Here is a 211,122-nt window from a genome sequence, read left to right on the forward strand (position 1 = left end):
TCAGATTGGTCAGAGATCAGTCATCTCATCTCACTCTTACACAACACACATTCTAAATCGTCGTTATTGTTTCGTAATTTAAACCATTAAAGAAACGAGATATTTGATTCATGACAAGATAAGGTTTCAAAGGTTGTTTTGGCATTTAATCTCTCTCTACACGATCATACCCGGATTGTCGGTATCACGACTGTAAGTAGGAAAGATTCAATCTCGTGTGTTCTCCGAAATCAGTTAGCTTTGCGACGATGTTAAATGCTACGGTTATAAGGGCATGGTTTAAATCTGCGCTGAAATATAAATGGTTTACAGACACTGTATATCCCTACGTTCAATTGTCTCGTTTTTATCTGGTAAATTTCGTCGAGCCCGTCGTTTATCACCTGGCTTTTATTTTCAACATTTTCACGATAATCGTTTTACTAAAATGTCGAAGAAAACAGTCCGTACGCTGTACTTTCAGTTATCTTTTCACGTTGGCCATTTGCGACTTTATCTACGTCTGTACCCGACTGAAGAAGATGCCACTTCTCATCATCAGCGCGCTTTCATTCATCTTCAAAAGATCACATATCTCCGATTGTAAAGTGTTGGATATCACGTTGTCCGATTTAAATCACGACTTCGATATTAGGTATCATCTGCCTGATTATCCAAATTGCCCAAAAAGTGCACAGTATTACTTCAAATTATATTTCTTCATTGAGGCAAAGTACCCGCTATGCGTAGTTTATCAATGGCTAAGGCCGTTAACCCCGGTTACTAACTGGATTATTGTTCTCATCGCCGGTGAGAGATTTCTGTCGATTAAAGCACCTTTTACCCATAGAAATATTTTCACCGTTCGTAACGTCAGTCGCACGACCCTCAGCTGCGCGTTAGTAACGTTTTGCTACGCACAAAGCGCTTTCGAACTATTCATACGTAATTACCCGCGCAAAGGAAAAACAACGGTCTGGTTTAACGGAAAAAATCGAACTTTAATCAACGAAAACGTCGTTTTCTGGGTATGCACGACGGTTCCAGGGGTCAGTCTCACCAGAAATCAAAGTCGTCTGCTATATGCGATTAATTACATCATCGGCGAATTTGTTCCGTCGCTTCTCATCATGATCATAACGCCATTGACCGCTCTATCGTGGTCGAAAAAATCGGACATATCCTCGACACGCGCTCGAACGAACAGACACGCTAACAAAACGTTACTTTACGTAACGTTTGAATTCTTGATTCTCGTGGCCCCGTATTCAGTTTGTATATCACTAAACTCAATCGGCTCGTACTTAATACCGAAAAGACCGCTCGTGTACCTGCTTCCGCCGGAAGTACCTTTCTACTTGTCAAACCTATCGACTATCGTCGGTAGGGCGTTCGAATTTTTCCGAAGAATGATTTATTGCATTAATTTTTTCATCTATCTTCACACGATGCCGGTATTCAGAAAAACATTTATAGAGCTCTTCGTTTTCAAGCGTCGACGAATTTGTAAATAGTGTTTATATGCTGTTGTTGTTTGCTATGTGAATTTTGATAGCGTCTGACGATTAAAATGGAATCGAGCAGTTATGAATTTACACGATACAAAAAATGGACGAATTTTAATTTGATCAACAAAACCTTTTCCTATTTCCGTGTGCGGCGTACCATTTCATTCATTTCATTTTTATTGTTCCACAAAAACATGTTTTACACAGAACATTCATACATTTAATTTCAACAGTAGATGGCATTGTACCTGAACTAGATAGAAATAACGTAGAAACAAGCGGCAATCTACAAAGTGTTTTCAATCAATCCAGATTCGTCAAATCCGGATTAGAATGAATTTGTGTCGACACTAGATGATACAACTACTAACTAGAATAGCATATACGAACTCATGTAGGGTGGGGTTTGGTCGGTCAAGGTTGGTTACCCTTCCTCTTATTGTCATTTTCTAGCATCGCTATTTACGGTTCATTCATTCCCTATACCCTGGCTTGAACCTGGGCCTGGTTCTAAAGCCTTTACGAAGATGACTTCGAAATGAATTCGAAGATATGAAATAAACGAAGAAATTAACCGCAGAATTCATGCTTATCGGGGCACCAGAAATCCAGTATAACATTCCATCGGGCGCGATCCTTCTAATGTACTCAAAATCCGTTTGATTTACTATCAGAAATATAATTCTAGGGATCATAAGGAGAAGCATCAACGCCGATATTATAATAGTTATTCGGGTCAGTGAATTTTCCGCTGCAGTCTTTACATTCGCGGATGATGTCATCGTTTCGCGTTGTTTGGAAGTTTTACCCAGGCCATGAATGATGGCTGTATTTGCTACGATGATTAAGGTTATTGGTAACATGAATTCAATAATCAATTGTGAAGTAGCAATGTAAACATTGATTCTTCGGCCGTTTATCGATGTCAACGTGCAATCTAAACGTCCGTCCACACGTTTGACAAACATGACCATTGCGAAACATCGAATGAACTGTAAAGAGCCGACCAATGAGGATACAAGAAATGCTTTTCTCGGGTTACACAGTTGTGCTGCTTTCAAAGGGAATTGAATGACCAACGCTCGGTCGATGCTTAACAAGGACAGCACGATATTCGAAGAGGATGAACCAAGATACAACGAAAACATAAAGAACTTGCAGAAAACATCGCTTATCACGTGTTCAGGCAGAACGACACGAACGAATAATACCGGCAAGTAAACTGAAACGACGAATAGGTCCATCAGCTCCAATACAATCATATATACACCGGTAGAAGTGCGTCTGAAATCCCGGTGCGCCGCCAAAACCCACAGCGCCAGTAAGTTACCGATAGTACCGACCAATGACGTGCACGGAATCATCACATAGATAACGACAAATTGTATCACTGCTACCCATCCAATTGGACCCATCCTCGCTTCAAGCGTCGTATTCATTGTTTGAAAGGATTTCTTTGTGTTTTGTACATAATAGATCTTATTTCGGAGCTTTATATGACTTGATTAAATCTGTTTTCTATTTGCTCACGTATATGATTCGATATTTGAAAAACCATCCCCATTGTTAGATATGAGCCATTTTCACGTAATCATTTTCGTAAATTCATTTTATAAACATCAATATTTAAATAAATTTGCGCAAATCCGTGTATTCAAATCGTTACCTAAATCATCCGTATACATGTATATAGCTAAGCATGGATTTTCTTGCGCTGGTTTTTTATTTTCATTGAATGCCACATCATTTCTTCGTTATAATCGAGTTCGTTGTTCCCCACCGAACTCATCCCACGTACTGATTTCCCGTCCCTGTTCTGAGAATGGCTGCTTCTGCATCTATGAATTATACTACCTTGCCGACCGAAAATCGTTGATAAGTTCGAAGGTCTAGTCCATCCATGGACTCTAAAACGAGTCCACGGTCCAACCCAGACGACAGTTCCGATTTGTGTGCGTTTCCTTTGGAAAAACAAGCGTTATAACAAACTATGACATGAAGCAGAATTGCAACAACTAAACAATAGATCGGACCTTTCTCCGACCTCCTCAACTCCATATTCAACTTGGGGTGTGATTAAGTTTTCGTTAAAAAAAGCAGATTGATTAACCTCTTCTAATTTTATGATAAGCATCGGAATGAGATGAAAACAACGATCGTGTGAGATATTTCTGAACATATACTTGAATCTTTTATTTTATTTATCGGTCAGATCATAACTCCACGAAACAATGTATGATCTTCGGGTTAAAATACCGTCATTACCCAAACCCAAGAACGACTGCAAAGCCGGAGTGAGTTGATAGCGACAATTTATATGTGCGACAGAGATAATGATACCGTATAATATATCGTTATATGTTTCTCAACTTTTGATAGTGGCCATTGAAAATGTTCAGTGCGTAATCGATAGAGTATAACATCTCTATTTCGTCAGATTGGTCAGAAGATATTGCATCATCGCGCTCTTACGCAATACACTTTCAAAATCATTATTGTTTCATGAAACATAAGAAACGAGATATTTAATTCATGACAAGATAAGGTTTCAAAGATTTTTTGGCATTTAATCTCTCTCACACGATCTATACCCGGATTGTCGGTACCACGAAGAGGAACGATTCATATCTCGTGTGTTCTCCGAAATCAGTTAGCTTTGCGACGATGTTAAATGCTACGGTCTTAAGCGCATGGTTTAAATCTGCGCTGAAATATAAACGGTTAACAGATAGCGTTTATCCGTACGTTCGACTGGCTCGTTTTTATCTAGTATATTTCGTCGAGCCCGTCGTTTATCACCTGGCTTTTATTTTCAACATTTTCACGATAATCGTTTTGCTAAAATGTCGAAGAAAACAGTCCGTACGCTGTACTTTCAGTTATCTTTTCACGTTGGCCATTTGCGACTTTATCTACGTCTGTACCCGACTGAAGAAGATGCCACTTATCATCAGCGCGCTTTCATTCATCTTCAAAAAATCATATTTCTCCGAATGTAGAGTATTGGGAATAAGGTTGTCTGATGAAAATCGTGACTTTGACGTTGGGCATTACCTGCCTGATTATCCGAGTTGCCCAAAAAGTGCACAGTATTACTTCAAATTATATTTCTTCATTGAGGCAAAGTACCCGCTATGCGTAGTTTATCAATGGCTAAGGCCGTTAACCCCGGTTACTAACTGGATTATTGTTCTCATCGCCGGTGAGAGATTTCTGTCGATTAAAGCACCTTTTACCCATAGAAATATTTTCATCGTTCGTAACGTCAGTCGCACGGCCCTCAGCTGCGCGTTAGTAACGTTTTGCTACGCACAAAGCGCCTTCGATCTGTTCATTCGTACTTATCCGCGAAAAGGAAAAACAACGGCCTGGTTTTACGGAAAGAATCGAACTTTGACCAACGAAAACGTCGTTTTTTGGGTATGCACGACGGTACCAGGGGTCAGTCTCACTAGAAATCAAAGTCGTCTGCTATATGCGATTAATTACATCATCGGCGAATTTGTTCCGTCGCTTCTAATCATGATCATAACGCCATTGACCGCTCTATTGTGGTCGAAAAAATCCGACATATCCTCGACACGCGCTCGAACGAACAGACACGCTAACAAAACGTTACTTTACGTAACGTTCGAATTCTTGATTCTCGTGGCCCCGTATTCAGTTTGTATATCACTAAACTCAATCGGCTCGTACTTAAAATCGAAAGGACTGCTCCTTTACCTACTTCCGCCGGAAGTACCTTTCTACTTGTTAAACCTATCGTCTATCGTCGGTAGGGCGTTCGAATTTTTCCGAAGAATGATTTATTGCATTAATTTTTTCATCTATCTTCACACGATGCCGGTATTCAGAAAAACATTTATAGAGCTCTTCGTTTTCAAGCGTCGACGAATTTGTAAATAGTGTTTATATGCCGTTGTTGTTTGCTATGTGAATTTTGATAGCGTCTGACGACTAAAATGGAATCGAGCAGTTATGAATTTACACGATGCAAAAAATGGACGAATTTTAATTTGAGCAACAAAATATTTTCCTATATTTCCGTGTGTCAATCATGAAAAACCATCCCCGCATGTTGGATAAAAGCCAATACTCTCTTAATGATTTTCGTCAATTCTTTATATAAACATAATATGCATATTTGAATAAATTTGTGCAAATCCGTGTATTCAAATCGTTATCTAAATCATCCGTATACATGTATATAGCTATAGCATGGATTTTCGTGTGTTGGTTTTTTATTCTCATTGTATGCCACATCATTTCTTCGTTATAATCGAGTTCGTTGTTCACCGCCGAACTCAGACATTCCAACACGTACTGATTTCCCGTCCCTGTTCTGAGAACGGTGGCTTCTGCATCTATGAATTATACACTCTAGTAAGAGCGCCACTAAAGCGAGAATCACTCCGCAGCCCAGCACGCTGATTGCCCCGAGTGCGTGTTCCAAACTGACACTCACCGCTCGAGTTTTATGTTTCAAACGTTCTTTATCGCACATCACCGCTCGCGGTGTCCATTTCGTTCTCCAGTTTTTCAAAAGACCCGATTCGCGCATTTTTTCAATCCTTCAAAAAATCAGAACAAAAATCACAGTTTGAAATAGAATAGTATTTTCACGCTAAAAATGAATTACCATCAAACAGTGTTGACGCTAATGTTCACAAACTAGTCGCCATATCACAAGTAAAATACGGGGTATTTGAGGTGCAGTGACCTGTACAGCCTCTAATAGGCTCTCACTTTTTCCTTCATTTAACTTTACTTTAATTTTTCTTTGCGATCAAACATTGTAAATGTAAGTTAAATGAAAAATGAATTATTATCATTATTGTTATCATAAGAAGTTCGAAAGCAAATTACCTCGCCGAAAATCGTCGTAACAGATTCGAACCTTTCGGAAATGCAAGGGCGTAATGGGTGTGGAAATAATGGTCACCTAGTATGATTAAACTGCAGTCGTTTGTGGATACTTCGTCGTACCAGGATTCCTCAGTAAGGAAGGCGTATTTTTCTGTAAATATCGCATGAAATTTTAAACAGCAATGGGAAAATGGTTACTCCCTGCACGGTAATACTGTGAACGTCGACTGTCAACTTTATTTCAAATATATAATTTATTCATCATCGGTATATTGCGTGAGACTTTATCTAAGATGGACTTGAGACACCTTTATCGAGCCAATTAATTGTTTGTCTCAAGAAAACTAACGGTAAAAAAGTATTTTGAAACAGTCGACCCCCGATATACCGCCCTCCCATACCGCCTATCGCCAGGTTTTCTCAACGCACATCTCAATACAAATAGATAAAACGCCCCCGATATACCGGCATACTCTCTATAAAGCCAAAATCGTTCTGCGCCAATCGTTCTACATTATATCGGGGGTTGACTGTAGTTATACGGACTTATATCTCCTAATGAATAACAGCAAGAACAGAGTAATTTTGGTAACTTTATATCCATAGTTCATTTACCGTGTTTGATTTTGTGTAAAGCTTCAGAATAAGATGAGAACGACGATTGCGGATTGCGTTCGAGTCCTAGCCAGACTTTTCTGAACACTCCGTATTTAGAATTCTGCAGAGGAAAATCTACGATTGTGAATCAGCATAAAACAACCCGTAGAAGTACGTATTGTTTGCATATATTTGTGAGTTTATATCCGATGCAATAAAAAAAAAACAATCTACATGTTATGGAATCGATCGCGTAAAACAACTTTACCTCGAATAATGTTTCTAAAGCCGTATCGGAAATGACGCCCCATAAATTGTTGCTGTCCTCGACCATCTCCGACATAGTTTCAAATTTTAGATGCACCGTGGACACGGCCAGGTATGAGATCAGGTGAGCATTGTACGTGGATATCAATATCAAACAGAACATATACCAGAAACTCAAGAATGCCCGGCCCGACGGCGCTAAAGGTGCGTAAAATGCACCTGCCAAAGGAAGATACGATGAAATTACTTGCACGCCGAAAAAGATGTTTCTTACTTTTCGATTCATATAGATATGGTGGCTGATTCGGGCGTATAAAAGAATCGCGAACGTTGCAAATTTATTTTACAGACGCCTAAAAGTCATTTTTAAAAGTCATTTTAAAACGAAAATATCCCGTTTTATCGCGGTAATTTCTCGTTTCATAAAATGACTTTTATGCGTCTGTAAATAAAAAATTGCAACGTTTGTTATCTTTTTTTACATGACCCGAATCAGCCACCATATATAGAGGATCATACCTTGATTGAGATAAATTCCGAAACTTTGGACGAAACTGTTCCCGAAATTGTCAAGGGCGACATTCGTTTCATGACGATCGTCGCGAAATCGGGCGTAAAACGGCGAAATCTTCACTAAACCCCACTGAATGAGAGCCGCCATCAACACAGCTACTAGAATACATAACCAAACACTTGATTGGAACGGATCTATGAAATACAGCGATTCTTTGTAATTATTATCCCTCGGACTTGACAGAACGATCACTGATTTCTCTTCGTAATAATCGCCGGCAAAATCTACGACTCGACTCCGTTCGGCTGTCACTGACAGGCTACACGCCGACAGATCAACTTCCTGTTATCAGAAAAAAAAAGAAATACTGAATAGGATTTTATCTAGTACGAAGTGTGGTGATTTAGAAAGAAATTGGTTAAATCTAGGATATAGTGAACCCGTACATTCTGCGCCACCATACCCACTAAACCTGACCAGTTTCCGTCCGAGTTCGGTGCACCAAATTTCTTATCACGTGGTTCTACAACTTCGTAGCTACAACAAACGAATATCAAATGTAATTTTGTTCAGATTGTTAACAAATTCGAACATTACAAAATGGCTTGACTATCAGCATACGTAAAGTTCAATAGTCTCGCGAGCTCGTTGATGATTTCAAAAGTTAGTCCATCCCAAACGACAGTTCCGTTTTGTATGCGTTTCCTTTGGAAAAACGAGTACTAAAAACAAATTTCGACAAAAATTGTAGAAGAATTCAAGGCAATCGCTATAAAACTGCTCAACGTCTTGGATTCTAAATGACTTTCTGACCTCTAAAGATCCGATACGGAATTTCTTGCCGTGAAACCCGTTGTCGATGTTTGGATATGTGTCTTGGAAAAACGTCAGTGAACGATCGCGCGTCCAGTTGGCCACGCTGCTCCATTGGTTTTCGTGACCACTGTAACTAATGACTGTATACTGAGTTTCATTTCCCCAGACATCGATAGGTTTAATGATTTTCTGAAAACAACATTCGAACGGCACGGTTATCTTGTGAAGTTGTGTGGGCGAATGGTTAAAGCAAAGATCGCGGGTCCGATCTCTAAACATCACAGCTTTTCTTTTCTCATTCGGATGTTATATTTTACTCGTGAAGGAGATTAAAAAATATCATACATTGGAGCTATAAGAATATACATACCGTACATGATCATCCTCGATACTACTAAAAAAAACATGATTTCTTACTTGGAGCATATCCTTGAAATCCATGCGAGATTTCGCAGTGATCGGGGAGTTACACAATTTCACGTTAGCATCTGACGTTCCATTTTCGAATTTAACGAGGTAATACGCAAAAAGCAACGAGTTGACTACTGCCTGGAAAAGTCGTGATATTTCATCGAATATAGAAAACGATTTTCATTATGGATATTCGATTATAGAATTAATCTGACCTGTATTTGATCACCGTTGTTTACGAGATTACGTCTTTTTAGTATGGTTATCACATTGTCAGTAGGCGTCAAAACTTTAGAAAGAGCAGTGACGTCTAAACGTTCGTTGTATACAAGCCATATCAGGTCGCTGAAACCATCCGAGACCGAAGACTGAGGATACAGAAATCGATTCATGTAAGGACTTTGCTCTGAAAAACTGGTACTCCCGTAGTCGAAGAAGTCGCACAATTCGAATTTTATATGATATCATTTATGAAATTCGAATTGTGGGACTTCTTCGATTATCTACAGTGTACACGGATTAGAGTGTTTTATTTGACTACTAATAAAATTATCGTGCGTTTGCTACCGCTTTTCAATCTTAATATATATAATTCAAATGGTCATAAAACAAAATAGACTTCGATACCTGTAGTTTGAATAACTTGATAATATTCGGTGTGTCACCGAGGACGAGGAATGGTATTTCAACTCGACTAAAGCGCCGTTTCGTAGATATTTTCTTCAACTGATACACGATCTCGGGCTCATTTCCTAGCTGAATGATCGACAGTTTTATCTCCAAGCGTCTCAAAGACATAATCGTTTCGGCATAGACTTCTAGAAATACCTCGAAATATGTCATATACTTTCATAAAGCTGTTCGTTGTTTATGTTTTGCATTTCTCATACTGTACCTGATACGCCGTCGTGAAATACAATTAGGGCTTTCCATTTTTGGCTTTTAATGAAATCCATCAACACGACTTGGGCGTGAACGATTGGGTTATGTATCTGGATAGCGTCCTCTAGTGGTGGGTGTCGGCGGATACACGGCTCTGAAAGCACGGATACGTGAAGAAGCGGGAGCCCGTGGGTGACGGGCAGTACTCGTCGCAATTCCGAGCAGCCGACGTGTGATATGAGGACAAAAACTCCATTTCGCGTCAAACTGCAAACTAAAATGGTAGAATATTCTTTTTCAGAAATAAAATTTTTTTTTTCTATATTAGAAAAATAGAAATTGAGTTGACTTATTGGAATCTCAAGAATTTAGCGGGCTTACGATTGTGAAAGAGGGCTAAACTGCCATTATCGAGAGTGACTTCTTCCAGGTGTAGCTTAATATCAATCGTCGAAATAGATCTGATGAAAGCCTGCTGAATACTCTGAGGCGGAATTCGTATACATTCGAGGAATTTGTCCGACGAATTTGTATCAATATTTCGACCCATCTCTAAAAGATTCGTAATAAACTACACGTACTTCCACTGAACATGAAAGCGGTTCTGAATTGACTGAAAATTGATAGTGATTTCGATTGATAGTGATTACCAAAACTTACCCAATGTCGCCAGTTTCAGACGCAGTTGCTTCAATGGGGGTAACGTTTCTTCTTCTGCTACAATTAACCCAGAAAATATAACCAGAGAACAGAAAATGATACCCGATCGCATTGTCTTTCTACTGGAAAATTCACTCATTTCGGTAATAATCCATAATTTACCACGGTGCGGGTATAATGTATGTAAACCATACAAGTCTATCCGTCCAGATGGGTGTCTGAAGCTCTGAATGATTAACTGTGTTACTGTCAGGTGTAATTATTAATTGACGTGGTTGACCACCTCGTGTTCAAAAACCAATAAATTACCCGCTGATTTTGCGATGAAATAAAACACTATCATCGATGAAGCCCAGGTCGCGGTGGCTGAACACATCTATAGTTCACCTATTCAGCCGCGCGCTTAAATGCCAGCATGTATCATCAGAAATTGCAGCACCTGGCTCCAGGTCGAAGTCATGTCAGATCAAAATGGATATCAGAACGATTTCGATTCGTTAGATAAGTTTTATCACCAAAATGAAAGTTGAGTCGTCTGGCATCATCTTTCGACGGGCGCAATATGTTTCGTCGGGATGTACGAGCAGTCCACCTGGTGACAGTTCACAATGAGCGCCCAGTATGGCATTAATACCTTTCGACAGGTGCCCTTGATTTTTTCAGGATTTACAATTTTCACGTTGAAGATTACTGGGGTTTTTAAATGAGCATTAAATATTTCAATATTTGAAGGCAAAATGATCATCAGCTGTAATCCTACAGACATCATCTGCCGCCCAACAAAATCCTACAGGGGCGGATCTAGCTTTTTCGTATAAGGGGGTGCGCACTACTTATTTGGGTCACTACTTACATATGTACATATGCTGGGCAGGGTCTGGGTATACTCCCTCAGAAAATCATGAAAAATTAGATGCATTCTAATTCTGTGCGATTTCCTGGTTGAAATTAGTAATGAAATATGTTCACAATTTCACCATTTTCTAAACAAAAAGTCTTGGGTATAACATTCCAAGGTCACTCTGCCCCTGGATCCGCCCGCCACTGTCCTCGCGGTACGTCAGCAGCTCCTCTGCGGAAGAATCGGTCTCTATCGAACGGAGAAAAGCACCGTTGCAAATAATCAATCAAAACAGAAGACGTTCTTGTTTGCTTGCATGAAAAAATTGCCGAAGCTTTATACAGCAACTAAATTCTACATACCAGAGATTTGCACGAATAACGTGGCAAACATTTATACATTATTTACAATATTTATTTGATGTTGTTGCGTGATCAATGCTGTTACCGAAAAACGAGTCGAGATATTTGAGTTTCTTTTTTCTATGGAGGCATCTTGAAATATAAATATTCAATAAATACTATAAGCAACTTTACATCAAATATCTATAGACAACCGATAAGAATATATCCGTTTGAATTTGACACAGCGTTAAATAATTGAACAATTAAATCGACGAAAAATATATAAGTTCTCATCTATACCCCACAGAGGTGTTTAAATCTATGGAAAAACGTCGGATAAAGCACGCGTCAGTCACCATTTACACTTGAGACAAAATAGGCACATGGCAAGGTAATATTTCCCCGTGAAAAACGTTTTCGATGTGTTTTGTCACGCCGTGCGTGTTGGAGGCAAAGCACAAAACACGGAACAGAAACACGTTTTTCACGAAACAAGCACCTGCTCGATTTGCGAAAAATGTTTTGTAACGTCGAAAACGTTTTTCGTCCCGTGTGCAGTGGATGTTTTGTGGTGTTTTGCAAAACATCCACGTCCGAAGTGTTGCATACTCTGTTTTTTATCAATTTAGGCCAGATTCAAACCAATTCTGTTCGAAAATCGAACAGCTGAATTTTGAGAATCGAGAACATTGAAAAAGATCCTCAAAAAAACGTTAAAATCAGGCCTAACGCGACAACACATCAATGTGGGCTATACATCAATATTTTTTCGAAAATTTGAAGAAATTGTTCTTTCTTCGCTTGTAAAGTACATAAGAATACCAAATATTACAAATATTACGAATTTCATAACGAAACCTGGAAGACAAAATATTACGTAATCATTTCATTCTCGATGGCTGGTTTATTTTCTTTACCAGCAGCACACAGGGAGAAAAAAAAACAACGCAGTCCGAAAGATCAACAGAACTCAACAAGACTTAACAATAATTGTAATGATCTGGATAAAAATTCTACGGCGTGTTCGTTCAAACACCCGAGCGGTATACTTAAAATATTCCTTCCGTAAAACTGTGTTGAGATTTGCTTGCTTTAGTGCTGGGACGGTCTCACAAAAAGGTTTGACGCATTATGGTCATCTAAATTTAGTCGCTATAATGTAACCTAACTGACGCTAATTTCCTTTCAGTGGAACTCCTCTACCCTAAGCATAAATCTTACGTCCTAAGCTGTTTCTGTACATGAAATTTGGATTTGCATCCACTTTCTTCTCACAACCGGAGCTAGTTGCTCATAAGTTCGTTAAAGATAACCAATGGATAGATATCGAAGTGGCGATGATCAAATTTTAAATCAAATGTCACCATCGTATCTATCCAGTGGTCAACTTCAACTAACTTTTGAGTACATGTAATTGATGCCAGGATTGTGGTAGACAGCAGTTTAATTGATAACAACTACACTTCGAGTACAAATGGCTTGTTAAATTGAGGCCATCCTGCCGGTATTTCTGCCCTAACTAATTAATGGCCACTCCGTCTGCGACCACTCTAGTCAATTAGGCTCCTCTTCCAGTCGGTCAGCTGCCTGCGGCCAGCTGCTCAATAATGGTTATAGATAACTGGCAGGGGTTGGCGCAGGATAACAATGTAAGCCTAACTGTAGTTAGTGGCTAATCCGTGGTTAAGCTGACAAAATCGTGGTTACCTAACAGCGTTTTCCAACGCCCACCCCTGATAAATATGATAGAAAAGATGAACTTTTAAATTTTGTCTAACCAACTGCCCACTGATTTTTAGAGAAGGCCTCGCATAAATGGACGATGCAACGAATCAAATGACATATGTATGTAAAAATAGCTCTTAACGCTTTTAACTCTTTGACTCGTTACAAAAGACTACGTTCAAATCGCTACAAATATTCACTGGTACCCATCGAGACCTGGAACCAATCTAACTAAATTCCTGTTTTCTAACACCAGACGGCCTTACCTATCTACCTAACCTACGCACGCACATGAAATACAGAACCGAATATGGTTTTCATAATCACCGTCACAAAAATAGAATTGTAAAATATTTTCAACAACGAATTTTGCACGTAGCCTAACAAAAACCAAGCAGCCTATTCTCCCGCTAAAAATATCAACATCTTTTCAGATGATTGTCTTTACTTGCCGCGTATATGTGACTAGTTTTCTGAGCATTCAGTTTCTATCAATTCCGACCAAAAATTTAACGAATCAAAAAATCTGACCCACTTTCTCATCGGCAGACTATCAATTTCGAGGTAAAAATTTAGCATTCGAATTCGCAAGTTTAGTTTCAAATTTCATTCGAGAATTAATTGACTCATATCATCAGGTTTCAGGCATTTCGCGAATGAATAATTTATTCACGTCGAAATAGATAATGAAACGTCTGCCGTTTTGTCACGGGTTCATCGAGAACTCTCGAAATTTCACCAGTCGAAACAAATATTTCGCAATGATACAATTTGTTAACATCCGATTACAATAAATAAGGCTAAAATTTGCATAAAACGCTCGGGCGAACTCGAAGCGAGCAGATATTAAATAACAATTCATAAAACACATCAATCACTTCTAATTAACACAATAGTGTTTTTTTTTCTATTTATTCCCTGTACAATTCTGATTCATGTTTATTCGTTTTTCTTTTTTTACAATAAGACCTGGTCTCGTTACCATCCTATAATAACTGTACACATAAAATATACAATCATTACAATTCGTAAAACAATATCGCCGCAAAGTTAGTAAGCCATTTCCGATTACTTATCATATACCGATCACAAATGTTACGCAGTTTCATGAGTAGAATTCTTGCCGATCTTTGATAAAGAATTTGAAGAAATCCTGAATACGAAACTAATGCTTAACATTCGAATCCTTAACTAGTTCGAAACTAACGCTTAACATAGGTAAAGCAATCGTTGGATATGTCCTTTTCTCACACGCGTTTAAAATCCGTTCCCAGAACGAAGTTATAGATAAATTGCCATGACGACAACTTATATAGTTTTCACGGTGCGTCTGCTGTACTGTACGTAAAACTGATGATACATTATTAAGTCATTATTGCACAGATAGATCGAGTTCATTTACTTTAAACAAACAACCAAAATTACTGACAAACACAATTCGAGAGTTTTTTTACATAATCCGTAGTTGTCCACGTTCAAATTATGCTTTCATCAAAATTGTCATGGTCGCGCAATTCAACAAACGGCTCCTATACGATACGCTTTTCAAATGATTTTAGAGACGAGCTTCATAAAACCGCATCATTTTCATATCCTCGTCGATTTCGAGCACTTTCATGAATTCGTTACGTTTCCACACGCCAGTCGACACGCGTTCCGAATATTAAAACGTTTAAATGTAGCTCCGAAAACCGCTGCGGATACTAACCGGCATACGAACATCGAATAAAAGTTACATAGAGATCGTGTTCACGGCCATCTAAAGCGCCTAAATCAAGAAATGTTCGAAATAGCCGAATTCCGAAAAGTCGAAAGCACAAAAATTCCACACGAGCTGTATAGTTATTCAATCGAGTTAAGATCAGGAATTGTTTTCAGGCGAAATAGATGTCTGTGGATGTGCGCTCAAAGCTGATAAAATTATGCGGCGCAGATGGATTTTATAAAAAAAACAACGGCGAATCCGTTCTCGCTCTCTAGCAGTCGTCGATTAGGAGTCCAGAAGCCAGAAGTTGAAAGACTATAATATTGCACATGTGCGCCGTTCAATCAAAAGACATCAAGTTCATCGGAACCTGCAAATATAAATTACAAGAATTTTACGACAGTTACAAAACCCGACTGTAGAATAGCACCAGGGGCCGGTTGCATAGTCATGGCTGTAGTGGCCTTAAATCTTAATACTGGTCTTAAGTTTTTAGATTGGCTACAGGACTATGTTGGTCTTAAACTGGTTTTAAGTCTAAGCCATGACTAGTGCAAACGGCCCCAGGCGCCAGTTGCACAGACGTTGTTTAAGTCCAAAAATGGTCTTAAACCTTTAAACTGGTCTTAAGTTGTTAGAGCGGCTATAGAACTAAGTTGGTCTTTGACTGGTCTTAAGTCAAAGCCATGACTTTGCAACTTGGTCATGGCTTAGAGTTAGACCAGACTAAAACCATCTCAGTTCTATAGCAAATCTAACAACTTAAGACCAGTCTTAGGATTTAAGACCATTTGTGGGACTTAAGTCTCGACTATAGAACTGGTCCCAGGTTATGTAAGTCTCCGATGCGCTTACCGATTTCAAATGTATACGAGTTGCTTCGTTTAGATGTCGACACCATTCTAAAGCTTTAGCTTGCGTTCCAGCACGAAACTTGTACACATTGCCTTAAAACATACAATACAACGTACAGTACATATTATTAGATACTCTATACATATTTTACAAACAGGAAAGAAATGAATTTGAGGAGATTCAGAGAGGAGCCGGGTGTAGAATGAATAACGAGACGAGTAGTACTATATCGGTTAACTAGTTTATTTGACGCATGAGCTTTCGCTACTAAAGTATAGTAGCTTCATCAGGTGAATGAAGCCCGACTATACATTGGTAGCGAAACCTCATGCGTCAAATAAAATAGTTAACCTACAAAGTACTACTCGTCTCCTTATTTCTTCTTTTTTTGGCAATTTTGATTATTCGTATGGATGACAAAGACTTGGTATGAATTCAAATTGCTAAGTCATAGAAGACTACTGATGAGGATTAAGATCTCAGATGTAAACAATTAGTGGATGAGTGATGTGAAGCCATTTAATCGACGTGCATTTGAGAGATATTCAGCTCCCATACCTAAACCCCTCCGTGGTATCAATTGACTCTCCTAGCTTATAAGTGATTGCTCAAGACATTTATTTCTGTTTGAGTCATCACCTGTTTCTGGATAGCGCCTCTGATAATATTTCTATTATTCATAAGGCGCTATATAATAACGAATTCATAATCCTATGCTATCCTAGATGTTAGCTTACCCTTGACAGGATCTGTTAGTTGAAAGGTATCAGGCTGAGCAGGTGTATCCATCATGACTACCATCCAACCACTTATAGAGTGCATTTTACTGGGATTGACTTTAAACTGAAAATATTAAAAACATAAAAGCCATAGATGTAAAACATCAGCACAATATCCTAGGGACCATCCATTTAGTACGTACGCATGATAGGGGGTCTGTGAAAATGCATACAAATATGTACAGGGGAAGGATGGGGTACATGGCTATGCTTACGGTATGCACCTAATAATCGTTTTTTCACTCTATTGACCATTCATTCTGCATTCAAATTAAAATGAAGTGAGATTTAAGGATTTTATGATATCTATCGGCTGCTATATTCTCTATTGAATTGATTGCGACATCGATGATGATTTTATTTGCACTAGAATTAATACCGGTGCCATAGACGCCACCTATTTGCTGAAAATAACACTAAAGACATCTAACATATCGTTCTTCCATACGAACTGGGGGGGGCTTGGTAGGGGGGTTGTGAAGTGAAATGTACAGCCGTGTACAAGGGGAGAGGAGGTCAAAAGGATTTCTGTGTAAGTACAAAATGAATGATCCCCTACAATATTAATCATATATACTTAGACAGGGAAACAATACATTTACAAATGTTAGTATGATGCCATAGATATAATTGTTAGGCAGATTATTTGAGAGAGGCTGAAGCAGCATTTCAAGTCTTAGAATCTTTAAAACGTTAAGACCGATTCTAATTTCACCCTGAAAAACCTCCGGTAGACGAATGATGCGTAGAGAATTTCGGTTAGAATATTAAAGATTCGCGGCTCGGGGTCAATTAATGATCTTAACATCGATTTCATATCGGGAAAGCGAATCAACCGCAATCACTGAACACTGATAGACAGAACCTCTACAGCCCCAGCTACGAACACTAACTGTAACGGGACAACACCGGGTCCCGCGGAGAGTAACCGTGATTGATTATTGGGATTAAAAGGATCATGCACATATAGGACATGACGCAGCCTATGGTATATGAATTCTCACATGGGACTTTTTTTCAATTACTTCGAGTACGGATCCACCTCCACACCAAACCAATTTTTTTGTGTTTCATCCGTCGAAACTTCCGATGTAATTATTTGCAAAAAGTTAGTTTGCTTCATTTCTCCCGTCATTTGATTCGATCACAATTTTCACGTCTTATAAAAAAATATTTCTGCAAAATCATTTTCTGCAAATTTTCTGAATCTTCTGAGACTCTACGTCGAAAAAATACTCAAATGATAGAAACGATTTCGTTTTTCAAATTTTTTCCCCGGTTCCCTTTTGTTATTTTCTAGGAAAATCCGTACTCCGAGTAACTCGTAAAAAAAGGCCTCGCAGAGATTCAAACCTGAGTCGGGATCAGGACCGCCGCGGGAACGGTTCAGGAGGTGTCATTCAACGGCTGGTTCAAACGATACAGGTTTGAATCTCTACTAAGAAAGATGCTATACGTATAGTGCGATGATATTTCGGCCGACATGCCCGTATAATAATGATCGTTCAAATAGTTTTCAAAAGAGATAAGACAAAGAGATAGGAGAGACATATTGTGTGGATCTGGTCTAACAAAAACGTGTATCTGCTATGAAATCATTCTGTGAAACGGAAAGTGAACTTTACAGTCATCATTCGCGCGGACACAACCTTGCAATGATGATGATGATTATGACGATGATGACGATGAATGTCGCCTCAATCTTTCAAGCCGCGGTAAATCATTTTCCGCGAAAGAGATTTTTAGCCAGGATGGACAGATGCTAGTCGATACATCGACAATATAGTAGGTATCATGATATCATATTACGACGATGCGATCATATCATATCTAATTTTGACGTAGTGATTTTTTCGTTATTAGAGTTGACAGAGACGGTGTACTTACACGTGGGCTATACTCCAATAGAGAATCATCCTATTCCAATAACAACAAGAAATGAGTTTATGAGAAAAACTGCCTCTAAATTCAAAGTCTCGAAACCAAATTTTCATTAATCTAGATCGTACTGCTGTTAGTGAAACTGACTTCAAATGGGACAGGAATATACGATATGCAGACTTCGTTTACGTAGCCCGGAGAAGCAGCCCGTGACCAGAGTTTCATGACCAGAGTTCATAGTCGTCAGGCTGAAGTCAAGACTTATCAGTACCTTAAATGGGCAGTTCAAATTAATACTTTTTCCTATTTGAGCGAGCGGTGTAGACGGGTGGTTAGATCGTTTGGCTCTGGGAAGCCAGGTCGTGGGTTCGAACCCCGTATATTACCGTAGTGTCCTCGGGCAAGACACTTATCCTCATTGCCTCTCTCCACCCAGGAGTAAATGGGTACCTGGCCTGATAGATGACTCCCGAGCGCCTAGCAGCTGTTGGATGTTACTCCTCCACAAGGGAGATGACTGATACATGGAATAGAGTTATGAGGCTGGGGTAATAACACAAATTTGGAGCGCATTTGAACTAGACTCCGTTTAGGATACCTGCGCTATCCATTATTATCATCATTATCAAATGCGCAAGTAAACAACAACTCTGACGATATGGAGGACTCGCTATGAACCCCGACCATTGCACAACTGGGTCAAGACTCCGTCGTACCATTTCACATCTACTTACGTCCGATCGCTCGATGCCGCGAAAACTCTTCGCCGGGTAATAAAGCAACGACGCGCCCCACAGCGCCATCCAGTAGCGGGTCCACGAACACACCGTCGGCTTCTTGCCTTCTTTCAGCAGGCTTTTGCGTTTCAAACAGCCCTGACACGTAAACGACGCCGAGTAGAATTCGCGTTGTATCGAATCATTCGGCATGTACTCGAAACTGAAAATCAAAAATGAAAGTTGTTTTTTATTTAGATTAATACGTTCGTTTAGAGAAGCACGGATCAAAGTGGATCAATTGAATTAGGTGCGAATAAGTGAAAATACAGTAGACTCGGTTTGCATTCGGATTTCGCGGGAACCGTGAATTCTCTCAGACCCGCTGCCTCAGATGAAGCAACACGAATGACTTCTTTCTGACATACCGAAATTCCGGTGCAGACGGATCCAGGATTAGCCGATAACGCAATGAATTGGAGTTAGAAAATTTATAACATTTTTCCCGGGGACAATCACCTCCGTGGTAAACAGAGTCTACTCAAGTTAAGGGTGTCATCCCAGTTCAAAATATTTTTCTGATCGTTCTAAATTTTGAATCCGTCGTATCAATAGACAGTTATACTAAATCTACGATGGGCTTATGGAATGACTCGCACGGCCACAAAAAACGTGAAAGACTATGTACAACTGAAATTGATCGCAAAGTTTACGGTGTATAAATGAAAAAAATACATATACACTGTTGCTGACATAATCAAACTGACAATTTATCTATTCTATTCTATACATGTATAGAACGTTGAAAAATTCAGCAAGAATAAAGTTCTATTTCATCGTTTTATCTCCCGCTAGAATCTACAGAAAGTTTGAAAATATTAAGGGAAATAACAAAATGAGTTTCATAAACGAATAAACGTCTCATCTTTGTTCGAAATTTAAAGAATGAATTAAAATTTTCATCTGAAACTGCGACCACCATCCACGAAGCATGCGTTAAATAAATCGGAAAAAAAATGAAGAATCATAATATTGCGGGATTTAGCAACAAGATAGCGCAGCTTACACGCACACCAGGGCGGGCACCTACGCTAGGAACGCTTAATATCGAAACCAAAAGGCTTAGGCGCGACAACTATCTGCGCGAAACTGCTCGATCTGATACGAATGACTTTGGATACAACAGTAAAGGTTACGCAATAACATCGTATTCGGTAATGGCGGGAAGAACGAAGAACTTTCGAATAATCATTAGTGATTTCAATAAATTGTGTTTCGATTTTCATCATCAAAGTTAACGATTAGAGATTTGTGCAGCCATAGAATACAAGACGGCTTCATTTAGAAATGGATAGAATTTGCAAGAAAACAAAAACAGTAAAATCGCAGTGTGTGTCTACAATTTTCAGTTAATAAAAACCGGTGACTGAGATTACGTAGAGTGTCCACACACAAAATTGGGTGTTTTTTTCCATATTACAGAAAATTTAAAAAAGTTGAAAGCAGTTAAAAAATTGCCAAAATCTTTCCTCGTTATTCGTGAAGTCTAAGTATCGATAACAAATAATTTACTAAATCGTAGATTTGTGACGATTCATTTCATTATTTGTTATCCGTGTGTATGAAAACTGTTCACTCCCGAGAACACTCCGAATAAACCACTTTCTTCGATAAGCGCGAAAAAGAAATCACTCTTAAAAGTAAAATCTCTTGATTTTCTTGCGAAGAACGTTATTACGTTTCGTTATTCGAATTTCTTTTAAACGTAAGCGACGTTCGAATTTCGTGGAAGATGAAAATGAAACCCTTAGTCATCAGGAAATCATAGTCGTAGCTACTGCGCGACTATTCTAGAACGAACAACTATTGAATTCGTTTTCGAAAGAATTCTAAGCGAAAAATTTAAAGAATAAAATCTAAGGCACTACTGCAGCGAGACAAGTTTTTCGCAGGCCTCGAAATGAATAATCTGATAAAATGAAGACATTGATTACAAAATTTGAACCGGGAACCAAACGCAAAATATATATAAACGTCAACATAATAAAGACTTTCACTAGATCCTACAGACTAAGGGCGCGTTAAGAAAGTGATATTATCGTTATGTTGAAATCATGCATTAGTATTTTGTACCTATAGCTATAGCGTCTGACAGCACGTTGCGGATATCTGTAATTTGAGAAACCACGAAGCAATTTAAAAACCGTTTTGTAGTTTTAAGGTGAAACCCGTGTACCGATCAGTTCAACTCATTATCCAAAAAAAAACAACAAAACAAACACAATCGAAGAAACCCTTTTCAGCATTGTGTGAATACAGCAGCAAACCTTGCGTAAGAGACACAACCTCTGTCAATCTTCATTCATTACTGAAGTTAGCAACGTTATCTTAACTTCAATTTCTATCAGATTTTCGTCATTTTAGGCATGGTTTATGCTGTAGTCAAAAGCGGCATCGATAAAAAGTGTACACAGAAAAATAAAAACCCATCTTTTAGTTCGTATTTAAACGTTAGGAATTTCGAAACCCAAACAATGCATTCATGGATATTTGTAAGTCGATGAATAAAAAGTTTCTTTCATAACTCACCTATCTCTTGGCAGCCAAGTTCCGGCCTCCTGGTCATCACTGGCTTCTGATGAACCTCCTTCTTTGCCTGAATGAAATGAAATCATCGAAATGGTAAAATCCAACTGGTACGCTATAAAAAACACAAAGAATGTCGGTCTAACAAAATTTGATTGCACAGTTGGATTGGAGGTACAGTTTTGTAAAAGAGGTTAAGTTTTAGGCTTATTTCTTGGACCTCAATACATACCAGGTACATGTAAGATTGAAGTCATGAAAATGGGCCCTTACAGTCATTCAATTCAAATGAGCACTTTGTGCCTAACAGAAAACTGACCTGATGTTCCGGACATGGAGCCGTCACTGGACGCCGGCGTGGACTCCTCTAACACGCTATCGTCCAGTAGATGGCGTGTTCCCTGAAGGTATGGTAGTGTGACTTTACTCGGTAGACTACTCGCCCGATCATTGATTACACCCGTGTGACTTAGAAAACTGTGAAAAAGAAACAAATTAAAACGAATAGAGTAATATCGAAGTAATTCATTAGTGAGACCTGTTTCGTCAACTTAAACCAGCGGTCAGTTGCTCAAAAGTTGGTTAAAGATAACCAATGAATAAATACCATAGTAACAATGAACTTATAATTGTTACTTTGTCGACTATCCACTGGTTAACTCTAAACAACTTTTGAGCAACTGATCCCTGGGTCTGGTTTCATAGACTGGTATTAACTTTAACCCAGAGTCTAAGACAATTCATTTTTTAATTGAGTTTACCCCTGGGTCAAGTTAATACCAGTCAATAAACTGGGCCCTGGAGGTTATCAACTCAAATATTAGTCGATTGTGTTAAACAATGGATTTGAAGTTAATATTGGTTTATAAAACGAGGCCCAGTCCCATGAAAAAATTGAAATAAATAAGAAACTGTGTTAGAAGCAATGTTTTCTTTGGACAAGTTTTAACATAGGTACCGGGGTACATGAAAAACACTGAGCAATAATGAAATAGATTCTGGACCAATTATCATAGGTATCAATATAATGGATAATATCAATATAATGGAGAAAAACTTTTTTCCACCTACGAATGAGTACTGATGACACCAAGATGGCCGCCAATTGCTAATAATTGTCCGATCTGCCTCAAAATATCTGCCTCAGGTATTAATGTCAGGTAGGCCTAAGGCGCATTTGTTTGAAATCGGTTTGTACAAAAATCATCGATGACTTACTTAGCACCAAGACTTCTGCATTTACGATGTCCCGGTATGAACGCGGTTCCGCCGGGGGTTTGTAGAAATTGCGTATGGGCAGGCGGAGGAGCCGTATCGCTGCTCGTCCTGCCTAGACTAGAACAATCTTCACGACTTGCCGACAATGCGGTCGTCTGCGACGTCGTTACGTTTAAACTCGGAGGTTCGATCTTCAGAGATAATCTGTACACAGAAAAGTACGAAAAACGCGAAATGAGGATTTCGAAAGCTTAAAATTGAAATTCGAGGTTTCGTTTCATCTCCGTATTTTTTTGACTTACTTGTAGTTGTCATCTTCAACAAATTTCTGAAGCTCTTCGATATAACGAACTGATTTTAGGAAGTTTTGTACATGTTCTAATACTGGTAAATGATCTACAATTGTAAAGATAAGGCAATCTATACTATATACAGTGCAATTTCAAACCAAGAACGCATTCAAACTATTTTGCAGTTTTAATGAGCAAAACCCACAGATGATGATTTAACGATGACAGCTTCGAAGTTTTGACTAAACTTCATCATCAGGATCCAGTTCCGCAGTTCTGAGTTAAATTTAACTCTATATAGAGTTAACTCATTGAAAATGAATTGATTTTAACTTTGAGTTAACTCTAATTCACAATTGTGGAACAGGGCCCAGAGAATCAGGACCCAGTTCCACAGTTGCGAGTTAGAGTTAACTCTGAGTTAAAGTTAGTTAATTTTCGATGAGTTAACTCGTGAGTTAAATCTTAACTCGGAACTGTGGAACTGGACCCTGAGAAACAAACATGAAGTTTAGCCAAAACATCAGCACTGCTAGAATAAATTGTTAAATCATCATCAGTGGGTTTCTTTAATTTACTCTGATATACTGAGATTAATATCAGTCGACACGTACCGTACGTGGATTGCTGGAAGTCGGCAATAACTCTGAGAATATTATTCATCTGAATTCGACGCGGTTGACTTTCTAAACCACCGTGATGAGGATGAGCGACGTCGATATAGATTAAATCAGTCAAATATAAACCTACAAATCGATAAGATACGCACGGCGTTAACAAGGGTTCTAGGAATACGACGGCGACAACAGGTGACCACTTCTGAATTCACCGTGCTACTTTCCCCGTTATCTGATGAACATCAGTAGGAAATACCCAGAGAGTTGTTACCCTAACAGACCCAAGTAGTAAGCTAGACCGGTATTTCCATAAGAATTTCTCAACTTACCATATGAAACGAAGATTTCAAAGTTTTAAAGTTCTGGACCCAGTTCCACAGTTGTGAGTTAGAGTTGAAATTAGCTCATTTTCAATTAGTTAACTCTGAGTTAAATCTTAACTCAGAACTGTGGAACTGGCTCCTTGGATCAGTTGCTCAAAAGTTGTTTTAGAGTTGACCAGTGGATAGTTGGCATAGTAATAAATAAAAGTTCATTGTTACTATGGTATTTATCCATTGGTTATCTTTAACCAACTTTTGAGCAACTGACCCGTGATGAGAAGCATGCAGAATACAATACATAATGCAACATTAACACAATTTCTCTGCGTTTTCATGAACTTTATCAAGTTTAGTCAAATTCCATGTTTTCCCCCCGGAAAAAAGATTATTTCCCTGTGATTTCCCCGTTTTCCAGAATCATAGTCACCCCTAGTGGACATCACTGACGTCGACATACCTAGATATGGTATACACGGTAGTTTGATATTATCCATATAATCTCGTAGTTTTTGTCGATTGCTATTCTCCGAGAAGAGATCGGCGATTTTCTCGTACGACGATTTGTCTTTTTTCGATAATATCTGCGGTAGAGATAAAGAAGTAGGAATCAGAGATATTTTTACGCTCGACGCGGCAGTTTCATTTTTTGCGAATAAATAACGCGTCGATTCCACGAGAAACGCGAAACTCCCGAAGCAAAACAACGATGCACGAAACGAATCGGCGAACAACTTGATTAGATAATGAAAATCAATAACCGCCGCCGCCGTCGTCGTCTGTACTTACCGCCCATGTTTTAGACAAACGGAATATAGGTGCGCTCTGCAGCGCAGATATCACGGCCATCACGGCGTGCAGGTTATTCAGATCGAGTAAACGTTTGCCGAGTTTGATGAAATTCGCGAGGATTTCGGCGCGGTTCTTCAACGCCGTCGCGCTTAGAATCTCCTTTTGAACCCAAAAATTCACCTAGCAAAAAAAAAACCAAAATTTCGATTAGATTAAACATTTCTAAGTACTGAATATATTTTTATGTAAAATATAGACTTAACTCCACCAAATAGAAATTACGAAGAAAATCTATTTATCAAGAATGGGTTACCCGCATTGCTACTAATGCAATCGAGGATCCAGCAGGTTAGCTAGTAAATAGTTGGTCGTCCATATTTGATTTCTTCTTCTACATTTCAATTAAATCTAAATGAACTTTTCTCTTCAATGAGTCAATTATTCGTAGAAGAGTGAAAGTATTGTAGGCCTATATCTGGTGGGTGCTGTGATGCTATATAAGTTTGGGAGTCGAAAAATTCAGTTCGAAGTTCATCGAAAATTAACTAATTTTGACAAAAGACGACCTACTGCTTGTCACACCATCTAGTGGGATAGCTAGATATGCGGGTTCCCCATTCAAATCAAAAACGAAAGAACATGACATTTCAGACTCTCTCTAAACACCTGACAATGGTTTCTAGAGAGTCTGAACTGTTACGTGCCTTTTCATTTTCAATTCTTGATATAGGTTTCATTTGTGTTTTGAATTCTTTGTTCGTTTTTTATTCGTACGCATTGGGTTCATACATAATGTTGTACGTACATGATTAAATCTCCTCGTGAACGCGACTACGTTCGGAGCTTTCGTTAATTTCTCCTTCGTCGTCCAAGCACAACTCGTTAATTCCTAAACGACATACAAGCATACTTCATACGATCGTGACAACAGCGCCGAATCATTTTAGAAAAAAATTCAAGTCTACTGCTCATTGGACATACATAGACAAACAGGTTAAATACTGTACTGCATACAGTAGGGGAGCGTTCACAAATTACGTACCTCAAAATCTCCCGTTTTTCTGACCCCCCTCCCCCTTTGTACCACCTTTGTACCAAATTCCCTGACCCCCCTCTTAGGTACGTACCATCGCACCCATGACCCCCCCCCCAATTATATTGATGCAAAGAACACAAATCAAAAAATATATAAATACCTGATTTCATTTAAAGTATTGTTGCTTATTGATTTTATATACCCGGTACTAAAAGCCGATAAAACACCAACGGCTATTTTCATTTGAGTTTGGTACATTAAGTACATACCAAGATTGATTAATACCCCCCTCCCTCAAAGTACGTACCTTTTTTGCTGACCCCCCTCCCCCCATGTACCACTTTATACCAAAATTCAGTAACCCCCCTCTCCCCCAATGGAGGTACGTAATTTATGAACGCTCCCAAGAACCTTGTTACAACCAACATCAGGGGACCAGAAAATATACATTTGTTATATCCAGTGCGACATTATTAGATTTTGCCTACTCGGAACGAAAAACAGGGTCCCGACGGATCGGTCATTCCCGGATATAAGGAGTTTTTATGGAGGAAATTTCAACTATGGAGGAAGCGTCTGCATCACTTTCATATCCCGATCACTGAAGCAACGTTCTAAATAGGTGCTGTTTATCTCGGTAAACCGTTAGTTTGGTTGTTTGGTAAGCGAATTTGCATCCCTCACACGACTGAGGTCCGATCTGAATTCGACAACTGCCTAATTGGGTAGAGAAAAAATCCTGGTCCCAACTGTACCAATTTAGGCATAGTTTACTGAACAGCTACAGACATTTCCAATTGCCTATTTTCTCAAAATTGAAGGAGTTTTAAAGGATTTTCAGGTATTTTGCTTAAATCAGAGGAGTTTCAAGCACATTTAAAAGCAATGCCTGTTTAGAAGGAATCAAGAAGTCGTAGGGACCATGTATTAACCGAAAAATTACTATATGCGATGACATTTAAAAAGAGATATACCCCCATAGGCCTATATACGTATATAGCTTTTGAAATACGAAAATACAATACCCTATTATAGGACAACCCAACAAGTAAAAGTACAATTCAATCGAGCGTAACGCCACAATTTGACGGTCGAATAAATACATTGACCATTCGCAATCAAATCAGTCTATATGGTGAAATCAATAAATAATACATTGACAAGTTCTAACATGACCGCCTGGTATTGATTTGAAAGGCTGCGTAACATCTGCCCCCATTGCATAAGTATCAATATAAGAGTCGAAATCTCATGACATGTACTACTGATACAGCATCTATATAAGGGTCGATATGAATTTCACCGGCGACCTTTGAAATGAGAGGCCCCACAAATCACTTACCTCAGGCTCGATTGACTTGAAAACCGGTAAATCCAGAAGAGTAATTTGACTCTGAAAAACAAAGGAGAATTTTGTTCTTTCAACTAGGTATTCAATTATGCGACAATACCATTTCCAAGAAACATGTTAATCAGCCATAGACTCTGTTCAAGTAAGGGCCTACAGTTTCTTGAAACTGCTTTCTGTGAACAATTCAATATTGAAATGAGTTCATTGTCTAACTGAAATAACGAACCCAGGGTGAACTGTTCGAGACTTCAGCCGATACGGTTAGAGTAATTTGTTAGATTCCAGACGAAAGGACATCAATAGTTATCTTTGATTACACACAGGTATCATCGACCTGAAGCCCTGAACCATGGACAGTCCATCCCTGAACCATGAACATCTAAAGTCCATGCCTGGACCAACCTGGTCCAGACATTCATAATTTATTCAGGACTATAAACTTTGACCGTCTAAAATCGACAGTTTCTAGCCCATTATCGATCTAAAATTCTCAGGCGAGGTCCAAGAAACACACGACACATCAAAAATTGGGAAGAAAGGCAGTAATGAGTTTGAGAGAGATCCGAACAGCAGGTCACAGTCGCACGAAAGTTGGTTATTCATTATATAAATATCAATACACTACCACATTTAGAATGTTCTGAATTCAGCCCAAGCGTTCTCACTAGCAAAAAGTCTGTTCTAAATTGGTACCTTCCATTCTAGAACGGACCAATTTAGATGGACCAAAAAGACGGATCAATGTCCGTTCGTAAATTTTAGAACAGACATCTGTCACGTCTGGATAGAAACTTTGCCTTAATTGACTGTCAATCACGGTTGTGTCTAGCTGGACCAGTGATAACAGCAGATTTAAAACACAGGCCAAATATGGCATGGGCCTATAATCTCATGCGATCGCGGCTATTGATTTGGTCCATTTCAAATTGGTCCGTTCCAGGTACTTACCAAATTAGAATTTGGACAAATAGCAAGGAAATTAACAAAGCTTTAGTAACATAACAGTTTCAATTATCAGTGATCCAGGCACATTTCAGCAACTGATCTCAAATTTGGTAACTACGAAATGAACACCCAAAACTTACCGCGAAATCTTCTGGCGAGACGCGCAAAACGTCGAACACGACCGCGTCGTAACTCTTCATCCTCGGCAACGTTCCACGTCCTCCGCCGGTTCCACTCGTGAGACCGTCCAGCGATTCGTGGCTACCTCCATACTGTTGATATACAGAACAATATTTCATTGTTAACAAAATCACTGTTAAAAAGCTCCTCGAAGCTGCCTTCACTTTAAAATCAACAAACGCATAATGAATCGTTCATTAAAGGAGTTCACCGAAAAAAACTTCACCCGGTAGACGCGACGTAATCGCGGCGTCAGTCGAGCTTCGGCGGAACGAATACCGCGTTATCGAACGTCACGCGAAAACTATTTACGACGGCTAAATCGAAATCGATACTTTTGACATTTATTGGCAACTGTAACGACGAGTTTTTTAATTTCGAATATTATTATTGTGTGACAATCTGTTACGTGACAGATATTCGATATTGCGCTGCGTCCACTTCATGTTTCTAACATCACATACATATAGGCCCTATACATATACATATATATACCGCCTATTTCTTTTTTTCTTTGTGATTAATAAAATTACTAATAATCTATCGAACTATGGACTTTCCTCGATCTATAATGACTAATTCTTTGACTTTTGTTTCCGGGTTAGATTCGAACGAACAATGTTACTATAGTGACTCAAATGATAAGTGATGAGTAAAAGCCCTCGACCGAAACGGATCGTTACAAATAGAGATATGGGGAATTTATTGTAATTTTCTAACTGGACGAAATTCCTGGATTGTCGAGGAAAATGATTGAAACTTGACTATTAATGATAAGTAAAAAAAACCCGTGAATTCGATATTCATGACGAAAATAGGAAATTCCCTGAAAATTTGTTGCGACATTTTAATACGTAAACTTCGACCAACGTTATATAAGATATCAGGTCTCGCGAATAATAGACAGGTCTATAAATATCCTCGATATCAGGTATTATCGACTAGACAAATGGGGGCGAAGAACTTTTTGATAAAGAGTAATTTATGAACGAATAAATTCCATCGATTCAACGGCGACCCAGATTTTCCTTTTCGATTCGTCAACATTTTCAAACTCTCAAAAACTGAATCCGGAAGCACACTAGATTCTTAAGTGTCGATAGTTTTTCGTTTTTCCGATATATTTCAATTTCATCACTTTTAAAGGAACTAATGAGTGATACGCTTAAGTGCAGTAATGAGTTGGATTGGACTCGAGGGACGTACAGTAATTAGAATTGTCAATCAATTAATTCTGTAGTCACATTATACTCACAACTGTTGAAGCGGTCTCAGATAATATATATGAGCCCGAAAGAGCTTTTATTTCCAGAACACTTTAGATTTTTTGGTGGCCCTGCACAATTCGCAAAAATGGAACCAACTCTCTGAAGTTCATTATCAAACTTTCTTAAAGCCATTATACTAAAGCCGCGATCTTGCAGAGACAACATGGCCGGGGTCAAACTTAAGCCCGGACCAGACCTGCATCAAATTTGACCTGTACCTAAATGAAAGCGCGTTCATACGCAAATCACCCATTTTGCACCAGTACAAACAGTTGGCCCGGGTGAAATTTGGGCCACGTCAAAAACGTGCGCGCGATCTGGGCATTAGTGACAGCCTGTATAAGCATTGTTACATTATAGAACGTGCAACTAATTACGAACACGAAGCAAATCTCACTGTAAACGCCCAGTATTGTGATAAAACCTACCCAAATCGTGTGCGGCATACCGCTTTATATTCGAGTTTATCTAAATCCTTTCAATATCTTAAAACGTCGTCCCTCGTTCGTGGTAGTCATGAAATAAATCCCGCAGACGCCACGGCGCAATTCTTATCATCGCTACTACGAACGAGCCATTAGTTTAATATACACGACGACGCAGTCGCCTACTGATCCGAGCAGACGCCTCGATCGAAACACCGACGCAGTTCGGCAAGAACAGGAGCCGTCGCCGTCGCTGAAATCAATTCTACAGTGAGTTTTACGCAGTGGTCGCCGTCCTGAACATATTCCCACAGCCAGCGTCAGCTCCGTTGTATATACACAGCCGCGTCGTCGTCGGTGAAAACTAGTGAATAAAATATTATCGACAGGACGTTTAACGAGAAAATTTCATAAGCGCCGTCGCAGTGCATTACCTACTGACAACAACCACCGCCCAGAGTCAATAACGATATACACGCTTTTTTATGTTTCTAATTTGAATCAGCGGTAACGTTGCTGCGTTCAATTCATATCAGGTTTGCCGTGCGCGTCGAGTTCTGTTTTTTTTCTTTTCTTCGAACGCCGTATTGTCTATTACAACCAGTAACGTTTCGCGAATACCGCCGATAAAAGAGCGTCCCGTCGAGTGGTTTATCGTTAATGCGGAATCTTAAGCGCATTCTCTTTCTCGCTTTCAATTCCCCACCGGAACCCCGTTCGGTCGGGCCTCTTTTCTTAAAGAGGTAAATCGAGACGACCGACAAAGAGAAAGTTCGAACGTAAACGCATCACGGGCGTGCTCAAGAGGGGGTCTGACGGGGCATGAATGACCCGCTTTTTCAGTTGAGGAAAGATATTTCGATTACTTCATAGATTATGCAGTTTTTCCATGGTGACTGCCACATGGAAAAATTGCATAATTCTAAATTGATGTCACTGACAACAATTTAGAATTGGAATAGTTATATTTCCGAGCGGGTTTAATGTCTATAAAACATTTTAATGTTCATATCATAGGGTCTAAATCGTCTAGGTCGTTTGAATTATGAAATTTGAAATCTAGTCCATTTCGCCGAGAAATTTGACCCCCTTAAAAATCCAAATACTCATGAACAGCTATTCCCCCCTACTGGCCGATTTTCCTCAGAAGTGAACTGAGAGACCTGAGCCAAAAAGAAAGTTCTTAAAATCAAACACCCCCAACAGCGAGCTCGCCTCAATCAGTCAATGAATACATAGGCTATGTATAGTGTAAATATGACCTTCCATAAATCAGTGTCGATTAAAATATGATATTCTCGGTGACCTTGTCCTGTTTTCTGGAAAACTACTCGGGACAAGTGCAGCATTGTAGTAGTAGCAAGTGCCAAGCCAAACATACATCATCAATAAACAGAACCATAAAATTCCGGGCTAACGTGTCAAGGTTTATTGCGATTAATCTGTCGGTAATAAAGAGTCGATGGATATTTGAATAGCGGCGATAACTTCATCGATCTCCGTCGAAAAAAAAAAAGAAAAGCTGCCGAATAGAAAAAAAAGCTATCAAAGAAATTATGACAGCTTCGTTGATTCGCCATAGTTTAATCATGGACGCACAGCCCATGGAGTAATCAATAATACAGTCTCCGCTCGCTACCGGGCAGGGCGAGGTGCTCGAGGAGTTCGACGCATGAATGACAAATAAACCAATCTCCGTTACAACACGATATATATATATATATATATATATATATATATATATAAATAAATATAATCTAAATATCTATATATAATCTAAATATATCTTGCCGTATTAAATAGTCTAAATATATCTTGCCGTATTTTTTGGATCGAAGGACTTCCTTGTACCGTGTAAAGGAAGTTTACGCTGTGGTTGCGCGAAGGAGAGTTTGAATAAAGACAGTAATTACCATTATGATTATTAAACAAAGCGACTCCCATAGTTCCGTGGAATCCGCGAGAACCCGTAACGACCAAACGACATCGAAGTTAATCGAATAATCCGACTTTTACGCGATCTTGATTAACATCACCGACATACGACGGAATTCGATGTATTTTTTAATCCCGGTCTAGAACTCTCGCAAACGAGTCGACTGAATGCATGCAAGCCTAAGGACTGAACGATAGCTTGACGTGTCATCTATATCTACGCATGCTCGTCATATGGGGGCCCCACTGTAGTTTTGATTTATAAATACTTAATTGCCACAATTATCCGATGCTCCCATAACACAAATATGTAATTCCCGGGTAATCGTTAATTTATGCGCTAACACCTAAAATAATGGCGACAATTGGTTATGCACAGGGTGCAGTGAAAGCAATCACAGCTGTCTATGATTAAAGGGAACCCAGTGGTTAATTCCTACCCCCTATAATCAGTTGAAAAAAGAAATTATTATCATACGCTGAACAAGCAATCGGAGCTAAATTCTCTCGTCGTTAGTAAGGTGTAGGTACAGCTGAAATCACTGGATTGCTTAAGATGTTGAATTTCTTGTTTATTCTATACAATAGAATCTAATGTTTCCGTAACTTCTTAATAAAAGATATCAACACCAATAAGCTTAAGCCTTTATGAAATTGAATGGTTGGAAAGTATGCCTGGACAAATGAACAACACTTGCGCCTAACAGAATCAAGAATCAAAATGTCTGAAATCAACCCTCCACAATTCATTCCTTTTCAGGGTGGCCACTTTTATTCGATTTCACTAAACCCCCCCCCCCCCGACTAGATCAGCCAAGAATCCAATAAATTAACCCTTTCAGTACTGACTAATCAATACCCTATAGTGCTGGAGATAATTAGAAAATTTTGAAAAATTCCACCCTAGTTTGTTGAATAAAGGGAATACTAATGATTTATAATGCGGCTACACCGCGGTGCAGTGTATCCTTAGTTACATACATTTCACTATGTTTGACAGGTGCTACCATCTTTCAATAGAGATAAAAACTAATTACATCAATACTTCGCACTGCGGTGTAGATGCACTGATAGGGTTAATACAGTCAAATAGGCTTACATTAGACATAGACGGAAACTGTTTGATTTTATGCGCAATCAAGCAAACTCTTCACAAATTTCCCCTGATGATTTTAAAATCTTTATCACAAAATTTTCCGTTTATTCCTGAATTTTGTGAAGAAAAGAGAAGTCGTTGACTTTCTTCGAGTTCCAGGCAAGTGACCACCTTGTTTTTGTGCATTCGAAATTTGTGTTATTCGTGTATCCGATCAAATTAGTCTAAAACGCGACGTTTACCTTTAAATCTCCGAGGCCCGAGTGCAGCGATGATTTCGGTGTGGCATTGATATCTTGATCGGAGCTGGCCAGCGCTCTGTTGTCTTCTCCGTTCGACGAGTCATCCGGCGTGAGGATACGATGAGGTACGCTCATACTCTTCCTCCCAAAATCGAACTGTCAATACAAAACGAACGATACATCTTAAAGTTACCTTTCATTACAGATCGTAGGTCCTCACAGCGGAATAAAATCGCAATGGAATCGTACTATATCAAATCTAACAATTTGGAAATTGTTAGATCAATCGAAAGTGAAATTCAGTCAAACACGATTGATTTGGATCATTAGGGACAAATGAAATTATTCCAGTCTATGAGCAGTATATAGGCACAGGGTCCGATCTAAGGAATTAAGGCTACTAGCCCGGGGGCAAGCATATCTGAAATTTTGCTTGCCCCCTCAAGAATCTACTTTCCCTACACAGACAGTCCGATTGGTGGCACTATCATCCGTTGTATCGAGTGGGAAAAAAGCTTTGTGACATCAAATTGCACTAGCCCGGGGGGGGGGGGGGGACAAGTGATAAATGATAACCTACTTGCCCTCATGGGAATATACTTGTCCTGGGTGATCGGAAAAGTGCTTAAATCAGACCCTGCAGGCAGGGTTCGATCTAAGGAAAGAAAACCATTTGCCCGTGGGGCGAGCATATATCTGAAATTTCGCCCGCCCCTTCGAAAATCAACGCGGCGAAATCATCCATTGTATCGAGTGGGAAAAAAGCTTTGAGACATTAAATTACACTAGCCCGATGGAAAATTGATTATTCAATTCAAATTCAATTTAATCTTTATTGCACCGTAATATATTGGAGTGAAGTCAATCTTAAGAATCAGCAGAACATGGCGTCACAAGCCCCGGGGCTTGTCATGCCATATCTGACATGGCGTCACAAGCCCCGAGTAAAATGCAGACTATATATAATTCACGCGGAACGAAGATATATGTTCGCGTCGAACGGACCACGTTTTTAAGGGCCGATACGACGTGTAAAACCTGAATGAGATAATTTCAAGTACCGGTATCAATGTGTAATAAATTTCTATTTTTTCTTAACTTATTGTCTAAATATATACTTACTAAATATTGTCTAAATATATTATGTACTTATACGTTATTTTGAAGTATTCCGTTCAGTGCAACCACTTTGAAAGAAAATTATATCCCGTTTTTACTCCATAACTATATTCAGATGCATATATATCGAAAGATTTTTATGTAAAATTCTTCGAATATGTTTTTCACAGGTTTCCGTTATGGTGCGAGACGATCAGGAGATCATCAGCTACATTTACATAAGCGATTTTTGTATATTTTTACATAGGAACAAAATAGAAACAACGATTTATAAACCTATTTCTAAGACTTAATGATTATTGTACTAATTTAAGATAATCAGTCACAATTATTCATTTATTTCTACGGAAAACTGATCGGGTCCTCTCACGCCATGTAAATTGAAGCTATATTCTGTAGACCGTTTGGGGCCTGACACGCCATATAGAAGGCAAATCGCGATTTTTCTAGCAGTATTTGTTTTTTTTCTTAGACTTTATGATTATGAACAATGTATAACTAATTGAAACTAAAGATATGATTAGTGACAATTAATTGCTTCCATAGAAAACTGATCGCGTACTCTCACGCCATATGGCGGCAGAACACTTTGGGGCCTGACACGCCATGTAGACGACAGCGTGGTTTTAGGAGCTTTTTGTAACAGTATTTGCTTTTTTTTTCTAAGACTAAATAATTGACAAATCATATAGAAGGATTAATCTTTGAACATTTAAGACAATTAGTGACAATTATTCATTTGTTTGTACGGAAAATCGTTCGGGTCTTCTCACGCCATGTCTCAATTGAAGCTATTCTGCAGACCGTTTGGGGCCTGACACGCCATATTGGCTGCAGAACATTTGGGGCCTGACACGCCATGTAGAAGACAGCGTGATTCGAGGAGCTTTTTGAAACAATATTTGCCTTTTTTCTAAGTCTAAATGATTGACGAACTGATAAATCTTTGAATATTTATGATAATTAGTGACAATTATTCATTGGTTTGTAGGAAAACTGATCGGGTCCTCTCACGCCATGTCTCAATTGAAGTTATTCTGCAGACCGTTTGGGGCCTGACACGCCATATTGACTGCAGACTGTTTGGGGCTTGACACGCCATGTAGAAGACAGCGTGATTTTAAGAGCTTTTTGAAACAATATTTGCCTTTTTTCTAAGTCTAAACGATTAACAAACCATGTAGAATGATAAATCTTTGAATATTTATGATAATTAGTGACAATTATTCATTTGTTTGTACGGAAAATCGATCGGGTCCTCTCACGCCATGTCTCAATTGAAGTTATTCTGCAGACCGTTTGGGGCTTGACACACCATGTAGAAGACAGCGTGATTTTAGGAGCTGTTTGAAACAATATTTGCCTTTTTTCTAAGTCTAAATGATTGACAAACCATGTAGAATGATAAATCTTTGAATATTTATGATAATTAGTGACAATTATTCATTTATTTGTAGGAAAACTGATCGGGTCCTCTCACGCCATGTTTCAATTGAAGCTATTCTGCAGACCATTTGGGGCCTGACACGCCATATTGGCTGCAGAATTCGGGGCTTGACACGCCATGTAGAAGGCTTAGCGATTTTAGGAGGCTTAGCGATTTTAGGAGCCATATGACTGCAGATCACACTAGATTTGAGCCTGGCTCACCATACATGTTTTTCTAACATTATCCATGTTCTTCTAAGACTAATTGATCAACAAATCATGTGAAATAGATGAATGATTCATTGAAATGTAAGATAGTTAATTAAAATCTTTATTCTGTAAAACTCATTCAGTAGATATATATGTAATGTTTTTGTATTTTTCATATGCTGGCGAAATATATGATTGTTTAAATTGTGTTTCAAAATGTGTGTACACTGCATTAGATTAACAAACAACGATCAATTTCTATTCTGTAAAACTCATTTTAGTGTAAATGCGATCTAATATGTAGTTCTTATTATGTATATATAATACGTTGTAAATCATCTAAGACAAATTAATATCCAACCGAATATTTCAACTTCGGAAGAAAAACCCGCGAGACGTAGTCGACGTTTCATCTACTGCATAGGATTTGATTTTCATTTTACGTTCACCACATGGCGTGTCAGGCCCCAATATGGCGTGACAAGCCTCGGGGCTTGTGACGCCATATGCAGCAGGTCTTAAGATTGCCCTAGATGATATATTGATAACATTGTTTTTTTTTTCACAATAAAGAGGGGAACAAAAATCAAGTATCAAAAAGAATTTAGAAGAATTCTTCAAAATATATAAGAACACGGAAGAGGTCCAGATAAAATTTGAAAATGTACTTGTCCCGGGCAATCGGACAAGTGCTTAGATCGGACCCCGGTATATTCAGAATCTAAAAGATAACAATATTTCGGTCTCTCACTTGAGACTGGAATATCTTCGAATTCCATACATTTTCTCTTTAACTTTTTAAACAGTGGATTTTTATATATAGGGCAGATCATAGTCGAAAGTAGAATGGAGAAAATTTGAGTGGGGAATTCCAACGGAGGTTATCAGCTGTTCGAAAGGCCGCCAGATACGCTATTTTCTACATATGAGAGTTCGACTGCTCTACGCGCATCTAATTATCCATACTGAGCGAGTTTTCAACGAAATACGAACCAAAAATATTATCTCAAGCATTCCTGCCCCCCGCGAAGAATTACATATGCATAATTATCTTTTTCCCGGTGGCGATTCTAGGAACAAACCGAAACGCTCTCGGGGTAAAAAATTCATATAATCCGTTCCCTCGATGCAAAAGCGGTGGTATATAGTGCACCGATTAACTCAGGGATGATAAAAACTATACGCACGGTCGGTCGGCCTCGCATTTATTCAAATATACTGATGAAATATGGCGGCATAAAAATGATCTGAAAAGCAGTCGTACTGGAATATTTGAATTGCGACACTTATTCTTACTGTTATGGTCTTATTTCAACGTACTGCTAATCCAATGAATTTTCACGAGAACAATATGATATTAGGTCATCGAAATTCACTTGAAAAGCAAAAGCAAATAATGAAATATTTTATCGTACTACTGAAAATAAAATAATAATAATAATAGGCAATTTATAGACCGCGCTACATAACTCAGTGCGGTTTAAAATAAGATTTAGCTATAAAACACATTTAAACTTCTAGTGAAAAAACTAGTAAAATTTGGCCCAACTCGGCGACGCAATATTGAACCAAGTTGAAGAATCCGTCATTTTAGCCGAAAGTCGCACGCGAAAAATACTAAATACGTTTTCAGCAAATTAACATCCAGGGTTGTTAATTTTTCCGAAACGTTTTAGACAGCGCAATGAAATAAACTGTATTGCACTGTATTCTATTCTATTTATAGAACAGGGCGGCTATCAAAATATTGCGACAGAGAGAAATTCTACAAAAACAGCTGTCACTAGTGAGTGGAATGTGAATTATCAAAACATCGACAGACAGAGATCGCGCGAGAGATGATGCTCTATGTATGAATGTATGTGCGTGTGCATCATGGACCTATAAACATGTTTGTAGGCTAAATCATCAGTAACTAAGTAATCGGTAGATTCCTACCGATTCCCTAGATTCGATAAAGCGTACACAGTTCACCCCCAGTCAGCGATATAATAAAACGATTTCGTTGCGATGAATTTAAACCGATACGCTAGATTTTATAAACAATAGAATGTTTCGCTTCGAGTGACGTGAAGAACGTATAGGCCCTATAGCGATTGCGGTAAATAATACGCCGTTTGCGGCGTCGGAAATTCTGTAACAACAATAAACGTATTTGCAGTTTAATACAAATTCCCCCCATCCTAAAAAAATCAGCCTATTCGTATCTATTCAGATATTTCAAATATCAAGACGAGCTTGTATTGTGTGTCGGGCAGTATTAAATACTCGGTTTGGTTCGATTATCCAGGGTTAACACCGACAGACGCACATATCACGTAACCAGCTGGCAATTTCGATTGATTTTTGCAATACTTCACCTATTGACAGTCAAGTAGGGCCCAGTAAGTACACGCTGAGAATTCCAGACTAGTATCTGAAGAATAAATCGGTGTTGTGTATAGAAGTACAGGGAGAAGAGCTTCAGCACAGTTTGCCTTCTGTTCGCTTTTCCAACTCAGAAAATACCCTTTCTCGTTATCAAAATATGTTAAGAAACTCAATTCTAGCACACTAACAAATGAACAACATATTTACTGGTAATTCATTCATTCTAAAGGTTTTGTTCACATATTCTTGTGGGTTAGGTGAAAACAATACGTAGGAAACCAGTTATTCACACAATAGCCTTATCTCATTCACACTAGGCTACAAAATCATTAATGAATTAAACCATGATGAACCCTACGTCCATGGATGATTAAAAAAGGTTCTGAAAGATCGGGGAATCCAAAATTTGGGGAAATATTCACGGAAATATCAGGGAATCCGAAATTCCCCGACCTTTGACCGAAGATTCCCTCATTAAATTTTAAGATATCGTCATTCACGGCTCATTCTTGTTTAAAGAGGTCATCATAGGCAAGTACAATACACCAGAAATTCCCTGATTTTTACTAATTTGCAAGAGAAGAGTGAGGATTCTCAAATTCTCCATGCAGGGAAAAATATGAATTTTAAGGAATTGCCCCAATTTCACCGATCAATAAGAACCTTTATGAACCATTTTCAATATCAATTCACCCATCGATGATTAGTTTCGATTAAACGTTTTTTTTTCAAATATCGTTGAAACCGCACACGATTTTACGCAAAAAGAACGAACCTCCGACCAGGAATGCGCGCGTCGAATACGAGCCTCGTATTGAAGACGACTAATCGGCAGATTGCGTCGACTTCGATTTTCAGCGAGAACCATCTTCTGATCCATGATTACGTTTATCGATGTTCACAAAATCGCCTATACATCCATCGAGTAGTATCACCAATTCAGCAACAAGTGGCCGAAGCCGATCCCGTAGTTGCGTTAACTTCCTCGTAATTATCGAATTGAATTTATTCTGTTAAAAGTGTGAACGAAATACAAACACAACTGTTCTCGTATGGTTCGCTATAGCGAATACATTTCGATCGACCTTGCAAACAGGAAACAGTAGCCTACAATGAAACCTTATCTCCCATGATATAGCGTCGAGAGAGGTCTGATAATTATAAATGTCACCGGTGTCTTGTAATATTCAGCTCTTCGTTAATTAATCAATGATCTTTGAACTACATTAGTACAACTGATAAAACGGCGAACCGGCAGTATCTGACACAATTATCGCAGTACGCAAGCGAGCAAATATCAGACGATTATCAGAGATTGCAAAAAGATGACACAATATATATTGGAATTGGACACAACATAAAAATGAAAGTGCATACCTTCAAATCTAAAATTACACAGAGCAAAATTTGGCCTAAGTTTAACGAGTGCCGTTACCTAAAAAATGATTTCAATGATGATGATCGAATAGACTAAATCTAGCAAAAACGATACGGTGGTAGAGATTGATTGATTGATTAGGACCGACAGGGTAGGTCTGAAAAAATTGAAGAATAAAGCAACAACGAATTCCAGTTTAATTTGAGTTCATATCACACTATCAAAAACATCTAAACCGTTACCTTAAAGTCTAATGCACCAGTTATGTCATTATAGATGCGTATGCTTATCCTTGGTGCTGTCACAGGCGCATTTTAACCCGAAAATTGCTAAAAATCCGTGAAATTCATCATAATACAGCCAGTGGGTAATACGTCATTGATTCGTGCGTGTCTGCACTATTCTCGCCTCCACTTCGGAAGACACTGGACGCTAGATGGCGCTGAGTTTGTTTTCTCGCCTTCGTTTGTGAAGAAACCACGCATTTTGTAGATGGCGCTGAAATCAAAGTACGCACCCGGTTGTTAAACCGACCCGAAAAATGGCAAGATTCCTATCAAAATGCTGCTACAGAAGTCTGTCATCGAAAGTTGGACCCGGATTAACGAAATTACCCGTTCCCGGAGATTATCGCAATCCTTTGAAAATATTGAAAGGGGATATTTTAGGTCAGAACTCAATCAGAATCGTGCAAAAGCAATATCTTCGAGACAAATTCAAATCGAAATTTATTCACTACATTATGATAATGAAAAAATTTCACGGTCTTAATCTGTTTGATAGTGGTCGTGTTGGTGTACGTAACTTTTTCCCCTGAAACTTAAACGTTAAATATTGAAGAAAATTTCTGATTATCTCTGATTTGTAGGCAGGGAATCGAAGGTGATTGTGCCGCGAGAGTCGGATGTGATAATCATCGGCGGTGGACTCATCGGTTCTTCAGTGGCGTACTGGTTAAAACAGCGAAACCCTAAAGGTTTTAGCTGTACTGTTATCGAAAAGGACTTGAGCGTAAGACGTTTTATTTTTCAACAAGAATTCCTTTTACGCAAATACGCACATGAATAGCTTATAGCGGTAATTTTCTTGCTCTTCAATTTCAAGTATTCAAAAGCTGCGTCTGTACAATCAATGGGTTATTTGAGTACTCACTTCATGCATCCGCAATACATGCGTCTAGCCATGTACTGCCGAGAATTCCTGGAAGATATTAACGACAAGCTATCCGTGTTAGGTACACGTTGAAATTAATCGATCAGTCACTCAATTGTTTTGACTCAAATCCTGAAATGATTCTTTTCTGTGTTGCAGATGAGAAGCCTCCTGATATAGAATTTACCCCGATGAGCCATTTGACATTGGCCACATCTAGTGGGCTTGAGCTACTAACTGACATGTACGCCGTTCAGAAGTATGTATCTTTGCTGGCTTTTTCTTGATAAGCGACTCTGCAAAAACCTGCGAGTTATTCGAAATAGTGGAGACTATTTCCCGTCTTAATGAATATCGTTGAGAGAAACTCACCAATACCAATTTAAACAACTGTTGTTGTTTTTTTTTTCTTACGTTTCATCTTCAGAGTTAATTTGAAAATGATCACGATTGATAGAACACTATATTCGTGTTGATGCGATGTAGAGAGAATCCCACAATTATAACGAAAAATTCCGAAAATGTAACTTCGAGATAGAAGTTTATTTCAACGTTTCGACTATATCCTAATAGTCATCTTCAGGAATAATGAAATTTGAAAATATTTGAAAATGAAATTGATATTGTGGGTTTTTATTGAGTAATCTTTGTAAAATTTCCTGAAAACTACTTGTTTGTTCCTGAAAAGAACTGAAGCTAAAAGTTGCTTACAGAAACATTTCAAAATCATGAAAAACGCCATGCACATAGCTCGCAGAGAAAATATTACACATGATATATTGTCTATCGCTAATGGTGAGGGCTCTGCTGTGCAAAAACAGAAGATTACTAGCAGTGCCTTGTGCAATTTTGAAAAGTCGGTTTTGTTGTTTAAGTTCTGTGATAATTAATTAATATGGATGGAAATGTTTCAATTTGATAGAGAAGCAGGAGTTGATGTAAACTTGTTGTCATCGGAACAGATCAAATCTCAGTTCCCTTGGATGAATACGGATGATTTAGAATGCGGATTACTCGGTAAAAGAATACTTGATCGCTATTCGTATTCGAATCTTTAACTTTCGATTTCAAAAACTGAGTTAATATCGATTTGATAGGTCTACGCAACGAAGGATTGTTCAATCCCGTTGCATTACTGGCGGCGTTACGAAATAAAGCCATTTCGTTGGGCGTGAAATACGTCGAAGGAGAAGTTATCGGTATGGAGTTAGAAAATAAAGCGACGGCATACGCGACTGAAGGGGTAATTGAAGAGCCATTCATTCAGTATATAAATGTAAGTTTTTACTGGAAATGTTTGAACCGAAACTTCTCTCTGCTATTCGGTAATCTAAATGTATTGAATGTTTTCCCTATCGACAGGTTTTGAAGGATAAATTCATTCACCCGATCAGAACGTTGTTTTTAGTGAATGCCGCTGGAGCTAATGCGGCGCGAGTTGCAGAATACGCGAAAATCGGAGTGAAATCCGGAACCCGCGCTGATCTTCGAATACCTCTTCCTATATCGGAGAGGTAGCTTTAATTTATTGGAATGAATTTGATTATCTTAGATTATCATCTGAACTACAGTTGTTTGTAAATAACCTTGTAAATTTTGTTACGCAGCAGTGTTTCACAAATACATACTGTATGCAAAATGTATAACAAATTAAGATGGTCCTAGCTTGTGTACCACATAATTTTCGATCATTTTGCGTTCGTTAATATTTCAGGAAACTGAGTTTGTTCCTTATACACTGTCCCAATGGTCCAACATTGGACTTGCCGATAATATCAGATCCTGTATCTGGAATACACATCAGTAGACGAGGATTAGGAGGAGACTATATCTGTCACAGTCATATTTTAGAAGCGGTAAGTTCTGGAGCCGGTTCCTCAAGTCGAGAAGAAAATTCTGTTTTCTCGAAATCCATTTCATGCGTCATTTGTTACCAAATATCCCATGGCTATTTTGTTTGATTATATCTCTTATTACAATTTAAAGGAAGAAGTAAATGCCAATACAACAGATGAAATAAATGAATCTTTTTATCACGAGAAGTTATTACCGGCATTGATTCATCGTATTCCTGCATTCAAAGAGTCGGAGGTTTGTACAAATTTTCAGTTTGTTAAAAGCATTACAACAAATTGCTTGCCGAGAGCTTTAAAGAATTTATGGAATTCTCAAATTTTCAGTTGAAAGGCGGATGGTGCTCTCGGTATGATTACAATTACGAGGATGAACATTTGATTATCGGAAATCATCACCACCATAAAAATATGTTGTTCGCCTCCGGATCTGGTATTCACGCGCCTCTGTTCGCACCTGGTATCGGTCGTGCTATCATGGAAAATGTAATCGACGAAGGTTACCGGAGCGTGCAGTTGGACGAGTTTTCATTTACTCGATTTCTTATTGATAGAAATATTCCGTATCTTCGAGTTTCGTGATTTTTATGAATAAATGTTTTTTTTTTTAATGTTGCGCAATTTTCGTTATCGTTGATTGTTTTTTGAGGAGAGGACTTAAATATGAATTTATTTGACTGTCTGTTGGACTGTTGAAAAGTTAGCTGGATGATCATCAACCAATGGTCTAACATCGCAATTAATGATTCCTGAACATAGTCATTACTGGGTAATTGTAATTCATTGGGAATGAAGTAAAAAAAGCTTATGATTTGTTAAATCATCGAAAATTTGATCTCGGCGGCAAAATATCACTTCAATAAAAAAACAAATATTTTTGGATTCGAACCACTATGGAATACCTCAAGGGCCATACGAGTTACGTTTTACGAGATACGATTTACGTTTTACGAGTTACTTATACATTTCCTTGAATATTCGTTACGACTTCCGATGAGTTACGAATTACAACTTAAATACGTTTAACGAATTACGAGTTAAGTGTTGGAGTTTCGGTTCGCAAGAGTTCAAGGACAGTGGCCACGTGGTAGGCATTTCACTGTGTGGGTGTAATTATTAGACGAATAACTGTAACGATGATGGATGGCTGTATGCGGCCCAGTGTTTTCAAAAAATAAATACATTTTTTCTATATTGATTAATCTTGTTCTAATTATTAAAATCATTTCCAGCTAAGATCTGCATATTGAAATATCGTCTATTAAAATCATCGTGCACGTAACGGGACAGTCATCAGTCAGTGTGAAATGTATTGTCAGCATTTAATAGATTTTGTTGAGAAGGTTCGCACAGCAGATGGCCAACGCGCAGATTTTCTGCCCTGTAATAGCCCACTGCAGTCGAGATTGATTCACTATGTACAATAAATTACTCTTATTATGCTGTTTGAAATGACAATTCGACTTCATTTTGAAACCCGTTCTTTGAATTTAGCGCGCTTCGGATCCGAAGCCAATTAGTGAAAAACGTGTAATTCGTAAAACGTAAGTCGTAAAACGTAAGTCGTAACGTATTGTAGGAAATGTAGTAGTAACTCGTAAAACGTAAGTCGTAAAACGTAACTCGTAAGTCGTATGGCCCTTGAGGTATTCCATATTAACCACGAATGTGCTCGGAGAACGCCCAAAACCGCGGTGATGAAGTGTCATAGTTTGACAATTCGGTCAAGGTCGTTGATACAGAAAAAGGGCACAGGGCTGACGGGCGCCTATAAAACTATACTACATCACTGGAGTGCGTCACTGTGATTTACGAGCATTAGGCTAATAGGAAATAATGCAGGAGAAAGTTTATTTATAGTTGTTGATATCACCCTTTTTACTGTTCTAGATAGGACGACTATGTGGTAGGCCCTAGTCCTAACAGTTTCATCCTGTTGGTTTAATTATTAAATGTAAGTTATTTTATTGGAAATCTACTACAATTATGTCTCTCATTCTCTCAATACTTTACTTTCAATTACTTGCTCTTCTATGGTGATCCGTCAAATCAAATTAATTTCGTGGTAGTCTATATGGCCTCCCTCCCTTATCAAATGATTTTCCTATGACAACTAATTATTGTTGTGTACAATAAGTTCACTACAGTACTACTGATCTACGTCAACGAGGTAAATTAACTCAATTTCGGAAAAAGGTCTCTGTTTGTTTAGATCGCAAGAAGAATTAACAAGTTTAATGTTCGTAAATCGTTCTACTTATTGAATTACCCGTTACAATGTCATCTTATATCAAACCTTTCAATTTCAGAATAACATGTCGCACGACTCATTACCTTCCACTTTAACAGGGCAGATATCCCTGGGTAGTGGTTACTTATGGCGACAAACTTCGATTATGAAAATATGGGAACGAATTTTACTTCATCTGACGGTGAGAGGTGCGACTGGTGAAACATACTGTCTCTCTGATAAAGATGACAATTTCAAAGTTGAGGTAGATATCAGGAAATCAAATATCAGAGTATCACATAAGAATTTTGATACAAATTACCTATGTATGTATCTGGGTCCCTAAGACTCCTCGATTCCATAAAAACTCCTTTCAAATGGAAAACAAGACTTTACAGGTATATACTTGAAACTTCTTCGATTTCAGCAAAATACTAGCCTTTAAAACTTGTAACATATCCATGAAAGTTATATATTGGCACACTCCCATCAGTAACCTATATCTACTAGGTCATATTATGTAGTACAGCTTCTTTTTTACTTTCTCTTATGCTGCAACCGCCATTTTAATGACATGTAGACACAAATATATCAGTTAATATCAAGACAGTGTTTTCTTGTGTATATCATAGTCTAGAGGAAACTATTAGTTTGTACTTGTACGGTAAACTATCCCTAAATCGTTACAGTTGGGACCAGGATTTGTTTTTACCCAATTAGGCGGTTACTGATTAAGAAACCGAGATTGGTTAGTGTGTTAGATAACAAATTTGCTTACTAAACCTCTGAATTAACGGTTTACTGAGATAAACAATGCCGATTTAGGAGAAGTCTACAGCAAATGGGATATGAAAGTGATGCAAACCCTTCCTTGAAATTTTCTCATTTAAAACTATTTGAAAACTCCTTATCTCCAGGAATGACCGATCAGTAGGGACCCTGTGTATGTATGTATGTATGTATGTATGTATGTATGGGTATTGGTTTGCCTGCTCAGTCATTGATAGCGGATCCATTATCATTTTCAAATGCCATAAAAACAGTGTAAACTTATCAGCTAGTTTGATACAGTAGACATTATAACCGCGCTATCTTTCTTTTATTGCTTTTTACTGGTAGATTTCCGAAAATTAATATTGTCAAATTTTGATTGTTTTTCTCCTTCAAGTTTTATCGCGCCGAAGTGTTTGTGGTGATGTCGAAGAAAAAGGCCAAAGACAATCTGACGTTTCTCGTGAAATTCGAACGCCGCCAGAAAAAATCCATGGAATGGAAATTCAGAGCCGCTAACATCCAAGAGTTAAGAGAGTGGCTAATAAGATTTGGCGTCAGGGAACGTGGACTGTACTCGAACGGAGATCCGACTGTAGCTGTTAGTATAACATCCACCTGCTTTTCTTAACGGGTACCAGCAAAGCTACTGCGGCAAGTGAAATTCCACCCGAATCCACCAGGTTTCAGTCAAGACGTCAATCCTGTATTAGTTTTACTTTGTAATTGAGTACGACAGCCACAAACCAAGCTGTATTTGTTCTTCAACTGAATCAAAATCTAGCAATGATTTCTCAAATGATATGGATGATGTACGAAAAATGTGCTATTTAATGCACTCTTATTATGAGTAATCTGAATATTATATAGATGCTTGATTTTCCTAATTTTTGGATCGGGATCAATTGGGGAAAACTTGAGATCAAAGTTGATGATAATGAACAAATTTTGATCGAGTATATCTCTTCTGATAGTTAAGTGGCGCGATCTGTGGGAGTAGCTGGGTTCGCTGGTACTGCCGGAGTAGCTGAGTATACTGGTACTCCTTTCCTTTAATCACTAAATGTATGTGTGTTATTTTTCATATTTGGTAATCAGCCTGTCGAGAGCTGGATCGGCAAATGGGACGTCATCCATCCAGACATGATCACCTCACAGTTACAGAATGCTGAAACGGAAGCTATTATCAGTAGACATACGCAAAGACAAGAACTGCCACCTAGTGATGAATTACCGACGTATGAACAAGCTATCGGATGGATGCCGTGGGTTGTGGAAGCGACTACGGTATGTCTGTTGATGGATGGAGTATTTATGATTCGATGAAGGAATGAACTGCCCGGGGCCCTTCACTCTTTAATGCATTCCTAAAGAAATGGAGAAAAAGTATCCACTTCACTGGGGTAGAAAACATTACCGCATATAATCTAGGCCCTTTTTTCGTTTGTCGAAAAGAATTGTATCATCAAAAGCATTGTCATGAAAAGCGCGGTCTGCAAATTTTTTGGATCTGGGAAGAGGATGTCCTGTTATCTTACTTAAGAAGAAGTGAAGGCCCCGGGAAAAATTGCTTTCTTCTTTCACCACGTTGATAACAATACTGAATGTAGTACGATGAATTCTTATGCGTATTTATTTAGCAAAGACCTGAAACTGGGCTGTCATTGAGACCATTACCGGAATTCGTTCAAGTAAGACGACAGTTCGACGATAGTTTTCTACCTCCGATGGCAGCTGCCGTTAAGTGGCCAGTCAGCATCGGTATCGGCGAAGAAATCGGTCTTCCGACGGATGTGCAACAAATCTGGTGTTCGGATACTAATCGGTACATGTACATGAATCACAGTAGTAGAGAAGTATTCTGGGAGGACCCGCGCCCTCCGAAGTCTCCGGTTCCGGTCGTCAGTTTGAAAGTGAGTTTTTCGAGCTAGTTGTAAGATAAAAACCGACTACATACGAATAAAGATTTGAAATTAAAATTATGGTCGAGAGTAGAATTTTAAAAATGACGCATAATGTTTTGGACTCTCTAAAGACCACTGCCAAGTAGTCTCTACAGAGAGTTCGAAACATTGTGTCCATAAATTTTCTATTTTGATTCTTAAGATTAAAAGAAATGATTTTGCAAATTGTTCTAAATAGAGGGTTTTAATCTTATTATTGATTCTCCATATCTGATTGCGGCTATTCTACCTTTAATTGAGTGAATTCCATCTAATTTGAGTGTTATTTTTCAGCTTTCTTTCACATACGTTATTTTAATTAAGATTTTCGATGATTATGATCACTATTTACTTTAAGCAAATACATGTTGGTGACAACCGGAAACTGCGCATTAAAGTATCACCTTTTGCCACTACTACCCTGGTTGATCTACAGAATATTGTCATAGAAGGAAAAATCAAGGTATCTAACAGGGGCGTACAGCAAGGGGGTTTATTCAAACCACCCAAATCCGAAGAAGGTTTTGAGGGTTTGACGATGTAGATCGGGGACACCCCTGTCTAGGCCTACTGTGCGTTACTTAACAAACACTTCATTACACACAGTACACAAGGCATTAACGTGCTGTTTATGTTTTTGAAAAGCCTCACGGAGTTGAGATTAAGGCAGATGGTATAACTGGTGCCCACGGTAGAGAAGGTCAACGTGGGATTTGCGGTTATCGTGGTGAGGACGGACGAGATGGTGAGTAGATATCCTTATTAGGATGAGTACCCGTATTGTGCATTTGTTTCGATGTTAAAGTTTTTTCTGCATTGTAGGAATTTCTAAGGGAAGTCACGGATCTGCCGGCCATAAAGGCGGTCCAGGGGGTCCTGGTGAAAGGGGCGCGTGTGGTCTAGTCGGTACAAATGCTAGTGATTTGGATATATCTATCGATGGCGACGCATCTGCATTAGCAGTTCATGGCACAGTTGATGTTGTCGCATGTCTTGGCGGATTGAAAAATGAACATGTGCTCTATCTGGATGCTCGAGGTGGAGATGGAGGCAGAGGTGGAGATGGTGGAACAGGTACTCAGATTTTAATTAATAAAATAAATATCAGCAATTTTTCCAGTGACAACAGTACTAAGTTATTAGTTTTTTCTAAGTTATTAGGTTTTATTGCTGATCTACCCTCTTGAAACTGTTTATGATTATTTTTTAATTACATTCATGAATCAGTGCCAAGGTGTTTGTTAACATCTTTAAGATTGTTTTATTCGGAATATGCCGAAGAAACCAGATGAGATTATAACCTCTTTGTAACTTTAAGAGGTGTTTATTTGATAACAGGAGGTACTGGTGGAAGTGGAGGTCGTGGAGGTGATGGCGCGAAGGGTCAAAGAGGTCACAATGGTTATTCAACTGGTGCTAGAGGTGGTAAAGGAGGTACCGGAGGTGATGGAGGTCCTGGTGGAGATGGAGGAGATGGTGGTCGCGGTGGAGATGGAGGTAATGGAGCTTGGTCTGGTGATGGCGGGGATGTCAGTGTTACTGCTTATGATCCATTGCTATTTATGTTATGTGAGGTCAGTCTTTCTATAATTCTGTGTCGATAAACCTGATTCCGATTTTCGATATGATTTACACGTTTTTCAAATTACAGGTGGATGCATGTCCCGGAATTCCTGGAAGACATGGTGACGGAGGTCACGGGGGTGCTGGTGGTTTGGGTAGTCCAGGAGGTATTGGTGGACGAGGTGGTCGTGGTGGTAGTGGTGGATCAGGCGGCGTCAACGGCTCGTCTGGTAGTTCTGGTTCGAGAGGAGACCCTGGCCTCAATGGTAGGTTCATAGATACATCTGTCTACATTAGTCGTAGGTCATTTTCTATTTCACCATATTGTTTGGCTTTGTTTTGATAACTGCTGGATAATTACTGCTTTGTTTTAGGTCGGAATGGACATAGTGGGTGTCCTGGATTAGCTGGGAGGGATGGTATAGATGGAAAGTCTGGAATGTGTGGTAGTATCATTTGGAAACTGATGGATCCTGCATCCAAAACTATTGTCTTAGAGACTGGAACTCGGTATAACTTGCTTACTCAAACGTACACTGTAAGTGTAGCATATCTAATGATATTGAAAAGAATGAATGCACAACACATTTTAGACTGAAAGTTTGAATCAGAATTGAAATGTGAATAAAAAGTTTATTGCCAGTTAATTGCAATATTTCAATACTTTATTGAGTAAAAGGCCATGAAATAATATGTTAAGTTTCCTTCTAAGAGATCATAAATACGTAATAAATGAATGATCCCTAAGTATGAGTGTGATTTGAATCTAACTGTCATTTAGGTGAGTTCAGAGATCGATGATGGAATATTTGAACCGAATGAGAGAATATTTGTGTCCGATGTTTTAGTGATGAATATCGGTGGAATGTTTGCACCGGCCGGAGCACAAGTTCATTTCCCGTCTACGAACACCGTCAATTTCCATCCCATCGTTCATACATTGCCGAGGGTAAATATAGAATTCCTGTCTAGCAGATGTTATTTGGAAAATACGTATCTGAAATCGAATGGAAATAATTCGAAGGAATTGTTGAAAAAAAATGTATTTTTGATAAACATAATATGATCGCAAAGTAATTATATGTATAACCAGAAAATAATACTGGTATGATGACAATACCTTTATGTATATTGAAAATAAGAAGCCTGAAGAAAGTCTTGGAAGTACGAACTATGCGTTTTCCTGAGGTTCGGTACAATCAAGCATGCCTAGCCCATGAATGCACAGCCTTTTAAAGGTGCCTCACTACCAGATACTGACGATCCTAGACGGATAAATAACATCCAATTCACAGGGCTCTAAACAAAATAATTTTTTAATGTAGATGGAAATAAATGAGGAGTGGATGGTACCGACTAGATATATCGGTCGTATCCGTGACATTTCGTCTCCCAATTGTCCGGGTCCGTACATTGGAGAAGCAACTGTCGAATCAAGAGTTCACGTAATGAACAGACCATTCTACGCAGTAAGTTTGATGATCTTAGGAAGAAACAACCAAAATTCAATCATCAATAGTAGTTAATGATTTGCTAACTTTAATGCTTATTTATAGGGTTTTAATAAAGTAACTTTAAAAGTGCAGTATCCTATAAAAATAGAGGGACTGAAAGTGCCTAGTCAGATGGGCAGAGGTGAAGAGGCAAACGTCACAGTTATAGTAAGTTTCACTTTTGACATGCACTTACCCTTTCAAATTTCTGTTTCAACTCATCGTTCTAATTTCGTAGTTGAGAAATATATCTACGATGCGTTATGGAGAAGGTTCAGATAGCGGTGGATTCATTGAGGTCAAGGTAAATCTAAAATGCTTTCAAATTTAAAGAAAGTTTCGATCCGAAATTTCACAGAGCGTCTGCCTTTATTCAGCTTCGTTTAGATCGACGATTGTTACCAGTTCCGAGGGCAGATATGATGCAAAATAGACTGTTACCTTACTCCATGACCTTTGATCCGGCCCAGCGGGACAGCGTTTTGATAAAAGTAAGTGAAATGGTTTAGCATTGGACTTCATGATAAACTATTTCCAATTTTTGATGTAAGCCTACTTATCATTGTAGATTTTGAATATTGATGCCAATTCAACGCTGGAAATTACGATACCCGTCTATGTCGAAGGAAAGTCTGAACTTTTTGAAAGGATGCTTTTACAGTCGGACCTGTTTCTGGTAAGCTATTCGCTATGGATCTCGTGAACATCTATACCGTGAGAAGGCGCCAAATCGAAATTAGCAGCAAGTCAACCAAAACACAACGCAATACTCTTCATATATTTCAAGTAACATTAAAGCACAGGTTGTCTTAGTATGAACTAGTTATTCGGGTTTTATCAGGAGCCAATTTCACAAACTAGTGACCCTAAGTCTACGATTCCTACTGGCGGTGTTTTTGTTACTTGGTTTTCAAGATTCCCCACAGGAAAATATCACAAGAAGTGAAATCCTGTGATATTAAATCAACTTTTCAACTGACAGCTGGTCATTTAACAATAAACGTACACAATGGAAGAATCCCAGTTTTTGGTTCGACTCCATTTTCATAGCCTTTCAATATTTGTTACTTGGTTTTCAAGATTCCCCACAGGAAAATATCACAAGAAGTGAAATCCTGTGATATTAAATCAACTTTTCAACTGACAGCTGGTCATTTAACAATAAACGTACACAATGGAAGAATCCCAGTTTTTGGTTCGACTCCATTTTCATAGCCTTTCAATATTTCATCCTTGAGCAAACCTAAGCCTTAACCCCCAAAGATTAATTTCAATTATAGTGAATGAATGATAATTAATCTAAAAGCTTGGATAACACATTTTCTGCGACACCCGGTAGTAAAATCCTATAAAATTTATATGTATTCAATTATTTGCTTCGAATTAATTTTCTTATTTCACAGCGAGGAAAACTGATCGAATATCAACAGGAATTCATTCGCGTGTGTCCGTATTACGTGAAACGCGAGCCGCCCGGCGACGTGCTGTTCATCACCGGGCCGCAGATTTCGCGACATCGATTCATCATGTGGCAAACTTTATTCGAATATCTAAACGTAACGCTCGATTTCTGGGATACGGAACGTTACGGAGGCGTTTCTTGGAATTCTCGTCATCAACGTCATGATGTACGTATACCATACTGCGCGTCGATCGAACTGTAAACCTTTTCTAACTCGGACCGACATAATTGGTCTGAGGTTAGCAAAGTTGAGGATAGGAAAATATGTTAGTCAGAAAAATCATTTCCAAGTTGGTCATGTCCGATTGAGGTGAGGTTTACTGTATCAGAACACCAGGGGCCGGTTTCACAGTTGTTGTTTAAATTTGACTAAAGAATTTAAATCAGTTCATTTTCTATATTCTAACCCTCGAGGAGCCGGATCCCTTAGTTCTTATTTTGTCAGTTTGTAGAAATCCCTTGGTGTATCTATTTTACATTTAGCCTCTTGAGGAACACCTAATGTCTATTTCAACTTTGTTTGTGAACGTCAGGTTGCCTATCTCAGTTAGTTTTAGTAGTACATACCTGATATAGGTCTTGATAAGACCAAAATGGATGGGTAGTTGATTTTTTAAAAGGATTTTACTCTGTATTCAACGATTACCAAAAATCCTCCTTTGAATGTTGAAATGGACATTAGTAATGAAACCTATATACCGCTGACCGCATTAGTTATCATATAGCGATGGTATGAGTCGGCGCGCTCTTATCAAATCTTTGCGAATCGATGTTAAAATCTTTGAATTCTTCGTTTGTTGCTTCAGGTGAGCTGGGTTAATCGGTATCGCGGCCGGCTTATCGTCTACCCACTAGCCAACATATACTCATTCAACCCCGACGACATCGCGTCTCATTTTTGCGACGAAGAATTTCTCAGTCAAGATTCCGGAATGTTGCTGCTGAGTAAGGATTTCTCCAAAAGCAAATACATGTCTTTGGCTATGATGACGCATTTGGCGCGGTCGGTTACACCGGTCAATGTCGATGAGTTATACAGGGGATCCCATCTATGTCACCCGAAAAGTTGTTGTGTCCCTGGAAAACCAGCACAATCGTAAGTTTCACTCTGTATTCTAGCGTCACTCTAGTTTTTTCTATTGAGTGTACCCGCTACGTTGTTAAGCTACTTATACACTAGTAGCGAAAGCTCGTACTTTTAAAAGAATCAAGTTTATCTTCAAAGAAATTTTTGTCTTAACGTTTGCTGACTCGCAAATTTTTTCACTATAAAGTATCCCATTCAAAATAAGATTAACAAAATTTAAGAATCGAATAGCCAAGGGTGAGTTTTATAGACTGATATTATCTTACCCTGGGGGCTAACTCAATTAATTTGCAACCGAGTTAACCCCTGTGTTAAAGCTAATACTGGTCTATAAAACCGACCCCAGGAAGTTAGGTGGAATCAGTCCACTCAGAACATGCATCCTGTTTATTCCCAATTCCTGTGTCTGACAGCAATCCATATTTAAAGGTTCCGTACCTAGACAACATTCTCGCTACATAACATTATTTAGCTGAACAGAGCAAAATAAATTTTCTCGCAATCACATTGCAGGAAAGCTAAAAAGATTTTCAAATTCGTCGAGAAAATTCACCCCGAGTATGGGCACGTGATATTCAACCAGACCATCGATTATAAAAAGTTACGCGGATTGTTGTATAGTTACGGTCATCTAGATCTACGACGCCTGCCTGTAGGTCGTTCGTCACGGATGTTGCTCGCTTACGATCCAAATCTCATGAAATTAGGTGAGGATGACGCTTGCCACACACCAGCAGCCACCGAAGTTCCTCTCGCTAGTTTTTTCGGACAGGTAAAACTGTAGAATACTGCCGTATTAGACCTCATGATGAACTAATCCAGGGTCCCTACAGATCGATCATTCTTGAATACATATATAAGGATTTTAAAGGAGAAAATTTCAAGGAAATGTCTGCATCACTTTCATATCCCAATTACTTATTTCTCAGTAAACCATGAATTCAGTGGTTTTGTAAGCAAATTTCTATTACTGGGTAATAGCCCATTTCTCAAAATTGAAGGAGTTTTAAAAGCATTTTTGGCATTTTGCTCGAATTAAAGGTGTTTCAAACTTATTGAAAAGCATTTTCTGTTAAGAGGAGTTTTTAAGGAATCAAGGAGTCGTATAGGGACCATATTACATTTATAATGACTATTTGAATCTACGTATTGTAGGTGATGCTTATGGTAATCCAAGGACTTCCATTGTCGAAGAAAATAGAATTGTTGAATCCTGAACTGCTGAGCACTCCTCGACCGAAATTCGTGACACCGAAAGGCGATGAATTTACATTAAGACAGCTCATAGCGGTGTCTCTAGAAGAGCATTTACTTTATGAAGTGATGGCTAAACTAAAGGTTGAATAGATATTAGTTGTATGATATATACCAAAGCTATATTCACTACGATAGGCAGATAAAACAAACGGCTAGTTAGTTACCTAATCTTTGGTGATAAGCTATTAAAATTGGATGGGCTTAATGAAAATTATCCGATCATGTAACAAACGGCGTGCTTGAATTACTGCAGTGAATGTATTTTTCAGGCTTCCGATTTGGTGCAACGACTCATCGAAGAGGTGACGGCGCAACCAGATTATTTCAGCGGTGAAGATGTTGGTCCGTATATATATCTAGCGTTGATGTCATTGATGAAAGCGGCCGACGATTGTCCTTCGAGCTACCGATGTCAAATAAAAGATCGTTTCGAACAGATTTACAACATACTGAAACAGGTATGCGATGCAATCGTTCGCGAGTGGATGCGCTTGAATCATTGAAATTTCATAACGTATTTAATGTTTCTATTACAGAACGACGGCGCGCATAAAGAGTACAAGAATCAAGCGAAGAAGATGCTGTCGGATAAAGCGCGCATCACGTTTCAAATATTGTTGAATCAAAAGAATCTGATTCATTGCCATCGTTTGATGTTCAAAGACAAAATGTACGACCTCAAACATGCAGCTGATGCAGAGGTTTAATTTATGAACTACCAAGTCGTTTTCTGATATAAACTGTAATGAAATCGGTTCAGTTTCGTTTGGCAAATATTTCTGACACATTTTAAGGTCAGAAATTATCAATTGTTGCTTTAAAAAAGAAATTGAGATTACTGAACTGAAATGACGTGAATAACAAAATTATCATACCATTTGGTGTTCACTCAGGTTTCACTGTATTTTGCAATTGGACTATCATGTCTCCCATTTTTTGTGCAATTAAGAAACAATATCGTTTCGATGATTTACGACAGATTGTTGATAAAATTCGTATTTATTTTATGTAATTGATATAAATTGTATGTCCTTTGTACATTGTCTTGTTTTTATATACCCAGTAGATTCTTCCTACTCAATAAACTTGTTGAAAATTTGTCGGACCTAAGTCAAGCAATATCAAAGTTGAATGTTCTCGTAGGGCACCTTTTCAATATCTGCTGATTCTTAAGTCTTGTCCACTCTAGCCAGAGTTGAGACTCAATGGAGTCTATGCTTGTAAATGACAATTTTCAGAGACTAAAAATAAAAACAAACTTAATTGGATTCATTATTCAGTTCTCGATTTATTTTTCAAAATCAAATCTCAATAGATACACGTAAAACATATTTGAATTGAGTTAAACATCCTGATCCAACATTTCGAATAAGCGACTATAAAAATATATCAGTTTAGAACAAATTGCATTCTTGTAGTATACGTTTCAACAAACAACTGAAAAAAAATCTCACTATATTTCTAACATCCGACAAAAAACATTTCATAAATACACCACACTTTAACCAACAAATAAAACCAGACATTTATACTAATGTCAACCAAAAATCCATAGCCCTAGAACACACCACATTTTTTGAGTGACACATTAAATACATTAATGGAATAAAACTGAAATCTACTTGCTTCTTGCTATTTTCTTAAGTTAAAATGCTGACCATAAGAATTTTATTGTTCTAAATAATTGGTCTCCAAAATAACCAAGCATGTCCTGGATAGTCCACATACATTAAAGGTGGCTAATACAAATAGTCGACTATAATCAACTTAAAGCTGCCATCAATCAGATGATTTTTAATCAAAATACTGAATAAGTAAAATATATTTAAGTTCTTAATACAGCGTGGTTGACTCTGCCCTTTTGGTAGCGACTAGACCATAAAACTTCACAGCACACAGGAAATAATAACATTTAATTATGGACCCAATTGTACTCGCATTTAAGGTAGAATTCTTAAGTGAGCATTTCCTAGTCAAATGTAATCAGCAATTAAACTGAGTCCTCAACAACCCCTGAGTTAATCAATTACGGGGTTCAAATAACCCACTTTTACACGATATTATTTTCGAATATATATTCTTTATTGACCAAACGGTTAAAACTCATTCTAGACAAATCGATTGTCTTATAACAACCGTCGACGATTAATTCCGATATTGCCCGACCAGCAGCCGGGGCGTGTTGCAATCCGTGACCACTAGAACCATTCACAAAATAGAAATTCTCATAATACGGATGACTACCAATTATCAGATTCTCATCCGCGGTATTGACTTCATAATAGCCACTCCATGCGCTACGCAACTATAAATTGAATATTTAATGGTTAATACTTGAGTTTTAGAAACAGTGAGGGTAGTATAAATCAGGGTTCTTACCGATCAGGGAATGCAAAAATCCATGATATTTTCCTGATTTCCCCTGACCCTCGACCAAAAATGGCCTGATTGAATTATAAGACATCCTCACAGCAGGGTTCCCACGGGTTTTGAAAAGTCTTGGAAAGTTTTGGAAAATGGGAATTTTTTTCCGGGCCTTGGAAAAGCTATGGAAATTTTGTTTTTCTCTATGGCTATGGAAAAGGTATGGAAAATCAGAAAATGACATCAAAATAAAAATTTCCTTCAATTTCAGATTATAGGCTATGGGCCTGCGCCAATTGTAACCACTAAGAATTTTGGTAACAAAAAGGGAGTTGTCACTTCCCTGTGACACAGTGGGGACTGTTTCTTGTCAAGATGTTCCTTTTTGTGCCACTTGTCACCAGTAAGAACGACTAGACATCAAAAATTAAAGTTTCCAGACTTTTCTCTGATTTCTAAGAAAAGTGTCGGAATTCCCTGAACCTCCCTGCAGGAAAAATAAGTCCAGAATTCCATGATATCCCTTATCCGTAAGAACCCTGATATTATCTTGCTGTATTTATTGCGTTACCTTTAATGTTTCCATTGCCGGTATTCGGTGTGCCATTACAGGCCAGATTTCATCTTGGAAGAAATCATAATCGACTTCCAGGTTGTCGGTGGGTGGTTCCTGTTCCTGTTGGAAACAACAATTTTTAGATCAAGCACTTCCGGTATACCGATTATGTCCAATCAGACATGTGAAATCCTGCTTAAATTTTTTTTAGGCATAAGCGTATAGCTATAGTTTACTCCCAGATGATTACCGTGAATGTCATTTTGTTCGATGAATGTCAATTCGACTGAAATTATGCTGATTAAATTGCTTAGATTTTTCCGAAGACTTACCTCGGTTGGAGATTTTCCGCAAATGAAATTGTCTCCGGATTCTCTGCGCATATAAACTCCGGTGGGATCAATGAGGAATGGTAAATTCGAATTCGGTGGTATCTTCGGTGCATGGATTACATATACATATCTCTTCCTGTAAAACAGAAATTGAATATAGAACTAAATATCCACTGATGAAATCATTCTAACAGTATCTATCATTAGATGAAAAATACAGTCAAATCATAATCTAGATAAGTTATCACTATTACTTAAGTCCTCACTACTTTTGGGTCCCACTTTATTTCTAAGTTCCAATTCAATTTACTAAGTTTAAGTCGTCATTTGGATAAGTCGTCAACAAATTATGATCATCCCCGCTGTGATGACTTAAGCGAATTTGACTGTATTACCATATTGAGTACGAGGTACACAAATAAAACACACCTAAAAATTGTTTCTCTCAATTCTGACAAACATGTAGAAACATACAAAACACAGATCACATTTCTTTCTCCCAACCTTTGGAATGCTCTACGCAAAAACATTTGTCACAAACCCGATTTAGAAAATTAAAAAGATTCCTAATAATATACCAGTTTACTGGATTACTTTTAATATTCTTTTAATATTGAATCAGCGAAATTGGCGCTATATAAGCATCATTACATCATCATCATATCTGAAGCCTAGGATACCTCGGTTCTACTGGTAGAGCTACACTGAGCAGCCCATCCCCACCTCCAATACCGACCAGCTTGGATACTTCTCCAGCAGACGGACCAGCCGCGTTAACGATGTGACGGAATTTAATTGGCTGCATATCATTGGAATCGTTACCCAGTAATCTGACCTGCAATTCGATTTTGAAAATCTTGAAAACAATTTTCTCTTCATCCATATGTCCACCACCATTTGAGACTTACGTGGGCATGGGTTAGCTGTTTCTTTTCTTCGGTTTGATTGTGAGCTTCGGTTCTGAACTGGAATCCGGTCACGTCGCCTTTCACATATTGAACGCCCATAGATTTGTTCTTTTGACGAAAAGCTACCAAGAACAGCCACGGATCGAACCAACCTTCTCGTTCCATCGCTTCGTAAATACAAATTGTTAGACGAGAAGATACACAGTATCCGTGTATGATGATGACAAGAGAAATCCCACAATAACGAAGCCAAGATTGAAAAATTCTATATCAGATTGATGATATTTGAGGAGCAACGTTTCGGCTAACAACTGTTAGTACGCCTGATGATGGCTAACAGTTGTTTGCCGAAACGTCGCTCCTCAAATATAATCATTCTGATATAGAATTTTTCAATCTTGGCTTCGTTATTGTGGGATTTCTCTCGTCATACAAATCGTACACATCATAAAACAATCTTATCATTTACAAATCGTACACATCATAAAACAATCTTATCATTTACAAATCGTACACATCATAAAAACAATCTTATCATTTCAAATTCATTTTTAAATAATCTACAGTAGAAAACCTCTCTTACATATAGTTCCACATTCGATATCATCTATATTTAACCATGGCCACCTGTGTCGCAAGTCCTTTTTCGTCAGAAACATTACTTTAGCACCTACTTCCCTGTTAAAGTTATATGAATTCTTAGATTAGTAGAATCATAAGCTGCAAATGTACAGTATGCTGCATTTGAGATTAAGATTGCATAGCTAGGGGTCCATTGACACCATGCCCTCATGGAAGTGGTCTTGGAAACTGCCAATTTCGATATGCATCTCCTGCCAAGTACAGAAACCAATGACAGGCCAAGTTTTGGGCTACAGCTGCGTATAGCGTAGATACATACAGAAAACCAAATATCGTAAAAAACCATAAATCAAAGTTGTCAAAAATTTCTAAAGAAAACTAGACTGTATCTACAGACTGATGGATTACAGATGAAAAGTGAATGCAATAGTAGGGCTTAAGTCCCTAGTAAGCAAAAAGTGCAGGGCACAGGCAATTCAACAGTCGTGAGTCAGATCTGAATCATTTCACTTTCAATTCTTTTACTCTAATGTTCAAAGACACCTATTTAACATCATTGATTCACTTACGTCTGTATTTTATGATTATACATCAAAGTTTCAGCACCTTTTTCCGAGGCCAGAAACAAATATCCTTTTTCGAAATATTGCACATCAGGAGGATCCAAATCTGGAAATGAGCGCAGCAGCCGCATTAACATTTTTACGAGTAGAAACGACGATTAGTAATAAACATAATGATCGTGGAGACACCGGAACCTACCGTATACACTTAGGTTTTGTTTCACGTTCTTCAGAAATTCTGCACCAAACATCGACATGCGAATATTCTCCGGCAGAGAAAACTGTTGACGAATTCCGCCACACGAAAGAACGGTCGATGCACGAGTATACTGAATTAGAGTTAATGACATGATACCTTCTTTAATTAGATCCGAGCGAGTATACCATTATGATAAGAACCAATTAAGCATCCGTAAAAACATAACCGTGCTTGCTTCACAGCATTGATGACATAGAATACATTGAAAAAAATAATTCATGAACTAAAAGCCATTTGGAATAAAGTTCATGGTTGAAAATATTGATAGAACATAGAACCACGACTTTTTTTCAAAAGATATCTTTTGACCAAGTGATAATAGATAGTGCCTTGAGCCTTTTACAGATATAAAAATATGTATTCTTTTGTAGTAGCTTATTTCGACATTTTTACTTACACTGCTATCCCTCTCTACAATCGTCACTTTCATGTCAAGATTTTTCTGCTTTAACCAGTAAGCAACTGCGGAGCCCATTATTCCCCCGCCGACTATCAAACAGTCCGTTTCTAACGGAACAATCTTATTTTCATCTACAATAGAAAAACATTTGACCATGATTAAGGGGGCATAGGAGGAAAGAGAAGGAGAATGATGTTTGAAATTTCATGGCCAGACACTAGATTAGAACGCCGACAATGCAGCAGAGACCAGAGGCAGAGAGCACACAGAATAGCCGATAGGAATGGCTGTCAAGCCGCAAGTGGCAGTATGACCAGCATATTCTGGTCTGGCAAAAGGCTATGCTAACAGTACACTATATACTCTAAGCCCCTAAAGGTTCACAAACAACAAACTAACGAATATATAGCTGAATGAAAATTAAATTTGAATTTGATTGACTCAACCACCTACCGCTAAATTCATTTTTAAGACTATTCCATCGGTTTTCAGTAGAATAATCGCCGACTTGTCGATTTCGGGATGTGTACGGATCGGATTCGTAAGCGTTTAGTCGGCCGCCGTTGTGAATTAAACGCAATAAACGTTTAATTCGGAAGCCCGAATTGAACCGTAAAATTCTTAACATGGGCGCGGCCATCTTTAATTTCAATTAAAATTTATTTAATCAAAACCTGTATAGTTTATTAGACAAAAGAATCTGCTCATTTAAGGGGCGATGATGTGCTGCGTATGAAAATGCGATTAATGTGAAAAAATATGTTTAAAATAAAGATGGTTGTAAAGTTTTGTTTTCCCGAACCCCAAATTTCTGAGCGTCACCTGGCGGCATTAACCGTTACTATGTGTTAAAATGGCGAGCTCCATCGCTGATGATGTAAACAGAAACTTTCTGAGTGGAAATTTGAGAGATGAGTAAGACGACTGTGTCGCAGCTTTACAGGTCAGTTGTATTTAACATCTGTAATTATCTGTGTATGTATTCCTTTTAAATCAGCGTTCATTCAAGATGAGATAGTAGCGATTAGTGCATGATTTGTTGCTCGGTGGTTCTTTCGTGTAGAAATTTGCAAATCGAAATCATATGGTTGGTTGGGGTCGAGTTCCAATCTGCATTGATTGTTGCCAAGATTATGGGTTCGTTTTCATCAATTCTTTCTTTAATTTTTTCAGACAAGCAGAATCGTTGAAATCTAAAATAGCAGGTAACTTTTTTAGTTTCCCCAAATTTGCCCAATTAATCGCACAATTTAAACCGTGTATTGAATTTCACTTTTATTTAATCATCCAGATACATCATTTGGAAGTAACGAAGCTTGGACCTCTCGTCAGAGTTTGCAAGATATTTACCAGAAACTATTAGTAGTTGATTTGGAATATGCCTTGGATAAGAAAGTGGAACAGGATCTGTGAGTATTAAAGAGAAGCTGGAATGTGATCAAGTAGAATAAATTACGAGACGATTGAATAGTACTAGGCCTATATAGGTTAACTATTTATTTGACGCACAAGCTTTCGCTACTAATTTATAGAAGTTTCATCCACTCACTCACCTGATGGAGTTACTATACATTAGTAGCGAAAGCTTGTGCGTTAAATCAAATTATTTACCTATAGTGCTACTCATCTCGCTATTTATTCTAAACCTGGTTAACACCCCTACTCTACGAATGTGCTCAAAGAGAAATGTTAAAGTTCATAGATGCCAAAGTAATCTACTAACGCCCTTTGCTGAGTGACCTAGTTTTTTCCATACAACTGGCGCCGTATTTTGTGTGGCCCATTCTCATTAAATCGTCAAAAGATTGTTTACTTCTTGGCACAAAATGTGCCCTCTTCTCATCCTGTCTGACCAATGAAGACAGGATACTAAAATAAAATGTAGAGTAGAGGTTTAAAACACATTTAGAAATGCAGCGCTGCACTTGGTAATTTTTCTAAGTAGTCAGGGGCAGCACCTTTCTATCAGTCACTTACTATTGTAGATTTATTGGAAACTGCTATATGGTCAGTCTTTCCGTATACACCAGAAATTATGATTTCTCTGTGATAAAAGCAACCGTATGAAAGGGCTGATATTGGGATATATAATGTCATACCGGCCTAGATATGTATGAAGTCTTACCTTTTTGCCTTTCAGTTGGAATCATGTTTTCAAAAATCAGATTAATGCTATGCAATCACAAGCTAAAGACCGACAGGTAACGTACAACGTAAGTTCATTTTCCGATGAATCATTTCGTGTCGGGCTCTGTTTTGAAATATGACTAAACCGGTCTATGAATTACAGAACGTGAAGAAGTCTGAAATTCAAGCGAGTCTCAATCTGTTTTTGGAAACCTCCAGTGGATTTTATGTGCAGGTTCGTAGTACGACAACGCTGCTTTCACTTTCGGGAATTTCCCCTCGAAGTTTGCCATTTCTGTAATTGCTTTCACTTTCTATTTCAGCTCCTCGAAGAACTATGCAGTGCCTTTAAACTAGATCTCCCATTTCGAAAACAAGCCTCATTTTACGGAGTACTGAAAGGTAGCCACTAATTTTGAAGTCTTTAGATCCACAAAACATGAACAAAGAATGCCTGAAATGCAATAAATTTTACAATAAAATGTTATAGATTATATTTGCGTTAAATAATCTTCATTGTTCGAATATTTGATTTTCCTCATTGTAGAATCTAGTACGGTCAAAGGAATCAAAATGCCGAAGAGAGTTTCAGCTATGTATATTGTGCAATATGCTTTAGTTCATTTGGGGGATATAGGTAATTGACGTGGTGTTTCACATATATGAGTACACAGTGACTGATTCAGCTGAGCAAATCATCAGGTGTTGAATTTTCTATTGATTCTGTTTTTATTACGTAGCGAGGTACAGACAGCAGATTGATCAAGCTCAGACGTACTACAGACACGCCGCTTCACTCGTACCTTCTAATGGTAACCATTCGATATTCATTAATTGATTAACCCTTTCAGTGCCGACTAATTGATAATACAATACAAAAGTGCCGGAGATAATCTCAACGTCTCAAGAATTTCAACCCAGTGTGTTGAATAACGGGTATACCACTGATATGCCTCTACACCGTGGTGCGGTGTATCGTTAGTTACTTTTATTTCACTGTTTGACAGATGCTGCCAACTTTCAATACCCGGTAGATATCAAAACTAATTACTAATGACATCAATACGCCGCGAAGCGGTGTACTAGTGTCGCCCATTTATACACTGCACTGCAGTGTAGAATATGCGCTGAAAGGGTTAATTTACCAAGGAATATTGAGATTCATAAGTATCATTCCGTGTGTTCTCTATTCATAGGTCAACCGTACAATCAGTTAGCGATTCTGGAAGCGGCGAAAGGTAACAAATTGGCGACGGTTTTCTATTATATACGCAGTCTAGCAGTGAAACATCCTTTCCCTGTAGCCGCCACAAATTTGGAGAAATTCTACACAAAAGCTAGCAGAGAACCGTAAGTATAAGTTATCTTTTTTACGTGCGGCGGATTTCGATATATTCGATCAAAGAATCTGTGAAATTGTTGTAATTTTTGCGATTTTCAGAATTGGTGACGCAAAGGGGAAATTATCTATGAATTCGATAGTGTCGTACTACCTTCACTTTCATGCATTGATACACCTGTGTTTAGGTAAGTATTCATAAATACCAGGAATAAGAATGAATTGGAAATGCAGGCAAACCCCGCATCAATTCGTACTAATGGAATTTATTCAGATTTGGATCTGGCGAAGAAGCTGAGCGATCGTATCATTAATAATTTGGTCGTGCACATAAATTCGGCCAGTTTCAACGCTTATCGCCTCGTGCAAGTGGTCTCTATAAACATGTACGCTCTGCATCGTCTGCAAAAAGATAAGAAAGATCAGCTAAACGCGCAACAAGAGCGATGTCTCGAACTAATGCTTAATTTTACTGGTAAGTAATTTTCGATTGTAATTACCGGTTCTATCAACAAGTCTATTTTGTTAACTGACTTATGTTTCGTATCGGCCGCTTTCAGTTTCATTGCTCGATCAGTTTTTGTGTAACATCCCGAAACAGGAACAGAAAGCGAAGGACTACCATACGTTACCCGCTATCAAACTACTGCTCGACTGGGTGAAATTAAACGACCAATGTCTGACGAAACAAACGTTCAAAAATTCGGCGTAAGTTCACAAAAATTTCGGCCGTATATCTTAATATCCTGGTGATCGCTTTTGAATCATCAATTGTCATTATTTTCTCTGCAGGATTTTCTTCAACCTGTCCAGATTGTTGAACAATATACAAAGTCCGGATGCCGCTAAAGTTGATTTGGAAACATGTATGAATTCGGATTTAGTCCAATAATCATCAAGTTAAGGCTATTCCATGCTGAAGTATTAGGCAAATATTTTATGATTTTCATTTGTAGATACTAACTGGCCACTACCGGAAGATTTGGATACGATTGGTTTCAAACCATTAGATGAATATCAAAGGTAAGAAGGACTTCAACAAAAAGACATGATGACAGAAAATTTGTTGAAAATTTTAACAGCGTAATTATTGTTGTTTTGTTATTAAGTGCGTTGGACTTCAATAAAAAACTCAGTGATGTTGTAACCGTGGAAACTGAAAATCGTCTACGATGTCATCGTTTGTTGGAACACGGAAAATGGATCAGCGAAAATTTCCCGAGGTAAGAATAGGGGCTGATCTAGGGGTGGTTATGAGGTCCTGACCCCTGCCTTCCCATCTAGGTTGCCGAGACAGCAATCGTTAAAACCTATAAATTTGGCACTCATCCTTTCGGAAATTGCATCTTTCCAGATGGGTTTCTTCAAAAAATATCTAGCTCTTATATTGTAACCCCGCTTGTGGTATGGCTGCTTTATCCGAGGAATGCCATTTTCTTTTAGCCCCCCACCTTCTTATTTGTGTAGATTCATCCCTGAAGAATTATTTTACAATGAGAACTTTCAATTGAAAATATGAATGTAAATTTGACGAGTTGACTGCGTTATCTTATAGCTTAAATTTGTTGAGTGTACAAGCTCTGAAATCTGGCAAACTGCAGTTCCGTGTTCCGGGGGCACATGTGAAACTAGTGACTGGTGAGTTTCATATTTTATTCCATACTGTGCAACTCATGATTCATCGTGAAAATTGCTGAATATGAAAAAAAAATTTTAAATCTTTTCAGGAAGCGACAGTGAAAATGAAAAGACCGGAGCGGACAAGAAAACGTCGAGGCAGAATGTAGCGATTCAAGCGATTCTACAAAACAGTAAAACTGAAAACAGAATGGAGGTAAGGCAGATCATATTTAGTTCATCAGTGTTGCGGATAGTTTTTAGTTCTTAATCCTTTCAGTGATGACTAATTAGTACTCGAAAGTACTGTGGAGATAATTTTAAAAAGATTTTTTTAAAAGTTCCACCCCAATGCGCTGAACAACAGGCATACTGATAAAGTGTATTGTTGGTTACTAATATTTCACTAGGTTCTGCTATCTTTCAAAAGAGATAAAAACTTTTTCCTAAGAACAATCATACATCACTCGTGGTTAGATTCTCAATGATATGGCATTTTACAGGGCAACAAAATTCTATCGGAGAGACCGAAGTCGGGAAAGAAATCCAACAGCGGAAAGTCAGGTCAACCGGTAATCGGCAAAGTTCAAATTCTGTCGCCGCCTCACAGCAAGAATCAACAGCAGCAAGGAAACCCGGTAATCAGCTACAGCGACGGAAACCGCTCGCGAAATAACTCGGCGAGCAGTCAACACAGTGACATGAGCTCGACGTCCAATCAGTCGATCGGGAATCACACGAATACGGTTAGAAAGAATTCGAATCCGTCTGCTAGTAATGTACGATTGATAAATCAGCCGAGACACCAAACGCCGCATCCGCAGCAGTCGAATATCCCGTTACCCGAACAGAACCTAGCGAGTTTCCCTCCTTTACCGACCAATTCGGTGAATGGAATCGGGCAACCGAGAGCTGGGTTTTATTCGGGCATGGCGCAGACCGGAGTTAACAGGATGCCGCGGCCACCGGCTAATGTCGATCCCGATGTTCCACCGCCGGCGAGAATGTTCCCGTTGTTCTCGGCGCGACCCGAGAATAAATATCATCCGAATCATCCACCCCCTCCGTCGGCGGCGACGTCGGAAACGCGTCTGAACTCGCAGCCCGATCCGAACATATTTCCCAACTACCCGTCACCCCCTTCAACGACTACAAATGGGCCGGTGATGTCCACAGGTGGCGGATACCCATTCATGTTCCCACCACCCCCACAGATACCACAGCAACCACAACAATTGATGAAGCCGGATTCAGGCAATTCAGGTATGTTTCATCAGTTACTCAGTCTGTGAAGAGTCCAGGCAAGTTTTCCGCATCAATGATCTCCATTGTCGGAATTGCTTTTCCAGGTGCGCGGATCGATTTGGGGAATCTGTTTCAAGAATATCAACAGCAGCCTCCTCAACAAGCGAACTGGCCGATCTATCGACCGAACGTTCCCCCGCCGCCATTCGGAATCCAGAATAACCGACCGATGGCGCCGCTTCCGCCTCATATGGATTACGATCCTTTGAAATCGTTGTTCAGTCAACCTCCGCCGGGTCATCCGTTATTCCCCGGATTTTCGCAGCAGGCGAGCAAAGAGGAAAGTATCGATATCTGGAAACCGAGTACGGCTGATTTAAATTTGAATATCGTGGTAAGGGCTAGCGTTAGATCTGTAAATGTCACATGTTTATAGAATTCTGTACTACTTAGTTTCAGTGTTCCTTCACGTGATCAATGTTGTCTTATTACAGCAACACACTGCACCAAACAGGGACAGCACATTCTCCGCACCCTCTAGACAATCTTATCACCTTCATGAGGTATATATCTCATTTTTGCATTGGCATAAACTGGTATCTTTTATTTGGAAAATTTCTCCGACAATAGCAACATCATGCACCTCGTCCACCGTGCACATTTTCTCAACAACTCGTTCCAATTTTCGCATCGATTTCGTAGAATACATAGATTAACGATGATGGTAACTTCTATCGACTGTTATGTATTTCAGACTGCACGTAACAACCTGGAACCAGTGGAAGACAACGGAAATAGGTATGAGCGTGATTCTGAAGCGTTCAATGTACATCAGTGGCGCTAGAAAGTTTGAAATTATGGTATTGTTGATATTTTCAGTTCGCTGTTTTCTTCTACTGACCAAACTGGTGTTGCGTCGTATTCATTATTCAGTCAGTCACCTTGGACTATGCCACCACCGAGACAGAAAATTGAGAATAAAGGTTTGTTTGATGAATGCTAGTTTCTTCACAGCTGTACCACACTAAACCCCAATGACTGGGTTACTAATTCGTTGTTTGATCTGAGATACGTGAAAATTTTACAAAATTGGAAATAATGTGACAGCGCATCATTTGTTTACAGGTGTTGGGTTCGACATGGTTTATAACGGAGAGTGTTCGAGTGGTCAATCGCAACCGGTACCGCAGCTGATTCCAGCGCCGCCCGATCATCATTCAGAACAAGATCAATACGCTGCCAATAACATGCAGGTTCGTTCATTTATCAACTTTTGAAAAATTGTTACATTTCTAGATGGATTCAGCAAATGTCCGTGTATTATCAGATAAGTGTTTGTGACAGGGTTCTTAAAGATCATGGAAAATCTTGGAATTCCAGGGGAAGGAAAAAAACGAGGGAATATTGACTCTTCTCTTTAAAATCATGGAAAAGTCGGGGCCTGGTTTTATAGACTGGTATTACCTTTAACCCAAGGACTAATTCAATTCATTTTCAATTGAGTTGGCCCCTGGGTTAAAGGTAATACCAGTCTATAAAACCGGCCCCGGTGATTTTGAAAAATAGCTCAGTCCTTTTGATTTTTTTGAAGCTCAGTGTTTTAGGGAGCAGTGTGAACAATCTTAAATTGTGCGGCAATGCCACCCTCGATGATAGCCCCTTACGACATTACAGTGTCCTTAAAAATTTGATGTCGAAATTGGTCCCATACTGAGAAAGGTTGAAAAGCATTCAAATTCTATGAATTTCAGTCATTGTGGTCGTCGGGTCCATCTCCACTAGAGAAACTACTCGAACAACAGAAACAACAACGTCAGAACGACCCGCATTGAAGCCCGACGTCGTTCAACGATCTGACACGATCGATGGGTTCTACAGTCGTCTAAAAAACCAAATACAAAATACCAGAAATCGAGAAGAAAAAGAGAGAGAAATACAAAAAAATACGCGACAAGAATGAGAACGACAGGAGAAAACAGAAACGACCAAGTCGAAAAAGAAGAGAACGGAGAAAGAAAATGGCGGAGGAATGTTTTAAGGCAAAATGTCTCCATCTTTCTCGTATAAAATGAATCGACAGTGGATTCAAAGCGATACGCAAAAAAATACACCAAAATAGATAAATAGAAACTAATTCAGCCGATGATCATGAATCTATTATAATCGCGTGTGTGTTTAGAGCATAAACAAATGTTTCTATAGTCGAAGCACTGTTCGAGGGCTTTCGCGAGTATAGCATCAGCAGACTATATATAGCGAACTAAAGGTGAAATACGTAAACGGCATCATATAGCAGTTTGGTGAATTGCTACGGTCGGTTACTTTCCATATAATTTCATTCGTTATGTATTATTCTTAATTATAAGTGGAATATTACCGATATATATATATGTATATATATATCTAGCACAGCATTCGATACTTGAAATCGCTCCACTCCGTCTGTCTTAGTTGAGAAGAAAATTCGTAAGGAATCATCGAGCAATTGCTTGTTATTCGTATGCTCGCATCGTTATATTATGAGGGACAGGTTTCTGATGATGGAACAGACTGCATAAAGATACCGGAGTATTCCGTTCTTTTCGAAGTAAGTTCCGTCTTAGAAAATTACAGGGGTCAAGATATGGTAAGGTTATGTTTTTATCGAAAGTTGTTTTCAAACAAATGAAGGCGGTCTTTTATCAAGAATATATACCTTACGTATCAAGAAGCGCTTACGACTGAATACAGATTATTCAAGAATATCCATAGTTCCGTATTAAAATACTTATCATCAACTTCAGCAGAAAACAAGAGCAATGCATCTACTTGCCGTAAACGCCTTTGGGCTCTTTAAGCCTGTATACATCAAAAAATAGTAAAATCATATTTGTGAGTTGCTCAGCAACGTTATTGCTTGAAGTATTGTGTACGGTTATATTTTTTTGGCTAAAAAGAATGTGTGACTCGGTGCGTGTATGTTCTAGTTGTTGGAATAAAATGATAAGTTGTACCAATAAGTGTTAGAATATTCAAAACTTGGCGTCACATTACCAGTTGAGTATTCGATACTCGTTTGCAGTTATCTTGTGGTGGATTATAGTACATGTAGCTTGCAGGCAGGCCTTGTTATTGACATGATTACATTTAATCGACATTTACCTATAAGAGATGCTTCAGATTTTGAAAGATGTTTTCGAAGAAATGAAGCATAAAACCCAGATGGACGTACGTTTTCGGAAGCGATCTCGACATCGCTTTGGAATGCGTGTATCAACGAAAGGAATGATAGTTCAATCGAATTCTTCAGATTCGAGTAAATTTGTCGTTCGGAAATGGATATGTATGATAAATTAGGGATTTGTATGAACGATAAAATTTCTCATGAAAGAAATGTATGCAGATCGTATGTATAATAAGGTGCGTTGTATGTGTGTGTGCTTGGAGTAATCATCGAATTCAATGATAACTCCCAACGTGTGTGGGTGAGGTGTGTATGCGTTGCTTAAAATTTTCGTAGGTTCGTAACCAAAACTGATTAAATATAATAAGATTCAGGAGATGAATTTAATAAGGGCTGTCTATTGAATCCATAAAGATAATTTGGTGTAAACTTAGCCTACAGGTCTGTGCAAATTGTGTGAGGCCGCTTTTGATTACTGGTTTGGTTTATAGTCTTCGAGTGAATGTTTGTATTATCAAGATTTGAAGTCTTTCTCGTTGCGTTTTGATTATCGTGTTCGCAGCTGAAACAATGAAGATCATTGTTAAGTAATATGATAGCTTTTAACAGGAACATTTAAAGGGTGATGCTTTTTATTATTTGTAAATGTAGGTAGTTAATTACAATGTACGTACTTCCGTTGCAGTATTCCAGCAGGCACTTCATAATTTTTCATGAAAACCGATGATGTAGGGGGTAATTGCGCTCTACTTCCTCTTAAGACCGAAGATGGTTGTAACTTTCATAATTATTGTTATTATCTACACATGATGTATATTTCTAAAGCTAGACATTTTGGGTGCGGTAGTATTCAAACATTTTACCGATTCAATGCATGGAATATTATTCATATAGAAGGTGGTTCAGTTGTTATTAAGATGTGTTGTCTTGTGTAGTGAATTTTTTCTCATTCATTTTGTTACACTGATAACTGGAAATAAAGAGAGACTTCTATCTTGATCGCAGAAATTTTCAGACTTTTTTGATCGCAACCTCAAGACTGTTGGAGGAATACAAGTTCAATCTGCTTTTTTGCATATTCTGACCCTCCTGCTGCATAAAGTGTGGGTTTTATATCGGATTATTGTCCAATAGGGTATTAAATTTCTCTACTGGCCAAAAGAATATTCGCATTCTATCTGAAGTTAGGAAAAACGACATTTAGTACTGAATTGGCCACTGGCAAGTGACTGATTAGGTTACGACACAAATAGTAAAATTGTGGAGAACTCAGAGGCGATTTTCACTCGGTTGCTGTTCATAATAACACATTAATTCCTATAATATTGTGATAAAAACCAATTTGAAAGATGGTTTATATGCATTATCCCCAACACTTAACTGAGGAAGAGGAAATGTTAATGAAAAGATACGCTAAACTCAGAAAAAAGGTATTTTTTACTCGAATTTAGAAAAGAACTTCCGTGTTTGGTGGCACTAATTACCGAATGAAACCGTTAATGATTTTCTTTTCGCGTTTAGAAAAAAGCTTTACAAGCCTTGAGAGCCCCTAAACCCGAACCTGAACCACCGGAAAAACGACGTAAGTAAAGTGGATGACATGCCTGAATACTGCAAATCAGTCTTATTAAAAACACATATGTGCTATCATACATGCATTTTTAAATTCTATATCAAGCAACTCCATCATCAGAGGAAATAAAAGAGCAAGCAAAAAGATTAGTGAAAGCTGGAGTACGTATTGGATCACTGGATTACATTTTCAGATCCATGAATCATAAAGTTCATGTTTTTTGTCCGCTGTTTTTAGGCAATAAAAATCAACAATGAAACGAAGAAACAAAGTTTCAAAAGGAAAGTCACTCGGGTATGTTTTTCAACAAACTCTGTCTAATTCCTTAAAATGACCTAAGAAAATAGATTAACTGGCATCCAGATATCCTCCCTCATTTAAAATCAGCGAATTCTAGAGTGAAGTGAAAATCTTTTCATTTTAGTCGAGATATGTTTTACCAGTATATTTTCTTTTGTAGGATGTTGAAAAAGTTCACACTCCTGCGTCTGTCGGGTTTCAACCATTTAAGGATGAAATAGACGACTCATCGGATGTAAGTTTCAAAAGGAAATCTGATTGAACAAAAAAACATTTGTTTTTGGTTAGATTACGTGTTAGAAAAATTGAAAATTGAAACCTTTTTTTTTCATTTCTGCTGAGCTAGATTGATCCAGCCGGCCGCCTATCTATCCTGTACAATTCTTTTTTCAAATCACGACCAAGCCAACAATTCTAGAAACGAACTGATTACAAATTTTGTAGCAGTTAACAAGGCCGATTAGGAGAAACATTGTATAATTTTTTTTGCCAATGTGGTTGATTTTTCTCAAAGGTTTTTCAACCGCCAGCGAAACAAGCGAAAACGACTGCTTCCAGTGCGAAATCAATGTACGAAAGCTTTGTTCCCGAATCAGGTAAATTTTCTTCCTTTATCGAGTGCATTTAGAATTTCATCCCGAATAATACAATTTAATAGCAAAACCAAGCGGGTCCAATAGAGGTTAGATCCATATAGTAGGGCAGTTTATGCAGCATCAGTGGCATCCGAATGCACAAACAACTGAAACACAATAGACACATACAACATTTGTAGTGGCGGAATAACCGTTGGAGAATTTGAAAGAGATTTTGAAACGTGACTGGTATCCTGATATTAATCTCAGTATTAGTAATAAAGTCAATGAGCAAAACACCCAAAGTTGGTAATATAAGAGTTTATTCTGACAAGTTTCAAAGTTTGGCTAAACTAACTTCATTATCGGAGAAATGAAAATAGAAAGAAACAAACCACAAAATACTGAGATTTATTTCAGTCTGAGTCATGTAAAGACAGTTGAATTTATTTCATGCTCGAAGTTGATTCCTTTGTTTTGTAGAACGAGAACAAATGGAACAGAATTCGGATCACAAAGACGTCGAACGGAGGCGACATCGGAGTTCGGACCGTCGAGATTCGGAACGCAAACACGAACCCCTACCGCCGCCTCCTCCACGTCGCGAACCAAGGGATTATCCGAAAAAAGGAAAAACCATTTACGTATCTGGTCGCGGAATCTCAGAAATGATGATCAGAGAAAATTTTGCCAAATTCGATAAGATCACTAACATCCACATGGAACTCGATAAAAAGTGAGAGTGCGGCAGTCAATTGTCACTATTGTCAATCGAATGTTGCGACAAATTTTAATTGCTCTTTATTCGTTATTTTCAGTTGTTGCTTCGTGACTTTTGAAAGTTTGTCCGGTTCTGAACTTGCGATTCAAGAGGTACCAACATTATATATTACAAATTTTCTTTTCTCCAATTCATCGTGGTCACGACCCCTCCTTGCTTTGACTGCCCTCAGAGAGAAATTATTGGCCCTGCTTGGTCCAAGGCAAGCATCTAATCTAATGTATTAGAAATATCTCATAAGAAATGTGATATTTTCAATTTTAGATGGATCGCAATATAATTAACGATGTTTATTTGAGAGTGTCTGTCGCCCGTCGTCAGCCAAACTACGACGCACCGTCGGGGGAACAGTCGAAAACGGCGTGGTCATCTATAGGTAAGCTTTTTTCCATCAAACGTCTTTTATCTCAGAATTTTTGCGCTAGCAAAAAGACTACCATAACTCGTATTGTCTCCAAACTGAGGTTTCATTCAATTCTTCAGCCGCAAGTAATTCGCAGAAAGGTTCACATAAAGACAAACGTCATTTGGTTACCTACGACGATTCGGACGATATATTCTAAGAGAAACGCGATGTCGTAATTTCGGAACTCGGATTTATCGATGTCCTCAACTCTCTTGTTTTGTCTCCAGTGCTGCTCACTCGTTGAGTCGTCTGATGATTTTGCCTTGTATTGTGGGGTGAAAATTCTCAGCTGATTCGTCGTTTTTAAAAGAGTCTCATTTTTGTTGAATGTTGTATAGAGTAATAAAAGTGTATGAATAATTTTGTTAATGAAATATAAGTGTTTCGTTGCCCAGGTCGGGGAAGTTTATTTGGTTCCTATTAAAAACCAGAGCTCGAATGAACGCTGACCAGATGCTGAAAATGATTTAATGTACTCAAAATGCTCAAGTTAGTCTAAAAAAGTGGATGAAAAACCACCAATTTGACAGTTGGAAAATAGATCCAGAGTTTCTCCAATTTGTCCAGAAGGATGAAATATTTCACGAACGCTGGTGCTATTTATAATGAACAAACAACTTGACTGGTGCATTGAATAACAAGTTGGAAGTCTGTCCTATTGAACATGTTATGTCATGATTGATTTCAGAAAAAGTAACTTAACAAAACAACCATGACAAGTAATATTTATATTTTTTTACCACACAATACAGTGTACATATAAATAACTCAAACAAACTCTAATCAATCGAAAAAATTTTCATTTTCACAAATATTGCATTGTACAAATCTATTTAAACATTTCAACATTTCATCATAGCCTTATATATGATCATAGCTGAAAGATAATCAATATAATTGAACGACTCAACTGGCCATCTTCCCAGGGCTCAAATTTGGCCAGTGAAATCCGTGAAAACTAACTTCCTTCAAAATTCTGGAATTAGGAACAGTGGGCTACTTCGCCGGAGTTTACGGCTTGTCTGTTGTTTTGGCTCCGTATTGTGCTGCCATCTCGAGGCGAATCTCTAGGCAACAGTTTTTTTGTTGATTAATGGCGGCCGTTCTAAAAAGGAGGAATTTAGATTGTAAACGGATTAATACTGTCTCATTATCGCATTTTCTCGTACAAATTTAAGGATGTATGCATCTTATAAAGAGGAACAGAAGAAGCAGGAAGCGGACGGTGCCGAGAAAGAGGTAAGCACGTATCTAAATGATTCTGAAAAAAGATGAACTGAACTCCAATCCAATTTCTTTTCTGCTGCAGCCAGACCGCAGTGTCGTCAGTCAGACTCAGTGATGATGCAGCTGATGGCGATGCTGTGGGAGACAGTTCCTGGGGTTATTAAAAAGCCATGAGGCGTACCACCAAGGGGAACTGGTATATAAGTGGCATGCTGAAAATCTAGCGCTTAAAATTCTTCATTTTTGAATTTTACTGTAGTAGGCCTGTCAATCACAGCATTTCTTGAAAATGAACTTTTGTTCCAGTGTGACTAACTTATGCTGATGATTAAGCCTATCAATTCATATTAGTTCTTCTTGAGTTTCATCAGTGCAGTGTGATGATGGAAGTTCATTTTCTAGATACAAGAATTAAATGTCTCCAATTATAAATGCCTGAGCTCAAATCGTGTTACTTATTTACTCAGTTATTTCGTTAGGTTTACCACTATCAAATACAGCCTTAAACCCAGCCAGGGCAGCTGGAAGATTGCTAGGTCACGCACTGGATGCTTTGTACACAAAAATTCTATTAGATTCCAAAATTGATGGAACAATTTTTTTTCTTTCACAAATAGCAATAGATTTAGGCTAAACCTACAAAGAAATCCTAATAGTTTTCTTTTTTTATATTTCTGTTCATGGAACCATCAAAAATGTAAATGGAAATCAGAATTAATAAAACTTGTGTCCAAATTGAAATAAAGATTTTATGTGTAAATTATATGCACAATTATCATTTCAAAAATCCCACCTGTTCTGCTCTGGTTAGTCGGTTTTGGTCAAGCGCACTAAGAAATAAACCTACTTGTTTTGTGAGTAACCGTACCGTGAAATGAATGGCCTACTGGTGAACAGTTTATGAAACGCTGTCAGTCATATTCAGCTTTCAAACCAATAATGATTCACCTTTCATCTCAGACTTACTATTTATATAACGAACTGTAAGACGATACCTCTCTCCTTAATCTCTCCTTAGACCATCGCCTTAAGCCAAACCTCTTCCAAATCCAATATTTCACACATTTTTAAGTGCAGGTCGATAGAGAATTTATTCTAGATATTTCATATCTGCTGAATTAACTTTCATTTCGCTGGTTATCGTCTATAATGCTTATACTATTACATTCTACTCTCCCTCCCCTCCCCCTCTCCCCTCCCCTCCCCCTCTCCCCTCCCCCCCTGCATTACGACTGGTATAGTCTCTCTAGAACTTGTTTCACTTTGCTTCTAACTCGTTGCCACACAAGGTCAGGGTTACCTGTAGAGGGATAATACCGCACTATCAGGAACATGTCTGTAAGTTTTTTTATTCCTTTCTAGAAAATAATCTGATGTCCATTACTTATACCTGAGTTTTGAGTTTTGACCTACCATCATAGTTTTGGAGATAGTTTGTTTGAATGAGATAAGTTTTCATCGCGGTATAATCAAAAATTATGTGTAATCTATTTTCTAATGAGGATAATGTCTAAAAAATAATGATTTTTTGTTTGTTTTTGTTTGCGCCCATTTTTTAATGTAGAGAAGTTGTTTATACAGGGTGGCCACTGACCTGGCAAACTGATGGAATCAGAAAAATCAGGAAAAAAATCAGAGAATTTGATAAGTTTAGCAGAATAACGTGGAAAACTCGGGGAATTTGGATATTCTATTGAGCACGCGTTTCTTTATCCATACATGATGAATAAATTTTAACAAAATTTTCTAAACCAAGAAATTCCTCGGTATTTACTCAGGGAATAATATATGATAATATAAGTTTATTTCTAATTTTATGTTATAACCTGGAAACATCAGGGAAAAACTCAGGGAATTTGTAATTTGGTGGAAAGTGTCCACCATGCTGCTGCCATGTATATTATTTGATTTTCTGATTTGATTTGAAACTTCGGTATGTCGATCTGATATTTTTAATATCGCGTTCAGGCTTTAACGGTAGAAGAGATTTATTGGTCACTAACACGACCACCGCGCTTAAACCTGTCTATGATTGAACCAAATACTGTAAGACTGTCACTTTGTACTGTAAGTTGAATGTCAGCCTAACAACGTCGTGTGTATAGTAGTAACATCTGGCCAGTGGACTAGGCCTACTGGAAATATCGCTTCTTACGTAGAAAAATACATTCGAGGATATTGAAATATGGGTTGCACCCCATCGACTGCGACCAAAAAAGAGGTCAGAATTGAATGAGATTCGTAAAAATTAGGTGTTTTTATGTAGATGTGATATTCATAAACCGGAATAACAACTCAGGGCTGTATGTACATATTGTATGTAATAAATACCTGGTAGATGTACCTTGCTGTTCTCTTGTTATAGTGTTGACTATAGTCTTTGGTAATAGATAACATTGCGCTGAAAGAGAAAGGCTCATTATATATAGCTATATATATATATATATATATATATATATATATATATATACTATGTATACCAGTGAATCTTATTTTGTGAATCTTATGATTACTGAAATTTAGCAATAGGCCTAAAGGGTTAATTTCTGTGAAATGCCTATGTATCACTTGAGTTAATATGTCTAAAAATCATCTACTTTCAGGGTAAGTCTTTGGCAACACCTACTTCATTTGCTGAATAGAAAGAAAGGCCTCTTTGCTGGCTGAATAACTGACTATGGATCAAAGGAATAGGATAAACATACACTCGCAAACCTATTACTCACGAAAATAAATTCTGCTAAAATGATTCTGCATGAGAAAATCTAGGAGGAAACTTTGTGATGATATAAAGCTTTTAATAATATATGATTCATACTTGAAAGATGATTAAAGTCATGTGGTTTAAAGCACGAACTGGTGAAAAATATGTTGAATTTGTTTTTACAGCTGTAGATGTTACTCCTTTGAAGGAATGCCGCGTGATCTTTGTTGTCGGTAAGATTAATGATTAATTTTTGTACGGGCGCAATAGAAAACCTAGGTGTCTTGTATTTGAATGTTTGTCTAATGTAAAGAAATTCGAAGCCCTATTAATGATTGAAGGTGAAATTTGCTTGTACATTTAAACCTTGCGTAAGTCGGATCAGCGAAAATAAGATAATCGCTTATATCGGGTGAATATTGATGGTCCAGATTTGTCCTTCACTTTTTCAAAGAAATTTATATTCCATAGTCAGAAACTCGCCTACCTCGTAGTTTTCTTGGTCCCAAAATAAAAAAATCTGCTAAATCACTTGCCGGAAGTTGGAGGGCAGTTTGATTTCGATCCGGCCTTGTTCCCGGCCAGAAATCGACGACACATGTCAACAGTCGTTATTTTAGTCGCTGTTAGCGTATTAGAAACTAGAAGAATAAACCGAAATATTTCAGTGTTTATAAATCGTTCCTAGTAGACAGAGATGTTGATTTAATTTTTCCGGTTTACATAAATTAATTCTCATATCGTGGTTCGCGAAAAAAGCCTGGAAAACCGTCTCTGACTTTTTTGTCCTAAAAGATCCAACTTACGCGAGGTTTACTGGACGGCAACTCGAGCCGTCAATCTACTCGAATATGAGTGAAAATCGATTTATTTTCCAGGCGGTCCCGGTAGCGGTAAGGGAACGCAATGCGAGAAGATTATCGCGAAGTACGGCTACACGCATTTGTCGACGGGGGACTTGTTGCGTTTCGAAGTGAAATCTGGCTCCGATCGCGGCAAACAACTGACAGAAATCATGAAAAAAGGCGAACTCGTACCCCTTGTAAGTGAAAAATAATTTCAAAATTTATCTAAGTCGGGCACAGTAAATCTTTTGATAAAAAGGAAACTCACTTTTCTAGTTAGATTTTACTTGTAAGCCAATTGAATTAGGCATTTTGCTTGATACGAGTTCCTGGAAGAATTTTGTCTAAAAAATGAAAAATCACCCCTGAAAAAAGTGTTGTTGCGATTTGATGGAAGGAAATTTCGACAATGATTTTCAGGACACCGTGTTAGACATGCTTAAAGAAACTATGTTGAGGAACAAGGAATGTAAGAACTGTACGGGATTCTTGATCGACGGATACCCCAGAGAAATGGATCAAGGCAAGCGATTCGAAGCCGAGGTACGAGATTATCCACGACAATTTCGAAAAAGAGTGAAATTAGAGATTTTTGTAACGGGATGGTCACTTGCGTGGAAAAATCGAGAAAAAATCAGGGAAAACTCGCAAAATTTGCCAAATTTTATCAGAATCTGGAAAACTCTGGAATTTGGATATTTCTATTGATCATGCGTTGCTTTATCGGCGATTCAATGACAAATGGATGAATTGTAACATTTAAAACCTAGAAATTCCTCGAAATCACTCAGGAAATTTTGAGTGATCTCATGGAAAAATCAGGGAAATCTTGGGGAATTTATGAATGGCCGGAAAGTGGCCATCACCCTGTGTAATTGTAATGTTTGTATCGTTGTTTTATAGGTGGCCGAGTGCTCTTGCGTTTTGTATTTCGAAGTATCCGACGACACGATGAAACAGAGGCTGATGAACCGCGCGAAAACGAGCGGACGTGCAGACGATAACGAGCAGACGATAGTTAAACGATTAAAAACCTTTAACGACGTGACAACGCCCGTCATCGATTACTACACCCAAAAAGGCAAGGTTTGCAAGGTCAGTATTTGTAGAAATAGCCTGTACTTTCAGAATGTGTGGAATAGATTATGAGATTAGAACCCACTATACAAATTTAAATGATGGAAAAAAACAAGATTTATTCATCATACCTTCTAAACAGAAAATGCTTTCAAAGGTGCTTAAACTCCTTTTATTTGAGCAAAATGCCTGAAACTCCTTCAATTTTGAGAAATGGGCAATTTAGATATTTACAGTAGACTACGCCATATCGGTACAGTTGGAACCAGGATTTTTTTACCCAATTAGGGGGTTACCAAATTAGAAACCAAGTTAACTAGTGTGAAGGGCAAAAATTTGCTTACAAAACCAAAGAATTAATGGTTTACTGAGATAAACAGTACCAAATCTACTGGGATATGAAAGTGATGCAGATGCTTCCTCGAAATTTGAAATTTTCTCCTTTAAAACTCTTTGTATTCAGGAATGACTGATATCTATGGACCCTGTGCTGTTTAGGAACATTTTCAGAAATCCGACCTCGGAAAAGCTTTTGTTCTCTACCGCCTAACCTCAATTTGTATTTCGATTTCAGATTTCGGCGGAAGGAAGTGTAGACGATGTCTTCGGTCAGGTTGAAAAAGCATTCACCGAACGAAAATTAAGTTTGGATTAAACACATACGCACATACTGTTTATTACGTACATCAGTTATATACAATGCATTGTTATATAGAGAAATCTCTTCAGCTATCCGCAATGCATGCTGCTTTCAATTCAGTGACGTCTCTCCAGACATGGTCTGCTTCCACGTGGTCAGTAACATGCTGAATTGATGTCGTTTCCAAAATAAAAAGGCATACGTCTCCACAGACGCTAGAAATCGGTATCTTATCACTGTCCAGTGTATAGATAGTTTTATCTTATTTATTCATCTACCTTAACATATTTATTTGATAGCTGTTTTATTAAGTTTTTAGTGTTTTATCGAAACAAAGTTTGGTGATGAGATTCTTCAACTGCTGATTGGGTTATATGTTACACGATATTCAATGTAAATTATACTGAAATAAGAATATATCTCTAGGTTATATGCACTGTGAATGTTTAAAACTTGGTTGTAAACTTCTGTTTATCTGAAATCTTCCTCTGAAATGCTCCTCAATATTCTGCTAAGAAAATTTTCTTTCTTGTAACTTGTTATTTGATTTTTTAACTGTTTTTTTTTTATTTGAACATGAATCTTTTCCCCTCCTAACTGCTGCTCTAGTTTTTAAATGAATTAAAACATTATTTAAAATTGTGATCAATCTTTTTTCTCTGTATCAAAAAGAATTAAAGGAAATAAAATAAACACCAAAGATATAAAAACATTGATGTAGTTTGCCTTTATTTATTTGTTTTTTCGGATACGGATATGATATATGTGGCAATAACTAATTGGATCCGGGTCAGGATTGACAATAGGGCCCCAGTGAACCGTAGCTCCCGCTAGCAAAAAACTACCGTAACGTGCTGCCACCAGTGGACAAACTTCATACTACTACCCGGAAATCTACTGCCGGTGTTTTTTGGACGTGTCTTTTAATTTTGCCTTGTTTAATCATGTTTGCGGACACGTTCCTGATTCTTTTTATCTCGATATGCACTGCGCTGTTAGGAGAAGGTAATTTTACATTTTTCTCAGCTCGTTAAGCCTCCGAAAACGGTTATTATGTTGCCAGTAATGTATTGTAGGCGAGTAGTCTGCAGGTCTGTGGAGACTCCCTTTTTTAATCAGCTGGGAAATGTTTTTGGTAGCCACTTTTTATCATACTCCAGGTTTAACGTGGTTAATGGTATACAGAACTGATAAATACAAAAAGTTAAAAGCTGAAGTCGATAAACAGAGCAAGAAATGTAAGTTCTAATCACATAATTCTAAAGCCCAGCCATTTTCCCATTTATTTCGATCCCTACTAGCCGTCAATCATTTTTACATCTTGTTTTATCGCGTTTCAGTGGAAACACGTAAAGAACGAACAGGAGAATCACAAGATCGAAGTCTGAAAAAGAAAATAGAACGTCAGGAAGAAAAACTAAAAAACCATAATAGAGATCTTTCACTGGTAAGAAAATATTAAGTGATATATGAATGAATTTATCACTGTTTATCCCTTTCAGTGCTGACAGTTTCATAGCCAAAAATGCTGGAGATATTTTTAAAATTTGGTAAAATCCCACCTCAGTGCTTCGTATCTAATTAATTAGGCTCAATACATGTACTGCAGGGTAGGCACAATATAGGGTGGGTGAATTATACACTGCATAACAGGTTAGACACGTTGAAAGGGTTGTAAGTTAATAACGTGAATTTCTTCGCGCAAATGATGTTTTCTAAACTTTGAATAAAAATGTTTCATCGTAATTTTCAGGTAAAAATGAAGTCTATGTTCGCTATAGGATTTGCCTTCACAGCGTTATTAAGCATGTTTAATTCCATGTAAGTTCTCGATATTTTATCTCGAGATTTTTTTATTCGATTCATTCACGTATTTCAATCGTTATAATAATTCACCGTTTCGTTCGTATGATATTTCAGATTCGACGGCCGAGTTGTCGCGAAGCTGCCGTTCGTTCCAATCTCATGGATTCAGGGTATATCTCATAGAAATCTGATGGGTGACGATTTCACCGATTGTTCGTTTATATTTCTGTATATTCTCTGCACTATGTCTATTCGACAGGTAAGTCCAATCTTACTGACCGAAATTAAAGCAAAGGTAGATGGTCCTCTTGAAATTAGAGCAAATTTAGATCGTCCTAGCTTGAAATAAGAGCAAATTTAGATGGTCCTTTTAGCTTAACTGCCGTTATGAACTACCGTTATTTCGATGATGGCCTCTAACCTTTACTTATGTAACACCTAAGTCTGCTTCCCTATTCCTGTAGAGAAAACAGTGGCTGGTATATCCAGTCTTTCGGGTAGGGGGTCAAAAACCTAAGGAGATTGTCTGAAAGTCTTTAGAAATTGTCGTGATGAGCATTTACCTGGAATGGAAACTCATGATGAATTCCAGGCATGATTGGAATACTTTTCCAACTCGCAAATTGACTAGTGTGACGACTTCCACTTCAGCACGAAAATTAATATGCTTCCTCCTGGATCTGCCACTGGGCTCACTCAGTTTTTAGTTGATACCAGCGGGCCCCTGGTGTTACTTAATGCCTGTGTTGGGCAATAAGTCAGTCATAAAGTACATGCTCTTACTGTAAATTGCTACCTTGCTTCATAAGCAGACGATATCATTTTGGATTTAGCTTCAGTTTGCACTCAGTACTGATTTCAAAGAAGACGACATTTAAAAATGCTACCTTTTGAAATTTTATCATTCAAAATGAAGCTTTTTTATCCTGGTATTCTGAATTTTGTTTTTCAGAACGTTCAAAAACTGCTCGGATTTGCGCCGTCAAGAGCTGCTAATAAACAAAGCGGTCTATTTTCACCACCGACACAAACCGGAAAATAATCAGTATTCGAAGCGACTCATTTGTAAATAGACATCAGTCAAGTTTTAATTCTAAATCCTTTTCTTTATTATTTCATCTCCTGATTTTTACGATTAATCACTCAATTGTCATCAATTCAAGATGCAGTTTTCATCGTGTAAATTATTATTTGTTGTCAATAAACGATACAACCGGTATTACATTTTATATATGTCTTGTCCTATTCTGTGATAATCGGCAGCTTCAAAGGAAATAGTTAATGAGACTTGCTCATACCGCAGACAGGTGATTACCCTGACCATCGCAACGTTTGGGTGTCGATAAGATATTTATTACAAGGTCATGCTATGCTCATCGTTAGTGGATTTTTCATACACTTATCTAGGGATGATTCATTTATTACGTACGCATGAAATTTGACTTTTTCATATATATTAAGCATTACAGTACGCATTGCACCGACCCCTCCCCTAATGCGAATGATCCCCTACAAGCAATTGGAGTCAATATATACTATCTGAATGTAATTTCTCATAGATCAAAGAGATCAGAGCTGCCAACTGTTCTCAATTTTCAGTATTTGTTAATTTTCTATGAGAAATACTGATTTGATTTGTTCGATGCATGCAGAAACATGAAACGTTACTTTAGGTCTTACTGTTGATAACCGATTAATTGAACATTTTTATATTTCCAATTAAATCTTATTGAAAAGATTCATTTTGTTACTGATAGCAACTTTTATAGGTTGGCAGCCATGGTTCGTGTTAAGTGAACGCTAAGCAGTGGCAAAACCTGGTATTATAAGTGCAGTTAGGTAGCACATGCGTTTAAAGAATCCGTTAACAATGGAAATATCGGCAGCACCGCGAGGAAAAGCTGGATAAATTTATTTTAACGGCAGAGAAGAATTTAATCAGCAATATTTAATTTTTCCCTTTTAGAATTCTAAAAGGAAAAAAAAAACCATTTCGGATCGAAAGGGTGAAGACGGGCATCCTCATAGTTTTTAGGGCAGAATTACTCCCAAGAGATAGTCGCAAATAACAAAACACACGCAAATCATCAAAATTATTGTCATTTTATTAGCCACCCACAGAACACTAAAAAAATTATACACACATTCATTTCATAAATATTCCAATATAACAAAATATGCAGAAAAAGAACTGAAATCAGAGATAGATAATGATGAGACCCATATTCATAAGTTTAACTACACGTACATGTCAGTCTTACAAATAACTATGGAACTGAACCAGGCATACAGAGGTAACGCACGATACAATACAACTTCATTGTCTCTTGTTTTATAAAAGCTTCAATGAGGTTGAAACATAGAACATAACCGAAACCTCAGAATAATAAGACACGTACAATGATCAAACATTCTTAGAAATTTTTTTTTCATCAATCCATAAACCCCCGCTATCTTACACAATATTCCGGTACTAGGGACATTTGGCAGTAACATAATACATTTGTCTCTCAAAATTCATACAAAAGACTACATCATTCTTCATCGTTCAAGTAATCCATCAACACTACCGTACTTTATCATCAAAACTCGATTATTAGGTAAACATAAAATATGTCGGGCGTATAATGTACACTGGGTTATCATGTTCAGTATGCAAAAAGCAATACATCTATAATAGTATTTCATCTAATCAATAGTGATTCCGAGTGAATCCATTTCTCTGCAGATTTAGGACATCAAGAGCCAAGGATTGAGATACAACAAAGGCCCCAAGATATCTTAAATATTCTGCATACTGGTATATGTTCTAGCAATTGATATACAGTAGCACGTCCTTTATAACAAATTTTTTGATATGATTTTCTGTTCCATTGAAGTTAGCACAACCAATGCATAATCTACTAGTCTTTGAAAACTTTTATAAAATCATTGTGCTCAATTTTTGATGAAAATCTTATCCAGGCTATGCAGTGTTTAGATATTGAAGTTTTTCTCAATCAAAAATAACTGAGTCTTAGGAAAAAATATTATCTACAAGTTCATTGTATATACATGTACAACATATTCATTTTGTTAGATTAATTCTGTGTTGTCATAAATGCAAATAATGTTTAGTAACCAGTAACTAACTAGAGAATTATTCTTTACTTTTTGATTTCATATCTGTTCTAACCGGAGAGGTTAATTCAGCCGTGATCAAGGTTGGTTCAAAAATGTTTAGCTCTACCACATGAACTGTATTCTCTAACCTAAAATCTACTAATCCGTTACCAATAGAGTCCATTTTTCATGAAATTCAATTCAATATTGTATTTCCGCGACGATTGAAACCTTATAATCCACAGACGAATCAGGGTCAGGGCTAGACGGTATTGAACTGAGGGCACTTTACAATTGGCACTCCCAGTATCCTTCCCAAAATGCCAAAGGCATGAAGCCAAACAAAAGGGCTACAGGGCTCTGGGAGGCTATCAGTCAATAAGAATGAACCGCATAATCTCATCCATATTCCATACTAGGCAATACAGATAATAACCCCTTGGATCCCCACCTAAAATCAATTGTATCCCGAATTTCAATATTTTCTAGTTTTATCATCGAAATATGATAATCAAATAATTCCTATAATCAATCTAAGTTGTTGGAATAAATCTTGTCAATAAAATACTTCATACATCTGCTTCAGAGGATCTAGAAACTTCCAAACCAAACGTATTTCGCTACTCGCACTTCTGATACACAAGGTAGCATAGCACTTTCAATAACCCATCAGTTTTATATATTTCAATGTGTATATGTATTGTATAGTTAAATACTGGTTAAACGACGATTCTTTGAAAGAAGTTATAAATAAAAGTTATTAATAAATATATTCACAGGTGCGCTGCGAGATGATAATTCTCCTATGAGCGAACGCGCCCTACGCCGCATAGAAACAATAATATTCTATCGACTACGTAAGCCAGCATCAAATCTCCGACCATAACCAGCAGCACGGTATTTCGGAACTGAAAATAAGATGTGAAATCTTTTAGATTTTTCATTTCAAAATACGCAGAAGGTCGGACTGACAGAGGCAAAAGGCAGCACTTTTCAAAGTAAAACAGACTGAACTTTTCCCCGAATCCAAAGACAGAAGGCAAGTGCAATGCCCAGTTGAAATCGCACATAATGACACAACAGAATGCGATAAAATTTGTCAGTAGAAATTTCATGTGACGAATGTTTAGTCCGAAAAGTGATCGTTTCAACAATTTCAGGATTTTACTAGGAAGGTAGGCATTAATTAGGGCCTATCCTAAATATTTCCATAGGTAAGCGATTTTTAGATTTCGTCTAAGTCGCTACAAACACTGGCTTGAATTACGGTAAAAAGAAAATTAAGCTATTAAGGCTGCATCGCCGAAGATTTAGAATCCGGCTTTCACTCATTTGTTCTTAAAAAGCGCACAATTACTTACATCAGTTGGTAACTCGACGATTTCGAACTGTTGAGCTAATTCCGGAATGAATCCACTAGCCAAAGCTATCACAGCGCTGCCAGAACATAGAAGGCTGTACAAAAGCGGTTTATTTTCGGTTAAACTTTCCATAAACGGATGACCCTAAAAAAAGTTAAACGATCGGATTCCATTCAACACATGATTCAACAGCGCAAAAAGAATGTACATTAGTACAGTTAAATCCGCTTAATCCGGCTTAATCTGGATTTTGGTCTAATCCGGACAATCTCTACAATCCATTTGTTCATTACCGGTAATTTACAAGAAAATGACTTTGAATCCCGATTTCCCATAAACCGGTTGAATTTTCTTGATGCAGTAAAACCCGCTCAATCCAGATCGGCTTAATCCGGAGAATATTTGCAGTCCATTTGTTCATTAACATACAAGAAAATAGACTTTTAAACCGGATGAATTTTGTTCGTACCAAATGATCCGAATTAAGCGGATTCTACAGTACGAGATATGAGATATTGATACGAATACGAACCCTGTAATTTACAGCAAATGTCGAAACTTGCATCGTCATCGAAATTAGGTATACTACCGAGTTCAATAGGTTCGGCTCAAATTTAGATTCTAAATCTACAAATTTTTCCTTCCTGAAAGAAAGAAACATAGTACGTAGAGACAAATGCTGCACATAAAATCCCGGAACGATCGACTTCAGAATTAAGAGCGGCTTACCTCGGAGGAAGTCGTTTACCAGTTTCTTGAAACAGATAAACTATACTACTAAAATGTACAGCGAATTGTATTAAAACTGTGACTACTGTATAGAAATTGAATATATTCGGTAACGGTCTTTCTCTCGACAATGATTTCAACGGCTGAAACGAGAAAAGTACGGAAACCTCATCATACACATTGACGGGTAAACTGACGTCAATGTCAGTATTTCAGAGTTCGTGAGAAAAACTGACAGTTGATCATTTTTGCAATTTATTTTGACATTTTTGAAGTTTTTACTAAAATAACTAACTTACGCCTAAAAACAAATTATTAGGTATGAACACATCTGCAACATAATCCTTCTTTACGTATATATTTGTCTTAATAGTAATAATGATAATAATTAGTGTCATTCATATAGCGCAGGTATCCATGCCTAACTAGTCTAGTTCTTATGCGCTCCAAATTTGGTATTATTACCCCCAGCCTATAACTCTGTTCCAGTCTTATCTTTATCTTAACGATTGTCTTGATGAGGTTAAGTCAAAATAAACTCTATCATCAACTGTGGGTTTTGCTCATTAAATCATAGATATCGCTTATTCTATGTTGATTGATGCAGCAGCAGCCGAAATTTACCTTCGACCTGGATATGAATAGGAAACATCCAGCTAACAGAAGACCCTGCATCGTAGCCTGAGTGTCGGAGAATTTGACACCGTTTAAGTACAACACGCTTTGACTGTATGCCAAAATCAAAGCGTTCAATGCTAATATTTTAAACATCTGCAGCGTTGTGACCAACGTACAGCGGCCTTGTTTTATTATATGCAGAACTGAAATAAAGAATTAATTCAATGAGGATCTGATCATTGTTAGAGTGAATCAATCATGATGCAGTGAACTAAAAATGCACAGTAGGATGGCAACAATTAAAAACTTTATTTAGTAATGTTTTTCAAACATTCAAAACATTTTTCTTCTTATATATGCCAGTATGTACATATGTTAACACGGGGTCCCTACAGATCAGTCATTCCTGGGTATAAGGAGTTTTAGAGGAGAAAATTTCAAATTTCAAGGAAGCGTCTGCATCACTTTCATATCCTGATTACTGTAGCAAATTTTCATCCTTAAGTCTTACTGAACTAGGTTTCTAATTTTGTAATGGCCTAATTGGGAAAAATAAATCCCAACTGTACCGATTTAGGCATAGTCTACCGTACAACTATAAACTAGATAAAAATTTCTAATTGCCTTTTTCTCAAAATTGAAGGAGATTTAAAGGAGTTTTGCTCGAATCAAAGTCGTTTCAAGCACCTCCAAAGCATTTTCCGTTTAGAAGGAGTTTTCGAGGAATCACAGGGTCGTAGGCACCCTGTAACATCTCTCAAATGATGAGGTTGAATTGGTATCAGCGAAGAAAATATACTAAATCAATCGACAATGAAGTATTCAATTACTGCCGTCGTCTACTGTAGTTCCATAAATCATTTGACTCTCTACCGGGATGTATGTAGTGAAATACTTACTACACTGAGGTGTCGATAGTTTCGATGTAAAAGGTGAAGCTATGCTCGCGTCACCCAATCTCACCACTTGAGCTTTCTCTTCCTCTTCCATTTCTTTCAATAAAGTCGCCAACTTTTTCTGTAATAAACCGATTTCTCACATAATAAACCACCAAAGAAGCTGTTATCACAAGAGCGTTTTTGACTGGTGCCAAAGGTGACTCGACACGGCCCATGCCAAATAAAACCACGGGTCAAATTATTCGTGTGGCTGCTAATGATTTCTGAAAGTGACTCACCTCACTTGCCACAGCATTATTTTGATAAACTATTTAGTGACAAGCGAGTGGTTCACGTGTGAATGCGCTCTCTTATTAGGCACGGATCAAACTTGTCACGGTTCTGGTCCCGGCCAATTTGACCAGCGCCAAATCATCTGTGTGTGATTGTGGCTATAAATCTAGACAATCAAAATAGAAAGCCAAAAGTTTACAAACCTGAGCGGGAGCAAGGTTATCCCCTCGAGCTACAGCCCGTGATTTCGCGGCTCTGCTTTGTTTGCCTTTTGAAAATGATTTGAAATCATTCATCGGCGGAGCTGGCGATTGATAGCTGTTGTTTTCGTGCTGCATTCCATCTTTCTCTTTCGTCGATTCTTTCTTCTTTTTTTCCAGTCGCTCCGGAGCGTTTGCGAGCAACGCGACGCCTTGAATAGAAATTTGTATCCACTCAAATATATCCATTTCCAAATTGGTTTTTATGGTTCTTACAAAAATTCCCCGATATTTGTCCCAATTTCCCCCGACCCTTGACCAAAAGTTCCCTGATTGAATTATGAAATATCCTCTGCGAGAGGTTCCTTATGCCACTCGTCACCAGCAAGAACAACACCAAAAATTCTACTTTCCTCACTTTTCCCTGATTTTTAAAAAGAGAATAGATTTTCTATGTCGGAAAAAATAAATCTGATTTTCCCTGATCTGCTAGTACCCAGGCCTAGTTTTACAGACTGGTATTAACTTAACCCAGAGGCTAACTTAATTTGTTCTTAATTGAGTTAACCCCTTGGTTAAAGTTAATACCAGTCTATGAAGGCAGTGTCTCATTGTTACTGTTCGAATTTTCAACAGTGGTACAGTGGAACCTCGTCACAGCAAACTTCTCAGGATCAGCAATTCTGTTCGTTATAACCGATAGTTCATTATATCCAGTATGAAATAGATTAAATTTTCTTACTCAAGATAAAATTCTATATTTGTTATATCCGATGAATCGTTGTATCCGAGTTCGTTATAAAAAGGTTCCACGGTATAAGGGTTCTAATACTCACCAACATGGGCATGTTTCAACGCTCCAACATCATTCGTTCCATCTCCGCACATCAACGTTATATAACCGAGATCTTTCAACGATGTAATCACGTATTCCTACACAATAAAAAGGCCCCAAAAAAACGATCAATCCAAACAAACATTCCTTACAACTGTTATTCTAGTTATTTCAATGAGTTTCGATGATCAGTAATTACCTTCTGTTTCGGGGCAACTCGGGCGAATACTTGAACGTGAGCTAAAATCTGCTTTAAAAACTTCGGTTCATTCGCAGTAAGGACGGATAATCCCTGGAAATATTTTCAAGACGAAAACATTAAACCCGGCATGAAAATTCGGTTTCAATCAATCGGGTTTGACCCGATTTAAATGATCAGCTCCCGGCGATGGTGAAACCTTACCTCACCAGTCAGGCATAAATCATATTCTTTTATCAACGGTTTATATCCTTGAGGCGGCACCAATGGTTGGATGATTGTGTCGTCAATCGACTGCCAGTGCCAATCGGAACCTAAGTCAATCATCGAAAAAGTGAAATCTCTTAAAATCATATTTTGTCTGAAGGTTTCAAATCAATTTCTTTTATACCATAAAAACTGTTACAACAAGGTTTATATACATTGATACCTAGCGGTTCTGTGTGTTTCGAAAGTTCGGTTACTAAGCCGCTCATCTGGTTTGTGTTTATATATTTACTGTGGATGACATCTTGTTTATGTTTATTCTCCATCTATGTGAAATAAAATCAGTCACTTCCAAGGTTTCGTAGTAACCAGACGTGTTGCTTCTTTCTCTCGGATCTGTCCCCTCTGGTCGAATCGAACCTTTCACGACATTTTGGTGCCGTGACCAGGATGGGGTCAGAAGGAAGGCTAACGGCAATCAGAAGGGCCCAACGGGGCCAAATGACGAAGATTTTCGGAAAAACGGAAGAAAAACTAGCAGAGATTCTACTCGTCGATGAAAGTTCAAGAACTCTGGAAACTGTTCAACCGTTCTCCACTTTAATCGACGCGCTGTTCACAAAATTCGAATATTTACGACAATTAGACCAACAATTAATGGATGAAATCGCTGATGAAACCGAGTTAACTAACACTATAGTTGAATCAGATGATTATCTCACTGAGATACAAATCAAACTCGGTCGATTCAAACTGAACTTGGATAATCTACTAGCGAAGATACCAAAACCACAATCGCTAAACGAATCTGTAAGTACCATCAATCGAAGCAGTACTACCTCAACCGGCAGTAAAAAAGTCAATCTACCAAAATTGGCTCTCCCAAATTTCGATGGTGACATTTTGAAATGGTCTACTTTCTACGATAATTTCATCTCAGCCGTCGATAGCGATCCGCATTTGGACGATATCCAGAAGTTTCAATATTTAGTCGCACAACTCACTGACGAAGCAGCGCGTACCATAGAAGGTCTGCAAATAACTAGCGCTAACTACAAAGAAGCTCTGACGATCTTAGTAGAAAGATACGGTCAACCTCACAAGATCGTGAACGCGTACATCAGAGCTTTATTAGATTTGCAGCCACCGCAGGATCACGAGAGTCTACGCGAATTTTACGATTCTTTGGAAACATATATTCGAGGATTGCGCGCGCTCGGGAAATCGGAAGATGCGTTCGGTGACATACTCGTTCCGGTAGTCTTCGATAAGCTACCGAGTCCCGTCAAAACACAAATTTCACGGGAGCACGGAGACCGCGCCTGGACACTTAAAGAACTACGCGACGCGATCCGAAAGGAAATACAAGCTACACAGGCAGGAGCGAGCTGCGTCAACTTCGATAATGAAAAATTATCCGCTCTTCATATAAGCACTAAAACGAGGAAAAATCCGGCCTCGAAAAACAACAGTTGCGCGTTCTGCAAGGGTCCACATACGGCGTTCTCATGCGATATAATCGTTAACCCAAAAAAGCGACAAGACATCATAAAGGCAAATCGTAAGTGTTATAACTGTTTTGGCAATCACATGGTAACAGCTTGCCAATCGAAATATCGTTGTAAGGTTTGCAAAGGCAAACACCACACTGCTATTCATATAGATCGATATACTGATACGCATATTGAATCAAAAAATATTCATGTCAATATAGCTCCAACTTCAAGTCCTGTTCTCTTGAAATCGGCTATTGGTCAAATAAATTATGGTTCGAATTCGACCACGGTAAATATCTTGTTTGACGAAGGAGCGCAGTGCTCATTCATCACTAAAAAGTCGGTAAATGAATTAGGTGTCCGATTGGACAAATTTGAAAAGCAAGATGTAAATATTTCCACCTTTGGTGACAATTCACCTGGGGCACGTACTCTACGGAGTATAGATTTAAAACTTCGTACGCGTAAAGGCGAAATTGGTTTACGTGCATTAGTTGTACCGGAAATATGTCCACCAATTCAGAACAATGTAAAACTTGCTGTGACAAATCACCCGTACCTTCGAAATTTACCATTAGCACCGTACGTCAACACCAGCAATTGTGAAATTAATCTATTAATCGGTGCTGATTATTACTGGTCGATCGTAGAGAATGAAGTGGTTAGAGGAGCTGGCCCGACAGCTGTCAGTTCCAAACTCGGGTTCCTTCTATCAGGACCCATCAATTTGAATGCGAATACATCGGTACTCCATACTACCTGTCTTTTGAATACTATACATTCAAACGATGAATTCTCAAAATTATCTAACTACTGGGATCTTGAAGTAATTGGCATCAAGGAAACGATTAAATCTGAAACAATGAATTTTGAAACGTATCGAGACAATTACCTTAAACGCGATACCAGTGGTAAATATATAGCGAATTTACCTTGGAAAGAAGATTATCCACCGCTCCCTACCAATTTTGATATTTGTACCGCTAGAACTAGATCTATGGTTAAACGCTTGTCTCCAGAACTGAGGCAGACATATAATGCGATAATAGCAGAGCAACTTTCACGCGAATTTATTGAGATAGTAGAAAATGATGACAAGAGCCAGGGCCATTACATACCCCACCACTCGGTTAAAAAGGAATCAATCACAACACCGATTAGAATTGTTTATGATTGTAGTTGTAAACAAGGGGATAATCCTAGTTTGAACGACTGTCTCGAAAGCGGTCCTTCATTAATAAATGATCTTGTGCAGATATTAATCCGCTTTCGCACGAATAACGTCGCATTTACAAGTGATATTGAAAAGGCATTTTTAAATGTAAAACTCGGTGAAAACGATAGAAATTTCACAAAATTTCTATGGCTATCAGATCCTACGGATCCCGATAGTCCCTTCAAGGTCTATCGTTTCAAATCAGTACTTTTCGGGTCCACTAGCTCACCATTCATCTTAAATTCTGTAGTGAAAACGCATCTACAGTCCGAAAATACAGAAATCTCAATCGATATGCAATCAAACATATACGTCGATAACGTTCTCAGCGGCTCTCATAACGCTAAAAAAGCAATTGAATATTTTGAAGAAGCCACGAATACTATGAGCAGGGGTGGATTTATTTTGAGATCATGGGCTACAAACGACCCAGATCTAAGATCGTTGATAAAACAACAGGCAATGGGTGAGAATAATGAAATCGTCAATGTCGTAGGGTTACAATGGGATACGATTAGTGATACTCTTCAGTTTTCAAAGGCCATAAAAGACCCAGCTATGTGCACTCAGTCTGTGGTATCTAAGCGGGAAGTTGTGAGCGTAACAGCGTCACTATTTGACCCCCTTGGTCTCCTCTCGCCTGTGCATATTCAAGCTAAAATGTTTATCCAGAAATTGTGGCAATCTAAACAAACTTGGGATGAACCCTTATCTGATGAATTATCATCACTCTGGTTTGAAATACATCAGCAGTTATACGCCTGTCAACATACAGCTATACAAAGACCATATTTTGGTCAACCGACTAGTGAATGTGAACTACACATTTTTGCTGATGCCAGTCCCAATGCTTATGGGGCTGTAGCTTATCTGAAAACTGACAAATCGACTTCAATCATTATGGCAAAATCACGGGTTAAACCATTAAAAGAGGTTACTATCCCTAGACTTGAATTATTGGCAGCACTGATCGCTGCACGGCTCGCGAAATTTATCCGTGATGCATTCGACAAGTCAAATTTAAGTTTAACAAAATGTGTTCTTTGGTCCGATAGTCAGATCACAATACATTGGATTCGGAGTGAGAAGAAATTACCCACATTCGTCGAAAACAGAGTCCGTGAAATTCGGTCTGTCAAATTTGACATAATCAATTATTGTCCTACAAAGGACAACCCTGCTGATCTCTTGACTCGGGGCATCAATACCCAAGACTTGGATAATAGTAGATTATGGTGGTTTGGACCAACTTGGCTGCCTAATGGCGATTGGCCAATTGATCGATTGAATAATTCAACTGCACTATATTGTTCAGTAAATAATTCTGAATCGCACTCTCAACAGTGTGCAGAATTAGCTAGTACTAATTCTATCTCAGTTCTATCAACTACCGCAACTCCATCAGAACCGTCTGGAATACAAAAAGTAATAGATGTCGAGCAATTCAATTCGCTGAATAAATTACTTCGAGTCACAGCATGTGTACTACGCTTTATTTCTATTATGAAGAAGACATGTCAACCTAGACATAATCATATTACCGTGCCAGAAATACGTTTGGCTCGTACTACGTGGGTTCGCTCTTTGCAAGATGACGAATTTTCAAATGAAATTAAATGTATTCAGAAAGGGGGACGAGGTACCCAATTGACTAAACAATTAAACCTATTCACTGATAAAGAGGGTTTAATTAGATGTGGCGGTCGTTTTCAAAACGCGAATCTTAACTACAACGCTAAGTACCCAATATTATTGCCATCGAAGCACCCATACACAAAATTAGTAATTAGTGACGCCCATAAAATGGTTCTACACAGTGGGTTACAATCAACTTTGTGTTACATACGTCAATCATATTGGATACCAAGAATTAGGCAAATAGTTAGCCCAATTATTAGAAAATGCTCAGTTTGCATTAGACATGATGGTAAATCATATCGTGCGCCAATCACGCCTCCGTTACCTGCCTGTAGACTAAAAGAAGCTCCACCCTTCACCATCACAGGCGTTGATTTCACTGGCCATTTATATCATCGCACGAAACACTCAAAACAGAACAAGGCATACATATGTCTATTTACATGCGCCGTTTCCAGGGCAATACATCTGGAAATAGTCACTGATCTGACGCCTGCTTCCTTTATGAGAGCATTTCGCAGATTTGCCAGCAGGAGGTCGTTGCCAAGTCAATTGATCTCTGATAATGGTTCAACATTTTTGTCTGCAGAAAACGATATCAAAGAAATATTCAAATCAACAAAAGTCAGAAACTTTCTGTCTAACAAACTTGTCACTTGGACATTTATACCGAAACGCGCGCCATGGTTTGGCGGATTTTATGAAAGATTAGTCGGTATAACGAAAAACACTTTGAAAAAAGTAGTTGGTCGAGCGTGTATTACCTTGGACGAATTGTCGACTCTAATTACTGAAATAGAGGCTACAATAAACGATCGTCCCTTAACGTACATGACAAATGATGACAATGAGATCATTCCCTTAACTCCATCACATTTAATTTGTGGGAGAATGATTACTCTGTTACCTCAACCGGTAGTTGAAGAAAACGAACTAATTGATCCGAATTTTAACTTACCGCCCATCGGTTTCTCCGACGCGAAGAAACGCATGAAATACTTAGACAGTCTTTTCCAAGATTACTGGATACGGTGGCGAAATGAATATTTGCCAACCTTAAGGGAAAACCACTGTCAGACGCTAAAGCGGGGTGGCATTACGGAAAATCATGTCAAAATAGGCGATATAGTGATCGTTCATGATGACTCAAAAAAGAGAATCTTTTGGCAACTCGCTATCATTGAAGGTCTGAACAAGGGCAACGACGGTCTTGTGAGATCCGCGGTAATTCGTACTAAAAACGGAATTACGAATAGACCTCTTAAGAAATTATACCCCTTAGAAATCAATTCTGATAGTGGTGAGAAAATGAATGATGAATCATCGCCTCTAATTAGTAATATTCAACCCCCAATGAAAATAAAACGAAATGCAGCATTGAACGCTAGAAATAAAATAAAAAACTGGTGTGACAAACTGGTCGACTAATGCACAGGTTCAGCCTAATCAGAGTATAATTCAAACTTATGTTCATAATGTTTCTTAATATGAGTTAATTTCATTTTTGAAGATTTATAATGTTAAGAACATGTTCTTCTATGTTTTTCAATTATTAAAATGTGTAAATGACGATCACCATAGTATATATGTAAAATTTAATGTTAATTGAAATGTAAGTTGAATCTTAACAGTGAAAATCATGTATGTATACATTCAAGCACAAATTGTATCAATGTTGAAATACTATGTAATTTCCTTTCTATTATATACCTGAATATATATCGGAGTAAATGTTCTTTTTATATCTGATATTCACATGTTTTTAATTTCAAGAATACGTCAATCAATATTGTAATCTGTTATCTCATAATAATGCTATACAATATCCTAGTTATCATGTATACACCTATATTTTAGTTGAGACACAACGCAATGTCAAAGTTTAACGTCAAAGCTTAATGTCAATGTTTAATGTCAAAGCAATCTCAGTTTTGTGTTAAATGAAGATTAAGAGTAATGCAAACTTGATGTATCGAAGATTTAGTGATTCTGATATGAAATTGGAAATTGATTAATTTCTCATTTTTTACGTAGGCTTATTAACCTCATAGGTATTCCTAATTGATTATACATCCTATCTTTTCTTCCCGCCGCCGGGAGTGTTTCGAAAGTTCGGTTACTAAGCCGCTCATCTGGTTTGTGTTTATATATTTACTGTGGATGACATCTTGTTTATGTTTATTCTCCATCTATGTGAAATAAAATCAGTCACTTCCAAGGTTTCGTAGTAACCAGACGTGTTGCTTCTTTCTCTCGGATCTGTCCCCTCTGGTCGAATCGAACCTTTCACGACACTGTGTGAGTCCATGTGCACTACATCATCAATATTGGCCTTTCAAAGTAACAATTACATTTGCGAATTTTGGCGTTCATTTTGTAATTAGATACATTTCATAACTCTTAACTAATTTTTGATAAATTCTAATAATTATTTTTGAGACGATGTGCACTACGTTATCAATATATCGGGGCGAGACTGGTTGCCGGTCAATCAAGGTCAATTGTCGATACATTCAAATCCAATACTTCATTGATCCTTAATATCATAATATAGATAATATCATATCATTTATTTTATATATGCGTTATTTTTCAAGGCATCAATAAACATTTGAGTTAAGTTTTCTTGCTGAATATGGCATTAAACCTTTTGGGCTTAGGGCAAAAATGATTTTAAGGCTTAGGGCAATAATGATGTTAAGGCTTAGGGCAAAAAATGATGTTTATATGTGCATCAATGAGGTCAGTCAATACGTTTTGCACATATTTAGGTGTGATTCATAGCTCTAGTGTGTATCAATAATGCAACCGTGTCAAGTCAGTCGATAGATACCCTTGGCATCTTCTCCGTAAATCTAGGGTGTCTTTACTCGGTTATTAATAGCTCTCGCAGGTAATAGAACGAACTGGCCTTGATTTATTTTTCCATTATTGGAGTTTCATTTCTGACAACGCAACACACACACACATGAAATCCGATCACCCCAGGTATCAATTGTGGAATGGCGTTTATAAACAGAATATTTAGGCTAAGCGGATTAGTTTAAAATCTGTAAGCTTGAACACAGATGGTTTCACAGATGGTTTGCCAAAAATCGTAAGATTTTTTCTAAATCTGTAATCGTGAATTTTGAAAAAAGAAATAGATTCTATATTTTCCACTAACTTTACTTCTTTTGATAGATAACGAAACCGCCTAGTTTCAGGAATCCTAAGAATACTATACATTATGCATTTTGTTCAATGTTTTTTTATCAGGCTAAGTATATCCTTTGATAATACTACAGTACTGTATGATATCTGGACTGACTGACTACTCCCACCAATTTATATTCAGCGTATGACAAAGCACTCGGGGAAGCCCGATATCAAACGCTGTACAGATATAGATTCCCTTTATTGAACCGATAATGCCCGAACTGAACCATCTGGATAAATAATGTTGACACAATAGCACCGCACAAGCGCAGCAATCGACTTCTCTACACTAGCGCTGAGTGGATTGAGGTCGACTTGCGCTAGAACTGCGCAGAACGGTTCAATAACCGGCGAACAGCAAAGTTCACCAGCTCATTAACCGAGAATAGCCGAATAACCGAGAATCATAGGATCGCCCGACCTATTTATAATTTCCTGGGAAACGACGTCTGGTTTCGATCCACTGAAGAACGCACTAACATCAGTTCCCCGAGATATCATGCGCTACACTATATGAATACACTGTGCTGTGCGAACTATTATTAAGGTACATGCTATTCACAAATCCTTAACGATGAACAATGACTTTATCAATATGTAAATAAGTTAATTACTAGGAGTACTCTTGAGTCATAAGAACACCAGTTATACGCGTAATCTGATATATATATATATAGGCGTAGTGAAGAGTACGGTACTTTAAACTATGTCAGTCACCATCGATTAACACTACTAGAATGAATGTACTATTGAAAGATGCAAGGTACAAGCAGACCTTATGATGTAGTGCACACCAGGTCATGTCTGACGAGATGACATACATACAGGCTAGACTCCAGTTCCTAGAAGTTTAACCTGACCTGTTTAATGGTTAAATACACGAATTTATGTGGACTAAACGCATTTTCATGTCTGGTAAATAAAGTACGATCAGCAGCTATTGTTCTATTTCACCAGTTTAGTATAATATATCAATATACACCCCACCCACCCTGACGTTATTATCAGTAAATGCCATGTACCGTTGGAAACTAAGTGAAAGGTTTAATCTGCAGGTGAATCTAATGGATTCATCGCTGTGAACGATTATCAAACTGTGTTGATCAAAATATGCCATTAGCATTAGACAACCAACCCAAAATATTTTTCACAACTATATTTTGATTGGTAGGTTGACAGATTAGAAAACTCTGAACAGCATTTGAATCAGCCTGCCCACCACCATTCGGGGGCAATGTCAACAGCTTTGAGGTTTGTTTTCTTCTGTCAAGAGTGTCTGTCAAGTTTGTGTGTACTTATATTTTTGCCCCATGTGTTTACTAGTCACCGTTGTGTCAAGGTCAACCAACTATCACTATGTATGTAAGATAAAATGCACCAAAATGTTCAGTTTTAATTTTGGCAAGTGGTTGTTGGTGTTGCTCGACTTTGGCCAGGTCTGTCCTTGCCGGAATATCCTCATATATAGAAAAAAAGTCCAGATAGAAACAGATGTACAGTCGGACCCACTCAATGGAGACTCTATGTACAATCCGACCCACTCAATGGAGACTCTATGTACAGTCTGACCCACTCAATGAAGAGTCTATGTACAGTCCGACCCACTCAATGGAGAGTCTATGTACAGTCTGACCGACTCAATGGAGAGTCTATGTACAGTCCGACCCACTCAATGAAGAGTCTATCTGCATTCTGACCGACTCAATGGAGAATCTATGTACAGTCCGATCCACTCAATGGAGACATAATGTACAGTCCGACACACTCAATGAAGAGTCTATCTGCATTCTGACCGACTGAATGGAGAATCTGTGTGCAGTCCGACCCACTCAATGGAGACTCTATGTACAGTTCGACCCACTCAATGGAGACTCTATGTACAGTAAACTGAATGGGGACATTATGTACAGTCCGACACACTCATTGAAGACCCGTCAAGAATCATTTGAATGAAACTTTTGATAATGAGAATAAATGAATTTGAAATAAATGTCAAACTTACTGATTTTATTTTGCGGTGTCAGAATTAGGGTGTGCGGCTTCTTCGTGAATTTCAACTCTTTGGCGACATGACAAGCCGTTAAAGGACTGTCCCCGGTGATCATCACAACCTGAAATAATTTCCAAATAATGAAAATATTGACAAAATATACCGGTAATGGTCAATCATTTGGGAGATGTGAATGCGGATACTTACATGATGTGACGAGTATTGAACTTCTTTGATTACTGATTTTGAATCCAATTTAAACGGACAAGAGATAATAACAAATCCGGCGAATTTTAAATTACACTCCACATTGTCTCGGCTTATTTCTCGCAACTGAAAACATAATTTACAACCAATTTAGCTAAAAAGCCTCGGGGGGGTTTGCAACGATTCTTAAATTCAACTAAAATGTCAACTAAAATGTTGACAGCAGATGAAATATCTTAATTAAGCACATGTATATAGGAATATTAGGAAATCAGATTTCTTTCAAAGAATCAATATTGAAGCACAAAAACGCAATTATCTATAGTTAAAACAAAATTACCTCGTGATGGGATAGATGGCCGAGTTTTTTATATCCTAGAGCTAGCACACGGGCTCCACGCCGAGCTAATGTCAGATAGATATCATCGTAGTTCTTCGGCACATCAGAGAACTGTACACAATACAAAATACAGGCTTTCCTTTTAAACAATTTACTGAACTAGTAGATGAAGTAAGTCATGCGGCCTAAATCGCGTAAGTCATCGTTGCATGCTGCCATGAACATTATGTTGACAACTTATCCGAATGATGACTTATTTTCAGTGGATTGATTTGGTAGACTTATCCGATGATGACCTACTTAAGTTTTGACTGCGCCTTCGAAACAATCATTGTCAAAATAATGAGTTTGAAACGTAGACTTACCATCGAACGCAAAGTTTCCGGAGCGCCTTTGACCGTAGCGACGTAATCGGTCTCGGGAGATCCGGCCGGGGTGTAACCGGCGACGACCGACATACGTTTTAACGAGCTGGCGAAATGAAATCGCTGGAATATCTTCAACGGATGGGTTTTCATCCTCCTCGGCACGACGGCTTCGCCTGTCACGAAAAATCGGGATTTACACGAAAATCGATCGAGAATTTCTCCGAGATGATGACCGAAATACGCGATCACTGGTTACCTTTAGTTAACGTCCACTCGACGGCGCTCAGGGTCGCTTTCTCCAGCGGATCTCCAACCATATCGTCATCCAGCTGAACTAGAGCATGGCAAGTAGCCAACACCTGCGCCGTTTCTAAAGGCGCTTCACTAACAGGGGCTATTTCCTCCTTTCCACTAGAATAATGTGAAAACACAATGAGAAAAAAATGTTAACGAATTATATTTTTTTTTCTTATTTTAATTCATGTCTTCGATTAGAAAAATATACTTCCACATACTTGATGCCAGCCACTCCTTCGACGACCAGACAATCACTGGTTAACGTTCCGGTTTTATCGAAGCAACAAATATCGATTTTCCCGGCGAACGGAATACGGAACGGTTCCGTACAAAATATGTCTGAAATAGGATAGTACAAATGATTATATTTAACCCTATACGCGCCGCTCCAGAGACGGTCGGGAGTGTAATTTTACCCCAAACTGCCGCTACCAAAATAGTCGGGACCTGAATGAAATTCACTAGGAAGTGTCTCTAGCTAGCGGATATTGATAGAATTCTATCGGTAGTAAAGATGCAAACTTAACTTCAAGGTTGCATAGTTTTTATGGAAAAATTTTACAAGTTACACTAAAAAAGTGACTTAAAAATACCAGCAGTGAAAGCGTTAATTCATGAATCAAACTTGATCGATTGCTACAGGGACAAACAAGATGCACGCGCCTTGAAAACCCATTTTTGCGTGACGATTTTCTAGCACTCGTAATCAGACCATGTCAAAAAGTCTAGACAGTTAGATACTCACGAAGTTTAGTAAGTGCGAGTAGTGATGTGTTGACGGCGAGTGACAGTTCAATAGGTAATTCGGGTGGTACAACTGACGTCAAAATCAACGTACATTCTAAGAACAGTTTGTATCGGTTTCTCGTTGGATCTTCTGTGCCTAAAATTCAAGAGAAATACACGACAATATGAATACAAGATGCTATAATACGGCGTACAGGGCGTGTTCTTTGCACTGCACAACAAGACCCCTGTACTAACATTGTACTAAAGTTTAATCAAGATCGACCTACTATTAATGAAGCTAAGTAGCTGAAAGACAGACGGTACGAGAATAAAGGGTCTCACGGAAGCCCGTGAACCAATAACAAACCTTTGATCCAGACGTAGGCAGCAGCCGCGATCGCAAAGAATAGCAGAAACAAAATGAACATGAAAGTTTCGATGTTGTTCGCCGTGACTCGTTTCACGCCGTATAAAATCGTTCGTAGCAGACGACCTTGAGCCGTGTTGAACCCGGTCTTCAGTACATACGCGATACAGCCGTTATCATGAGCTGAAAATTAAAACGATCGGAATCATTATCGAATTCAATCGACTTGAATCAAAATAATTGCGAATTGCTTTTCACGGATCTTACAGATCAGGGAATCCAAAATTCCTTGTATTTCCCCCATTGTTCCCCTGACCCTTGACCAAAGATTCCCGAATTAGATATTAGATTTTAAGTTATCTTCAGAGGGGCTGTTTCTTTATAAGAGGTTCTTTTTAGCCACACATCACCACCAAGTACAACAACACATCGCAACTAAAAATTTCCTGACTTTTTCCTGATATTCAGGAAGAGCCAGAATTCCCTGATTTTACCCGCAGGGAAAAAAATAAACCCGTAATTCCTGGATTTTCCCCCGATCTGTAAAAAGCCTGTCTTCCGATAATATACGGATTAGAAATGGTTCACATTTCTGTGGTTCACATACTTACATTTAAGTCCCGGGCCTGTTTTACTAGGAGGTGAATGTTGAACGATTTTTGTGCCACCGCAGAGAACGTGCAACTTAGAATCAACTTCCATATCGAGCACGTGATTCGGCTTCAGAGTTTCCAAAGCTTCCTGTTAAATAATCATAAGTATAAGTATTTCATTGATGATTCTTTTATTTTCCCAAATGGAAAATGGACAGACACCATCTTACAAATAAGATAGGATACCATCATACTACAATCAACATTTTTTATTGGTGACTCGTTGATAAAGGTGATTTTCATGAAAAATTGCTGAAGAAAGTTGCCCTTGGCAAATGCAATACATGAAATCTATATAGCAAATGAATCCCCAATTCATCCCCAACTGAATTACCCAAACATTTCCATGATAGGAGAAAAAAATTTCCCAAATATTTCCAAACTGGGAATACTATTTCAAAATCCCCAAGAAGTTTTTCTAAATTTCCCTGTACTGTTGAAACCATGGTTCATGTATGGTAATTTTTTATCATTTTATTTTGGGGCACACCCTATTGTTTGCTCCAGTCTCTAGACGAGGATTTCCTATCAGTGCATTAAATTTTATGTTCAGCATTTTAGGAACTTATTGAAATAAGCTGCTTTTTATTTAATATGTTTAGTGTAATAATAATGAAGTTTAGTACGGGCATAAGCCTGGTTTAAAGTACGCACCTTCATGACGGGAACAGATTCTCCCGTTAACATCGACTCATCGACGATACACGGACCTCTCAGCAGCAGCATATCACACGGAACAAGTTTCTCATCCTGAGACCGTCCTGTACGATCGTACGAAAACACACATTATCATCGACACTTCAAACAGTTAATTCAATACGCCTATAATCGATTCAACTGACCTATAGAAACTATATCTCCAGGTAAGAGCTGATCGCTCATGATGCCGCGCCACTTACGATTTCTATAAACCTAAAATATATACATATATCGTATAGATTCTCACACAATTAATAATCATTTTCAAAGTTATCATCAATTCTTAGGAGAATCTCGAAATCTCAGAAGTCTCGAGGAGTTCGGTTGAAGAGCAGTGTTATAAATCAATAAACGTGATAACAGGTAGCTCGTGTCAGGCGAACTGATCTCAGGAATTTTGTGCAAATTAAGATCGGGTTTTAGGTCCTTGAATATATTTCTTTTAGAGTTTTCAAGGTATCAAGGAGTAGGACTAAGAACCCTGTTTTCTTTTAGTAGAGAGTCAACCGACTTTTATGCCCATATGTGCGTAGTTTATTTCTTCATTTATTATACCTGATGAGGCTTAAGTGACTTAATATAAAATGTATCTATTATTTTGAAGGATGAATTTTGTTATTGATTTCGATGCGTCTCTAACCCTGTGTTCTATTGAACTGGTAGCAGGGAATACGCCTCGCTGATGGAAGGTATCGAAAACTGCAATGATTGAATGGGGTCATTCATTTATTACGTACGCATTTGGGGAGGGGGAGGGGTCAGTGCAATTGCGTACTGTAATGCTTAATGTGTATGACAAAATGGCCGATTTTGCGCACAGAGGGGGAGGGGGGTTGAAAAATTTAAATTTTATGCGCACGTAATAAATGAATGATCCCAATCGGAAAAGTCCCTCGACCGGATTCACTACGAAACTAGAAATAGAAATACCTGCAACATGTACGGTTTATTTCCCATTTTTCGTATTTCCGACATGTTTCTCATTTGTTGCTGCACGAGAGTCGCCTCGAACGCGATCAACATGAACAACGTGAACACGCTGTAATACCAGTATTCGTCTAAACACCACAGACCGACGCAGAACACTTGAAACACGAAAAACGGCGCCGTAGCCCGCTCCAGAAACAGCTCGCCGAACTTCGGCAGATCTAACACCATACTGAAAAACATTCATATCAATTATCACGGTAATTTTTCTAACTCTTTGGGGAGGTCTTGGCAAACACAGGGGCTTAAGATAAGTAAGTGAATCGGTTGAACCTCCTGGTTTAAGTTTACAGTCTATAGTTCATTCATCCAACAAGGCAAACTTATAATTCATCAGCAACTAGATTGAATTATTTCGTGTTTCAGAAAACAATTCAATTTAATGAAATGCATCGATTATGGAGCGACTACAGTTTATGTTCCCTAATGCTTATTTACCTAACTTTACGGAAAGGTGACCTAAACTGCAGTTAGAAACAAAATATGATTCTAACACAGTTACCCTACAGGTTTCTGGTTTTCCGAGAGAGGGTTTTACGAACCTATTGTTCCCATATTTTCTTTCAGCGGCTTCGACTTCAGAATCTTCCCCATATCCCTTACAATTCATATACTCATGAACGGATAAATTAATCGGAAACGAAACCGGCTCAAAGCGTTTTTTCTCTTCGGAGTCGTAAAGATATTTCGACTTTTGGAATGTGAACCACAATTTCTCCGTTTTGCCATCAGGAGTCTGAAAAAAGAGAAAACGCTTTTTTAGGTTACTCGAAATGAATTCAAAGTGAAATAGATTTTTTGCGTATTATTGGACTGAAAAAGTCTAACCTTGTCATGGTGCAGAGGAACCAGTTCTGTGTATCCATTATTAGGGGTGGGTACAACTTTAACAAATGTGGCTTCAGAGGGATTTTTGACCTGTAAATTTAAAGAACAGTGAGATTGAGTACACAGACGACATATCCATATGTCTTAAATTGAAATGGAAATTGAAATAAGATTGACATCTTTTTTCAACCTCTGGCCTTCTTTTTCTTTTATGTTTTGATATATTAAAATCTAATTCTCTCGAATTTAAAACGATGGAGAAGGAATGATTTCAAATGTTCAATGACTGACCCTAGAACACGACAGCAGCACTCGAAATTCCACGAACCAGAAACAAAACAGTGACACCAAAATTTGCACCAGGCCGATAATAGCTAGCGATATTAAACCGGCCTCCTGGTAGTCGAATACCCCGTAAACAAAACACCATAAATAGAACCATGTACAGTATATAATAACGAACGGGCCGATGTAACCGTGTAGAGCTACGTGTCTGAAATTGTGCAAAGATAGTCGCTGAATTTCTGCATTCATCGTCGGCTTTGCGGACGCGGCCATCTTTGCTCGGCAGGTGTGAGGGCGCCACCGGACGGTGTTACATGTTACCCGTGCAACGTGTCCTTATCAGTAGGCAGGAGGTCGGGGCATTTCATTCAACTTATCATATATTTGACTCTAAACTGTAGCCACACCAGATCATTAAGAGATTTAGATTCATTCCGCTTTTTCAGAAAATGTCAAAACAAACTCCAGCAGGAAAGAATCCCAGTGTCAATGTCAGAAATGTCAAAATCCACCAAAAAATAAATAATTTCACCCAATTTTCTAAAAACAATATTTACAAAAATTTTATTCTTATTTTCAAATTTTCACACTATCGTTTCTTCGCTTCGCAAATATTCGCCTATGTCCGCTTGGTGAAAGGCGACTATCGTCATCGGGTCAGTATGTCGGCATTCTTGCGTCGATTTAGCCGCTACACCGAAACCCTGAAAATCATCGGCAAATATAAATAATGATTTTATAATGAAACGAGTAGAAAAAAATCTACATTCCGGAAATCGAAAACGAAGTGCTGGAGGAGGTCTTACCAAAGGAATATCATTCATAGAATAAACGACAAGGCCTTGATATTGAGGAGTATTTTCTGTAATTCTTCCCAGTCCTGATTTCATGATGTGGTGACCGTACAGGAATTGCTGCTCTGCGCTCGGTTTTACCCAGATTTTGAACTGTAACAATAAAATACCAATAGTTGAAAAAGCACAACATATTGAAAATAGTAAATGTACCCGATTAAGTTAAGTAAAATTAAGCTAAAGCAAAAAAAAAGTTGATATCTTGTTTCCTATTTATGCTGAGCTTAATTCCTGCTTAGATCAATAGTTGACCCAGCCAGCTGCCTATCTACCCTGTACATTATTTTTCTCAAATCAAGCCAACTATACCAGACTTGGTAGTTATAGAAATGAACTGATTACAAATTTTACTGCCGGTTAGGAGAAACAAGGTATCATTTTTTTAGCCTAATCGGAAATATTGACCGCAAAGAAAAATAATTAAGCAATAAATTCAAGGTTTTCATTTTGGAATAAATTGATTTTCTTGTTGACTAACCTTGGCATATGGGGCTAGGAAATCTAATGCGGTAATGTGAAGTCTGAAGTTTCCGGTTTTCGTGAATTTTCCAAAACATGTTCCGAAACTGAGCAACTCCTCTCGTGCGACATGTGCGGCTTTCTTCAAAATAAACTCACTGAAATATATACATCAAAAGACAATGATTAATGTACTAACTACTCCGAGTAAAATCCGCAGAAAAATCTTAAAATAGAGCCTGAATTAAATGAAGTAAAATAATTGAAACTAAGTTAAATCTAAATCTTAAATATAAATCTGGTGTCATCTATAAGCGCAATTGATCAACACATGATAGCAGGAGCTTGAAAAATGCCCACAATGGTCAGGTACATTAATCCGAATTTTAAGCTTTTCGAAATCTTTTTACCTGACATAGAAAACACGCTCTTTGTGAAATCTGAAGCAGTAAGTTCCATCCTCGCGATCGATTAGCAATTTGATGTTTTCACCGATGCTGAAAAATGAAATCATGAAACGGTTTATTTCTGTAATTAGTGCAAATATTGCATTTCCCACACACGTGTTTCGATGTACTATTCACTATTGGTGAATACCAAAAACGCGACAGAAAATGAATGAAAATAAAAATATCTTACTATTTTGATAATTTTTCGAAAAAATTTCGAGTTTCTTCATCTGTTAAAGGTCTCATTTTGTAGTTAAATGCGGATTTTTTAATAGGAAACGTGATTTTTAGCTCCACAGTGGATTTAATTGAATTGGTTATTGCTAAATTACGGATGGGGATGCAACCACATAGTCCCGTTCCGCGTTTTCTGAATCTGGCTACAATGAATTCAAATTAAATTTTATTCGGCACATTTTGAAAAGCTTCCTCGCTTTCCTTCTGCGAAAAGTCATGGAAAGAATTATCGACCTAAAAGAGCACTGGAAGTCCTCTATATTGCATGGTAATAATTTTTTTGTTTTTGTCAGAATTATGTTGCAGCGATAAAGGCTTAAACTGATCAGTAATGTATCATGATTGATTGTAGTATGTCAAAAAACTTAAAAGTCTGTCGACCCAGTCAGCCAATCAGTCACTTCTTGGATTCTGCATGCCGGCATTAATGAATGATAAGTAATATGAGCCCAAAAATCATCATACATATAAGACTTCGAATTTCATTAAATTTTCAGATTCACTTGACCAGAACGGTAGAGATTTTCTCGGAGCCTGCGTACGGAGACTTGCTGATAATGACAGGTATTTGAGAGAGTGGCACATCTCATGTGCTAATGATATATAATTTTGCATTCTATTTTCGTATGTTTCTCTTTAACAGAATCGACAGAATTCATGTGTTATGCTATGAAAATTCGACTAAGCAGCATTTAACATCTAGATGCGACAAGTTAAATAAGTAGGCATCGCGCTCCGAATGGACAGAATTAGATTTTCATTTTCTTTAAAAGAAGATAATTACACTGTAATCACTTTCGATAAATAATCTTTCTTTATAGAATAACCTTTCACGACTTCACCAAAGATCCGCTCGGATGGGAAGGAACCGGCGGTCGGAACGTGAATACGAACTTAGAAACATTTCTCAGAGATAATCATCATTCGTCGCCGTGTGAAAAACACGTAGTTATCGTATTCGATTGCCTCGAGATGTTGTTGCTGAATCGACCTGTCGCTTTCACTTGTCGAACTATCCATAATTTGTCTCACAATAAATTTCACTCGGGTAATTATCAATCGGAACCAAACCAGGTCCCAGGTCAATAGTGGCTAGTTGAATTTCAGGGTCTTGCTTAAAAGTTGATCAAAGGTAACCAGTGGATCGGATAAATACCTAAGTAACAATTAACTTTTATTGCCACTAGGTCAACTATCCACTGGTTAATTCTAACCAACTTTTCAGCAAGTGACCCCCATTATCATACTGGAAATGAATGTATTTTGTCTCTGGTGCCACATTCAACAAACTTTGATCTACAGAACATTTTGATTTGTTGGTTTCCACTGTCAAGTGTGACTGTCTATGATTCAATGGAAGAAAACCACATCTGCCATAGAATCGAGTCTTAACATCCATAAGTTTTGAAAACAGCTCAAAGAATTGAGTCAAAATGGTTTTCTACACAACTGAGGGATATTTATTCAATTGTGTCTTGTATTGAGGCTTTTCATTAAACGCATACTCTGAAGTTTAATTGTTTAATTGCAGGTATCGATGAATGTCGTGTTTTAGCTTTGATGCACGATTTACACGACGACGCAACAATCAACGCTGTCGATCACGTATTCTCAACCGTTTTTCGAATTCGACCATCTCCCTGGCCATCCCATACTCACTGCTGTCATACGACGTTGAAAAAACTTTCCGGAAAAGTAATTAAAACAGTAAGTTGAGTAAGCTAAGCCCTGTGATTGGTCAGAGCAGGTCATGTATATAGTTTGGTCGGGTTACTAAATCGTCACAACCCATTTTGACTCTTTCAGATTGAACACTTTAGTATTAGTGAAGTAAATGAAATAATTGGCATCGCAACTGAAGAAAGTATAGCTGCAATTAAAAATACAGTCGATGTTGCTAATTTAAAAAGTGTAAGTATGGACCAGTATACCCCAGAGGCCAGTTGCTCAAAGTTAGTTTAAGCTTGGAGTAATCAGACTGCTCCAAGGTTTTAAGATAATCAGCAGATAGATACCATTGTAAGGACAAACTTTCAATTGTCACTACCGGTATGTCAACTATCCACTGGTTAACTCGACTAACCAACTTTTGAGCAATTGACTCCTTGTCACAGACGTGTGAATTTTATGCAAAATGAATTGAATCTATGGATGTTTCTATCAATTTCAGGCGAAGCCAACCGATCCAATGGCTAATTTGACTTTTAATCTAAAGCTGACTGAAAATGAAAAGACTGCTCGAAGTCAAGTGAAATTACCGTACATGCACGATACCAAAATGTAAGTGTAAACTTCGAACAGGTTTTCAACTGACTTTTTCCACCCTACGGATTATGTTATCTTACTGTTTGATTCTTTGAATTTCAGACAAGAAGTCACGTTACATCGATCAGTGGGTGATGGTAAAATCTTCTATCAGCCCGACGAAGTAGACGATTTTGATGAAGACGATCCCGATGACGACCTCGATATATAAATAAGCAGATATCTATCTATACGTAAAGAAAACCCGATAAATACAATAAAAACTATGCTTAAAGATAATACATCATGTTTCTTCATTTATTTGCATTATTAACAACAAATATCGGACACCATTTGGATGGCAACAAAATAACGTAATCTTCTTAAAAGAATTTTCAATAAAAATACCTGTATTTGCGTACAATAAGTTTTGTCAGGCAGTAAGAAAATCGGCTTTTTAGTCTAAAAGGTATGACGTGAGTTCGGCATACATATATCTAAAGAAAGGCAACAACGTTGGCCAGGAAAATGAGGCGTTTTATTAAGCGTTTAAGTATCATTTTCTGATAGCGCTGGTAAACGGAGCAATTCGTTTGCTGAATTGATCAAAGGATCATTTTATCAAGTGTTAAGTGTACTTCAAGAGTTGATAAGTAAATGTCAAGATTTTAGATTCCAGATTACAACGAACCTAGTTTTGATTCTTATTTCAAATGAAAATAGCCAAAATCGGCTCAGTTTTTTAAACCCATTTAGGTTGATTATTATGAGACAGTGTCTTCAGTCTTGTACTATACACTCGAACACTTTATATCATATAAATGTTAGTTACAGTCATATCTCTTTGTTTTATCATATTGACACCAAACCGGAAAAATCCGATCAAGTTCTACAATTCGGGTTATGTTTGACACAGCACCACTGGCCTCAGTCAAGGAAGGAATACTTATCTACAAATATCGATGAACTTGAATACTCGCAACGTGTATGAATTATTTCAAAAGCGATTGACAATAATGGAATGTAATAAATAAAACGGCAAAAAGAGCATTTAATTACCAAAGGGTATGGTTTATCTGAATTTCCTATGCTTTTTAACTAACTAAGTCCTTTTCGTGATTAACCATAAACCTTGACATAAGTTACGGATTATTAAAATCAATGTTCGACGGCTTAAATACGGATACATACGTATACACATACACTATATAAATAAATATACTGACAATATAAACACGTACCACCAATCTTCATATAGACCTTACAAGCTAAAATAACAGACTTTCTACAGCTGAACCCTGCTAGAATGGACTATGATCGTTTTAACAATGATTCTGAAAACCTCTACTTAAGGCTTATTTTATTTCCACTAAATTCATTTCGAACACCCGCCAAATCATTAAAGATGGCCGCCGAGCGCAAATCGCTCACGGGGCTGTGCACAGCAATCATCGCTACAATTAGCTCATACATGCATTATTATGTCTCGTCGAAAAGTCGAATAACCTATCACAATCTATCATTAATCACTTACCAGCAGTTACAATCTTCACACATGAGTGATTTCATTGCACTTGAGCAACCGGGCTAAAAACAATTAACCCTCCAATCTGAGCTAATACCCGATTAGCGAAAGAACCTGGAATGACTATCCTCATTGAGGATTCATCCGAGACGATATTACATCTCGACGATTAGGTCGCTAATTACGAATTCGCATGAACTGCAACGGAAATTAAATATGAATAGATGAAAAATAAATATGTTCATATTTTATGAAGTAATAGCTGAATGAAGTAAACAGGTGCGAAATTTCATCCAAGATTTTTGGTTTGAAGAGAAGCAATTTTTCGAAATCAGACGCCGCTTCTAGAAAGTGATTCTTATTGACTATACTAAATGACATTACTCGATATATTCACAATATTTACACAATTTTTTACACGTACATTTACACATATATTTACAATATAAAACATTTCACAGGTATTAACCACTAATCTATACACGGCTCAAGAACCATGCCTTTGACAAGCCTTTTCATGGAAAGTATCACAGACTTTCGGAAATTACTTTTCATTCTTTTCTAGACCTCTGCGTTGTTTCAAAACATTATTTTCTACCGATAAAAGAGTAGCCCAAAATTTTCAGTAATGAACCTGGCAAATTGCTTTTCGCAGTTAAAACTTTCTCATCAATTTTCCTTATACTTCTGACTACTTGCAATCCGTAAAACCGGTTAAATTTATTGCATTTTTTTTACGCAGACATTTTGGCTGCCATCCGTTTATCCAAAAGCTGCCGAAAATCGCGATCAGCATTATGAATGCATAAACCGAAATTTTACGCAGAGAGCCATCACAAGTTGAGACATCGTCGATAAAAGTATAAGAAAAGCAGCTGCCCTCCCCTCTCCTCCTCTCTCTCTCTAAATCCCGGGATAAAAAATTTGTGCCCTGTACAGCTCGTGAATTTCGGAAGTAGCGAAGACGTGTTTTGGACAGAATCATAACACAAAGAACAGCACGAGGACTATAATAAGGATGACAACTAGTACAGCGATGGCTATCCACTGCCGTCGATCTGTAAAAACGAAGAAAAGAAACGTAAATAGTAAAAATACAACTTCGATAATAATAATGATCATCTGTAAATTTGTATAGCGCCTGCTTCATTTAGAAAATGTTCAGGGGCCAATTCCACAGTCATGAGTAAGTGTAAACTCTTGAGTTGAAGTTAGTTCATTTTCAAAGAATTAACTCCCGAGTCAAATCTTAACTCTGAACTGTGGAACTGGGTCCTGGTTTTTTATATGGAACTATCAAATCCTGTAAGTAACAAGAAGCCAGGTTGTTTAGACACTTAAACACAAGAAGGAGAATTTCTAATTTGATTCGTTGTTGCACTGGTAGCCAGTGAAGGGAAGCCAAAACTGGTGTAATTCGTTCACATGACTGGGTTAGGGTTACACCATCCTAGCAGCTCGGTTTTGGATGATCTGCATTCTATCAAAACCAGCCTAGCATTTATCTTAAAATTCTTAAGGGTTCTCGATTGTCCACTTACCATTGGACATATGTAAAACTTTGGCCATTTTTTTCATCGTTTGATCGAGCCTCGATTCGGTGTGATCCATTTCCGTCGAAAAGTCATCCAACATCCTACAACGCAAATATATCATATTCAACTACCGGTGCGATTTCTGAGACTCCAGACCCTAGAATTAATGGCTTTCGAGTTGATCAAATTACTTCGCCTCTGATTTGACGATCAATCACGATCAATTAACTGCTTAAGTATTGGGTAATTAACAATTGATATATATATATATATCAGGTCAAATACTGACGAAATTTCAGCTATTCCAAGATCATCAACATTCACGAGCAGGGGTGAATCCAGGCCATATTCAACTGCACTACAGGATATAGTCAGAAAAATGGGAGGAAAATATTTTCTAGGACTACCTAATCTGACAAATTTGACAAATGTTGCATCCAACAAAATTGACGAGTTTCGAATAATTATCCATGAAACGGCTTGCAATTATTGACTGAATGTACAAGCCACTCACTTTCCCTGAAAGCTGAATTTGACAAATGTTGCATCCAACAAAATTGACGAGTTTCGAATAAACTTACACAGCCTGTTCGTCTAGTTCACCTCCTATTCGATGGCTCATATCTTTTAACACGGTCACACTGGTGCCGATCATGTTTAGATGTTCATCCTGGTGATTCATCATCATCTACAGAAAAATAATCGAACGTAGAAAAATTACGTATAAACCTCTTTCAAGGTTCCTACAATTCCTGGTATCCAGAATTCAAGGACTTTTCAAGGAGTAATTTTCAAAATTCAAGGAGGTTTTCGCGGTCATAAGGAAAAAAAGTCGAAAATTCAAAAACAAAATCCATGTTTTTCTCAAATTTTGATCAGTTGTTGTGTGTGCCGTTTTGGTTTTACATGTTTAAATGTTTTAAATCTCAAAGTGAAACAACTTTCACTCGCAAGTCACACAATGAAGAATAATAGAATACACTGTCTTCTGAAAAGGACCTTTTGAAAATTTTTAATAGGACTTTCCCCAGAATTTAAGGAGTTTCAAGGAGTTTATGGATATTTCTCAAAATTAAAGGATTTTCAAGGACCTTGAAAAATATATTTAAAAATCAAGGAGTTTTCAAGGATTCAATGAATTGTAGGGACCCTGTCTTTTTATCGACGGAGGGATGCGTAATGATTTAAGACGTTGAAGAGATGTCTCCGAGCGACTATAACGAAATTCATGGGTTTACGTAATCGACAACTGAGCTGTCGTGTGCGGTTAGAACACGGGAATCCCGATCCCGATTAATAAGCAGACGGCTCGCGCAAATGTGTCACAAATAGGACGTCAAAATAATTATTCAAAGCGCATCTGACAGGGTAAGTTGATTGAGACGCATATTAAGGAGTCGTATTTAACTGCTTGTGTACGTAATAAAGATGATGGCGTGTACATGTACCTAATAGATACTAGAATTCTACTACGAGATGGTACGAAATGGGAAATGCAGCGAGACAACAATTCGAGCGTAATCTAAAGCTACTACATGCAGTTTATTAAGACATTTCAGGTTTCATTAAGGCGCCGTTGATCCAAATTTACAACGCACTGGAATACCAGGCTTTCTTCGAAATTTTGAAAACAGGCTTAATTTTCTATAGCATCTAAGACATTATCGAGGCTCGAAATATAAAGAATGATTTGTTTTTTGACTACCACATCATTCCATTTTCGAAGCCCTTTTACGTTCGCTGCTTCCATTTTCCCAGCTGCGAACAACGAGCCTTCTCTATTTGAATGCCTTTAACGAAACCGGTGAATTAATGGATTTTATTCAAGAGCTCAGTCTGCTTGCGTACCGTACCTGCTGTTGTTGTTGTGTGTCGGTGATGTATTTGTCATTGGCACGCTCAATCTCATTATCGAGTCGCGTATACTTGTCCTGAGGTCGACTCGGTCCATTCGCCTGCAAATTGAAATCGAATCATTGCTTGAGAGAGACGAGAACGGGAAGAATTATACCGGGTGTTATTGTTATCGACAGAAAATCATTGTGCACTATGGGTATCGTCGTAAAAATCAGATTCAACTCGCGATACGCCAACCGACAGTCGTGTCAGATATCGACCTGACCACGGAAACATTTTTAGCCAACCAGAATTTGTCAGCGTTGTAAAGGGCTAATCAATTTTCTGCCAGGAAATGCCAAAAAAACATTATGATTATAAGGCAAAAAAAGTGATACCTTTTGTTTCTCCTAATCGGGCGGGTCACTTTTGTAAACTGCGAGGAAATTTGTAGTCAGTTCATTTCTATAGCAGCCGGGTTGTGGCTGGCCTGATCATGACCGGGTTGTGGCTGGCCTGATCATGATTTTAAAAAAAGTTATGTACAGGGTAGATAGGCGGCCGGCTGGATCAACTTTTAAGCTCAAAAGAAAGAAGAAACAAGGTATCAATTTCTTTAGCCTCATCTTTACAACAGGCGGCGTGTAAGAAATTTTATTGGCAATTTGAATGTATTCATTGCCAACCGTATAAGACGTTAATTTTGCTTATCCATGAAACGGCTTGCAATTATTGACTGAATGTACAAGCCACTAACTGGGGAATATTGGATGCTTGACACTGAATTAATCTGTACTGCTAGAGTGCAATGTTATTTCAGGGAATAATTCGTTCAAAGCGGCGTAAATCAATCGTGTTTTGGCGTCTGCCTTCGTGTGACCGTTAGTCCGTCGCTAAATTCACTCACTCTCTCTCTCTCTCTTTCCCTGAAAGCTTTCCTGGATAGAGCCAGCCGAGAGAATCGAAAAGACATATATTCCAATATTTACTAAGACAGTCACGAGCGCACTCCGCGTATGCCGAACAAACAATGAGACAGTTGTCGTAAGCCGCCATTGTGCATGATGGATCTAGAGAAAATCTTTACGGATAAGACTTATCCCACATGGATAAGACTCAACCTACATGATAAATCTGGCCAGAGATTACTGTCTTATCTTATTCCGCAGAAGGAGCAAAATTTCTCAATCCTTTCCAGGGTCTCTACGGGTCGGTCAATCCTGGATATAAGGAGTTTTTCTAAGGAGCTATAATGGGAATATCGAGCAAGTGTCTGCATCACTTTCATGTCCCAATTACAGTAGACAACTCCAAAATCGGTTCTGTTTATCTCAGTAAACTGTTAATTCGATGGGTTTGTAAGCATATTTTTATTCTTTACTTCACACCACCAGTACCTAAACTGTTTCTAATTCGGTAAACGCCTAATTGGGTAAAAAAAATCTTGGTCCAAACTGTAATCGATTTGGGGAATCGATTTCTGTGCAACTACGGTAGAGACATTTCTAATTGCCTATTTCTCAATATTGAAGGAGTTTTAGGCATATTGTTCAAATTAGAGAGAGGTGTTTCGAGGTCCTTCAAAAGCATTTTCCGTCTTCAAGGAATTTTTTTTAAAGGAATTAAGGAGTCACATAGGGACTCGTTTTCTAGATAACATTATCGAAATAATTCATAGATGCTTTCTTGCCATAATAATTGGCTTGCGGCGAGGGCTTCCACGAAGGCCACGCGTATAGAAAGAATAACAAGACAAATGATTTAAAGAAATTGTCGCGTGCGCCCCGGGGGTAATCAACGAAGACAGGAAATACCGTCTGCTGCGGCTGCGGCGATCGTCGAGACGATCTCGATAACAAGATGAAACGGCACTTTCTATTAATGACCGCGGCTCATTAGAGAAAGAATTCCCGATTTCCTCGTCGTCGTACGACGGCTGGAAAAACCAACAGTTGATAATAAATCAGAATTTATCGATTCTTCGTGTAAAATTGACGTCACGAAACCCCGCCCCGCAGCGATTATTTACAACGCAGGTTAAACATTGCGTCTCTTGAGAGATAAAACCAGTTCGCTAAATTTCCGAAAAACGAACTCCCCCCAAAAAAATCCCAGAGAGGCCCATGATTTTGTAAACCGCAATAAAATTTGTAATCAGTTCATTTCTATATAGCTGCCGGTTATTGTTAGCTTGGTCATGATTCTAAAACAGCAATGTACAGGTAGACAGGCAGCAGGACCCGGTTGCTCAAAAGTTGGTTATCGATAACCGATAACCGGTGATTAAATACCATCGTAACAACGAACTTTTGATTATCACTATGCCAACTATCCACTGGTTAACTCTGACAAAGTTTTGAGCAACTGGCGGCGGGCTGGGCCAACTATCAAGCTCAGCATGAAATGAGCTCAAATGAGAAACGAGATATCATTCCGTTTTCAGTGCAAAACCTATATTCTCAAACTACGAGTTTTCAACTCCTTCTCATCATTACGACACCGTATAAAAGGGATTTAAGCTTACCTGTCTCCGGTGGCCGTTTTCGTTGATATTCTTCTTTTTCGGACTAGACATGTGCTCTCGCATTCCCTGAATAATGATGATAAGTAGAGGTAAGAAGAAAAGTTCAGGCGACCGTGAATTACGAGAACCACACCAAACACACATATTCATGAATGTAAATATCTCGTAGAAAATTCCGTAAATTTTTGTATTTCTGTATTATACCCTAAAAAGAACTGTCATCGGCATATACCGCGTGATTTTTGTTTTATGTATCGAGTGACTTGTAAGTCCGCCTTTGGGTTGAGTGCAGGTTTAGGTAATATGGCCATATCATATTATCGCATACGTCACTATAATAAATGAATAGAATAGAAGATAAAAAACAACCCTAACGAATATGGTGGAAATGCACTTGTTTCTTTTTGTCGTCGGTATTTATGATTTCATGTTTACATCTACTCAGATTCGTGTACGGTTTCGTATTCCATTAGGACGGACGGAGCATCGCGTGAAAAACAACGCCGAATTTAGAGCTAGACAGGAAGAACGATGACACGATACCACGGCGACGTTTGTCGGTCGATAAAATCGGAATCAATCAGAATCTCGAGAATATCTCCCAGTCGCGGTTCCGCGTTAACTTACTTAGCTGCAATATAGGGAGTAACAATGCACGTTCAAAAAAGTCAGCATTGGCTTCTTGGGAAAATTCGCAAAAATATTCTTTCACCAAATATCATTCAGCCTTCTTGAAAATGCAGTAAACGTCCACTTGGCCGGGCTAAATTAGCCGGACCGAGTGGCGCCACTTTCCGTCAATTTAAAAATTCCACGATTTTTCTGCGTTATAACACAAAATTCGCTGAGTGAATCGGAGAAATTTCTAGGTTTAAAATGTTACAATTCAATCATGTTCATTGAATCACCAAATAAACGCATAGCCAATAACAGGAGCCGAGTTTTGGGTAAAACTTATAAAATTCTCCAAATTCCATGTCTGAGTTTTCCAGGTTTACGAGGACAGTGGCGACCCTGTCGCAGTTAAGGATCATAAAATAACGATAGGAAAGGAGAAAATAACTTCATTTTTACCGAGTTAGTCAAAAGTCATAGTTAGGGGTGATTTACTGTAGATAGATTTCTACCGACTACTAAACAAACTAAAGATATTTTTCAGAAAATTTATCGTCGCTTTTTCGATTTCTATCCAGCGAGCTACGTAATAAAGCAGTCAGGCCCACTCAATCATCGCGTGACGCACGCACTCACACACATAGAGAAATGGATGAAATTCTCATTCGTTAGCGTGAAGAGAGACAAGGGTAAGCGTTCAAAGGATTCAAGTGTACAGGTTCTTTATAGAAACGCGTAGAAGACGCCGATCGCGTGTGACGTCTGATTAATGAGATCTCTACTCTTTGAAGGTGTTACCATACGACAAATCGATCGACCGCCGAGGGGGATGAGGATTAGCCTCATCGGCAGACGCCGGCGTTGGGATATACGCCGAATCAACGAGAGAGACGAGAGAGAGCGTCGAACGACGGATAAATCACAGCGCCCGACGCCGCCGCGACGTGTTTCGCTCGCTAACTCTAGGGTATTTACAAGTAATAGGTACTCCCTATCTCTTTGCACTTCCCTCTCATTCTCTCTCTACCCTTCTTCACCCGTCTTAACTCTCTTTCGGTCTCTCTCTCTCAAGATAGAAATGCTTCGTTTATACCTCGCTAGTTCAAAACAGTGTAAAACTACTGAGAGCTACTGAAATAACTTGAGATTAAAATCATAACACAAACATTGAAAACAACATAATATTTCAAACTATCTCAAATTAACATTTTTGACGTCGTAAAAATCGTTACAATAATATCTATATACATTGATAACTAGTTTTTGTTATTAAAGGAGTTCTGGTGTGAGTCGATGTGCACTACTTCATCAATATTGGCATTTCAAAATAACTAATCCAATTGTGAATTTTGGCATTTATTTTGTCATTAAGGATATTTCTCTTTTTATTTCATATTTGATACATTCAGAGAGGATGTCCACTACGTCACCAATATATTGGTGCTAGACTGGTTGTCGGTCAATTCAATCAAATTATTCAAATCCACGATAACTTTATTGATAACATATAATTTCATGTTATATTATTCACTGTCGAGAGTAGGTTATTTTTGTAAGGCGTCAATAAACTTTCAAGTTAGTTCTCTTGTTGCTTTTATATATACCGGTAGGACTCATTATACAGAAAGATGACTTGAATTTTATCTCAAAAAACCTTCAAAACCTTCGTAATCATATGTCTAAGATTATCGTCAGGTACAACACTTTTCTTAATCGATTCTAAGACATTCTGTTTACTAACATTTACTTCGTCAGACAGTATTCGATAGATAGGGTTATTAGAAACATCTGTTTATGTTAAAATAATAAGAGAAAGATGTGTAATGTTTGCACTAACACAGCGCCTGGATCCAACTGGAAATATCACCCAGTGAACTAGCTAAAATAGTGCTCAATGCGCAAAAATGTGAAGCAACTCTTCGCAATCAAAATCTAATTCCTTTATGTTCATGTGGCCCAATGAGTTGTTTAATAAAAAGAAAAACTTCTATCTGCTGGTCAGAGAGCGTTCTCTTACCATGCGCCATATCTTTGGAATAGGTTACCAACTCATTTTCGTTCTAGCACTCCTTTAGATACCGGGGTAGTTTTAAATCTCACTTAAAAACTCACCTTTTTACTATTGCTTATTCTTAAACGCCTAATTCTGCTTTCTTTTACTTGTATCTATATCTACTTTTTATATGCTAGTTCTGTATTTTTAAAAAAATATCATTTGAAAGCCAAATGCTTATTCTAATATGGATTTGGAAATAAATTATTATTATTATTATTATTATTATTATTATTATCATTATCATTAAGAAACAACTTACATTAACTGATCTTCTGACTGTGGTAACGAACTGCCGTCTTTCAACCAATTCAAGTTCATCGATTTTAAACTTCTTCGGATTTTTCTCCACAATACGTAGAACTCATGTTAAGGCATAAATAGAAATTGATTTCTTCAAACGAATGATTGGAATGTTTTATTTGCCTATACAGGATCTTCCAGTTTAAACCAATGACTCTAAAAACATAGTGAAGCTATATCTACATTGCGAAGAAGGGGACAGTAATTTTGTAGAACAGGTCCTTAACCTAAGGTAGGTTTTATAATGAAACTGAGCTTAGATTGGTCCTAAAAATGAATCTTGACCTCATTTAGGCGGAGAAGAACCAAACCAAGCTTAGATAGGTCTTAAATCAAACCTTGGCTACATTTAGACATTGGAGAATTCTTATGATCAGAACCAAACCAAGCTTAGATGTGTCCTAAAACCAAACCTTGGCGGTAATTAGGCAGGGAACATTTTTTTCTGATCGGAAAAGGATATCAATTGTTTCGTCCAAATCTTCTAGATCCCAATCGATACTTCGTAAACAATTGCGTAACTCATTGGACGTCCATTCGAATTCTTCTTTAGACACGGAATTAGGATCATTCACCAGTTCACACCAGCGTTGATAAAGACCCTGCGACGTGTTAAGGGCCTTGTTCACCTCCCTGGAAATAAATTTTCAATTGCTCTTGAACTATTCCTCAATGACTTGTGTCTGAATAAACAAGGCCAATCCAATACAACTGGCTTGGAACCAGAATCAATACATCAATGTTCAATTAAACGACTGATTTTATTTGACATATTTGATTGAATTGATTTTGGATCCTTTTTGACAGTTTTTCGACGGCAATTCTCGTCTTCAAACGCAATTATTTCATAGCTACACGAAACACAAGTGTTTCAATTCGTAGTTTAAAACGTGTACTTACTCTTTAACGACGAAAAATGGATCTTCCATCGACATTTTGCGCAATTTATCGATATTAATTCACCAAGAAAAGAGTGCAGCTTGCAGAACCAGGAAATAACATGGCGTAAATATGACGTCATAGCGGGAATCCCCGAAAGTTTCTTTGTTTACTAGACGGCAGCACTGTACGGTTCATCGAAAATAGGATAGGTGGCGGCACTGTACGGTTTGCAGCAATTTGTTGTCGCGGTTGGACGATCCCGGAAGCATAAGTTTAGAGGTGTTTGCGTCCGTATTTTTGCCGCCTTAAAAGCAACGGAGCGGAAAGTTTGCAGCTGTGGGGATATTGTCACCTTTACCTATTTTAAACTGACCACCTCCACGAGACGAAGGAGCCATCATGAGCCACGTTGAAACCGGATTCCGGCCCAGAACGTCCGACAAAACTGCAACGTTACCTCGAACTCGAGGTCGAAAGATTCAGATTGCCCTCCAACCGACTCGAAAACAACTCGAATCCGATCGAAGGGAAATAGAACGGGTGAGTTTTTCTGTTTCGATTTAGATGAAATTTATTTTCATGTTAATACCATGCTAATTTCTATTTTATTAATGTTGACAGACAAGTGTCAAATTGCATCTCCATGCATGTTGCAAAAAAGCCCAACAAGGCAAAGGCTTTGACTTGTTCAAGTACAAATCTAATAGCCTGATTATTGTGTTAGATAGCCTGAGTAGCTTTACGCTAATAACTCCAATGATATTCAAAACACAAAGATAGTTGAGCCTTAGGCTACCTGATCTTAACCTTAATCCTTCTAAGTTCTACACTATTTTTGCGAGGCATATAGGCTAAAGTGTTAAAAAGGCCTAATTGTAACTATAGTTCATAAGACCTGTCATGGTCATGGTCCAGTTTTTCATCTTCAATAAATAGGTTTCTTTCGTATTTGCCCTGAATGTGACGTGGCTGTTTTATTTACCTGTAATGGAGGTCCCTGGGTAAACATCAATGATTGCAATTTTTGAAGTAACAATTTTTTTTCATTTCCTTGTTCAGAGGCTATTGTATATTTGAGTATTTGTGCTAACATCTATACATAACGCAAACTTGTTCCCAAATGTAAACAGTCCCGACACTGCGGTTTGTAGTCTTATTCAATATTTGCCCTGTCATCAAGTGTGACAAAGAGTTATTATGATATAATGATGGTTCTTAAGTTTGGTAGGACAACCTTCATTCTATTATAGCTACAGTTTTACACAGCATTCTCTGCTTTTAATAATCAATTTTTGAGATTAACGCAGTAATGCTCACGTGTGTATTGTTGTAAGTCATATAAGTTCATTTGAGTGCAAGGTTTATTGCTAGCAATATTCCTCATGTATTCAAGCATTCTCCTTCAATCCCTTCCTATTCTACCCATATTTAAATGTCGTTTGCATAGGAAAAAAATCGACCATATTGGCATATTATACAGGCCTGCGATATGCTTTTTCACTCACTTTTGACCTGATGATAAATCATAGGACGTTATCGCTATGCGTTTTGACAGCTTTTGTTATTCGATTCAATAGATTTGGATTGAGAATCAACAGCGGGAGATCATACATGATTTTCTTCTTTAAAAAAATAGGTCACAGCCTCTCGTTGGCTACCTGAATCCAACTTACACCTAGAAAATTGCCCTAGTTAGTAAGGCTTGATACTGAGAATGAATCTAGATTGTTTATCGGATATTTTGAATCTGTAGCCTCTCATCAGCTACCTGAACCCAACTTCAGGGCTGTACCTAGCATTTGAATTTTGGTGGGGGGCAGAGATATGAAAACGGCAGGTGTATAGGCTAGAATATAACAGTAATATTTCCCCTGCTTCCCCCTGCTCAATATGGTCTTGAACTTTGAAAATTTGCAATTGAAATCCAAAAACACCTAGAAGATTAATTGCCCTTGTTACTAAGAAGAAATCTAAATAGTCTATTGACATTTTGAATATTTTTTTGATATTGTGATATATATGCCTATTAATGCATCAACAATGTCACCCATAGGCCTATGGTAATTAGGTGATGCAGGACGACGTCAAATAATGATTTTCGCCACAGTTTGTTTACTGCCCTGGAAAACCTGAAAAACTCATGGAATCAAAAAAATCAAGGAAAATTCAGGCAATTTGACATATTTTGTTGGCAAATACCAGAAAAACACTCGAAAAAATGAATAAACTATAATATTTAAAGCAGGGAATTTTCTGCATTCACTTGCAAATTCATTCTGGGAATTTTATCATGATATAACATGGAAAACCGGGAATTTGCAAATGAGGATAGGTGGCTGATGAATGTAGTAAACCCTCTTTATGATCCATTCAGGGATTCGTGTCTTCTCTCTGCCGTTGTTGGTTTTATGTTTCCCCGTACTGTTTACAGCGCGACTATGATACGTACATTATTGCCTACTACACGGCCATCATCTGCCAATTATTACCCAATTGATTAACAGCTAATGTTTCTAAAATTGCGGCTGTTATCTCAGTTGAATAGCCAAACAGCGCGCAGAGGTTAATCGACTACTGTAGCGTTTATTACAGTTTATAAAGAATAACCGGTATCATTTTGTCCTGATGACGCAGTATTTTTGCGCTGACTAACATCATATAATAGCAAAAATACACATTTTTGGATACAACCTATCATATAGTCTGGACCCAGTTCCACAGTTGTTAGTTAGAGAGTTAACTCTTGAGTTTAAGTTAGTTCATTTTCATTGAGTTAACTCATAGTCAAATCTTAACTCAGAACTGTGGAACTGGACCTTGGTATTAACCATTTGATTTAAGTCCAGGGGCTCGGACCAGTTATTCAGACTCGTTTCAACTACTTCATTTCAGGCCGCATTTCTAGAGATTCTAATAACGAAATTGTTTTCGCATGTTTTATATTTTCATGTTCCTTTCGCCGGATGTCGATTGAAAACAGAGGTTCAAACCGCTATTTCAAGAAGTAAGTATAGATCTATACGTACTTTCCATGATAAAAAATGTGCCCTGACGTATACACGAGGGTACTGCTGGCGAAAGATTTTTGTTGTATCACTTCAAATTCTGTGTCAATATGATTAAATGAGTGCGCGATATACATTCGAGATATGTTTGTATCTTAGTGAATAGCACGTACTCTTTCCAATGCCTTCTTTCTCTAAGCTAGACTACTCGACCTTTGATGTGGGAAAAAAATGTTAAATTTATCAATTTTAGTTTGAAACTAATGAAATCTTATGGTTGCGCTTAAGAAATTAGCACTGGTTTCACAAAAAGAATTTTAAGATTTCAGATTTTTATTGAAAAAGACATATTCTTAATGAAAATAGATTTGACTGATTTTTAACCCTAAACCGAAATGCCGTGAAATAATATGATTATTCATTTATCGTTGTGTCAACAGTATGAAGAAGATGGTGGCATTCCTCTTCAAACCCTCAGAGAACGTCTTACCGAAGATGACGCGCTTCGTAAAGATATTCAACCGGATAGACTCGAGTTATTACTGCGAAAAGCCGATATCAATCGAGATGGACGACTGTCGTATGATGAATTCATGAGGCTGGTTAGTACTAATATCGAGGCGATATTCCATCACCTTATACCTCGGGGGCCCGATTCAGGATTTAGAAGAATTCTCCTCGAGTATAGCCGCGGTAGCTCCTTCGGTATAATCAAGTATCTCGGTATGACAACGAACTATGTTTATGTGGGTCATCCAATGCGATATTATCCCCCACTCAAATTCAATAAATGGCCCGATAAAACGAAAAGAAAGATTGCACGTATGAAACCAGATGAGAATGTGAAATCTATAAAGATCAGAGCAGAAAATACAGTAAAACCCACAATACAAAAAATGAACCCGAAATATTTCCTTGAGCAAGTAGTTGATTTCAATGTTTTGACATGATCCTATTAGTAATCTTCAAGAATACCGAAGTAGAAAATGTGTGGTCGTGTGTTTCTCCTCGCCTGGAATCATGTCTTGGCAGGGGCAGATCCACTGGCAGGGGATTCCAGGGTGTCTGCAATCAGTAGTAACTCCTGGTTAAATGCAGGAAAATGCATTTGGAGGTTCTATTTTTCAGACCCCCCCCCAAAAAGTTATTATATCGCTGATTAACATTAGCCTTAGAATCCCCCCCCCCCCATTTCTAATCCTGATGCACCCCTGTAAGGGACTGTAATATTTTCATTAATTCAGCTTCACGCAATTGTTGTATATTTAGATGATTGGTTCGGGGGACGATCGTGTGCTGACTACGAGACAGTTAACAGCGTTTCAGCGATTGTTACGAGGTGCTGTAAGTACCGTCGTTACGCGTAAAGAAGTAGAAGACGATGTCGACAGTTACGTCGAAGCTTATTCTTGCTGTCCACCGCCATTATTTATGATTCTGATATCGATCATCGAGGTAAGAACAACCAGGGTATGGCGGCCATTTATTTACCTGGAAATCAGGGAAAAGTCTGCGAATTTTCGCTTCTCTAAGAAAGTTGTGAAAAACGTAAAAATCGGGGAAATTTTTTCAGAGATAAATATTTCGAAAAAAAAGATTAAACAGTTTCCGTCTATGTCTTACGTATTTGACTGTGTTAATTGAGGGGATTCTTAGTAGATCAAGTCAGGGAAAACAACGTGCATGTCAGGGAATAGTCAGTGAACAGGAAAATCGAATTAAAGTGACCTCACTGAATACTCTAGCAGTTGAGCTGAAATGGTGATTTATGTTACACCATAATTTCATAATATTTCCTTTTCATTTTTCGAAAGGTGGCAATATTCGTGACGTACGCGATACTGCAGAAAGATACGAACCCGACGACTGCAACTTCGGGAGCTCCGATAAAGAGTCCGCTAATTTACAATCCATATCGTAGATACGAAGCGTGGCGATATCTTACCTATATGTTCATTCATCAGGGGTAAGTTTATGAGGCAGATTACAATTAACGTCGTCACAAACGAACCCCGTGCTTTCCTGGCAGGGATTCAAACCTTGATGGCGTCGTCAAACAATGCTATGGCATGAAACCCTGCATAAGCCTTGAGCGTGCAGGTATATGCACCACATAATACACCGTGTATTCGCTGAGGCAAATTGTGGGATCGATAAGTGGGCTAGAATAGAACATGATTTCTGATGGGCTTACTGCGCTAGTACCTACAGGCTTGGGCTAATGAGGCCTACATTTTGTCTCGCGATGCTGTCAAGTTAGAATTCATGCCGAGGGAGGATGAAGAAGCAAAAAATCGTCATATCTGTCCTCAACTCGCAGTTGTGTATTTATTTCATTACAGTTACACACATCTGATATTCAACCTGATATTTCAACTGATGTTAGGAATTCCATTAGAACTAGTTCATAAATGGTGGAGAGTCGGTATTGTTTATTCGTTAGGGGTTATTGCTGGTCAGTTCTACAAAGAAAATCACTTTCACATCAGGCACTTTGACAGAACTTACCTACGTTGTTGACTCTTTTTACCTTGCAGGATCATTGGCAACATCAGTAACTGATCCGTCCGTTTACCTTTGTGGTGCAAGTGGAGGCTGTTACGCAATAGTAGGAGCTCATTTCGCGATTGTTATCATGGTAAATGATTCAATTGATCGTCAATTAATCAGAGCATCAGTTTTCTATCTATTATACAAAATCCGACACTCGGAAGGAAAAAAAGAATCTGTAAATGTTTCCTTTAGTGAATGATCTATTTTTCTCCGCCGTTTCGACTATATCTTTATACCACCGGTAGTCATCTGCGGAATAGGGCTACTACAGCAATTCGTTTTCTGACTCATTCCCAATTAACTTAGGTAGATAAACTGGCTTATTAAGCTGACTTATGTATGTCGACCTGCAACTTGAAACCTACCGATGCAACTGGGTTTATTGGCGTCTAGCGGCCTACGGTAGGCTACAAGTTGCCCAATTGTCCACTCAACATAAAGATGCTTATGACAGCAACGCGACGCCTACTAACTCTTTACAAGCCGTATCCGGGTAGTTGCCCATGTTCTACTCCGGCCTACGATAGTCCGACAGTTGCTTTTAGAGCCTAACCAACCTGAGCTCAGCAGCTGTATGAAATATACTAAATATATTTGCAATAGTATGTAGATTTATTCTCGAAATGTTGATCAGATGACCATCTGCTGTCGATTCAAGTTGCCAGTGATTGTAACTGACATGAGAGACTAAGCGACTGAGTGGATCTCATATCCCACTACTCGGGCTCAGTTGCTTGGAATCGGAGCGCAGTCGACATAATCTATCTGGGCTGCGATTGCCATTCCTCTCAGTTGCGTCTGTGAAGGCGTCACAGGTTGACGCAAGTCAGGCTTAAAACTCAGGAAAAAAGTAAATCATTCTCCGACAAACCTTTTCTAGTGCGAGACAGCTTTTCATCCTTTCTATTTAATTTGTAGTAACTATGTTAAATGTAACCTATCGATGAATTTAGATGATTATTTCACCTTATAGAACTGGGAGGAAATGCAGCATGAATGGATGAGCGGAATTGTGAAGTTTCTGCTTAGCGCGCCGGTTCGTCTTATTCTACTCTTCGTTCTTGGTAAGGTTTACATTTCATTCTGTCCAACATTTGTGACGTGATACTAGCTATATCATACAGCTGAACGAGCTTAATTTGGATCAGATAGCTTTGATATCCTATATGATCCTATATGTAAACATATGTAAAATATAATGTTTAATCCGGATTTCTCATAAATGGGATGTATTTCGTCGGTCCCAAATTGTCTGAATTAAGGTGGAGTTCTACTCTATCTTGTAATGTACAAATCTGAATGTAATTGTAGCTGGTTCTGATACTGGTTTGGCCATCTGGAAGCGGTACAACGGTGAAGGAAATCCCGTCGGTTTCGCCGCTCATTTCGGTGGTGCTTTAGCCGGTAAGTTCCACTGGGACAAAATCACTCTTGGTTGTAGTACGATAACCACACTCAAACGCGGTGAACGGATAAAAAGATAAAAACCCACTATCTACAGATTAAAACAATTTAAAATCAAGAATTTATTTAATCGAACAATCTAAAATATATGATAAACACGACGTTTCGATCTCACCCTAGAGATCATCGTCAGGTGTGAGGTATAGACTAAAAACGGGTATATATACAGAGGAGAACAGGTTAATTGAGTAAATTGGTGAGTGAGTAAGTAATTAATGTTTGGCAAGGCATGAAGTAATATACTTAGAAAGAAGGGAATTGTGTGGAGAAAAGCCATTATTTAAATTGGTACTAATATCTGAGTGACCAGAACACTGGTCATCATTTTAATTTTGATAAAGCCGAAATTATTTATACTTCCAGCAATTACACTAAACGCCACATAGTTGAGTCAGCCCTAATTACTCGCCACTCAGATATTAGTACCAATTTAAATAATGTCTTTTCTTTGATGGTCGAGACAATCAATAGTGGAAATGTTCTAATTTCAGGTTTGTTGGTCGGTATTCCGGTGCTGCGTAATTTAGAAGTGAAACCGTGGGAGAAGGTCGTCTGGTGGATAGCTCTGATCGTTTACTGTTTACTAGTGATATTCGCTCTGTTGTGGAACGGTTTATATACTGGATTCCCCGAACCCGACTGGACGCCTTGTTGCTAGGAAGAACGTTCTTACTATTATAGGATTATCAAATCTATGCATGTTCGAAATTGTGTGAGAAATGTACGCGGTTTTTTTTTAGCGTAGCATCGTTGTGTATTAAAAAGATCAGATGCAATATATATGACAGTGCCTTGTTACTACAGTCAACATTTTCAGGGATTAATGTCATACTTTTATTAGACAGGTAGTTGAGAACTAACAACATCTCGTGCCAATCTTTCTCATTGAGACTGCTTGAATCATTGGTATATATATATATATATATAAAGATTCATTCAGTTCCTGCCATATTTAGCCAGTGTTTCGCATATTTTAGCAGTAAATTATTATTTATTTTTATATATTTTATGCGTAAAGTCTTCCAGTTTGCTAATTTGCTTATTAACGAGTGCGACAATTGGTTGAAAATGCTGTTGTTTACATTATCGAAAATTTGATTGAAGTTTAGTATCATCGGACCAAAACGATAACATCAAAATGCATTTAGTATGCCAGGGTAAATAGACCATTTCACTTCATTTAAGGTCAGTCAAATCCTGCCCTGAACTGTTGTGAAATTATCAGGTTTGGTGGATGAATGTTACTGGTAGGCTTAGGTATCAACCAGCTCGAGTGACCTGCTTTGACAAATGATGATTAAATTGTTTATGCGCTTGGGAATCTCAAAATCTATTGTTGAAAACAAAGCAAAATTATGCATTGAAATGCTTAACTTAGTACAAAGTGCAACTTTGAAATTCACCAGCTTAGATTTTCTGTTGCTTGTATTATTCTAAATCATGTAAATTTTCAAATGAGGAATTCTAACAAATCAAATAACGTTAATGTAAATGAAGAGAAGGTTAAACGGTTTCTTTTACATGTTTACATCATGAAGGCAGCAAAAAACTCATCATAGTAAAACACTTGGTTGTGTCATTAAGTATCTGTGGATGTTATCTTCTTCAGATAAATCTGTAAAACTGCACTCCTAAATGATGGGCAGCACATATCGTACAGTATGAATTAAAAGCTTAAGCACAATTCTGCCTTAAGCACAATTCTGCCTTAATACTCAGTGTTGTCTATCAGTTTTTCTTTTTTGAAAGTAACTATTTGTTGTAAATATATGTATCTGTTTTGTGACCTATAAAAAGAAGCGATAATTTTACCATCCAGGCATTAAAAATGTGATAAACAGGCGAAGTATGATGTATATTTTTAAAGATGAAAATTCTATTAATATTTAGGTTTTAAAGATCTATTCTTTTAGTCTTATAAAGATACATATCTTTTATTTGATATATCGATCTATAATGCTGATTTGGCTTGGAGGATGCAAGTGATTGAATTATTGAAATGGGACACATTTCGTGGCAAGTGCTATTCTTCTCGAGACGCTACACTATAATCAGTCTTAAACTCTATACAAATACTAACAGTAAAAACTGCTGTTTTATTAACAGACTCAATAGAAATATTTATAGGAATTGGGATTTTTTATAATAAACAGTAGTATATCAAAATATATTATTGTAATGTTTTTCTTTGTGTCTTGCTTTCTTAGCAATCCTTGGATCATTCATTTTACGGAAGCATTAAATTTGACTTTCAAAAATGAAAGATCCCTAGTCCCTTCAACGCGTAGAGGGAAACTTCTGGTACCCAAAGGTATTTCTGATTCAGAACCTTGTGATGTGATTTTGTTCATCTTGCCTTGCAATGTTTGGTTCCTAGTTTCCCAAGACCGATCCTGTTAGATAGTTCATTCAACCTGATGAAATACAGCCTTTGGAAGCATTGCCCACACATTGTAAGCAGCCTGAAGTAAGAATCACATCCACACGTCATTCACTTTTTAAGCTTCTTTTTGTGAAAAATGATTGGAATTTTTCAGGGTTTTCACAGCTACCTCAACGTTTTCCTGCTTCTAACTTCCCTTTATAAATCTTTAGTTGATGCATAATTCAGTGGCTATTTAGCTGAAAATCAGGGAAATTTGGTGATATATTGTGTGTAAAATCAAATAGTTCCAGTCGATAACTTGTTATAGACCGAGTGAATTGATTGGATTCTTGGCAGATCAAGTTAGGGAACACAACATGCATGCCAGAGAAAAGGGAAAAAGCAAGTCTGAAGTCCAAGTTAAAGCAGTCGCCCTGTTATTAGCCCAACCACTTCAAAAACAACGCATGTCTACATATATTTACAAAAGACATTTATTACGGTATTTCCATTTCATTAAAAAAAAAGAAAATATTTTTACAAACAGTACAATAATGAAATGCTATTCTTAAGCACAATAATCTTGAAAACGAACGTTTCAAGAATCGAAAACACGTTGAAATCAAGTCCGCATTACACAACTATTCCAGTGCTTGCCTAGTATTTAAAATACATTATTCGATATAATTACACGGCGCAATGTCTTTAAACGAAGTCTCATTTCGTCCCTATCGCGATTTATTTTGCGCCGCTTCTTTTCTGGCCGCGTCCTGCAAAATTTGTGTGTCGCACTCATCGGCCGGTAACTGCACGTACCGCACCACTGATCCGCGAATAAAACAATTCTTTACCGATCTCTGAAATAAAATTCGGCCGAGATATTTAAATATTAGCGAATGTTCTTTCTCATTTTTTTTTCTTAATTTATTCGAGAGAGAGAACGTACCATATGAGGGTATTTATCCGGATCTGTGACGGTGATGTCTGTGAGTTTGATATTCAAATACTGGTCCACAGAATGTAGCGTACCGCATATACTGAAATAGGAACAAGACAAGATAAGATTTTTGTCAGGTCCAACGCCATTGCAAGATGTGTGTCGCAATAATTCAAAATTCTACAAAGTCCCATCATCAAAAACATACACGTGCAGGGACTCTTGTCTTTGACTTTATATTAAAACTGGTTGAATGAAACAACCTAGCTAGATGACACGACCATATCGCAGCAACTCTCCAATTCAGAGGAAGGCTTCCAACAAGACTGGCTCCACTGTTGCCATCCCTGTACAGCAACCCTCTGCAACAATTGCAGGCGCGGATCCAGAAGGGGGGTTTCAGGGGTCGTGACCCCCTGCTCAGCGACCAAAAACTACTTTTCTTGAAGGAATGAAGGACAGTACTACATAATAGTACCATATCATCATATGTTTGGCCAAACAATATGCCGTACAGGCCTCATGAGAGATTTTAGTTGGCGGTTTAACATTAACATTCTTTATGAACCCCCTCCTGAAGAAATCCTTGGTAAAAGTGCAGATCCGCACCTCTCGTGATTGACGCAATCTACTGAATCAGTGAATGACAGTATCCATCCAGGCTAAATCTTTCTAGTGAAGATATATTAAAATTAACCAATGGCAATGTATGAATTGCTGATGACATTTTGAATCTGAAACAATGATATTTAATGTAATTGATTGAACCGTTTACGCGGAGAGGTGCGGATCTGCACTTTTACCAAATCCTTTTCTTCATGAAATAAATATTGAATGTTAAAACAAATTCATCAGTTATAGACATACTTATCCGGCCGGGAGGTGCTGCCACCTAGTAAACAACACGCGAAACTATTCTCACCTAAGATCATTTTTCAGCTCGACGACGACGTCTTTACCGACTAACGACTTGAAGAACGAATAGAACAACTGCAACGACAAAATATTAACGACTTTAGTCAGTAGAATAATAGCCGGCAGAGAAGAAAATAGCGAAAATGAACGTGCAAAAAGCGTTTAAAGGCCGGTGTACCCACCATCTTGGATGCGGACTGCGAAGCGGACGGGTAGAATTTGCCTTATTCCGTGCAGTAAATTGACGCGCGGACTTGAAATGCGGCGCAGTCACTGATTGGTTTTGCTGGTGGTGTTGCACGTGTCGTGTGTTCATTCGAATGTGGCTTGATTCATTGTTCCTCGTCTATTGTTTGTGATTTGATTTGTGAGTGTGAATAATTGTCGCTTTTAAGATTAATTTGTCACTCTCTGATTCAAGCGCGGCGGCTTGTTTTGACCAGCTATTAACTGTTTAGTCGGGGTCCGAAAGTTAGATATTGTCTGATCTATTTTAAGCTGATAAGTACTGTACTGTGCTGTGCAGTGACGGCCTTGTATCTACGGAAGCCCCTAGATGACATACGAGATAATTTTTTTAAACAATTTCGAGCCATGATGTAGAATTTTGACTTATTGTCTCGAAATTTGACTTAATCGAAGTTTTCTATTCATGTCGAATTTCTTCGACTTTTTATGTTGTATTTTGAGTTAATTATTTCGTGTTATTTTCATATAGACTTATCTCAGAATTCGACATAATTAACTCGAAGTTCGAATCATTATGTCGAATTTCGACTTATTATGACATGTTGACATAAGTCGGAATTGTGAAAAGATTAGCCTATCTCATATGTCACCAAGCAAGGGGCTTCTGTACCTAATTGGTGGAAAAATCCGGTTACTCTAGTGTCTTAGGTGGGGTGATGGGTCCCTCTCCTCGGGTCTCTTTAATATTCAAGTCACAAAAATGAAAAAATGTAGATCCCAGGCAAGGGTGTGCCGAGGGGGGTTCGGAATAATAAATAGTAAGTAACGAATGAAACCCCTAAAATTCAAGACTTAAGTGCCCTTCAAAAAGGCAGTCGAAATTTTGATACTATTTTGGTGTTTTTATTGGAAGATGAAAAATAATCCATTCTAAAATGATTTATTCATGTACCCAGGCACTTCAATTCTAACATGTCCTAATTTTTCAATAGGAAAGTACCCCTTTTCGCAGTGAAAAAGTGCCCTTTCTCTTGAAATAGAACTGCCCCCAAAAAAACTTGGCACAGGCCTGCCACGGTGCAGCAGTTTAGGCCTGGTGGTTAACTTCTATAATCATATGGGCTTATGTTTGTGAAAATATCCGATCATGAAACTGAACTACTGTCAGACAGGCTATTGACTAGGGTCCAAATCCAGTATTCAATGACAGTACATTGCTGGATCCATACTTTAAACTAGTTGATGTCTAGTCCCACTAGCCAAACGAATTTGATGGGCTTTCATAAAGACAACCATAACTGTGATAAATCCGTACAATCGGCTGTCCAGATACTTGGCCCATCAAATTTGGATGCAACAGTATCATCAACAAATTTACAATTCTTATACCCCATTGCCTCCCAAAAACCTAACCCACTCTGCCAACTCATTTCGTAGTATTAACCGGGGGTACTTCTTAAAGGTCTTGACCACGCAGCTGAAAAGCCAGGGTTCTTTGAGAAGAAGCTGCCAACGCTGAAAGGCTGTGATATTTGAGAGTTTGAATAGTGATGGTATCATTCGTCATGTTGGTCATCTTGCCTTGAATTAATGTACGATATTGAATTTCATTCGCTTCAAGCCATGCGCTGTAACGAGTGAGACCTACTGAATTTACATGATGATAATTATAAGCTGTCGCAATATTTACGACACCAGATATAGAGATATTCAATAAAATCCCGGGTTTCACGAAATATTAGGTGTCTTGCTCGAATATTAAATTCCTCTGTTAAATTGCACGGTGTTTAATGATGCTTTGTTGAAGGGTATTATTATGGCCTATCCAAGGTACCGAAATAAGAATGCATTCATGGGTCCTCATCTAGGGTTATGTGCTATGTTGGTTGTCATCAACTCGCATCAAATGGTTCTGGTTATGTCAGTTGTCCAATTCTTCAAGTCTCGCCTCAAAACTACTTTCTCGGGGTTGAACATCATGATTTAACAAATAAGGAATATGACAACGGAATTTGACAAACGTTAGCGCAATAGGTTGAGGAATTTGTCAATAGGGTAGTGGCTGATGCTGGATGTAAGATTTAAAGTCTGACCAATACTGCTTTGACCAATTAAGTAATTAACGGAACCGTGTTGAAATTTACTCTCGATCAATTTACAGCTTAACAATTCAAAGAAATTTGCAGCTTAACAATTCAAAGAAATTTGCAGCTTAACAATTCAAAGAAATTAATGTGACGATGATTAAACGTGTGAAAAAGGCTAAGAAAGTGATAACTTCGTTTCTCCTAATCAACCGGGTCACTTTAGGGTAAACCGCAATAAAATTTGTAATTACTCTAGCTGATGGGTCTGTTATAGTTAGCTTGAGCCATGTAAATATACGGAATATAACTGAAATCAACACTTTCAAACAGAGAGTAAAACATTGCTTTTCTGCAAAGCCTATGCTCCATGAATTCAGCACCACTACCATACAAAGCGCTGGTGAACATTATTATTAGGGAAACAGGCGCTATATAAATGTGATATTATTATTATTAGGATTTCAGTATGGTACTTTAAGCTCAGCAGAAATGAGAAACAAGGCAGCAATTTTTTCATAGCCTTTTTTCTCCTGTTCAACTGTTCTATCCCGTTTGAATATTTGAATCGCGCCGATGTCGGAATTACTTCAACGACATTCGCCGACGTTTATTGCAGCGTTCATGCGAAATCCTTTTTCCTATAGTGTTTTATGGACGCGCGAACGCTCGGTCATTTATATTTCATGTATGATATGTGCCGTTATTCTTTTGAAGATATCTGTTTTCGACGACCGGAACGCGGCGTTCGAGCAATCTCTCGGGTCCATTTATCGTTTTATCGGACCGACGACAAAGCGACGAGTAAATAGATGAGAATATGAAAAAGCCGCGCGTCACGACCGGACATTATCACATCAGATTTTCAAAGAGGTATGCATTACTAATCTTATAATATTTGTGAAAGGTCGCCTCCGGGTGATCGACGACGACGTGTTTGGTCTATACATTTGTTTGACCATCCTCGAATCCCTGTGGCAGTGTAAAGAGTCGAGCTCGACTACCGTTATTAGTATTCGCTTCTCCGGGGCCATTCATAAGGTATGTATGCTTCCATAGGGCGGGAGAGTCTAAACGTAGCCATATAACCCTAATGTATATGCTGGTAACCGTTGGAAGCATAATTTTTATTGCCGCGGCCGGTTGCTGATATTTGACAGGTTTTCGTATGTTGCTGCGGCGAGTTTACTTCAATTTTGTCAAAAACATGGTATTCAAAGAAAAAGAACGTCGTTCAGTAAATTATTGCCGCGGCTTTCGCCGCTGCAGTCGCTGCGTTTCCAACGCCACTGGGTAATGCTTAGAATATCGTACTGTCGATGTGGAAGTCGATAGTTATCTTCAATGTCAAAATTGATGTCATGTCAACTATCAGATAACTGAATATGTATAAATAATGTTTTGATTTGTTCGAGCATTCTCGAATCATGACTGAGGTGTTTGGTAACCACGGCTGATGATGATGTCGTTTTATCCCTGATCGTTTTACGATTTCGCGATTCGATAGACGACGAGATCTTCGTAGAAACGCTCGAGTTCGATCAGCGAATTCACTATTTCAGTGTCGACGAAGTGTTTTTATTATCCGGTCGCCAGCGAGCGAGCCAGCCGTCGAGTTGCCATTATTCATCGAAATATCTGTACTGCGCGACACAACGCTATTGTGTCTCAGTTTTAACGAGGAGAGGCTACCCGACTCCCAGCATTCACCGATGAGTCATGACGTTGTAATGACAGCGATGTTACCCTTCCTGATTCATTTCTTGACAAATTTCCGCCGCCGTTGTTCTCGCGCGAGATCAGCCGTATTTTATTGCCCGTTGTACTGTCGATCCTATGAATGCCATAAAAAACTGACTTTGTCCACCGAACTCTGCCGTCGAATAATCCTGTTTACAAAGCAAATATAGTAACTTGGCTTGTTTTGTTTGTGGGGTTTTTGTGGCTATTGATACTTATCAAATTCTGTAAGCCAGTCTCGCTGGTTTGCGAAATCGCAGCCAGTCATTAGCATAAGTTAGCTGCAATAATCTATTGTCTTATTGAGTCATACTCACAATAGGCAGTCTGAAAGTGTGGAGTCATAAAAAGGTAATTACCGCGATTATTCCAGTAGTTGGTGAATTGACTTTTAAGGACGTCCTATAGAGAAGAATGATAGGGTGGCTCCTGAGCGTAGTGAATAATGTGGCGATAATGAATGGATTTTCTTGTATTCGGAAAGAGTGCCTTCTGAAACAATAGCGGTGTTAGTCAAATGATTACTCCAAAGTCCATTCTAGTTTTACTCATCTTCTTATCAGCGTTAGCGGGAATGACCAATTTAGAATGGACCAAGTCAATGCTGTGCTTTAAATGCTTGTTTAAATCAGCTGTTTTTCATACACACAATAAGAAATGGTTCATTGTAAAATTTAGAATGGTCATGAATTCAAATTCTCATGTGGTTTCAGTTGTTCGTTCTAAGATGGAACGGACAATGAAGAAAGTCTAAACGCTTTTGAGTCCATGAACGGACCATTAGAGCATTCATGAAGCGTGCTTCATATTTCCCGAAGTTCTCCGTTTAGGCGTCTCTGCAAGGTCCGCAATATCGTCAGGATCTGCCCCTGATACGTATATCCATGGACTCTAAAATGGAGAGTCCATGGTATATCCAATGGCTTTACTGTAAACAGGAACCGCATATGATATGAATTCTTTCATCGTTATAATAACCACCTGCGTAATATTCACGATGTCAACCAGTTTAAACGTTCACTAAAACATCTACTCTTTCAACGTGCCTATACTTAGTGACTATGAACCATTACAGTGCGCCGGTGAACTTATCTTTTCAGAAACAGGCACCTTATAAATGTTTATTATTATTATTATTATTATTATTATTATTATTATTATTATTATATTGTAATTAGGTGTGGCATATTGCGTTTTCTAATATTCTCTCAAGATTACGGTTCCGGTTCTGCTGATCTTAGAACTTTTGCTTCATTTATTATAATAACCTTATGACGGTATTAATTGAGAGGGTTGAGAGTCGAGATGGAAGGTGAATATCGCGCGTCGGCGGTCGACGACGCACCGACATAACGAAATCGACGTCTTCGTCGCGGCGTATTCTCTCCGTTCGCGACAAATCGACTTTTATCGCGTTGAATTCCGTCGTGAATAAAATCGAATTGATTTAATGTCGCTTTTGATAATTAAACCCAGCAGTCGAATAAAATAATGTCGATGTTAATTGATTTTCCGCCTCTTTAAACGTAGGTAGCATTATACAGATCTTCTTTACGCGGTTGTATCTCGTCTCCGACTATAGTACGCATGCTTCGAAGTCCTTGAAAATCGATGCAGTCTGAAGGTCTAACCGTATCGTTTCAATATAACTAATGGATCATCCATAATTCTCACGTCAGTTGAAAGGTTTAGTGTTCATGGCCATTTTCCATTATACCCTCTGTGCAAGATAAGGCTAGGTCGAGCTCACTGCGATGATATCGCGATATGAATGAGCGCGTTTCAGGTTTAAGTCGGTTTTACTGTAGTTCTATATATTGTAGTAGGTCTTCAAGATTCGATAAGTTTTGAGCATAGATTTGAATCATCGACGGGAAACCTGAAATGTTCAGAATTTGCAATTTAGATTTTTCGCGTCTGAATCAATCAATTTGAAGCCTTACGTTTTCACATCCTTGTATCATTGAACTCTACTTGTATTGCACGACCAAATCATGGTTAGCAATAAAAATACCCATTTCTATATAGGTAAGATCTCGCATAATATGAACGCAGTGCAAGTAGATACAACCTCAAGGTTAATTTATTCATATTGATATATTCGATTTATTCATATTTTACTGTATTGCATAAAAAAAAGCATATTAGGCCTATGAGCATACAAATTGTTGTATAATTTGAATTGAAAATACCGCAAATTAACAGTTCATTAATACTGAATTCATAATAAAAGTTATTGCACGGATATATTGCAACATATACCTAGGGAGTTTTTACCCAAGGGATTTTTACCTACAACCGACCGAAATGCATGTTTCCACCTGAATCGGAACTAATTCCTAATGTTTGAACGTAAATAGAGTTGTTATTCATAGTTCTTAGAATGGTTATTTCAAAAATCGGTTTTTCATTTTTATTCGACGACAAGTCAATTTCATTCGATTCATCAATTATTCAGCGCAATATCTCGGGTCTTAATTCGATTTTGTATCTAGCAATAAATGTGCGTAGCTAGTCGGCAGGCAGGCAGGCAGGCAGGCAGGCAGGCAGGCAGGCAGGCAGGCAGGCAGGCAGGCAGGCAGGCAGGCAGGCAGGCAGGCGGACAGCGTCTGTCAGGCCTATTACTAAGAGGTGTCAATTTATACAAAAACATCATAAAAAAGTTCATTGTTCATGAAAATGGATCGCTATCTAATATATCGGTATTGAAAATGAAATATCCCTGAAAGTTATGATGTAGTTTTACCGGATTCGCTAATTCTCTTTTTAATCTTTTTAACCCCTTTAGCCGACATAAAGATAAAGATAAAGGTTTGAAAAAATTTTCCCCTTTGACATTTACATTACGGGTGGTTGAAAATAAGCAGTTTTTAGAACTAGGGGCATGGTTCGGTGAAAAGCTTATCAGTAGCATTGTTCGTAGTGCGTATATAGACTTATATGGATGTTCTGCTATTTGTCAGATGTAACAATATCTGATCGTCGCTGCTGCTGCTACTGCTGCTACTGCTGCTGCTGCTGCTGTTGCTGTTAGCGCAAAATATGCTTTAATAAGCGCTAATTATGCCGAGATTGTAGAATCATATGATAACTCATTCTTTCTCAATTACGTCGTGATCGACGAGTCTTTTGTTCGCGCTATGAATATCTCTTTAGATTCAGCGCGGAGCTGATCGTCGTCTATTACCTGTTATTACCGATCGCCGAATCCGTCCACTTCGTCATAATAGCGCGTTGCCTTTATACCAGATGACTTTGATGTAGGAAGGAATCATCGTTGCATCATCGCTGTTTTCGTCTGGTTGGAAAAATTTTCAGTAAACGTAGCATGGATTCTATACCGATGCAAATATCGAGTCTGAATTCGAAAATTTGGCAATATCGACACGCACGTATCCAGTGGGATGGTTTGGGTGTGCCCCTTTTCACCTTATATCCAGAGTAGTGATGGGGCAGGCTATGGATGCAATTTTGATAAATGATCAAAAGCAGTGCGAACGCACAAAAGTGAGACTCATATTTCGAAATTTTCAGCGGAAAATTATAAAAAATCCAGTTCGTACAAGGTTCTTACAGATCGAGGAAATCGGGGAATTTCAGAATTATTGCTAATTGCTTCTTTCTATAAAATCAGGGAAAAGTCAGAATTCGAAAAGTAGCTCGGTCATTTTCTGAAGCTCAGTTTTTAGGTAGTAGTCTTTTCTAATTCTAAGTTGAAAACTGGACAACAACACCTTAAAGGTTTTATTTGCTGTAGCCCAGTTTTCATCGAGCAAGGGTGCCAGTCCATGAACGACATAATAAGTCGTACATGTTTGATAATACTGCTGTCAGCTACTCATTAACCTTGAACACATTGGATATCTAATTAAATGTCTAATGGTCTCCGCTATATGCTGCATATGTCGCCGGACTCGGAATGCAAAGCGTACATAGTGGTCACTCGTCGGAATGGCGATAGTTTGTAGAGAATCTGTGGATCGTATGGACCGACAGCTTTAAGGCAATTGAAGATACATCTTGAATCTTATGTATATATTACAAGGCAATTGATATCCATTTATTGATCGGTACGTATATATTCACTCTCACTCTCTCTCCCTCTCGTTTACTGTTGTCGCAAACAATCAATGATAATCATCCGCAGTCTGTTGCGGTATTTGATGAGAAGTGTATTACAGGGTGATACCTCGAGAGAGAGGGAGAGAGAGAGAGCGGGGTAAGAGGCATTCAGAAGTGATAATGGAAGATTGCAGCGAGATATATTCGCAGTGAACTCAGAAATATGAATCGCGCGTTACTGATAGGGTGGTCTTACCCGTAATTACAGATTTTATATCCAAGTTTTCCTTGAGCATATCAACGAGATTTTCTTAGAAAAGAAAACAAAACATTTTCGCTTTTCCTAATACTATGTTATGCTAGCTTGAATTTGAAATATTTCGAATAAAAAGTTCATTATTTCTAATAATTTATCGCATCGCACAGTGAAATAGGATGCCGCACGTTAAAAAGAGTTTACAGTTCAAAAATGTAACAGTTCGAATATGAAGATATCACAAATCAAAAGTTCATTAATTCTATCAATTCTATAAGAATTTATTGCAACAAAGGAGTTCATAGCACAACTATGGAAAAATATCTTGCTTTGAAATGTTTTTTTGAAAAATCTCCAATTTTTTTACCTACTTTGAAGATTTGGGGATTTTTGCCTACCACCTAGTTATGCAGCCTCGAACGAGGCAGACAGACGTGTTTACTACTGGCATCATTCGTAATATCGATGATTTATCGGCGTATGATGTTGTCAATAATATATCGTCATCGACTGCGTCATTAATTTTTCGTCGATTTCGAACGAATTGAAATAAACGCTTTCAAACTGACGACGATCGTCGTTAAAACGATCGTCGTCGATGACGAGACTTTTTAACTCGCCCGTAAAAACACGACGACCATACGCGGCTTCATTTTCCGACTAGAAAATGTCGGCAACGCGATAGTCGCGTAGCGTAAATCTCGAGCGGTGAGCGCGATAACCAGTTAGACCGGTCTAAATAGATCCGTACCTTGTCCAAATGTAGACCGGACCAAATTTTGGATAAAATCGCTTGTCACCGGGCCCACATGATGTCACCATCTGCTAAAATATCAACCGGGCCTGGATGAAGTCTTGCTCCCAGATCCCGAGTAGAGCAAAACATTCTTCATTTGACGGTATTTTGCCCGTGTGAACGCTTTTTGTCCTTGGACCGGACCAAATTTAAACCGGTCTAAATTTCGTCGTGTGAATGCGCCTGATATCTGTAAATAGTCGGTATATTGTCGGCATAGTTTTTTGTTTTATGATGAATATTCTTACAAATCGTTATCGATGCTGACAAATTAACCTGTTTAGTCGATAGTTCAGCTGCTGCCGAGAGTCGTCGTCGTCGGTACATACCAGCTCTGAGAGAGAGACGGGGCTCTGAAATGTTACGGTTTGATGCACGGCGATGCGTATATTCCGTTTCCCGAGGGGTTGAGTCACTGTTATTTCTTTGCCTTTGTTGGTCGAAACCGGTGAACGTCATGTTGTCTATTCATTTGCGTCTTGCGTTCTCTCCCCGTTTGACAACGACAACGACGTTCTGTCGTTAAAAATGCGATTACGACAAACGCAGCGCGAGGTGAGTAGAGCATTTTCATTTCGTTTATCTCATCAAATTTGTACGAATTTTTCGCGCGATCCGCTTTGTAAATCGCAACTTATTTAAGGCTCGAAATAAAGGATACATCGTTTTTCGTTTCTGCTGAGCTCTAAAGTTGGCCTCAGTGGCCACCTATCTACCCTGTACATTAACATGACCAACTATAACCGACCTGGGGCCGGTTGCATAGTTATGGTTTTGACTTAAGACCAGTCTAAGACCAACTTAGTTCTATAGCCAATCTAACAACTTAAGACCAGTCTTAAGATTTAAGACCACTTTTGGACTTAAGTCGCGACTGTACAACTGGTCCCTGGTACTTAATAAATGATCTGATTATAAATTTGATTGCAGTTTACCAAAATGACCCTATCGATTAGGAGAGGCAAGGTATCATTTTATTTACCGTTACACAAAGCGTTTGCTCTTATATGCTGCATTGGAGAAGGAGTCTACATTCTAAAAGTAACCTTCATAATTCTATAGAATTCTACATTCAAAGTGATATCGCTTAACTTTGATTATCCGACAATATGCAACATTTTTTTTCTTCATGCCCCTATTCGCTTATTATAACTAAGTTACGTCGCTGAGCATTCATTTTTATCCTCTATCAGATTTCCGCAGTTTGAGTTTAAGCATTTTTTCTTACACTAATTATCGCTAAGTTTTTTTTTTTCTTGATGATTTCGAGCTGTCAGTTATTGCTGTCGTGAAAGCATTGACTGCATCATGCATCATTATTTGTACGAACCAACGCACAAGCAGCAGCAGCAGCAGCAGCATCGGTGGAGAAGAGAGAGAGAGCTTTATTTACTCGCAGCTATGCGAATGCCTAATCAAATCTGAGATAAAATCATTAGATATTTTCTGTAGCCATTTGTCTAATGTGTTTCCTTGTCATAATTTTCTCACACAACTGAGAATCATTCAAAAGACTTGAGGGTTGAAATGTTAATCTATGGCCCACGCAATCGTAAGGAGAAAATTTGTCCTGGGTTAGATTGGCCTTGATCAGGTCGAGTCAAATTTGGTCCATGGCTTATTGGCCAAAAATTTGCCTAATTGCCGTGTCTTATAGCCACAATCACACATGCGTTTTTCCAAACATCTGTGCACACAGGTGCCAAATGAGTCCAATGCATGTTCGGCCTGACCAAAGACGGACCAGGCCCTGAGCTAAATTTGAGCACAGGTCAAACTATTCTGTGCGAATTTTTACTGGTACTTGTGGTGACTAACCTCACTTGCCACGGCATCATTTGAACGTTTTAGCATCCAATGAGTGATTTACGTGTGAAGGCATTTACCACTAATAAGCTCGGGCCAAATTTTACTCGGGGGGGGGGGGGGGGGGGCGGTGCACGGCCTGATCCAGTTAGGCTCGTTTGGGTCAAATTGTCTCTCCTTGAGATTGCGACTGACAATGGATAGTGTTCGCTATGAAGATGCCTATTTCTTACGCTTATATTCAGATCATACATGGAGAGTGTTTTTAAGTAGGTGTTTGTTGTTTGAGGTATCTCTGCTTTTCATGTGGGTGCGGCAGTGTTTACTTGTGTAGGTATAATCATTATCATCGCAACTTGTTTCCATGGCTATATACATCAAAATGATTAATTTCTGCTGATATTTTAGCTTAAGATAATTGAACGGGGATATATCAGCAGCTTGAGGTAACGAATAAAACATATAGGATGGATTGAATTAAACAGTCAAAATTGCTGTTTGAGAAACTAATTAAGGAAATTGCTTCCTAGTTAAGTTGGAAGAGCCAAGATTGGGTCAGTTGCTGGATCGAAGCCATTTTTGGTTGAATAGCCATTTTCAATTTCAATGATATCATTTTTATCGAGGATTATTCGTGAATATTATGAAAAATACATTATTTTTGATAGTATACAGTATTCCTGAAGATGACTGTTAGGTTATAGTAGAAACGTTGGATAAACTACTATTTCGGAAGATTGCTATTAGGATATAGTCGAAACGTCGGATAAACTACAGTTCGAGGAAACTTAATTTTCAGATAGTATTTCTTTGTTATTATTGTAGCATTCTCTACGTATTATCTTCACAACACACGGATATAGCATCTTATTAGAACGATAACCACACTCAAACGTGGTAAACGGATAATAAGATAAAATCCTACCGATGTCTACAGATAAAAGAATTTTAAAACCAAGAATTTATTTATTCGAAAAATCTAAAATATATGAAATACACGACGTTTCGATCTCACCGATCATCTTTCGATCTTGACACCTAACGATAATCTGTAGGGTGAGATCGAAACGTCGTTTTTTTTAAAATATATTTTAGATTGTTCGAATAAATAAATTCTTGGTTTTAATCTGTAGATAGTGGGTTTTTATCTTATAGCGTCTTATTAATGGCGATTATTTATGAGTTTTATTTTATAAGTCTTCAGACAGAAATGTTTGATAAGATAGCTCTGGTGTATCTGACGATACTGTTTCGCTCGTTATAAGATAAAAGGAACGTTACTTTGTTTTGCAAACGATTGTTGCGTGCTGCACATAAAGACAAACATGTCAGATTATAAGAAATAGCAATTAGCGGGCTATGTGATTAAAAGCTCTCTGAGTTGATCTGTGAACGCTTGCGAGGAGGACAGAGCAAGCGAGCGAGCGTACACACACACTGGCATACACGCTCGACACTAGGAGAGGAGGTGCATAGCTTCGTAGATGAATAGGGGAAATCGGGACCATTCAGGGCATTGTTCGACCGTCAGCTGGCTGCCTGACTGAGACCGGGAAGAGAGAGAGTGTACCATTTTCCGAAGGAATCCTAAACGGAACACACACATTCTCGTTACTCGAAGCTCGGATGTTGTTTATTTATCGCGCAGATTTTACCTTGGATTTTAATAATCTGCGCCGGAGGTTCGTATGAAGATTTTTCATTTAGCAGTTGCACCAGCTATCAATCCAATCCATATAATACACAACGTCAGTATATAAAAGCGTAACGGAATATTTTAAGTATAAACTTCGGGCTCATTGGGTTTCGATTCGACGTGACATTTCGGTTCAGTTTAGTATACAAATACATATTCGACGGCATCTGTATACAATAAACTAATGATCCTGCTTTGATGATAGTTGACGTTTACACAAGTATATATGTATATATATATATATATATATATATATATATATATATATATATATATATATATATATATATATATATATATATATATATATATATATATATATATTGATTTCGATTAACCGAGATGGTTTAGTAACTAACATATCCGATTATAAGTTACGATAACGTTACGTGATCCACTGATAATGCCGCGCGTTCGTTAATATACCGAGGTAGAATATGTACGAAATCTGATAATTAACGGGGAGATATAGCAATGAGAGTGACTGAGGTCTCTTTGTATTTTCTATACTTTCTCGCGTATTAAACCGCTGTAGTGCAGATGAATTAGCTCATACGCTATGAATTAGAAATATGAGGCAGGACTTTTGCTAGGGTTTCGCTTGACGATAGTAGCATGCGAGGAGAGTTCGAAATCTTGTCTTTACTCTGATTATCTTCTAGTCGTTACTTTATTGTTGATCGTAGCTTCAATTGTTAAATACCATGCGATATTATCCTACCACTACCACTACAATGAACAGCGACTACTTATGTTTTGTTTCTTTATGAATTTGTCACTGGTGAACGTTATTTTGACCTAGATATTCTCGATGTAAGCTAAATATTTGACTTCTTCTATTGTTATACTCATCGGTCGATGATTGTTTTATGATCGTTTTAAAATTTCGGCCAACATCTGTGGTTATGGATGATTCGGTGTATTAAAGAGCAGGAAATGCCGAATCACACGTTGCATGTGAAGAGTCGATTCTATAAGTAGGAACCGCGGCGCGGAGATAAAAATGACGAAACTGTGATCTTTGGATTTCTATTAATCGGAACGGAAGGAGCCTTTATTCGCTGGTAAACGAATAACAGCGCGGTGTACTTGTACGATGAACGCTATTTTATCAGCGACGCGGCGCGCGTGAGAGAGTATGTTTTATCAGATCGTACCCGAAGAAAATTAACCCTTATTGTTATCGGATAAAGGATCTTTATTTTTTTTATCTTAAAATAGGGATTTTCCCTGTTATTTATTTGGCTGGTAAATTTCGTTTGATTTTTTGATTGAGTGTCCCATATAGACCCACCACACCTGCAGGGAGCGAAACAGGGGGTTTGATTTTGAAATCGGAAATCGAAGTACAAATATAGTTGTGTGATCGGCGGTCGAGTTAACAGAATTTTTTTTTTTTTTTTTGAAATACATAATTGAAAATTCGGAAAGGATCGTTATTAACCTAGCCATTTTGCCGGTGCCCTGATAAAAAGTATCAAATTCTCAGGTCGACTTGATACGTATGCGTGATAACCTGGTATCCACGAATAAGGTAACATCCGCGAGCCTCTAAATCCGGCCGCACCGACGAATTATACCATTACGGGTTTAACCCGATACATATGTGACCTCCATATGTTATTTTATACATACACGCGTCGAAAATTCGAATCAAGTCGGTGGAAATGATTTCTAACCTGTGTTATGAATTGTTTTGTCAAGACCGTGGCAATATGTGCCGAGAACAAAGGTGTTTAATATCCGTCTGTAATGAGACAGATGAGGTTATAGGCAATTTTATTTTGCAGGCTGCCCGAGTGTAACACGTTGTCGTCGTATTGTCATAAAGATTTGATGTGTATCAATTAATGATCGTTCATCAACGGATATACATGTAAATATAATAATCGGGCGGCGCGAGTCTTTCTGATACACGTGTTACCAGGCGGCGTTACATGCGGGCATATGCCGAATATACTATACGCGCAGAATCTATATCATATTCCAACCGTTCTTGAATGTATGTATACGAAACGAAATTCTCATTCGAGAATTCAGCGGGGAAAACAGGACGGATAATAACGTAATCTTTTCAATTATGAAGTTACGCAGTCGGCGATATTTTTGAGAACGCTTTTATTTCTCGGAAGAATTCTCAGTCGCGACAGTCGATTTAGCTGACTTTTGTCGTCGGACGAACTTCAATCCTCGGCCGGGTTTCGATTTTGATTTTGATTGATATAGCCGTTACGATATCATCATCATCATCATCATAGACCGGGAGCCCAGAGCAGTTTGCCTAAATGAACTAGGTACATATATATATATATATATATATATATATATATATATATATATATATATATATATATATATATATATCGTCATCGTCATTCCGTGTGCGAGACGTGTCGGATATCTTTTTACGCGACTGTCTTTAAATATTTGATGATGATTTGCAGGTTTGATAAGTTAAATCACTGACAGCAATATCGTTTTTTTAGTTCCGATTCCATTATCCCCCCTGTACGTATATATGTCTTGTCTGTCGGAATAATTTCTTTAATATAAACACCAGACGGGGATGAAAAATATTCGAGCGTTTTACACGGTGGAAGAAAAGATGTCGGTTTCGTTATTCAGCCCGAGGGATAGCTTAATGGTTGAAATAACCACCCTCCGGGTTTAGACATGGTTGATATTAATGTAGTATCCACAGGTAACGGAATCAGTTCATATTCGAATGTCTAGAAACAATATTTATCGTGAGTTTGTAGTCGATTTGCTAAAAGAAATACTGCAAGTTTCGATCGAGGTTACGATTTAAACTATCGCTTTGAATACGAACGCTTTCGCTCGCGTATGAACTCGAATTCGCCTACAGCCAAAACACCGAAATCAATATACAACTTTTATAGGGAACTTTGTTTAGTCCTCGAAATCGATTTCGATTGGAAGTTTTTGCTATAAAACACACGAGTTCATCGGCAACCGTATCGTCGAAAATCGTTTACCAACAAAAAATCGTCGTTTTCGTTTCAAAGTTTTTTTCGCTTTACCGAGTAATTGTTGTTGTGCATTTCGTTGTCGTATTCGATGCGAGCGCGTGTTTAAAAAATAAACCGGTTCAAACGATTAGGTTTTAAAACACGTTGCAGGGTTTATTATAATATTCGTGAGCTTATACACCACCTGTTCACTGGCGATTAATTCGAATGATAAATTGCGAAAATGAGATCAGATATCCGGTGATATGTAATTCAATGAATTCATGATTTCGAAATGTTTTCGAAAAATTATGAATTTTAGATTTTTCCATAGCATCGAAATGTTTTTGTTTGTTGTTTGTTGTTCACCCCCCCCCCCCCCAAAAAAAAAACAACCTCTTATTCTGCTAGAAATCTTTAGTTGCTGTTATTGAATAGATTTACCAATCCCTTGCCGCCAATCCAATTGACAGGGAACGGTAAATTTTAGAAGTAAATTGACGCTAAACGAATTAGATATATATGTATACAATTACGATTGTGTCGCGCCATCAAACACTACTGACGAATCGGGAAGTACTACAAGGAATCGTGGATCGAATCGGCGATCGAATCGGCTACGATCATTCTCACTAGCGTTGTTATATCGGTGCACGCCACGAAACACCACACACACATGCACATGCCTGCTATATTACACTTATAGTCAGAGCAGCTTGGAATCACACGAGGGTCTCCTTCTCGCGCTTCTCCTGTCTCTTATTCTTCGTTATTTGCGTGTGTGTGCGCGAGTGTTTCAATTTATCTTCTCGCCTTCGGCTGACCACAGGTCATCAACCACCGATCTCTCGACGATTGAACTAGTAAAAAAAAACCGGTGGTGGACGTTAGCTAGCACGTATATACCAGGTGTAGGGTGCGGGTGCCGCCCGCGTTTGAAAACGATCCACGCATCGCGGTGGCTTTCATCGACAATGGGCGAATTGATAAAAACCCGATCGCGATAATGATAATGGATTTGTCATATACTAAGAGCGTCGAGGCAGTCAATCGAATTTGGCTATCTATCTAGTGTGGCTGATTTACGAAGCCTTTATCGCGCGGTGCGCGCGGGCGAGTTGGATATATGATTGCGGTTTTTATGGGAAATTCTTCGTAAAACCGCAGTTCAAAGGCTGTATTAGTGCATGTATACGAATGCTAACTTCCATTTTACTCCGTGTACAGGCACAACATTCACTGGGATTAGTAATAACTTTGTCAAGATCTGGAATTGTCCGCTGGTGAAACGCGGAAGTGAAAACAAAGGATATTTATCATCGGAGTAACTGGTGTTGTAACTGGTGTTGAATTGCGCAATGCAGTGATTATCACCCGACCACGTCTTATAAGGTATTTTTTTCGTGCGTTTACACATAGTTTGTTACTGGTGCGTGTGTTTACAGTTGTCCGCAGGAAGATATCATCGCCACCTACGTAGTTGTTTTAATAAACGTGCGTGGCATTCGTCGTTGATGAACAAGAGAATCGCCGAGCCAGAGCCAGCGATAGAGCCACTGCGTCGTCCGCGTCTGCCTCTCTCTCCGTTCGTTTGTATTGATTGATGATAGGATATAACTAACTTATCATTCTCCATAGTATTTAACGACTGCACCAATTTGCTCGGCGGGAGTCGTCGTTTTCGTTCGTTTCGTGTTCGTCGCGAGCCGTAAGTCGTGTTTTTCATTCTCGCCCGATTTGGGATCAATTTTTTTTCTGCCGGCTGAAATAACGGCGACGTTTCTAGTCGCGGATTATGACGAGATACTTGCGTTTCGCGGATCTTTCGCATTTCACCAAAAAAAAAGAATGCCGTCTATTTTCTATCGTTAGCCAAAGTGATTAGAATTTTAGGGATACATTTTGCTCCGGTTTTATTGAAATTGAATATACGGGATTCATGGATTTGGTATTTAATGAAAATTTTATATATATATATATATAAATATATATATATATATATATATGCATGGCATGGCATGGTGAGGTATTCGCGAAGCGCGCTGTAAGGTATCAGGTGTTAATACCTGACACTATCGAGATCTATCCAGATTTGATCGGTGTAATATCGCTACATAGCAACACGTATACACGTTTACATGGCAGCAGCGGCGATCGAGTGCGTGTGGATTCTCTTCTAAAAACGATTTCGTTTTTCGAGATTGCGAAAGCGCCGTGCCGTCAGTATTAGCCCCGAATCAAATTATATGATAATTGAAGAAGTAACAGAAGTGTCATTGACATTAGCTACGTATATAAACTGTATGTTCGTCGCTGATATAAATACGTGTATGTGTGCGTGTCATAAATTCTAAGGGCTCTCGACCAATATATTTGTCATTTGATAATGAAATGATATATTTTGATTCGTTATCGAGTGAACGTAATAAATAACCGATATGCCGATAAAAGCGCTAGTTCTCGACAAACGATCATATTTACCCCTCGTAACGAATTGATATATGATTGTTATGTTGTAATAAGCGTCCGTGTATGATTATATAGTCTTCTCTATAATATCTGTGCCGTGGTTTTTTTTTTTATTTCGTCGGTAAATAATATTGAAAAGATTTTTTTTTGCAAACCCTTCACCTAAAAGACGAGAGTAACTTGATATACGTAACTTCTATTAATGATTTTACCGTGGTTTAGGTGTGGCATAGGGTTCCTCTCTCTCTCCCTTTCCCCCTCCCTCTCCCTCCGTCTCTCCCTCTTTCCCTCTCCCTCCCTCCCTCCCTCCGTCTTTCCCTCCCTCCCTCCGTCTTTCCCTCCCTCCCTCTCTCCCTCTCTCCCTCTCTCCCTCTCTCCCTCTCCCTCCATCTCTCCCTCCCTCTTCCTCTTTCCCTCCCTCTCTCACTCCGTCTCTCTCTCCCTCTCCCTCCATCTCTCCCTCCCTCTTCCTCTTTCCCTCCCTCTCTCACTCCGTCTCTCTCTTTCCCTCTCCCTCTCTCACTCCGTCTCTCTCTTTCCCTCTCCCTCTTCCTCATGACATATTTCTTTTAACTCTATAATTAGTAAGCTCAAGATGAATACGAATATGAATACACTCCTTCTAAAGTATATGTTTATGAGGTATAAGGGTTATGGTTTAGTAGGTTTAGTATCGTTGTAAGCTACCATGTTGTTGGCGATGTTTTCTCGACGATCAACGATGTAGCTGATATCGAAAAAAAAAGTACGTTTCGCAATATCAGCCGATCTGATGTCGACCGCGTTTCAAAGCCGGGCAGCGTCGAGCAGTGCCGCTTTAAATATGCGACAAAAGATCGACTTACCACCAGTCAGGAAGGCTGTTATACGGTTTCATAATATCATCGTGTTAGTGAAATTGCTAGATTACATCCTGTCGCTGTATTACCGGTATTGATTTCGATTGAGTAAATCAAATCGTATCAGTTTTCTGGTGTTAATTTGTTTCGCACATCCATCGTAATAGTCGTAATGGAAAAAGACGTTATGATCGTCCGGGCAGGTGTAGCCGCCTACGTCAATTTATTGACTTCGATTATATCGATATTGCGCGAATGCACTTTGAAATATTGAAATATCAGAGCCGCGCCGATGGTAGGACTATTAGATAGATATTGTTACCAAGGAGGTGTTTGCATCTGTTCTACCATATGAAATGTCCTCGGTAAAGGTTGAAATGCGTACAGCTATCGGGTACTGTCGTCACGTCACGACTAGCCCTCAGATTCAGCCATCTGGGCATTCTATAATAGGAGCCCTGCGACTCCTTGATGTCTCTAAAACCGAATGAATTTTATATGGAAAATGCTTTTAAAGGAACTTGAAACTCCTTTGATTTCAGCAAAATATCAGAAACTCCTCAAGAACTCCTTCAATATTGAGAAATAGGCGATTAGTGATTTTTTTGGAGATGTACAATGAATATAGACTATGCCTAAATCGGTACAATTAGGATTTCAAGCTAGTTACCGAATTAGAAAGGAGAGGAATTTGCTTGCAAAACCACTGGATAACAGTAAACCAAGATAAACAATACCAATAGGGTGCTATAACGTTGCTCAATCTACTATTTGTCTTCAATAACTACATATTGAATATTACAATATTGCGACCTAGCGTAAACTATAGTTCAGCACTCAGCTGGTATATCGGGAGGGAACCGTCTGCCTGAAATGATTTCGTGTTCCGCCTTATCTAGTTCGCATAAAAAGACGGATGATACCGGATTGTTGGAAAGGTTGCGTGCGAATCCAATTTAGCAGTTCGGATAAAATGGATTGCATTCATTATCGCTACTATATCGTGAATACCGCTGTGATAAAACAATCACTCTTATTCGCTGAAAAAGATCTTTGTTCTAATTTGGGTTTTTTGTTCGTAATTTCAGGTGTTGTGTGATCGTCGTTAGGGATTATCAGCGATGTTGACAACGCCCAAAAATCGGTGATAGCGAACAGCAGCAGCAGCAGCTTATGGGAGTATATAGATATGGGAGATAATAAGAATACGGGTTCGGGCGCCGTGCCCGCAAATAAACCGCAACAACAATCGTCGTCCGCCGCGCGCGAAATGAACAACGCGCCGTCGGAGAGTCGCCATCGATCGGCGGCGACCGTCGCGCCGAAATCCGAAACGCCCGAGTTGTTACCGGAAGATTTCAGCGTGAAATCGTTGTTGCCGCCGTCGATCGGACGTCGGAATACGCGGCCGAATCGCTTCAAGGCGGATAAAGTGGAGAGCTGTGTCATCAACGACGTGGAATATTTACCCGGAGGTGAGGTTTCATCATTCCTGGCGTCGTCGTTAATATCGACTAGTGTTACGATCCTTCTCGTCGTCGACGTCGATGACGGTGTTTTTTTTTTTCGTCCGTCTGCCGATATTTGTCCGTCTGCTCCATACATATTTATATAACAGATACGTGCGTTTCATTGTAACGCGCAGTGATTCGGCGAGATTCACTCGCCGCTGCATCGGAAAAAATGTGATGTTCTCAGGACCGATGAAATGTTGGTCCTGCTTTGACACAACGTAGTCAAAAACGATGCGGGTAATTTTTGGGCAATCTGAGCATTGCCTTGGGCCAATTGCACAGTCGTGACTAAGTCCAAACGTGGGGCCATCTCACAATAATGGTCCGTTTGCCGTAACCCGATCGACCCGACTTTTTTTTAGATTGATTGAAATAAATTTTATTTTTGTTATCGTTTCCATATAAAAAGGTGATAAATTTGTTTTTATTGCCCTAAAATTTTGCCAAAAAATATTTCTACCTACCTACCAACTCATCCTGAAAACTTGAGTCAGTGTTACGGCAAACAGACAATTATTTTGGGATGGCCCGGTCTTAAGTTGTTAGATTGGCAATAGAACTAAGTTTGTGTTAGACCGGTCTTAAGTCTAAGCCATGACTATGCAACCGGCCCGAGGGGTTATTATCCCGTCATTTGAGGGGATCTTTTGAGTGGTGAGGTAAAGACGTGAGGTCCAGCCATGGCCTGAGCTGCCAATTCCACTGGACCAGGTGTTAAACTCCCAGAACCTCTACGTTAGAAGTAATCATCTGGTCAAGATAAATACTCCTAGGTCCGATCTGCTCCAAATCCATGTTAGAAAATTTGTCTTCGTGCTCAGCGTCCTCTGCTCTTTTCCCCGTTCAGCGATTCTATATTGAATCGCCATTTTTAGACGTCTTCAACGTTTTCATCGCGTATTGATCAGGAATCTTGTTGTTAATTATTTGTAATGTAATCATGATACTAATGGTGGTTTTCAGCAACTCTTATGAATTAAGCTGATTGTCCCCGCGCTGTAAAAGTAATCAATATTGCGATGTCAGCGCAGCGTGTTCGCCGCGGGACGAGGCGCTTTGTTCGATTTAGTCGGACGTGTGCCGCCGTGTATGTTCGGTACACCCCTGCCTGTATACACCGACGATCATATGCCCCCCATAATAGAACGATAACCACACTCAAACGTGGAGAACGGATAATAAGATAATAACCCGCTCTATACAAATTAAAAGAATTTTAAAATCGAGAATTTATTTATTCAAAAAATCTTAAATGAAGATCTTAAATCACCACACCTGACGATGATTTCTAGGGTAAGATCGAAACGTTGTGTATTTCATTTTAGATTTTTTGAATAAATGAATTCTCAATTTTAAAATTCTTTTAATTTGTACATAGTCGGTTTTTATCTATCTTAGTATGTCCCCATCTCGTATAGTAAACCTCACCTAACTCGTAGAAACTAGGACCAGCAAATGTGGCTGAGGTATCCGAAATCCGAGTCAAGGATAGGAAAATTCGTGAGGAAGTGGGAAAAATTATTTGGTTGAAAGGTCCGAAGTTTACTGTACATCGTCATCTTTGGTTAGCGTGAATAGATACGATCGCCCCTTTACTATTTACATTGTGAGGGTCGTTCTCGAGAATTACTGGCAATTGAGAACTGTTACGCGGTAGATATTCATTTTACATGAAGCTAAGGGGGTAGGCTACTGAGATGCTGGCGAGGAGCGATGACTGTTGAGACTTCAGCAGCTGCAGTAGTGTAGTCATAGAATTACACATTTTCTAGAGATAACCATTATCACTTGGAGTTTTTTTGACGCCGGCCAAATTTGGCTGGTGGTGGATTAGGCCCAGGCCAGCCCAGTTCACATTGGTTTTGAAAATTTGGCCCAATACAGATGTGGGTAGTTTTTGGGCAATGTGAGCATATCAGTTGCACAGTTGTGACTAAGTCCAAAAGTGGCCGAAGCCATATTTTAGCCCCAATTTTATCTGACTCTGGAAATGACTTATCTCACTCACTGCAGCATCGTGTCGATAGCATTTCAACAACATGCTCTGTGATAAGGCATGGGCCAAATTCGACTCTGGTCTGGAACACAAGGACACAACAGTTCCACAGTTGTGAGTTAGAGTTAACTCTGAGTTAAAGTTAGTTAATTTTCAATGAGTCAACTCAGAGTTAAATCTTAACTCACAACTGTGGAACTGGACCCAGGAATAGATCTTTGTCACGTATCTTTGTTTCGATATATTTCGATGCGTTCCGTAGGTAAATAGACTAGAGAAACGTGAATATCTCGCGACAATCAATAATATCCATCGCGTACACATACTTGAAATCAATAACAGTTTAATCGAACATACGAATATACACGGCCGAGAAGCGAATGATTAGGATATGAACTTATATCGACGGAACACCGGGGCACCGAGTCGGTTATAATTGCTAGATCAATTAATTTCGCTGTTGATAGGTCATATTCAATGCCCATGGGGTAATCCCTTTACATTAGAATGATTACCAACACTGCGTCTGCTATTGCAGCTCGCGTCGAGGCCTGTCATTGTCAGCGGTAAGATTTCAGATGCATTATATTATATCCTGTCTTTTTAATATTAACCCTTGAATTGCCAGTTCTGGTGATCATGACGATAATGTATATGTAAATGTACGTCGTTGAAGCCCGTGTAGTGTTTTTATAAAGTTACCAGTGTATCATGCATTAAACAGCTGCGTTATATTGTTATTTTAGCTTTTCGCTCTTCCCGATGACTGTTGATATAACAACAGCATTGCGGGGGGCCACCCATCTGTCCCGCTTATTAGAAAAATCATCGAAAACCGATTTTCCATCGGGCGGGGAGATTTATGTATCATATTTACGGAAATTCGATCCATTTCAGATTCGGTGTACATCGACAGTAGCAGCGCCGATCAGCCGTTCTTTGTGTGCACGATTCAAGAGTTTCGCATGGTTAGTATTCAATCCAATTCAATTCGTCGTTTAGTCGGTTAGCCCTCGCCGGGAGCCGCCGCCAATGCGGGTACTTTAAGCATCGAGATAATAGTCAACAGCACGTCGATATATACACGGCTTATATTTCGGTGTAGGTTGGCCGTAAATCGAGTCAATACGATGATGATACCGCGCGCAGGGTGTTTGCGCCGCGCATGTTGACACCAGCAGAAACCAGAAATAAGAATCGAATTGCTCAACTCGCCGTAAATGAACTCCGATATCTATTGTTACGAGATAACATGAAATGATACTAAACGTTTGAAAGCTTTTTTGTTTTGGTTAAAGATTTATATTTGCGACCACTCCCTTATCCCGCTCCCGTACAATATTATAGCCTTCAGAAATCTGAATTCTATTTACACGTATTGTGTATATTCATTGCGTACAGTTTTTGATGACTTTTCCTATAACTGTGAAGGATGACTTGCGTTGCTCGGGCAAATAATGGATACATATGAAGGTAACCTCGGGATATGGAATGTTGACTTCCAGGTTTTGAGACTTGTGTCTCGCCTGGAAGGCATTTCCTGTCCTTTTTGTACGACCGGGTAATAATTCATACGTTGTTTAGTGTTGATTTCGCTACCTGAGCTTTCAATCTCGGGAGCCACGACGGGAATCCTGCGTTAAAAAACGTGGCTTTCAGTTGCGGCCGGGAATTTAGAACCCATCTCGTGGCCACTCAAATAAACGAGCCCTTAATCTTTTCGCGCAATTTCGTCTATAATAAACCGGGATTTAACGTCTGTCGTCGAGACGTAGCCGGCGATAATTTTCTATTTGTTGTTCGGCAACGTTTTTAAAAGCCGTTTTTAAATAATTGATTCGCTTTTTCACCGGCCCGTTCATCCATCCATCTTCATGACTGAACCGAAGAGAAAATCTTAATCATCAGTCAATACGTCGAGGGCGATGGAAAAACGAAGACTGTTTCATTTCGCTCAGAGAGAGAGAGAGAACGAGCAAGTGAGAGACGAAGAGAATTTATTGATTTTCTGATCTGGCTTCTTCCTCTTAACGCACGGCGCAAAATCGCTGTCTTCGATGTTACAGTATATTAGCATGAGTTGACGTCTGCTAGCCGCGAATCGTTTTGCCGGAAACGTCGAAAAATTAACGCGTATGCGGTCTTATATACATGGGCGCCGCGTAGGCTAAGCCTATTAGCCGTATCTAGAGTTAATCCTTTCTAGCGCTTTGCATTTGATTAAAACAAATATTTGACTGCGTATGATCGTTTAGTGTCCGCCTCGATGTTAACGCGTCGTCGTATTGGTTTAATACGTATTTGCTCGATTGATGATCGGTTATGTAAATATGAATGGAGGAAAATTGCTGTCGGAATACTTGATTAATATTTGATTACGAATATACGGTATCTTCTTGTGCGCGTTTGGTTATTAAATCTATACCGCCCGGACACGTGATGATTTGTCAGCGGCGGCGATCCCCGGGTGTGTATCTAATGATCCGTCTTGTAGGGATGCCTTGTCAGTTCTATAGCAGCAGAGCAGAAAGTCCCTCCTATGACAAACTGTTATATCATGGACTCTAGTCCATGGTTATATAGTGTTAATTAGGCTAAAAAAAGAGATACCTTGTTTCTCCTTATCGGCCGGGTCATTTTATAAATCGTGATAAATTTTCGATCAGTTCATTTCTATAGCTGCCGAGTCTGTTATGGTTAGCTTGATCACGATTTAAAAAAAAGTTATGTACAGGGTTGATAGGCAGCAGGCTGGGCCAACTATCAAGCTCAGCAGAGAATGAGAAACGAAGTATCGACTTATTTAGCATTACATGTCGTATATATCCGGTATGAACAGATTAATGATTTCTCGTTAACTTTTGAATTGGGAGTTTGTTGATGATGTAACGCCCGAGGATGTTTCATTAACTGTTTAACCCTTTCAGTGCTGACTAATTAATACCCTATAGTGCTGGAGATAATTTGAAAATTTTTAAAGATTCCACCCTAACGTGTTGAATAACGGGAATACCACTATGGTGCGTCTACACCGCGGAGCGGTGTATCGTTAGTTACTAGTATTTCACTATGTTTGACAGGTGCTGCCATTTTTCAAGAGAGATAATTATTAATTACATCAATACACCGCAGTGCGGTGTACTAGTGAAATCTATCAATGATTTATACACCGCACTGCAGTGTAGACGCACTGAAAGGGTTAAATGACTGTTCAGTTGAAAGATCATGTGATTAGATATCCGTAAAAGACCATACAGTCTCATTGTCATGTAGTAAAATCAAGGTGAATTTTATTTGGTCAATTTTGGGCGGAATTTTACCTTCTCTTTTTTTTCTAAAAATTGATATTCCATAGTCGGATTTTAAACGTCGGAAACTCGCCTGTCTCGTAGTTTGTTTGGTTCCAAATTCGGTTCAAAGAACTCACCGAAAATTGGAGGGTTATTTTCGTTCCATTGCCGTTCAGTTTCTTCCCTGTTCCTGGCTTGAAATCGACAAAATGTAAACGGTCGTTATTTGAGTTGTACTTAGTGAATTAGAATAGAAAACTGAACCCGGAATATTTCCGTGTTTGTAAATCATTTCTCGTAGATGTCGATTTAATGTTTCAGTACACGTTGATCGAATTGATCGATTTATTGTGATACAATTATCTTTTAAGGATATTTGTCCGTCTAATAACTGCATCGATGCTTTGATCGTTTCAGACGAAGAATGATAAGCTTACCGCGATAGTGAAATGGTATTACCGTCCGTCAGAGGTACCCGTTAGCGTGTACCAACCACTCGTACAGGATAGAAACCACGAATACGGTAAGTTCGATTTAAGTATCGTCGTAAAATCGTGCGGAGAAACGCATCTTCGCGATTTAGGATTTTTAATGCGGTTTCGATAATCGAAGCCTTTTCCGCGCGATCGAATTTGAAATTCGAATCGTGCGGTTGCGTAACTGGAAACGATTCGAGTCGGGGAATGGTTTTCTTGTGTTCTTCATCGCGAACTCGTACGCCATCTATGGGATCATACGCGAACTTCGAAGACTAGGAAATTCATTACGTAAGAAGGCAATGGGTTCATTCGTAACAAGAAATCAAATGCGAATTGATGCCCGAATTATATTTTAAGGTTGATCGCGCTCTTAATTTGAGAAGTATTTTGTAATCTTATGTCTTCAGAAAATAGGAATTGGCGATTGAAAATATTATCAAATATTTGATTACTCGTCTTAAAATCCTCTCACAATGTGTCGAATTTTATAATGCCGCCATAATAAATATGATACAATCAGGGGATATTATTAGCTTTGGATTTCGAATCAAACATCGGCTTAAGAATCTTCGATGAAAGAATCAGATTCTCGTTAAATTTCGCGTTAATTAATCGAACGTAGAACTAATTAGTACCCGTAAATATTGACTGTGTGAAATGCGATGGTGATGTGTAAGTGATTAAAATCTGGTATAAAGGACTGGTATTAATTTACAATACGTTTCCGTTGTGTGGTGAGGCATTAGATTTTATTGGCTGGTCTGTATAATCCCGTTGGTGTATCTGTATCTGGCTCTGTGTACAAGAGATAGAGAGAGAATCGATGCAGATCGAGCAATACAGTTTGATCATGTGAATAATAGCTGTGGGGGTCGTCTATCAATAACAACTCTCTAGCCATTATGCTCGTGTATATAAACACGCGAGTGTAACGTGTTAAACGCGTTTTCATTGGCGTGCTTCGTTATTCGCGAGCCAATCACGGCGGCTCTTACAAAATCCGGCTGTGAATTAATGCAACATGGCCGACTTAGATTAGTGAGTATGAGAATTCTGCTATTTTCCGTCGTTTATGTCGTGTTTATAGGTGTTTTTCGGGCCGATATTTTCGTCCGAACGTTCCTAGGCGCTTAAGCTCGCCGCGAAGGACCGGTCGACTTAACGACGTAAATATCCGGGCCTGATTTATGTCCAATTTTGAGGTGAAACTGAGGCTTTGTTCGACGTTCCGTCGAGTGAACTGATGATTTTAGCTGTTATACATTGATGCATGCTGCCTTGTATATTGAACTGTTTGATTTACACACCGGCGCCGTCGTCGTCGTTAAAACGTTCAAATCAATTATTAGCAAGTGATTTTTCATTTGAAGATGATGCAGTGTTCCCCGGTAATAGTTTTTGATCAGATATTGATTATGCCGAAACAAGTGTAAACAATTACCGAGTACACGTTAACCCTTTAAATGTCAATACGGTTTCGATGGTAATAATTCATATTTTAAATGTTTATTAACGATTGCAGGTAGTAAGTTGTAGTTATCGCATTTATTGCATCAAAGTCAGCTTTTTAAAGCTAGATATCGCAATAATGTCTAGGTGGATTGAGGAGCAAAATGAAGGTTTTGGTCACAAGCTATCTGTTAGGCTTACAGGCAGAACACATGGATGAGGTTATCGATAGGGAGTTACGTATCAACAGCATTCGCATAGATAATAACGATAATGATGATAATTTATTTTCATTTGATAACATTTCAAAATAAGGTTATTTCCGAAAATCCGCAATATTCGGGATAACCGTTAGGGATCCAGATACTACCGATAACATTGTGATTTAACCCGTTTTTGCTGTAGAGATAAATTAATGATGTCTCCACAGGCTCAGCAGCAGCCGACTCCTGCTGTATCGGTGCTACTGTTAGAAAGAATAAGACCGTGAATCTTCTGCTGTTATCAGTGCATTCGGTCTCTCTCTCTATCTCTATACAGATGATGACTGATGTTCCGCACGGCGATTGATCCTAGCAATTTATGAGCTTTCCAATTATTTCAGTGTTCGGTGGATAAACCACTGCAGGCGACTCTCTCTGCTCGGCGCTGTTTATCCCCGATGCGTTCTCACGAGACATCAGACGCTCTACGTGCGCGTTCGCGGAAACGCGACGATGACTTGGTCAATTTTTGATTTCGGCGTTTATCATATTCGATGATATATACGCCGGGGACTTATTCGGTTAACCTGACGCCATACATCACCAATCACCTTCGCGAGACTCGTGTAATGATATTTCAGCTGTACGCCTATTAATCAGCTGCGTTTGTCGAGCATTTCTCAATTATTCCCAACCAGACATACACTGTGCGCACCGCGATACTAGAAACATAAAACAATGTCCCTACTCTACGCTAGATTCAAGGGTATAGGTTTACATCGCCTTTGTAGGTTTGAATTTCGCTCCATTATTCATAATCGGGAAAGTTTTTTTTTTCTTCTTTTTTTTCAAGTTTTAACCCTTTCAGTGCTGGCTAATTAATACCAGTATATCGTTAGTTACTAATATTTCACTATTTTTGACAGGTGCTGCTATCTTTCAAGAGAGATAATTAGTAATTACTAATTAAATCAATACACCGCAGTGCGGTGTACTAGCAAAATCCATCACCGATTCGGACACCGCACTGCAGTGTAGACGTACTGAAAGGGTTAAAAAAAGAATCATTAATCACTTTATCAGACCGTGTTGTTTAATTACGAAAAGGTGATTTGATGATGTTCGGCGTTTTCGAAATTGAAAGTTCATTTATTCGGGAGAGGTTAGAGGCTATATCTGCTGCGCGATGATGAAGATGATGATGATGATGGTAATGTAATTATGAGCCCGTTGGAATATTCAATCTTCCAGTTCAGTTACCTTGTTATCGTGTGTGCTTACTTTCATGCAGATTTACCCTGGCGATGAGGCTCTCTTGTATGTCGGTAATGCGATACAAATGAAGTCGGCAAATAATCAATTTTCACCCGCCATCGTCGAATTTATCGCGGACGTGGGGATGTGGTCGGCTGCCCATCGGGGAAATGAACGCTTTAAAACTTGAGAATTTTTTTTTTTTCGCCTTAAAAACCGTTACAATAATGTCTATATATACACTGATAGCTAGTTTGCGGTATGTAAGGTGTACTGTGTGATTCGATGTGGACTACATCATCAATATTGGCATTTCAAAATAACATTTATGAATTTTGGTGTTTATTTTGTAATCAAATGTATTTCATAACTCTCATTTTTGATGAATTGTAATAATTATTTTTAGAGGATGTGCAATATATCAGGGCTAGACTGGTTGCCAGTCAGTTCAATTCAATTATCGACATATTCAAATCCAAAATAACTTCATTGATCTGTGATATTATATTATTTATTGTCGACAATATTGATCATTGATCTTGATCATGACATCTCAGGGAAAGCCCTTCAGGAGGGTATCACTTGGAAAGCTCTTTAGAAGGGCTTTTCCAGTGACATCATTATCAAGCATTAATAGCGAAACCCAGTTTACCATGTATATCATCAAAGTTGAACATGCTTCCACTACACAGTGCACCATGTTTCATCTTTATTAGCTGTTTATACGTTATTTCAAATCGAGAAAAAATCCATTTTTGTGCTCAAAGGTAAAATGTACTCAGTTGATCCTACTGGACCCCATGGTCCTTTATCTTATATATGTTTAGATAGATTTCTCTAGTATATGAGAAGCATATGTATCTCTAATGACATGTTATAACAACGTTTGAATATGTTCCATGTATACGTATGGTGTAATTGGCTTGTTTGTTCAGGTAATGTTATATTAAACCAATCTAAATAATTGATCGCGCTTTGCTATAGGCAATTATGACTATATACCCGCGTTTATAAATCTTCCTCCTCGCTGAAATCTGTTCCCCAGTAATGAAAAACGATGTTTGAAAATATATATATTTCTATCTGGTTGCCGGGCATTATCTCCACAGTTATTAGCGTAACCTCGTTGAAAACTTGTTGAGATTTTTTCGACGATTCTATTTTTCGAAGTGCTTTTGAAGCGGATCGACTGCTCGTATTTTCATTGCCCGCCTATTAACAGCGAAGTCTTGAAGTCTTCCCCTTTCGATTGAGACAGCGAGAGAGAAAGAGAGAGTTGTTTACGTGCGATAATTTCTAACTTGAAAACTGACATTCGAAAAAAAAGTGACGGTTTCTTGTTTAAATGGGTGGAATTTGCCCGGCTATTTTAACAAAAGACCGCCCGGAAATTTGTGAACATTGTACGTACACAAACAAACGACTAACGCATTTAATCCGTGAACTTCACGTCTTTATTATACATACTTCTAACGATTCAATTGAGTCTAGTTGAAAGGTAGTTGTAGTTGTGAACGAGGAAAGTAAGTTATTGATGTATGAATTCGAATTAAACGTTTCATGCCTGTATATATATTGTATCAGTACAAAAGAATCGTGTTGGTCGTAAAATATCTTTTAAGATGATCATTATAAATTAAGCGTATTTAAAATCGTCGATAAGCTTTAATCGTCGCGTATATCTTCGAGTGCGGCTTTCAGGAATTTCCGTGAAACTGTTTAGATATTTTTCAAGCGCTTTTATGATAAGTTGAAATGTTGATGTATGCGTTTTGAAAGCGAATCGTAGTGGCAGGTGGTAGCACTCTCCTCCTCTGTGACAGTGCAGTATTTTTTTTGTAATGAAGACATGCTGTGTATTAAATGTACAAGGTTATTCGATAGGAATTTAATTTGTTGATAGAAACTGTTCATAATGATTAACGCTGTACTCAGTTATTGGAAGAGAAACAAAATAGTGATAGCGAGAAATCTTGGATCGTCTACAGGAATTTGAGTAAGCCTTGAATCAGTGTTCGTTGCGTATATTCGATGTTCAGGCTAAAATTGTTTCTTATTTATGCTTGGCTTAAAAGTGGTCCCGGTTGGCCGCCTGTCCACCCTGCACATTACTAAAAGTCATGATCAAGCTAACAATGGCAGTTATAGAAATGAACTGATTACGAATTTTATCGCTAAAAATTTTATTTACAAAATGACCCGGTCGATTAGGAGAAACGAGGTATTATTTTTTAAGCCTTAGAGCAACGATTAGTTACATGAAAATTGCTAGCACATCTTAATCAACCAATGGATTTATATTTGATTGAAATGACACATTGTTTAATATATTTATATATATATATGAAGCCAGTTGTTGGCAGCATATGTGCGTAGTGGTTCAATAAATTGATTAATACTTAATACTGAATACAATGAATACTATCCTATCTAATGTTTAAATCGATATAAATATCGCCGAATTGCAACGCTGCGAAAAGATTAAAATTCTCGCTGTAATATTTATCTCGGTCTGCAGCTGTTTTCGTGAAGAACGTCTTTCTTGTGAATATGTGTTTTTACGATCAACTGAACGTTTTTTAGAAGCGATCAGAACGGTTAACTTGTTATCAAATCGGGCAACGGCTTCTGCGGCGAGTGATTGCGCCCGAATCTACCAGGTTTGATAGAGTACACAGTATGTCATCAACGCCGGTTTCTTTCTTAACTCAATCTAAATCTTACAATGATTTCGCAAATTCTACATCATACGTCTCGTTACCTCTGAAGATTCAGCCGAGTTTGTCTAGATGCGTGATTTGCCGAATTTTTGGATTGGCGACCCAAAAATTAAGATCAAAGTTAATTGAAAATGAACTGATTTTGATTGAGTTTGTCTGATATCTTAGTGGCTCCATCTGACGGGATAGCCGGCGTGCCGGTACCCTGCAGTGTACTGGAACTCTCCAGATGGCGCAACAAAACACTGCGTTACGTCATGTAGTGGAAATAAATTCTTTTTCAATGAAATTTGAACTTGATCTTCAGGCTTCCAATGCGGAAATTACCAAACAAGTCATCGGATAGATAGATATATATCGGATCAGTGTATGGTATTGATTTACTGAAAATTGATTTGCTAATGAGAAATGTCGAAATTAATTGAAATGTAGAAGAAATAATTATTATTATGATATTATTATTATGATATTATTATTATTATGAAGATAAAATACAATATAGAATAGAACTTTGAACTCAAGAATTAAAAATATTTTTCATAAGCAATGCCCTTGCTGCAAACGAGATCCAGTTTTCTAGGTAAACCGCTTTGCCCATGGGCGATTTATTATTACATTGAAACGTGGTAATCGAGTTACCACTAAAAAAAACCAGGCCGAATCCTCACTCGCCATAGTAGCATTGCCGGTGCCCTGTTGCTACAAAAAAAGTATCAGCTTAGTTTGCAGTTATGTGAATAAGGTGCTCGACTGTAGTTGTGGTGGATGATTCACACAGTTCTGCGTGAACTAACGATCTTCGCTTTTCAGAAATAATCGATGATGATGATGTTTATTATTGTTCGTTTCAGATTCCGGTCGGTCATTGATCATTCACGATCCGCTGATAAAAGTTCGCGAGTTGTTCATCTCCGATGCGACTGATTGTTACCCGATCAACTCGATCAAGTAAGTGACGGACGCTGTTCATCTGCCTCGCGTCGTCGTCGTATAACTACCATCGCGACGGCCGTGCGACTACGGGACGGGATGTTATGTAGAGTAAACTGCCATGAATAAATCTTGCTTGCTTAACCCAATAGACCGCAGAACGTCCGTCGATGTTAGTTTTGTATCTCAGCAGAATGTCCGCTGTGCTTAAGCGCCACCTATAGTTTGAGGGGTCAAAGGTCCAACTTTTGACCTTTGATTGACCAAATCCTGTAATCATCTTCAAAATAACCAATGGTTGTAACGCATTATTTTCAGTATTTCTGCACTGCATCTCTACTTAATCTTTATATGCAAATTCATATATATATATATATATATATATATATATATATATATATATATATATATATATATATATAATGGCTTACTAAGTGTTTGTTATTCAGGAACATGTATATGAAGTCGCGGCGTCTAATGGGTTAATTGGGTGCTCGGAATTGTAAATTGTATCCGTCTTACAAACTGTCGGACTAGACTGAACTAGATTCGGAAAATAGCCAAACTCCTGGAACCCGTCCTCGACCTCTCATCCCGCTTAGTCGAAATCCGGTTCTCAAAGTCCGGTGCTCAACGCGCGCGTACGGGGAGGGGGGCCTTCAAAGTATTAGCAAAAATATCTACCAGTGTTTAATGGAGCCTCTCGAAGTTCTGACTAATCTCCATAAAAGCCATCTCCCATTCATCGGGCCGTAATTGATCAATATTTGTTCTACGCAGAAGAGTGCTGAAACGTTCTCGTGAAAAAACATCGCGGCATCAGCATCCGACAAATATAATGTACTGTATTCATTCGAGATATACGGTTTGATGGGGCAAGTTTTGTAGCAGAAAGTAATACTTATGGGACGATTTGCTGTTGATGTGCAGTAACACTTATTTCTCAGTGCCACCGATATAGAAGAACCTATCAGTATAGTAGAATGGCCTGTACACTCCCACTAAATACAGAGAGTAAGGAATTAAATTCGAATTTTATTTTTCAAGAATTAAGATCAAAATACATGACGTTTCGAACTCACATTAGAGATCCTCGTTACTGTGGGAGGGATTAGCTAAAAACCAGGGGCCCGATTCTATAGACTGGTATTACCTTTAACCCAGGGGCAAACTCAATTGATAATGAATTGAGTTAGCCCCGCGGTTAAAGGTAATACGCGTCTATAAAACGTACGGGGGAGAACTTAGTAGACCGGGTAAATTTCTGAGTCAGTTGGTAATTAGCGGTTAGTAAGGCATGAAGTAATATACTCAAGAACCTATCAGCTTAAATCTGCGACCGTATCGTCGAATTAATGCCGAAGGTTTCATCATTTCGTCTTCCGTCGATCGGCAGAGTCAGAAAGACTAAGCCCCGGCACACTATAAAAGACGTTCGGTCTGAGAAGCCAAGTTTTGATATTAACGTCAATATGAATATGTCAGTGACGGTTATGTTTTTATGGATGCACCGCATTCTTGCGTATGATTATTGATTGATGCATCCGCCTTGCGTCTTAGTTACATCACATCAAACGATATGAATTCACAAGCGATTAGTTGTCGAATACACAAGATACGTACTCGATGAAGAAATATAAATGCCAATTCAGAGGGGCCTTGGAATCTTCTACCCCCTCCCCCACCCCAAAAAAAAAATAAAAATCATAGGTTTTCATTTCAACCCATCGCCCATTTCATTCCTTATTTCAACCAAGAAAGTACTCAGAATGTACCTTAATCTAATTTTTCAAAATTTTCTAGGGGAGGGCCCCCAGACCCCCTTATGGGCTTCGCGCTCACTTATGACGGCCGCGCCATGTAAATGGTGACCCTAAATCCAATGTGCACCCCCCTCTTTTCAAGAACCTGGATCCCCCTGTTTGCGGCGAAGAGGGCAGAAAAACGGAAGAATGTGAACCGGGGATTCTTATAAAAGAAAACTTGTTCGCTTTATGCGATGATGTTTTACTGTATGGGGGTATATAGGCGAATGGTTTAGTCGGTGTTGTAACAGTGGCAAACGTTTGTAAACATGCCTGCCATAGTAAAACATTTCTGGAGTTCTTATGTCAGCGGATGATTTTGCGTAACTGATACATCTAACTGGGTGCCGCGAACACTCTCGCGAACACTCTCGTTATTCTATAGGGAAAAAACATTCATTCATCAAACCAGGCCCTATATTCATCACCTTTCACCTTCGCGTTATTATTTTTCTTCCTGCGCTCATTTGTAAGCTAGAAATCTGGCTACTATTCCCGTTTGTTATTCGATCTATGCTATCTATGCGCGATAAACTGTTCACCCCATTGTATATATGTTTTTATCGTCTGAATTTCACATCTGTGACTGTGCGGTTTATGAATGCGACATGTCGGCAGACTGCTCTAATGAATACACACAATTATCATTTGGTCATCGAAATCTACTTCAGGCGCGTATTGCAACAACTAGGTTTTGTTTGTTTCATTCGGTTGTATAGGATTTAGGGGTTCCCATATATAGTTAGTCTTGATATACATATCACATGTGATGTTCTAGGTTCATGGTTTGTCAATGAGAAATTCATCGCATATTAGATTACGCTTATCAGTATCGCATTTTTACGTACTTTAATTTCGATCAATATGTCAGTCTCCCATGATTTTATGATCAAATTAAACGATCATTAGTGATTGATGAGGTGCACAAGGTCACCGTAGTCGACTGATAATGGCTGATTGAGTGACAGAATCGCCCTGCCCTAGTTCACCTGGTGACATCATTACCTTAATTGACAAGTCACAGTCCTAAACCCTAGATCATCTGACTAAGGCCACAGGATGACATCATAACCCGACTGACCAATCGCGGCCCCAACTCTACATCATCTGATATATGACAGCGTAAACACTGTCCAGTGCGGCCTGATGACCTCTTTTTACCCGAACTTACCAATCAAAAAAAATCTTAGGTCAACGCACAATTAAAGCCGAGGCCCTTTGAAGTTTATTGGCTCAATAAATCACAAACATATCCATATGAATATGGATTTGTATTAATGACATGCTAGGATTATGAATCTGATCCTACGCGAGATTATTAGATATCCATATATATTACTAAATACATTGCTAATGAAGTATTTCTTATATGTTAAAAATGATATTGATACAAGAAATCTATATCCGATTTATACACAGATTACGCAGACATATCAATGACTTAATTTAGAGCCGTTGAAGTTTTCGCGATATACAAATCCTTCAAGTCGATCGGCAGTTTCTGTCGATTTTCAATTGTACTCGAGGAGTCTTAACTGCACTGATTTGCGCGAGTGTTTGCTTTGTCTGACTGGTTATTGGCAGTGAAATATTAGTCTTATGAATTTTTAAACATAACCATAGACATGCTACTTCACAATGAGCGCTTTTTAGTTTGTCACACACAACAGAGAGACTCGTTCCTCGTCGTATAATGAACACGATTTATACGGAATTGTTCACGGACTGCCGTGTTGATATATTCATTCATTCGCTAATAAAGCAATCCGTGAATATAAAAAAAGATCAAAACATTTCAGAAATATTTTCGACTCGATAAATCTATATAGAATTGCGAGCCGGCTTGATATCAGCCGCATCACACAAGCGTTTTTGGCCCTTTTTTTAAACCAAATTTGACCCGCGGATGTCTCTAATTAGGCACGGGCCAAATTTGGCTGGATCACATGTAGACGATTCGGCCCAGGCCAAATTGGCAAATATTAGATTTGAGTCAAATTTAGCCCGTGTGTTGCATTGTATGCTATCTAACACTGATTGCTTATGTTTCAAAAGAAGCGATTGATTACGTAGTTGTCACCTGATTGTCGTAGCAATCAAACTGGTACATGTTAGTAGATGGCGTACGTATATATACGTGCGCTCGAACGCGATTCGATAAATATGCATGTAACTATACATCAGATGTGGCGGATAAATGCTTTACGTTATTTGTAATTATTTCAACTGCTCTCGCATGTGTTAATATACCATCTCTGATTTCTCTCGGGTATCGGGGCGCCGTTCAATATCGGATGATTTGATTTACTCGTCCTGTAGACAGCGGCGCGACTAGATCTACAGCGCGTCCGTCGAGACCGCGACTAATTTCTATTACCCGCATCGAACAGTTATACTCGCATCATATAAAAGTGTTAGTCAGGGGGGGGGGGCGTCGTCGCTGCTATGAATTATTTACAATTCAAATATACAAAATGTATAAATTTAGGTGTTTTTTATCTTGTTTTGTTCTGTCTCGATGAAAGTGCATAGTTTAGTAGTAACATTTGAATTGCAAATATAGAACAAACAAGTTCTCGAAGTTCGGTTTGGTCGATTTGGTTAATTCGTTCATTAATACTGTATGGTAAAGTGATGATATTTTAGTTCCTTATCATTCTGTCTTTGTCAGGAAGTACTGAAAGCCTTGAAGAATTGATTTTGTTGTCATTACCATCCGCATCAGTTCTGGATTACTTTCAAACTGGCGACTACCTACTGAATTTGCTGATAATGGAGAGAGTCTTTGGGTGGAATTTGAGTTTCTTTCTTCTGCTTTTACAGGGGCAAGTGCAAAGTCGTACACTTCCAGGATATCGTAGCAGCCCAAGAATTCGAGCCTTTGCCCGATACGTTTTTCTACATATTCGGCTATAATCCGGAGACAAAAAGACTGGCGACCACGCAAGGAGAGATTCGGGTGGGCCCGAGCCATCAGGTACGTTGAAAATCAAATATTTCTAATCGATAGTCTGCTCTTTGTCATAGCTGGCTCACGAGGTGCTGCCACCTACGCAAAGAGGTACGAATTAAATACGCGCTAGCGGCAGTTATACGGTGACCTTTATGTGTTGGGGTATAAAACGTGCTATTAGACGTTTTCTTTCAGGAATAATCTGCTGTCGTATTGATCAAGTTAACCGTGATTGCTTGTCTGAAAGTGCAATTTCCGATATTAACTAGTTTCGGCGTTAGTGTTGCCGTCAGCAATTGCCTTTTCCGTTTAATATGCCGCGGTTTTTGCTCATCGACGCATATTTTCGCGCGATGATGAATGTATTTTGCGTGTTTTATCAGCCGTCTCTGGAGTTCGGCGCGGATGTCGCGACTAGTATGTCGCGACGAGTATCGTAGTTGCCAGACTCGAGACGTTTCGAAAGTTACTACGAATAAAAACGGCACGCGATCCCGTTAATTGATCGAAGCAAATATTTATTCGTCACTCGCTTCATTAGGCTCAATCAAGTCTTTATTCCACTGACTTCCGTTTGTGAGTTAATTACTGAATATAAGCTTCGTTACTAGCGCTCGAATACCACCCAATCCCTGAATGTATCGGCTTACAAAATTTGAATGTACAATTTTGATATTTAAGCTCGAGAAATTATTCCGAATTGCTGTCATATGATCGAGCTATCGCATTATTTATGATAGAAATTATTTCGCCCTAAGCGTGCTCTTCGAACCCGAGTATGACGGACGAGATTCTTCGTCAGTCCACTAGAGGTCGTTAGTATGCGGTCCGTCTGCCGCTGTGTCTCGACTTGGTATAGAATTACAGAAACCTGCATATTAAACAGCTGTGATAATCACTATGATCATTCCTCCCTCGTCGTCTAAGCGCGGGGTTCGAAATGAGCTTGTAAGTGTCGTTATAATTATCGAGGTACAAGACTGCGCATTCCCATCTGGCTATCTTAATTTAGGTCAAGTGTTAATAAGAGATCTCGAAATTCTCCCGCGGATGAAAATTAAAGGCCCGATTGTCGCGAGTAGATTGTAATGATAGTTATTAGGTTGTGGGCATGCTGTGACTGTTGGTGCGCTATGTCATTACGTCTATTGTTAGATAGGTGATTTCGCCGCACGTCTTGAGCCTTATGATTGCTGGTTCGATGAATGAAATATATCGATAACGTTATTTCTATGTCGTATCGAGGATTCTTTCCAGGGTCGTCCTGTGGGTCGAGGATTCTTTCCAGGGTCGTCCTGTGGGTCGTTGTTTAATTGCCGTTATCAATAATTACTTCATAATGACATATAAATATAATATATCGATAACGTTATTTCTATGTCGTATCGAGGATTCTTTCTAGGGTCGTCCTGTGGGTCGAGGATTCTTTCCAGGGTCGTCCTGTGGGTCGTTGTTTAATTGCCGTTATCAATAATTACTTCATAATGACAAGATTTCATTAAAAAAACCAGTGCCTCTTTGTCGGGGTGGCGACTAACCTGGAAATCAGAAAAAAAGTACGAGGATATTCTTTTCCTTAACGGAGTCAGGGAATTATGTAAAACAGCTAAAAATTCAGGGAAATTTATTGAGATTGTGTATAAAATCTAATAGTTTCTGTCTATATCTTGCGTATTTGACTGTGTTAATTGATTGGATTCTTAGCTGATCAAGTCAGGGAAAAACAACTAACATTTATTTCAGGGAAAAAGTGAAATAAAAGTGGCCACCCTGCCGTGTTACCCATTTGTATTATGAGGTAATTTTGTGGCTCTGTACCTTTGATTTGTCAAATTAAATGCCGGTTTGTCATCGCCGAAATCCGTCGAGAGTCCTACGCCGTTAAATGTATTGACTAGTACGTGAATCGAGATAAATCGACCATCTATCATTAGACTCTACTTAGATCACACCGTCGAGACAAATCTCGACGTCGAGCGACTCTCCGCGGGGTTTCAATTTGGTAAAAACGCTGTCAGTCTTTTACGGCGATAGTACCCCGGGGATTTCCGTTTACTGCCACGAAACGAACAATGATCGTATCTTTTGAAAACCGTTTGTCGAAATGTAAGAGTCGAGATGATGCGTCGAGTTTTTCGGAGATGTCCGAGGGCTTTAATTCAGGGGCGGATCTAGGGGTCAGTCTGAGGGTCTTCTCAGAATTCTAGGGGCATACCTAAAAGAAAAGGGCACTGATAACACACCGAGCGCAGCGCGCGAGGCTAACACTGCTTCAGCGCAAAGCCCTTCCGGGGGTCTGAGGCCCCCACAGAAAATTTTTAGAATCCAGCACTGATTTGAAGCAATTTCCTGCATTTTGAGTCATGAAATTGTTTTGCGAGCAAAATGTTTTGAGGGCACTTAAAAATTTTGAGGGTCTTCCAGAAGACCTTTAAGACCCCCTAGATTCACGCCTGTAATTGTTTGTTTGACGATTTGATAACGTTATTTTTCATTGTTCGTTTCAGGCTCGGCTGCCGACGTGTCAACCCGACATGCACCCGGACGACATGCCCGAAGACTCGAAGGAATGGGAGAAACTGCAGTGGCGAGCCGACTCGGTGATGGACGGCGATCTGATGATGTTCCTGCGAGCAGCGAGGTACGTACATGTTCGAACGAAATCGATTTCGCGTCTTCGCACGCGACGCGTCTGACAGGTAGCTGTCGCTTCCGTCGTATCCGAAATCCAATTTCTCATTTCAACAATCTTCGAGACGTTCGTTCGAAATTGGACATAATTCGATAAGCAACCGATAATCCACGTAAATTGATAATTTCGCGCCGCGCGTGTGATAGATTCAATATTGGAACAGACGCAATCGAGCAGACGCAATCATCAATTAATTCAATTGATTTTAAAGCGCAGAATTCTAGAGAAAAGTTTGATTGAGTTAGTTTAGTATCGGTGTCGGGAAAATGTTAACTGAACTAAACAAACTCGACTACCATTAGAGAGTAGTTTCTACCCTTCAAGCGCGGAACAACTCCCAAAAATATGATAATACTGTCGAAATCAGAATGATTTTCAGTTAATTTTCAATTAAATTACTATTTTTGGTATCAAATTATTCTGATTTTTGGTAAAAAGTACATACTACAAATATCAGGTAGTCCAGTCTGATTACCGGTAGATTGAATATGAACCATTTTGAACGGGTATACATGTATTCAATGAAATCATAACCCACATGGTCAAACAAAGTTCAACTCTTTGAATGAAATTCACAACTCTAGAGTCGTGTATTTGAGCTATCGGTATTGTATTCGTAAACGGTATTTCGATTTTTCTAGTACCGCAGCGCCGCGTAATATTTGCCGTTTGCAACCCTTCGAAAATACCTCAGTGCTCGGCGCACGGTTTACATCGGTGGCATTATCGAAAACCACTCCGCCATCTTTTAATAATCCGACCATCAATTAATGTTTGAACATCGCCACGCAGTCGGCCTGCGTGTACGTAGATAACTGTATTGTTCGCAGTAATACCGTTTCTGCCGACGACTACGGGGGGGGGGGGTTTATCATGTTTTCCATATTAATAGAGAGGCTCGAACTGACGAGATCTGCGGCTAATCTGGCTCCGCGCTAACCTTGTCAATGCTAATTCTCACACTTTCAATCAAGTATTAACGAACGTCGGCGAGCCGCGGCTGTAGATACGCGGAATCATGTTACCAGATTCTCTCCCCTCTCTCTCTCCCCCCTCTCTCCCCTCTCCTCTCTCTCCTCTCTCTCTTTCTTTTTACCCCGACTAAGAAACGAGCGTGTTCTGCGCGATGAAATGTTGATCGTGATGAATCGGTCGTCTTATAAAAACATTTTGAAATTTGAAATCGATTCAATTTCACGCCAGTGCCAGTACTACAAAGGCTGGAGCTTCCACTGAGATCGTTCGTAGGGGATTCTGACTCGTGACTGGATGAACCCGTGCCTTAAACCAAACAAAAAATGTCAAGTCCACTGAAATTGCAGCCATTTAATAGTAATTTAACTTTAATAATTACATAAATTATCAGAATAAAATTAGTTATCCTTGACATGTTCATCAAGGATTCTGACTGGTGACTGGATGAACCCATGCCTTAAATTCAACATAAAACTAAACAAAAAGTGTTAAGTCCACTGAATTTGGAGCCAGTTATTAAAACATTCATTAATCACACGAGTTACCAGAATGAAATTAGTTATCGTCGACATGTTATCGTTCATCAGGGACTCGGACTGGTGACTGGACGAACCCGCGCAAACTCTTAGCAAACAAACGCGGTTTTCTGATCGGAATAACTTTGCACGCTCCGATTACTGCTCTTTTTGTCGGCGCGTTCTGTCGCTGTTTAAAGAAACAAATGGTTTTCTGGCATGATCGTCGTCTCAATGAAGATAAACGCCAGGATTAGGTATCATCGCCGCAAACGTGATGCGTTAAATAGATTGGTGTCGTATTTTTTCTCCCCGCGCTCTCTCTCCCGGTGACTCATTCGAGATTGACGTCGAGTTTTCGCAGCAACATTTCCAGATATCCTTTGTTAAACGCGGGACGACAAATCTAGTCGCCTTAATGGACGTTCTTAACCCTCAGTTTTCCGTCGCAAATGTTTACATTAATGATTTGAGTTCTAAGGCGGAGAGTGGCCCTGTAAAAAGCCAACCCATTTGATATTTATAAGACGTAAATTTCCAAGTCTTTGTTTACAAACTGAATTGGAAATGTTAACTTGAAATTATCTTTGTATTTAGGGTACTATCATGTATGCGCAGTCGCTGAATGCGCTGCATTATTTATGTCCTATTGAAATATAGCATTGCTCATAGACTACCTGTGACAAGCCCCACATAAAACAAACATTTATTAAGTGTCAACACAAAGTTAGCAAATAATAAGCTGTCGTCGTCGTTGAAATTAAATGAATTAATTCAAATATTATTACATCATATGCGTTTTGTAGGAGCATGGCGGCGTACGCGGGTATGTGCAATGGCGGATCGACCGAAGAGGGCTTCATAGCCGCGTCCTTAGACGAGACGACAGTCAACGCTTTAAACACCGTACGTATCCGATATATGTATCGAGAAAATCTTTTTTCTCTTAATCACGAATTAATCTACACTTGACAACGAGTCGGAGAAGGTCGCAGAATGACGTTCAGAATGACGTCTTCGACGTCGATGCGTAAACTACAATAACCCGCGCGAACCTGCGATTCGCGCGGGTTGGTAACACGACGCTTATATGTTGTTATGTATATTTTATAGCTCCACGGCAGTAATTATGACACCGGTAAAGCTTTGCAAGCGCTCGTCAAGTGTCCGGTTCCTGTCAGTATCGAAAAGAAATGGACCGAAGAAGAAACCGTAAGTACCCCTAAAAACGGCGGCGGTAATGACATCCAAGAATGCTGACGGCATCATCATTGAATTACTGTACTCGCAAATGATACCGATTAGAATTTAGATACTGCTTTTATGAGAGATGTTGCATCTCGCGGGACCTTGAATTCTATACTCGTAGGAACTCTTAGACTTGTAGCGAGTGCAATTGGGTCTCCTAGATTTAAAAACTGTCTTGGGTAGATAAGACTTTTAGGGAAGAGTTGTACTCTTGTGGAAAATGACAGAACCAGAAATGAATGAATTTCGAGTATTTTCCAGTTGTTTGATTATTGTATCAATTTCTCGTTTCATCGTCTTCCCGAGTTCGGCCTAAATCCATGATATTCTCTATTCAATGCATTCCTTGCATTTTCGCCGTCTTTGATTTTCGGACCTCGCATATTCAGCATATCCCGTTCTTCCGTGCGGATTAGCGGCCGTGCTTTCGTTCCGATGGAAATGTCGCGTTTGCGCGTGTTTTCATGCGTTATCACACCTATCCCCGCGCGTATCTTTAATCTCCTCGGTGTAAAATCTCTTCATTAGAATCCATCTCTTTGTTCAATGGTGTGTTTATAATGCACATAAAGCCTTCGGGCGGCGCGTCCGCGTCGACTATCTCGAGTATTGCGATGTGTTCGCCTGCGCTATGAGATCCCCTCCGGGCCAATTTGTCTCGTGTTATTTCCTTTAACTCCGTGTTCGGGAAGCTTTATTGCGACTCATTTCCTGCGCGATGAAAACCGCGCGTCGTCGCTCCGGCGCCGAGCGTTCTGCGTCGGATAATAGATGGCGCTGCGTGGTGCGTGCTCATCGGGGATGTCGACCGAACAGATCTGACCTGTTAATAATGTATTAACCTGGATGGTTGTGACAGAATTGCGGTGAAAATTCGGCTAATTTATTAACAGATCGAAATCTCACAGCCAGATTTCATTGCACGGCATTTGTTATCCAAGATCTGAGTGGACACTTACCTGGAAATCAGGGGAAGGTCAGGAAACTATGTAGAAAAGCCAAAAACCAAGGAAAAGTCGAGGAAATTTCTTGAGATTGCTAGATCACGTGTAAAATCAAATAGTTTCCGCCTCTGTTCTACATATTTTGACTGTGTTGGATTCTTAGCGGATCAAGTCGGGAAAACAACGTGCATGTCAGGGAATAGTCAGCGAAAAGCAAGTCGAATGAAAGTGACGACCCTGATGATGCTTTATAGTATGATCATCGAAATAGAACGCTTGATCGTAGTAATAAAAGGCTACGTATATTGCATCATCTCTCCGCGATTCAGTTGCGTTTTACTAAAAAATGTTACATCAAACCTTGATACAACGAACTATATTTTGTAAATATAACCGCACCAAAATTAGCATAAAAAGGGCTCTTACGTATGCATTGTCCCAGGTGGTATTTTTTTTCCGCTATGAACCCAGCCGGTTTAAAAGAAACAAATTTTTGATATTTTTATATTGATTTTTAGTCCTATATAATATGTACTGTTGCAGACGACAGATTGTTGCAAGTGTTATTTGTTATTTTGTTCCGTCATTGATTTTCTTAACTGCGCCCTTATATCATAAAAATTAAAAAATAGGAGGCGCGGCTGTGTATGCGTAATACTTTGTCCTGCTAGAGAGTTTACGAAGGCTTACTTTGAGTAGGTTGAGAAAAAATCATTTGTATACGGCAGCAGTGTCTTTCTCTCTGGTATTTAAACAAACTTCTCATCCAGCGTGTTTTATCAATTGAAACGAGGGCCATCGACAAACTGTTTTACTTATGCAACGAATACACTTCGACAAATGGTTGCTCGACGACGAGAGCCATTCGAAAATACTTGCGCAGAAATTCATTGCGCTTGAAACGATGCTTCACCCGTTGTAAACGCGGCCATTCTAAACGGGATTCTTGTCAATTGATGTCGCACTCAAGAATTGCCGAGTTTGACAGCTTATGCAAATGCGCTGTCGTTTCCTCGATTCGCCGGGTTCGTCTGTGAGTGTTTCGAAGACTCTACACTGACCCTCGGTGCTTGTTTTTCGTGTAGGAAATCTATTCAGGCAAACGCGTTATTATCAAGTTTGAATAGCAGTCCTTAGCAAAACTAAGACTTAATATTATTATTCTGAATATATTGATAATATATATTTGAATATCTTTGAGTCCATAACTTTAGAAAATAGTGTCTGATATAGGTGGGATGTAATGGGCATCACCAGAGGTGATCGGGGAGCAGACAGCTCCTAATTATTTTTTAAATTTCTTAAATATTTTGCCTTCAAAGTTCCAGATAACAAGTTTCGATTTCTAAAAATAAGTCTATTCAAGAAAATTCAAGCAATTTCTAGGATTCAGAAATGCTCAGCGGATATGGTACGAAGTATGGAATAATAGCACCACTTGTATCAATTCTGACCAGTCTAAAGAATCCTAAGTGAAGTCCCTGTTCTCACCACTGGAGAGACAATTTCCGCTTATACGTGTTACCCTTAAATCCCCTTTGTTCGCAGACAATAGATCGGGTATCGGATCGCGTTTCAGAAAAAGTAAGCCAGAAATTTCCTGAGCAGATGTATTTTAATCGAAGTACACGTCATGTGTCACGTCAGGTCGGTTAAGGCGAGAGACCGGCTACCGCTGTTTGTGTCGGTTGAAGTAGCGGATTTTTCGCCACTCTGATTCATTATTCATTCCTAAGTCGGGCACTTATTCGTCGAGAACGGCCGCAGAAACCTTTCTCTATTCGAGCGTAATTTGCCGTGAACTTCGCGTTTGTAAGCTTGTGTTTAACTAATCATAGTTCGAATTGCCATCCGACTGCAGCTTTCTCCGCCCGGGGCTATCGGCCGTCGACGAACAACTGTCCCCTGTTCAAAGCTTCGGGCGAACTTCATGAATATTTAGTTCCGGACGTTTTCACTCCAATGGCGGCTATTCACCTCCGATCGCAAGTTCGCCGCTGAAATTCTTTCCATAATCTGCTAAATCTACGTTCAATAAAACTGTAAACAATCTGATAAAGTACTGTACTATTTATGCATTGTTAAAATTGAATGTTTAGTCTTTTCTGCTTTTAGTGCAGTTCTGGTATAAAACGCTCTAAAGTGTTTATCTAATTATTCTGATGACAATTACACCGTGTTACTCATAATAGAACTCTCCGAGAGTCTCCCAAGTTTCCCCGGAAGTTCATTCAGCAATTTCTCTTTATTTTAGGATCCGCCTCCCTGAATTCTGCACAAAAAAAAATATCAAATTCTAAAAAAATAAAAATTTTTTCTGTTTATTCGTGTTTTCATCACAATTTTTCATTAAAAAAGAAATTTTTTTTTTGTTATTTTCAATCTGATAACTTGGAAAAGTTATGTTCGTCTTAATTTTCGATCTCGTGATTTGCCAAAAAATGTTTACTTCTCCCATCATTTGTAACAATTTCATCACAATTTTTGCCCCTTTAAGCAGCCTTCGGGGTCATCCATGTATTACATACGCATTTGGAGGGGGAGTGGTCAGTGCATTTGTATACTGAAATGCTAAATGTACATGTACATGAAAAAATGGCCGATTTTGCATACAGGGTGAAGGGGGTTGAAAATTCCAATTTTATCGAACGTAATAGATGAATGCTCCCATAGCGAAGACAGATTTCTAGGTTGTTCATTTCACGTGTAGACGATGATTACGTTAATTTAAACGAGCGTGTAATCGGGCGGTAATCCGGTTTAATTTGCTCTCATGCTTTACAGCGACTGACTGTCGGTCGTGTAACAGATCAGTACTCTGAGTATTTAATCCGATTTGGCTTTTCTTCGATGATCTCGCGTATATGACTCACGCGCGTTTGCTCGACTGTGGCCTAATCGGATTTTCGTCCGGCCCGATCCCCTTAATAACCGATAGCTGCGTATAATATACAACAACAAAAAAATAGATTGACTTATAGTCAGAAGACACGAATCGATTTTCAGTCAAACGATACTTTGATCGATTCTTCTTCAAAGTTATCTCGTTATATTGTGGTGTAGATTTAGCAAGTGTTGAAATACCGAAAGCCCAGGGGCGAATCCAAGCTATATTCCATTGTGGAATTCCACTCCAGAACATAGTCAGAAAAATGTGAATTACATATTTTCTAGAAGTACCTTACCTGACTGGTCAAGAATGATATGAGGAAATACCTTAAAATACAAGGAAAAAGTCATTTTTGAAATTTTTAGGAATATACAGGGATGAAAATCTTCCGACCATAGACGAATTTCCGACCTTTTCTAACATTTTCTTTATTCCTGAGAACAGTGTAAATCACCTCAATCGCGGGCGTCACATCGGAGCACTCCGTAGTTAGGAGTGCTCCTTAAGACGGTTTTTGGCAGTTGTTAGCACAACTGTTGAGTCGGAGAAACCAATATGGCGTCTCATTCAAAAAGCCGCTCTAATTCAGGCCCAAACTATTAACATTTTGACCAAAAGGAAGTAAGTTTTTTGGCTAAAAGTTACTGATTTTTGTTCCCCAAAAAAATTCTTTTTTTTGAAAATATTTTCCGACTTTTTCAATATGGGCTGTTTTCGACCCTGAATATTGTCAAATTCTCCAGCTGGATCCGCCCCTGAGAGCCGTGTGTTTGGGGACGGACGCTCGTAATGATGCGATTGCATTTCGAATTATTAGGTCTTGTTTTGGTCGTCGGGAATCAATGTTTCGCGGGCGCGGCTAATCTGGCGAATGATTGATGGCCGACGTTTTCTGGCGAACCCGAATCGGATCTCGCGCGCGCCGAGCAAAACGCTAACTAGGGAAATTGGATAATGGTTTAGATGTGCTTCGTTCGGCCCGGTAATGATGTATGTTAAAGGATCCGTTGAAATGAACATTGATGAAACGTATCTGATGACATTTAAGAAATGACCTACTGTTCGAGTCGATTGTGAATGCTGACACTATTCGGACAGCATCTATCAGTCCTAATGTTCAATGCGTCTTGCGTTTCTCACTTAGTTGCGCGTTGATACCTTTGTTGGAGTTTTCACATTTCTCGAAAAAGCTGCTGTTGTCGGCCATCGGCATGAACACTCCCATTATACATAATCTAGTGACGAATTCACATACTACCGGGGGTTTTTTGTGTTTGTTTGAGATAAATCGTTTGTTACCCATGTAATATGTATCTAATTACACCACTGGTTAATCGGGTATAAGCTGCGTTCACACTAGGATTTCAGTACGGTTCTAAGCGTTCACACTAAGAAATTATTCGAGGCCTATTCGCGGCTTATTCAGTTCCGTACTGAAATACGCGGCTTATTAAGCGCGGAATGTGATTCGGCGCCCAAAACCTGATTTTTTCTGTATTTTCTGTAATGTGAACGTAGATTTGGTGCTTAGCTAGCCGTGTATTTACATCGTCGTAGTACAAAACACTTGGCACTAATTACACTCCCCTCTATTGGCACACCGGGTGACTACTATACCGGGCTTACTAAGTGCCGAATCGTCAACTCGTAGTGTGAACGTAACTGGCTACGGTACTTCGTAAGCGCTGAATCTAGTGTGAACGCGGCTATATTTTACCTCAGTGAGTTAGGGCTGCTAGTGGCGAAAGGTCATCTGGTTTATCCATCACGTTTCAGCAGCATTCCACTCGTGCGGAAAGCGCGCTGTTTCAACATACTTGTATCGCATTACTCGTTCGATTGTCAATTTATGAAAGGCTCTAAGATGATCGAGAGATCGTATGAAAATATCCACATTTATTTGATACCCATTCAATCGGTTGTTGAGTCGTAGAGTTGATCGGTGTATAAATGAAAATGTTTTTAAGCGTTCAGTTTTTGTAAGGGTCTCAGTTTTTGTAAGGGTCTCGTGCATTCGCTTTTATTAAACAGCTGATATCAGTGAACAGCTTCCACTTTAGACAATACCAACAGCAGACGACAGGTGCACCTTCACTCGATGCATTAACGTTTTATTGTACATATTGAAAAAACCTGCAAAATTTTCATTCGCAATGGAGAAGATGATTATTGTTCTGCGTTATGTTTTGTAGAAGCGATTCGTCAAGGGTTTACGACAGTATGGCAAGAATTTCTTCAAAATTCACAAAGAGCTTTTATCGCATAAACAAACCGTAAGTAGAATACTGTATATATCGTAATCTGTTGTATCCTGAAATGTGTTGATCGTTCTTCGGGCTTCTCGTCATCGAGCCAGGGGGATCTATCTATTTAATGTTGCATTTGCGCTACATATATATTTACAACTTCACAAATTTTGTTCAAATTAAGAACAGACCAAGTTTTCATTTTTGTGAAAAGTCCGTCTTCGCTTCGGAATGGAAACGTTGCTGTCATTGCTGTTAATCACAGCATCGCGTTTAGCTGGACCGGTGATAACTAACGCGTAGCATTGATTTGGTCCATTCTAGCTACGAGCAATCATCTCAAGAGTGATTCTAGTAAGAGGCTAAGTTAGAATGGACTTATTAAAAGCGCAAATGCAGCTTAAATAGACAAAGTTACCCTTGTGCACCCTGAAACTGTATTGTATTGAACAGCAGACGAGATATGAAATTCATCAGTTCATCCCAATACCATCAAAATGCCGTTGCATTTGAAAAAAAACGCGACCTTTTTCATCTCATAGCGTGTAGTGTTTTTCCTTGCTTTTTCATGCGATGTATCGTGAACTTCTCTTCTGGATGTTATTTAGATCGATGTTGTGTTGATTGTAAGCCGCGTCCGTGTATACATATATCGTCATTCGATATTTGCATTATTTAACACAAGCCGTTGCTGGTCGTCGTCGAGGCGATCTCTGGTAGAGATCGTGCCAGTATATTACGCTATCAACAGAAGACGTTAAGCGGAGTAATAATCGATCAGCGACTGAAATTTATACGCGCAGCACCGCGTGATAACCGGTGAAAAAGTCCGTCTGCTAGAGACAAGATACGGCCATCCGTCCTTCCGCAAAGGGATTGAACCTAATATCATCGGCGACTTCGAAATCGGAAAGCGATTGAAGCACCGACGGTTCTTGTCACCTGCTTCGAGTGTTATCCATATGCTGGAATTTTAAAGGGGCTGCATTCATTGTTAGGCCTATGACATAGTGGATGCTAAAGTAGCAAGGCTTTCGATCCCCCAAAAAATACCAATTAAGCTCATTTTTTGCGTAATCTTCTATTTTTCACATCATATCAATATATTTTACGCGATAATCAGCATTGATAGAATATTGACATCCACTTAGGTAGAGGCAGAAGGGTGGCTGATTTTCAGAGGGGTCAATATGAAAATGAATGAGTCGGCCGCTCCTCCGAAACCTGTTGTCTTAAACACCGGCTTCGGGGCAAGCTAGAAGTGGTTGAATCGGACGCAGATTACGACGATCACCTGTTACGACCTCTGTTTTCGCGGGCTGTATCGAAACGCTATCGTGCGGGAACGCGGACGGTCGACGACGATAAATATTGTAGCCGTCGTCGTCGCCGCGCGCGTTCATACCGAGCTGCGGCAATAATATTATTGGATCACCGCGGTAATGGGTTATATGCTGAATATCTTAAGTGATCAATTCGCGTCGACTGTTTGCTTGTCATAACGTACGATTTATTCCGAATATAATTCGCGCCCGTCGTCGTTGATTTACGCGCTTTTTCGCCTCGCGACGTCTTGAGTATTATCATTATTATTATTATTATGATTATGATTATTATTATTATCGTCGTCCGATGATATCGGCGTATTTGCTTCGTAATGATATCGCGTATCCTGTAATCATCGATGTGATTTACGGACCGAACCTAACGCCGCGCCGTAATCGCTGCGGTCATCTACATATTTTTCCGGCCGCGAGGACGTGTATTTATGCTCTCGTAAGGTACCGTCTTAAACGAGTAACGCGGCGGTTATTATGGCCGCCGAATCCAGTCCAACGATCTCGGCCAATTGTCGATTACCCGACTCGATATGAATAAAAAGGGTGCCGTTAAGAAAAATATGACGCATCGTCGAAAACTATTTCCATAACGAAATGGATGCTTGCGAATTGACGTCTTAAGACGATGTTTTATGATGGTTAGATGACTCTCTTGCAACAAGCCATAACTTCATGACCGCATGAAAAAAAAAATTTCCCGGAACAGAAACGTCTTTGATCTCTCATCCCTGATCGTTCCCGTAAGATTTCCGGGACTATAATTGAAGGAATGATATGGGGGGGATATGAGATGCAGCATATTCTATCCGAGCTTTTGTTTGTATGCGCGCAGTTTGCGCGACTCTGGTTTGATTGGTTGTCGGAGATAATTTGCTTAATTTCCTGTCGACTGATTGCTCATAGAGAACGATGCCATCATCGGAGTGCTCCATCGTCGTGCAGCCGATCGGCGGAGTGCTCCATCGTCAGCTCCGTTTATGTATGTGTGTGTGTGTCGTCGTGCAGCCTATCGTCGGAGTGCTCCATCATCGTGCAGCTGATTGTCGGAGTGCTCCATCGTCGTGCAGCCGATCTTCGGAGTGCTCCATCGTCGAGCAGCCGATCGTCGGAGTGCTCCATCGTCTGCTCTGTGTGTGTGTGTGTGGATACCCCACCGACAATCTACTTATCCAGTTTGGTGCCGCGTTGAAAAGGTTTAATTTTCCCGCGACGAGACATCGACGCGACGATCGCGTGAGCGTTTGACGATCACGAATCCGCGCTTCGCGGCGACAGCTTTGTAACGGTAATCGCGGTATCCTCTTATTCTCGCACCGCGTTGTGTAAATTTACATCGGGGATGTTTAATTCAGACGGTCGTCGAGTAGATCGACGACTCTGTCACCGCGTCCGCGCTGTCGTTGTCGTTATTATTATTACCGCTGATAAGTTCGCGGTGGTAAAAGGCGACCAATCGATGGTCGAAATGATACGTAAACATTGAACGGGCGATGGTATCTCGTCGGTGAATGGAGTCGTCTCGTGTCCGATTCGTGCCTCTTCTCTTGTCATCTCGGAACGCCGAACAAATACTATTCATCACAGATATCGGAGATATTTTCGTACACGCCACCATTCACCATGGTTCAAACGATATCCTCGAGTACGTGAAAGACCGATGAATTATTATGGAGATAATCGATACCAAATACTTTGGACCTGGATCCACAGTTCCGATGGGGTGGAGCCTGGAAAACCTGGACAAATCAGGGAATCAGAAAAATCTTTAGAAAAAAAATCTGGGAAATTTGACAAATTTTGGGGGCAAAACTTAGGCATGCTATTGACAGTGTGTTTCTTTTTCAATACGTGATTTGTGAATTATGAATAACTTGTAATATCTTTGATTGAGAAATTTCTCCATTCACCTACCACAGATTCATTCAGAGAATTTCATGAGCATAAATTAGGGAAATATAAGAAATACAAATTAGGAATTTGTAAATGAGCAGAAAATGGCCACCCTGTTTGAGGTTAGATTTGACGAAAAAATGGACCAATTTAAACTACTAAAACAGCTAATTTCTACAGCAGTGGAACTTGATCCTGGTCATCGAAACAAAAAAAAATGTTCAACATCCCTTCCCCCATCATTGTGCGATAGTCTATCGCCGTCGTCGCGGTGTACGTAGGAGAACGCTGTCACTCGGATGATGAGTCATCCATGTTTTATTGTAATAGCCCGTTATTGATATGAACACTCGGCGCATGAATATTTGATAGTAAATGAAAACTAATACGGCAGTTTTCGCTGAAAGAACCAAATGGGCTAATCGCTTTTTAAAGCCATCAATTCAATTACCTTCCCATCAATGCGGTCGTTGTCTTTTGTCATAATGAAATATCGGCTTCGCGCACGCGCGCTGAATATGCTCCAAATAGCCACTGAAGAGAGAGCCAGCGCAAAGTCAATCGGCGTTTATGCCGTAAATTGTGAAAGTAATCCTCCAAATGGACGGACGATCGTTTTCCTTGAGGAATTTGTTATTTTATGATCAGTCGAATTTGCGAATACTTCGCAACTAGTCGCGATGGCGGCCAACTTTACTTGATGAAAATTCTCGAAAAAAATCTCATAAGCTCGCGGATAAGTTTTGAATCAGTATTTAGGTTTATGTTTGGTTCGACTTTATTCTAGATGCATAGCTAGCAAGTGTTCCTGATTTTCGGTATTTGTTACTATTCTATAATGAGAAATAAAGATTTGATCTGTTTGATGCGTACAGAAATATGAAAGATATTACTGATGGTCTTACTGTTGATTACTGATTAATTTGAACAGAAATATAAAAGATGTTACTGAGGGTCTTGCTATCGATTACTGATTAATTTGAATGATTTCTTTCATATTTCAATGAAATGTTATTGAAAAAAATTCAATTTATTACTGATAGCATTTTTCAGAGGTTGACAGCCCTGTTGATGCGGTATCAGCGATTATGCTATGGCCTCGTATGTTGTCGAGACCCGTCGTCACTTCCCCGAGATGTCGGCGATATAAACCCGACGACGAACGAAGCCCCTTTAAGCGGTACACGATCTCTGCCGTATAATCAGCGTCGAAGAGGGTTATATCGAACTCGAGTCGAGTTCGGCGCCGGCGCTGATCGCATATTGCCAGTTGTCAATTTAGATCGCTTTGAATCAACACGAGTGAACGCGGAATCGCGTCCAGGCCAATGCAATATGACCGCTCGGGTCAGTTCGGCCGCCGCGAAAGGGCATCGGGCAACTGCGTGTATGATGCGATTACTAGTGTAACGCTCGTATAAATGTCACAGGATATTGAGTTTTCTCCGTCGTTAATCATTCGCGTGTAAAACGCTCGATAGCTTCGATGAATCGAAACGCGATTCTGTCATTCGTTTTTTAATGTTCATTCGTCATGAATCCTCGGCGAATCTGAGTTCTTGAATCCGCAGTCAATGAATGTTACCAGGACCCGGTTCATGAATCCACAGTCAGTGAGTGGAACCAGCTCATGAATCCACAGTGGTGGAGCCCAGTTCATGAATCCACAGTCAGTGAGTGGAACCTGGACCCAGCTCCTGAATCTACAGTCAGTTAAGCCAAGTTGCTGAATCCAGTCAGCTGATGGAGCCCAGTTGCTGAATCCACTGTCAGTGAGTGGACCCAGGTTGATTCCATAGTCAGACGGTGAAGCCCATTTGCTGAATCCACAGTCAATGAATGGAATCAGGTTGCTGAATCCACAGTCAATGAATGGAATCAGGTTGCTGAATCCACAGTCAGTGAGTGGAACCAGGTTGCTGAATCCACAAACAGTGAGTGGAATCAGGTCGCTGAATCCACAGTCAATGAATGGAATCAGGTTGCTGAATCCACAGTCAATGAGTGGAACCAGGTTGCTCAATCCCAGTTGGAGCCCAGTTGCTGAATTCACAGTCAGTCGGTGGAGCTCAGTTGCTGAATTCACAGTCAGTCGGTGGAGCCCAGTTGCTGAATCCACTATCAGTGAGACACCAGGTTTTTTCCTGTCACTAATTGATTAGTGTGGATATGATCAGGATAGTTCAGCTTAAGTGTATGTGATAAGACACATTTCGTGTCACCCTTCAATGGTCAGATTGAGTGAATGACTGGTTAGATAAATGATGACTCAACTGTATCATTGTATCATCCACACTCATTCCGTGACTCCATTTTCTGCCCATGAAAAAAATAACCAGTCGTCTATTCGGGCATATTAAGCTTCAACGTTGCTTTATTTTCTTAATTTGTCACATTGTCCTCATTCCAAGAATTATGCTTAGCATCTTTTTTACGATTCTAGATTTCTAGGTTGCTAGGTTGATGGCCGAAGTATTTCCAAGTTTCACTGGAAATAGACCATTATAAAGGGATTCTCTTATTGATCAGAAAAGGCGGAAATTTGCCGAATTCTTTGTACTGGTAGAGATGCATTGAAGCCGAAATTGAAGTGCGGCTTTATCACGCCTGACGTCCCTTTAACTTATACACCACACGATTTGATGTTCACTAAATTGTCACATTTATGGGAATTTAGCATGTTGATTATGGCGCCAATCAAATCGCGGATCGGAATTAACTGCTGAGCTGGAATGTCGCTATGGCAACAATATTCCGATTGGCGCCGATGCATAAAGGAGAAATAGATGTCGTTTGATTGCCGAGCGAGAGAGAGAGAGAGAGAGAGAGAGAAGAGAGGAGACTCGGTAGATAAAAGGAAATGGCTTTTGAAAGAATAACATCATTGCGGCCCGTTTTAAGAGTGGATTAGGTGGCCGTATATCTCGGGCTGCAGTTCGTCGATTTCAGAACGATATTCATTCCGTTTCCAATGACTAACGTGGCTTTGATTCGGTTGAAATTTTCGTCGGTTAGGAAAAAAAGGAATTGAAAGAAGAACTGTACGGGTTGTCGTCGGAGATGTTATTTTAGTTTGTCGTGATTTATGTCTAGTGCGAAAGGTATTTTTTCCCTCGCGCTTTCCGTTGAAGGTTTTCACCGACCGTACGCTAGCGACACCTACATCGTAATACGGAACTAAAACACTAGCAGTCTAAATCTGTTGACAGACTCGAAGGCGTTTTGAGCACAAAAAAAATTTACAAGGAAATATGATCAGCTCTTTCATAGGCAACGGCGATATACATATTTTTTCAAAAAAAATGAAAAAAGAAACCGCCGATCAGAAATACCGATTTAATGGATTCTCTCGGCGAGCGAAAACCTTTCATGTGTATTTTATTCGCTTCGAGATAAAATGCGTCGAAAATTGAATTTCGTCGTCGGCTAATATTTCAATTTAATGATTTCCGATCAAGCGAACCGTCGACTAATTTCATTCCACCGGCGATGCGAGGTGGCCCCACGCTCTTTCAATACAGACGTTTTCTAATAATTCTGTTTTTCTTCTTTTTTTTCCAATTCAACCGCTGAAATCAGTTTTCATCTTCTGAATTTATAGATTCACTAAAAATTATATATATATATATATATATATATATATATATATATATATATATATATATATATATATATATATATATATATATATATGTGGTTATAGATTCTTTCTTATCAGTTTATGATTTTCATCGGTATTTATACCCCTCGCGTTCTCGACCTCGCTGCTCGATTTATGCTTCTTTGATTTACGTCGTTCCAAGATGCTTCAGAAAATATTCATTGACCGCGCGGATGAAAGTTGCCGTTTTAAAAAAGGAGCACTGTTCGCGTATCCTCTGGTTGGCAGCGGCAGTGTGAGTAAGCTCGGTCAGTTTCAGATGGCAGTACCCATGAAACAGTCAATCAAGAGCTCCAATGGTTGAAATTGGACTTTCCCTAATATCCCTTGTCAGTTAACTTATTTGGACCGACATTTTGATCATACATATATATCCATTCTTGCAGTCAAAAATAATTTTTTTCAAATTCTAAAGTTGGTATTTTCGTCAAAATTAGAATCTTTGAAGGATATAAAGGGTACAGTTAGTCTAGTGACTCAGTAAAGCTTGTACGCATAACATGGTCTCTTTTAGGGCAGGTACGGCTAAAAACAGTATCATGTTCTGACTCCGTCTACAAACGTTGCATTTAAATGTCAAAATTTGTTTTCATTGATCTTTCCTTAAACGCTTTCAGATATTTAAAATCATGTTCGCTAACTTATATTACCGGTGTTCGCCGTTAATGCTTCTGTCTTTTTGATCGTGGGTTGATGTTCGTTGGGCGTTTCATTCGAAATATCAATTCATACGCAGAAGAAGCCGTAAAAATGAGATGTTTGATCTTTTAAACGTCGTTCATTAATCGGGCTTCTGTAGTCGAAACATCTATAAACTACCTTACACTGTAGTCGAGGGTTTGAAATATCTAAGATAAGATTGATGAAGAATTAACGTCTGCCTCGTGGCAAATCAGTGACTGTTTAAAAAAAAGTTCTTACATTTTTATCGTTTGCTTCTATTGGTACATGGGCTTCAGTAAGACCCTTATTCTTGTACCGTCCGTCTGTGTGTATGTTGTGAAGCTACTTAGCTTCGTTAATGGAATGATCTTTGATTAAACTTGGGTACATTGTTATTACAGGGGTCTAGTTATGCCGTGCGAAGAGTGGGCCCAGTGCGCCACCTAGTAGCAGAACTAGGCATTAAAAACTAGTTTTTCAGTTACATGACCTTGAAGATGACCTCATAACTGAGGAACTGGGTGGAAATTCAAAAAGTTGTCTTGACAATATTAAGGTAACGGCCCTCCAAACCGCAATGGAAACTAACGCATGGTAATTCCTGAGTTCGAGCCAACCGCTGTCACCTATGGTTTGTTCCTGTATATTTCCCACTTGCTACAATATGAACTGTTTTATCAGGAATATGAAATATGGATTCCGAATTTTCAATGTCAAATTCATCTTTTCACGAGTCCGTTATTATTGACGTTTTAAAGTGGCAATACCGGTAGTCGCCCGTATGAAGTGGACATTTTAAAGAAAAATCTTAATGAATTTCCCATCCCTTTATCATCATCGCGTTGCTGTCAACACGTTTCGTAATTATTTGTTTTTGCCCGTGTCCTCGGTAACCCACCTCACATACAGAATCGCAGCCCGCGATAGTATGTTTATGCGTTCATTATTTTAACATCCCGGCCGCAATAAGCCGTGTCGTTAATAATGTCGGGTTCGGATATAAAACGCTCGTTGGCCAGACTTGAAAATTGTGTTTTCATTGCCGCGGCTGTGAAACCCTGCAACTCATTCGGATGTCGTTGTTTATGGCCAGGTATTAACCCGTGAGGGATCAATTTTGTTGTCTGGTCGGATGCCTTCATATTTCTCTGGCTAGTGAATGTGGCCATTTGGTACTTAACTGTGTCTGCATTTTTTCCTATACTATGCGGGTAAAGCAGATGATGTTGGAATTTGTATGAGAATTGCTCCATATATCAATCTACCATCATTTCATCTATAGCCGCAATCATACGGAGAAGATTTGGCCCGGGCCAAGTTGGCCAAATTTGTGGCTATTTAAAGAGCGCGTTCTCATCAGGAGCGGACCCAGGCTGGGAGAAAAGGGGTTCAGCTTATATGACAAGTGCACTTATTACTCGTGGAAGGCTTCCTGGTGAGCATTGCAGGCGCAATTCCCATGCAGGAGGATCTGGAGGTCTTTTGGAAAATTTAGGTAGATTTTCATGCAATTTTAGTGCATATTACTGCTTTAAGAAGTACTGAGTGGACTATTGTCATAGATCAGTGTCAGGTGGAATTGTTCACCTGTGATTTTCAAAAAGGCACTTTGTCAGAAAAGGGGTTTCGGACCCCAAACCCCTAAAAACGCTTGTGTGATAGCGGCTTATGTTGTTTTCACTCTTAATCTTGTTCTTTCTCATCCCAGACCTTTGAAAACCCTGTCGACCGACCCGCGGTGTTTATACCCGGTCCCTCGGTTATAATAATCATCCGTTTGAAGTTTTTCCGAGAGAATCAACGCGTTTATAAGAATGTCTGAGATATCTAAATCAACTTGCAGCAAATTTCGTTCTTTGATCGCGATGTATTAAAACTTAAACTGAACACTCGTACGACTTTGTACCTATTACGAACGTGATTTCTACTCGGGGCGAAACATACGAGCAACTATTTCCGACGAAAATGTTTTCCTACTGTAGACTGGATGTTATGTTAAAGGACTACTGCAGACTTTAAAAAGAAAAAAGGAGATTTTTTTTCTAGTAACGAACTACTTACGTTGTGTATTCTACGAAGTTAGTGGTGAAAATTTAAGTAAGTGGTGAGGATTTCAGAATATTCCGAGTACGGTAGAGTATAGCCCCGGTACACTCCGACGTGAAGAATATATTTTAAGTTTAAAAGCCACTCTATAATTACAGAAATGAATTCTATCAATCGAGAATTAAAATCAAATACATGATATTTCGCACTTACACTAGAGATAGATCATTGTCAATCTAATGAATTCGGTTTGTAATGGGTTTCAAACTTATTCGCAGTATGAATTCAATCGCGGTCACACTTGAACTTGTACCATATCACCTACAGAATTAACGAACATGTTTGCTGCTGGTATAAATTGGCCCTCAATGTCTTGAGTTAATTGTCAACATTTACCGATTGTGTAGTATTTATAAAGGTGCTAATTACCAGTTTAACTTACACCTATTGGTTTAGATTTCAATCTATTATCCTGTTTAATTCCCCGCTATTACGTAATTCCCTATTTAGACTGAGCCGAAGCCTCTTTCACGAAGCCCCCTCCACTATATTTTCAATGGTCAGAGAGAGATGTTGTTTGTAAACCCGCGCGATCCTAGTGGTTTGCAATTAGCACGCCGTACATTTGCTTCGGTCTACGTTGTTGTCAATACGCCAATCTGCTGAACAGATAATGAGATCTGAACAGAGTGTGGCGGCCATGTTGGATTCATAAACATACACAGAACTCACACTGCAGTGTATGCACGCACGTCAGCGTATGTGCTGTCCGTTTCGAGCGAAATATCTCGATTCTAAACGTCCGGGAATCGTTAATTCGTGTCACAAATTATCGGATTAAATTCGTCTATCGTCGAAAACGTAAGTTGAAGTTCATAATCGTCGTTGTTTTTGGGGAAATCTGCGGATTTCGGTTCGCTCGTATCCCGTCTATGTCGATGTATTGGAAGTCTTTGTATGCGCGGATACCGTTGAAAACGAGTGATTCACCGTAGTTTACCCGTTCAACGTCGTTTCACTCGTATATTCATCGTTATTCGTATAAGATCCATTCGATTTCGGATGAAATTATCGAAAAAATGTAGCGTTTAATGCGAAAAAAGCGCGATTTAAAAACCTGTATGTAGGTCAGCGTCTACAAATCCATAAAGGGGTTGCCATACTGCACAGACTGGCGGGTTGGGATTGACGGCCTGGCAATTTTTGGCAATATGGGTCATAATTATTGACACGATTTGTTTCGCGGCCCAATAACTAGCTTCATTATCGCTTGATTTAAATGCAACCGTGTTAATTAATGGAAGGTAATGAGATTAATCGCTGTGTGTTGTTAAGCACGCTGCTGTGTGTGTGTGTGACGTTCTGCGCGCATAGCTCACAGATTTAAAGGGGTTGTACGACTATTATAGCGGTTTGGCGTATTATCGCCTACAAAATGGCGGCGCACAGGATTATAGGAAAACTTTCAATTTATTGTCGGATATAATTCGATAGCAGATGAGATTTATTTGTGTGTGTGTATATATATCAAGAGACAAGTTCTCTTAATTATTTCATTGATATCTATCACTAAAGTCATTCATTTGGTCATTTGAAAGCCTTTAAGGAACTAACTCCTTTTAGATGAGGTGTCTGAAGCATCTCCAGTCCGGTAGGCTCGTTTTGAATAATCGGAACAATCGGATTTCCCGACGGATTATCGTTTTTGTCAAATTAACGAGTTTCGTCACGTCCCCGATCTCCGAGAGGTTGAAATCGATCTCGATCTCGTCAGAATCGATTTTACATTTTCGTCCTCGTTGTTCGTTCGCGTTGTTAAGTTCCGCGTATTACATAACTCGCCGATAGATATCGATCTGTGTAGATGGCGGCGCGCTGCGAACCCATCACTTATCACGTCTGTTCGCGCTCGATTAATTGTCTTAGAAGAAATTATCTGGGCGTCAATCTGTTTGTATGTATATCAGTGTTATATACAACAGATCTATACCCAGTACCCAAACGCGCCCGCGGGCTCTCACGCTCGTTTTCACTTTCATCTTCTGATAGCATACCTCCCGGTACTCATATATATTTATATATATATATATATATATATATATATATATATATATCGAATCTAGATGATTATATGGCGGAAGAGGAAATGAATGCTGGAAATATCTATGAATGATTTGTTCGTAGTTCTGATTGAATGGAATAAACAACTTTCGTATACTTCCCTGCATGGCATGTGCCCCTTTTCCGGCAATGATGGAAAACCATCGGTCGCCCAATTTTTAACATTACCAGGAATTTTCCCGCTGACGCCATTTCTCATGACTTGAAGAAGGTTTTTTCGAAGTTCCGATTGATTCGAATGGACAAATTCTGTCCGAATGAACTTCGTCAATCTTCAGCCGAATGGAGAGATACAGAGTGCTGCAAGTATTCATATAATCGGATCCAACTCTCGTTGTTAGGACAGTCGTTCGCAGAATGAGCGACGGAAAGGTACGACGGCGCCGGTGCACGGTTGATTAGTCAGTCGAAAAGCGTTTCTATTGTCGGTCACCGCGTGTTCGCGCGCTAGAAAGATTAATTATAACGACGCCGCGGTGGTAGCGGCGACACAACCTCGCTGATCGCCGAGCCGAGATGTTTCGGATAATCTCGAACGATGCTCGTTTCCTAAGTGCTACTTATTTAATGGGAGGCAATTTCCATTTAGCCACCGCATCAATTCGACAAATCAGCGGTCATCTGATTGGTATAAATAAGTCCGGACAAAGGGTCCGTCGATTGCTTTCAACTCGTCATTAACGCGTAGTCCAGTTTTCGCGAATTTACATCGCGTCGTTTTAATCGCCAACCGGAAATGGCGGCTTTTAGCCGTGGTCATTCATGTTTTTTTTGCGGACTGCTTGCATAGAAGTGGCGCTTTAAGCCTTTGTTTCTGCTGGGCTCAAAGCGCTGGATTTTGAGGCTGGTCGGTGAAGTGTACAATTTCCAGTTTTTTTTTTTTCATTTTTTTTTAAAACGAAAACGCGCCGCATATGACATCATCGCTGTCATCATCATAATCATCGTCGTCGCGGCACAAAGCGCGTTTTTAGCCGCGCAGATTGATGGCTTCGTCGCTGATACCATAAAAGCGCACATACCCGAGTGCTGATCAAACTTGACAACAATGGCTTATGGCGAGGATAAATGTTAATAATAGGGTTTTTTCTCGCTAGCGACGGCGTCGTCGTCGTCTATCTGCGCGTGCGCGCGCGGCGATTGCCTCGCAGGCTCGCCGCTTACACGTTACAAAAGCGGCGCGCCCGGTCGTCGAATGTTTTTCAAAAAACCGACACATTCCGAGAATATGGCGATGTGTACGGTGAAGGAGCCGCCGAACAATAGCGCGGCGGGACGGCCTGTTTTACCGCGGTATTAATCTGCCTAGTTGTTCGCAGTTGGGCGTAGCGCCGGCATCGCGCGCGCGGATGTCGTTTAAGCTGTCCTCGCCGGGTCGTTACGCGATGCCGCTTGTGTTCGGCGGGACCCGATGAATATAATCGTGTCAAGTTGACATGTGTTCGTATTATTATTCTGGAAGGTGCGTTGTCGTCACACAACCAGCACGCACTGCGTTGTCGTTCTTAAATACTGAAACAAGTGACGAGACCACCGACTGACCCTACCGACCGACCCTATCGACCTGTGGGTTCATTGCATCCCCCACCCCCTGGACTTAATTGATTGATTATATCGTGTAGAGAGCTGTTGAAATAATCGAATGTTTGATATATATAGACATGTGTGCATACTGTGTTCAATAATTGATTGGTTTAGTACTGTTGCTGCATTCGGTGGTGATGTTTAATATTCTGGCACGTCATGGATGAAAAATTACCTCTGAATATTTCGATGAGTATGAAATACGAGTAACTTTTTTATGCCGGGGATGTGTCTGCCGTTGAAATTTAGTTTCAAAATCATTTAGGTTACGTGGACAGCGGCGAGTGTGGGTGATACCGTTGCATTCTGGTCTGGCTTTCAAGTGCCCCCTTTAGCTAAATATACCACATACCTCGAATAGTCGGGGAATTTTGTGTAAAAAAGAAAGGCAAAAGTCGGGGAAATTTGATGAGATTGCTGGATCACATGTAAAATCAAACAGTTTCCATCTAAGCCTTACGTATTTGATTGTGTTAATTGATTAATCGGATTCTTAGCAAATCAAGTCAGGGAAAACAACGTGCATGTCAGGCAATTGTCAGGGTAAAAGCAAGTCAAACATAAGTGGCCAAACCGCGATTTAGAAGTGCTGCTAAAAATTGTGATAGTGTGCTGATCGTAAATAGATGGTGTTTTTCTCCGCGTGTTTAGTTCAATATGAATCACTTGTAAATGCGGCGTCTGTATCCAGACTTTTACCGCGCGGCGCGCATAAATTGCTACATGTTGTATATTCAGCTAAGTAAAGCGGGGCTGGTGTGGAGAAGTGTATGTCGACTACTCTTTATCTTCGGCTAATTTGTGTCTGATTTAGTGTTTAGATGGTGAACAGAGCGCCGACTGATGGATGGTACTCGCTCACTTATTCAACACGCACACACACAGGCAATAACGATTGGAACACTTCACTTTCCATCTCTCTCTCTCTCTCTTACAGTACCGCATCATTCAGACCCCCGTACCCCGAAGGGTGTCCCGAGGGCAAGCACGCTTCCCTAAAAGATTCCGAGAAAATTTATTAGATTACGTGTATGGTTCGGTGACTTTGTCATATATGAAACATTCAATAACGTTAGCCGGAAATTCGTCGAAAATGCTAAATGCAAATACTCCGTCAAATAAGTTCCGTCTTATCAAAATTCGCACCAACCCACATTAGATGTTGGGTACTGTACCTGTACATGTAGAGCTTCTGGGATATTTGACTTCATGTATTTATCATTCACTGTATCTTTCCGGCGAAATGGGATTCACCTGTTTTATGACAGTGAACGCATTCCCTCTGAAACTATTCAATATTTTTGCTCGAATAGGGTTGACCGTGAGTGTGTTTTAGCGGTAAGACGCGATCAATCTTTGAAATCGACATCGTCGGTGCGTCGAGTTCAACGGAATACACCGGAGGTGACAATGATGTATGGCAGTAATATAATAACGAGCACGACAGCCGATCTATCTAGTGTGATATATAGAATGACTGATTTCTGGCGAACTTTATAGACCTCGGTAATTCCGATATTTCAAAATAATCATTTTGAAAATTGATAGCCGAAGCGTGTTAGTGGAGGTGTCTATTTTCAAACAAACTTTTATGAAGTCATTTGACGTTGTACTAGACAAGAAAACTAACTTTACAGTTTGTTGACCCCTTAAAAAATAATGCATATATCGCTTAATATTGTCGACAAAGAATAATATGATATAAATTATATGATATTAAGGATCATTTAAGTCATTTTGGATTTGAATAAATTGACAACCAGTCTAGGCCCGATCTATTGAATACGTAGCGCACATCCTCATAGATAATTACCCAAAATAGAATAAGAGTTATGAAATGTATTTGATTAAAGAATTATCACCAAAATTGACCAATAATGATGATGCAGTGCACATCAACTCACACGGAACCCCATGAATAATCAGGTATCAATGTATATAATCATTATTGTAACGGATTTTTCTGCGTAAAAAATTATGCTGTATTCGATTAACCTCGATAATGTTTTTTAATGTATGTATAAACGTTGTTGTCTTTTCAGAGAGAGTTAGTCGAATATTATTATTACTGGAAGAAGACCCCTGCTGCCACCAGCGCTCGACCTCACCGGCGCCACCGTCGACAAAGCGTCTTCCGTCGACAACGTCCTCCGCAAAGACCTGCTTCTAACGATTTCTGTACGTATATTATACCCATCCATTACGGAGTCCAGCGTTCAGGTAGTGACCTCGCTTGAACTTGACCTTGAAGATTTTAGCCTTTATTTGACCTACATTTCCACCCGTCTGCCATGATTTATTGACCTTGTTTCATCATCATTCGGCCTTGATCAAGATTTTGCCGAGGAATGATTGCCTACCTTTCAATTTTGATACATTTATGACAAATGATACGGCGATGATCCGTCTTTAATGCAGATATCCGAAAATGCCTAATTTACGTTAATTTTTTTATTGAGAAACGTGCCGACCTTCCTTTTTGAAATGATCTACGAATGCCGTCGTCATCATTGTCACCGACGGCTTTGACAGCGTCTGAAGCCGTCATGATTTGACCCATCGGGGATTTCCTAATTTGCATTTAGTAAAACACGGTCGCCACCGCGTGATCCGTCGTCGCGCGGCGGCGATCAATTTGTCGATAAAAAGGTAGCGACTAATTCCCGAAGCCCGGCGAAATATGATAACGAATCGGCGCTACGTCTCCCGACGTTAGTGCACCGTTAGCGATGGTAGAGAGGCTTAAGTCGGCTGCTAGCGACGGATTATGCTAACTTGTCACGACAGTCTGTCAAACAACCGATTACCGATCGCGCACTCGACGTGCTTATAAGTGATTGAGGTCATCAGTGAGGTTTCGAATTTAACGGCGCTTCTCCGAGGAAAAACTGATCAAGCCTATTAAATCGAAGTCAAAGGGCGTTGAAATAATGCTCGCTCGAATGCCGACATTCTTTAGCGAAAAAAATACGCCACATTTCTCAAATTCGATGAAAATAGTAATCTTTGTAATGCCATATTCGTTTTAACCCCTTAGGGCCAGTTGCTCGAGTTAACCAGCAGATATTTGACGTAGTGACACTTTAAAGTTCATTGTTACTATGGTATTTAATCAACTTTTGAGCAGCTGGCCCCTGTTTTCAGTTGTAAGGAACATCATTATTTTCTGGTCCCGGGGAAGTTGGTGGTCTGGGTCCATTGTATATGTCATGAATACAGCATGAATAAGCATATGGAATATACTAGGATGTTGAAATTAAGGTCTTATAAGCCGAATTTCCGACCGTTTTTTTTTTTTATTTTGATAATTGAATTGTCGGTTTGTTCCCTGCGCGCGCACGTAGTTGCTCTCCATCCGGTACTTACTGCTCATCAACGAACGAGAAAAATCCAATTACATCTCCCTCCGTAACGAGCATAAATTCATCAAAATTATCAACAATACCGCACACATCGTAGTGCTCAAGCTTGTCGTCATAAATTGCTGAAACCTTGAAACTGATATCTCGATTGCGCTGATTGCGCTAATGTTCTTTGTGTTCCGCGCATTGACTCATACGTTTTAATGTTGTGTCACGTATCGGTTTTTACGGGCTTTCATCTTGATTTTATTGCTCGCGCTACGCGGCTGCATCGCGTGGTGTCTCATTCTGCCGCGTTAAACCGACACGACCGATAGTTCTTCGATCGACTTCGAAGGTCAAATCCGAGGTTGACGTGAAGATTTCGTTGTTTGGCGCTCGTTATCGGACACGTGTCTGATTAATTCGCGGTTGAGCATATGTTATGACCGCGATAATCGGACGGTTAGATCGCTGAATTGTGGATGTAATTTGAGCGGCGATTATCGGATCATTTCGGTGACACGCTGATTCACTTCAGATATTAGTACGATCGATCGATACGAGATATTTTTCACTCATTTATTTCGTCATCGCTGACGTTTTCGCTTTCATCTCGGTGAAATCTCGGTGGCTGATCCAAGGGGGTAGTTCAGGAGGTCCTTTTTGATAATTCAAGAAGTGAAAGATTTTGATTGCCCGCTGATGTTCAGCGATGTCTTAAGAGTTACGTGAGAGTTGTTATATCCTCTTTAAGGTACATTATAACTGCGTTTCACGAATTATATATATATATTAATGCTAGGTTAAGATTTCATATGAAATGATAATTTCCATTGTTAATTGAGATCGGATGAAATCGTACAATAGTTCATAAAGATTCTAAGGCCTCAGTTAGCAAATGTTTGCATACCCCATTTTGTGTGTAGAAAGTACCCTATTTTTCTCCACTTGAATGCTGCCCTTTTGATATTCCTGAATCTACCCTTGAAACTTCTGGCCAAACGTACGCAGATTCGCCTATCGGACATTATCATCGTCAAAAAACCGACTTCGAATTCTACATTCTGTCGATAGTCGAGATTCTTACAGAGATCATCGATAATGGTACCAAATATCCTGATGCAGTGCATACGATTTACAGCCAGACGTTTGGTACATTGCGATCACGTAAACATTACGTATGAATACTGGCTCCACTGGGATCTGTTTCGCGTACCGTTTTAACCCTTCATTACTGTATTAACCCCTTCTCGTTATCATTAGAAACATATTATTATGACCACAATAAGCTTTCTTTTTCATTCCTTTTGGGGCCAATTGCTCATAAGTTTACCAGTGGATAGTCAACACAGTGACAATTGAAATTTCATTGTTACTGTGGTATTTATCTGCCGGTTATCTTTAACCAACTCTTAAACTAACTTTTTAGCAACTGGCCCCTAGGTCTTCAGGACATTTTGAACCTTGTATTGTTAATACATGTACCGGGTATTTCCAAATGGTTATTTCTGTATTTTGTATATTTGTAGTGGATTTGAGTTCAGCCAGCGAACCTTCGGACCAAGACTCTGCTGATGACAGTGATATAAGTGGTTATGCTTGTAGACATTGTTTTACTACTAGTGAGTATATTTCCTGTGTTTACCCAGTTGTGTATCGAAAATGTTTGGCCTCGCTGGAGAATTCCATGTATCAATAAATTTCCGCGCGATGTATGCTTGAAAGAATCATTTGTTCGACGATTCAGCTGCGATTCAGCTCCGTCTGCCTCCGGTTTACTTAAACACCCACACTGCTCATTATCAATGCGTTTATGCGTAATGCAGTCAGCCAGTAAGCCAGCCGGTTGAAAATGATTGTCAATTTTCCTCGACAAATTCTATATACAGTAGTGACAGTGTTGACACAGTCATATAGGGGCCACAAATTTGCTTTAAAAAGACTCGACGTGCTAGCGGGCTACCTGTATTTGCTCGACACAACGAACGTATTTGATCAAGTGCGCCGCGACAAACACCTCTCGTATAGTGTAAAACTGCGCGTCGCGGTGTCAAGTTTTCAGCGAAATTCAAATCAAGCACATGTCGAAGTGAATGACAATGTTTTGTAAATTCACGCCCTGAATTTCAAAATATCTCCCAGCGATATGAGGCGAGTTGGCGAGATTATCATTCGACTTATTAGAAATTTGCATTAGGATTTTATTTGACAAAAGGTTTTCATTAACAAACTGGGAAAACCTGGAAGAATCGGGGGATTTTTGGTAATGTTATTGATCGCGTGTTTCTCTTATACATCATCCGATGAAAAATGAGTGAATTGTATTAACATTTCAAACCTTGAAATTTCTCTTGATTCACTCGAGGAATTTCATGTACCGATAATCACATGAAAAAATCAGGGAAAACTCGTGGGATTTGTAAATGGGCGTAAAGTGGCCGTCACCCTGATTAGAATTCTTGTAACAGACGGAGTTAGTTTCAAGGGTCATGTATATATACATATATATATATATATATATGATAAGTGAAACTCATTGAAATTTTTATTTCGAAACTGGAACTGTCTGTTACACGATTGTCCTCAACAAAATACAGCGCGGCGCGTACAGACACACTAGTTATAGAATGTCAGGGCTCAGGTGTCGTATATGGTTGTAATAAAGTTAACTCATCCCCAGGGATTGCGCCGACTATCGACTCCGTAGTCTGATTAGATTGTACGACTATGGTAATAATAATGGCCTGAAAATATTGCCAAGTCTATTCGGTCGGGGATTTATTGATAGACGGCTGGTCGCTTAACACAAATGAAGTAGTTGCTGCAAATTTTTTCGTGAGAATAAAACATATCTGGCCGATACTGATGGCAACAGAGTTTAGACGACATAGAATATTCTCACCCTCGAACTTTGCCAGAATCCTCATATTGGCTGAAGAATTAAAGGAAGAAGGTCGCTACTCAGCTATTCTGATACCACGGGTTCCATAGCCGGAAGCATTTTGGCTCGCTCGTCGGCCTTTCTGTCTTAGATAATCCTTCGCTTTTCGCAACAAAGCCAATTAAAATGTCCTTGAATTTTCGTGAAATAACTTCGAGGACCCTGACTTACATGTGGCCCCCGAATGAATTCGACAGCTGTGCTTTTGTGAACTGCACAATATTGTGAATAGAATTCACTCCATCGAATAACTTGAAGATTGTTCGATATTTTTCTGTTCGATTTTGAATATCGATCGAATCAGATTCGATGGATTCGTTCACCGGAAGGTTCTCGTACTAGTCGTGGCACGTTTAACTAATAATAATTGGAAGAATAATCGTTTTGGTTTTGTTTGATTTCAGCTTCTAAAGACTGGCACCATGCCGGCAAGGATAAATCGATTTTGTGCACCGAATGCCGATTGTACTTCAAGAAGTACGGCGAAGATCGACCTCTAGATAAAACGAAAGAACCGGCTCCGTTCTTGTTCAAACCGGTCTCCGACGATGACCAGTTAAGCGAGAAGCGTGCTATGCGATCTTGCCGTGGCAAAGATTCAGTAAGTATTCCGAAGATCTTCGCAATTGAATCGTATGAAAAGCGTGTGTAATTTTTAGGGCTTTGTAAATTCATGCGGGTCGAATGAAAGACGTATATTCAGTTGTTTCGTTGTAATCAATGAGTGCGGGTAATTGTATGATTCGGAATGAAAAATGTAGAATTCCTACTGCGCTATGTTTGAGAATCTTCACACCAGCGTCAACCACTGTGATTACTGTTATATATTGTCTATTCGCCGAGATCCCATTACGCGCCTAATAACAGTGATATCACTGCTGTGTAATGAGCTTACTCCTACAGAATTTAGCCCCCGGTAACATTACCTGGCGCCGCCAAAAAACGACTCCAATCTCGCGAGCTGTTATTATATACCCGAGCTGGCAATAATTGCCAATGTTACGCCGTAACTCGATATGCCGCTTAAATGGCAAACAAACCTTTTTTTCAAAAGTAATCTTGGTTTCGACGGATGTTGTAGTCGTGTAAGGATTGATTTTTCACTGCGCGATACGCTATGATTGAAAAAATTATTGGCATTGACGGCAATCTTGACTGTGTTTCATCGGTTCAAGCAAATTCTACCGGAAAAGTGACGCGAAAAATATGGAAGCGAGATTGCTTATTGGGCGACACATTTGAATTAGGCATTTTGGAATGGATATTCTAAGGATGTAGAATGTGAATACCGAATGATGTCGAGATAAAAACGTTAAGTTACCGGAGAATTTCCATATTTTTCAGCCAATAGATAAAACAGTTATAAAGAAAGAGAGTTTAGACGAAGAAGATAGTCCTGTGAACAGCACTAGTTCGCAGAAAATATCCAGTGGACACCAATCTCCGAGCACTGTTAGTACATGCAGCAGTGAAAGTACGGGTACTGATCTCGAAAAGGCAGTCAAGGTACGGATAGATAGTTATACTTATATAGATTCATGTTGGAGCCTGGGTTCTTACATTCCTTGCGTTAGGGCATTAGAAGGCATAAGAAAAATCTGAAAGCGCTTCCCGAAGTAAAGCAAAAAATACAACACGACTTTGAAAGGTTTTGTAATGTTTTGTGAGGCAAGATTTCATGTGCGCTAACTCTGATGAGTTTTTGACCTATACTATGAATTGGGGCTGATTGATGTGCCATTTTTGAAGAAGTGCCTATTTTCTTTGGTGAGGTGGTCAAAATAGAGCTAGAGCCTGGAGATCTGCCATATATATTTCAATGTTGATTTTTCTATTTCTGTTAATACAGATACCCCAAAGTCCGCTGACTAAAGTTCAGAAACGTGTTCACACCGATTCTGAGTCCGACGATAAACCGGCGACGAAAAAAGAGCGTTCGGAATCACCGGACGTGTCGAGCGTCGAAGAGAGCAGCAGCGATTCCGGAAACGAAGACGGAACGAACGACGGCGATCTCGAGAATAACCCGGATGACGATATAAGTCCTAGTCCTTCAACTCCTTGTGATACACCTAGTCCTCCAGACAATGAGATACCACCAATAGGTGGCGTTGTCAACGGTCTCAATTTGGTGTGTAATTGATCGATATGAAAAAAAAACTGTTAATTTCTAAGAAATCATTTTTTCCAACAATGTTATTTTGGGTTATTTTCAGATTCCCGTGGAACAGACACGGCCATCAATTATTTCTCAGGGTTCTGTACCATCTCTCACTACGGCACTGCCAATTCCTACCGCTGTGGTGTCACCACTTGTGGTGCCACCAGTACTCGCGCCAACACCCGTGTCTGCCGCATCTATCGCAAATATTAAAGAGGAACACCAACAACAACAGCAGCAGCAGCAATCCAGTCCAGCAGTCGCCCCTCGACGGGACGGGTCACCGTGTCGTCCAAACCTGGCGGCTTCGCCCGTCCCGCGGAGTTTACCAACTCCACCCCCGACATATCCCATTCCTTCGACTACGATCGCGAAACCAACGCCGACGCAGGTTTCCTCGTCGCAGCCGTTGCCGCCCGGACCTTCTTTGTTTTCGGCGGCGTCGTTGCTGGGCACTGGGCCGCCTCCGTTGATGCCCTTGCACCCCGGTCTACAAGGGCCGCTTCATCCCCCTCCTCCATTACAGCCTATACGCACATCTACTCCTAATCAACTCAGCCTACAAGCTCAGGTAATGAAGACGCTTCGTATTTCCGGTTGATTCGTCGTATTTCGAGAGAATTTTTTTAGACGAGTTTTGTATTTTCATTATTTCAGGGTCGATCGTCGACATGCACACCTCCTCCTATTGCAACATTACAACCATTACAACAACACCAGCAACAGCAGCAGCAGCAGCAGCAATCTCACAACCACGGCGGTGAACTGCCACCTCACACGGCTGTACCGGATAATCAACAACCAGCGGAAAGTCCGCCATCTTCTCCGGAACCGTGTCGAACGCCGAGTCCCGGACCTGATCCAATATCGGTCAATGAACAAATTCATAATAGTAAAACTGCATTGTAAGTATTTTGAATTCGAAATCTATCGGGAAGTAATTCGATGTATCGGGACATCGACGTATATGTTCTTTCGTTATTTTTCGGCGCAGATTTATTAAGATTCTCAGTCGAGGGGAGACGAATTCCTGTTCGAGGTGCGACGTCGTGTTCAAACCGTTACCCGAATCGAAACTGTCGCGGAAACGCGAGGAACGCGCCAAACGGGCGGCCGAAACATCGTTGAAAATCAAAGAGGAACGAGACGAAAAAATGCAGGTAAAAAAACCGAGATCGTCTCGAAAAGATCGAATTTACGTTCCCGGAAATTGAATTCCGTGCTGATGTTTCGTTTTTGTTTATTCCAGCGGCGGTCGATAACGCCTCCGAAAAATACCAGCGCCGACGCCCAAGTCACGAGTAACGTGCTGCCTACTCAACCGCATACGCCGTTCTCCGGTCGTGTGACGCCCAGTCGCACACCGGGATATCCGGGACACGATACCCCCGCTCTGAGACAACTCAGCGAATATGCAAGGCCTCATGCACTAGGTAGGTGTCGAATAGATCGATGATGAATAATTAATCGCAGGGTGGCCTAACTGAGGGAATTTGGATAATCTTTTTGAAAGCATGTTTCTTGATCAATGGGTGATTCAATGAAAAATAATTGAATGATAACATTTTAAACCTTGAAATTTCTCTAATTCACTCGAGGAATTTTGTGTAATCACATGCAAAAATCAGGGAAAACTCGCGGGATTCGTGAATGGGTGGAGAGTAACCACCCTGCGATGTTTCACAATGACACTTTATCCAGATTCACTGGTGTCATGGCTGAAAGCAAAATTGACCGTAGTAGCATTCTCGATTTGAATCGATACTTACGTGAATTCGTAATTTTAGGTCAAGATATGTCCCGACAAAATCCGTACAGTCTTGCAAATTTACCGCCGTCCGTGGACCCGATGTTGCACTATCGTATGGCGAGCATGTATCCGCCCGGATCACGAGAAAGGTACGAAACGTTCGCCGCTAGAAAATCTATAAAGATAGAAAAACGTCTTTTAGCAGACGTTATCATGAACTCGTACCTGAAATCTGAAATCAGAGTCAATGTGGATTACAGTCGAGATACGTATTTATATCTAAATGGCATGTGTCGGGTGGCTGATGATCAGCTTACTATAAAACTAATCGATGACGACGACGAAAGCTTCGCGTATATAATTCGGGCAGAGGCGGATCATTTAACGCGGGTTTGTCATATTCTTTTTTTTTTCCTCGTAGGTTGGAACTTGAGCTCGAACGAGACAAAAGAGAACGCGACGCCCGAGAAAGGGAATTACGCGAACGCGAACTCCGCGAAATGGAGTTACGCGAAAAGATGAAAGCGGAATTAGAAATGAAACCGCCAGGTTAGTTTTAAGTCATATACATAGGCTTGAATGTATTTATCAATTAATGCTATGGCCGCGATTGCAGGGAGTCAAATTTGGCCCATGCTTATTAATAGAGCGCGTTCACACGTAAATCACTCACTTGATTAGCAAGATGAGTGAGTCACTTCCAGAACCAGGTTCCATTGACGCGCTATGATTTGACCAGTGCAAAAAATTCGCACAGGCCTATTCCTACATTTTTGGTCGCGCCAAATTTAGTACCAGTGTGAACCAGTCAGAACTCTGGCATATGCTTTATTTGGCTTGTGTCAAAATGCTTGCGTGATCGCGGCATATATGGAAGATCATTCGATCACATCCTCCTCAGTGATTTTTATATTCTGATCATTCGAATTTTCAGGATTCGATCGTATTCCACCAGGTGGCTCTGCTGGTTCGATAGATCCTCATTGGTTAGAATTACAACGACGGTACGGTCCGCCTGGCTCGCTGCCGCCTGGTGCTCATCCTTCTCAAGGTCACATTCCAGGTGTTTATCCTCCATCTAGTTTAGCCAGTGATCTGATGGCCAGAGAGAGAGAACGTCTCGAAAGATTGGGTATGTTCAATTTTACATATAATCCGTATCATAGATTAGAAAGTTTTCATATGTGCATATACTGTTTAAGATTTCAAATTCAAATTCAAATATCAAAATGATCTTGCTACTTAAGATTAATCTCTTAAGATATATTCTGAAAATCTGCTGAGCATTATCAAGAATTTCTTTCAGGAATGTGTTTGATCTAAATGTAATTTGCTGTGCATATTAACGTTTTAAATATCAGTAGATATATACCATCAATTGATGCATCCCACGGTTCTTAACTTATAAACAATTATTGACCTCTATATATATAGTGAATTTCATTATGCTACATTCCATTCACTATTATCTGATATATTGTGAAAATATATGCAAATTTCTTCTAAAGGAAAACTATGAGTAACACCTGCTTAACTGAGTACAGCTCATAACATACAACAAGGCAAACACCTGGCCACTCAGCTAATACAAGGAAGGGGCCCGCCCTATGATTTTCTGCGCTGAACAATATTGGAAAAAAATCTTTTTTTCCTATGCTTTGTAAACATTGTTTAAATGCTGTCAATGTGAAAGGCACACATGTACTCGTAATATATACACATAACGAATATGAACATTAAAGATTGCTTTTTACAGGTCAATATTTCACTGAACAATGAATGAAAAATACTTTTTACAGGAGCCCATCCAATCGGACCTCTAGCTTTTCTAAGTCCAGAGGCTTATTCAAACGCTGTTGAACGGCTATCTCAAGAGCGTATGCACGCTGAACGTATGTCGGCCGCCGGTGATCCAATGGCGCGTCTACCGATGGGTTTATCACCTCATTCAGCTCATACCCACACGCACGCCCACTCTCATACCCACCTTCACTTACATCCGAACGAGCAAGCCCTCATCGCGGCCGGCATACACCCGCAACAACATCTATTCATGCCCGGCGGAATACACGGACCTGCGTTACCAGGTAGGTGGGGGCCGGCGAGAGTGTCGCTAATCTCTGTCTGTGTGTGTTATCATTGCAGATATGCCGACAGACCCGACAGGGAGAAATATGACGATATACCAAATTTTCGCGCATAGATATTCAAATATCCATCATCACTACTACGCTCAAAGGCAAAATGCGGCCGCTGCAGCAGCAGTCGCAGCTGCCGCATCGGCTAATGCTCCCTTTGATAAGATTGAAAACAGAATGCTCGATCCTAACCATCTTGTTTATCAATTCTCCCGTAAGTCTTCAAAAACTATTATTAATAATAATACAACTGCTACAATTGCGTTTCGTACACTTATGTTTTTTCACCTATTGAGTATTTTGTTTCGAGTCCGCGCGCGCGTGAACGCTTCGATGGCTTTTAATAGTTTGGACCGAAATATGATCGTTTTCGAGCAGACGCCTCGTAGCAATCTAATTAAAACGATGATCATCATCGAGAATCGTATCACGACGGGCATCAATTTATTTCTGTTTTTAGTTTCGTGCTGTTTATGTTGTTGTTTTGTCTGGTTTTCATCACGTAATTACTTACGAATTTTAATTTCGTAACGTTGTCCCCCCCTCTAATAATCATTCGACCTTTCTCCCGCGTTTGGTTTATTATGGAAAATTTTCCCCCCAGATAAAGAAAGAAAATCATTAGCTGCCCAAAACGAACGTAGACAGTTTTTGTTCTGTTTTTTTTTTTTTTTTTTTTTTTAATCCCTGTCACCCAAAAATCTTCTGATGGATTCGCTTGGTTTAGTATGTATGAATATGCTCTCCCTGGTCGGTGTCTTGCATTATCTGATTAAATCGAAATCACTGCTGATCGTAGATTTATAAATTATCATCACAATTTCGATGAAATAACTGATCATGATTCTCATTCGTTGTTTACGGCTCGTATGTAGAGATTAGCAACGCGAGAACTTTGATGAGTTGAATTCGATGCTTATCAATTTGGTGGCGTTGATAAGAAATAACGATACTGATTCTGAAACCTTGATATCGTGATGAGTATTTGTATTGTTTCAGTTGTATATATTCAGTTTGCACAATGTTAAATGCTTTTTGTCACTCAACGAATATCCGTATTGCTATATTCGTGCGATATATTTCCAGAAAACATGAAAAGGAACTCTTGGAAACATTTTCGGAAACGATTTCTCAAATATTTCTTACGTTCGTTCCATCGATTTGAAATTGAGATCATAGTCATGCGCAGAACTGCTTTCACATTGGATTCCTTTTCATGTTTCACTTTAACTGAATACGTAATAATGTTGAATTTTCTGTCATTCACTTTGCAGGTGCTGATCCGATGGCGGGTACAGCCGGTATGTCACAGGCTCCCGGCGGTGCTCCTCCACACCCGATGGCGAATCCGGGCGCTATGCCTCCGAATGCATACGGTCCACATGCATTGATGGCTAGTCGAGAACAGGAACTTTTACATCGCGAGCTCCTCGCGCGGTCGGGATATCCTCCATCGGCCGTCGCCGATCAGGCATTAGCCCATCAGGTAAGAATTCTAACATAGCTAAGAAATTCTGAAAGTCTTTAAATCGACTGACTGTAAATCTGTACTTTCTAAATTTCAGCTATCAGCACAAGCTGCCCACCACGAAGCGATGCAGCGTCAGTTAGCGTTGGAACGCGAGCGTTTAGGTGGTCATCAGATGCCGCGTTAACGACCGTTCGCTCATTCAGACATTGTTATCGCCGACAAACTTGCTGCTGATTCGAAGAGATCACGAGTTCTTTGTCGCGATGTGAACATTCGATAAAGCGTATCAGATCTCACGGCGTTTTTAAAACACTATCGGCCAAAATCGATGCAATTACGATTTCGGGATATTTTGCTGAAAAACGGATGACTGTATTTAACGTCTTGACGCAAGACTTCCGCGTCGGATCGGGATAAACATCAAAAAGTGTGCTATTATTTTTGTGACTTAAACGAAACGAACGATCAATCGTGATCGATCGACGTGCTTCGAAGCGAAACGTTTCAAAGGTTCGATTCACAACTGCTGCATTCGGGCTGAGAAATAAGCCATGTTCGCTGCGGTACGCGTGCCACATTTTGCGTCTGTAGAGACCGCAAAAATGGCGCTTCATTTTCGTCGAAAATATCGCCGACGTATAAATCTCTATGTTGAGCTAACTTGAGGACAATGAACTCAAATGTTAGTGTTCATCGTTTCACGCAGGGATCGGTCTCCCAGCGCTGCTGTAGAAAAAATTACTGTCAAAAATAAAAACATGTCGCATCACGTCGTCGGACATATTTTTAGTTGTTTTATATTTGAAGATTTATTTATTGAAATGTTGTTGGTGATGAGAATAGTAATATTAAACCTAAAACTAAAGAGGAACGGTTTTTTTTTTCTTCTTTTACTCAAAATAATTATGTATTTTAAAATAAGGTTTAGAAGATGATTAACAACAGAGTTCGTATATGGTTTCGGGAACACGCATTTTAATCTTTTTCGGTTGGTGGTGACCTTGCTCTGATCCAGAGAACATGTATCATTTACTTAACGTTATAAGCTGTGATCAATTCAGAAATTAACTTTCCTTCGCCCTACTCGCGATACTTAGAGAACTTAACGCCAGCCGACTGAAATCTCTTGTATGTTGAATACCAAAACTGGATAAGCTGAAAATGACCTCTCCGAAAAAAGAAATCCTGATTCGTGGGAAGAATTTATCTATTAGCAAATTTTTACTTTGATACTTTTATACCATCAATTGTATCATCATCCGCTATAATGCGGCAGCGGTGTTGATGCCAACGTCGTCCATAGATTATGACACGATACATGGAAAAACCCAAGAACTATCGTCTCTAATCATTAGGGTTCAATTACATAGCGTATGTAAAACCCGAAGATTTTAACAGGAATTGGTGTATGAATTCTGAAATTTTTTATTCTAATCAAGGATCCACAGATTTCCAAAACACGTTGGTCCGGGCTCCACATTTGAGAGTGTGTATTTTGGTTCTTCAACCATACCGAATTGAGTCTCGACTGTGGAACCCGCACTCAAGGTTTTACCCATGTATATATATATATATATATATATACATATATATGTACATACATATAGACATATAAAGAAAAGATATATGTTCATTATCAATATTATTAGCGTGTTAGGGATCTCGTGAGGATTGTAATTTCTATAATGTATAACGAATAGGTATATATTTACGTGTGCTTCAGTTTTCTTATTAATTCTCCCGAATATCTTGTGAACGAATAAGTTTTATCAATGGTAAAGCAACAGTTGATTATTGTCCTTTATTTCGCTTCGAAAAAGATTCAAATTTCCAATTTTAGGGTTAGGTTGGCCTTATAAGTGTGAAAAATTTTGAAATTAAAAATTTCTTTGAAGAAAATTTGTGAAAATTCCACTTAAGACCCCTGCAATATTCAGTTTTAACACCATTTTGAAATACGGTTTGTTCTACAAGAAAGTATTCAACTGATCATGTTTTGTAATTGTTGAAAAAGAGTTTAATAATGCAGATATATTGTATTTAATTATGATCTTTAATTCAGGATTCAGATGCACTTGTATTTACTGGTACCCAGATTGTAAATAGTATTAGTTGTATATAGAAGTGCCCTGAAAGTTGTGTGAACTTCCGCATTTCCGATGTGCAGCTTTTGGA

The 211,122-nt window shown here is 39.0% G+C and overlaps 17 protein-coding genes across 29 annotated transcripts; 11 read left to right on the forward strand and 6 right to left on the reverse strand.

The window, feature by feature from the left end:
• Positions 1-11,653: 11,653 nt before the first annotated feature.
• Positions 11,654-40,556, reverse strand: LOC141909384 (ras-specific guanine nucleotide-releasing factor RalGPS1-like). 5 transcript variants are annotated; one of them, XM_074799836.1, is made up of 18 exons: positions 40,395-40,556; positions 33,648-33,803; positions 28,642-28,773; positions 27,548-27,598; positions 25,975-26,058; positions 25,167-25,349; positions 24,838-24,961; positions 24,055-24,186; positions 23,453-23,546; positions 23,151-23,354; positions 22,252-22,409; positions 21,936-22,002; positions 21,480-21,515; positions 19,365-19,569; positions 18,637-18,666; positions 16,708-16,813; positions 15,971-16,062; positions 11,654-15,485 (listed from the first exon to the last, which is right to left on the reverse strand). In XM_074799836.1, the coding sequence occupies exons 2-18, from the start codon at positions 33,780-33,782 to the stop codon at positions 15,456-15,458; spliced, it is 1,863 nt and encodes a 620-aa protein (XP_074655937.1). In that variant the 5' UTR covers positions 33,783-33,803; positions 40,395-40,556; the 3' UTR covers positions 11,654-15,455. The 5 variants fall into 5 exon arrangements, with proteins under 5 accessions (XP_074655937.1, XP_074655934.1, XP_074655936.1 ...); XM_074799833.1 differs by lacking the exon at positions 40,395-40,556 and adding an exon at positions 39,550-39,669; XM_074799835.1 differs by lacking the exons at positions 21,480-21,515; positions 40,395-40,556 and adding an exon at positions 39,550-39,669.
• Positions 40,557-40,653: 97 nt separating this feature from the next.
• LOC141909385 (FAD-dependent oxidoreductase domain-containing protein 1-like) lies at positions 40,654-43,769 on the forward strand. Its single transcript, XM_074799838.1, has 10 exons — positions 40,654-40,820; positions 41,021-41,163; positions 41,257-41,386; positions 41,464-41,563; positions 42,227-42,321; positions 42,402-42,580; positions 42,667-42,818; positions 43,019-43,160; positions 43,291-43,395; positions 43,485-43,769. Exons 1-10 carry the CDS (start codon positions 40,694-40,696, stop codon positions 43,737-43,739), a joined length of 1,428 nt encoding a protein of 475 aa, XP_074655939.1. The 5' UTR covers positions 40,654-40,693; the 3' UTR covers positions 43,740-43,769.
• A 1,149-nt stretch (positions 43,770-44,918) lies between these two features.
• On the forward strand, positions 44,919-56,199 carry LOC141908780 (uncharacterized). Its single transcript, XM_074798976.1, has 24 exons — positions 44,919-44,951; positions 45,048-45,111; positions 45,467-45,652; positions 46,556-46,759; positions 47,257-47,445; positions 47,799-48,071; positions 48,460-48,564; positions 48,747-48,846; positions 48,924-49,175; positions 49,440-49,675; positions 49,753-49,930; positions 50,039-50,202; positions 50,446-50,613; positions 50,990-51,133; positions 51,221-51,325; positions 51,396-51,461; positions 51,535-51,648; positions 51,726-51,833; positions 52,561-52,785; positions 53,426-53,715; positions 54,220-54,478; positions 54,862-55,044; positions 55,233-55,421; positions 55,500-56,199. Exons 3-24 carry the CDS (start codon positions 45,473-45,475, stop codon positions 55,668-55,670), a joined length of 3,903 nt encoding a protein of 1,300 aa, XP_074655077.1. The 5' UTR covers positions 44,919-44,951; positions 45,048-45,111; positions 45,467-45,472; the 3' UTR covers positions 55,671-56,199.
• A 52-nt stretch (positions 56,200-56,251) lies between these two features.
• LOC141908193 (FAD-dependent oxidoreductase domain-containing protein 1-like) lies at positions 56,252-61,557 on the reverse strand. Its single transcript, XM_074798096.1, has 10 exons — positions 61,381-61,557; positions 60,925-61,058; positions 60,468-60,597; positions 60,275-60,374; positions 59,707-59,801; positions 59,124-59,290; positions 58,896-59,050; positions 58,216-58,351; positions 57,899-58,003; positions 56,252-57,268 (listed from the first exon to the last, which is right to left on the reverse strand). Exons 1-10 carry the CDS (start codon positions 61,553-61,555, stop codon positions 57,014-57,016), a joined length of 1,452 nt encoding a protein of 483 aa, XP_074654197.1. The 5' UTR covers positions 61,556-61,557; the 3' UTR covers positions 56,252-57,013.
• A 221-nt stretch (positions 61,558-61,778) lies between these two features.
• LOC141908640 (uncharacterized) lies at positions 61,779-71,414 on the forward strand. Of its 2 annotated transcripts, none has more exons than XM_074798756.1 (24): positions 61,779-61,870; positions 62,101-62,132; positions 62,219-62,336; positions 63,068-63,140; positions 63,218-63,289; positions 63,378-63,456; positions 63,602-63,691; positions 63,795-63,866; positions 64,251-64,404; positions 64,496-64,581; positions 64,668-64,868; positions 64,954-65,101; positions 65,186-65,259; positions 65,350-65,416; positions 65,503-65,616; positions 65,949-66,031; positions 66,121-66,227; positions 66,514-67,273; positions 67,360-67,649; positions 67,750-67,818; positions 68,010-68,053; positions 68,135-68,238; positions 68,381-68,508; positions 69,007-71,414. In XM_074798756.1, exons 1-24 carry the CDS (start codon positions 61,839-61,841, stop codon positions 69,085-69,087), a joined length of 3,078 nt encoding a protein of 1,025 aa, XP_074654857.1. In that variant the 5' UTR covers positions 61,779-61,838; the 3' UTR covers positions 69,088-71,414. The 2 variants fall into 2 exon arrangements, with proteins under 2 accessions (XP_074654857.1, XP_074654858.1); XM_074798757.1 differs by having other exon boundaries at positions 63,068-63,128.
• Positions 71,415-71,681: 267 nt separating this feature from the next.
• Positions 71,682-74,420, forward strand: LOC141908756 (negative elongation factor E-like). Of its 2 annotated transcripts, none has more exons than XM_074798940.1 (10): positions 71,682-71,848; positions 71,940-72,000; positions 72,112-72,152; positions 72,229-72,285; positions 72,452-72,526; positions 72,806-72,887; positions 73,350-73,602; positions 73,685-73,739; positions 73,912-74,023; positions 74,131-74,420. In XM_074798940.1, exons 1-10 carry the CDS (start codon positions 71,768-71,770, stop codon positions 74,208-74,210), a joined length of 897 nt encoding a protein of 298 aa, XP_074655041.1. In that variant the 5' UTR covers positions 71,682-71,767; the 3' UTR covers positions 74,211-74,420. The 2 variants fall into 2 exon arrangements, with proteins under 2 accessions (XP_074655041.1, XP_074655040.1); XM_074798939.1 differs by having other exon boundaries at positions 72,097-72,152; positions 74,131-74,418.
• Positions 74,421-75,135: 715 nt separating this feature from the next.
• LOC141908315 (adenylate kinase isoenzyme 1-like) lies at positions 75,136-81,239 on the forward strand. Of its 4 annotated transcripts, none has more exons than XM_074798309.1 (6): positions 75,136-75,292; positions 78,169-78,217; positions 78,863-79,026; positions 79,250-79,372; positions 79,733-79,924; positions 80,481-81,239. In XM_074798309.1, the coding sequence occupies exons 1-6, from the start codon at positions 75,233-75,235 to the stop codon at positions 80,559-80,561; spliced, it is 669 nt and encodes a 222-aa protein (XP_074654410.1). In that variant the 5' UTR covers positions 75,136-75,232; the 3' UTR covers positions 80,562-81,239. The 4 variants fall into 4 exon arrangements, with proteins under 4 accessions (XP_074654410.1, XP_074654414.1, XP_074654413.1 ...); XM_074798312.1 differs by lacking the exon at positions 75,136-75,292 and adding an exon at positions 76,532-76,618; XM_074798311.1 differs by lacking the exon at positions 75,136-75,292 and adding an exon at positions 77,346-77,501.
• A 193-nt stretch (positions 81,240-81,432) lies between these two features.
• Positions 81,433-83,564, forward strand: LOC141908653 (calcium load-activated calcium channel-like). Its single transcript, XM_074798775.1, has 6 exons — positions 81,433-81,551; positions 81,707-81,784; positions 81,887-81,993; positions 82,300-82,367; positions 82,467-82,611; positions 83,305-83,564. The coding sequence occupies exons 1-6, from the start codon at positions 81,491-81,493 to the stop codon at positions 83,392-83,394; spliced, it is 549 nt and encodes a 182-aa protein (XP_074654876.1). The 5' UTR covers positions 81,433-81,490; the 3' UTR covers positions 83,395-83,564.
• An 892-nt stretch (positions 83,565-84,456) lies between these two features.
• LOC141908092 (endoplasmic reticulum transmembrane helix translocase-like) lies at positions 84,457-106,345 on the reverse strand. Its single transcript, XM_074797923.1, has 25 exons — positions 106,080-106,345; positions 105,789-105,878; positions 105,503-105,696; positions 104,904-105,132; positions 104,117-104,186; positions 103,929-104,035; positions 103,233-103,362; positions 102,622-102,804; positions 102,271-102,408; positions 101,744-101,864; positions 101,485-101,639; positions 101,226-101,401; positions 100,861-100,971; positions 100,521-100,646; positions 100,326-100,434; positions 90,773-90,882; positions 90,569-90,661; positions 90,371-90,467; positions 89,538-89,746; positions 89,062-89,179; positions 88,169-88,365; positions 87,545-87,687; positions 87,348-87,459; positions 86,816-86,959; positions 84,457-86,362 (listed from the first exon to the last, which is right to left on the reverse strand). The coding sequence occupies exons 1-25, from the start codon at positions 106,320-106,322 to the stop codon at positions 86,258-86,260; spliced, it is 3,510 nt and encodes a 1,169-aa protein (XP_074654024.1). The 5' UTR covers positions 106,323-106,345; the 3' UTR covers positions 84,457-86,257.
• LOC141908386 (uncharacterized) lies at positions 93,251-94,572 on the forward strand. The gene is made up of 2 exons (XM_074798422.1): positions 93,251-94,063; positions 94,543-94,572. The coding sequence occupies exons 1-2, from the start codon at positions 93,269-93,271 to the stop codon at positions 94,570-94,572; spliced, it is 825 nt and encodes a 274-aa protein (XP_074654523.1). The 5' UTR covers positions 93,251-93,268.
• LOC141908387 (uncharacterized) lies at positions 95,630-96,553 on the forward strand. Its single transcript, XM_074798424.1, has one exon. It carries the CDS (start codon positions 95,630-95,632, stop codon positions 96,551-96,553), a length of 924 nt encoding a protein of 307 aa, XP_074654525.1.
• Positions 106,346-106,642: 297 nt separating the features above from the next.
• On the reverse strand, positions 106,643-108,128 carry LOC141908771 (60S ribosome subunit biogenesis protein NIP7 homolog). The gene is made up of 5 exons (XM_074798965.1): positions 108,026-108,128; positions 107,797-107,883; positions 107,406-107,544; positions 106,880-107,020; positions 106,643-106,777 (listed from the first exon to the last, which is right to left on the reverse strand). Exons 1-5 carry the CDS (start codon positions 108,079-108,081, stop codon positions 106,658-106,660), a joined length of 543 nt encoding a protein of 180 aa, XP_074655066.1. The 5' UTR covers positions 108,082-108,128; the 3' UTR covers positions 106,643-106,657.
• A 110-nt stretch (positions 108,129-108,238) lies between these two features.
• Positions 108,239-110,595, forward strand: LOC141907962 (elongator complex protein 5-like). The gene is made up of 8 exons (XM_074797691.1): positions 108,239-108,340; positions 108,570-108,636; positions 108,716-108,793; positions 108,894-109,120; positions 109,604-109,779; positions 109,879-109,983; positions 110,243-110,352; positions 110,440-110,595. Exons 1-8 carry the CDS (start codon positions 108,289-108,291, stop codon positions 110,546-110,548), a joined length of 924 nt encoding a protein of 307 aa, XP_074653792.1. The 5' UTR covers positions 108,239-108,288; the 3' UTR covers positions 110,549-110,595.
• An 18-nt stretch (positions 110,596-110,613) lies between these two features.
• On the reverse strand, positions 110,614-121,708 carry LOC141907965 (syntaxin-6-like). The gene is made up of 8 exons (XM_074797693.1): positions 121,608-121,708; positions 121,171-121,340; positions 120,667-120,761; positions 117,737-117,802; positions 115,230-115,331; positions 113,958-114,064; positions 113,383-113,477; positions 110,614-112,899 (listed from the first exon to the last, which is right to left on the reverse strand). Exons 1-8 carry the CDS (start codon positions 121,640-121,642, stop codon positions 112,823-112,825), a joined length of 747 nt encoding a protein of 248 aa, XP_074653794.1. The 5' UTR covers positions 121,643-121,708; the 3' UTR covers positions 110,614-112,822.
• A 135-nt stretch (positions 121,709-121,843) lies between these two features.
• Positions 121,844-130,741, forward strand: LOC141907963 (rhomboid-related protein 2-like). Its single transcript, XM_074797692.1, has 10 exons — positions 121,844-122,129; positions 124,570-124,593; positions 125,035-125,196; positions 125,864-126,049; positions 126,409-126,560; positions 126,937-127,049; positions 127,132-127,232; positions 128,121-128,211; positions 128,459-128,551; positions 129,103-130,741. Exons 1-10 carry the CDS (start codon positions 121,989-121,991, stop codon positions 129,267-129,269), a joined length of 1,230 nt encoding a protein of 409 aa, XP_074653793.1. The 5' UTR covers positions 121,844-121,988; the 3' UTR covers positions 129,270-130,741.
• Positions 130,742-131,460: 719 nt separating this feature from the next.
• On the reverse strand, positions 131,461-133,033 carry LOC141907972 (U6 snRNA-associated Sm-like protein LSm2). Its single transcript, XM_074797713.1, has 4 exons — positions 133,011-133,033; positions 132,836-132,903; positions 131,923-132,013; positions 131,461-131,833 (listed from the first exon to the last, which is right to left on the reverse strand). Exons 1-4 carry the CDS (start codon positions 133,011-133,013, stop codon positions 131,705-131,707), a joined length of 291 nt encoding a protein of 96 aa, XP_074653814.1. The 5' UTR covers positions 133,014-133,033; the 3' UTR covers positions 131,461-131,704.
• Positions 133,034-133,075: 42 nt separating this feature from the next.
• LOC141907971 (uncharacterized) lies at positions 133,076-210,524 on the forward strand. Of its 4 annotated transcripts, XM_074797709.1 has the most exons (26): positions 133,076-133,195; positions 135,819-135,974; positions 152,823-153,209; positions 156,142-156,212; positions 158,952-159,057; positions 165,491-165,587; positions 170,198-170,351; positions 172,835-172,968; positions 175,316-175,415; positions 175,623-175,721; positions 181,784-181,864; positions 197,185-197,320; positions 200,016-200,108; positions 201,832-202,028; positions 202,772-202,933; positions 203,277-203,558; positions 203,644-204,159; positions 204,246-204,493; positions 204,583-204,748; positions 204,838-205,021; positions 205,376-205,487; positions 205,760-205,887; positions 206,273-206,470; positions 207,138-207,425; positions 208,751-208,962; positions 209,042-210,524. In XM_074797709.1, the coding sequence occupies exons 3-26, from the start codon at positions 152,924-152,926 to the stop codon at positions 209,129-209,131; spliced, it is 4,140 nt and encodes a 1,379-aa protein (XP_074653810.1). In that variant the 5' UTR covers positions 133,076-133,195; positions 135,819-135,974; positions 152,823-152,923; the 3' UTR covers positions 209,132-210,524. The 4 variants fall into 4 exon arrangements, with proteins under 4 accessions (XP_074653810.1, XP_074653813.1, XP_074653811.1 ...); XM_074797712.1 differs by lacking the exon at positions 152,823-153,209; XM_074797710.1 differs by lacking the exons at positions 133,076-133,195; positions 135,819-135,974 and adding an exon at positions 145,030-145,443.
• Positions 210,525-211,122: the final 598 nt, after the last annotated feature.

This window comes from Tubulanus polymorphus, chromosome 7 (genome assembly GCF_964204645.1).
Source record: "Tubulanus polymorphus chromosome 7, tnTubPoly1.2, whole genome shotgun sequence".
Taxonomy (NCBI): domain Eukaryota; kingdom Metazoa; phylum Nemertea; class Palaeonemertea; order Tubulaniformes; family Tubulanidae; genus Tubulanus; species Tubulanus polymorphus.

What these genes read in the sequence shown, in the direction of transcription:
- LOC141909384 (XM_074799833.1), bottom strand. Translation starts at nt 39,654, where the DNA reads ATGGATCAGAAGATGGTTCTCGCTGAAAATCGAAGTCGACGCAATCTG. An exon ending in GCGCGCATTCCTGGTCGGAG is followed by an intron (nt 33,804 to 39,549) that starts GTTCGTTCTTTT and finishes TTGTATTGACAG; the next exon opens with TTCGATTTTGGGAGGAAGAG. An exon ending in TCACGAGGAGATTTAATCAT is followed by an intron (nt 25,350 to 25,974) that starts GTACGTACAACA and finishes TTTTTTTGCTAG; the next exon opens with GTGAATTTTTGGGTTCAAAA.
- LOC141909385 (XM_074799838.1), top strand. Translation starts at nt 40,694, where the DNA reads ATGGCAAGATTCCTATCAAAATGCTGCTACAGAAGTCTGTCATCGAAA. An exon ending in GACATGTACGCCGTTCAGAA is followed by an intron (nt 41,564 to 42,226) that starts GTATGTATCTTT and finishes TCAATTTGATAG; the next exon opens with AGAAGCAGGAGTTGATGTAA. An exon ending in ACAGTCATATTTTAGAAGCG is followed by an intron (nt 43,161 to 43,290) that starts GTAAGTTCTGGA and finishes TACAATTTAAAG; the next exon opens with GAAGAAGTAAATGCCAATAC.
- LOC141908780 (XM_074798976.1), top strand. Translation starts at nt 45,473, where the DNA reads ATGTCGCACGACTCATTACCTTCCACTTTAACAGGGCAGATATCCCTG. An exon ending in CTCGTCATCAACGTCATGAT is followed by an intron (nt 52,786 to 53,425) that starts GTACGTATACCA and finishes TTGTTGCTTCAG; the next exon opens with GTGAGCTGGGTTAATCGGTA. An exon ending in AAGTGATGGCTAAACTAAAG is followed by an intron (nt 55,045 to 55,232) that starts GTTGAATAGATA and finishes TGTATTTTTCAG; the next exon opens with GCTTCCGATTTGGTGCAACG.
- LOC141908193 (XM_074798096.1), bottom strand. Translation starts at nt 61,555, where the DNA reads ATGTTAAGAATTTTACGGTTCAATTCGGGCTTCCGAATTAAACGTTTA. An exon ending in ACAAAACCTAAGTGTATACG is followed by an intron (nt 60,375 to 60,467) that starts GTAGGTTCCGGT and finishes GCTCATTTCCAG; the next exon opens with ATTTGGATCCTCCTGATGTG. An exon ending in AACAGCTAACCCATGCCCAC is followed by an intron (nt 59,051 to 59,123) that starts GTAAGTCTCAAA and finishes ATCGAATTGCAG; the next exon opens with GTCAGATTACTGGGTAACGA.
- LOC141908640 (XM_074798756.1), top strand. Translation starts at nt 61,839, where the DNA reads ATGAGTAAGACGACTGTGTCGCAGCTTTACAG. An exon ending in GTGGAAGACAACGGAAATAG is followed by an intron (nt 68,054 to 68,134) that starts GTATGAGCGTGA and finishes TGATATTTTCAG; the next exon opens with TTCGCTGTTTTCTTCTACTG. An exon ending in ACGCTGCCAATAACATGCAG is followed by an intron (nt 68,509 to 69,006) that starts GTTCGTTCATTT and finishes TATGAATTTCAG; the next exon opens with TCATTGTGGTCGTCGGGTCC.
- LOC141908756 (XM_074798939.1), top strand. Translation starts at nt 71,768, where the DNA reads ATGGTTTATATGCATTATCCCCAACACTTAACTGAGGAAGAGGAAATG. An exon ending in ACGCTAAACTCAGAAAAAAG is followed by an intron (nt 71,849 to 71,939) that starts GTATTTTTTACT and finishes TTTCGCGTTTAG; the next exon opens with AAAAAAGCTTTACAAGCCTT. An exon ending in AAATAGACGACTCATCGGAT is followed by an intron (nt 72,527 to 72,805) that starts GTAAGTTTCAAA and finishes TTTTTCTCAAAG; the next exon opens with GTTTTTCAACCGCCAGCGAA.
- LOC141908315 (XM_074798309.1), top strand. Translation starts at nt 75,233, where the DNA reads ATGTATGCATCTTATAAAGAGGAACAGAAGAAGCAGGAAGCGGACGGT. An exon ending in GCAAGCGATTCGAAGCCGAG is followed by an intron (nt 79,373 to 79,732) that starts GTACGAGATTAT and finishes GTTGTTTTATAG; the next exon opens with GTGGCCGAGTGCTCTTGCGT. An exon ending in AAAAAGGCAAGGTTTGCAAG is followed by an intron (nt 79,925 to 80,480) that starts GTCAGTATTTGT and finishes TTTCGATTTCAG; the next exon opens with ATTTCGGCGGAAGGAAGTGT.
- LOC141908653 (XM_074798775.1), top strand. Translation starts at nt 81,491, where the DNA reads ATGTTTGCGGACACGTTCCTGATTCTTTTTATCTCGATATGCACTGCG. An exon ending in CGATAAACAGAGCAAGAAAT is followed by an intron (nt 81,785 to 81,886) that starts GTAAGTTCTAAT and finishes ATCGCGTTTCAG; the next exon opens with TGGAAACACGTAAAGAACGA. An exon ending in GCACTATGTCTATTCGACAG is followed by an intron (nt 82,612 to 83,304) that starts GTAAGTCCAATC and finishes TTTGTTTTTCAG; the next exon opens with AACGTTCAAAAACTGCTCGG.
- LOC141908386 (XM_074798422.1), top strand. Translation starts at nt 93,269, where the DNA reads ATGGTTAAACGCTTGTCTCCAGAACTGAGGCAGACATATAATGCGATA. An exon ending in CTATGTGCACTCAGTCTGTG is followed by an intron (nt 94,064 to 94,542) that starts GTATCTAAGCGG and finishes TTGGTCCGATAG; the next exon opens with TCAGATCACAATACATTGGA.
- LOC141908387 (XM_074798424.1), top strand. Translation starts at nt 95,630, where the DNA reads ATGAGAGCATTTCGCAGATTTGCCAGCAGGAGGTCGTTGCCAAGTCAA.
- LOC141908092 (XM_074797923.1), bottom strand. Translation starts at nt 106,322, where the DNA reads ATGAATGCAGAAATTCAGCGACTATCTTTGCACAATTTCAGACACGTA. An exon ending in TGCCTACGTCTGGATCAAAG is followed by an intron (nt 102,409 to 102,621) that starts GTTTGTTATTGG and finishes CTTGAATTTTAG; the next exon opens with GCACAGAAGATCCAACGAGA. An exon ending in ATAACCTTGCTCCCGCTCAG is followed by an intron (nt 89,180 to 89,537) that starts GTTTGTAAACTT and finishes GGTTTATTACAG; the next exon opens with AAAAAGTTGGCGACTTTATT.
- LOC141908771 (XM_074798965.1), bottom strand. Translation starts at nt 108,081, where the DNA reads ATGAGACCTTTAACAGATGAAGAAACTCGAAATTTTTTCGAAAAATTA. An exon ending in TCCTAGCCCCATATGCCAAG is followed by an intron (nt 107,021 to 107,405) that starts GTTAGTCAACAA and finishes TTATTGTTACAG; the next exon opens with TTCAAAATCTGGGTAAAACC. An exon ending in CTATGAATGATATTCCTTTG is followed by an intron (nt 106,778 to 106,879) that starts GTAAGACCTCCT and finishes GATGATTTTCAG; the next exon opens with GGTTTCGGTGTAGCGGCTAA.
- LOC141907962 (XM_074797691.1), top strand. Translation starts at nt 108,289, where the DNA reads ATGGAAAGAATTATCGACCTAAAAGAGCACTGGAAGTCCTCTATATTG. An exon ending in AGATGCGACAAGTTAAATAA is followed by an intron (nt 108,794 to 108,893) that starts GTAGGCATCGCG and finishes CTTTCTTTATAG; the next exon opens with AATAACCTTTCACGACTTCA. An exon ending in TACATGCACGATACCAAAAT is followed by an intron (nt 110,353 to 110,439) that starts GTAAGTGTAAAC and finishes TTTGAATTTCAG; the next exon opens with ACAAGAAGTCACGTTACATC.
- LOC141907965 (XM_074797693.1), bottom strand. Translation starts at nt 121,642, where the DNA reads ATGTCGATGGAAGATCCATTTTTCGTCGTTAAAGA. An exon ending in AGATTTGGACGAAACAATTG is followed by an intron (nt 120,762 to 121,170) that starts ATATCCTTTTCC and finishes CATGAGTTCTAC; the next exon opens with GTATTGTGGAGAAAAATCCG. An exon ending in GAACTAGACGAACAGGCTGT is followed by an intron (nt 113,478 to 113,957) that starts GTAAGTTTATTC and finishes TTTGCGTTGTAG; the next exon opens with GATGTTGGATGACTTTTCGA.
- LOC141907963 (XM_074797692.1), top strand. Translation starts at nt 121,989, where the DNA reads ATGAGCCACGTTGAAACCGGATTCCGGCCCAGAACGTCCGACAAAACT. An exon ending in ATCGAAGGGAAATAGAACGG is followed by an intron (nt 122,130 to 124,569) that starts GTGAGTTTTTCT and finishes GATTGAAAACAG; the next exon opens with AGGTTCAAACCGCTATTTCA. An exon ending in TTCTGATATCGATCATCGAG is followed by an intron (nt 126,050 to 126,408) that starts GTAAGAACAACC and finishes ATTTTTCGAAAG; the next exon opens with GTGGCAATATTCGTGACGTA.
- LOC141907972 (XM_074797713.1), bottom strand. An exon ending in GAGCTGAAAAATGATCTTAG is followed by an intron (nt 132,014 to 132,835) that starts GTGAGAATAGTT and finishes TTCCTATTTCAG; the next exon opens with TATATGCGGTACGCTACATT. An exon ending in CGGATAAATACCCTCATATG is followed by an intron (nt 131,834 to 131,922) that starts GTACGTTCTCTC and finishes ATTTTATTTCAG; the next exon opens with AGATCGGTAAAGAATTGTTT.
- LOC141907971 (XM_074797709.1), top strand. Translation starts at nt 152,924, where the DNA reads ATGGGAGATAATAAGAATACGGGTTCGGGCGCCGTGCCCGCAAATAAA. An exon ending in TACCCGATCAACTCGATCAA is followed by an intron (nt 165,588 to 170,197) that starts GTAAGTGACGGA and finishes CTGCTTTTACAG; the next exon opens with GGGCAAGTGCAAAGTCGTAC. An exon ending in ATCTCGAAAAGGCAGTCAAG is followed by an intron (nt 202,934 to 203,276) that starts GTACGGATAGAT and finishes CTGTTAATACAG; the next exon opens with ATACCCCAAAGTCCGCTGAC.